This window comes from Cololabis saira, chromosome 4 (assembly GCF_033807715.1).
Source record: "Cololabis saira isolate AMF1-May2022 chromosome 4, fColSai1.1, whole genome shotgun sequence".
NCBI classification, from domain to species: domain Eukaryota; kingdom Metazoa; phylum Chordata; class Actinopteri; order Beloniformes; family Belonidae; genus Cololabis; species Cololabis saira.
Window position 1 is genome coordinate 26,408,035 of NC_084590.1, and position 288,358 is coordinate 26,696,392.

Consider the following 288,358-nt stretch of genomic DNA (forward strand, 5'->3'; position numbering starts at 1 on the left):
TGTTTGTTTCTTGTTTTGATATATTTTTTTTTCTAAAGTTACTTGTCCTTGTATGTATTTTCTTTTATATGAAACTGAATTTATTTTTTTGCTGCCATCTTGACCAGGACTCCCTGGCAGAGGAGATATTGTATCTCAATGGGACTTTCCTGGATAAATAAAGGATAAATAAAAAATGAGGCCCCTGGTTATTAACTCTAGGAAAGGGTGCTTGGTGGTTAAGCTTTTGACCTGAAAGTCCAGCTGAGCACTGCTATATGACTCGCCTGTGGACCCATCACCCATATGAGGCATTGTAAGGGCTTGTCGCTAAAGCATGTGGACTGGGTGGCTTTTTTCCACTCTGGAATTACATGTGAGCGGTCAGTGAAAAAATGAATGCTTACCTTAAGCCCTTTGCCTTCACAAGGACAGTCGAGAGCGCCCAAATATGGTGGTGGGGAATGGTCTTCACTCAGTTATTGGGGGAGTTGTGTGTCAGCGGTTCAGGTGATAGCAGCAGAATAGACTGGACCAGCTGCATCCACTCATTTAATTAAGCATTTGTCTTTTAAAGCAGTAGAAGCTGAGACTGAAACCAGCTGCTACCAACCCAACGTGTGCATGGTTCTATATTTGACAAGAGTTTAACACATAAATTACCTTGGCTACATGCTGTTGGAAGGAACCCTGAATATTTGAGTTTCACCTACAACTAACTTCTTGGATTTTGTGTTTGTGGGAGGTGAAATTTTGACTCTGCCTTCTTAATGAATTCAATAACATAACTGATTACTTTGATAAAGTGGATCATGGTAATTATTAAGTGATGATATCAGTCAGCCTTTTGTTTTATTCATATCATTTTGAAGTCTACTTTTAAACAAGTGGCCTATGGAAAGAGAACTGTTTAATTCATAACTCATCAGTAGGTTTTTGACTTTGCTTTCTGAACTGATGTGCTGATTTACAATTGTAAGCTTGTGCACTCCCTGCAGCTCTACAAGAGAAATGTAAATTGTATTTGAATATTAGGATAGTTGTCAAAAGTGAGAACACGGGTGCCAAATTAAGTTATGGAATAAGTTTATACTCCTCCATCCTCCTCCATTTCTTATTCTGTCTTTGATGGTGCTGCAGCTGCATTAAATAAGTCCATCTTTTTTGCTTTCATTGGAAGAGCCATTTTACTTTGCTTTACATGTTAGGGGATTTCTTTGAATCACGTCAAGAGTCAAAAGCATAAAAAAGGCAGGCAGCAAAGTTAACACAGTGAATCAGAGGAAAATTAAGCAAAAATGGTAGGAGTTGGTTTGATTCTGGTATCAAGGCAAAATCTGAGAAAATAAGTAAAATGAGGAACAGAGAGAAGTCAATCATGTCAAAAAATATGTTGTTGAAGAAAATGAAAAAAGCAGAGGCAGCACAAGTGGGAAAAAACCTCAAATGGAAAAATGTAGGAGTGGCTGTATTAGCAAGCTTGTACCAATCACAGCACAGTTAGATTTGGAAGTTAGATTTTTTTCAAACTCTTTAACACCCTTAAATTATTGGTTTACATGGCCTGTCTGGCCCAATGTCAAGTAATAAAATGTAGAAATAATAAATAAAGACAAAACACAAAGAAAGAGGAGCCTTGCAGAGTCACCAATTTATTGTTTTATTAGAAAATATCCACACACCATAAAAATTACATGTACAAAACTATAGATTTGGAATCGCATTATGTACACATACAAAAGATAAAGCCCAAAGAAAAAGTGAGAAGAACACAGGAGGGGGAAAGTGAAGATTACATGTTTTATATAATTTTTTTCTTCTTATGGGCATGTTTTTTTTCAGGATGGGTCAAACTTTTGGAGCTTCTCTGTCCATTTCCTGCTCAACGAACATACATATCAGCAGGGAACTGTGAAACTGTCATGACCGTAATGATTATGTTGACACAGGAATACCAGTGAGTGCAGTTATGTGCACAAATGTAGATGGTGCATATGTGTCACAGATCCCATTTAAGAATAATGGAGATACTTGTGTGGAGCACTTGGACGTGAGTAATGTGGTGGTATATTTGACACATAACACATGTTAAAATGTAGCTTTTTCACAAAGTGAACATGTAAATGAGACTCATTATCATCTATGTTGTGTGCACATAAATGCACTCCTTGGTCATAGTCAACACATAGTGAGCCTGAATGACATTTTTCAATATTTTAACAATGTGGGTTGTGCAGTATTTTACAGTCATGCAGTTTTTTTTTCCCCCATTCACATTAAAATTATGTATGACTTACAGTGTAAAACTTTGCATGTGCAATTATTTTCAGTGATGGAAGTAATGACAATGATGTTGAAGATGAAAATGATCTGATATATGGATGCTAAGCATGACTTGTGATTCAGTACCCTGCTACTTTCATTTTCACTCTTAATGCTTCATTGTTTTTTTTTGTCCTCCAGCATGTGGCTTTTCTCCTGATTTCTGGGTCTGAAAGAGAGAGAGAGAGGGAGGAAAGAAAATAAATGCTTGTCATACATCACTTTGTCCATAACATTGATTTCTTTCTGATTTCTACTGATTTCAGAATCTCCATGTGAGGTCTTACAGTCATTAAACATTAAACTGTAAAGAAAAGTGAGTCTTGTTCACTCTTGTACCCATGAGTATAGCATCCTGATTGATAACTAACTGGTTTTGTGTTCCTTTCAATGGTAGTTGGAGATAATGGATATCCACAACCACTGCAGAGTAACTTGACGGAGGGCTCAAAAGACACTGAATTGAAAATATATGAAGTTGGTAACGTAAGATTGGTTGAAGTGTTACTATTTTTTTTTAAATAGGCCAGTTCAAAGGGAGTCCAGGAGAAAACTCTCTCATGACAGTTATATCCTTAATACCTCTGATGATAAAACATTTCCAAACCATATCCTTTAGTGGCATTACATTGATCTTACCCTGTATTAGAAGACCAACACAGTATAGACAAGTCATCCTTACCAGCTTTCTCACTTACAATACTGTAGGGTAAGAAAAGAAACTAACAAGGGATAAGATCAAAAACCTATCATCTGTTCAGTCTTTACTTGATTCATCTCCTCACTAAATTCTCCTTTGTTGTGTCACATGATCAGTGGCGGCTGGCCAATAGAGGGCGCTAGGGCCCTGCCCCACCACTCCCCACAAGGAAAAATAAATAAATAAAATTACTTCAAAATATGTGTATATAATTTTTTTTAGATGAGCAAGATAAATAGTATAAAGTTAGTGAGTAAAGCTTTTCATGGTCATCTTTGTTGTCTAAAGTTACTGATTCAAGTTTCAAGTTTCAAGTTTCAAGTTTATTTGAGATACATCATTGCATAACAATATGAATAATGATGTTTCTTACACTTTGACACAAGAGGACCGCTCTTATTGAGAAAAAAATAAAAAATAAATATCAACTGTAAGACAATGCTAAAAAAGTTCATTTTACTTCTGATAAAGCTTGTACGCTCTCGGGAGGAACGACATCTGGTGCCTTTTTGTGTGACTCATAGGTTGTGTGAGTGTCCTTCCATTGCGTAGTGTGTACCGACTTGTATTTGCAGACAGGCTCTGGATCATTGGGCTGGTCCCTTCTTTCCAGAAGGGATTGGTCATATGTTTCCTCCCTGGGAGCACAAAAATCTTTGCCCAAAGACTCTCATTCTAAGTTGTACATGTCCAGTTGCCTCTTGTCAATACAAGAGATAAGAGCTTGTCGGGGCACTGCACCCAAAGCTACATTTGAATGCAGCTGGGACTAGATAGGCTTTGGCTATTTACACCTGGTTGCAAGTACTGATGCGTAGGCAATTTACACCCTGCTACCAATATCAATGCTATGTATTATTAGAAAAAAAAGGTAAAATTATTATTTATAAAAAGAAAAATCCATCAGCTCAACTGTGATTGACAGGTATTCACACCACTTTTGATAAACTTCATTTAATCTCTTCAAAATATCTTACAATGACATAAAAGCAATAATTGTTCATACAAAAGTGTGAGAGCAGACGTTTGCCTGGCTCTATTGTTGGACATGGTTCCAATTTTAGAGTGGTGCACATGTGCATGGGCAAGTGAAAAAGCGCCTTCTCTTGCAGACACGTTGGTGCACATGGGCATGGGCAATGCATTTGTTTTCATATGTCAACAGGGTGTGAATAGCTCATCTGATGGGGGCTTTCTATTTCTACCCTGGTGCAAATAGTCACTCCAAATTAGATACCACCGCCCATGCTAAGTGATGCCGTCTGTCACAAGGTGTTTGAGTCGGAGCGGGAGTTGCAAACGGATAATGGAGGAAGATAAATTAAATTCAGTGAAGTCACTTAAAGCAATGCGAGAGGAGGATGTTTGAGGTGAAGATCCACGTGAAACAGGTTGGACCTGATCAGTCAGACATCGCTATCAACTGGCCATCGACTCAGTCTTTGTCAAGGGAATCATGCAGAAGTTCACAGACAACAGTGTGTACAATGTCAGTGTATCTCAGCTGGCAAAGACACGCCCACACTGGGCTCAGCTGATCTTCAGAGGCAAACTACAGAGGTGAGATAGAAGATAAATGTATGGTGTTGGTCTTTTACAATGTTTTTTTTATCGTACTGGTGTTTTGTGCAAACAACCATAGAACCTTAGAATAGGTATAATATAATAATCTACTTTTATAAAGGTGCTATGTTAGTTTGCATTTTCCCTGAAATATATAAACGCATATATAACATTATTTGTTAGATCATATATATTATATATTATAAAATTCTATGAAATTGATGCATTTATTTTTTAGTTTTGTGACACCGTCTTAGGCCATGAAAAATACAGGTTCTCCTTCACCAAGCAGCTGATCAGTGCTACACTGCTACAAGCAGACAGATTCCAGCAGTACAACAGCCAGTTCCTTCAACACCACCATGGAGGTTTATCCTCTGCTGAACAAGAACAAGTTGAAAACTGAACTGGCCCTCATCTACACAAATTATAAATTCAAGAGCTGCAGTGGTGCTGTGGTTCTGTACCTGCTCTTCGTGGGGGAATAATCTTTAGGACACCTTCTCAGAGACTGGCTCTGCGTAAGATAATCATTACCACTCCTATGACTACAGCTGAATCTGAGAGGCGCTTCTGAAGAGAATCAAGACCTTCCTCAGGACCACAACAGTACAGCTCATCCTATTGCATAGGCCAGGCTCTCTATGGAGAAGAAACTTGTCAAAAACATCCCTGACTTTAACCAGAGTCATTGACAAATTTGCTTTTCTCAAGGATATAAGGGTAGAATTTTATGTACAAAAAAATAAAACACTGCATGTCATTATAATGTTGCTATTGTTAATTCATTTATTCGAACATACTGTGTCATATCTTATGCCCCTAAACTGTGGAACGCCCTCCCCACCCACCTCAGAGAACCACAGACAGTTGACACTTTTAAGAAAGGACTTAAAACCCACCTTTTTAACAAAGCATATGCCAGCTATGATAAATGATCTGAATGTTTTTTTTTTTGTTTTTTTTTCTCTTGTAAGCACTTTGAGATTTCTGAATGGAAAGTGCATTATAAATTAAATTCATTATTATTATTATTATTATTATTATGGATACAAGTGCTGTCAAGTGATTTATAAAAAAGAAATTAATTAATTAAGATCTGTAATTAATCTAATTAATCTCTTTTAATCTCACCTAAAAATTGCTGAGAAAAGCCCTCAACTTTAGGGTTTTTCCTTTTAAATTCATTACATTATTGTGGCAGATCAAAAGATTGATGTATAACCAAAAAAAGTGGCTTTAACAGACTTGAACAGATGCTGTCCTAGCCATTTACATCCACTTGACAAAAACATTTGTTCTCTTCAAGTTTAGTTCGGGGAAAAGTGTTGTGTGGTAACATCGTTGCTGCTAAAGTTAGCTATGGCTGCGCTTGCAACCAGGTGCTTCGCGTTTATGTGGTAGGCTTAACTTGAGCTGCTTCGCTGTTAAGTAAAGTCCTTTCCACAAAAAACACATATCACTCTACCTTTATCAATGGGCCATTTTGAATTGTAAGTTCAAAAGTGAATGTAAATTCCCCATTCACTGGACAGACCCGAGTGCGGTTACATGCACATCTAAATCAAGCTTTTGGCAACAATCTAGATAAGGATTAAACTGGAGGTTCAGAGAAATCCAAGTATACATGCGTGAGAATACGATCGAATTATTGAGTGAGGTGTGTTTGACTCCGTAATATTAGGTGGCGCCATATGCACTTTCGTGATGGCATTCCACCGGTACAATTTGTAAACATGCGCAAAGGAATGTTCATGTTGAAGGTAAGATGCACACAAAGTCTCCCTCTTCTTCTTCTGTTACCGTGATGTGACTGTTATTATTCCCACTCCTGTGGTTCATCACTTCTAGAAGGTGGAGTCCCAGGGCAATTGCTAGCTTGGTTAAGTGTGGGTTGCGTATAGATGCCTAAATAACTCGAATTGGTACCGCATTATCTGGCATTAAAGTTCGATCTCAAGAGCTTCAATTCGGCCCAGCTAAGATGTATACATGGCTTTTAAAAATTTGAAATCGGTCAGATTAGGGCAAAAATTCGACTTTCTGTTAGTGCATGTAACTCTTTTGTTCCCAGGGCCATTCAGCTCTATAACGCCTCACTGAAGGGGAGGAGGGAGCTGGACGTCTCTGCATGAGTCTACTTCAGCCTGCCCCAACACCCACCCACAGACTATTTTTGTAATTTATTTGTAATTTATTTATTTATCTCTTGTACTCCTTTTTTATTATTGCACTATCCAAAAAACACATGATCACTTTGGTTTCTTGCACTATTCACTCAAGCTATACTGTGTCTACTCCCCCTGAACATGTTTTCCTAAATGTATGTAATTTGTGTATGCGTGTCTGAATGTCTGTGAGTTGTGAATCAGTTGTGTGTTTTTCAGCTACTGGATGCCGTAAATTTCCTTTGGGATTATTAAAGTATCCATCATCATCATCATCATCATCATCATCATCATCATCATCATCATCATCATCATCATCATCATCATCATCATCATCATCATCATCATCATCATCATCATCATCATCATCATCAATACACTGATATGATACTTTAGTACATTATATGTTTGCTTTTTGGTATATGTCCATTTGTGAGTTTGGTATAGCAACCCCTAAGGAAAACTACACCAGCCACCACTGCACATGATATGTCTGTATTAACCCTCCTTGCTAAAATAAACTCATAAAATAACTAAATATTTAACGGGCACTGTAGCCAGTTGTGGCATTAGCTCCTTGTTAACCTCAATAAGTCTCCCACTACTGGCCTCAGTAATACAGTAATGTGGATATGCTGAAATGATTAGTGATTAGTTGTCATGTTGTAAGTAGTCCTCTTGGGGGTAAACCAGGTGCTACTCACAACTGTTGTATATACAGAAATGGGAAATATTTACTACATAAATCAATGAATATTACTAAAAATCATGAGGAAAAAAATACATATACAGTATATGGCCACATGTTAGGTCGAAGCTTTCAATGCTCAGAAACAGTACAAAAACACAAGAGCTACTTCTCAGACAAAGGCTTCCTTTTAAGATGTTAAATATTTAAATTCATAGCAATACATGTGAAAGACTGTGCAAATGTGGTTTGGTTGCAAAGGTTTCCAAGAAAAGCTTCATCTCTCAAAAATAATATGACAGCATAGCTTAGGTTTTATCCATAATGCACAGTGTCATATTTGATGAAAACCAAACATGCCATATCTGCAAATGCACATTGATACCAACTGGCATGCTACGTGATGGAAGTGTGATAATTTGAGCTTGTTTGAAGGGACAGCACCGGAGCACCTTCCAGGCACTGAGTTGAGCAGGAACTCTTCTGAATACCAGAGTAGAGGCAAACGTGAGAACATCTGTCTTATTGCTAAAGCTTGGGTGAAAATGGGTCTTGTAGGAAAAGATACTAGGTACACCAGAAAACTGACAAGAGAAGGGCTGAAAAAGAAAGCTGAACAACTAATACTAGTACATGCTTTAAGTCCAGCTGTTGTAATATCCTTCTGCAGAAGGACCATAATAGAGGTGTGCATCAAAAAATCCCCACACACTTCTATGTTTTATCTTAAAAAATTTAAAAAAAATTAAAAAAATTAAAAAAAATTCCTATCCCCCCACAATCATAAAAAAAAAGTACTTTAACGTGTTGATGTATGTTATAAAAGCTTTTTATTTATGTTTTTATTTATTTTTTAATAAGGTTGTATTTATATATTTTTCAAACCAGTAAAGGAATAGACTTATTATTTTTTTAATCATGAAGTGATATCTAAATCCTAAAATTGAAGTGCACTTTGTTTTTCACTTAACAGTAGTTGTGAAGATAATTGCAATATATTTATGTTGTTATTAATTAAGTGATGTTTCAGAGTATAAAAGGAACATTCTTGAGAAAATATGGCTTCTAAAGATATGGAATGTAAAATTTCATTTTTAATTTAACACTAAGGTTTTCTAAGATTCAAATGTAATATTTTGCCAAGAAAAAGACTCAGAGTTTAAATTCACAAGGGATTTCTCAATAATGTATTCCCACAATGGCAGAAAATTGCTTTTTTGTTAAAGATTTATATTTTACATGTTTTAGCTGTACATTTCATAAATTAAGAGCAGTTTTGTAGAGTTCGCAGTTATCTGATTGTGCAAAGTTACTGCACTGCTAAACTTGACAACTGATCTGTGGAGTATAAAGATGTTAATCATATTGTGAGGTTTAATTGATTCTGAACAGGTACTGCACATTTATATACACACTTATGGCGCTTTTACACTAGTACCTACTCAGCCGGACTCAACTCGCCTTGTCCTTGTTTCTTTTCAATACCCAGATGAGAAGTAGACGGGTTGGAGCGAAGCTGCTGTGACGTATTTGATTGTGTGATCTAAACAGAGAAAACAACAACACTAAAGATGTAGAAGATGGAGTATATGATATATGTGCTGCTTGGTTTGTGGCTTGTGTTCCATATCAAGTTAAAAAATGAGATTGAGAGAAGCTTCAAGCGGCAACGCTTTAAAAAAAATCTTTTGTTTGTCTCGGTGCTGCTGAAAAGTGAAGTGACAGAGCTCCTGGTGGATCTGGTCGTTCATTATCGCCCGTCTAGGTCCATTTTTAATTCTCTCCTCAGCCACCAGGTTTATGAACATCTGCACCTCAGAGTTGGATCATGAAACAGACTTTTGCTGCCATTGCCTGTCAAATAAAATGAACATGAAGCCGCCGTCAGAGTCGCTCTTTTGCTGATTTTCGCCTCCTGACTCAGACGTCTGACGCCCCCCCCCCCACCCCTGACCAATTGATGGCGTTTAGTGTGATGACATCAGATACAGGGCCGACTCAGCTGCTTAGAACCTCGGCAGAATAGTTACAGAAAAAGTATTTACTCGGCACGCCTCCACCCGCCAAGACCCCTAGTGGAAAAACACAAAACTGCGTCGAGGCGAGTCGGGCTGAGTAGGTACTAGTGTAAAAGCACCATTATTGTCTTTTTCAGACATGAACCATTTCCAATTATGACATGTTAATGTCACGTCTGAACTTACGCTTTTTTTTTCAAGATTTTATGATACCAGTATGAAGTTAACCTAATAAAACCTAGAACCTAGTTAAACTAATGGTAACGAACAGGTGTCCGTTTGTTTTGTTCTTTTAATTGGAAGATTTGGAAATGTACTCAAAGCTTGAGTAGTCATTCTGTCTGTATGCCATCCCCTTAACAGATTAATAAAGCTATTAATGTTGCATTTCTCATGACTACAAACGGGCTTATGTCAGCTAAAGGCACAATATGTTGGAAATTAATTCTAACAACTAATGCAAGGATCATTTCATGTCAATCGCACAAAAAATACATCAAAAGACAATCTTCTTTAGTCATAAGTGAGCTTGGATATGACAAAATTGCAGCTACAGATCTTTAAAAATGAAGCCCTAAGGCGATGTAAGATGCATTTTCACTTCATGGCAAAATGCAAGCCCTTTATCCTTTTTTAATGAAACCAGTGCAGCATAGATGTGTCCCCTTAGAGACCTGAGACAAATATTGAATCATGTGAGGTTTCTGATGTTCACTGTCACCACTGACATTGTGATGAGAGAAAAGTTTCAAATTCAATAACTCTTTGAATTAATACAGTGTATAGTGGTTTACTATATGCATTGTTGCACCCATTTCAGCATAGCACGCATGGCCAGACACTATAATAAGATCAAAAGAACCTGAACTATAAAGACTGACTAGGAGGCAACACATTTTACAAAATATTGATTTAAGGAATAACATCAAGGCCGACCTTTCCTAATTTACTGCAAGACACACATGAAAACCACATGAAACCCCACCCCACCCCTTCTCACCCCCTTCATGAGACTGTCAGAACCCTGGAGAGCTCCATCAACGACCGGCTTCGTCACCCTCGATGCGTCACTGAGAGGCATCGCAGGTCCTTCCTCCCTGCTGCCATCAGACTGTACAACCAGGCCTGCTCTCAGTAGCTAACGGACAATAAATAACATGTGCAATAACAAGATGTGCTTTTTTAACCCCCCTTCCCTGTATGTGTGTGTGTTAAGTGTACTGCTGCTAACATGTGAGTTTCCCCATTGAGGGAGTAATAAAGGATTATCTTATCTTATTTTATCTTAAATTACTGTCTGCATGTTACTTTGAGTCACAACTTTGTCTGACATTTACTTTCACAAAACTTAAAGGTTTGTTGATGATAATTCAAAGATTTCAAATCCTATCAGGCAGAGAATAAATGTAGGCCACAATATCAAAGATGAAAACCTGCAAAATGTCTTCATGTCAGGAGTCTTTTCTTGTAGTGCATGGTCCAAAATAAGAAGTATTTTACATAATATTCACATTCTTATCATTTAATTTTTCATTGGAATATTACAAAAATCAGGTGAAATCATCTTGTCATAACATCACTGAAAAATGTTCAAAGTTTAGACAAAACTACTGAAATGCCATTTTACATGGTTATCCAAATACTCCAAATACCCTAAAACCCTAAAAATTAAACCCAAAATATTGGAGCCAAGGTACAGAGAAGGGGGTCCCATTTCTCTTGGGTTAACTTCTCTACATCTGGTCCCATGAATAGAATAAAATCGAAATCCTCTTTATCACAGTCAGAGTTCCTACATGACACAGCTCTGCTCTATCGAATAGGTCTTCCTGCTCCTAATTCCCTCACTAGAACTCTTTGCTCTTAGAGGTCCGTCTTTGTATGAAACACTGACATCTTTTGTTTTTAAAACCTAGTTTAAGATATAATTTCAGCTTTTCCTTTTTGTAGGGTACGCCACAACAGATCATCATGTTCTGCATAATAATTTGTAATAGGTTCTACGTCAAATGTCCTCCCTGACAAAAAACAGATGCATTTGTCACTGGCTTGTGGGGCAATGGGTGCAAATGTGGGGCTCAGTGTATTGACCAAGAGGGACGAGGCTGGGGTTTGATCTTCAACCTTGTGAATAGATGGCAGCTGATTCACTGATATTCGTGCACAGGTGGATTCAATTTCTACTTGTGTCTGTTTTAAAATATTTTTAACAATTGTTTTGTCTTTTTGCATTCATTGCTATGTTTCTATAAAACGTTTTTGCTTACTGTTTTTTTGTCTACATGTCATGAAATTAATATTTACATTTTTTAAGTAGTTTCTTGTATTTGGGGTTTCTTAAGAGAGGACACAGAGGGCACTATACGCTATCATCCAATTCCAGTGAATTATAACATAAACTTCTCTGACATTTTTAATTTTGATAATCCTGACTGACCTGAAACAGGAGTGAGACAAAAATTGCCATGTCTTTTTCAGGAGTAGCTGATTGTGTTAGCGTATCACTTTCCTAAGCTTTACAATATAAGTGTGAGGGGATATCAGGCAGTAATAGGAAGCCTAGGTTTTGAAAGACATCTCCAGCAACCTAGACAGTTCATATCAGCTAACCACTTCCTCGAAAGCATTTTGTGCAACTTCCAACTGGGACTGCCTCCCATGTGCTGCACTCAACCTCAGCAGGTAGAATAGCGCATACACACTTGCCAGCCCCATCGATTTCCCTGGCCGTCTTTCACAGCCCTTTCCGAGTGTCCTCCCCAAGTTACATTTCTCAGGATTTTCGGAGTTTCCACGTGGCTGGATTTCAAGCATGTAATAGCTAATATTAGTTCTTCAGACATAGGTGGCTGAGTCGGGTATGTTTATGTGAACCCTGAGGAGCACCAGGTTGGTAAAACACATTTTCAATGTGAAGTGATGTCAAGTACTCTACTTACTGTATCCTATCTGGAAACCCCAATACAGTAGACAGTGGTAACAGTGCTATGTTTGGAGATTCAGGGACAAATTCTGAGGATTATTAATGATCAATTTGTATTATGGGTAAACACATTAAGGACATTGTTTCCAACAAAGGACTTAATGTTTAATGCAAATAAAACATCTTCCTTGTAACAAAAAAGACTAATAACCATTATGTTTCAAATAAATCCATCTGAACAAGGGATTCCACACCAAATCCAACCTCTCCCTCGAATAAAATTCTAGGAGCAGAAAAGGAGTATAAAAAAGTAATTCCAGCCTTGCTTCTCATAGTGACATTTCAAATCAAAATATCACCTCAATACTAAACTTTTTCTCTGTCACCACAACCTTTTTGTAAAACTTCAAATCTGCCAATAAACCAATATGGCACTGTTGTTGTTTTTCTAACATCTAAAATGCTCCACTCTCTAAATGATGTCTCTTGAGCATCATTGCAGTTCAAACAATATGACAGGCATGTCTGCAACTCGAAAGTTGAACCAACTGCAGAATAGATCCAACAATGGTGATATTTTCCATGCTGCCTGCAGGAGATGGTTCTTTATAGGGAGAAAAATGAGAGGGGGCTGACAGAGTTCTTCAAGTTCAAACAGAGAACTGCCCTACCACTGGTTTCAGCCTCTAGCTATTCCATAAACATAATGCACTCTGTGTTACTTGTAACGCAATATCATGATGCTCTTTTTTGTTTGTTTTTGTGCAAACTTTAAAGTCAAACAGACTGATTTCCATGTAAGTTAACGTGTACTGGTTATCATTACCACAATAGATGGCATTTGACTTGTTAGTCTTTGTTTCCCACATTTTCCTGCCTCTCCCTTCATTCTCTCCAGACTGCCACTACTTGTGTCTCGTTCAGCCATTGTTAGTGTATATATAAGCCATGTTTCAATACAAAGTATGTCAAGGACTTGCATACTTGGCAGTTCACATTTGAGTATGACCCAGGAGAACATCCTTTGGAAGGTGTGAGGACACATGCACATGTCAAAATGTCTCCAGCCCACTGCTGTCCTGGCCCTGAATCAAGTGAGGCTGAGACAGAATCCCTTTCTACCAATCATGACCTGTCCACTGACTGACTGACCCACCCCCGCAGTGCATGCCCTAAACCTCGGCAGCTCTTGACTCACCTGGAAGAACTATAATGCAGGTAGAACTACACTCTTGAAAAGATCATAAAGCTATTTTCTATAACACAACAATGAAGTTGTAACTTTCTATTGTGAACTTTATTCTCCATCATTACTTACCCTTAAAGTTCTAAACCTGTTTAGACCTGTTACTTTTAAACTTGTTTAGAAACTCATATTTGAACTGATTTTTATCAGATTTTTACCTATTTTTTACTTATTTAAAAAAATCATACTTTTTATTTATTTTTAATGTCTTTGTAAAATTCTATTGTTCTTATTTCTTATATTTTATTCCAATTTTAAATCATGCTTTTTTATTTATGTTTTAATGTCTCTAAAGCACTTTGATTCACCTTTTTGTTAAGTTGTGCTATACAAATAAACTTGCCTTGCCTTGACTTACGCTTGTTGATGTGAAATGGATTTTGGGATACTTTGCTGTCTACACAAATCTTCACTGGATGAATCATAGATAAAAATGGCAAAGTCAGAAGATATCCAGGAATTTCAACCGTACTTGACGTACCAGACCTTTATTTGAAAATATTTTGGCTGCAACTCCCATTTCTGGGAGTACTGAAAAGATGCATGTTGAGAAGTGCCTTGTCCTCCTCTCTTGTTTCCCTGGCAGTCTGCTTGTTTTACTCCAAGTTGTTCAACTGTGATCTTGTCTGGTCACCTCGCCTCTATAGCCAGGCATTATTTATTACTTTTTTGTGTGTGATATTTTTGGGATAGCCTGCTTGGGTTCAGAAAGAACATGGGTTTCCTACTCTTGCATGGTCTTCTCCATTCAAGCCTTCCAACACACCATTCTTGACATTCTTGGTGTATCTCGTATAACTAATGTTATATAGATAACCTACTTGACTTGCTATACTTGCTTCTGTATAGGTCCCTGTTCTAAATCAAATCATCCATATACCTCCCTGAAAAATGTCATTTCTGACACAGACTACTCGGCACAGAAAATACGCTATTTTCCATTATTTTATGCTGTGCTTTATCATTTTATAACCACTTACATAGCCACATTTGTTTATTTTTCCTTTGTATTTTTTATCTGAACCCTGACGCTGCACAACAAATCAAATAGCTCCAGTTCTGTTCTGCTGATGAGATGCACGTAAAGCTTTTGTGAGACAGCAGGGAAAGAAACACAGGGATTATATATCGACAAATGCTGAGCAGTAAATTTTCACCTTTCAATTACAGCTTCTCTTTCTACAGCCACTACTGCTGCTATACTCACTCTCTCTTGCGCTCAGACACAATGCTTTGAGTTGCACCTTTGTTGACTTTTACCAAACTGTACATTATTAAATCCCAGCCAGCTTGATTTTATTTCCTATTCAATATTTTGTTTACCTAGTTATAAATGCTTTATAATCACTGCTACCACATGTAGAGTTAAGAATTACTAGCTATCCAGCTTTTTTTAGCTAGAATGCTGTAACATGCCTGCATCTGGGCAGATATTAGAATAGGGCTGCATATAACAATTATTTTGGTTATCAACTAATGTCAATTACTAACTATTATTTCTGTAATTCCCTCCACAAGGCAGCTGCTCCTCCCAGCTCATGCATGCAACTCACCACTTCCATGAACCGTGAAAGATACAAGCAGAAAGTTTAGAAAAACAGCTGCGAGACAGCTGGGGTTTGGAGATGCTGCTTGTGTACTCCCTCCCTCGCCTGCTCGCAATAATGTGTGAATAATGTTTTGAAATCATATGGAATTAAACCCAATAACATCATTAGTGAATGTGTGAACATGTCTTACAAAATTGATTATATTACTCTCCTTAGTTAGTCATGTTTTTTCAAACTGGAGGGCTAACACCTTACTTAATACTTTTATCCTATGCAGCCTGGCATGTCATTTTAACAGCTGAAAATGATGAGAAAAAAACTTCAAATGCATATAGATGCCCTCTTAGATGTGCCCAAAGTGTTTGGAAACTGGATGAGTTCGCCTTTACGTTGTTTGATCTCAGTCATGTGTGGCCACAACATTGATATCTCATTCCAGCACATTACTAACCTGTAACCATGTCTTAGTGATGCATGACCACAACTTAATTATCTTTTTCCCAAGCATTAGTAACCTGCAGCCATCCAATAATATTTAATTTCCATGTCTGACTACCTCATGGCTATAGAATATTTTTACTGGCAACGTTGCCATCTTAATATAGATAAATGTACTCTGAAGTGTAAAAATAAAGTTATCACTGCTTGAATATTTATCTTACATATATACATTTAAATCACTCTTTGACATAATTAGGGCACCAGGCTGTAGACGTTTGCACCCACAAATCAGTAGCAATGCTTTTCAACATATGCATATGCCACTGACCTTCGCAAACGGACACTGGAACACTGTGAACAAGAACAAACAATCTGGTGTTTGCCTACAAAACATTGGATTTTAGTATACACATTAGATTAGTTTAATATTCAGAGAGCAGAACGATAATTTCACATGATGACCGTGTACAGCTCAATATCGTCGGATTGACCTACTGACTAAAAGGTAATACATAATAAAGAAATAAAGGTTGTGTAACCTTTTGAGCTTTAAGTGGATTATTCTTCCATTATTTAATATCCAGTGTTGTTTTGTATCGATAACTGCGTTTATGTGCAGCATTCGAACGATAGCCTGCAGTTTTCTTGCATTTAAAGCCAAATATAATTATAAATGTACTTGTAATATACATTTTTAATTAAAAAAAGAAAAACAAATGTGTTTTTAGTATTTGTATACCTAAAAATTGGACTAAGACACAATAAAAATGAGGCTACATATTTAAAGCGTAAAGTAACATTTTTATTAATTTTGAAATATTTAATTAGACTAAAACCAAAGAGCTTTTGTATCTCTAAAATGTCTGTTTTTCTCAAATTTAAAGTAAAATGATGTTATGATAAGATGGAATTTCATAGAATAATTCTATGGGAACAGAAATGAGAAATGACAGATGGTCATTGTTGTCCAAATTTTAACTTCATTAAAGGTGTTGCAACCCCAGAATTTATATGATAGTGCTTAGTTTGATTTTAACCACTTATAAAAACCATTTGTTTTTAACTATAAGCATTTCTTTCACACAAATGTACATCAGTTGACAGTGACATTCCTGCTTAGTGAGTATTTGGGTTTTGCCAGTAATAGAAAAAGAAAATGCTACGATTACTTCACAAGCTGCCATTAAACTAGTTTTATACAGTTATAAATCATATCATTGGTAAATGTTTGCAGTACTGCTGTGCCGAGTTAATTACGACATAAAATATGCATCTACAGTACATTTTGACATGTTTGTTTGTCTCAGCATGTTAACCGCTTTGCTGGGAAGATCATTTTTTGTTTCATATAAAAGGAAGAAAGGTTACACAATAGACACATTCAAAAATAAACATGCATAGTACGTATTCCTTGCAGTCTGTTATTCACAGTACCACGTTTTCTCTTTTTTGGACCCAAGACACCTTATAGCAAAATACATACCATACATAATACAGCTCAGTACACACCGAGTAATCCTCCACACATCCCACTCACTATTCTCCCTCTGTTTTCCTTTCTGCGTACATCTCCTCCTCCTGCTTCACCTGTCATCCTCACATTTCATTTTCTACTTCCCTCTTTTTTATAATCCTTGTCTTTTCTCGTCTCTTCTGAAACTCTCTTTTTTTTCAAAGCTGGTTATCCACTGATTATAGATTATAAATACAGATACACCAGTTAGGTTCACGGAGCAGTATTGGCACTATAAAATCATCTCTTAACCATCCGTACACACCAGAAAATTATGTCAGCCTATATCAAACAAGGATATAGATACATATTTTGAATGATCTTACTCAGCCTTACTTCTCCTCCCATTTTATCTTTCTTGAGCAATTATTTTTCTAAACTTATTCTCATGTTATCTCCCTTCCACTACACATGAACCTTTTCTTTGTTCCCTATGTTGCCTTTCCTCGATTCTGTTGCAGTTTCTTTCCTTGCTCTGTCTCATTTCCAGTAATCATTTCTCTTCCCCCCGCCCCCATGTTATCATCCTCATCTCAGGCACTGGTTATTTTCTTTTAATTTAGTTGGCTCTTACAATCACAGGTCAGACAGTATTGGAGTAGACACAGTTTAGGGATGTACTTGATGGGCTCTACACATGGCCCTTCTTTCTTCTTCTATTGCATCAGTCTTACTAACACCCCTAAAGCTGTGTGAAAGGACTAAGGCTTCCATGAGAAACAATGTTGGAAAAACCTGGAAAACTACTTTTAGTGTGTTTTTTATAGGAATTTTGAACACTTTCACACAAATTCACGGATGTACATGTGGCCAGATCCAGTCATATAATAGCTTAAATGGAAGTTGAACCATGGTATGTCAGTCCATGTATTTGTAAGTCAAAGTGAGCTCTCCTCAATGTGGCTTAACCTTTTTTATTTTCTTTAAATAGCATGATTTTTTTTAGGAGAGATTTAGTGTTTCAAAATTGTTACAGATGGATGTTGTCATACATTTGCATATCATCAAATACAGCTTGTGTCTGGTTTAGTTCATTACTAAATGAGTAGATCATTCCCTCTGGATTTGAGAAATCTAAAGATGCCAAAGTGTTAAGTAAACATGTTTAAACAAGAAATTTGACCTTTCCGACCACCTTGCTCTGATCCTTCGAGTCTGAGTACACAGGTCTGGTGGTGGCATCATTTTTAGAAAGTTGCCAGCTTTGCCGCAGTTGGAAAGACAGATCAAGGCACCATTTGCTACCTAAATTAATTTCTGTTAAAACAAAAACACCTTGGAAGAATAAAGGAGAGCACTGAATTAAACCTGGTGCAGAATTGAATGCAAATGTGCAAGACCAAGGTACGTGATTATTATCTGATCTTTAATGAACAGGGGCCTCAAATTTGGCATGCAAGGCAGGCCTGGCGATAAATTTGATATTTCATGGTTTGCATAAATGGGCGTGGCAAAATGGCTCAACAGCGCCCCCCGGAAAACTTTGTGCCTCAAGCCCCACAATACGGTTTGACGTACATGCACGAAAATCGCTACACACCTGTATCATGGCACAACTTAAAGAAAAGTCTCTTGGAGCCATGGCCGAAACCCAACAGGAAGTCGGCCATTTTGAACATTCTGAATTAATCGCGTAATTTTGGAGCAATATATGCCATTCCTTCGAGAATTAATACGGCCCGAACCGTAATGTGCACCCAGGTGTGTTATACATCAAAATGTGCGTCTCCATCCTCCGACTACGCGCATTACTTTTCTCTTTCAAAAGTGTTACCGACGCTAGACACCAAAAGGCGCGCCCCCCCTTCATCTGATTGGTCCATCTTTGATAGTCACCAAATTTTGCATGCAAGCCAGACTTGGCGATAAATTTGATATTTCATGGTTTGCATTAATGGGCGTGGCCTAAAGGCTCAACAGCGCCGACTAGAATACTATTCTCTGCCATAACTTTTGAATGGTTTGACATAGAGAGTTGTGGGTGGTGTCATGGGACTTGATATTGAGTCCTTGAACATAATTGGTGAAAATTAGCTCCGCCCCTTCTTCTGATTGGTTGTCCATATTTCCTGCTATAAATTTTGAATGTTTTGACATACAGAGTCGTGGGTGATGTCACCTGAATCGGTATTGAGTCCTTGAGCTTCATTGGCCTGAATTAGCCCCGCCCCTTCTTCTGATTGGTTCTCCCTATTTTCTGTTATAACTTTTGAATGGTTTGACATAGAGAGTGGTGGGTGGTGTCATTGGACGCTGTATTGAGTCCTTGACCTTCTTTGGCCTGAATTAGCCCCGCTCTTCTTCTGATTGGTTGTCCCTTTTTTCTGCTATAACTTTTGAATGGTTTAACATAGGAAGTCGTGGGTGGTATCATTTCTGATATGCTTATGGGGGACGGTGGCCGTGAGTGCGAGGGCCCGTTCATCGCTGCTTGCAGCTTTAATTGATTTTGGAATTGTGGCTTCAAGTGTTTTTAATGGTTAAGCTCCCTTGAATATTTCAAACAACCGTGATTATCAAGCCAGGGACTCCTTATAATACCAAGAATCAGTTTGAAGTCAATTTATGGCGTTTTAAGTCACCATGGTCCATTCTTTACCACACAAGCTGCAGGTCACTACCAGATCAGACAAATCTTTGTCTAAAATGTATTTATTTTAGAGGCAACTAAGACTATATGTGCGTTGCATTTTTTAAATATCTGTCAAGTACATTTATTTTCTTTATAGCTCGTGAAGTACATTGAGTTTGTGTTTGTCACGTGAAATATGTTATGGAAATAGACTTGACTTGACTTTCTTGCTTAAAGAGACAGATGAACTATAATTAGAATGAAGCGTATAGATGAGTGACACAAAACGTTCACACCCTGCCTGAACTCCTGTACCTGCGGAGTTGAGTCATTATGCAACAGCAGCAGTTGGTTAAATTAGTATTCCAGAAAGGATAACTGGGGGAGTGGTTTCTTTAGTAGTTGCACATCAAGTAGTTCTCTCCTGCAACATGTATAAGTGCCCTTGGACAGGATGCGGAACCCCACACTGTCCCCTGATATGCTCATTAGGGTATAATTGCAGAAATATAGTCCTGCAGTAGGATCAGTAGAGTTTGTATATGTGATAGAAGTACCGTAGTGTATGTCACTAACTGTGTGAATGGGTAAATGAGAAATGTATTGTAAAGTGCAATTACATTCTGCACCTAACTAAGAAACATAATAGCCTCTCCTAGAGCTTCATGTTAAATGAAGACATAAGAAAGCCAAGGAGGTTTTGAAATATAATGTTTTTCCTCTGATAATGACTGCTCACATTTGCCTCCTCCGTTCGTCTGCACAAATTCCAATTTGAGCTGCTGCATGCTGATAACTGAGAATTGGTTTGAATTCTGCCGCCATGACAGAGAAACAACATTGTCTCCTTACCTATCACAAGGACAATCTTGTGCATCCTATGCTAAAAGAGATAAGAAAGGAATGATCTCAGCATATTTCCTTACCATTAAAGACCTTAATTAGCTGTCCTCATGGCTGACACCTAGATGATTTCAGGTCATTTGGGTAAGGAAAGGACATGAATTGCAATGACTGTATTCAAACACTAACCTTGGGCACACGCACAAGGTTAGATGTATAAAAACTGCTAACTGTGACAATTAAGAGCCAGTCCTGTTGTGGTGACGAACACAGACTGTGTGTTCATTATTGCGGCTATTACTAAATGAGCAATATCAGGCTTTTTGTTACTTTGGGATTAAATTGTAAATTCAAAATAGTGGGACTGTATTCCGGGGGATCCTGCAACAGCTGATAACCGTGATTTAAAAGAGAAAAATTTGACTGCTCTGTTGCCTGGCCAGAGGAAGAAAATACAGAGTATGCTCCCTAATTTTTTCATCTATTCAGTGTAACAGAGTTGCCATTAGTTTAATAGGATAATGTCCATGACTCCACTGATGGAAGATTACTTAAAATTAAATTACCACAAAGAGCATACTACATAAAAAGATCAAACGGGTTATTCACAGACCCGCTCTTTTTTTTTAATAACATTTTAGTCAGCAGCTTTTGCATACGCTTGTATACAGATCACGTTTATTTAAAAATGTGCCATGGAGAGCTGTGCACTCATATAACAGACCTATACCCTTGTTATATACTATGATATATGTACCCCTAACCCGCCCTAAATTCTCAATCAAATGCAGTCATCAAAAATGTTTTTTTTATGTGGATGTGCAATCCTGTGGGTGTGGAGTTGATTCAGTAGACTTGTGGTTGTTTTTTGCAAAATGTTGAATAGCTATCTGCTATTGGGTTTAACACTTGGCTGTCAGAGTAAATGCTTGTTTTAAAGTTTGAAAATAAAACAGTACTCTTAGTTGGAGCAGGGGAAATTCAAACAAACTACAACTGATACAGTAGCTCTGTACTGGGGACTGCTGTGGAGCTGACTGTGGAAAGAGTAATGTTGCGCAATATGCTCAGTACAATGGGAAACACTGCACTTCTTCTATAACATACTATTTAAACTTGAAAGGCTTTTTCAGTTGCAATATGGACTGATACAGAAAGTCATTCCTTAAATGACCTAAAATAATTATTCACTACAACTGGTTATTTTTCTCCTGAATTGGAGAGTCCCGTGCCGTATAATAAACATGTAATTTCCATTTGACAGTAAATATCTCACTACCATGGAAATGAGCTTGTGCACCTTCCTACTCCACCCTCCTATCTGACTACATAGATGTTGCTGACCCCTGTCATACGTAAAGTGCTTCCCTGATGCTGTGCTGTTTGCTGTTAACTAGATCACCTCCCAGCATATAGTCTCCTTGAGTATTCAATCAGTGCCTCAGGCAGGCCAGGGAAAAAACAGACAACTGATGGACAGACTGCAGAGAGGTGTATTTGATGAGGAGTCACTCTGACCCTTAAAGAGAAAGAAACAAGAGTTTTCTTTTTTCCACCTGTGGCAACATTGTCACTGAAGTAGAAACAGACTGTTCAGCTGGAGAAGGTCTGTAATTGTCTAGCTCACAGCAATTAGAAAGGTGTTTGTTGAACTGTAGCCCTCATTAGGATACAGACATCTCACTGCAGGAGACACCGCACACTCTACAAGTGTATTCTAAATTAGCACCAAAGTACCAAATAGTGGTGGACAGCCAAGGTGACTGCTGGTGAGTACCCATATGTCACACTAATTACACAACCTGAGTATTTGGTGTGAGACCATGTCAATTGCCTCCTTTTCTGGTTAGGTTAATGGGCTAAACAGCAGATCACTCACCTGTTTAAATGGGCCTGGAGAAATGTGAGAGAGGCCAAAAGAGTTCCACAAGCTCCTCGCCAATCTCATCCTTCCAACGGAGAGAGGAAGATACAGGAACAGAAAAGAAGCCGACTGATGACAGGCCAGAGTAGCCTATGACTGTACAGTCGGATCATATCAGTATGTAGCTCCAATTTAAGTTCCACTTGGTCCAGGTTTGTCCAATTCTGTCAGGGATAGTGGCTTCCATTCACATTTTCTTAATTCTTTGTGATTTCCAGAAATTGGGTTTTAATTATGAGATAACAGGGTCCAGTCATGGTTAAAATCCCACTCCAGTTCAGGCCTGCCAGCATCAGCTCAGCTTGGTAACATCAGAATTGTGTTATTCCACACTGATTAATAGAGGGGTGCTACACAGAGCCAGCTCTCTTAGAAGTCCCATAAGTTAAGCTTAAGATATGATTATATCCACCAGGGTACCCATAAAGACAAACTTGTGTTGGATTTCACTTTTTTTCCTGCGCGTTCTCTCATTTTGCACTATACATCCAGCTTGAGCATGATTATCTTTGCATCCAAGTTTCTTTCAAGCACAGCCATTCGTTTTCTGTCAGTTTCTATCAATCCACTCAGAGTCTGTGCATATTGATGTAATCCCACATGGTGAGAAGCTATTTCATATTTTTCTGTCCATTTCAGTGGATGTCCCAAATCCCCATGCCCCTTTGTGTCATTTTTCAGATAATTTTTCCTCTCCCAGTGTTCCACTTCCACAGTCATATGGATGTTTTTGAAATTGGAAAATGCCCGTCAGTTAAAACTGATTAAGATGATCACACTGTCACCGGGCCTTTACACGAGATTCCAAGCCAGAGTTTGGAACCGGGATAAGCTTTAGAAAATAAATTAGACTTTATAGATCTATAAGCCCATGGTACCCATGGAAACAAAAGTAATGGATGCAGTAAACAGGAGATGCAAGGTGATGAAATATTGGGCTTTTTTTTCCTTCCGTTTCCACCAGCTTCTGTCCACAGGTGATGTCATTTTCCTCATCTGCCAGAATAACAGCGTCAGGGTTCTAGAAAACAGGAAAGTGAAAGCAACAATCAGACCATTAACAACATTGCACTTCGTATATATTTTAAAGAATTGAGGACCTTTTTAGAGCAAAACTAAGACCAACAGGGATAACACAATTATTCTAAAAAAGGGATATTTTAGAATAAGTAAGTTGAGGGGAAAATGAAGGGGCTAGAAGAGAACATCAGGTTTTGACATAGGGATAGAAAACCAAGGTTATGAGTAAAAACAGTAAACAAAAAGACAATCTAGAAAAACAGGTTGTCATTACCATATTTCCGCACCATAAGGCGCATCGTATTATATGGCGCACCTTCAATTAATGGCCAATTTTAAAACTTACTTCATATTTAAAGGGGACCTATTATGTAAAACACGTTTTTCTTGCTTTAACATATATAAAGTGCTCCCCTCAGCCTGCCAACTCAGAGAAGGAGGAAAGCAACCAAATTCTGCAGTGTCTGTACAGCCGCCCAGTTGAGCCATCCAGTGTCATGTGGCTTCTACGAGCCGTTCAGATTCCGCTCTCTTTCGTTACGTAACGATGGGAGCGATGCGTGAAACCATGCCCACAACTAACTCTGGCCGGAACGACAACAACTCCGCCGGCTGGAGCTGTCATTCACTTCAGGGAGCCAATCAGCACAGTGCCTCAGAATCCCACATAGATAATGAGGTTAGAGAATGGGAAGATAAAGACATGGTTCAGAGGCTGAATTTCTAATTTATTTAGCAAAAACAATAAAAAGCTTGTTTTTAAGACATTCAAGGCCTGTTTAAAATAAATACTGTACTATAGTGGCTGGGGTTGAATTACGTATCAGGCAACGAAAAAAAAACGAGAAGAAAAGTACCATAAGTCAAACTTTATTAATAAAATAAAAACCAGCTTTCTGAAAACTTTGTTCACTCCCAAAACATCTGTGACGGAATGGAACAGCTGGGCGAGCGCGGCATCCAATGGTCCTGGCTCTGTCTCGTCACAAGCCATTATGCGAGTCGGCGTCCATGGTGTTGTCTTGAATGTCTGGCGATTCCTGCCTTTGTGAAACCGCCGTTACTGCCGTTTTTAGCTCTGTTACTTTGGCGACACCGACTGCAGTACCCCAAATCCCCCTGACTACAGTAACAGAAATTACCGCAATGATCATGTATAAGGCGCACTGCCGGTTTTTGAGAAAATTAAAGGCTTTTAGGTGCGCCTTATAGTGCGGAAAATACAGTATAATTAGGGAGTAATGCGGGGTTATAACAAGGAGAGAATTGCAACAACACTGATTTTGCTGAAATCAGACAAAATAACAGGTGATATACATTTAAAGTCCTGTAAAATGGGGAAACTCTGTGGGGGAGCAGTAATCATATTTATGCTTTCAACATATTCTGGAGGGAAATTCAAACCGTCAAGGAGCTTTACCATATTCTGTTTTAATGTCTTGAACTCAAGTATAATAAGCTGGTAAACTTGTGTTAATTTTCCAAAAAGCTAATTTCAGTATTTCAATTTTTGATTTGCTTGTTGATTTTTGCTGGCTCAGTTTCTATCAATCCACTCAGAGTTTGTGCATATTGATGTAATCCCACATGGTGAGAAGCTATTTCATATTTTTGATTTGCTTGTTGATTTTTGCTGGCTCTGTCAGAAAGGCTTATTTGATAAAAATGCACATCTACCATTTCACTTTTAGAAACTTTGAACAATTTGTTTTTTTTTTACAGAGCTGCTTAAAGGTGTCACTGCTAGTTGAGAGTAAATGTCAGAATAAGCAAGGTCTGCTGCCAAGAGAAAGCGAAGATGTGCAAAAACTCAGAGATTGATGTAGCTGTAGCTTGTCCTGGCAGTATAATCCCACAGCTGTTATTTGTAATGTGTGTGTGTGTGGGTGGGTGTGTATGTTTGTTTGTCGAGGGAGCATTTCTTAGCTGTATTTATCAGGGGGGACATTGGTTAAGCGCATTTATATACAGCCTGTGCTCATTGTATTGGTTACAGAATGAATGAAGAGTAGTCTTGTTAACGCCGTAGTGTGTAGCCATCCATCACAACCACTGCACATCTACACCATCTTCTCCTCCATCCTCCTCCTCTCCAATCTGCTTCTCTCCTTCATGCCATGCCAATGAATGAGCGATTGTGAGAGGGGGAAGGTGGTATGCAATGATAACACAGTGGGATTGACAAAAGATATAAAAGCACATAAGAAAAAAATATAAGTATATAGACAAAGCTGTTGGAAAATGAAAAGAGACGGGAAAACTACAAGTAATATGGTCTAGAAACAGCAGACTAAGGATTATGAAAAAGAATGTGCTAACATTGAAGGGAGGAAGGGAGGATGGGAAATAAACTTCCTCCCTTCCCTCAGTCAGTGCTCCTGTTGTACTTTTTAAATCACAGGAACAAACCCCATTTCCCCTTCCACAGCAGGCTCTGTGGAGCCTTTATTCGTCAACAGATCCTATTTGCAATAAAAAGGGAAAAGTGTCATTGTCTGCAGAAAAATAATTTAAATCCATTATAACTTCTCACTTCTTCAAACTGAGTGGCAGTCCAATTAAAATATTCCTTTAATACAAACAAACAAACATTCACCATAGTTTTCTGAAGCTCAGAAGTCAGGGATATTCAACACATTTGCTGTAATCAATTTTAATTAGGTTCCCTGACATTTTCAGTCAATCAACTGACTAATCATTGGCTTTTTAGTAATTTTTAAGTGCTGTGAGATGATGAAATTCTATTTCATGTCATTCTGGTAGGATGTGGAAAGAAATATCAAATCTGGATTTTTAGTAATTTGTTAAATTTGGTTATTGCTGTTTGTGGAAGCAGATCAAAATGGCAATGGAAAAGAAGGGTCGGGTGGCAGCATGCTCCTCAGGAGTAAGGCTGCAGTCGGGAGCCACAGGTTAGGAGCAGCAACACAGAGATGAGAGAAGGGAATAGTGAACTGAGGACAAAAATCCACGGAGCAAGACATTACTCTCTGTGTGTAGTGTTGGGCCAATGTCTTTGTGAGGCCGAAAGACCTTCAGATCTTAAAGGCTCTCCATTCGACACTACGAGGCTGCCTGTCATCAGCTGCTGGTGGCGTCCAAGAGTCAGATACACATGAGAAATGGAGAAGGAAACAGAGCAGAAACAGTCAAAAGACATAGAGAAAAATTGTAAGAAACAGTGAAAAAAAATACTGACCCAGATGCAGCTGAACAGTACAGGAAAAAAAAAGCAAACTAAGACAAGAAATGGAAAAAAAAAAGATGGAAAGAAAATGGGGAAATGAAAGAGAAAGTGTATGGGGAAAACAGAACAGGGGACATGGGGAAAAAATTATATTCCCAAGAGAAGAATACAGAGAGACAGGTGGCAGTAAAGAATGAGGTTGGGCATACGGGATGACACTTTAAGGAGTGATGATTGATTAAAATACAAGGAGGAGAGGCAGACTACAGGGTCATGGAAGGCTGGAGCAAGAACACGCACTTGCACTTCACACAGAGTCACACATATCCTTGTGTTGGACTATTTTCCTATCCTGCCTAACCTTGTAGAAACATCTGTAGTGGCTAAAGGCAGTTAGGTGCACAAAATTCCAAGCAAATCTGCAGGGATTTAGTAGCTGACCTTGTTCTTACACACACACACACACACACACACACACACACACACACACACACACACACACACACACACACACACACACACACACACACACACACACACACACACACACACACACACACACACACACACACACACACACACACACACACACACACTTAAGTGGATTTTAGGGCAAGCTCCACAGTAAAATGCCTGTCCATACAGTGTGCTCAATGTATATATATCTATATAAAAGGAAAACAATTCAGGCGTAAATCTTAACCGTGTTGACCTCATGGAGAGTGGATTTTTTTTGTTCAATGCAGTGTGATTTTTTTATTTATCTACTTTTTATTTTCACAGAGCTTTTTGTTTCCACAACAGAACCTTTACACATCCATTCAATCTGGATGTCTCTGTTTAGACTGATATCATTTTTCTTGACATTATGATTGTATTTGAGTGCCAAGCATTACTTCTAATCCATCATGAAAAAAATCCCACAACATATTCCAACTAGAGAATTGCTTCTGTGTCTAAACTGAGGCGTTCCAGATCTTAGTTGATACTGTGAATGCCCTGCTGGGTAAATGGTCAGTGATTGATTTTTAAAGATGAGTAGCAAGCTCTAGTTTTTCCTCCAAAATCTGGTTTAAGTAGTCTGAATATACTTCAAAGACTTTTTTTCTCCCTCTTGCCTTTGGTGTAAGAGACCATTTTGTGCACAGCTACAAAGTCCACAGCAGTGGCAGTTGTTCTCTCCTGCAGCTAGAAATGTCTTGTTTATAGTGCAGGCTTTTTCTTTCATTATTTAACAACATCCCCATGAAATCCATTTGCAGGCTGCCAATCTAGTGGCTGGTGGCAAATAAAAAATAAGTAGTTGTCATTTCCGAATGACCTACGAACCAAGCAGAGCAGACTGGTCCCTTTTGGAACAGGTCCTTTTTATATACGGTGTTTCAAACTGAGGAAGAAAAAATATACTCACATTCGAAGACCTAGTTACCCAAAAATAAATTATACTAAACAAGCATAATATGGACTATTTGAAAAGCTGTGAGGAAACAATTAATTAAAATGTTCAGCAGGAAATAAATGTGCAGCTTGCCCGATCAAAAGACTACCTTTTTGAAAGCCCTTTTCTCATGTCATATGTAGACTGATACTCTTCTTTTAAAATTTAAATTGTATTTTACAGAAATACTTACAGTGGACCAGAAAGTAGCAGTTTTACCAAGATGAAGGTATGACATCTACCGGTAGTTTTATTCAGCTTCCCGTTTCCTACATCAACTCACGTGTCTCATGACCTGAACCTCCATCGCTGCATCCCCTCCCAGACATTGCAAACTCTGCAGTTGTGTTCATTATTATGTTTGATATAATATCAAAACAGTTTTTTAAAAACAGCAATTGAACTAAAAGAAAACTAAAAAAATCAAACGGATTCACGTGATTAGAAACACTCCTTTCAATTTTCTTGTCGGATCATGTTTTTGACAGTCGTGGGCCTTTAATGGGGTCTCTGTGCATCTGTCAGTTGTTTTGCTCCTCAGCCCTCTGACTCACTGTGACTCTCTGATCAGATCAGTGTTGTCTTTGAAACACAGCCACCGGTGATACACATCACAGATGCAGTTACAGCCTCAGAAACCCAAACCTCAAACACAGGAGGATTGTCCCCCACTGTAAGTTGCCCTCAAAGTGTCAACGATCTTTGAATCATAGGGAGGAAACAAAAAACACAAAAGGCCAGGGATAAGTTGTTTTTTTTATTTTTTTTTCGGGTTAAAGTGGCGGATAAAAAATAAAATAATTGTTTTGCCTGTTTGCCTGTCTTTTTGCTTGTTGGGATGCTCGTTGGAAGCTGCTTTGACTGACACACCTCAGTCAGTTAAGGCTGAGATGAAGTTGGAAGTGTTAATTAAGTCTATAGGGGGCATTTTGGGGCACGATGTGCCACTTCAGTGCTTAAACAAACAGAAAAAGAAAAGAAAAACAAGTAAGGTCTTCATCGTACATTGGTTGATTTCTAGCTTTTTGCCGTGCATTTCTCTCCTCAACCTCTGTCTGTTGTAAACCCATTTTGGACTTCCCCCTCATTTTGCTTAAAAAAAAAACTAAAATAACTTGAGTATGAGGTTTAATGCCAGTTATTATCCCATGTAGCTTATTTTTCATTGTGTCACTGTGGCACTTGACAGAATGTAAAACATTTGCAACCCTTCTAAGATGATTAGAGACTAAATATGAGCAACGCTGAGTTCAAGTAATAGTGGTATGAATGGCAGGCCGAGTGCTGAAACAAAGTTCATGAAGGTGAAGCCTTTCCCTGAACTCTGTAATTTTCTCTACACCGCAGATATCTCTTGCTCTGTTTCTGCTAACACCATAGGGCTCAGTATCACTCATTTCAACTCGTTCACAGAGGCCAATTGAATGACACCAGCAGCTGATAACATATTTCCGCTCAGCTGTTTAAGCCACTCATCTTAAATGGTGTTTCCATTTATTCATTCCAATGAAACCCCCGTTTTCCTGAGGGGATTAATATTGGAGGCGAAGTGCACTGGAGTAGGCTTAGCACAGCAAAGATCTACCCAAAGAGATTTCACAGGCTCTTGTGGACTCATATTAATATAACGGTATTGAACATTTCAACTTTGAGCGCGTATAAGGTCACTCCAAAGTTTGGATCAGGGGAAGTGGGCTTGATTACATAAAACCTTGGTTTTATCTAACAGTCTTTGATGCTGTTACATAAAACCAATTTCACTTCAGTGTGCTGCCTACTTAGAAAGATCTTTATGATAATATAATTGCTTAGTAGAACTGTAGTACATGGTTTTTACATATTACATTACTGTACCATAGATATAGATCCACTACAATTTCTTTCTGTGTCTGATAACTCTTACAGCTACTTTCTTACAGCTATATTTGGTATATCAGTACTACAGACCAAAAATAGGAGAGGCCAAGAGGTCAAGACTCTGTGAATAAAGCTAAAGCTCAAGTAGTAAAGGCTTTTCAGAGGCTGAAAAAGAATCAGTAAACTGTGTCGGCATGTGTTCAGGGCTGGACATTTACTTTCACTGGAAAATCTTCATAAATGTATTTATATTATATCTATATTATTATGTTATTTATATATTATTTATTTATTTATATTATTACAGTGTTAGAGTTGCATGCGCATAATCTCTGCTATACTGTCCGAGGATGCCCAGCTAACTTCAGTTGTAATTTTTTTAAAGGGGACCTATTATGGCATCTAATACCTATTTTAAACAGGCCTTGAATGACCTTACAACAAGCTTTTGATTGTTTTTGCTAACTAAATTAGAAATTCAGCCTCTGAGCCATGTCTTTATCTTCCCATTCTCTAACCTCATTCTCTATGCGGGATTCTGAGTGGCGGGGAGGCTATGATAATGAGGCACTGTGCTGATTGGCTGCCTGAATGAGGCGATACACCGCTACGAAAAAATGGCAGAAGCTCCGGCCGGCGGAGTTAGTTGTGTGGTTTCACGCATCGGAGGCCAACCGATTTAAATCGCTCCCGTCGTTACGTAACGACAGGCGCAGAATCTGAACGGCTCGTAGATCCACATCACACTGGACGGCTCATCCGGGTGGCTGTACAGACACTGCAGAATTTGGTTGCTTTCCTCCTTCTCTGAGTTGGCAGGCTGAGGGGAGACCAGTTTATACAGTGAGAGTAAAAAGTATTTGACTCCTTGCTGATTTTGTTGGTTTGCCCACTAATAAGGACATGATCATTCTATACTTTTAATGGTAGATGTATTCTAACATGGAGAGACAGAATATCAAAAAGAAAATCCAGAAAATAACTTAAAATAATTTATTTTAATTTATTTGCATTTCATTGAGGGAAATAAGTATTCGATCCCCTAGTATGCATTAGGAGTTCTGGCTTTCACAGACCAGTTAGACACTCCCAATCAACCTGTTACCTGAATTGAAGACACCTGTTCTAACTAATCACTTGTATAAAAGGCACCTGTTCACAGAATCAGACAATCAGACAGATTCCAAACCCTCCAACATGGGTAAGACCAAAGAACTCTCTCAGGACCTCAGAGACAGGATTGTTGACCTGCACAAATCTGGTATTGGCTATAAAAACTATTAGCAAGATGCTAGGTATTAAAGTAACAACTATTGGTGCAATTGTGAGAAAATGTAAGAAGTTTAACATGACCATCAACAGACCTCGGTATGGTGCTCCACAGAAGATTTCACCTCGTGGTGTGGCAAGGATCATGAGAACTGTGATAAATCGTCCTGCAACCACACAGAGGGAGTTGGTGAATGACCTCAAGGCAGCTGGGACCACAGTCACCAGGAAAACAATTGGCAACACCTTGCGCCGCAATGGATTAAAATCCTGCAGTGCCCGAAAGGTACCCCTGCTGAAAAAGGCACATGTGGAGGCCCGCCTAAAGTATGCCAATGATCACCTCAAAGATGCACAAAGTGATTGGGAGAAGGTTCTGTGGTCAGACGAGACCAAAATTTAACTATTTGGCCTGAACTCTACCCGTCGTGTGTGGAGGAAGAAAAATGCTGCCTATGACCCCAGGAACACTGTGCCCACCGTCAAGCATGGAAGTGGAAACATTATGTTTTGGGGGTGTTTCTCTGCCAAGGGCACAGGGCTACTTCACCGCATCAGTGGAAAGATGGATGGAGCCATGTACCGTGCAGGCCTTTGGGAACAACCTCCTCCCCTCTGCAAGGAAGCTGAAAATGGGCCGCGGTTGGGTCTTCCAACATGACAATGACCCGAAGCATACAGCGAAGGCAACAAAGGAGTGGCTCAAGAAGAAGCACATTAAGGTCATGGAGTGGCCCAGCCAGTCTCCGGATCTCAATCCAATTGAAAATCTATGGAGGGAGCTGAAGGTCCGAGTTGCCAAGCGACAGCCCACCAACCTTAATGATTTAGAGAGGATCTGCAAAGAAGAGTGGGCCAAAATTCCTCCTGATATGTGTGCTAACCTTGTGGTAAACTACAACAAACGTCTGACCGCTGTGCTTGCAAATAAAGGCTTTGCCACCAAGTATTAAGTGCTTTTGGCTAGAGGGATCAAATATTTATTTCCCTCCATGAAATGCAAATAAATTAAAATAAATTATTTTAAGTTATTTTCTGGATTTTCTTTTTGATATTCTGTCTCTCCATGTTAGAATACATCTACCATTAAAAGTATAGAATGATCATGTCCTTATTAGTGGGCAAACCAACAAAATCAGCAAGGGGTCAAATACTTTTTACTCTCACTGTATATGTTAAAGCAAGAAAAAACGTTTTTTTCATAATAGGTCCCCTTTAAGTTTTCTTTTTCTTTTTTCATTCAATTTTATTCTTATCTTCTGTTTCAAAATTCAAATCATAATTAAGTGTGAATTTCATCAATCAGGTGTATAAATGGACTGACCTTTCCCCAGCTTCTATTGAGTATGTGACTTACTGACTGGTTTTTGGTATGATTTATAAATCACACATATTCCTTTTTTTTTTGTATCTGTGCATTGATACACTCCATCCAGAAACCTGGAGTATTCAGTTTCTAGGCTCCTCTCCATCCCCCGTACCCGTCTAAAATAATTTGGAAACAGGGTCTTCAGCATGGCTGCCTCCACCTCTTCTCCTTGGCTTCCCCAGATTAGCCTAAATTCCCTCCCCATTTTGTTTGTTTTTTGTCATCTTCACCTTTGTAAAGCAACCTTGGGTTCTATTAAAGTCGCTATATAAATGTGAGTTTTTGTTGTTAATGATAATAATAATAATGATGATATTATAATAATTATTATTATTAAGGAAGACCTACATTTTTGTTCTTAAAAAAAAAAATTAAATAACCGAACATCTTACAACGACTGTAGTCTTCCTGTGCTTAAGAGATATTTTTAAAATCTGAACCACTTTTAAGACGTACCTTTTTATAGTCATTTGGGACAGCATTTTGATGTGGACACTGGACGATTATTCTAATCTATATTCTATTATTTTAACCAACAGCAAGGCCTTTGCACCTACATGTAGCATGCCCCGTTATTCATAAATGAAGCTTGCCGTTTGGCAACAGCAGAAAAAAACATGGCTTAATCGAGCGGAAATTTTCTCTAAACTATAAGGAGGTTAATTCCAGGTTTTAGTTTCATAATCTCTACCACACACAGTCAGCAATCATTAAAGAGTGAGTTGAATGGAACTTTAAATTCTACTGCAGTGCAAGAGACTGTTGAGAATGTTGACACGTCTCACCTTTGTCTCTTCCACTATCTTACACAAGGATGGCCTCTGTCTCATTCATTCTTTCACACTTTCTGGGTTTCACGCTGTTCCTCTCTCTGTTATTTCCAGTTTCACACTCTCAATTACACATTGTCCATTTGTCATCCTACATTTCTTTCTATTTGACTTTGTTTTCTTTGTGTCCCTTCTCTGTATGTCTGCACCCACTCCTTTTTTTCCTTTCAACTCTCACTATCTTTCATTTTACCCCCGTCAAAAATGCTTCCTTTGTGTTCCGCTGTCTGCATCCTCTCTCTAACTTCCTCCCCTTCCCAAATGTGTCTTCACTACCTGCCAGTTCCATGGGAGAGGAGGGCTCTTTGGTGACAGGCGATGGTCGGATTTTCATCTCAATGGAAACCCTGGAGGAATAGCGGGCCTTGGTTGGTGACAGCAACTCCTCATTGGACAGGGAGTCAGTCTTTGACATAACACTCTGTCCACCACTCTCCTCTTGTACCAGTGCCACTGTGTCTCTCAGAGCGTTGCTAGGCGACAAGGCCCTGGATGGCGATAGCACCTGCTCGTCCTGACTCTCTGTCATCTTTGATGCAGAGTGAGCGAGAACTTGGACCTGACTGCCTCCTCCTTGTCCGTTGCTCTGCAGTCTTGATGCTGTAGCAATGGCACCTTTTCCATTACCTATCCCTTGTTGGCTGTAAACCTTGTATCGAATCATTAAGATGATAATAAAAACCAGCACAGATGCAACAATAATCCCTCCAATGATGATGATCATAGTGCCACCCAAGAAGTGGCTGTGCAGTGCTTGACACTGGCTGAACTCTGTGTCGGTGGTAAATGACAGACAGCCCAAGGGACGTGTTGCAGTCAATGATGTGACGACATCATCAAACACAGCCAGGACACACAGATCGTAGCTTCGCCCCGCAGCAAGGTCTCGGACCATGAAGTCGTTACTGCTGGATGGGATCATCCTGTCAGGACAAAGACAAAAAAAAAAATAGGTGTTGGTACTGGGCAATGGAATGATTGCAAATAAAACCAATGACTTCCATGACTTCAATATAGAATCTTACACTACAAAACTTTTCTATTTAATTTAGAGTTTTTAAAGTTTTTAAGGATTACATTAGTGTTGCTTTGATAAAGACAATTTAAGAGGCCACATGGAAGAGTTAACGACTGGCTGACTGTCTCACATCCAGACCACATTTGTGGTTTTGTGGGCAACCAGCGTGCTTTTTATAAAAAAGTGGGAAAATTTGTGGGAAAGTTTTGTTTATACTGAAAATAAAAGAAATCCTTTTAAAATAGCATTCATATGGATTATTTCAGATGATCATCTTTCCTGTTCCCAGTCTCTGAACAAAATTAGAAAAACATGTTTATTATCACTGTAGTGAACATGAGGGGATATTGCTATGCAAAATTAAATATTTAATTTAACATTTTTCTTTCATTTCCACTTATCCATGTGAGTACACTGTACTTACAAGCCTTATTACATTATTATTACATAGATTGCACACATCAATGTCAAAAATAATAATAATAACAGTGTTGGGGATTTGACCCCTGAGAAACTGGTATAATGTGAATATTGACCACTACAGGGTTCCGGTGTTCTGCCATTTTTTGCTGCTTTGCCAAAAAATGCTACCCAATGGTTTTCTACCTTTGCAGAGCTACAATTTTATTGTGTTTTACTCCCTAAACCACGTCGTTTTCCCCCAAGTGGTCCTTGTCTCTTGCCAGGCCGTCATTGTAAATGAGAATGTGTTATTAATGACCTGCCTGGTTAAATAAAGGTGAATAGCCAAATGAATATCAAATAAAGCGATAGAATAGTTTTATTTCTCTCTTTATCGTATAATTTTCACAAAGTGTAATGCAATTCATGTCATGGGTAATATATTTTGAAGGATCAAATACTCGACATCCCATATTATCCTTTTTACATCGTGCAAGAAATGATTGGCGTCGCAATCAAACTTTGAAAATCGACTGTGCGCATGCGCAGAACCACAAAGTAGCATTTTCTGGCAGGGAGCATGGGATGGCAGAACACCGGTCAGAGAACACGCAGACATCTGATTATTCCACACGTTACTGTATTGGAGATTCACATAGATGACGGATGGTGACATAACTGAACTGAAATAAATTACAAACACTAAGTATTAGCATTAATAAGCATTAACTGATGCAGCAATTCACACACCTTCTCAGGGATGCAGCTAGACACGGAACAGTTTTCCACATAAATCCACATTACATGACTTACATCGTCAATGACTCAATATAACTGTACTGTCGGCGCTACGGAACGGCTACAAATTGCGCAACCGGAAACAGTTCGCGCCGTCAGATTACATTTCAAAGTAAGAGCGTCTTAAACAAAATAAGAGCGTCTTAAACTGATCGTCTCTGTCCGTGAAGAATTCACAACAGTATGCAAAGGAGCCAATTAAGGAGGAAATCCAGGTGTGAATATTTCTAATATTCATTTGTCATAAAAAAAAAATTAGGCCTCTGGATCATCATATTGTGGACCAATTTTTACCCACCTGAGACAAATGTCATCTCCTCCATTTTATAAATGTTAGGATTACATATTTGAATACATTCAACCGAACCAAGATATCCATTCTAGACCATGTTATGAGGAAACTGGCCCACCTACACATTTAAGCCTCAACACAACTGTTCTACAGTCTCAAATTATAAAAAAAGACACTGAAAACACATCAGTAACATACAATACTTGTGCAGGTTCCCACAGTATCTCCAATAAAAGTACAACTACACTTGCATGATAAAATAGGTCTTATTTCTTGTTGCTGATAGGTTACGTCCATTTTCAGCACCCGCCTGTTATTGATAATGGGATCGATGAATTCCGAGGCATATTGTTCAGATGCTTGATTAAATTTGGTTTTGAGGTGGAACAAGATTCTGATTCTCACTTCTGCTCATCACGTGAACTGTCATTCAAGACAGATGTGATTCCATGTGAGAAGTTGACATTTGTGCCTTTTGTGTGGATGCCCTCTGTTGCGGTCTCCACAGAAATAACATTTAAATAATATGGCTTGAAATGGAAACCACAACATCATGAAGGACACCAACAAAGAGCAGAAGTTTAACAGCTTTTATTAAAGCAACCTCCCAAAATAAATAACACTGAGCATAAATCATAATACCCACTATAAAGCAAAAGGGGACCTGGAGGCTGGACTAAGGAGGATGAGGGGGGCACAGCCCACCCCTTTATAGGGACGTCGAAGCTGGACCCCCCTCCCTAACTCAAAACCCAACTAACTAAAAACAAATAAGCAAACGACCTAAAATAAGGACTACCGGCCATCTCCAGGCCCAACCTAAACTAAGGATCAAACTAAACAAAAGCTAACAGAAGCGCATCTGGGTTTGGTGTTGCTTGGTCTGTGTTTCCTGGCACACTGAGCAGAGAGGGGTTGTTTAGGTAGATGGGAGTCAAGTTAATTAGTCAGGTGTGCCAGTCCGGGTGTGGTACTCTGAGATGGGAGGTGAAAACATTAATTAGATAATTGGCAATGGTGTGTGTTGTGAGAGAGAGAGAGAGTGTCATGGCTACAGGCAACACACTCATTGGAGTGACTGCTTTCAGCCTAATACAAGCTCAGGCTTCGTTTCTGAAAACCGCCTTCTCTGAAGGCTGTGTCGTCTTAGCTTTTTTGGGTGACATTTTTCCCTTAGTCTAGTACAGTGGTGTCCAAAGTCGGTCCTCGAGGGCCGCAGTCCTGCATGTTTTAGTTGTTTCCCTGCATCAACACACCTGATTCTAATTAACGGTCGTCACCACCTTGTCATCAAAGTCTGGATAGTTCTGTTGATGACCAAGCTCCTTGTATCACGGTTTGATAAAAAAAGGGACACATCTAAAACATGCAGGACTGCGGCCCTCGAGGACCGACTTTGGACACCCCTGGTCTAGTAGTTCTGTTACTAGCACTGACTGGCTCACATAAGCCAAACATTTATCACACTTACTGATATACGAACATTTTGAACCACAGCCAATAGTGTCCACTCCCTACTACACTAACCCAACAAAAACATCAAGGCTCGGTCATGTTTCAAAAATTAACTTGTGAGAGGAAATTCTTGATGTGAGTAATTGTATTTTGCAGTGTATTCAAATACAAAGGTTGCAGTGCAACAGCCACCTCACTGGTCTTATATCCCCAGAGAGCTGGAATTCATTAATATGTGATCTGGCAAAAGATCCATCTCTCTTTTTTTTTACTTTTATTTAACCAGGAGAACCTCGTTGAGATTAAAAACGTATTTTTCAAGAGTGTAAACACACAGTCAGTCTCTGATTAAACACATATCATTCTTCCTATTCTTAACCTCTTCCTCTGCCTTTTCTAAAGGTAAATAGTGCTGATCCAGTGTTATTTCTTTATTTCAGCTTTACAGGGGGAATTCACTGAGAAATATTACCCTGGTGCAGAAGAGACATGTTTTTTCTATTGCTTACCTTTTGCCTTTTGCGCCCCTTCTATGTGTACCTTGCTTGAATATTTTTAGTATAACTGTGGGAATTGTCAAATGTTAATATGATTCATTTTATCTAACTTGTATGGTCCCCAATGTACACTACATCTTACTTTGCATGTCATCAGAAAAGTTGGATGGTGTGTGTATGTTTGTAAAAGCCAGTTGGCATCAGGATATCGACTGGCCCAGTCTTAGTCCCAAGTTCATTGATAACATTGACCAAGAAGTATAACTTTTCAGAGAGCTATGTGTGTTTTTCTGTTTGTTTGAATGTGTTCTGACCTTCGATGGTTACGGAGTGATGGACTGAGATCCTGATATGAATCGAATCAGAAAGCTTTAAAAATCCCTGAGGGTAGATTTACTGTGGCATTACAACTGGTGCAAACCTTGTTTAGCTGTTAAAAAGAAGAAAAAAAATGTCTCAATTTTCTTTCAGGGAACAGTGTGATTTTAGTGTCTGAAAGGCATGGACTCACAGACCTATGTGCCTTTCCATTCCAATTATCCCCGTCCTAAATAAATAAATGAAACATTGGTAAAAGGTATAAATTAAATGAATCCTGTAGATGTATTTACTGAGCTTATCCCTATGCAAACCACTGTCCAATGTGCCATAATTATCTTTATTGTTCACAAAAATAAGGGTATACATTCAGTTTTCATTGTGCGTGTGCAATGACAATAAATTTGATCAGTTTACTGACATGTTGGGATCCAGTTACCCTTATTCATTTATATCTGCTGAATCATACAACAAAATATATGAAATAATATAAAATGAATAAAATAATCTGAATGCAGTCAAACTGTTGATGAGAATCTTATCATCCAATGTAGTCTTAGCCACTGTTATAGGGGAAGGATATACATAACCACAAATACCAAAATATTGATTAAATTAATTGTGTGAAGGAAGCTAAACAGACAAATAACGACCGACCAGCAAGAGAGAAATGAGACACTGACAAAGACACAAGGGATAACAAGATACAGGTGTAGACAACCACAGTAGGGGAGAACAGGAGAGGCCACACACCAGGGAGGTATTCCAGAAAAGAGGTTTAACAAACTGCCAGAAATCCTGAACTCAAGGTTTTCTGGACCTGCATCATTTAAACCCATGCTGTTCGTTTTTCTGCATTGGTTGTGAGTTAGTACAGTCAACTCTGTGCTAAAGCTAAAGCTTTGTAGACATCATCTATGGAGCATGAAAACCCCGATAATCATGGCAGAAAAAGTGAAACATACTTCTAATAGAAGAAACGAGAAGAGCAACAAATGTTGCTGGAGGCTTACGAAGATGAGAAGGCTCCAATAATGGAAAAAAGCGATAGCATGCATGCAGTAGCTGGCTTGACAAATAATTGCTGAGTGCATAAATGCATTTCTAATCATTTATGTGAATAGCATGAAATAGCATACATAAAGTATATCTGAAGATTTTCATTTATTAGAATTAATTTTATGATGTTCTATTGGAGGTTCTCACAGCAAGGGCAATTTAAAAAAAAATAAGATGGAATCCAAAAGGACACAGCAGCAAGTGAAAAGGAAATAGAGAAATATAACTCAAAATGGTAAGGAGTTTCTTGTTTCTTGTTTTATTCAGGTAAAATATCTGTCATTGACTCTTTCAACAACATTCATCTTAAAACCAAAAGGAAGAAGGCATAGGCAAGAACAGGAGGTGAGAATCCAGCATTATCTTCCCTTTACTTCCGTGGAGAACCTGACTCCCAACATAAATAGAGGGTGGATCACCATGGAATTCCTGGAGGAACAACCTTTGAGAAAGTAACCTTTCAGGACAGGAACAAAATGGACCAATGTACATCCAGTATATTAGGCTGAATGTTATTGCTGCTGTTCTTGATGAATAATTGTCCTTCACCCCAGCAGTCCTAGTGAGACAAACTGTGTGTTCCTACTAGTAAGAAGTTGCTTTGCCAATATATTCAGCATCCCCAATGATGTAGAAATAACTCCTGGTGGCAGATTATTTGTGTCTGTATTCTTTTGTTGATCCTCAAAAGAGAATGGCATTATATGAGAGTGACCTAGCCCCAGCCCTGGTGAACATGGATTTTAAATTGTCATCATACCCTGCCCAATCCCAGGTTTATCAAGTCAAAAACACATGTTCATCCTAAATTAAACGCTCCTTGTAATTAATAAGTAACACGTTGACAAATCAGTGATAATCTGGACTGACTAGTGTGTGGTACTACTCTGGGTGTTATTTAAAACCACTGTTTGCACCTGTGTTTATAGATCAAAGCAGTTTTAGAACCTGACTCATATGATCCCGTAAGAGCTGTTTCTTATTTACGACAAACACTAATTTGCTTGGTGTCGTGAAGCTGCCTCCTATTTTCTTCCTGGGACGCAAGATTTTAGTGCAAAGCAGTGTGTGCAATTGTTTTTTTTTTTTTTTTTTTTTTTTTCTTGTCTGCACACATATTAATGATTGATACCATGATGGTAGAAACCAAAAGTATATATATGTGCATTATTACTATATTTAATATATATACATATATATGCGTACACATACATAAATATACACATACAAACCCAGTGATTTTCTTTTTTTTTTTTTTTTGGGGGGGGGGGGGGGGGGCGTGACGACATCCACTGCCAATCCAGGAAGCAGGAACACACGGAAACACACGTCAAGCACTGGAAATCTGCAACAAAAAACCACAAACAAAGCACGAAACCGGCACGGAGCAAACCAAAACAATAACAGCAATCGACCTAAATCTTGAGATCTGATTGCAGTCTGAGCTAAGCTATCGCTACCGCTACCTAAACCCAAAAACTAGAGAGCCAGCATGCAGGTGAACAAGCCAGTGTGTATGTCTATGTGTGTGTGTGTGTATGTATATGATCATGTGTGTGTGTGTGTGTGTGTGTGTGTGTATATGATCATGTGTGTGTGTGTGTGTGTGTGTGTGTGTGTGTGTGTGTGTGTGTGTGTGTGTGTGTGTGTGTGTGTGTGTGTAATAAACCAAACAAAGTTCCACCTGAAGTGTATCTTTAGTGGGGGAGGGGGGGGAGCAACCCCGCCACCCGCGAGACCAGAGGCCGACACGGAAGAGCCCGGAACCCAGGCCACCGGCAACCCCACAGAGGGGAGAAGTAGGAGGGAGGCAACCCACCGCCTGCAAAGACCCCCCCCCGGCGGCGGCCGAGGGGGCCCGCGGGCTGGGCCCCCACGGCGCGGGAAGAAGCAGCCAGGGATCCCGCGGCGGCGTGTGTGCAATTGTTAAAGAGGCACTGAAAAACAAAATGGAGCACAGCTACTCTGTTTTCATTATTCAAGTTTTTTTAACAGAGCAGAAATCTCCTGTGTGATGTGCAAAATGATGCTATGACTATTTTCTTATCTTGACAGCGTCAAGAAAGCTAAAGGTTGGGATGTCAGGTGGAAATCAGGCTTGGCACAATATAACAGATATATAAAATCTTCAATCTGAAACACTTTTTTCTGTTTTTACCACTTACTTTTTTGAGTTTTGCTCTCATGAAATATGTTATGCTTCTCATTGTGGTGAGGTGCGAGATGTGTAAAGATGCCTTCAAGAACTAAATACCGATTCAAAGCGCATTATGTAAAAGTGTGACTGATTATTATGGTTTCATTAATAATAATAATAATAATTAAAGCTGCAAGCAGCGATGAACGGGCCCTCGCACCCTTGTGGACGTTCAGGCGTGCTGCAGTGGAAGCGCTTGTATGACTTGCATGTAGATTTCCTCAAGCCTCGACATTTAGCGGATGACACCAGCCACAACTCTATACAAAACCATTCAAAAGTTATGGCAGACAGTAGGAATTATCAGATATCAACCAATCAGATGAAGGTGCGGGGCTAATTTGCAGCAATTATGTTCAAGGACTCAAAACCGAGTCAGATGACACCACCCACGAGTCTTTATGTCAAAGCATTCAAAAGTTATTGCAGAAAATCGGAACTATCACATATCGACCAATAAGAAGAAGGGGCGGGGCTAATTCATGCCAATGAAGGTCAAGTCCTCAATACCGAGTCCGATGACACCACCCACATGTCATTATCACAACCCATTCAAAAGTTATGGCAGAAAGTAGGAACTATCAGATATCGACCAACCAGATGAAGGGGCGGGGTTAATTTGTACCAATTATGTTCAAGGACTCAAAAACCGAGTCAGATGACACCACCCAAGACTTTCTATGTGAAACCATTCAAAGGTTATGGCAGAAAGTAGGAACTATCACATCTGGACCAATCAGATGAAGGGGGGCATGCTTTTTGGCGTCTAGCGTTGCCACGGTAACGCTTTTGACTGAGAAAAGTAATGCACGTCATCGCAGGATGGAGACGCACATTTTGATGTATAACACAACTGGGTGCACGTTACGGTTCGAGCCGTATTAACTGCCGAAGAAATTGCATAAATTGCGGCAAAATTACACGATTAATTCAAAATGGCCAACTTCCTGTTCGGTTTCGGCCATGGCGCCAAGAGACATTAATGAGCCTGGCGGCTGAGGGGAAGAAGCTGAGTCTGTGGCGGGCTTTCACAGCCTCAGGTAGCCTCAGCCTCCTACCAGAGGGGAGGACGGTGAAGAGGCCATGGCCAGGGTGAGAGGGATCGGCCATGATCTTCCTAGCCCTCCTCAAGGCCCTGGAGTCGTACAGAGACTTCAGGGAGGGCAAGGGGCAGCCAATCACTCTCTCCGCGGAGCGTATCACGTGAGGAAAACGCAGCTGTTGGTGTAAAGGGAGAATAGGAGAGGGGACAGAACGCAACCCTGCGGGGAGCCGGTACTGGCTTTAAGTTGCGACATGATACAGGTGTGTACCGATTTTCGGGCATGTACATCAAACCGTATTGTGGGGCTTCAGGCACGAAGTTTTCTAGGGGGCGCTGTTGAGCCATTAGGCCACGCCCATTAATGCAAACCATGAAATATCAAATTTGTGACTTTTGGGGAACTATCAAATATGGACCAATCAGATGAAGAGGGGGCGGGCTTTTTGGCATCTAGCGTCGCCACAGTAACGCTTTTGAAAGAGAAAAGTAATTTGCGTCGTCGCAGGATGGAGACGCATATTTTGATGTATAACACACCTGGGTGCACGTTACGGTTCGGGTCGTATTAACTGCCAAAGGAATGGCATAAATTGCGCGAAAATTACGTGATTCATTCAAAATAGCCGACTTCCTTTTTGGTTTCGTCCATGGCGCCAAGAGACTTTTCTTCAAGTTGCGACATGATACAGGTGTGTAGCGATTTTCGTGCATGTACGTCAAACCGTATTGTGGGGCTTGAGGCACAAAGTTTTCTAGGGGGTGCTGTTGAGCCATTAGGCCACGCCCATTAATGTAAACCAATAAATATAAAATTTTTCGCCAGGCCTGGCTTGCGTGCAAAATTTGGTGCCTTTTGGGGCACGTTTAGGGGGGCAAAAAGGCCCTCATTTCGTCGAAAAATAAAAACGAGAACGAGAACAATTCCTACAGACACAATAGGGCCTTTGCACTGTCAGTGCTCGGGCCCTAATAATGTCCAGATTTATAATTAATATACACTAGCTTCTTTATTTGTTTAACATTGTCCCTTTGACTACCCCTACACTATCAATATATCTTTTAGAAATTCACCCATTAGACAATATTCAGTCTTCAGTCAGGGTTGATTGTGTAAATAAAAAGGTAATGAGAGCAACATTATACATACATTTCAACGAATGTGAGGGGTATGTATGTTGCTGTGTGTAACCACCAGTTTCGCAATAGTCTTAATTTTGGCCCGATCTTGCTCCATGCTGTTTATTGACCAATCGTAGAGGAGCTGGACCAAAAACCCTCCTCATTTGCATACTGGGGCAGAAATGCATGAGGTAAAGTAAAAAGAGGAGATGAGGGAATGTAAAAACAAGGAATACACATACAAGGACAAGGAAAAACAAAATATATATATATTTCTGCTTTTATTTTTAATTATGTCAGCTTTAGTTCTCCATAGAACCTGAATTGAACAAAATAAAGAAGTTAAAGCCTCTGTGGGAACACAAATGTGTGTGCAGTGAACTAAACGTGCTTATTTGGGTTAAAATGGAAATGAAGAACAAACATTTTGTATGAAATTTAAACCCTGTTAATTGTCTTTAAGATATTACATTTGAGTTTTTTTACCTATGAGTTTTATCATGAATGAGCATGCTCCTGGTAACCTGACGTTTTGGCCAGGAGACTAATTTTTTCAGTTACAAGCCTCTGATCAAGTGCAATTATCAGGCCTTAAATATCAATGTGCAGACTACTCAGAAGATCTTCACTAATAATCAGCATGTACCCCAGATTCGAGGACACTACAGTGCTCGGAAAGGTGAATCTGATGCAAATCAGTTTAAAAACATGTCCTTCTGCCTACAAGTGCTCTCTTGCTGATGGGGATTAAACCAGGACAGACTGGACACGAACTGTTACAAGGAATTTATTCAACATTAAAATACCAACACTCAACTTGTTACACTCAACTAAAGTGAGGTCCTCATTAAAACTCCATTAAATAATTCAAAAAGAAGAGAAAAATAAAGCCGTCTTCTCTTTCTCTTTTACAAGTGTGTATTTGTCCTGTTCTTGTATCATTTTCTGTTAACAGGATGAGAGTCAGGTACAAATGATATTGGAAAAATGAATGTCTGACTGCTGCAGAGGTTGCCAACATAGAGGACTTAAAATGGACCATAAACAGGCTACTTTAACTAAACTGCTATTACATTTAATAATCTTGGAGGCAAACTGACTTTTGTAAAGCAATATTTTTGAGTTGGTTTATTTGATTCTTTGTCTTCTTCTGTTTTGTTGTTGATTTTGTTGTGCTTTTGTATTCTTGGCCTCCTGTTTAATCTTGAAGGTGTTTCTTTTTGTTTTCCCTTAAGCATGGTTTCTTATCACTTCCACTGTCGGTCCTCTCTTTTCGGATTGTCAACACCTCTATCTTGATCATTTTTATCCGTCAGTCAACATAATATCTTTTGTCACCTCTCCTTGCTGCTTCATCATCATCATCATCATCATCATCATCATCATCATCATCATCATCGTGGTGATCATCATCATCATCATCATCATCATCATCGTTTTCTTACCATGTCCCACTTACTCAATAATTAACTATGGCTGGACATTTTCACTAAAAGGACAAGAGCCTTTGGGCCAAACAGAGATGAGAGACACTTCACTGACAGTGGAGTCATGCTGACGGTTTATTCGGGTTGTGGTTTCAACCGCAGACACACAAGCACATGTGTGTACACACAAGCAGATTAACACATCTTAATGGATTTTTCCCCCCTGACTTTTTAGATACACAGACCCTCGCAGCAACACAGAAATGGTCCGTATGATTGCTGCTCTTTCACACAACAAACAAGCAGATCAACAGTGAATTGTGTTTTGTCGTTCCTAAATTTATCTTCACACCAAAAGGCTCACATTCAAACACAAGCACAGATCAGTGCACACAATCCATTCAAAAGTGCAAACTGAAACTATTTCAGGGTTTGAATTGAAGAAATTACCACACACGGTGTGATACTGCAAATATGGCAAAAGTGTGATTAATGTCTAAATTATTGCATGAACTTGTAATTACATATATATAATATAGTCACTCCTTTTAATGATTAATAATGCAAGCTCTAACCTAATATTAAGTGATTTAAGAAGGAAAACAAATCTCCACTGAGAAACCAGCGAGACCTCATAATGTCCAGTTAGATGTGAGAACCAAACGCATCTTGCCCATGGACTGTGACAGAAAGCAATCAAAAGATGGAGCATCCTGAATACTGAACAGCAGTGTAATGATGCCATCTCATATTTACATCTGAAAAAAATATGTTAAAAACATTCTACTCATAGCATGATTTGACAATCATCAGGCCTATCTTCTCAAGCACTTCTGCAGTTTGACTTGGAATTGTATTGATGTCCCCCAACATAATCAGTCTTGCCTTCTTGGCTTTTCATCTGTGTTTTCACTGCAGTTGCATGCGTAGACCCGTAATTACTCTAGATTGCTGTCATTTCCCCCAGGTTAGTTCTGGCTGGTGTAAGGCAAAACCACAACGTTAGCGAGCAACTTCTGTAGTCTCTCTGTTTGAGCTTGGCAGTGGAAAATCCCTGAGAGAGTAAAGGGAAATTTGCATTTACACATTTCTGCAACTTAAAAGCTGAACCAATCTTTGACAAAAATGGGTCCAGAAGTGCTATCTATCAGCATAGATAGACAGTTGTTCCACTGTAAAATGGGAAGCTCTATCAAGAAAAACATCTGAGCAAAAAATCATCTACCATCTTTCATCTATGAATAATAATTCATGTGATCTGATGAAAGAAATGCCACAACAACCCCAGACCTTATTAACCCACTTGTTTTTTGCAGTCAAGCATGTCAGAGAATAGAGATCTAACAGTATGGCTATTGATCCTGAAGCATTCAATAAGCAACATTATACTGCTTAGGTCCTGTATGGTCAAACAGCCACTTTTAGAAGATTGGTTGAGGTTGCATGAACGCGCTTCGCATAACTACTGTATGTGCAAAACAGATGATTATTTGAAAATGAACCCAGTACAGTACAAGTATTACAAGTTGTTTGTGCTATGATTTATTCAAACAAAATACATGAATAAATAAAAGGGAGAAGACAAAAGGGGCTTCCAGACATTGTCTGTCTGTGTTGTGAAGAAGTACCTGAAATTTAGTATTGTGGTGTGACTGTGCATCTCCCCTTGCTTTGCAGATTTTCTCTTCAAGATTAATTTCCTCATAGTGACCTCACATACCTTGGTCTCTCATTGGCTGTAGCTTGAATAAGGATTTCCCTGTTGCCTCTAGTATTTTCACTGGTTTAACTACTGTCGGCTAATGGCAACAATTCTGAAACATGTCGATGATTCTCTTTGATGAATCTTGGAGTTTTTCACATCTAGTGCTGACTTGTGACCTGCCACTTCGCCAACTATGTTTTGGCAAGCTCTCTCACTAATTGGGTGTGAAATCGTCTAGTCTAAAAAAGCCCCAAGTCATACATAATAACATAATTTTCTCCAAGTCTTTTATTTATAAGTTGTTAAATAATGTATGATACATTTTAAGGCAAAGAAAATGCACTTCATGCTTGTCCTTTTTCATTTATGAAAACCAAAACAAATGCTTAATGGATTCAACGCACAGTGGCACAAGATGTGGGGCTGCACAGTCGAGCTGCACACCTGCTTCTGTTGTCAAAAACGATATTAAGAGATTTTAATGTACGTGCTCTCGGCAGCTGTACTTTCTTAGCATTTCATTATTGTCGTGTCTCGGACGAGGACAGAGACAAGTTCATTAGAGGCACTTGTTACAACAGCAGAGTGACAAGAAGAGCTGCACAACTGAGTCCTCGGTGTGTGTGTGTGCACACTTGCCAATGAGTGTGGCCACTCTGAGTGGAGCTGACATTTGAACTGCCAAGTGAGTATATGAATGCTCACATCTGTGTGTGTGCCTGAGCCTGACATTCTTCATGCTGTCTGCATTTATCTATTTTGAGTGACGGGAGGTGTTTTGTTTGTAAATACTGTCTGTCAATCAGCCATTGGGCAAGACAGAACACACACACACATGCGGGCCCGCACACGCGCGCCTGCACACGCGTGCGCACACACACACATACACACATGTGCGCACACACACACGCCCGCCCGCCCGCACACACACACACACACACATGTGCGCACACACACACGCCCGCCCGCACACACACACACACACACACACACACACACACACACACACACACACACACACACACACACACACACACACACACACACACACACACACACACACACACACACACACACACACTCTGGTGCCATGAAGTCACATGTGGAGAGAAAGGCTGTCACTGTTGATCTAAGCAAAACGTCAAGAGAATATTTATGATAACGTGCCCTGGGTATTTTTAAATAATTTAATGTGCCAATTATTCCTCCAGTGCAGGCGGTCCAGCGGAGTGAAGGGTAAAGGTTGGACAGTAAAGTCCTTCCAGCAGACACATCTTATCCATCCTGATGCATTCTGCAAAAAATAACATGCAATGTGCCAGTGAACTAAAAAAGGGATGGATGGACTTGAAGGATGGATGTCCTAACCTAAAGCATAAAACCATCAGATAACATTATTCCGCTTTAACATTATCATTCTTGTTTGTTTGCAAAAGGTGAAATAATATTTTTTTTTTTAATTGCAGCATATAAAATTGCTTTTAGAGCTTGTCATTTTAGGCAGAACAAAGCGACTATTAGGGATTCACAAAGCCCAGGGGACAGAGTATATTACAAGCTTTAATACTTAAAATAACTACCACCTCGTAAATCATTCTACGTGGAGTCTGCCTTTGAGACCTCCTGAGCTGTGGTTGTTCATCCTGAGGAACTGAGTAAGAATATTTAAGGTCCCACTGATAGGCTGGACCTCTGACACAACCTCTGTCTATCTTGTACATCATGCATATCATTTTTTTCCTTCTTCATTAGTTATCTCGTTTCGCCTTTGTAAGCCTCTTTGTCCTGATGGCACTTCTCTTAAAGATTTAACTGGTTGTAAAATCATCCAGTTTAAAAAGAAAGTGGAAAAAAGGAAGCTTTCTTTTTGCCTTTTTGGACATTGTTGTAAAATCACAATCCTAAGCCTTTTGCACTGCACACCTTAATTCCGTATTTTATAAAATTTTCTCAAGATTATTTTTCCTTTTTTTCTTTGTTTTACAGATTTTTTTTTTTTTTTTTTTTTAAAGCTGCAGACTTTCATTTATACATGAACGTTAGGACTTCAGATCACATTCATCACATTATGTATTGATAGAAGAAACCTGGGTTCCTGGCAATTATCAGGACATGGCCTCACAGCAGATGTTGATTCTGCCCTGATTCTACCCACCAGTTCTCCTTATATCTGGGCAATGACTTGCCCCGTAATATGAGTTAGTTAGTGACTGAGTGGACAAGCTATACATCAAATGCTAAACCTGGAAAATGTTTTGAGTACAATGTTTTGTATCATCCTCTAAAATTCTTGAAGCATTTGGGAGCTGACCGAAAGAAGGGCGGTCATTCAGAAATCGAAATATTTCCATTTCTTACTCATTTGAAGACGAATCCCCTCTGTGATGATCTTTTTATACGGAGTGATCTTGCTTAGCCAATACATGATCTTGTTGGGAAATGAACTGGAGTCACAAATTAAAGCATGCAAGGAAACTCTCATGCTAATTTAAAAAAAGATCAAAAACATTGCAATCAAATTTTTTTTTTGTCAAGTGTGATGAGATCATATTATCATTAATCAGGTGTCCCCTTGGGAGTTAGTCCAGAGAGGCATCTTGAACATCTCTTGACAATTGTTGTCAGCTTTGTTAATCAGTGTAGCTCTCTGCGTTCCAGCTTCTCTGAAGCATGTTCTCGTCTATATGGATTCTTATGATGTTGTTTTTTTTATTTTTTTATAATCTGTTCTTTTTATCCGTTTTGGTGTATTTCCTCATGTTCATTGCTTTTGTTTAAGAAGTGCTTTCCTTATTTTCATGTTTTTTGATCTAGTTTTGTCAGAGTATACCCTGGAAAAGCTACCAGAACACTGCAAGTCTGTAGCTTTGGAAAAAGTATTGGCTAAACAAATTCAATGTTTCATTCAAGGAAAAAAAAAACAATTCTACATATACAAACTTGGATCAAATCAGATGTACTAGGTTATGTACTGTATGTTTCAGGGAGACGTTCTGAAAAAAGTGATATCAGGCCCAGATTTTGAAATAAAAAGAAAATAAATATATATTGGGGAGAGATTTTTAACCACCAGATTCTTAATAACCTGTCTAAGCGTTAGATAGAGATTTTGTGATTTAAGTGGCCTTTATTGAAAGTGGTTAAAGAGAAAATAGGTCAGGCAGAAAGGGCAAAGGCGTACAGCAAATGGCCACAGGTCGGGACTTGAACCTGGGTCAGTTCGACGAGAACGGTAGCTTCCACGGGGTCCCTGCTCATTCGACACACAACTCGGTTGGTTTTTGACTGATTTTAAAGCAGTGTAATTTAATTGAAAAACTGGACTTTTATGAGAATAAAATAATTATACATGTGTTTTTGTGCAAAACACTCATCTTGCTGTTAATAGAAATAATACATCCTTTAAGAGTTTCATATGTAGAGTTTCATAATATTGCTGTTATTACCTTTTTTTATTATCCTACATTTACACAAGCAAATTCTCTTTTATCTAATATCTGAATATTACTGCCTGCCATTCTGTAGCTTTGCATATTAATTCAGACTGACTGACCATTAAATATAAATATGCATACAAAACTGTGAGTTAAAATCTTAAGTTTCAGGTTAGTTTCATGGCTTGTGGGCTTTTACAAACTAATGACAAAAATAAGTGACCGCGAGGCATATGGAAAAAAATGACATGCTCTTTCGCAGTTGAAAGATGTGGCTTCTACTGTCACCATATATAAAGTGTCTATTTGTCAGGAAACCAGATCAGAAATAGCAGAGAAAAGAAAAGTAATTTAGTAATTTTTCAATGTACCAAAGTGACAAGGAAGAATGCCCACAGATGTCCCTTGGCTACCGGGAGACCATTTAAAATATTTAACATAGTTAAGATGCAAGATTTCAGTGTGGTTAGCTCAAACATGATACCTGAGTGAATTAATTCAGTGAAGGTGGACTTCTATTTCCAGCAGCATTACCATTGCTCTTCATCTTTATTTTCCTGTCTCAGTTAATAAGGTTTCATCCACGTCCTAAATGTAGACCCTTGCTTTCATGTTTCTCCTTCCCATGGGTCTACTGTAGCTGCTTCACCCTCTGCTTGACCGCTAACAACACAGCAAATTAGTATTGTGCTTTTTAAGGTCACACATCTTTTTTCTTTCTTTTTTCTTAAGTTCTCTTCTTGGTTGCTTTTGCAGATAAATATTCAAACAGGGAGAGAGATGACCTCAAGTATGAATGTTTCATATTTTGGGGTTTTTCATAATAAGGTTTCAAGGGTTTGAATGTCTACTGGGGTGTAGGAATCTCCCAAAAATCTGCAAATAAATTCTTTTTGAATTTCACAAAGTCCACCAATCGTCATCTTATGTAAACTAATACAACTCCAGGTCCTTACTATGCCAGTTTTATCTGTATGTTCCAAAAGCAGAGGCAAAATGATGAAAAAAGTAAAGGAAAAATAAAGTAATCCAATCTTCATACCATGTATTCAGTTATTTGCAGCTGCAGACAAAATGTCATTGTCACAATTTCATTGTGGATAGTAGGATTACAGCTCCAGATGAGTGTAATGCAGTGGGTGTGGGGAGTTATCAGATGTTTAGTGATGGACAAATCCACACATATTATGCAGTACATCTCAAAACAAACTGTTTAAGAATGAAGAAAAGAAGCTTATGTGTTTGTGGAGTAAGAAGACAAGGTCCAAACAAAGGAGCCAGATGAGTGCATCACAACCACAACTGAAGAGTCTGTATTGATGAGTGTGAACTCCAGCTGTCCCCTGAACTGAATCTACAGACTGTGGCTTAATACAGAGTCAGATCGATCATGAGCAGAGAGTGACAAAAACATAATCCAAATTATAGATTTTTTTCAGTGGAATAGGCTTTCTTATTTGCTGTGCCTTCCTAAAAATCAATTTAGCATTTCAATTATGGTTACAAGAAAATCATTATTGGTTAAGACAAGGTTAGTGGAAAATAGCCCATCATGACCAACAGACGCCTGCTTATGAAAAAATGGGGTTGTTTGATGCTGTTGTCTCATTATCAATATGTTAACAGATAATGTGATTTTAATTGTGGGAACCAAGCTTTTCAAGTGATATCAGCATTCATCCATTGCAGAGATGATGTATAAAAATGGCACAAAAGCCACTGAATACCATAAAATAATTCTCATCCTAGGTTCCCTTCCTTGTTCTGTGATTGATCTGAGGTGAGCTTTTGTTTCTGCTTTACAACAATGAAGACTTTATTTAACTATCATTTTCTCAGGTAACTTTGAAGTTAGAACAGGAATATGCATAGTTCTCATGCAACAAAAATGGCCCAGACCTATGGTAAGAGTGTTAGTTATATTAATATACTAAAATTTCATATATTAATGGCGCCTCAAATGGGCATGAAAAAATGGCTCAATAGTACCATCTTAAAAAAAAATAAAAAATTGAGCACCTCATATGAGTTTTGCCTACATGCACGGAAATTGGTAGTTTTATATGGACGCCCTGCATAAAAAAGTCTGAAGGACTCATATTCTTAAATGTACAAGAAGTCCACCATTTTTAACTGAATTTGTGATTTGGGGCTGATTTTTGTGATTTGCAGACCTTGTATTTAAATTAACTCTTCCCAGAGATTTCACTGGATCAACTTCATGTTTGGTGTGTCTTACAGTATGTAACCCTGCATTCACACCAAAAGCGTCACGAAAGTCATAAACAGTCAGCAGCCATTCTTTTTCAATGATCGCTTGCTAAAAAAGCTTTTGAGTATTCGAGACTTGCCCGCGATTGTTTTGGCGAAACTTGATGTTTCACTATCAAAATTCAACTCGCTGTTACTCTGCCATGCATTGTCCCAGAGGCCTGAGATGTCCTGTATATGATCAGATTCCAGCTCTAAATGGATACATATGGTCATATTTAGTCATGCTCATAGCGCCTCCTAGTGGCAACAGGAAGTGACTCGCTCGATGTTTCAATGTGACTGTTCTGACATAATGGTCAAAGAGATGTCAAATGTGGTCAAATCTATGCTTAAGAGGCTGATGAAGCAAATTATGAGATAAAATTGAGTTTTCATCAGAGGACCATCCCATGATGAAAAGTTGTTCTAACGTGCCCATACACTGTCCAATCTGAACCACAATGTATAATTTTGATGAAGCTTCCATGCTAAACAAGTGGATATGACAATCTTGGATGAACTCCACAGCGCCACCTTCTGATAAAAGGAAAATGGTTTTTGCCACATTATGTTCTGTAATCACGCCGTGCTTCATCTGATCATCCTGAGATTTAACTGAATGTACCCAAAATTGTCTTCTCGAAACACATAGTTTCCTTGTTTTGGCACACATGTATGAAAAAAAAAAATCACAAAAAAAAATCACCCGTTTGTTTTTCAGAGGGGAGATTCAAGGATCAGATCCCTTTCACAAAGGCAAAATTTTAATACATGGCAACATAGCGTCTAATAAGAACTTAGAACCACTAAATAGTGATGCACCAAAATGAAAATTTGTGGCCAAAACCAAAACCGGAAATAATAATAAACACTTGGCCAAATACCGAATAATACCGAACAATGGTTCTTCGCAGTTTTTCATTTATTTTGCTAATTTTTTCACCATTGCATAAATAAAATAAATGTGCAGTGAAATACCCGCCAGTCACAATTTGTCTTACTGTACTTATTGTATTTTTTCCTCATAATCCTTTTTCATTTTCTCACGTTCAAATCCAATTAATCGGGTTGCGGTGGGGCGGGGCTGATCTCCGCAAATTGAAGCCTTGTATGATAAATGTAAAAATCTGGGTTATTTTCTTGGAGGATCTCGTCGTATCAGACATTGAGGGTTCACCACCGTACGGGCCCTTTTCTCTGCGCTCTCTCCCCGATCTCCTGCGCTGTGCGTCCCGTGACCATCTCCATCACCAAGCGTCTTTCCCAAATCCAACTCAGCCTGAATCATTTCTCGTGTCCTCTGCTTTTTCCCCACATCCAAGTATGATCTGACATGCTGACATGTTTGCTGCATTAACACTGCACGCCCCTCACTCCACGCTGTTCGCTGTTTGATTGCGTCATCACACGCCATTATTAATTTTTCGGTTTTTTCCCCACTTATTCCACTGAACACCAAAACTGTTTTTTTTTGCTATTTTCGAACAATTTTGGTTACCGAACATTTGATGCATCACTACCACTAAACATATATATATATTTTTTTATTATTTGTATCCCCTCATTTTTCCCCCTTTTTTTAATCAGTACTCCTACCTAAGTGGTAGGAGGGACCCAGGTTCAAGCCCCCTGTATGGCACCAAAGGTGAACCACATTGGGCCCCTGAGCAAGGCCCTTAACCCTAATAGCTGAGAATAATGGCAACCCCTTACTCCTAGTCTAACTAGTGATGGGTTAAAAGCACAGAACAATATCAGTGTGTTTTGTAAGATACATACTGACAAATAAAGATTATTATTATGTGTTTAAAGAGGTATGCACACCTGCTGATGATTAGCTGTAATGTTGAGTTTTGTGCATTACTGTATGTTAGAAGGTACTGCAGAGTCAGTGACTAGACACTTTACTAGAAACGAGGATTCATACTTGACATGGATTGGAAATCAAAGCTTAGCTGAAGCCTAAGATTGTGCAGCTCTGCGTGATTATTATACCATTTCTGCTCGGAAATGATGTCCTCCCTATGCATAGCAGACTGATCTCCTGTGTGCATCGGAGCATTTTGCTGCTGAAGTTTGGACCTTATCAATGCGAAGCACCAGCTCTCATTTAGAAAAGTCATGTGCTGGGTAGATGCATGAATTTAGCCACTATACTGGATTGTGACAGCAGTCAGGCACAGTGCATACAGTTTTACAGTGATCTTTTCAAGCGTGTTGTATAAGTGTTGTATAGCAACCAGCAGAATTCAATTATGATCAAGTGGCTGGAATGTAAATCCATACTAACTGTATTCAGTATCCATGACACCCTGAGGGTCAAGTCAGTCCAGAAGACCTCAGAGTTAATCCTGCTCCTCTGCATTCGAAGGAGCCAGATGATGATGTCTGGCACCAGCTGCGGATGTCAACCCCTCATATGCATCCATTTGAAAGTACAGCCGCCACAGCTGACTAGGGAACTGCCTCCAGCAGCCCTTGGACGAGCGGCAAAGGCATGCTGGAGGGGCTTCCAGCTTGCAGTAGAGTATGTACAATTTCCCCAAAAAAGCAGCAGATGTGGGGGAAGATGGAAACGGTGCTGCTTTTCTTAATGACACCTCAAACACGAGGAATATACACAAAGTGAGCCATTAAATTACATGCTGTCTGCCTGATTCAAAGACTTCACAGGTAATATACACACAGCCATATTAGCCAATTGAAATGGAATCTGAACCCGGTTTTCATGGTATATTTAAACATACGGCACATCACAGGGGGATTTCTTTTGATCCGAACATTACATCTCTTCCAGAGGTGCAGCTCTCTAGTCAGTGATATTTAATGAAATGGAAGGGGGAAAAAAATCCCATCCAATCACAAAGTCAGCTATTAGACAGCTGGCATAACAGTAAAGTTTTACACAAGCAGTAAATACGCTTGGTCGAAAATTTTATCACAAGACAAAATAAAATCACTCCAGTCCCCATTGTGTTTATTCATTATTTAATGAATACACTGGCTTCCAGGCTGCCACAACTGAAACAGCATAAAATTTGAACAGTCACAGCAAAAAGCACTGAGCCTCACTGATATATAAAAAGTGCATATTCTGCTAAAATCCTTCTGCATGATGATCGTTGACTATTAATACAATAATAAATAATTCCAGAACATCTGCATTTTTCCTTATAGTGTGTGAAAATGTAATCTCCCTTTTTGTTTGCAGTATTTCCAGCTGAAAGTCCCAGTAGCTGTATCATTAACTGCTGAGCACATAACACCAAGAATAGCTATAAAAGCTGTTGATGCCAAAATGATCACAATAAACCTCATTATCATTATTGAGATTGGGGAGAAAGAGGTAAAATCCCTTCGCACTAGCTGCGTACATCATGCCCTGCATAAGGTACTGTGTGCATGCAACAAGGAAAGAACCTCATTCTGTAGTAGACAAAGGTTGGACATGACATGTTGCTCGATGTAGAACAGACCTGAGGGGTCAGGTTGTCTGTGGGATGCTTCTAAAGTACATTTAATATGCCCAGTGGAAGTAGAGGAACAAGGATGTGCTCCACCAATGTTATTTGGGCACTGTTATAAGTAGGTCAGTTGATTTTAATGGTGCTCCACAAACACAACACATGCAAATCTCTTAAAGCATGGCAATGCAGACAGGTTTTGTCACTATTTTGTCAGAAAACAAAGCTTAATCACTCTTGAAGATAAAACACAGTTTGAAAACTTCTCAGTTGACACGACTTAACTTTCAGTTTTAACATTTCATATACTGAAAGAAAACGCAGACATTTAATAGTGGGTATTATAGATGTGATAAAGCTAAAAGCAGTGAATGTAGAGGATTTGCCTTACTCTTAACACACAAACTGCCCAATCCCAAAACACACATATTAAGTTTACTGGTGATTAAAAGATAGCTGTAGGTGTGTGTATGGTAATGCATGTTGTAGGGATGCAACGGTTCTCGGTATAAAACCGAACCGTTCGGTTCGCCCTCCACGGTTCAATACGCCCTTGTGTGCCGCGGATTTTCGGTTTTGCCGTTAATTTTGCATTAATGCTTTACAACCACTGTGTGTGTTTGTGTGTCCCTGTCAGCCTGCTCCAGAAAAGCACTCCTTGCGAGTTGTAGTCACTGTTGTAGCTCTGCCCACTCCCTCCTCACACAGAACAGACACTAAAAACAACAGAGTCATGGCGATCACAAGCGGGGGAGTTGAGAGACAAAAGTTTAGAGAAGCACCGGCTTCATTCAAATCTCCGGTGTGGCATCATTTCGGTTTCGGTGTTGAATATAACGACGATGGAGTGAAAACAGTTAACAGAACTTGTACTGTCTGTAAACATTGCTTGAAACACGTCCCATACGCAAAAGGAAACACGAGCAATATGACTACTCATCTCCAGCGTGATATAATGCTTTCTGCACACAGGACAGTCGAGGGACTCGATAAGGTAACACCAGCGAAAATACAACTGTCTATCGAGAACGCTTTCCAACAGATCTATAGTGCCACTTCAGATAACACAAGAAAATAACCCGTGCAGTGGGAGTGTTCATTGCTAAAGATGTGCAGCCCTCTTCGGTGGTCGGAGATGTGGGCTTTCGTCACCTAATGAAAACACTCAACCCACGTTATATTGTGCCCTCCCAAACACATTTCAACAAGGTTATCATTCCCGGCCTCTACGACACAACACCTCGCACTGACCACGGATAGTTGGACCTCCCGGGCCACACAGAGTTACTTGACTGTGACGGTCCACTATATGTCAGATTGGGAAATGAAGAGTGCCGTACTGCAAACTCGTCCCCTGTATGACAGCCACACAAGCGCTCACTTGGCAGAGGAGTTGAGAAATGTAGTGACTGAGTGGAAGTTGGAGCGACCAAATATGACCATACCAGTCACCACAGTTAACGCAGCAAATATTGTGAATGCAGTTAATGAAAGAGATGGGCTGGGACCACAGATAGGCTGCTTTGCTCATACTGTACAGGGAGTCAAGGAATAAAAGGCAGTTTACCATTTAAAAGTGTTGTGTTCAGTAATGTTTTTACATTTGAAAGAGTTTCTTAAAGATATGTTGTATTTAGTATAGTGTGTACTGTACTAACTGTACTGAGTTGTCAAGATTAAGAGGCTGTTGACTTAAAATAATTATAGTAATTTACATTTTGAAAGCAAAATAAACAGATAATTTGGGGAAAAAAAGCTCTCTTTATGCACATAACACAAACTGAAACCGAACCGTAACCGTGGCACAAAAAACGAACCGAACCGTGGGCTACCTGAACCGTTGCACCCCTAGTATGTTGCTGACATGTACAGGGGTGTATCCTACTGGCCTGTGTGAGCTGGGATAGGCTCCAGCACCCTCACAACTCTCAAGGGTAAAGCAGGAAAAAAGTGATGAATGGATGTTCTTCCACAGCACAGCTGATGTTTTATTGCTGTCTCTAGGAAATAGACTCTCCACAGGTGTTCCCACCATGGAGAGACCAGAATTCATCGTCAGCCACAGTTATACCAGAAAGTGTCTCTGACACCTCAAGCCCATATCTGTAAGTCTTTTTTAATAGCTATTGCTTCCACAGTAATGTCAAAAAAGCAATGTTTTTGTAAGAAGAGTTAAGTTTGCTACTGGTCAATGATAGTGAATGACTTCATACTTTACCTTTACTGCCTCATTTCAGGACAAAGATTACATTTATAGTTCAAAGTCATGACACCGCAGCATGATTTAATCCTATGGTTGTACTTTTCTATGATAAAGTAGCCATAGTATGGGTTTAGATAAAACACATTGCAATTGCCTTGGTAGAAGTATAGATTCTACACACAGCCAGAGAATTGAAACAAAAAAAGAGATATCGGTTTATCCATATATTATACTTGTTTTTTTTCCCCGTGGTAAATGAAAGGCCATTTAATCAGTTGACAAACATAGGAAATTCTAAGTATTATAGAGGGATTCCTATTTATTTTCATGCACGCATTCTCAGACCTGCTGAAACAACATAGAGCAGAGCAGCTAAGATTACAGCAAACACATTGGATGTTGATGAGGAATATTCTCACTCTAATTCTTAATGGTTGTATTAAAGTTCAAATATATCTCCTCTTTGATTTGATTGCCACCTGAGAATCAAATGTTTAGATGTTTTGTTTCTTTCTCCATGCACCTGCCCTTCATAAAGTGTTTACAAACCTATTCTAGTAGTAGAGAAGAGTAGAGTAAGACGTGATGTCCTGGTAGTGCAATTTGCTTTTACAGACAGCAGTCCAATGCACACAGTAGTGGTAATGAACAAGCTACACAGTTTAAAATTCACTGAACCGCACTATCCAAAAAGAAGATGACATAGCCTTCTTACAAGATTAAAAACAATTAGAACAAAACATAGTTTTGACACATCCGGACTGCCTGCAGACAAAACCTTCACCCTGATGGAAGCAACTGTGACTCTGTTTACAATTTCTTTTAAAAATCCATGCTGAGTGACAAGTGGACAGCCTGAGGTCAAGTGTAAAGACACCCAGTATGAATTTAAGGATTGACTGAGATCCAGTCACTCAAACCACATTTAGGGATGGTGTGGGGCACATTGAAGGTTTGCCTACAAAGCAGTCTTTGTCTTTGTAGGTGCAAGGATGTACTTATTGGTGCTACGGCAGTGTCATATTCAAATGCCAAACAACAAATAAGAGCCACACACATATTCAACGTCATTGACTTGTTTGAGTTGTTTTGATTTCCCTGACATGTCCCATTTCTTTTTCAATCTGTCTGAAGCCTTTTAATATCATCTTTAATTTCAGATGCATTTTCATTGCCATTGTTGTTTGATATGTACAGTTCATCTGTTAAACAAAGTTGGGAAAAAGGCATAATTGCATACCCATGCACTTGTTCTATTTAGAGTGCATAAGTGTGTTCACATTGTCAATATTGTTTTCATGAAGTACACTGCAAGTAGTCAGTGCACTCAAAACAGTCACAAAATTGATGTGCAACCCTAACCACTTCAGAGACATAATCGTTCCAATCTTGTTGACAAAGTGGAAGTTGTAAAAAACTTGTTTGCACATTTTTGGTTAAAAAGAGAAGAGATATTACACATATAATGACGGTTCAAGTGGGTTAATTTTTGTTTTTTAACTTTATAATCATCAAAAAGTAAAATGATGCAGGTAGCAGCTTGGGTAAAGCGCCCAAACAACCTCTGCCCTTGTAGGAGCATGATGGTTACTCAGGCATTGGAGTACAAAGTACGTAGTATACTGCCTTTGAGTCTACTCACAAAAGTATGGCATTTGAAAAAAAGACGGACAGGATAAGTAGTCTTTTTTTTCCTGGTGATTGCACAATTTAGTGGATTGTTGCCTCCAGCAGCTAAAGAATAGGACATTGGAGTGAGATCTGAACATGCCTTTTAGATACATGTGTTAACACAGCTTAATAACAGATGTGAACAGAGCTGTCCACTTGGATCCAATTGGATCCCTCAGGATGGATTTTTAAACAAGCTGTAAACAGGGGTTGACACTCATCATTACAAAGGCGTTGGAACAATTAACATGAAGGATATCACTATAATCTTACATTATACATTGAAAATTTGTTTTTAGCTCCTATTTTAGGACTATGGCTCTTAAAAGGCTCCTAAAATGCTAAATAAAAGAAAACAATTGTATAAAAATAGACTAAAACAGTTTCAGAAAACATCGGATCCATATTATAACACCAATAGTTTTCTTTTTTTTTTTAACCTTGTCTGCACACATATTAATGGTTGATACCATGCTGGTAAAAACCTATGGCATATATATGTGCATTGTTACTATATTTAATATATATATATATATATATATATATATATATATATATATATATATATATATATATATATATATATATATATACATATAGATATATATATATGCATACATACACATACATATATATACACACATAGGGCCTGATTTACTAAAGGTTTGCGTGCGTAAAAACGTGTGCAAACTTGACATCACCCGCAAACCAATGTGCAAGCTGATCTACTAACAGCGTGCAAAGAGGACTGCGCCTCTCAAATGAGCAAAATAGCACATGCCGTTCATTTAGTACTTTTGCCCTGATGAATAATCTATATGGGGCGTACCCGCCAGAAAGCGCTAAATACTGGGAGGGGAAAATGCAAATAGGTTCATTTACCACACGCAATGAGATTTACCAAGCCTGAAAGTAATTGCGGGGATTGTGATTGCGTCTGTATTTAATACGTTCGAAAGGAAGGTGCTAATCTGCCCAGCATTACGCACCGATTGCTGCTGTTATTGTGGCAAGGAGGCGACATCGCCAAAATCAAAGAATACGCAGAGAGAGAGTCTTTCGGACTCGTGTAAATTTGTTTGGAATGAATGAAAACCAGATAGTTGAAACATATCGACTGTCTAGCGATTCCATCTTGGAGCTGTTGAATGAGTTAAGGGCTGATTTGGAGCCGGTCACAAGCAGGAGTAACGCCATACCTGCCTTGCCGAAACTGCTCTCAACTATTCATTTCCTCGCATCAGGGTCATTCCAGCGCACTGTAGCGATTTCTGCTGGGCTCTCCCAAAGCAGTTTTTCAGGTGTGCTGTCCACTGTCCTCAACGCTCTGTTACGCAGGATGGGCAGGCACATACGGTTCCCATCCACTCGGGACGCACTGAATGATGTCAAACACGGATTTTATGCAGTTGCTGGGTTCCCCAGAGTAATAGGAGCGATTGACTGCACTCATATTCAGCTGGTTCCCCCATCAGACACGGAGCATGTGTACAGAAATAGAAAACACACACATTCATTAAATGTGGGTTAACCTCATCTGCCGTTCTTTTTGTCTTACCAACTGCATTTATTCTATCGCAGATTTTCTCCGATATTGCGTTTCTTTTGGTAATGTTTAAATTTCTTTGCTGTAGTTCATGAATGTGTTTATTTGCCTCTTCCAGTAATATCTCTAACTCCAACTCGTCAAATTTCATTTTGCACTTGCGACTATCCTGCTTTCCATCCAGACTTTCCATGGCGCAAACCGTAAGACACGCAACACCTCATTTAAATACTGCGGTTTGCACCTGTTATCAATTGCGCAAGCATTCTTATTTGATCACCCGCAAAACACACAACAACAGCCCGTGCAAACTTTTTCAGTGCACACGCAATTTAGTACTCTTTATTTAGGATCTTAGTAAATCAGGCCCATACTGTAAAAACCAATAGTTTTCTTAACAGGAACTGTTTATTAGGCTTATTACAGACACCATCAATATTCACATCAAAATTAAGCTTGTCATCCAGATCTGAGCCCTTGTGCCAGTTTTTGCTGCCACCAGCTTACCCTTACTTATTCATGGTACAGCTGCAGGGAGAATAGACCTTATTGGACGTTGTTAAATGTGGCCCAGACTAAATCATGTTTGTTTAAGAAAAAACTCATTACACCAGTATACAAATTCATCATGGACTCAAAGACCATGGTCATCAATGACCATGATCTTGCTCCAGACTTCACAAAAGATTTAGGATTAGAGCTTTGTCTGCATATTTAGGAGTAGAACATTGATACAGTATGTAATTACTCTGACATTTGTTTCTGTATAAAACAAATAAGTGGTGAAAACACACAGCCCAAAGGAGCTCCACTGAAAGATGAGAGCTTACTGGACGAGGTTTCATTAACCCAGAGCTCATGTGTTAAAAAAGCCAATGAGCCAGCACACAATGTCTAAATTCATTTAAAGATTAAATAAACGCCTATTCATGAGTACACGTGGCTGGATACAAATAACAACAGACAAAAAGCAAATGTGCATGACTGTCATTTCTATGCACATGCCTCGATACAAGGTCTAACAGCGTATCAGGATCCTATTGTCCACTTTTCTGTAGGCAAACTGCTAAAGATGTTGCATTCCACACACCATGGTAAAACATGTAATATTAACACCAAGTTTGAATGTCTTCACAACTTTAGGCACATGAAAACCATGAGTCCATAATAATTCATTGACCTTTGTCACCAGCTCCACAACTGATTTATTTCCTATGCTTGTAATTCTCTGTTGTTCTAGACGAGCTGGAAAATATGTGAAAAGATTCCACACAATTGCTTGGCATGAAGTTTCAGTAATTGTAGTCAATGCCATCAGAACTGGGATTTCCTTTTCAAAAACTGATGGGAAACGTGGCAACAGAGAGGGAACTCTTAATAGATCTTAATAGAGTTCTAGTAACAACCCTGTGTGGCTTCAGAAGTGATGGGAATTCTGTACTTCATCACTTATTTACTTAACTTTGATTGAACCTGTTTCTATTGCCCCCTGCCTTTTTTCTTCTTATTTTTGTGGATACAAACTTCCTGCTCCTCATATGCAAATTTAATAATAATGTGCATAACGAGTAGCTGTATCGAAAGGCAAATTAGAATTTGGTAGAAAAACACTTTAGCTAGTGATACATTGGCTTTGCAATTAAATTATGACTCTATTTACAGCATCACTCATGCTATTTATTGTCCCGATCCATAGTAAAAAATCTCTTTCTCTTTTGCTTTTTTCCCTAAATCTGAATCACTTTGGATATCTTTCAGCAAACGTTCTGGTAATGCCATTTACAAACACATTAAACATGAGATGACATAACAAAGTATATTTCATGTACAATAAATTATTTGGATTCTAAGGGCTCAATAAAAACACTCTACAACCTTAATAACCATGAGTGCGTGACAGTTGGTACTCAGCTTTAATCCACTCTCAAAGCAGGTCATTGGTGTAATATTTCCTACTGCTCTTCAGTAGTATTTTATCATTCAAAATAGTTCCATGCATAATCTTTCTGTACACTCAGAATATGCCCACCCTGCTTTTCCATATGGGTCAAATTCACTAATAACTCAGTATGTTGCTCTTTTCATGTTGATAGGTGTTTATCCATCTGATAGGTCAACGATGACCAGAAATAAGAATGTCTTATGTCTCTTTTTACAGAAAAACTTAATGACCCCAAATCTCTAATCTCTCTCCCTCTGTACTGCATCCTGTTCCATCACCCAAGCAAGCAGGAAGAGATAATCTGAGCAAGGATTAACGTGAGATTAGTTGTACGTGCTGTAGAGCTAAATTCATCTGCAACATAGTCAGATGATGGAGGGCTGGAATAAAGGGATATACATAAAGATAAAGAAACAGGTGGGAAGATCTGCAGACAAAATGACAGACAGCTTGACAAAAATACTAAATAAATATATAAAAGACAGATACTGACACATGGCCTTGATCTGGTATTTGAGTAGGCAGACAATAATTTCAGAAAACTCTAGAGTTTTTTCCTTTAGTCCTCCGGACTACTGTAGGTGCTTTATGGTAGTATGGCAGTGACTAACCTTTTGGTAACCCTAAAGGAGGTATGCTGACCCTTTTATCCTCCTGTTCTCTGTATGGAGACACAAACTACACATGCATATTTTATAAAGCTAAAGTTTTGCTATATCACTCCTTAATGAAGCATGACAAGCTATTGCTGGATGTCTTGAAATAGTATCAAACACAGCTATCACTGATACAGTTCAAACAGAGGTGAATGAAAAGCCTGCCGGTGGCTGTGTTAGTGATGGGTCTGAACCATCAGTAACATCTATGCATGGTATAAATGATTTTTTCCTCTTAACAAATAAAGGATGTTTTATTGTAATCAAATGCTCTGCAGCATGCAAACACAAGGCATTTTTAAGCTCTTGCCGGCAGCACCAAGGCGTGGTGGTTAGCATTCCTGCCTCACAGCTGAAAGTCATCCATGTTGAGTTGAGTGATGGTTTAAAATTGTCCATAGGAGTGAGCGTCCCCATGCTCAGCTGGTTGTTTGGTTGGTCTCTGTTCGGACTTATGATTGATTGGCAACTTGTCTGGGGTCTACCTGCCCCTCCGTCTTTCTCTCCCCCAAAGTTAAATCTGAATATGTAATCAAAAGCACTTCATTCAGATTGATCAAATTTGACATACTAGTTGTACTCGATACAGTAGGACATGCTAGCTTACAGAAATGACAAAAGACCCAAACTGTTCACTGATGTTTTAATACTTTTTCCTAAACTTAAAACTCTTAATACTCCACTGTGTTTCTCTTTTGCAGGGATGAAGAAACATTTGTTTCTCAAAAATATTATTAGTGCTTCAGAACTATCTTTTCCATCAACTGTCAATCTGACATTTCAGGGTTGCATTGCTGCATCACGGTCAAAACCTTGTGTTTGATGTGTGTTTTGTGAGGTGTATTTTTCTCCTCTCTGCTGCCAATTCTATATTTCTTAAAAGGGCAACAAAGAAGACTTGAAGTGTCTGAACTGAGGCAAATGTAATACATCAAGTCCTGACATGTAATGAAGGGAAAATGATATAGGTTGTGAACACACTGGTAAAATGCTCCACTGGCCATAAAGAAAGAAGAGACAAAATCTGATAAACAGAGAGAAAATTTGACACTCTTGATTTTGACACTTGATTTAGTGCGCTATGATATGTGAGAAACTTTCTAAAACACAAATGATTTCCTCCATAATACCATACACTATTGAGGGATGTATATCTGAAAAGGTGGTCAACAGTACGGGAACATCTCAAATCACTGTACTATAAGCATTTATTTCCACTTGCAGTGCAACTCTGAGCCCTGAAATTGGAAACACAGTGGATCGGTGGTGAACAGGAGGCTGAGTACGGAGAACTGGTGGACCGCTTTGTTGACTGTCATGCAAACAATCACCATGTTTTGGACTTGAACATGACAAAGGACACACACACACACACACACACACACACACACACACACACACACACACACACACACACACACACACACACACACACACACACACACACACACACACACACACACACACACACACACACACACACACACACACACCACACACACACACACTCTCAGTGTGACATTCATAGCCATGCAGGGTAAAATGTCAGTCTCTTTGTCAAGCAGAAGAGCCTGACAGAATCAATTAGCAGGCAGGGAGAATGGAGAATACTGGATTTAATTAAACTGACAGCTTTCCCCATAGGCACAGCACTCACTGGGCCATTATTCAACCAAATTGTGTGTTTAAAAGAGAACAGAAAGAAGTATGTGTGCGCGTGAATGTAGGCCTATGTATGTTTATCTTTAGGATGAACTCATTTCTCGCCCTCCACCCCAGGGTCACCTAGCTCTGTGATTGGACTCACACAAATGCAGTCAAAACCTAATCCCTTTCTCAGCAGTCCTCACCAAACCAGTGTGAGTCGTTCAAATAGCAGCTTTGGTATCAAGAAGCTGGATTTATAGGCTACAGTAACATTAGTATGAAAATGCCTTTCTGACATCTTTTTCTTTAAAAGGAGATCCAACAAAGGAAGCCCTTCCATCAGTTTTGACTGAAGCCACATTTACACTTTCTGACAAGGATGTTGTACAGAGCATTTGTGGCTTAGCCCACAGGCAAATACAGTCACAGCAGGATAATTCATGAGCATTCACCATGGGGAAGAATATGTAACACTTCAAAATCAATATGATCAATGTAGCTGTGAATATGCATTATAAATGTGTGAAACTACACAGTCGCTGACTCTGGGTAAGTGTGTGGGAGTTGCATTTATGGTTGGTGTTATTAAACTGAACAATTGTATTGGGTGTGTTATACGTATGAAGTGCCATTGTAAGTGTTAGCTGCAGTTATGTATAATTGTCTTAGCTGCTGTCAATGCGAGTTTAGGTCTTGTGATTTCCATTAGCACATATTACATTTCTTAAAGTATATGAAAGGAATGATGCAGGCATTCACAATAATGTGTGGCAGACCTAAAAATAAATACTGAGAATCTGTGAATTTATATTGTAACTAAATTAATGGGACATTAGCCTCAAACACTGAATGTTGTTCAGAATGGTTCAGCATTATTTGGTGTAGTTAAACAAGAGACTCTTAGGGGGTGAATATACTTCTGTTCAGAACGCGTACGTATCATGGCCGACACGCATATCCTGCGTTCGTTTGACGCATCAACATGCACATTCTCCAAAAGACACTGAACGCGTACGCGACCTGCTGTTCTCGCTTTGCCCGCGAGTGGTGCTGGTCCTGGTCAGAGCACCAGCTGACTACAAGTGACTTGACGTGGAGGTCGGAAACTTGCGGACTGTTTTGAAGAGACGCTGAGCAGGAGCTGTTATCCTCACATTTATTTTATGTGACATTGCCGCTCCACAGTGAAAAACATGCATGTCAAAACAGCGGCGGCAAATCAACGCAGTCCTGGTGCAAATAGAGTCGTGCTCGTTATGTTATGTGCTCGTGGGAAGATTCAGGGCAAACACAGTGATGATGGTGCTGGTGGGCTGTTTTATCCACCGATCATCAAACGTCTGAGCTGGATACAGAGGTTCGTCAGTCATTGCTATACCAACACCAACTTTGTTCCAGATATTTCGGTCAATTAATCTCCTGACGACATGCGCATGCATGCACCAAGCTTGTAACTGACTGCTGCAGCTCGTCCTTGTCACGTAGCACAGGATGACAGCCAGCTGCTCTGCTTTGGTCTCGGATTCGCTGTGTCTGGTTCTGAAATGAATTAGCGGGACAATATCATGTAACAAGTTGTCAAACGAAACGGAGGAAATGCGAAAATATTGCCGCTGTTTCTCATCATCACTTGCTGCATCGGCAAGACGAACGAGTTCTCCAGTCTCCCGACAGCTCTGGTTGAATGCCCCGACAAACCATCTCTGATGGCGCCGTTTTCTTTACAGAGATCACTAGAAAATCAATAAAGTGATTTCCTCTTCATCCAGTGTTGCTGTCTTCTTTATTTATCCGTTATTCTACCAGCTGGTTTATTAGAGTACTACGAAATATTTTATTACTTTTCTAACTCTGGCTCGGCATACAGCCCCCAATCGGTTACCGCGTTCTCCTAGCGTACTATGCAAGCGAGGTTGCAGTTGGTTGTGAAAGTGAACCGATGCGAACAAAGGCTCAAGGGGGGGCAGAGGGGGCGGCTGGATAGTTGGACTATATAATAATTCCGTTCATAAGGATAAAGTTACGTGTGCCCGCATGTTGTCTGTTTACTTTTAGCCAGTTAGTTGTCGCATCAGAGCCTTAAAGCAGGAAACTCATGCTGAGTTTCAGCAGACTGAAGTTGATTAAAAACTATCTCCGGGCAGCATGGATGAGGCCAGACTATCAAACCTCACCTTGCTCTCAATCGAGAGGGACTTCGCCATTGATAAGAGCAAGGTGATTGAAAGGTTTGCGGTGATGAAGAACCGGCTGATCGTTCGGAAATCGTTTGGATTTGAAAAAGTTTTAAGATGAAAGTTTTTGCATTTTGGATCGTTCAATGTGCCACCCCCCTTGGATGAAAATTTTGTTGTAGTTCTCTGCCCACCGCTGGATGAAACCATCATTGGTAAGCTGTCATAATATTAATTATTTCTGATAACATTGTCATAATGCTGAATATGTGGCCTTTCCTATATTGTTTGTTGCTGTTTGACCGCTGTGTCGCTCAGTCATCGTGTTAAATACATGTCATCGCACATTGTAAACTGTTGCCGTGTAGGTTGAACACGTGTGTCTGAATTGTGCTACTCGCCTGTATTGAATCCAACATCACTGGATGTCATATGATTTTTATCTCAAGTTTGATACCTATATCTTAAAGTCTGCATTAGGCTTATAATTAGGTTTGACATAATGACTGGCAAAATCCATGGTAATGAAACCTCATTTGAATCATTCTGACCATGTCGCCTACGTGCTGTGGTTGTGGGGGCCCCTCTAGAATGCTTCGCCCCCCCTGGGCTGGGACCCCTGCTCCGCCCCTGGCTGGAGGTTTTAGATTTAAACTGCTGGGTCCCGTTTTCTTTTGCACACTACAAAAACAAGATTAAATCAAAGCTGCAAGCAGTGATGAATGGGCCCTCGCACTCTTGTGCACTTTCAGGCGTGCTGGAGTGGAAGCGCTTGTATGACTTGCATGTAGATGTCTTCAGGCCTGGACATTTAGCAGATGACACCACCCACAACTCTCTATATCAAACCATTCAAAAGTTATGGCAGAAAGTAGGAACTATCAGATATCGACCAATCAGATGAAGGGGTGAGGCTAATTTGCATCAAATATGTTCAAGGACTCAAAACCGAGTCTGATGACAACACCCACGACTCTATGTCAAACCATTCAAAAGTTATGGCAGAAAATAGAAACAATCACATATCAACCAATCAGAAGAAGGGGCGGGGCTAATTCATGCCAATGAAGGTCAAGTACTCAATACCGAGTCCGATGACACCACCCATGACTCTTTATATCAAACCATTCAAAAGTTATGTCAGAAAGTAGGAACTATCAAATATGGACCAATCAGATGAAGGGGTGGTGCGCTTTTTGGCATCTATCATCGCCACGGTAACGCTTTTGACTGAGGAAAGTAATGCACGTTTTGATGTATAACACACCTGGGTGCACGTTACGGTTTGAGCCATATTAACTGCCGAAGGAATGGCATAAATTGCGCCAAAATTACACCAATAATTCAAAATGGTCGACTTCCTGTTCGGTTTCGGCCATGGTGCCAGGAGACTTTTCTTTAAGTTGCGACATGATACAGGTGTGTACTGATTTTCGTGCATGTACGTCAAACCGTTTTGTGGGGCTTGAGGCACAAAGTTTTCTAGGGGGCGCTGTTGAGCCATTTTGCCACGCCTATTAATGCAGACCATTAAATATCAAATGTTTTCTTTTTTTCTTGCCTGCAATCTTTTTACCTAACATTTTCTGGTGCCGAAACCCGGGACCCAAGATCTGTGGCGTCGGGACGACGTGGGATCAAGTGGCCGCCTAAAACTGTCGACGGCCGTTCCGACTTCAGGAACGGGGCCAATAGGAAATTGGTCCTGCGCCGATCCAAGGCCAGGTGACGGGTCCCCCGAGCCAGGAGGGGCACCTAAGATTGGTAAGAGAAACTCCTCTCAATAAATACCTGGGGTATTAAATGTGTTAAAGTATTTTATGGTAAAATATGAGGGTCTGGGACCCACTGTAAAGTCAGGGAATTAATAGATGCTAGCTTGGGGTTAGGGGTCTGGGACCCACTGTAAAGTCAGGGACTTTAAAGTAATGTTATGGAAAAAACGAGAGGTTTCTATTGGAATGTTTTTTAGTCTAATGTTTTTGTCTAATGTTCATGATTGAAATTCCAGAGAAGGCCTTTATGCGGTGCTAAACAAACCAGTACTCCCAAAAAACCTGTTCCCCCTTGTGGCTAAATTGAGCCATGGAAAGTCCCATGTCTCAACAGGAGGGAGGAAGGGTATGGTACATCACCAGGACTAAATACCTACTTTAAAGTTTTTTGTAGGAGCAGGCCTAGTGGAAGAAATTGGAAAACCATGGCCTGAATGCCTGCCATTGGTCGAAATGCACATGAAAATCGTCCCAAACCCATCAGGCCTCACACCCTTTGAGGTAGTGCATGGTCGCCCGTTCCAGCTCCCTCTATGGGAAGGGGAACCATGGCAAGAGAAAGCCGAAGAGGCAGATCCACTCTCGATGTGGATGAGTAAATTGTTTGCTGGAAAAGATGTTCAAAGTTCTTGTAAGCTGCCGCTTTCTCCTCTCTCTCCTACGCAGGAATTGCTGAAACCAGGTGACCAGATCCTGATTCGAGTGGTGAAACGAAAAACGTGGTCATCACCCCGTTGGGACGGTCCCTTTGTTGTCCAGATCGCGACCCCGACAGCAGTAAATATTGCTGAACGATCTACGTGGGTTCACCAGTCCCAGTGCAAGCTAGTAAAAAACTTTCCAGACCCTGAGTAGCCCGGAAGTCGGACGGTATCAAAACCTTTGTCCGCTGAAGAACTCATCTGACGCCTACTCACCGGCCACGGGTCAGTGCCCCCTTGCACTGCCATCATGAGAGTCCAACTCGTCTATTACCAACAACTCCAACGAACTCTAACTGATGACAAGGAGGATTATGATGGCACTGGAGTGTGAACTGTTTCATTTTGTTTACTGTGAAATGTCTTAAGCTTGTATGTGTCTTGGCCATGGGTGATCGCTCACTAGGAGGGTCGGAGAGGAATTTTGCCCCGTATAGTCTGGGTTTTCGCCTCTCCCTTGACATATAATTACTTAACAGTTAACAGTCTCTGTGTTTTCCCTTGTTACGAACTTATGTAATGCTATTTTAGACCTAACAAGAGAGAGAGAGAGAGAGAGAGAGAGAGAGAGAGAGAGAGAGAGAGAGAGAGAGAGAGAGAGAGAGAGAGAGAGATGAATGATGAGAATGGATTTTACTTGCATCTGAAAAGTGGCCAACAATACTAGGGAAGGTTATTCAAATGTCCAGTACATTCACAAAGCAATATGCATGAAGATATTTGCAGGCATTCACATATTCATACAATTATTAGCAGTGCAGGCGAGTTAATAAGGTGTGATTATATTCCTTTGCTGACTTTAATGTCTGTCTCCATCTGTCATACTCTCACTCTCATATTCCCTCCATCCCATTGTTTGTGAAGCTTTTAATTTTGTCTGTGCGATGAGAGACAGAGACACAGATTGAAAATAATCGTGAAAAGATAATAAACAGAAAGATCAGACTATGTGAAACCACAAGAAAGTACAAATGAGCACACATGGAAGAAGTTGCATAGGACTGTTGTGAAATAGATACTTTATTGGGATGCTAAGACCTATTTTCCATACAACTTAAAGCCAAATAACCAAATAAGGCCAACAGGCTTTTCTTTTTGGCAACAAGATCAACAACTCTAGCCATTCTGTGAATATTTTGTGTCTAAGTAATAAAACTTCTGGGTCACACACTCTTTAAATTGGTTTTGAATCATCTTCTTTAATTCCATTTTAGATCTTAACCAGAGCCAACTGTCCCATCCATTCATTATACCCATGCGACATTGGCTGTTTTCCTCACTGCATGATCATTTGCATGAAAGCACTTATGTTTTTAATAAATAGTATGGCTATAATCTGGTACAAAGAAAACAGGAAATAACACTGACTAATTTAACAGAGGCATACAGCAACTGCAACTAATAGCATCATTTTCAGCAATACGGGCAAAAAGACATTCTGCTTTTCTTAGTTTCCAGCTGCACCTTTAAATCGCTGATTTGCATGAAAATAAATAGAAATCAAACAGCCAGCAGTCTGATGCTTGATGGTCAGCAGGTGGTAATTGCATTGGGAAACTGCTGTATCTCTGCAAACAAAAAATTGAACAACAACATCACACTGGAAGTCTGTTGTGCTTCTTTTCTTGTCTGCCTCTGTCTTTTGGTGCTGCCACCCAAGCACAAACTCTGACTGTTAACCAGCTACCACCTAAGCCAGCTATAATGGGTTGGATTTTCAAGAGCCATGGCAACTTTCTCTCATTTATCAAAAACTATTGATCCAAAAAACTGCCCATGGCCCATTGACAACAGAGAATGAAAGGAGCAACGGCGAGAAACAGATGCAAATGGAACAAGACGGCGAAAGGAGATTAAATTAATTTAAAGTGCACTGTTGACCGTAAAGGTGATGCACTAATTTTAGCACATTTATCACAGACAAAATCAAGACTGGGAGAGGAAGAATGGGGGGAAGGGAATGTGAATGTGGTTGGGAGTGAGAGATAATATTATGGAATGAGCAGTGTTGACGCCAGGGCTCATGTATTTAGTTCAGCTGGTGGATTAAACCCTAATTTCACATCCATCTAAGTGGGCCACAAGGGTAGATAGTTAGAATGAGGTTGATGCCTGTTAATGGCTTGAATGTCTTGTAAGGACTGGGATAGACTTTGAGCTCAATGACAACCTGGGCTTGATACATGAGTTAGCTGGTGGAAGAAGAAAAATAAATCAATCCTATTGATCAGAAGAAACAGGTCCTTGTTCAGTTTTAATTGTCTTGACAGAAACCCGGGCATCTCAAATCTATGACCCCCACCATCCACTTCATTTAAATGCATTATGCCTTTGGATAGTGCTGCGTCAACCTGACAGCCTGAAGACCTCAGTCTGAAGACCTCAGTCAAATTGAAATACTTTAACTGTGGCACTGAGTTTATCCACTCAAGATTAAAGAACACAAAACTTAAACCTAGAATTATCCTGGGGGCTGCAAAGCTGTACTGCACCATGATAATGGGCTAACAGTGACTTACATAATCTACTTTTCTGTTAATTCACATAAAATAAAAAAAACTCAGGGCCCAAAACTGAGAATATATCCAGTTCTTATTTGAATTTTCATGGATTATTCACTCTTGCTGTGATCTGAAATGCACACATTAAAACAGAGGAATTCAAAAGGCATTATGTTTCCGTAATTATGAATGAAAAGAAAAAGTCTGTGCATAAAGTAGAACATAGAGAACAAAAAAGTACAAAACATAGGGAAGATGAGATGCATTAAGAGTGAAGAACCAAATAGTGTAAAAGTTTGAGATAAAGGGAGACTGAGTTGCTGGCTGAAAGATTAAAGTGTGATGAAGAAACATTAACACTAATGTTCTGCATGGAAAGGAGCTGGCTCAGCTACATGTTTACCCCCCTCATATGAACGATCTTTACAAATGATCCTGCGGGCTTATGTAAATGTAATGTCAGCAAAATCTTAACACTATTGCTGTAACTCAAAATGGATGCACAAGGACTCTGTGTACTGGAAGCCATGCAGCACTCACATGAAAAAATCTCAACTTTGCATAACTGATATGCATTTCAGCAATCTTTGTGCACTCCTTTCTACTCAGAGAGAAAGCTACAGGTACAGGATTGCATGTACAGCACTCAGTGTTAGTAGTCTCCACATATATTTGACAGTGAGTGCCTATGCACCCTCGTTTCCAGAAGTAAATTATGAGTTTTGGCCATGCAGTGGGGAGGTAGTGGGTTTTGATTATTCTCTCCTGCAACGTTAATGCTTCTCTCCATCTATCACACTCACTTCATCTCTGACCTTCAAACCAGTCACACCTTTCTATGTTATTTGTGACCATGCATATGCATGGGTTGAGGTTTTGGCCCAACAACTGCGTAAGGGTATAATGTCATTAATTTAGAGTTGGTCATTAATGAAGCTTCCTGCATACAGAGAGGGAATTGAAAGAGCGTAATGGAGATGCAGATGAGTGTCTGATGAAATAAGAAAGTTAAAGAACAAATATATGCTGACATAGATAGGGTCGGAGCGTGATGGACAGCCAATGAAGAGTATTCATTATTAGCTTCACTTACAAAATGTCAAATCCTGCACGTGAGCATGCATGAGCTTAAACAGACACACACAAAGAATACAAAATATGGTAGAGGAGAAACCCAAATGAGGGTAGCGAGGCTGGTACTAAGAGGCTGGGCTAGGTCTTAACGTTACGTGACTGGAAGCTGTTTTGAACATGAACAGTTAAGATCTCTGTAAGCCCGTTAGCTCATAAAACAACGTGAAATGCAAACACATGGAATATTAACAGGGTCAACTGCCACATGGGATTTTCCTTCAGGATCGGTGGAGGTCGCAGAAGTCCCACTGTGACCTGCCAGGGTTCCTCAAGGACCTTTGCCAGATAGCCAAGGATCATGTGTGAAACCAGGAGCAAAGATCATCTCAGTAATGAGTTTCAAGGTCTGCAGTAGGACACAATTTGATTGCCATCTAAGACCATTGTTTATCCACGTTTTGCTTGTTTTTTTCCTAAAGCACACTTTTCCTATGTCTACTATGCATGTGCATGTAAATCTGAGCATTCAGGAATATCGTGTCCAAGTGTCTGACAGCCATAGTGGTATGTCATTGATTGAGGAAAGAGATTAGGTTTCAATAGCAATTGATATACGATACCCTTAAACACAGGCTTGCCTGACTTATTAACAACTGCAACATATACCCGGGGAAATAGATTTCAGGTTGTAGTTTTTCCTAGAGGACATCCAGTTCTGTGATAACACCGGTCACCCAGAAATGCAAAGTAACTGTTTTGTTTGCAAACAGTTGGACTCTTTGTTCGTCAATCATTCAGTAAGAGGACATCCATTTTATTGTTTCTGCAACTAACACTAATCCTAGATAAGGCTCCGTATCTGTTTATAGTAGGGAAGCAAAAAGCAAAACTTGAATCCTGCTGCTGGAAAAAAAAAAGTGTTGATGTTTCCTCTGGTGGCACTTTGTCCTGGTACGTGACTTCTACTTCTGTAACTCCTTATCAATCTCTTTATGCAAGGCTTTCTTTTTTTGCACTGTGCCTCTGGGTGCATCTTTGAATTAGTTTTTATTTTCAGATTGAGTAAATGAGTGATGGTGACATTTTCTGGTGCAAGGTGATGCAGTTGTGCTCACTCCAGATGAAGCATACTTACTTCCACCCTCCTCCTTTTATTTAACTTTTCTTTAATCTTTCTTGCATCCTCCTTTCGTTCACCCTGCTTTTCATCTAGCTCTCTCTCCTTCTACAGTGTGCTTTGTTTCCCTCTCTTACTCTTGCCTTCCCTCTTTCATCTGTCCTCAACACTAACACTGACTCCTCCCATGCTTCTTGCATACCTTTTATCACATTTCACTGCAGACATTGCCCCATTTCTCTTTCTCTGACTTGCATCTCACTTAAAACAACATTGATAAAAAAAAATGAAATAAAAATGAACAGAATGCATGTCTGAAGATATTGACAGTAACTTTTACATAAGCCCATCAATTCAATGCTCTCTTTATATAAATAAAGGATGGACTCTTTGTTTGTCCCCCTGATGCCATTTGGAGTTACGAGAGAGGCTATGTGTGGTACTGCTGCTCCAAAATGGCAAAAACTCTTTTAGAGAAACTTGACATTTAGCAACAAGATAATAAAGATTTTTCATTCGCTGCATTACAAGAATGAAAAACCTTCTGAAAAGCTTCAGTGACTTGAAACTGATATTTCTTTATATAAATGTGCTCAATTGTGGGCGGCTAAGTTGATATGACTAAATTTTATTTAAAAAAAAATCATAAAAGTACATTTTGTACATAATAAATACTGTCTGTAAATGGCAGAATGAACTGTCACAGACCATTTCACAAATTAACAACGTTGTGATTCATCTTCAGGGCAAGAAAGGGCGGATTTTATGATTGGAAAGCTTGGATAATTAAACATGAAGCACAGAATAAAATTACTCAATGCAGATGCCTTACTTACACTGGCATGGTAAAATGTGAAATAATAGCATCTGAAATTGGCAACCTGAGAACATAACCTTTAGACATTGCTTAGTAACACTCTCCTTTTCTGAATTGTGTAATTCAAATGCTATTGGTCAACAGTTCATGTATTAATTTCTACGGAGCTGCCAGACTTACTGGTAGTAATTGACTACATATACGTTTGGGGGTGGAGGTGATAGTCTAGTGGCTACAGATGTGGGCTTGGGTCTGGAGGGCATCCATCCAATGGCAACCATGATGAACCACCCTGGGCCCCTGTTGGGCCGCACCCAGTGATCATGTGGACTTTTATAAATGTATATTTTTGTGATTATGAGGACCTGTAAAACCAGACTTTGCCCCTTCTTCCTGAAGTCCTGCGACCCCCTGCTGCTAACTCCTGGTTATCTCGGCCTGGGTCGAGATAGTCCGTTTACGACCCCCACTGCATGGCCGGAGATCAAAACAAGGACCCAGCAGGGTTTCTGCCAGGGAAAACAGACTTCCTTGGGGTTTTATGACACCTAAGCAGGGGTCGGGATGCAGCGGAGCCCAAAACCAGACCTCAAAATGGTACTGCTTCTTTGAACCCCCCCTTTTCCGCTTTAATGTGCCTCATAAAATGGCGCTGTTGCCTGAACTACAACCCCCAGCATGCCTTGCGGGGGGGGGTGGCGCCTACAAGCGGCGCTCATCCAATCGCAATGAGGCACCGATGACGTCACCGCAGCGCGCGTAGGATCAAAACCCCTGCCGCTGCTCCTCTCAAGCTCTCTTCCGATCAACCTCTCTTCCTGAGCAGCAGGACCAAAGATCCCACCTCCTCTCCCCCCGGGCTGGGGGGAGGCAGGAGGCCCGCACCGGACCGGGCCCTGCGGGGTCCGGCCGTTGAAGCCGCTGCTCCTCTTCTCGCTCTTCTCAACTTCATCTCATCGGCGCTGGATCTTTGGCCAGGCCAAAGGATCCCATCTCCTCTCTCTCCCCCCCGGGCTGGGGGGAGGCAGGAGGCCCGCACCGGACCGGGCCCTGCGGGGTCCGGTCGTTGAAGCGGCGGTCCCCCGGGGAGCCTCCGGCTTCCACTAACTCTGTCCTCTAAGTTCACAGATCCAAGCTTCCGACGCCCACGCGCCCCCGGCAACCAGATCGGGACACAGCTGCGACTCAGACCGAACCCCCCTCCCCGCTCTGAGCCCCTGTCTGCCAACCGGCGCAGGGATCGGGGACGGACGGCCGGCGTCTCGCCCGGCGTGAGCTCTCCCGGGGCCCGGACGGCCGCGCGTCGGCGACCGGCGCAGAGAGGGAAGCACGGCAAGGAGAGACCGGTCCCCCCGCCGCGCCTAGGAATGCGTGTGAGCCTCCGTTTGGTCCGGAACCACGGCCCGGCACGAGGCGGCCCCGCCGCTGTCTAATCCGTTTCAGGGGAAGGGACGGCCCAGTCACAGAACCCGCAGGCATCCGATCCGGATCCCCGAGGAAACGTGAGCCCGGGAACGGTAGATCAGTAGGACTAAGAACGGTTCAGAACTGTGTGAAGTCGGGATCTCTGTTTATCAGTAACTTAAGAACGCGTTACAGAGCTAAATCTGTGTTCAGAGTTGAGATTACATCATCATTGTTATCATTATCATGTTTGATTATTTGGTAGTCGTTGTTTTCTGCCGTAGGCACGTTTTAAATGCTGCGTTCGCCATCCGGTCCGATTGCACGTGGCCCAGAGGGCGCGTCCATCTTTAAAAGACCACAGAAGCCCCGTTGAACTGTAGATGTTCTGTATCTTCGTTATTATTGCTTGATTTCTTCTTTTTTTTCATTCCATGCATTTAACGTTTATGTTTCATTTTATTGATTGTTGTTTTTCTAGTTAATTAATTGTTTTATGATACTTAAGCCATTTCTGCCATCAGGTCTATATGGGTGTTGCGTTTATCATCTTTTGACACCCGTATGTAAATAAATTCTGATTGATTTCTTTATGAGTGGTTGTGTTATTTCATGCAAGATTTGGTCACAAATTGATTTGTTTAAGCAGAGCCTAGTGTTCGGATATCACGCCTTCACTGTTATTCTGTAAGATTTGCTGCTCTGCAGGATAATTCAAATCATAATGAGACTGATTTTCTGCTGTTAGTTATCGAATCCCACCGGAAGTAAGGCCCCGGCGGTGGTGCCCCTACGAGAATTATCATTTTTGATAATACAATTTGATAAATAGTCAACTTTATTAATTATTAATAATTCTTTAATAGAATTATCATTAGCCTTGATAACTGGACAGCCAAGCTACCTATGAGTTGCACAACACCCCTAAGAAAGACCTTAACCCTAATTGCTCTATGGTGTGTGTCTCAGATGTAAGTTGCTTTGGATAAAAGCGTCTGCTAAATGGTAGTAGTAGTAGTTGGTGTTACAGATCACAGGACAGGACTTTTTGAGTTGAGCAGAGTTATAGCTTAAAAAATAAGGGCTCGTTATATCAGTTTCTTACTGTTTTAGGCATCAAGCTTGAAACTTCTTTATGTAGTTTTCAGGGTGTCCCATAAAATAATGTGAATGTCAGTAGGAAGCATTAGGACCTTTGATTATCAGTTATTAGCCTAGAAATATAGATGTACAATTAGCAAAGTGCTTGGCAGATACATTTAGCCATCTGTTGGAGTTTATTAACTTTGCTCAAAAATCTTGGGAAGCCAATCAAATCAGTCTATCCTTGTAGAGAGAGCCTCTGGGTGGGCTTAACATGATGATGACAGTGCGGGGGCGTAATCTGGATGTACAGAGTGTAGATGCAGCTGGGGATAAACGGCTGTTTGAAGTAGCTTTGGCATCAACAGTTAAAGATTTTTTCAGTGAAAATTGGACAGAAGACAGTGCTCAAATCATTCTTTTGCAAGTCAGATGTATTTCCTGTTTTACTGATAGGCTATGGCAAAAGTTCAATTTACTCTTCTACACAACACATCCTCAATAGACTCGTTTCCATCCCTCTGAATACGTCAACTTGTTCACTGGTCTGATTGGCCGCAGCACTAACCAACTGATTGTGAAGCTAGTTTAATGAGCAACCGCGACTTTGATGGGGAGGCCATATGAGTCATTTTCACACCCTACATCTTTCTACATGTGGATCTGATCTCTCAGACTATGCTGTTATATCATGCTTTTAAAATCTTGAAGATGGTGGACCAGGAAACTGCGAGGATATTTATTGATCGCTTTTCTTTTCCATTCACAAAATACATACAAAAAGCTTCTAGGAAAAAGTGATTTTTACCAGACAAACATTTTTTGGGAGATAACAACATAATTTACTGATAATCATAACGATAATCTTTATTTGTCAGTATATATCTATGCCTTGCTCAGGGGCCCACAGTGGGTCACCTCTGTTGCCAACCCAGGGCCCACCTCTGTAACCACGAGGCTACCACTCCCTAATAAACTATATAAATTGGACAGAACTGTGTTGATTTCTTCAGCAGGTTTAGCGCCTGGATGAGAGCATGCAGCTGGAAGAGGAAAAAGGTGAACTAAACTTGAAGACAATAGGTATGCCCATATGGTTAAAGTCCAAATAATTTAATGCTCTTTCTAAAGGACAGGCTAATTTCCATTTTCAAATAATAGCTATGCTGTATTGAACAAGATCTGAACCTAAAAATGAGAGCACAAAGGTTACAAGATAAAAAAAAAGAAGGGATTATATGTGTGAAAATCAGGGTCACTTCCTCACGGAACTCCAAGGATCTGGAGTCACCTTCTGTGGGCCTTTAGATGAATGTAAGGCACTTCTGCACGGCTGTTTTGAGAGCCCGGAGCAATGTCTGAATATGACATAGTTGAAAATCATTTTCATTTTTCATGTCAAAATAAAGGACAACGATTCAGCTCATATTAAATAAGATTTAGAGTCATGTATCATGTAAGAAAGATCCTAATTAAGCCTCAGGTTTCAGGCTACTTAATGCCCACAGATACCGGTAATTCATTTGCGCACACTGTGAGGTAATATACATTGCAGTTACAATAATTGGCTCTTTAGTTAAAATGATAAAGATTAACCTCGAAGGATTTCAGCCACTGAATAAAAGGAATATAAATACACTGGAAAGAACTGCTGGTGGATTAACAACCTTATCTAAGGACTGTGTTTCGTAATACCTGTAAGTAGGCTAAATTTACATCCTTTGCATTTAAATGAACAGTAAATGCTGGCATTGAACAAATAACAGTATATAACTTTAATTTTGAGGCTTAACACAGCAGTACCTGACCAATATCCCCCTGTTGTAATTTTTCAAGTCTTTACCATCAGGAAACGAAAATAACATCAGTCGATACCTCCAATGTAAAGATGTTTCACATGACCTGCAAACTGACGAATGCCCTTGCCCTGCAGGAAACATACGCAACAAAACAAGAGGCATTTCTAATAGGGCTGGATTAAGTTATTGCACTTCAAAACCTGAAATGCTTTTTTAAGTATTTTCATCAAAGTAAAAGGAAAAAAAGGAAACGTCTTACAGACCTGGAGCAAGGGTTCAAGTCTGAAATAACTACACTGATAATAAAAAATAAGAAGCATACATTTTAATAAAATGAAATAAAATGGTATTTCAGTATACAGTTAACTCAAAGAAAATTATGTTCAAAATGTATTCATAAGATATTCATGTGTGCAGAGTTCTCAAACAAGGTGAAAAATGAATTTTCTGGCACTGTATTTTCTATTTTCTTCAGCTATTTTGCATACAATAATTTGTTCAAATATTGCTAATTTCCAGTTTGTCTGGTCATTATTAGACAGGAAACTCCATCTACGATAAAAAAACAAAAACATTTTCATTGACATTTTACTTATTTTTCATGCCGTTCATACCACTCCAAGCTTGATCTCTGTGTATTTTTAGTAAATTCCATTAAGCCTCAGTTTCTAATTGGTTGTCACAACAAATACAAATACCACTACCGAGTAGCATAATCTCTCTACCCTGTTTTCACTGTTTCTATGATGAAACTGCATTAAATTGTTGCTAATTCTCATGCTTCTCCTCCCAATCCTTAACCCCCATTTCCACCCCAGTTGATGAACGATAACAGGATAAAACTTAAAGCAGATTGGGGAGCAAGCTGTAATCCATGACAGTTGCACAACACTCCATAATAGAAAATCGTAAGTGATTAGAAAAAAAAACTATGAAACCTATGAGATGATTAATCGCTGTGCAGTATATTTAGGTTTCATTACCCAATAGTTAAAAAATGTACAAGTTAAAAAGCTGTATACTTTTATTCTCATTATGGACTGTAAATTGGACTGGAAGGCATTCATCATTTAAAAGATCTAGCTGAGTGCGACTGATTTGGAATGGGGCTGACTCATCTTGTTTACTGTGGGTTCTTGTTCTCAAGCTGTGGCAGGATACCACAGCCTGGCAACTGGTTTAATGCAATACAATAGTTTTTATTCAGCGAACACTTTCGCCTCACATTCTATTTTCTATTCATCCATTTTTCAATAAGTGCATTAAAGGTTGGTTGTAGCCTTGTTAGTCATTTATAGGACAGGAATAAGACAAAACCCTCATCCAACAAGGGGCCTATTCAGACAAATTCTCACAATGCAGGAAATGACTAATGCAGTATTTCCAATTTAGATCAACAACATGTGCCTGTTTTGGACTGTGGGAGGACACTCAAGAAAAAGATGGGAGCTTCGCATATTTTATTGAGCTCAGTGGCATCAATAGCACTTTGTATGTTAAGAGCTGGACTTTTTAAATGTTAACAATGTTTTTCCCACTTCAGTCTTCCATATCCCTCAGTCCTGATATTCATCAAAACACTATAAACATGTTTGATTTTTACTGCGTAAATTAAAACCTCGAAGTGGAAGCTGGTAATTGTTGTCTCGATGGAGCCGTGCTATTTCCAAACACGAGCAGGAACTACCACAATCTGAATGAATGTGAGGTATCTTGTGGATAAATGAAACACCGTATAGATTTGAACTCTCGATACAAAAATATGATTCCAATTGCTGGGTTCAAACTTTTTTATGATTATATTATACAGAACTAGGTTACCTTCTGGAACTATAATGTGCTTTTAACATTTTCAAATGCATGTTTCATGTTACATTGACAGTCATTGTGTTTGTGGCTTTTCTGCTGATGTACCTTCTAGGGTGTTTACTCTTCGTCGTAGCCTGGGTACATCATTCTGCTAAGCCCTGGCATGAAATGTACATGATCTCCTACTGTTTTAAATAAACCAGATGTTGCTCTTCACACACTTAAAGCAGCACAACGTAACTTTCAGCTTTTGTTGAGTTTGGCGGCATCTTTTGGACAAAAGCGGTAGTGCTTTACCAGAAAGAACACTACGTTTCCCATGAGCACCAGCGCGTACTGCCGGAAAGATCCTGTCCCGTCGCATGCATTTGTGACCCGAATGAAGACGGGACGGACTTTTCTGTTTCACCAAGTGAACAGACGGAACGCAAAAAAAAGATGTTAAACTGCTGGAAAGGAACTGGAATTTACCGGGATACCTTAAACAAGGAAGCCAGGGAGCAGTATATGGAGAAAATAATGATTATTAACGGTCTGGATCCATATGAAATCCCTACTAAATAATGGAGCTCCTCGTCGGAGCTCCGCTCTTTAGAAGGGATTTACTGCCGCAGTTCTGCAGAACCACCGTCTCCGGCTACCTTGTTTAGGAGTGTTTGGCTGCTGCCTTGGTAAATGTTTGACTCGCCATGTGTTTCAATAAATTAGTATAATAGTACAACATACAGTACATGTTTTGTATTACTCTTACTTTTCTTTTCTTTTTTTTTGACTGCTATATTATGCTGAAGAGACTCTGAGGCGTGAGCAATATTTTTGTTTTCCTCGTGAGATTATTTTTTTCCTCTGCAGCTACAAATAGAGTTAATATTTTTTCCTCAACAAACTAGTTTTATCTGAAGATTGGGGTGAATCGCAGCGCAGAGAGCTGGCCAGCAACTGCGTTTAGCTGGAGAAGTGGGGAATAAAACCCTTATGAATGATCCGACCCCGGTCTGTGTGTTTGTGGTTTAATAAACCCGTGTTTTGATCCGACCCCCGTCTGTGTGTTTGTTTGTTTGTGGTTTAATAAACACATGTTTTGATCTGACCCCCGTCTGTGTGCGTGTTAGTTATCTTACTGTCGAAGGTTATGTTCCAACCGACGACTCTTTCACTCTTTTACTTGGTTATGTCAGGTACTCGGCCTCCATGGTTCTGCCACCAAGCAGGAAAGCGGTGAAAAGTTAAACCATTAGGGGTCTTGTCCCCACGTCTGTTGTGTGGAGCTGCTGCAGCTACAACACACAGCAACGGGTTACCAGCTTCTGCGGAGCTCTGCGCTCCACGCCCCGCCCATTTTTGTCTCGACTACGAATCGGGAAGGAGGGGGAAGTGCCCACAGCGTCCCCGGCGGGAAGTATGAATCAGTATGTTAACACTAAAGAAAGAAAAAAAAGTTGAAAGATACATTTAAATATACACCCTTGAAGGCCAGTGTCCTCATTGTCCCCACTGGGAAACTGCCACAGAGCATTTTAGGAGTATTTTAAGTACTTATTATTGCTTTTTTAGGGCCCGAGCACTTACAGTGCGAAGGCCCTATTGTATCTGTAGGAAATGTTTTTGTTTTTCTCGTTTTCGTTTTTCTTCCAATGAAATGAGGGCCTTTTTGCCCCCCTAAACGTGCCCCAAAAGTCACCAAATTTTGCACGCAAGCCAGGCCTGGCGAAAAAATATGATATTTCATGGTTTGCATTAATGGGCGTAGCATAATGGCTCAACAGCGCCCCCTAGAAAATTTCGTGCCTCAAGCCCCACACTACGGTTTGACGTACATGAACGGAAATCGGTACACACCTGTACCATGTCGCAACTTAAAGAAAAGTCTCTTGGCGCCATGGCCGAAACCAAACCAGAAGTCGGCCATTTTGAATTAATCGTGTAATTTACCATTTCTTCGGCCGCTTCTTCGCCCGAACCGTAACGTGCACCCAGGTGTGTTATACATCAAAATATGCGTCTCGATCCGGCGACGATGCACATTACTTTCTCAGTTAAAAGCGTTACCATGCCGATGATAGACGCCAAAAAGCGCGCCCCCCCTTCATCTGATTGGTCCATATTTGATTCATCTCATATTTGAGTTCCTACTTTCTGCCATAACTTTTGAATGGTTTGACATAGAGAGTCGTGGGTGGTGTCATCGGACTCGGTATTGACTACTTGACCTTCATTGGCCTGAATTAGCCCTGCCCCTTCTTCTGATTGGTTAATATTTGATTGTCCCTATTTTCTGCTATAACTTTTGAATGGGTTGACATAGAGAGTCGTGGGTGGTGTCATCTGACTCGGTTTTGAGTACTTGACCTTCATTGGCATGAATTAGCCCCGCCCCTTCTTCTTTGGTCGATATGTGATAGTTCTGATTTTCTGCAATAACTTTTGAATGGTTTGACATAAAGTCATCGGACTTAGTTTTGAGTCCTTGATCTTTATGGGTGAAAATTGCACGCATGAGGGCCTATTCATCGCTGCTTGCAGCTTTAATTTATTATTATAATTGAAATGGATAAAAAATGTAATTCCATTCTGTTATTTAATAATAATGCATCTCTAGTGTTACTTTCTGGCATTCTCTGCAGGATTTATGGTACCACCAAACATGAGCTTGTTGCCGTTATGATGCCATGTTTGTTTTGTTTCTGATTTTGTCTCAAGTCTCAAGTCCTGTTTCTTTTTTTTTTTTCACTGAATAGAGGCCAGTGGAGGCGCCATCATTGTTGGGCAAACGTGGCTGTACTCAGACATTTCATAACTGTATGAAGTGGTTGTGGAAATTTGGTGTCGTAAAATGCTGTGAAAACCCCATCAAGTGTTTAAATTGCAATGAATTTGTTTATATGTCTACAATTTACTTCAGTAATGTGAATATTATTGGAATACGTCACATATTTTTTACTTGAATAAAACTTTATTTAGATAAAAGTCACAGTTTATTCAAACATTTCTTAATTTACATTAGTGTCTTAATTGGGTAGATTTTACAGTAGAAGGAGTCTATGTAAATGAAGTGACTGAGGGGGCCTTAGTTTGGGAAAACGAGGAAGCTTAAATCATATATAAACCACAGCAGGATACTAAGCTAATGTAAGTACATGATGGAAACTCAATCATTAATGAAGAGTTTGTTTGCTCATATTCCGTGGAGTGCTGTGGGATGTAATCAATCCAGCAGCTCTCATCTCTTAGCCCCACTTATCATCCAAATCCACTTTTCTCTGCCTTCCTCACCCTCTCCAGTTTTTCTTTTGCTCTGCTCCCCTCCCCCTGTCCCACAGTTTCTCTCACTAACCCTATGCCTCTTTGTTTTCATCATAACCCCTCCATCTTCTTTCTTTTTTATTACACACGCTTTCTGCCCTTGCTCTCCCTTGCTAACGGTGTGCTGTGCATCTTTTTAATTACTCTTCCCTATGTCCAAGAAGATTTGATGCCTGGGTGGGAGCTGGAGGGGGAAAAAGACTGTGGATGGATCATGAAAGGTGGAAGCTGTTGTCAAGGGATAATTAAGCATTGATTTGGGGCATTGATGAAAATGGCGATACTTAGAAAGATGTGGAAGAGAGAAAAAAGAAGGATATGAACGCCGGTTGAAAGACATAAATGATAGGATGAACAGAAAATACGAGCTGAAAAATAAATAATACACAGATAAATAGGAAAACAGAAGAAAAGCTAAACAAACAAACAAAAGGAGAATATTCCATTGCACCAAAGACTATAAAACGGGAAGTGAAGTTGACTCAGAAGATGCTCACATTAAATTTGAGACAGTGCAGATGTGAGAGAGTAGACGAGAGATGACTAAATAGACCACATCTTTAGTGTCTTTGAACTGAACTTCTCTGATCTAACTCATTAGTTCTGGATGTAATTGGCTCAAATACTGCAGGTGCCAGAAATGCAAGAGAGATCCTTGTGGACGCGTGTGTGTGTGTGTGTGTGTGTGTGTGTGTGTGTGTGTGTGTGTGTGTGTGTGTGTGTGTGTGTGTGTGTGTGTGTGTGTGTGTGTGTGTGTGTGTGTGAGAGAGAATGCCTGTGTGTGCAAGCAATCACTTGTCATTAGGCCCTTAAGCTCATTAGTACATACCCACTGAATCATTCAATTAAATTACAATGACCTACGGCAAACTGACTCCTCATTGTTGCCAGTGGCTGCAGTGATGTTCCTACATGAACAGATGAATGTATGCGCGTTACGATGGGGCTGACGTGATTGTGGGTAAACCATATGAATTTCAACTTGATTTGGCAACTACACTGCATCACTATAAATCTAGTAGCGCGTTAGCCATAGCAGTAATGGCTTAAAGAGCATATTGCAGGTTGGAGACCCCTGTGAATCAATGTGTAGGAAAATAATGTAGGAACTGAATTTTCATTGAAATACGCATAAATATATACTACAGTGACCTCCGGAGTTGTTTTTGTGAGAGTATTTTACTTCCGCATCTGAAAAAGCTGAACCGGAAGTGACGTAGCACCAGGGAGTGCGGTGAATTTCAACAATAGGAAAAATAATGGATCTTAATGTTAGTTGTGACACTGAAGAGGTTGTGAATGTGTATTCACACCAATATGACAGGTCACAGCCTTATAATTACGAACCCGTTAGGGTCCCCACATTATTTTGATTGACAGCTGAAACTCGCTTTTTAAAAGGCTGATTTATGGGTGCGCGTTACACCAACGCAGACTCTACGGCGTAGGGTACGCGGCGACGCACAGAACCCTGCGTGCGCCGCGTAACCTACTGTACGCCGTAGGCTACGCCGTCGATTTTACGCGGAACCATAAATCAGCCTTTATTCACTGCAGCACCCGCCCGTGCTCCTGAAAGAAACTCCGAAAGTAACTCCTAAAAGATGGGTGAGTACTTGTAATCTGTCTACGTTTGTACTTTCTAAACAGAAAACAAGCTTATTATCTTCTCTTTTTTCTGATTAAATGCATCCGAAATAGCCGGGTATTTTTAAAACCGAATATTTCCCCCCCTTCGTTTATAAAATAATTTGTATCCACATTACATCGTTGTTAAAAAAAAATATCCTTCCACACATAACCGAAGATCTGCATTTTCGACCACATTCATAAGCATTCCAAACCTGTAGATCATCTGTTCTTCCGGCCTTCGGGCCTCCGCGGCGCAGCTTCCCCGGGATCCGCGTCTCCTTCTCCCGAGTCCCCCCGTGTCCCACCACGGAGCTGCCGCGTTAAATCGACGCAGCCCTACGCCGTAGGGTACGGCGTAGGCTCTGCGTCGGTGTAACGCAGTAAACGGTGGTCAAGAGCAGAGACCATTTATTTAATAAATAGCTTGGAGAACAGATGGTGGATCATCTGTAGTTCTGTAGTGAACATAGGTCGCACGTTAGACGTCAGACTCAGTGCTGCGTCATATGACGCGGTGTTCGAAAAAAAAAGCGTTTGTAGGAGCTTTGCTAAAATCAGCCACTTTTTCCTCTGAATACGTGCCCTTATGTCTTGTAAAACATATTAAATCCTACATTAACTTCTCACATAGTGATTTTGACATAAGGGCAGGTATAATTTTTGAAAAAACCCTAACCTGCAATATGCTCTTTAACTTTAACAGCTGTAAATGTTGTTGTGGCACTGTGAATAGATGCAATATTTAAAAATATTTTTAAAAAATATTTAAAAAAAACCTTAAGAAAAAAAAAAAAACACGCATGAAAACGCTGCCAATATCAGCACAAGATAATAACGACTTGCTTCAGTGTAGAATGCTGTAATCAGTGCCGGGCCTAAATCCCAATAAGTCAATAAGTCAAATCTACTTTGTCAGACTTTGCAATCAGATATGTGATGCTTCAAATATTTACAGTAATTTGCCACTATGCAACATTAATATTGTGAAACGTGTTCTTTAAACTGATTCTGAATTCTGGTGTTTCGTGACCCAAAAGTGGGTTGCGAGCTGTAGGAGCCAAAACATTTATGTTTTTATTAAAGGAATATTTATGATTTCCCATATTTTTGGTTCTAGTTCATTGATTTGTTTTGGCAGTTTGACCACTGATTGGCAGTCTGGCCACTGAGTAACAGCTTGGCCACACCCATGGTAATTGTGGGTGTGGTGCCAGTTAACAAAGGGAAGTGGAAAAAGTTTGTGGAACAATGGAGTCCGACCCTTAGTTGGGAAGCAAACAGTTTTTTAACCACAACTCACCGTAGAATCTCACCATAGCATTCTCATACATTTTCTTTCTTTCACATAAACTAGAACATACACTTTGTGCTGGCTTATGAAGTTTTGTAGGACATTTTTTGAGTTTATTTTCACACAATGACTGGCTGCATGGTGACTGGATCTGGATCTACAACCAAGGTGTGTTAAAACCACTCTTCTAACCCTGCGTTCACACTGAAAGCGTCACAGGCGTCATAGGCAGCCGCCTGCCATTCATTGTCTATGAAAACGCGCGTTGAGAAGAGGCGGGGACGGCGCGTCAATTTGAAGTTGAAAAATTGGAACTTTATGCAAATGAGCAGCAGCGACGCCGAGGCAGCGTCCAATCACAGACCGGGATTCCCGAAGCAAGAAGCCTCAATGCAGATTGTACTTTCATGTACAAAAACGTACACTCATTCACATGTGTACAGGAGCAGAGCTGTGCACTAACAAACTGATTCTATCAGGAATTAATATATTTCATCCAGCAAACTGACATTTTTGCTGATTTGAGTGCCGTTTTTACCTGAACTGATCATGTGAAACACGTATCTGATGGGTGAGGAGCTGAATGGTCCGAACTATTTTATTTGCTACATTGATCCAACGAAAAATAATTAAAAACTGTGCTTATTAATCACAAAACACAGGTTAAACATCATCCAAATCTGCTCCGACCCGGTGTGTCAGTGATCAGCGCAGACGGACTGCAGCTTCGCCTGAATTATGGTTCCGCGTTAAATCGACGGCGTAGCCGACGGCATAGGGTCGCAGTACGGTGTGCGTCGCCGCGTACCCTACGCCGTCGGTTCTGCGTTGGTGTGACGCGGAACCATAAATCAGCCTAGGCAGATTTATGGTTCACCGGGAGCAAGGGCTCGCTGGGTTGATGTTGATCCGCGGACCAAACTTGTTAAGGAGCATCAAACTCACTATTATCTACGCGGAAATAACGCTAAAATATAAAGAAGGCGTCCCAAAGTGTGATCTATGGTGAAATAGGAAACTGAGGATGTGTACGCTATATGAGTAGGCTGTTCCCACTGTTCCCTCCAGTTCTGCAGCGCAGCTTCAAGCCCCGCCCCTGCAGGCGTCGACATTACAGGAAGCTTTCAGTGTGAACGCTCCAAACAGCGAGATGCTGGCGTCGGGAGATTTTTGACGCTTTCAGTGTGAACGCAGGGTGAGGCTGGGGCTGTGGCTATATAGAACAAAATAGCCAGAACACGAGCCTTTGCCTCAGGTAAAGGTAAAGCTATATATTTTCGAGTCTTTTTAGAACCACTTTTTCATGATTGTGCATAAAAAGACTGGTAGTTATACGCAATCTGAAGTATATACTATCCTTTCATTAATTACATTTATAGAACTTGAACATTTTCCAAGATTTATGTTAGGGTTGTCAATAAAGGGTGATGGTGGGTCTGGAAGCTGGACCGGTTGAGAACCACTGCTTCAGACCAAACTATGAAAGATAGTTAAACAAATATACAAGTACTTCCTACATAGCTATGAAATATAACTATTAATATTTTCTCTCTATGAAAGTGAATCACTGAAATTCCTAACAATTATAAAATTCCATGTCAAATCTAAAGAAAAAAGAGAAAAAACTCAAATTGTTCCAAAATTAAAATTCTTAAAGGGTCATTTCAGAGTTAAATCAACCTTCAACCTATTATTAGATGGTAATGAGTCTACACGTTTCAATAGGGATGAAAATACTGCAAATCAGTTAGAACGAAATATGTGTTTGCAGCAAAATGGTAATTAATGTTAGCACAGACGGTAACTGACCTATGCCACAATAAATTGCAATTCCAAGTCTCAGACATGACACAAAAATGTTATTTGACTTAAATGATAGTGTACCCAAAGTTCCTAAAACCAAGCCGTGGTAAATTGAACTTTGTATAACTACAAATACAGTATATTAAAAGGATTGTTGGTACAATCATCTGACCTGTCACTGCAGTCTTTTTACAAATCCAAACAAGTCGACTACCACTGTCACTTTAAACTAACGCCAATTTGTGTAAAAGGGGAAGGGCTCAGGGTCTCTGCTTCTAACACACATCCATTTTGTAATAGCTAGGTAAGTTTAAACTCCTTAACATCTTATAATGGACCTAGGGGCTGTTTTAACTCCACAATGTTCTTTTAATCACATCACGTCATACCTCCTTTCCTTACTTCATAACACATTAATTGCAGCACTTGCTCCTGGCATCAAATATTGCAGTGTCCAACATTTCACAGTGCTAACACAAAAAGTTGCCTGTACCTCTGTCAGACAGGTGGTGCGTGCTTTGACAAAGCAGCATTATTTGATGCCCTCAGAGAGAGTTGTGTCAAAAGTGGCCTTTAAAATACCAAAGGGCAAAGTGCCCATTCTCTCTGTGTGTGAGCCATCACAACAGAATTGAAAAAGCAATCAACTTTATAAAGGAGTGGGTTTAAATGTTCAAATGTCTGCACTTCCTTAAAATTTCACATGTACACACATAGAAATTCACACACAAAATAAGTACTTTTGACTTGCAAATTTATATTTAATGAAGCTTAAAGTAACAGCACACCAGGTACTATAATGGGTTCCAGCATTTTAACCGTTATGCAATTTCTTTCATGTTCTTTTGAACGAGAAAGCAAAGTATTCCTAAGGAATAAAAACTGACTATTCTTTAACCTATCTTAACAGGGAAAGAAAAGTAGTCCTAACTCAAATTATAACAGTTCTGGGGCCCCATTTATAAAGCTTGCGTGCGCACAAAACAGGGCTTGAAAGATGCGCACGCCATCTTCTACGCAAAAGTTGGGATTTAAAAAAAAAAAAAAACGAACCGGAAAATGTGCGTATCTTTACGCCAACTATGATCCTAGCGCACAAACATTTTGAAGATATGGGGAACTGGCGACGCAGGCGGTGAGGTGGTGAAATGAAGCCAGATTCATGTCATACTTTTAATGTTATCACATATCAGACTTATAGATCCATGTACACTCAAGCCGGCAGTGTTATACAAAGAAGATCTACAGTATGTGTTCCGTAAGTGAGCCATTACGCAGGTATTTGTAGTAGGTACTATACGTTCATATATCATACTTCCATCTTCAAATGGTATGGAGTGGTGAATAGCACCAGAATGATTATTTATCGTGACAAGGTGTGTAACAATCAGTCCAATTGCTGAGTAAGAATATAAATTGCGTGGTGACAGCCGTGCGTAATGCTGCACAATGGATGCGCTGGCACTGCTTGAGGATCACGTAAATGGTAGGATCAGGATGGAGAGAGTATTTAGGGACCATGAAGATTTCCTGGCCCATGATGATGACTGGCTAATAAGCCGATTTCGATTCCCTAGAGCAGTGCTCTTGGATCTATGTACTGAACTGGGTCCAGTGTTAGACAGACCGACCCGCCGGAATCGCGCCATCCCGGTGCATATACACAGGTGCTGACCACTTGGTTTTCTGTTCATCCTACGGGTAGGACGATTCGCGGAAGTAGGACAACTCGGCAGAACACCGGCATCGGAAAGTGACTCGGCTGCTCAGCATGGCCAGAGCTGCGGGCTCGTGCCCGTCGCAGCGCTGATCACTTCTCCCGGTCTCAGCTGATCACTTCTCCCGGTGTCAGCTGATCATTTCTCCCGGTCTCAGCTGATCATGCTTGGATGAAGCCCGACACACTGAGTCCTGACAACTGATTAATGTAATAACTTAAATAAAGTACAATCAAACTAAGTTTTGCTCCCGCTCTATTTTTAAATAGGCTCACGTGTATGGTTGTGTGTGTGTGTGTGTGTGTGTGTGTGTGTGTGTGTGTGTGTGTGTGTGTGTGTGTGTGTGTGTGTGTGTGTGTGTTGTGCGGCGCGCGTGTGTGTTGTGCGGTGTGCGTGTGTGAGTTGTTGTAAAGCCTGAATTATGGTTCCACGTTAAATCAACGCAGAGCCTAAGCCGTAGGGTAAGGTGTAGCTTATGGCGTAGGGTCTGCGTTGGTGTAACGCGGAACCATAAATCAGCCTTAAGGCGGCGCTCCATGTGTGTGTTTTAAATACAAAAATGACACACAAAACTGAGGGTGCGCCTTTCCACACGGCGCGCCGTATGGTCGTCAACATACGGTAGTATTTTAAAATGAGCAAACTATATTTCTTTGCTTTCTGGTCTTCCCTGCCATTATTTTTGAGTGTAAAACACCATTGATCGGCAGGCTCATTTATATGCAAATACAGTCATCAAGTACTTTGCATTGCCCATTCATGGTATGAAGTGGGCGTGTAGAGGGCGGGATATGAGGCGAATTCACGTGCGCAACCTTCCAGCTGGACTGTGATTTTTAAAGCGAACATTGTGTGCAAGTGTGTGTGCACACGGTTTTATAAATCAGGATTGTTTTGTGCGCACGCCATTTTCGGCTTTTGAGCGCACGCACACTTTTAGTATGAATCCTACGCACTCTTTTATAAATGAGGCCCCTGATGATTGAATCAAAGAATAAGTAAGAGATGACTGGACATCTGTCCATAGTCTTGAACTGGCACAAATCAGACATTTGCTCATATGACATAATGTGAGGACACTATCACAGACCCTACATAAGTACCAGCCAGACATGAGAGCAGCCATCTACTCTCTCACCTCAACTTCAGTTTGATGGCATTCACAGATTTTATAATGCTCTTAGTACAAAGAGCTACAATTGATGGACAGGGCAGAAAAGACAGCAACAAGGTAGCAAGGTAGAGCGAGAGAGTGTGAATTCATTGGCATGTATGTATTTATGAGAATATGCGATGAGTCACATTCACCTCTTTCGGCTCTCTTCTAGTGAGGAAAGCATTATACAAGACTTTAAAACTGCTTAAACAAACTCGCAAAACAAAAGTAAAAAATGGTATGCACTGAGCAAGGGAGTCACTTCAACGTGATCCAGACACAGGAAATGGGATGAATTTAGAAAAGTGTGTTTAAAAGAGTGTCTGTTTAAAAGCAGAACATGAAGTGATTTATCATTTCAGAAAGTGTGCATGTCTGCTAAAGTGTGCTTGTACATGCATGAGGGTGCTTTCATTAATCACCAAGGATTACATATTGCAAATGCAGCTTAGTCACATGGTCCCATACTTTTTGAAGTACCCACCCTAAAATTCAGCAGGTTGTTGGCACTGAATAAATGGATAGTGTTGGCATGTGCTGACTATTTTATTAATAATTTTAAATTTTTTAGGGAATGCAGGCATATTTTTAAGGCAAATGGATTTAATTTTCACAAGTCAGGGGTGAAACTGTTCACCTCAAACATATTTTATTTTCTACAACATCCGTCTTTCCTTGGTGATAAACAAAGAGTTATCTCATAGAGAGTAATAAACAAAGGCCAGCAGAAACCTTGAGGAGGAACTCCATCTGCCCCCACTGGGAGAGAACTTCAGAAAGAAGAGACATCAGAGGCAAGAAGCAGGGTCTTTATTTGCCCTCAACATCACCAATGACCAGAACCAGGGACCAAGCGCTTCCCCAGCTCCCCAAACCCCTGACCGGTCATCTCCCTCGCCCCCTCACCTCACCTGAAATTCACTCTTGACTGGCCTGAAAAAAATTTTATTCAGGAAAGTGTTTTGGAGTTGAGTTTTATGACTTATTATTGTTAGTTGTGGACTGTGTACTGGCTCTGTGGCACTCAGATTCTTGGATGAAGAGTGCCTTACAAATAGAATGCATTATTATTATTAAATATTAATGAATTAATTATTATTATTATTATTATTATTATTATTATTAGGGCAGGAGCATTTACAGTGCGAAGGCCCTATTGTATCTGCAGGGATTTTCCTTCTTTTTACTTTCTTTATTTTTATTTTTCCGACGAAATGAGGACCTTTTTGCCCCCCTAAACGTGCCCCAAAAGTCACCAAATTTGCACGCAAGCCAGGCCTGGCGAAACATTTGATATTTAATGGTTTCCATTAATGGGCGTGGCAAAATGGCTCTACAGCGCCCCCTAGAAAAATTTGTGCCTCAAGCCCCACAATACGGTTTGACGTACATGCACGAAAATTGGTATACACCTGTATCATGTCGTAAATGAAAGAAAAGTCTCTTGGCCCCATGGCCGAAACCGAACAGGAAGTCGGCCATTTTGAATTAATCGTGTAATTTTGCCGCAATTTATGCCATTCCTTCGGCAGTTAATACGGCCCCAATCGTAATGTGCACCCAGGTGTGTTATACATCAAAATGTGCATCTCCATCCTGCGACAACGCGCATTACTTTTATCTTTCAAAAGCGTTACCGTGGCGACAATAGATGCCAAAAAGCGCGCCCCCACTTCATCTGGTTGGTCCATATTTGACAGTTCCTACTTTCTGCCATAACCTTTCAATGGTTTAATATAAAGAGTCGTGGGTGTTGTCATCGGACTCAGTTTTGACTCCTTCACCTTAATTGGTGCAAATTAGCCCGCCCCTTTTCTGATTGGTCAATATTTGATAGTTCTGATTTTCTGCAATAACTTTTGAATGGTTTGACATAACGACTCGTGGGTGGTGTCATCGGACTCAGTTTTGAGTCCTTGATCATAATTGCGGCAAATTATCCCTGCCCCTTCATCTGATTGGTCGATATCTGATAGTCCCTACTTTCTGCCATAACTTTTGTATGGTTTGATATAGAGAGTCGTGGCTGGGGTCATCCGCTAAATGTCCAGGCCTGAATACATCTACATGCAAGTCATACAAGCACTTCCATTGCAGCACGCCTGAACGTGCACAAGGGTGCGAGGGCCCGTTCATCGCTGCTTGCAGCTTTAATTATTATTATTATTCACTGAGCAGATGATATGTTGGGCTCAGATCTAACCCCAGCCCAACTCCTTTTTGTCCACAATAAAGCCCTGACCACAGCAGGAAGAGGCTCACCACCAAGCACCGACCCCAGAGTAGCTGAAGCTGTGGTGCCCGGCCCCACCCCCTCCTGTCCCTCCACACCTCCATCATGTTCAGTCTCCGCAGTCTGATGTGTGGCGGGTCCAGGCTGCAGGGATTATGGCAGTCGTGACTTTTCCAGGACAAGCTGGAACCTTGTTTACTAGAAGGTTTTAAAATATCGTAGTAAAGTAAACATACCTTGTGTGCCACAGACTGATCCCAAACATGAGGAAGCAAATAATCATAAGTTGGCTTTATTAAATGTTAGGTCTTTAGCTGGGTAACAGTGCAGCTGTTCTCAACGAGTCGACCCCGCCAGAGTGAGCAGGAGAGGAAGAGAGGTTGCAGTCTTTTTAATGAATCATATCAATGTAAGCAGTTCTCCTGGAAGTTTTGGAGGACTGAGGCTGGAACCCGAGATGCCAAACGAATTGACCTCATCAGTCCTCACAGATAATAATTACACTGAGCTATTAGGGAGTCATTGCAGCAATTTAACATCCTTTCCTGCTGCCGACCCTTGCAGCATACAGGTGTATTAAAATCGCCAGTGATAAAACTTGAAGAATTGTTTCAGTGTTTTTTTTTTTTTTGTCTTCTCCTGCCTTGGATTTTGCTGCTTCATCTTTTCTCTGAGAAGTTTGAGCAGGCATCTCTTTCTTTTTGAACAGATTGATTTAATTGAATTGATGTTCTGTCTCTTCAAAAGATGTTATTGAAACCCTTAGGCCATGTGTGGCTGATCTGATCAATTTGTTTTTGATGTCTGGTTGTGTCACAGGCGCTCTCAAACATGCTAGTAGAACCACATAAAACAAAAGGAATCTTGAGTTTACTCTTCCTCTTTTAGGTCCATTTTCATGGTCCTACCAGATCATAAAAAAGTATTATTAAACATCTCAGTGTGTGTTGAGTATGCTATCCTGGTCAGGCAAAATGGGAGAAACTGAGCTGTTCAGATTTTAACTTTATAATAAATACCAATCGTGTTCCACGGCAAAATTTCCATGTTTGGACAGCCGTGGCCCTGCTGCACAGGGCCAAATGAGTCAGATAATCTTCCATATTGTTTTCTTAGCGAGCAGCAGTAAATAAACGTATCCTGCACGAAACTAGAAGACATTGGAAGTGATCAGTTGTTGGCTATACAGGCCAACAATCTTGTGTTTCCTGCAATCAACAGATGACAAAGAGCCTTGTGGATTAACTACGTTTTTGAAGGAAAGGTCACGGCTGTGGTTGAGAAGAAACCTAGTCGTCTACTCACACTACTTTAAATCAGACTGCTTCACAAACCTGGGGTTTGCAAACTAAATCCATACTAAGATATCAGTTCCAACTGTTCAGGACAAATCCATAGATGATAAAAATGTAATTAAAAAAAATATATATATGAATTTCAATCTGGTGTATTTATTTGGTCACTTAGGACAGGCTACCAGCAGATCTAGAGTCATTGTAAAGTTAACGGTGTTGTCCTAACCCTCACGTCAACATTAATGGTCTTCAATAAATATCTTATCGGTACAGCTCAATGAACAGACCTAGACATAAACAGTCAATGTAAGCCGATCATTTTTTTTGCCTGTATATGTCCTCAGGCTTCCTAGACCTAGATAATAGTTTTGCTTACTGTCTTAGCATCACAGCCTGCGCTAGTGTCCTCCAATTAACATGGACCTCTCTCCTTGTGTGTGTATATGTGTCTAGGGGTATTGTCTAAGCCAGGGGTTTTCACGCATAGACAGGCATATAAATACTGTTGATCCTAAAAGAAAAAATAAATGTTGATACTTGTTGAAAAAAGCTGTAAAGAGTGACACAAGGCCTTTTCACCAGTACATGTGACACAACTCATTTATCTAACCGAGAAACATATTCATTTTTGAGAAAAGGGTGTAATATTTTACCTTTTGAGGGTCACCCACATGCTTGAAGGTTATGCTTTTCTTGATTTTCAAAGGGTTCAAAATTGTGTGCACACCTGAATAAAGTGTTGTATACCTAGTTTTGAGGCTTTCTGACTATGATTTTAAGGTGTATGGTTGATTAAGGATGAACGTTTTTTAAAGAGCTAGCAGAATTTGGACGTAGATTGATTCTCTTAACTCCAAATGGTTATCAACATCCATCTATCCCTACATAGCCCCACATAGCCTCCCATTGTAACTGTCGCTGTGTCACATGGCTGGCAATATTGTGGCTGACTGTTTTAGGAGGTAACCGATAAGAGCAGATAGAGGGGGGAGGAAAGCCAAAAATGGTGCTCATTGCTCCACATAGATAGTAGAAAAGTTAGGTTGGATGATTGAGCGGATTGAAAAAACAGAGTTTGAGTCATGATCTAAGTAAAATGACTTTATGGTTGTACATGATTAATATGAATAGGGATCAAAATATGGGACCTTAATCATTTTGGAGCACAGCTCGGAACCATTTTTTTACTCTTTTTTTATGGCTTTTAGCCCTGTTTGAGAGGAAAATCTGGACTTTCATGTATAAACAAAAGCTAATTTAATGTTCTTGGTTTTATCTTCCTTTATCTCACTCTTGTTGGTATTTCATTGCTTATTTTAGTTACCTTTATTTGTTTACCTCATACTTGTGTATGAGGTGTATGAGGTAATATACTTGGTGTATATTTGGTGTAGCCTACTGAAATTTTACTTTGAATGTGCTATAAAAGAATTAACTTTCACTTTACCGGTTTTGAAATATTGCTGAAGCTAGTGTGTCATGGCACAGATTCCAAGAGACAGAACTATGTTTGGCAAAACAGTGGTATTTTTTTGCCTGGGAATAAAAAAGCTACCTAAAAATCTACACAGAATATTAGATGCATTAAAAGATAATGCAGAAAAAATATGCAGGAAAGAAAGGAGGAAGATTGAAAATAAATAAGTCTCTTTAGCTTTATGGAATTCATCCAGGTAGAAAAGTTTTGAGTCAAAAACAATTGATCAAAAACAGTGTTCTTACTATGTATCTGAGAGACTTTATTGCTTATCCACACTGCTCTATTGTTCTGAAGTCTGATGGTTGAGCTCGGCCTATTGGCCATAAAAAGCAACGTATATGATAAACTAAAGTGAATAAACAAACAGAAAAATCTGGAGGGATTAAATTGTTATTTCTATCAAACAAACATGCTATAACCAAAACATTCTGAGGCAAATGTGATAAACATGATTAATTGTATGAGGAAATATATTGTATATCGTTTACTACACTGGGAAAACGGAAAATATATCGACCTCCCCATTTTTCCCTACTGTTTTACTGTCAACTCAACCCTATACCTTCACCTTTATTTTCTTCCCTGACCCACAGCATTGTACCTCACCCTCTTAATGGATATTGACCAAGGAAAAGTAGAAAAGAGGCACTATACACATCCACAGTTTCGGGTTATTTATCTTTTTCAGAGCTGAGCTGGTGAAGTCAGTGCCATCTAATGGATCTTAATCTTGAAACATCATGTGATCATGCATTGTGTAGGAATCTTTATTAAGCCATGATCTTGTTTAATGAATTGATTATATGTGCATATGTGACTTATTTTTGACTTTTTTCCCCATTTGAATCCAAACCTTCATGTTGAAATAATGGTATGTTATTCTTCCAAAAGTAACAACATTCATATGACATCTTAAATCTTAAAAGGAACACAGTGAACTATACCAACAATGATGTTTGTTGAGCCAATAAGTGATAGAGAAGGTATGATATATATCTTACTCATAATTAACACACAAAAGAGGACTTATTTCCAAACATGGCCAAAGTACAGACAGATAAGAGAAATGTAAACATCATCAATTTGGTATGCGGATTCGGTACTGTATGAACCATCTAATGGCACAGTGTGGATCTGGTTATTGAGAGCAATATGTGTATGAATTTCAATTTGTATGGAATTGCAGTGCTGTAGATCAATTTCAAAGGACACACTCCAAGGAGGTATGCCTGACTGCCAAGCTTTCATTGAGACCTCAAAAAATGTATCAACTTGTAAAAAAAAAAGGGAGTAATATGCTTGTTATTGCGGATTTCGCTTTTTAGGAATGAAGAATAAAATCTAAAATCTGACCACTTTTGCTCATTTTCATTGCTTCCACAACCATTGAAAGTTTGCTTCAAGTCACTTCTCCAGAAGCTGGAAGATAAGAACAAAGTGGATTCATATGAAGGGAAGCCAGTAATTAATAGTCAAACTGGCAGTTTTAGATAAACGGTGAACAGAGAATTGGAATAAAGTTCAGCTTATCAGAAATACTGTAAGCTGGCTTTTAAGAATCTAAATCATGAAAAGAAATGCTTTCAATGCCTCAGGATCAAAATACCAATCTGGACTGCGTGGTATGTCACTTTCAAGTTTTTCCTGAAGTAGAGATGCATCAACTGAGCAACGGTTGAATCCTAGATACAGTGTGTCATATCTGTCCTTCCACTTTCCACTGCAGTCATCAAGACATGATCACTTTGAGATTAAGCATCAAACTGGGGATTTTGAAGAAGTGAATCCCAGTTCACAGGAACACAAAAATACTGGTATAGACACCTACATCTATCCACTGACAACTGTAATATAAGGCTTCTGGCTGACTGGTTACAGCTGGGCCGATGCTATGTAGAAATGCATCAACTGTGTTTGGAATTGTAAGAGACTGCTTGTCTCCAACAATTAGCTAAACTGCCTGAATAAAGAAGTGCACTCATTAACTTGAAGAAAAAAAAACCACAAACACATTTTCAGAGAGACCCCAGTCTCTGTCTAACAACGTGTGTTTCTTCAGTCAACACAAATGGTCAACAGTGGTCATTCATTGAGGTTATTCTTCAGACAACCAGACATTTTATAATGTTGAACAGGACTATAAAAGGACAAATTGAGACCATTATGCATCATAAAAGGCCCACAGATGTGTTTGTATGTGAATTACCAGCATCATTAAAGCCACCTGGCAACTTCGACAAAAGTTAGGATATTTGCTCTGCCATTTTAGCATGAAAACTACCTAATATGTGACATCTTTGCATGATTGAAAATGATGAGGGTTTCGTGGTATAATATTATTAGGGACATGTGTCAGCAATAATGCTGTCAGTGCTTCAGGTTTTGCCCAATGAACACCTGCAAGTAGTTAACCATGCTCTTTATCACACAAGAAGCAGCAGTGTGGATGACAAGCACTGTGGAGAGACAAATTCCCCATAATGACTTGCAGGTAAATTCTTTCTCAAAGATAAACGTACTCATCAATACACTATACATGTGGGAGTGAAACCACCAAAAGGAGCATGCAACAACCAACCAATTTATATGTCAATACTTATCTCAGCATAGATTTAGCTTTTCAAAACAAGAAGCGCTGTTGTCAAACCATCTTATAGTTGGAAGCATATAAACTGTAATCCAGTTAAGATGTTTCTTTTTAAGCTGTTTTATAAAATACATTAACTCAGATCATGAAGCAATGTTGCCTTTTGCCTTTTATATGGTCCTACATACTATAAATATATAAAGAATTACCAAATAAACCATTCCCAGTAATGTGTTGTGTTGAACATTAAACTGAGATCCGGTAATGTTCTGCCATTGTGAATTAAAGTAAATGGCCGGAAAAGTAATAGTGCTTTCCAAGTGAAGCGGTTGCCAGTAAATTACTGCAGATTCACAATGGGAATATATATATGTGGCCGTATGTGTGCGCACACTCAGAGGTGACCAGTAGTGTCCTTCATGGAAGTCATTTTAGATACCACTGGCAGCAAATTAAAACAGAATGAGGGGGGAAAAGCATTAGGTGCAAGTGCAGATAGACCAACCTGTAAACCAGTGTGTCATCCCCAGAGCTGTTGTACTGGACCTGGAACATCCTTACTCCAGATATAGGAGTTTGACTGCTCCATCTAATGAGGGCAGAGTTTCCTGTCAGTTCCACCAACGAGACCCTCCTGTCTGCCCCTCTTGTTTCGTTGTTTGGCAGTGCAACCTTCGAGGAGGTGAGGATGTCAGAAGGAGCTGGCTCAGAAGATGGATCGCGGCTGCGGCTTGTACTGTTTGCCAGATGAGGCACTGCAGTGACAACTAACTCCACCCTTCCCGTGGATTCGCCCGCTGTGTTGGAGGCAATGCAGGTGAAGTTTCCTGAATCCTTCACAGATGTTGCAGTGATCTCCAGGCTTCCATTTGGAAATACTAAAGTTCTGGAAATTGAAATAAGATATGTTTATTCAAATACATCAAAACAATAGCTAAAATGCAAACATTACAAACATGTTACAAACAAAAAAAACAAAGATAGTATATTTTTAAGTGTGTTAAATAACTAATCCTTCATATCTCCCTAAAGCTTAAATAACATGTATGATAGTCTTTTTTTAAGATTGGGATTTCCCCTTCTCTCTCAAGAGCAAACAAGTTTCCACTTTGTGAATGTAGCATCTTCCTCATTCATCGGAATAGGTCATGGTATTCTACAGGGTTCTATACTAGTATTAGACACCATGGCATCAACCTTCATTGTTATCCAGATGATATGATCTATACCTACCATGAAGCCAGGAGACCAGAAAGTTAGCTGGACAACAAACATATCTTAATGAAACAAAGAAATGGATAATACTTCATAACTAAATTGTCTAGTCAATTCTAGATGGCATTACTTTACCATCTGGTACTATAGAGAGGAACCTTGCTGTTATTTTTTTTCTCCAGAATGTGTTATTTAAATCACACATAAAGAACATTAGTAGAAATGCTTTTTTTTTCAGATTTGTAGCATTACAAAATAATATCTCAAACTTATGCTGAAAAACTAGTCCATGTTATTGTTACTTCAATACTACACAAATGTGGTACCTTTTTAAGGAGGATGTCCTAAAATTGCTCTTAATAGCCTCCACCTGATTCAAAATATTGCATTTTGAAGTTATGATGATGACTTGACTTCCTGTTAAAATTCTCCTCCTTAGGTTAAAAGTTCTTAAAAGGTTAAATCACAGTTCCACATTTTTACAACACAGGAATTCAATTGCAGACTACATGCTTACTTTTGGTTCCTTGAATTTCCAAAAGTATATTGGGATGCACTGCTTTCAGTTATCAAGCACCTCTCTCGTGGAACCAGCTCCCAGGTAGTGCTAAGAATCCAGAAACCTTCTTTATAGGGTTAGAATTTTCCCTTTTGATAAAGCTTTTAGTCAGGGCTAGATCATGTCCCCTGAAGCATCCCTTAAACTATTCTGCTCTAGTCCAGGACTATTAAGGGACCTCCCATTATGCAGCGGCTCTTTCCTCAATCTGCTGTTTACTTTTCTTGTACAAATCTGTCATTATCATTCCGATTAAAATTATTGATGGCAGTTTTCTCCAAGCATATTTGTGGTGGTGTTTTTTTTTTTAATCCCTGTTATTAATTCATTAATTTACTTCCTCTTCACTGTTGCCCTTAAGCTTGATCAGGATGGATGGTTCCACCAAGGTGAAGATTCGATGGAGTCTGTTAGGTCCCTTAACTACACTGTTTGTTATGATTTGACATTATATTAATGTGTAATCTGGAATTGTGGATGAATTGGGATGAATTGGGTTAAACCTGTATTAAATTAAACTAGATGGAAGAGCAATATAATTTCAGTGAATCCTATCGAAATCAATTGGACTGTATTGAGATGAGTTATATATATATATATATATATATATATATATATATGAAGTAAATTAAAATGAATTGAAAAATGTGTTCATGTACTGTAAATCTTTCTCCTCTTTTTCAGTTTGTTTTGTGGTGGACTTCATTGCCAGCTATAGTGAATTCTGCCACACACCAATCAGGAGAATGGCAGATGGTAAACAGGAAAAAAACTACATGCACATCAACTGAATTTGTGACCCCCTTTAACTATTTGAAAAATATTTCTAAAATATTAAAAACACATTTTCTAAAATGTTTCTAAAATTCAATGACATGTAGCTAACAGGCTATAACACATAAAACGATGTAAAAACAATAATTCGTTGGATTCAGTCTTTTGATTCATATTTCCGGACTTATAGAAGATGTTATTACACTTGATATTACAAGCTATTTGTACAAGATATTATTACTCCAGCATAAACTGCAGGGTGTATTGGTAGACTCAGAATAGCACATAAACATAGGTCACACAATGATTGGCTCAGCATTCATTTTAGCAACGAAAGTGAGAAGACCCATTCACTTAAAGTTCATAATTATACACGGTGAGCTCTTCCACTGTCACTCACACTGCAGGCTATTGCAACTCAGTGTTCACCTCTAATCCATTTTTCGAAATGTGCACTTTGCTCTGTGCAACATCTGATGAGAAATTCAGCACCAGCATCGACCCACACTCTTATTCAGAATCAATGTAATGACCGCCAAGCAGAGGGGTCATTTCACTCACTGGTTGTGTTTCATCTCTCTACCTTGCAGTATTAACAGAAATAGCACTAATCAAACATTGGCTCACACAGTATCAATAAACAAGGCTGTTCTCATTTAATATTTAATGATCCAGATGGAAATGTTAAATCAAGAGTGGTTCAAGAGCATAATGTTTACAAATATTATCGCTGCTTTGGCTATTGTACAGAGACCCTTCTAACTAGAGTCATGTAACAAGTATGAACATGGTTACTCGATAAAAATGTGACAAGAGTGCCTTTGACCTCAACGACTAATCTAATCCTCTTTCAAAATTGCTCCACTTGAGTTGAGTGCCCATGCCCTTCTGCTAAAGACAAAAAAATGCACTGTCCCTTTGACACAGTTCACTCATAGATGCACTGAGCCCTGAATAAGAGAATGTAAATGCCTCTTTTTCTGTCAGTGAAGTCATAATTCCTAAAATAACCCCATATATTTGATTTCGAAAGACTGTAAAATTAAAAGAGACAAGCATTAAAGTAGCATTCCTTTTTTAAAAAAAACAGTCGACCAAAGCTTCATGGTGTTACCTGGAGCTATTAGATATAAGGCGTCCTTGAGGGCTTATCCAGTGGACTTCAGGCTCAGGGTCGCCATTTGCTTTGCATTTTAGACTTGCAGGTTGGCCTTCCATTGCAACGGTATGAGGTGACTTTCGGGTAAGAACTGGTGGGTCACAAATAAACTCCTAAAGGACAAAAGAAATAAAATAAAACCAAGGAAAACTGTTGTCCGTGGTTAACAACAATTTGCTTTTGATTCTTACAATAGTTTCTTGTAAGCCAGAGGCAAAAACAAAAGCTCAAACCTCTTCGGGTATTGTCCAGAAGTACTTAGCACTGAGGTCAGAGGGAGAGGCACATGTCTCAAGGTCATCTTCCCTTGTTAGTCTCCTCAACCACAGAAGCTCACAGTTACAGTGAAGAGGGTTACCACCAAAACTCAACACAAGAGAGGAAAGAGGGGAGCCTTTAGACTTGGCATAGACTGGGATCCTCAGGAACAATGGATCTGGAGGAATTTTCTTCAGTTTGTTGGACGTCATGTCGAGCCTGATGCAGGGCAGACCAAAGGGTCAGATGACAGATGAACAAGAACAGAAAAAAGGGAAAATGAGACACACAATATTACACATGAAGTGTGACAATAAGTAATTTCTTTAATTTACTTTATTTCAAGTATCTAAATAGATATCTTCCCATTTCTATGCCTTTACCTAGCCAGTTTGTGCAGATTCGTAAATACTCCCTGGGGAACATTCTCTATGAGGTTATGATCCATATTCAAGGTGTTGACATTGGTAAGGCGCCCAATTGTGTCCCAGGGAACGTCAGCAAGATTGTTGTAACTGAGGTCTAGATCCTCCAGAGTGGACAAGAAGTCATCAAAGGCATGTGGAGATATGGAATGAAGCTGATTATTGGCCAGGATCAAATGGCGAAGATTGTTCAGGCCTTTGAAATGCTCATCCTGGTTGAGACAAAAAGACAGTAAGAAGCTATAAGTATTTTATGTTAAAGATCATTTTACGTCCATAGCTAATACATATGGGGTGACCTTTCAGGAGCTAGTTCAGGCAGACTTCTCAAGCAAACCTTTTTATGCTCACTCACACCTCTCTGCATGGTTTATTCTAGTTACTCATCCTGTTCAAACAGTAAGTCTATTTTAAAGCGCAAAAGACATTGTCTCTCATATGACTTCTGAGGTTTCTCGCCAGCCAGGCTTGATTCAGTTCCTAAAAATCACACCTCCTCCACAGCTTTCCCCTGTGCAGAGGGGGTTAAGTTTTGTTCATCACCCTTGATATCTCTGCAAGGCGTAATATGCTAAAATTAAAGAATTTTATAATTAAAAAGCAACTTAAGTCTTCAAGGTGAGAGTTAACTTAACTACTTATCTTCTACTAACTAATTAACTTACTATACTGTGGATTATTTGTCATTGTAGCTCTTTGAACTTAGTTTGTGTGGCTCTGTTGTGTAATCAAATTGACTATTCATTAAAATTCAACATTAATTTCCCACCCATCTATCTTACCTTGATCACAGTTAATCTGTTAGAGTCTAGATGGAGTGCTCTCAGTCGCCGCAGGTCACTGAAAGCTGAAGGAAGGATCTGACTGATGGTGTTTCTTGAAAGGGTTAGATGTAACAAGCTGGTCATGTTGGCAAAGTCTTTTCTTCGTACGGCTGGGAGTGAGAGGTATAAACAAAGCATAAGAACATATAAAGTGATAGCAAACATGCAGCTCTTGCAGTTTTAAAAAGTATTTACCTCTCAACAAACTCAGATGGTTTCACAGAAAAGAATGATTTAGATTTGAAATGTTCTATAGCTTGTTTATCAAACCATTTCTGTACCCAATAGCATCCCATTCAGGGTTGCTAGGGGGGCCCGGTCGATCCTAGCACTCACGGGTTTGTACACCCTAGACAAGTCTCCAGTCCACCACAGGGCCACGCAGAGACAAACAAAGACCCTTTTGTCAATTTAGAGTCACCAACAAACCTAAAATTCATGTTTTTAGACTGGGGAGGAAGAGAGCTCAAACAGGCAGAGAAAAGTTCCCAGCTGGGCTTTAAATGGGGAAACTTCTTGCAGAATAGATTATACCCAACTTACTGTTTTATAACTCATACTTCCAGGATATTATTATTGTTTTGTTAAATTGCTTCTAGGGGTTAAAAGTAAAAGTAGTTAAAAGGTATTTTGTTAGAAGAACCTGAAAGTACATTTATGTTTCTGTTATAAGAGCACATGGTGTTTGTACTAAAGCAGTAATCTGTCAATGAGCCAAAGAATTGTGGAATTTTTATAAACATACCTGCATTAAACTCTGTGTTTATTTAGCTTCAGTATTCTAAGGAACATTGTCCTTTCTTTCAATTTATCCCACCGAAGAGAGATTTTATGTGGTAGCATGAAGTCACCAAAAGAAAAAGAGTAGCACCCAGTTTCCTCTGTCAGAGCACTTTGCCTTTTTAATGCAGCCGCTCCGGGTGCTCTTCCTTGAAAAACTCTGAGCTGTTCAGATCGGCACTGGTGTTGTCATTGTTCCACCTTTCAGGCAGCCAATCACATGGGAAGAATTCATCACCCTGGTAACTGAGAAAATGGAAGAGAGCACTTCTAGTCGTCCCTTTCAATCCCTAAATATACCTGCATGATTTAATATGAAAATTATCACAACAAAGACAGAAAAACCCATGTATTCTAGGAAGATTACTGATGAATCTAAGTCTTTCATTACAGTGCGGTTGTTGGCTTGTTGTTGACTGTATAGTCAGCCTTCAAGGGTTTTTGTTGTTTTTGATGAGGCAGTAGGATAAATTGCTCCCCAGCAACCTATTAGCACTTCTTTGTTGGGGAAATATTACAATACATAGTGACATGCCCCTTAGAGATGCTGCTGCTGCCTCGTACCACGGTAAGACCACTGTTTGGTCAAATAAACAATGTTTGATAAATTACTTTTATTCTGTGTAGTGATATAAAACAAAGCAACTTACAATAATGTCCGGACAGTCAGACTTCATTACAATGACAATTTTCCAGAAAGCTTATGTGCAAAGGGTTAATGTGCAAAGGGGTGTTTAGTTTTTGATCTGTTTGTTCTTTATTTTTGGTTATACATTAATGTTTTCAATACAGTATCCTGAAAGGGATTTTTTTTTTTTTTTTTGCAAATGAAGGGAACAAAAGTGTAATGCTTAATGCATAACATTCAGAGAATGAGGTCTAGAAACATATATGTTTATTACAGTAAAATGTTCCATCAAGCGAAATTACAGCTGGAAGCTTTATTTATGTGAATCTGATATTGCACAAAGTGAGAAAATGCATTTTTTTTTTGTCTCCACACATATTAATGGTTAATACCATGCTGGTAAAATTTTATTTTTAGAGTGGAAATATTTAATTCAAATCATTTCAATTCAAGAATACTTTGTTAATCATCAAAGGGAATTCTCTTAGTTAAGTTTACTAAAAATAGATTTACTTGATGTTATAATCCAGTCTACAGTGTGGTAGTAGCTACAGAAAGAATGAAGAATGTTCTGTATTTCCACATAGTTGAGACCTCAAATTTATAATTTTCGTGTAAATTGTTACAGAAGTGAATTACGTATTTACATCTCATTCAATATTACATATTTAATAGTGCCATATTTTGAACCAGTAGCAGTTATTTTAAGGGTAAAAGGTGTTTTAAATTATTGCCAGCAAAATTTGAAAACCTGGGTGAGAGGGGGTTTCTTAAGTCGTTACGAAAGAGCTGTTTATACTGATAAGGCTGGCACAGGTTAAAAAAATCTCTAAAATGTTTAGATTCCACCAATCCACAGTCAGATTGTTCTGAATCCTCATTAATTTCATATAACCACTTCAATATTATTCAGTTATGGAGAGACTGGAGCCTAACCCTGCTGTCAGCAGATAAAAAAATGGAATAGACCTTGGACATGGTGCCAGTTCAAGAGGAATTTCAAGGCCAACGTTAACTGCTATAATACCTGTGATGAAGTTCTCTTGAAGTCGGAGCTCCACAGTGCGTCGATCAATGGCAGCCGGGACAAAGAGCAAGCCTGTTTTAGAGCAGAGGATAGCGAGCGATGGAGAAAGGCTCTGGCACATGCAACGTTTTGGACACGGCTGTCCCCTGCATACCGCTGCCAGCAACAGCAAAGAGAACCACAGCCGTTCCATTATCCTCCTCAGGGAACAAGGCAACTGGAAGACAGAAAGAACAGAGCAGTGAATTGAAATGGAGGGAAAATGATGGTGTTACTCCAGAAAAAAATGTTGGGAGGTAGAGCACCAAGGTGAACCATTGACTGCAATATTTCTTTGTTTGGATAAACAAACATCCAGATAGCCTTGAAGCTTGCTTAAGGCAAAGCATGTTTATTTATATATGTAGCACATTTCAGCAACAAGGCAATTCAAGGTGCTAAACAAAGTGGAAACATGAAAAGTAAAGAGGGAAAAAAAGAGAAAACAAAATATTGACTGACAGTGCAATAGCATATTAAGCTACTGTTACAGAGTAGTACTGAAATTAACATTGTTTAAATCTAAATTCAGAATGGTTTAAATAATTCAGTCAACAGGAGCTGTAAACAAATGGGTTTTTAACCTTGATTTAAAGGAACTGAGCGTTTCAGCTTTCCTGCAGTTTTCTGGAAGTTTGTTCCAGATCTGTGGAGCATAAAAGCTAAATGCTGCTTCTCCATGTTTGGTTCTGATTTTGGGGACACAGAGTAAACCTGAACCAAAAGACCTGAGATGTTAAGCAGACAGCTTTTACAATTCATCACAGCTCTTAAAATGGTGCTGCAGATTTAATTGCAGGACCCGAAGTATGGGCCTTAAAGTCCAAGTTTACCATGTCATACCAAGATAAAACTGATGAACAGCATGCATGTTATGGTATGCAAAGATGGTACATTTTATGTTCTGCGGTAAACTCTGCTGTTTTCTGTTGTTTTAATTGCATTTTCTATGTTTTGATTGTTGTACACCGGCCTTGAGTGCCATGAAAGGCTCCTTACAAATACAATGTATTATTATTAGTATTATTATTATTATTAAGGCTCAAACACTGAGAATGATTGTGTACATCGACAGTCAAAATGCTTCTGAGTAAAAAACTTTTTTTTAAACTATGTTACACATTAAAAAATTGCAAAAATAATGTGCAGATCAGAGCACATAACTTCCTGTATTTTAGTCAAGGGTTCTAAAATTGTGCTGGAGTTGACATTTTCTTAAGATAAACTTGATGATAACCCCATGGTTGATATTAGGGTTTGCATGTTTTAGACTATTAGACTATCTGCCTGTTCAGCTGAAGTTTTTGATTCTTTGATTAAATTTCATAATTTGAATTGGTTCAATCTCTATTTTTAGGTTTGGTATTAATATCAGAAACGCATAGTAGAGGTTTGTGAAGTGCAAACCTATCTGTGGATTATCAGCTAAATGCTAATTAGCTCAGAATTGCACTTCAAATTTTTATAATTCATCACATCTAGGTTTAAAAAAACTGGGTATTTCCTCATATAAAACACACAAAAACTGAATTGATTTTGATATTCAGTGATTCATAATGTTTGAAATTAGCAGTCAAATGACCTGTAAAAACACTTCGGTTTTTAGTCTGGCTTGTATCCTCAAAGCTGATAAACTAAAATATGAGTCAACCCTGAGATGGGAAAAAGATATCAAAAGATGGGTGACCAACTAAATTATTTTTTCAAACACAGATGCAGCAGTAATCAAGAAGCATATGGCAAGGCTTGGTGCCATCAATCAGTGCAGCTGTGTCCACCTTCCTAAAACATGTGACATGAATTACTAAAACAATCTAGCGCTGAAAAATATCTACTTGGTGCAACCGAGTACAGCTTTTGATCAGATGAGAGCAAGGTATAGGATATTACATGATGAGATGCACAACACGTTTGGACTGAACCTGCAATTCTACCAAAGTGAATTAAGTGTGCCAATAAGCATGGAAGTGGGAGTTTACTGATGTGGAGTTTTGGGTAACAAAATCTAAATAATGACAGCTATGGTATAGATTAATAGAAAATGAATACCTGAACATAAACCAAAATACAGACTGACTAGATGAGTCAAAGGAGAAATACATTTAAGAGTAAATATTGAAGTATTGGCTTATGCAAATTGTACTGTCATCAGTTTTCAACTATGATAATACATATTGCATGTTTTTTTAAAACCATGCAGCCTGACTTAGCATGCTGGTAAATTCACACAGACGTTTCAGTAAAACATTTATGACACATGTTAGCTTTTTGCAATACAGTGATGCACCTTTTCATATAACTTCACAGTGAACATAAAGAATAAATGAAAAAAAATCCACTCTCTATAAATTTGTCTGCAGCACTGGTATTATGTAAAAGTGAAATAAAATAGGGATTTGTATCTCAGGAATGAAAATATAAATAAGCCTAGATTTTTCACATTTACGTAAAATTGTTTGAGGGTATTAAGCCCTTTGAATAGTATTTTTTTTCTTTTTTTGCCATATAGTCATTTCTATGGAAGCCCATTTCCGCCAGTAAAAGAAAAAAAATAAGATGAAACAAAGTCATAATTATGAGATAGAAAGTCATAATTATGAGATAAAAAGTCGAAATTATGAGATAAAAAGTCATAATTATGAGATAAAAAGTCGAAATTATGAGATAAAAAGTCGAAATTATGAGATAGAAAGTGGAAATTATGAGATAAAAAATCGAAATTATGAGATAGAAAGTCGAAATTATGAGATAGAAAGTCATAATTATGAGATAGAAAAAGTCATAATTATGAGATAAAAAAGTCATAATTATGAGATAAAAAGTCAAAATTATGAGATAGAAAGTCATAATTATGAGATAAAAAACTCGAAATTATGAGATAAAAATTCATAATTATGAGATAAAAAGTCATAAGTATGATATACTTTCATACTACAGTCAAAGTAGGAGCTCTTTAGCATATTCAATTTTACACAGAAATGAATTGTTAGTACATTGTGGACTACTTTAAACGTGGCTTTTCAACAGATGAAATACTTAATTTGCTTGCTGATTCACATGGGATTGTACTAAGCAAACGCACCCTTGAAAGGATTTTAAGCAAGAAGCAGCTCTGGCGTAGAAAGAATAAAACCGATGTAGCTGAGGTGGCAACCTTCATCAAACAGCAACTGGAAACATCTGGTCAGTGCCATGGTTACAGATGGATGCACCAGAAATGTTGGTTAACCAGCGATGATCTTTGGGTCATTGTTTGTTTTGTAAGCTTCAAGCCATATCATCTTTCTGCAAAACCCATCAATGCATCCACTGATTGCAATTCCAAATGGCTTAAGTTTGTTGTAGCCATCAATGTGCCAAACATAGTTTGGGCCACAGCTGTGGTAAACACGCCTTCGGAGTCTGTTTCTTGTCCTCAGATCAACACCTTCACCATCCAATAACTGTAGCAATATTCGAACTGTTTCTCTGTCTGTGACAATTCCATGTAACCACCATTTCTGGTGCATCCATCTGTAACCATGGCACTGACCAGATGTTTCCAGTTGCTGTTTGATGAAGGTTGCCACCTCAGCTACATCGGTTTTATTCTTTCTACGCCAGAGCTGCTTCTTGCTTAAAATCCTTTCAAGGGTGCGTTTGCTTAGTACAATCCCATGTGAATCAGCAAGCAAATTAAGTATTTCATCTGTTGAAAAGCCACGTTTAAAGTAGTCCACAATGTACTAACAATTCATTTCTGTGTAAAATTGAATATGCTAAAGAGCTCCTACTTTGACCGTAGTATGAAAGTATATCATACTTATGACTTTTTATCTCATAATTATGAATTTCTATCTCATAATTTCGATTTTTTAATCTCATAATTATGACTTTCTATCTCATAATTTCGACTTTCTATCTCATAATTTCGACTTTCTATCTCATAATTTTGACTTTTTATCTCATAATTATGACTTTCTATCTCATAATTCCGACTTTCTATCTCATAATTTTGACTTTTTATCTCATAATTTTGACTTTTTATCTCATAATTATGACTTTTTATCTCATAATTATGACATTCTATCTCATAATTTCGACTTTCTATCTCATAATTTCGACTTTCTATCTCATAATTATGACTTTGTTTCATCTTATTTTTTTTCTTTTACTGGCGGAAATGGGCTTCCATACATTTCTCATCAGAAATGATGGATGAATGTTATTTTGCTATAACGGTTGCAGGTATTGCGGTGCATTCTGGAGCCAATTTACCATGGTTATTTCTTTGAACCCTATTGTACTTCACTGACTAAGTTTGGAATGTCCTTTTTGGGGTTTTGTCTTTAAAGCCTGACATATGAAATAATACACAGAAACCCTTTTTTTTCATCTATCTATTTGAAGTGTTAATTATATTGTGAAATTAAAAAACACCCCCAATGTTGTCTTTAAGAGTTTCTAAATATATATAATATTAGTGCTGTCAAGCGATTAAAAATATTGAGAGATTGATTAATTAAGATCTGTAATTAATGAATCGAATTAAACTCTTTTTTAATCTCACCTACAAATTGCTGAGAAAAAGCCCTCAACTTAATGGGTTTTCCTTTAAATTCATTATTGTGGTAGGTCAAACATTGATATATAACAAAAAAAGGTGGCTTTATAAAGTATTTTTTTAACAGACTTGAACAGATGCAGTCCTAGCCATTTACATCCACTTGGCAAGAACATTCGCCAGCCTCGCTGTCGCAGAGGTGCGCATGCGCGGTGCTCTCCTCGAGTCTAGTTTGAGGAGCGTTGCTGTGGCAACATCTTTGCTACTAACGTAAGCCGTGGCTGCGCCCGCGACCGGGTGCTTTGTGTTTATGTGGCTTAACTTGAGCTGCTTCAGTGGTAAACAAATTTACAAAGAACACATATCACTCTACCTTTATCAATGGCATCGTCAGGGCGTTTTTTAAATGTAAATTCTCCATTAACTGGACCACAACTTTCACTTGTTCCTCCATTTTCACTTCTCTTCTCCGCTACTCACCGCCCCGCCCCCACCTGTCCAGATATAATGGGAGTCTACCAGCGGAGCTAGCCACGCCCACACACAGGGACAGCCAATCAACGTCCACTACCAGCGGAGCTAGCCACGCCCACACACAGGGACAGCCAATCAACGTCCACTTCAAGGTGGGACTGACCATTGTTTTCCAGCCCCTAACAACTCAAGCACAAACACAGATTTCCTAGGGGGGCAGAGCCCAAAATTTCACTGGTCAGTACCACTCAAGGTGACAAAACTTACTTTTTGAAAAGATCCATGTCTATAGGTGATATTTTGGTATGATTGGCAGCTGTATCATAGTTATCAGCTCATGAAGTAGTAATTGTCTTTGGTATCATTTTAAAGGGGACATTTTAAGCATTCATTCAAACTAAGATGTGAATCTCTCTGACCAACATAGAGGTCACTGCATCTCTTTAAACTATAAACAACACACATTTTTACACAATTTTCTTCTATCTTCTATCCCTGTGTCATCTAGGAACAACAGAGACACAAATACAAAAACTGGAATACTCACAGGACCATAAGGATTCAGGAAATGTATAATATTGCAGGTCATTGTGAGCCTTAAACTAGAAGAGCATCATTAGGCTCCGATGAAACTATAACAGCCGCTAGGCTAATGTCACAAACTGGCCTTTATGCAAATACAGGACATAAAGGACACCCCAATGAGATAAGGAACCAGCTTAGTTTTATAAACAAGCATCTAAAATGTAATTTTCTGAAGGGGCTGGGTAACTTCATGAGCTGATAACTATGATCCAGCTGCCACTCAGGAAGGGTTATCATACCAACATATCATAGACATGGATCTTTTCAAAAATTATAAGCAAGTTTGGTCACCTTGAGTGGTACTGATATCTGGTCTGGCCCATGGACTAATAAAGGCAACTTGCAAACAGAAAAAGGAAAGTTGCAGATTAAAAAATAGAATAAGCTATTAAAAAACATAACGCGCTAAATATGACTTTAATCTAAATAATCGCAATTAATGCGCTAATTTGACAGCCTTATATAATATACAGTATTTACATCATAATGAAAACGGAGGCGAATTGTGTTTTTGTATTCACTTTTCATTGTATAAACCTTGGGGCAATATATACATCTGCCATTATAAGGCCAAAGGTTTGTACTGCAAATGAACAGGAAGAGCAGTCTTTAGCCCTTTTACATTGCTACATTGTTAATTATCCCAGTTTAAGCTCAACAGTGTGGTGCACACTGCATCAAAACTCACTGGCTGCCCGGTCCCTACCATTAGTGAAATCCACAGGGCCAGGCTGAAAGCAGACTGCTTAACATTTTAAAAGACTCTTCCCACCCAGTGAACTGTTTTTAACTATCTATCACAAAAAAGACTGAAAAACATCAACACAAGAACACCCAGATCTTATAACAGCGTGTACCCTCAAGCTTCACGACTACAAACTCCTCAGAATCTTAATTTTTGTTTTTTAATAATGGGGCTATGAATGGTCTCATGGCAGTTTGTTAGTTTATAGTGTCAAATGTTTAACTTTTATGTTTTCAACTTTCTTATTTTATAGTATTTACAGTACTGCTGATCCTAGTTACTTTTATAATTCTTTTAGTTCAGTGCGATGATCTATTTATTTTTATGTACTTATTTTATTGTATTGTGTGATGGTTGAGTGTTTTTAGTGTATATTGCAGTGGGCTCAATGCACTAATTTAAATTAACTGTTGATGGCAATAAAGTATGGAATCTTGAATCTTGACTCAGCTTAGTGTCTCGCCTGTCCTTTTTAGATCACCTGACACAGTGTTGGGTATTTAACTGGCACCCTCAATAACGTGGGTTAGGTTGGATGTAAACAAAATGACGCAGGATGGAGGGACTTGGGTGGGATTTATCGATAGCAAGACAGGGAGTTGCAATCTCTTTATCCTACACAATTTGGGGGAAGCCACTTTGCAAATCCTGTTGCTCGTCAGGGCACCTGACACCTGCTCTGTCTCCTGATTCCTGCATGCGCTGCATTTGCCAGCTCTTCCGAAGTTAGTGAGGCCAACCAAACACACAGCGGAGCCTTCGCGTTATGCACTACCACTCGATTACGTCGCCTGACTCCTCTTCCCTCCCCTCAACTCAGATACAGGCATCAGGGAAGCAATAACACCTTTGCATTTACACTGCCCAGTCCATGTTAAACATGAGTTCTTCGTCCATGAATATTAACGGTGTAGAAGCCATTTCTATGTGGGTGTGTGTAAGGTACCAAATTGGGCCAGTAGGTGTCCTCACTGTCCCAGGGGTAAATGTCTATATAGGTGAGAACTTTCCATCAGGTGTCAGGTGTTGCTAGGAGCACATAGTTTTTCGAACGCTCCGCCCGGCTCCGCTCTGTCACGTTTTGTTTGTTGTAATAGTGAAACATGTCACAGATAAATGGACTTTATATGCTCTGGTAATGGATCCTTGCACGACATTGAAGATCCTGAGACGGTGATCAATAAAGAAAGCATCAAATGAAGAAGTGGAACTGTAAGTCGTTTGTTTCACGAGACACAAAGTTAAAGTAGTGCAGCAGCAATCGCGTCGATTAATTTTAGCCTGTCTATGCAGCCCCTCAGTGGCTTTAAATTTAGGGCTAAGCCGCTACAAATGGGATCTCAACTAAAAACACCTATAGTTAAATGCTCAGGGATATATAGAACCTAGAATAGACACATTAAGATAGTTTTATTGACACTACTGTTTCCAAATTGGAGAACTTTAACTATGTTCGGTTGGTAGAGTGTCTGTTGCTAATAGCGCCCACTCTCGCTTGATAGGAGAGGAAAAGAACCACATTTAAATGATTACTCCTAACTATAGAGTTGAAAGCGGTTCTGGTGGAAAGTCCCATTGTTTGGGCAGCATATATCAAATAATGATTAAAAAAAAAAAAGATCTCCACTAAAGTTCAAACATAAAAATGTCTGCGTGTGTTGGTAGCTGCTTTCTTACTGGTTCATGTCATGACTTTAAGTGTATACATGTCATCTTGGCACTTGACAAAATGGCAGGGTTATGTAACGATAGCATTGTGAAGAATTTCACTATTATGTTCTCTTCCAAACTCTAACCAGCTATGAATTTGTAATCCTAACGAAGTAGCTTTTTGCACCTAAACCCAACCAGGAAGCTCTTTTTGTATCTTGATCTCAAGGCAAACTCCCACATCGGAAAGCACCGTGTCCAACTATCTGTGTCATCCTCTGCACTTCCTTCCTAATGATGTTTGCTTTATCAATGTCAATGTGTGAGGCCAGCCTACTAGTTGACATAGCAGGTCCCTACTGGTTCGTTTGTGAAGAATGAGCACTACAGCATCAATAGAACGTTATGACAACAACAGGAGTGGCTGAAACGCTGCAGAAGTTTACCCCACATCCATGTTTTTACACAAACATGTCTCACTCCGACAAACACCATCAACCTTGGAACCTTGCATAGATGGCTGCGTGCATTTTTTCATTGAGCCTAATTAATTCAGTTAGACACAGGTACATTCCAGTCAATCAATTCCAGACTTGTTTTTTACTTATTTATTTGGACCTGTCTTTTCTGTTTAACCCTGTCAACAACACGGTATCCACTCTTAGAATCTTTCTGGTCTTCTGCTTGCCATTCATCTCACCTGCTTCCACATCTGTTTTCACAAGATTCTCAGGAGTACTTAAACGTGCAGTTTTCCTCCACACCTTGTCAGGTCCTCTCTTTATCCATTGCCTTGTTTACCGGGCCTGCCAACGCTGTTCTATTTTGACGTCCAGTTGAGTCTTTGACTATTTCTGAGTATTTACTATTTCAAGTTTCAACAGCTTGATGTGTTGATTTTTACTTAAAAATTGTTTAAACTGAATCAATCACGGTTTTGTCTGCTGGTTGACCTACCTCGTGTGTGTTTGTGCATTTGTTTCTGATGTACAGTCCAGCACAAGAGTCAAGCTCTAGAAGAACCTCTTGGCCAATTTACCAAAATAGGTAGCATCAAAGTTTCTGACACAAGGGGTCTGACAAATTGTGCATTGTGCAAATTTGTACATTAAAGCATCATAATATTTTCTTTAGGGTTACCTGATAAGAAAAAATAGATTGCAGTTAACATGCATAAGATGTAGAGAACTTTAATGGGTTTCATATTTTTTTATGGGTTAAATTAAACATATTTTATTTTCAGAGTTCAAAGAGAAAGGGTCGCCTTTCTTTGCCGTTTGAGGTAAATTCATTCCATCAGCAGCAGAACAGTATGGGACTCACTAAAATTGAAGTTCTACCTCTGATCGTTCAATCAGGTCACTTTATAGGAAAACAGCTCCATTTTCGATCGCAACAGATGACTCAAAACTCAAAACTGTGTGTGTGTGTGTGTGCGCGTGCATGCGTGCGTGCGTGCGTGCATGCGAGCGTGCGTGCGTGTGCGTGCGTGTGAATTTCATGTGGGCAACATTACATCAGCCTTGCCAGTATGACTTACAGGTAAATCAATAGAACTGAACCTTCATCCAGCAGGGGACCTGTGCACTACTTCTCCTTCCTGCTCTTCCCTTGATACTCCTAAAGCCCTGAGCAGAACTTATTAAGGGTGGCAATGCACGAGCCTCACGAGATTTAAAATAAGCATGGTTCCTACAAGTTTTTCTTATGTTGGATTTCCCTGTGTATCATTAAGTTAAGAGTGGATAAAATAACAGGAAAGTGCATACAGCCTGATGAGCCCCTTAAAATAGATGTTATGCTGTAATTTGTTTTCTATCATCCACAACACATGATGGATAGAAGGATTATTGTAGAATATATTTCGTGGTACAGATTTATCTTCTTTTTATATTACTCACTACATAATACAACTGTATTTAACATAAAGTAAGAACCTTTAAGCCCTTTGCAAATTGTTTAACGGGTTCACATGTTCAGATTCTTATCACGTCGATCCACAGTCTTCCTCATTGTGTGTGTGACTCCATGTAGTAAGTCTTACTTTTTCCATTTATGTCATCCGTGCCTCTTTTTGTCCTCATTTCTGCAGCCCTGCTGGACTCTCAGTTCTCTCAGACCTTTATTTATAAAGCACATTTGCTGCACAGGATGTGATTCTTATTCACAACACTCTGCCTAATGTTGCTTTCATTTTCTCTCCTATGGTTTGCTCATGTTCATCTGTCTCACCCTCTTTTTTATTTAAGAATCTTCATAATGCTGCTTCTCCCTCCATTGGCCATTGTTCAATGGATCTCTTAATGTGTATCTTTTGCAAAATAAGGAAAACAAAAACAACTTTTACTCTAAGTGCATACATCCGTCACTTGGATGACCTACTCATTCAGTTTATATAAGCATATTATAATTGGTCTAAAATGTTTTTTCTTCAACACATTTAGACACACCTCATTTGGTTTTCCCTAATTAGGGAGGACTTGGTTATAGCATGAAGTAAGTAATGATCAGTCACTGGTCATTGCTCACCACCATGCTTGTTAAGCTATAGAAAGCTATTAACACAAGGGAAACAAATCAGAGCTGCCCTTGTTACCAGTTAGAGTGGGTCATAATAGCTTGAGTTGCTATTTAATGCTCCCTACTGAGATGTTTTTGGTGTAAGAAGGACATTGAAAGTTCTCTCCCAGCTATTGACCAACTGTAATAGTAGCAGGTGATCTCAGAAATATTCTTGTCCTGACTCTCCGATCTGATCTACCAGCCAACCTAACCCTTCCCAGATCATCACTGAGTACTACGTTTAATGTCTTATAAGGTATTAGGCTATGGAAGCCAAAATATATACCAGAGATCAATTTAAAGATGTGAAATAAAAGGTACATGTTGAAGGAAGGTGGGAAACCCTCTCTTCCTCTTTTGGCTGTACGTCGATAAGCCAGCTCCATTTTTTATGTTGCTGTTCACTGCTGGTGCCGGTGGTAAGTCAGTTACAAACACAGAGGAATGAGTGGTCATATGCAGCAGGAGAACAGCTCCCTCCTTGTCATAAATTGAAAGAAAAGGAGCAGTTTGCCTGTTGAAAATTGGTGCAAAGAGCTCCTGACTAAGCGTTAGTGGATGATGAGTTGGAAAGCATTTGTTTCGGACTTTCATTGTATGATATCTAGAGTGGGGCAAAAAAGTATTTATTCAGACACCAGTTGTGCAAGTTCTCCCACTTACAAAGATAAGAGAGGCCTGTAATTTTCATCACAGCTATATCTCAACTATGAGAGACAAAATGAAAAAAAAAAACAGAAAATCACATTGTCTGATTTTTAAAGAATTAATTTGCAAATTATAGTGGAAAATAAGTATTTGGTCAATAACAAAAGTTCATCTGAATACTTTGTTATATACTGCTGGCAGTGACAGAGGTCAAATGTTTTCTGTAAGTCTTCACAAGGTTTTCACACACTGTTGCTGGTATTTTGGCCCATTCCTCCATGCAGATCTTCTCTAGAGCAGTGATGTTTTGGTGCTGTGTATGGAGCCCCGGATCGAGGGAGATTACCGCTGGTCTTGTATGTCTTCCAAATTCGCTTTACAGGGGGGAATTCTGTCTCTCATAGTTGAAGTGAACCTATGATGAAAATTACAGGCCTCTCTTATCTTTTTAAGTGGGAGAACTTGCACAATTGGTGGCTGACTAAATATTATTTTGCCCCACTGTATGTAAAGCAAAAATGTGACTTCAGAGGCAGAAACCTTGGCTTGAACATACTGTTGAGGTGCCTCTAAACACTGAACTGTAGATGTTTAGGAACATAACATGAACAAGTGTGAGCATGATTTATAGTTTATAACCTGATTTTGAGGGAGGATCTTCTTCTATACTATTAACAGTATGTCTAAATTTGTTTTCCTGCAGCCTCATTTTAAATGTCTCAACTGGTTCTGAGCAACAATGCTGTGGTCCCACTGCTCTTTATTAGCGTTCGTTCCTACTTTCATATTTCAATGAGAAAGAAAGTAAAAGTGAATCCCTGTAGCTTTCATCAGGTATAATTGCAGGTTAAAAGTATCAAAGTCAGTTGTCTCATGGACGACCTTTTGATAAAAAAAAATCTTTGATCAGCAAAACTGTCCAAAAACAGACACCTGGGTGGGAGCTGAAAAAAATATTTTCTCCAGGTGACCCAGCACAAAAATGGACCCAAACAGAAAACAAGAGAAGGCCATTATACATGACATCCACGGACAAAGGACATCCAGCTACCACAAATCTGACTTTTCTTAAGTGAAAAAGTGACTGAATGGGGTAAAGTTCAGGAAAGTTGAGGGAGAAAGAGAGGAAAAAACAAACAACAACAAAAACAGCCTGTTCCTTTATTTAAGCCTCATCAATTCAGTGATGCAGTTTAGAGGTTAGTATCTAGCAAATCAATAAGGCGTGCTACATTTATGACTCCTGATTTTAATTCAAATAGAAAGACATAAAAAGCCTTTCTTCTGCAGACCACACACTGCATTCTTCCACAAAATGACTCTGTTTACAGTTGATACAGTAGTCAACATTTGAAGTGGATCAAAACATTTCATCATGTCATACATGAATTCTGATCAATACCCATCATTGTCTGAGGACAACTTGATTACATGTTTTGATCCACTTCAAATGTTGACTACTGTTTACGGTGAAGTTAAGCAAAATCAGTAATTTTGAGCTTGAGCTAAGATATGATCAGTCACATGATTTGACTCACTTCAGTTGCTAAGACATGAGTCTAATTATGGAAATCAATTTTCAAAAATTCAATCTGATGCATGAGAAATGAATTCAAATGATCCCACTAGGTTTGCTTTGTATCGTTTAATAAATTACGGCACCACTGTAACTTTTGAGTAAGCAAATGTCATCTCCTTCTTAATTGCCCACAGAAGGATTGCTTCACATCAGCGGCCCCTAGCTCAACCTAATCATGACCAGGTAGAGAACTTGTGTTTTTAAAACTAATAATAATAATTAAAAAAAAATCTATACAATTTAGTTTAAGAGCCTCTGGTGATATATTTTAATAATAATAATAATAATGACTTGGATTTATATAGCGCCCTTCAAGGCACCCAGAGCGCTTTACAGAAATCATTATTCATTCATACACATTCTCACCAGTGGTGGTAAGCTACACTGTAGCCACAGCTGCCCTGGGGCAGACTGACGGAAGCGTGGCTGCCATATCGCGCCTAACGGCCCCTCCGACCACCACCAACATTCATACACATTCAAACACATTCACACGGGGCAAGGTGGGTAAGGTGTCTTGCCCAAGGACACTGGGACAGAGCGGGATTCGAACCGCCGACCTTCCGATCATTGGACGACCCGCTCTACCACCTGAGCTACTTAAAGGGGACCTATTATGGCATCTACTCCCTATTTTAAAGAGGCCTTGAATGTCTTAAAAACAAGCTTTTGATTGTTTTTTCTAAATTAGAAATTCAGCCTCTGAGCCATGTCTTTATCTTCCCAGTTTCTAACCTCATTATCTATGTGGGATTCTGAGTCGGCGGGGAGGCTATGATAATGAGTCACTGTGCTGATTGGCTGCCTGAATGACGCGATACACCGCTACGAAAAAATGGTGGAAGCTCCGGCCGGCGGAGTTACCGTGTCCTAACACCGTGTCATAATTGCATGCGATGCGATGCGATGCGATACGGGCAAGCGTCAGAGACAAAATCGATTCCATTGCTTTATTTTCTATTGGACGGTCCTAACTGGCTGCAGCAACGCAGCGCTGCGCAGTGCGACGCGGCGTACCATTTTGAGCTGGCCGTTTCCTGCCGCTCGCGTTGAAAGCCGGTTGAAAGCGCTGTCACAGATGAGGAACGGCTGATCCAGTTAGTTGAAATGAGAAGTTATCTCTATGATACCTCCTCATTTCACTGCAAAAACCTCAATAAAGTGGCAGCTGCTGGAGGGAGATGGACAGAGAGCGTCCAATATCACACAGTGCGATGCGATAGTCGGACGCTCGCATGCAGTTACACGGTTTTATAGTTGTGGGCGTGGTTTGCATTTTAGTTACGTAACGAAAATGCGCATATCTGAACGGCTCGTAGAAGCCACATCAGACTGGATGGCTCATCCGGGCGGCTGTACAGACACTGCAGAATCTGGTTGCTTTCCTCCTTCTCTGAGTTGGCAGGTTGAGGGGAGACCACTTTATATATGTTAAAGCAAGAAAAAACATGTTTTTCATAATAGGTCCCCTTTAACTTCTGCAACATAAAACTAATAAACTATCTTGCAGAGATGTAGAATGCTTTCAAGACGTAAATGCAGGATGACATGATTTGCTACACAATATTCCAAATAACTGCCTTGAAACTGTTCTCTAGAATTGAGCTTTTAAAGACAAACATAAACAGCAATGATGAAAAATAGCTGGAACAGAACTGAAACGCCAATCAGCAGAAACCAACCCCACAGGATAAGAACAGAGAAAATGCTTTTAAAGTCTGCATTTACCACCAAACATAAATATCTGATGCTGCAGACACACAAACACAGGCGGGGGAACCTTGGTCTGATCAAAAGCATTCCTTAAACTATAATTGAGCCAAAAATTGCGTTTAGAACAGCCAAACATCTGCAGTTTGTGTGTCTGTGTGTATCTTTCTGAGTCCTCATTTACACGGTATCTGGTCTGAAAAACCCATAGTAACCTGCACCTTGCAAAGGAGATGGATGGTCCTGTCAGCTTTCTTGCAGAAGCACAGGAGAGTATTGTATGTGTACTATGAAGTGTCTGCATGCTAAAGCACACACTTGGATGAATCTGCACATGTGCTTACACATATGCATGTGTGGGGCTATGTGCATGTTCATACGGTGCATCTAAAAGTACTTGTGTTTTTTATATAGTAAAAATACATTTGTGTGTTTCTTTCTAGGCATGTATGATGACATGAGTATGTCTATATAGAACTTTGGCATCTTTAAGTGCTCAGCTGCTGCTGTCCATAAGTGCTCATATGTCTTTGTTCTTTCTGCACTCACAAAAAAGTGTGTGCATGTGTGTCTATGGATTTCTGCAGTTTACCACACTAGTGGGAACACTGGGTTATTAATGACTTCGAAAGCAGCAGCAGCTTCCATCTGCTCCATTTTCACACACACACACACACACACACACACACACACACACACACACACACACACACACACACACACACACACACACACACACACACACACCCAGTTAAAGTTGTCTATGGTTGTTTAAGTGAATGCATTCAGATGTGTTTGTTTATCTTTATGCTGCATGAGCCAATGCACCGGGCGATGATGTGACCGTCATGGGTGGTGTAATTTGTCTGGTATGCTTTATAGATAATGGTACAACAAATCTTTAAAGCGCACAATATTATCACAACAAAATGTCAATTTATCACTTAAGCAAAACTACTGCAATTATATCTAATACGTGCCGTAGTGTGTGTGTGTGTGTGTGTGTGTGTGTGTGTGTGTGTGTGTGTGTGTGTGTGTGTGTGTGTGTGTGTGTGTGTGTGTGTGTGTGTGTGTGTGTGTGTGTGTGTAATTCCATAAATAGTCTGCGGGAATGTAAAGGCAAAAACAGTCAATGAGAGAGAGAGAGAGAGAAGAAAACTAAAATGAGAGCTTGGGAAGGCTCGAAAGCAATGAGGAATGGGTTAAAACTGTGGCAAAGCAAAGCAATGAGAAGAGATAAAGCTAAAGCAAAAACAAAGTGCCCCTACAGAATGGGGTATCTGTCTAAAGCGATGGTGAAGGCAAAGCTTTTATTGGCTGCACAAAAAACTTGATGGGGGCTTGTAACTTAGCAACAACCAATGACACATGGATGGTAACAGTGAGGAAGTAGGAAGAGAGAGAGAGAGTGTGTGTATATATGTGTGTGTTGTGAATGTGGGGGTGTAGCAAGAGTGTGTGTAGGGGCCTGTGAAAAAGTACAAGATTGGTCTGGAGATCTCACAAGTAATGAATCTGGATTGTTCCTGTCAGAGAGGGGTGAATGTGGGAGAGAGGGGGGATGAGAGCCTCAGAGAATGAGAGGGACTCACATTGATAGGGCAATAGTGGTCCAACATTTTGATTCAACTTTTAAATTACACAAATATTTAATTATTAATTATTATTTGTATTATTAGTAGTGGTAGTAGTAGTAGTTGAAGTTAAGCCATAAACCTAGTTCTTATCAGCAAGCATCCTACCTCTCTCAAGCACATACCTCTGGTAGGAAATCCTACTTTCTCGTCACCAAAGCTCTGGGAATTGTGCATATTATATTGGAAGTATTGAATTGGGGAAAAAAATGCTAATGTGAGAAAATGAGCATAGGAGTTCAGCAACCTCTGGACCACTGCACTCATGTGTCAGAGACTGAGCATGGTGCAAAACTTAATGTTAATGCACAGCTTGAAACAATTGGCAGACCGTGTCTTTTGAAATTGCACTTTAACAAGGCAATGACAAGGTTTTAGACTCACCCGCCGCATACACAGCTGACAGTCATATCAAAATATGTATATATGTATATATATATATATATATATATATATATATATATATATATATATATATATATATATATATATATATATATATATATATATATATATTTTATGGGGTAAACTGGATGCACGGGGAACAGGGGCAGTGGGCTTTTTCTAAAGCATGTTTCCACTGAGCAGTACAGCTCAGTCTGGGTGAGTACAGTAAAGTTTGAAATAGTAAACCTTGTCTGTAGCTACCTCTGGTATGTCTCCAGTCAATAAAGTCAAGGTAGAAGAAAACATTTCAAATAAGAAAAGATTTACAAGTACATTGTATACTTTGTCTTGCCAGGCAGAAGCTGAACTTTGCTTTGAGAAAAAAAGGAAAAAAAAACTTCACAATGGTGCATCCCACTTCTCTCTCCAGGTCATGAATAACAGACGGTCCTTTGACAATTGCTCAACTGACTCTAGTCTTTCTAGGTCCACCTGAAGTGTACTGTGCTACTCACCTTGGTACACAAAGAAAAACAAAGCCAGTCAAACCTGAGCTTAACACCCAAGGAATTTGATTTTCAAACTATAAAATAAAGCTAACAAGCTAACATAACAGAACAGCAGTAAAAGGAATATTGGGGGGGGGGAAGACTTTACAACTCTTTCATCTAAAGAGGTCCGAAATGTGCTCTAGCAGGCCCCTTGACCATCCATCCATCTATCCATCCATCCATCCATCCATCCATCCATCCATCCATCCATCCATCCATCCATCCATCCTATCATAGATAGAGGCACCCCCCCAAGAAAAAACAAAAAAAAAACATACTTAGCCCACATACTTTTGTTTCATACATGAGAATGAAACAAAAGAGCTAATTTGGATATTTGACACCAGGGTAACATCCAGTGATTAGATGAACTGAACCTATCCGACCCTCTGAGGAGGCCATCATACTTATTGTTGGGAAGCAGTTTGATCTTCTTCATTGACAGTCTGATCCACATTCACATGTCACACACATGGAGCAGCCTTGAAATGGAGGGCAGGGCCACAACCACTGTGCCACTAAGGACCCACCCTACTATAGAAAGCAACTGTATCCTGCTCGGGAGCTGGGCCTTACCGTTTCATAGAGGACAATGACGTATCAGAAATCTTTGCCTCTTTGGGAATCATAACTAATATTTTAAGCTGGTGTGTTCCACCTCTGAAATCAGCAGGAAAATGTGTGCCAGTTATTTTCCATGCCATGACAATGGATCATCTAATCGCAAAAAATCTACCATGTTATATAATTCAAAGAGCACCAAAAAATATTTTATATTTAGCTGCTCTTATTTTCATTAAATGTTCTTTCATCACTTAATATGCTAAATGCTTTCAGTAATATCATGGGGAACTGCACCAAAACTCAGTGTGTAATTTCAAAATTAAATGGCTAACAATCTGTGAACAAATATTGTAATTACTGAGTCTTCAAATCATTATTTAAAAATGTTCAGCTTTAATTTGAAAGATATGGGAAGATAATTGCTCCTCTTTTCACGTCTGCTTTTACATGACTTACACATGTCGGGGTGCTTGTGGATGAGTGTTACATACATAGAGACTGAAAAAGGATAAAGTAAACTTCTCCAGGATGCTCTGTCATTGCAGGGTTTTCAGGGAGATGTTATATATCTATCTCTGTGATGGAGAGTGCAACTGCTGCAGTCGTCTGTTGTAGCAGCCAACTTCTTTATGATGAAAAACGATGATTTTGCATTGGTCTCGCAGCTTAAGGTGCAATTTGGTAGACCACAATAAATACTACCAAACATCATTATACCAAATAAGATGATGTTTTCTATGAATCATTGTTGATTTGCTGTGATTATGACTGTCATTGTCAGTATGTTGCTCATTAAAACTGTTGAAATGTTGGCTGGCGTGTAAACCTGCACAAACATACTTCCACATCGCTTCACAGATGCTGATAGACAAAGTTACCTTGGACAAGCCATGTGACACATGCAGATGCAGTCTTTTAGCAATGTAAGCAGGGGGACGTTTGCTAAAGGCTCTGCAGTTACAGACTCTTTATTTTCCTGACATAGTTCTCTTTCTTGCTGTTTCACATTCTGTCTGGGCTCCCTTTTTTCTTTCAATCTTATAATCATGTCGTTGCCATGCTTATACTTTTTTCTGTCTGTATCCTTTATCTTTCTGTCTGTTGCTGTATCTTCTAGCGCTCTGTGCTTTCTGTGTCAGCATAGCAGATAATGAGCTGATTGCGGCTGCCGTAACCATAGCTGTGTACACGGTGACATAACCGGCGCTTTTTACGCTTCAACTGTGAACCTTTCTGGTGAAGCGGACCATGACGTGAGAAATTTGTTTCCAAAAGAAGATGTGGGGAGAACAAAAAAGTGGGTTTTAACAGTTATTTTAAAAATGTTACTATCGATTATCTGAGAAATGCAGGGTGAGTCAAAGTAACAGAGAAAATCGAGGCTCTGGGATTGGCGTTGATTAGGAAAGACTCCTTATTTCAAAGGGAGGTTATAACAGGTACGGGTCGTGTGGGGCGATAAAAATTAGCTCAGCAGATGTGTTAAGTAAACGAGTTGATGAAAAATTAGCGAACACACTGGTACTGGGGCTTTCACAGCTCGTATTATTTATTATGGTACTCATCAACCTTATAGAGCCCGCTTGAACGGCTGCTGTCTTCTCATACATGAACTAAAGAGAAGCTACACAACCCATGTGCCACAACGAGATTGGGAATGTTAAAGTAAAAAGTGTCCATAAAATGTTTATCCATCGTCCCTCCCTCTCCTTTTTGCATTTGGACTTTAACTGTTTGAAGTTAAACTCGGATGTCCCTGTGATATTGTTTCACTGACATAGTGAATAAAGTGAACCGAATGAGTTAAATTGCGTTTGTCAGATACGCTTTTTCTGCTCTCTAACTCTGCCGCTTGCTGTCCGTGGTGCAGAAAACGGATGCGTATGGCGTAAAGGCCCATTGGCTGAATTGACGCCACTGAGGGAGGAGACAGAGAGAAACTCAGGGATTATTGAAGTAAACCTGCTAGCGAGTAGGTTAGGTTCACAGGGTCAGTTGCCATAGTAACTGACTCAGAGTTTGAGTTAGGGTGCTTTCACACCTGTACCGTTTCAAGCAGTTGTTCCGATACAGGGAACGCTTCCCCCTAAAGATCGGAACGTTTGGTATATGTGAACACAGCAATCGCGCTCTGAAACGGTACAAAACAAGCGTTCCGAGATCGCCTAGGAGAGGTGGTCTCGGCCCGATTCCAATCGAGACCTGAAACGGTTCATTTTTTTTTATTTGGAGTGAGAACATGATCCACACAGCAACCGAGACAACTCCATTCATTCATTGTGTATGTGCTGCCGCGGCGCAAGGAGAGGAGTCGGTCCTCCACCAACTCCTCTCCTATTGGACGTGCGAGATGTCTTCCCAGCACGGCACAAATTAAACTTTGTTTGAAATTAAACAATGTTCAATTCGGGCAGGGTTTGCGCAGCCTAAACCCGGCTGCAGCAGGCGCCCTCTCGTCCGCTGCCGGGCTCCGCTCTGCGCCGAGCGCACATAAATGAATGGGTAAAGCCTGATTTAGGGTCCGCGTTAAATCGACGCAGAGCCTACGCCGTACTCTATGCCGTAGGCTCTGCGTTGGTGTAACGCGGAACCATAAATCAGCCAAAGCCGCGGCTGCGGTCTGCGCTGCGCTGAAAGGGGCGTGTTGTTTTTCCCGGGGTGCGGAAGATGAAACTCCTTCCGCGTTCATTTGACCAATCAGAGAGCAGCTGGTTCGCGCATGGAATTTGTTAACAGCTTTGAAACGGTACAGACGTTTGCCTTGTGAACACAAACCCCACGAACGAGAAACGGAACAACTGTATCGATTCAGCCCCTGAATCGGAACAAAACAAACGGGCCACAGGTGTGAAAGCACCCTTACGTTGCTTTCTGGAACTGAAAACTCCGGGTTTCCCTCATCTAAGGCTTAACAAACTCAGAGTTTTCACAAAACCCGCTTCCTGGAATACCCCTCAGGCGCTCTCCAACCTTAAGTACCATCACAACCATCCTTTGAAGTTATTGGAGATCTTGATGTGGCCGAAATGAAAATGAGTTTGACACCCCTGATCTAGAAGCTATTTCATAGCGTGTTGTGCTTGTTTCTCCATTTCATGGAGAAACAAGCACAACACAAAAGTGAAAAACCTGACTGCAAGAGGTTTGCATCAATACGACTAAAACTGGCAACACAACACGCCTGCAATCGATTTATGTTTTTAGCTGTATCTGTGACTGTTTTTATTTGAACCTGCCATTGGCTGGCTGCTGATATGGTGGCCTAAGATTCACAAGAAAATGTAATGATACATGGTTTTGTCTCAGTTTCCTTATTACTGTGCTTTTTACAGACCTACCCACAGACTTTGTCTATACAGCAAAATCCCGCCAAAAGTTAGGCCCTCCAGAAAAACGCGATTGCGCGATCGCAGAATTCATTGCATAATCAGCCAAATGGCGCAGATTACGCGGGGATAGATTTATTCCTAAAAGGGCGCATATTTCCCGCGATAATTGCATACATCCGCGCTGAATATGCGATTATGCGGGGATTATGCGGGGCTCGCTTGATTTCCGCACATTTTCGCATAAAGTTTGGAAAAGGGGGAAGTGTTGTGAGTGACATGTTTGGACGCCCGGTCGCAACGTGCGGGACCCGCCGGGGGACCTCCGCACCCTTCACAGAAGCCGCCACCCCCCAAACAGCAGCTCTCACCCGCGGGGGTGAGAGGAAAAAGGAGAGCCGTCTCCGTCCAGCCCCCCGCTTGCAAGGAGGGCGCGGCTGCCGGTGGACTCAGGATCCGCGCTGACCGCGCACCACTGCGCACGCTCCCATCCACTTGGGGATCTTGGCGGCGGACGCGTGGGGTGACGCTCTGGCTCGTCCCCTCACCGCACCGGTGCGCCCGGCAATCACCCGAGCACCGAGCCGCGGGCTGGAGGGGAGAGACCAGGCGGGGACCTGCCTCTGAGCCGCCTCCGCCCCGCTCTCCACCTGCGCTCTCCTTTTTTTTTTCGTCTACGACCTCAGATCAGACGAGACAGCCCGCTGAATTAAGCATATTACTAAGCGGAGGACAAGAAACTAACAAGGATTCCCTCAGTACAATCAGCATTCTTTTAATCTGTGTTCTTATGTATTGAGTGTTGTATGTTTTTATCATGAACCTCGAGTCTGACTAATAAACGATGATGATGATGATGATGATGTAGCGGCGAGCGAAGAGGGAAGAGCTCAGCGCCGAATCCGCAACTTCCTGCATATTTTGCATATTTTGCAACTTTCCGCATATTCCACGACTTCCCGCATATTCCGCAACTTCCAGCATATTCCGCAATTTCACCGCATAAAAGCACATAAAAAACCCGCACATTTAATCGCATAATAAATGATTTTAGCCCGCATAATCAATTATTTTAGCCCGCAGAATCAAGGATTTTTGCCCGCGTTTTTCTGGAGGGTCTAAAAAGTCACCAGTGTAGCTAATGGGGTTCTCACATTGAACACATCCGTCTGAAATGCAGCTAAATATAGATCTTCTGTTTTAACTAAGTTTCCCTGTTGCTACTCAATTTGCTTCTTTAGTTTCTTCAGCCACCATTTATCATTTCATTTTTCTCTTTTTTAATTCATTCTATGCTTTCCTCTGATCGTCCCTCTCTTCCTTTTTTTGCCTTCCTTCCCCTTTTTCATTTACTCTAATTCAAGGCTTTCTATGGCTTTGGCTCTGACAGATGTGTCTCATTTTGCAGAGAGCAGTTGCAAGCTTTCTCATTTGGTGATTATGGTGACTGGGGATAATAATATTAAAGAAAAAGAAAAAGGGATGGCAGAAATGGGATGAGAGGGTGGAAATGGCCAGAGGAGAGAAAATGTAGGAGAGGGGAGGAAAAGAGAAACATGGGGAAGCAAATCAAGTTATGCTCACCGATGACAGGGAAGACGAGGAGAACGTAAGATAATGGTCAGTAGAAAGGTAGAGAACTACTTGGTAGTCATCACACACAAACTTTCTCCATACAGGAGCTCAGTGTGCAGCTGTTGCTTCAGGGACTCACACACACACACAAGCTCAGTTACAGATACAAACACACAAGCAGTACTTTTCTCTCACCCGTATGCTTTGGGCTGTGCTTTGAACTGATCTTTGCCACTGGAGAGATACAGTGAGCTGGCTGATAATATTATCCTATGGCCTTTATATGATAATATGGTTCATTACTGAGAAGATTTTTGAATAATTTGCTTTTCATAAGAAGCTTAAGAAATTACATGGCTGTTATGGTTCTTGGTGTCAATATAATATAATTCTGTGTTTATCTAAGGTCTTGGGTTGCAAAATCTATTAAGTTCTTTACCTTTGCTATGGTATCTGATGGCATTTCATACAGTTATACCTCTGAATAGATACAAGAAAGAAAAAAAACTTGACATCTATTGAGGTTTACCACATGTAAGACACATCTGAATAGGACAAACTACTGTAAAACACCAAATAAAGGCCCGGGTGTTTAATTGCTTAAATCGCTCAAATCGACAGGCGTTTATTAAGGCCCTGGTTTATTTGGGACCTGCTTTTATTAATTGTGTGTCTTCAGCGAACCCAAATCTCACCAAATACAACAATAATAAACAATAATACCGTTAATAAAATGCTAATAACAATAGCCTATCGTAATCATGTAACCTCATGCGCTTGCTGTTTTCCGTAGCTAAATTTGAGTTTGGCTTTATTGTTTTTGCACTCTCTCCCTCTTTTGCTGTCTTCCATGGCTATTGCTTCTCGGCTATATTGCTCTGCATATCGAACTACATTTGACTTAAATTGAATTGAAGGGTGTGTGTCAGATCCAAATGCAGCATCCAAATGCAGCACAACGGCACGAAATGTTCAGTAAAAGTTTTTATTAAAGTCAACCTCGCAGCAGGCAAATAAGCAGAGTTCAGTCCTCAGGATCGTGGTAACCCTCAGAGTGGCAGGAGAACAAACTCCAGAAAACAGCTGGTGTGAGTGCTGAGTAGATCTGGAAGCCGGAACACAGGAACTGAACCGCCGGTCAGTCAGAGGAATTGCCAGGCAGCCCAGGGAGCAGGTAAACAGAAACCAGAGACGCTCAGGAAGTACTCCTGATCGGGGACAGAAGGCTGACGTGATTAACAGGACGGAGACAGGTGAACAGGTTGTGGACAGGCAAGGTTGGCAACAGGTGATCAGTCCGGGGTAAAAACGCTGGAAAGTCAGGCATGACACGAGAACAATCTGGCAGTGACTGGCTGGGAGTCAAGTGCTTAAGTAGAAGTCCATGGCTCATTGCAGATGCAGAGCAGGTGTGGAAGGCGGGAGAAACCATAGTGACATGAGGAGGTGGACCTGGCAGGTGAGTGAGGCAGTTATTGAGTTAGAGTGGATGTGACCCCCCCCTCAAGGGACATCTCCTGATGTCCCAAACATCATCGAGGGAGGGAGGGTTCTGGAGGAGTCTCCTCAATACTTCGCGGACTCCTCTGATGATGAGGTCCTCCATCTCGCCAGGACCAGCTGTGTGCCTGGCATTGGAGGTACTGGGACGGGGCCTCCTGGGCGCTGGGAGGGTTCTTGAGGGCTGGTCCGAGTATTGCCGGTGGAAGTTGGTGATGTGTCGTGAGTCGACGATAAAACCGGCGGGTTCCCATGATCTCGCCTCCGGACCATAACCCTCCCAGTCGACCAGATACTGGAAGCCCCTCCCTCGCTGGCGGGAGGGGATGAGGTGGTGAACGGAGTAGACGAGACCTCCATCGTAGATGCAGGGAAGCGGGGGAGCATGTAGGGCGGACCTGCATGGACCGGGGAAGCTTCAGGCAGACTGCATCTGGGTTTTGATGATTTTGAGGATGGCGAACGGACCAATGAACTTAGGAGCCAGTTTTTTGGAGTTACCACACCCATATCCACACCCATAATTATATAGATGCGTGTGTCTGCGTGTGTGTCTGTGTGTGTAACTTGTGTGAATTGTAGTGTGCTTGTGTCTGTCTGTGTGTGTGTGCATGAGAAGCGCTATACAGTAATCCAACGTTCTTCGCGGGGGTTACGTTCCAAAATGAACCCGTGATAGGGGAAATCCATGAAGTAGTAACCTTTATTTTTTTTACAATCATTATAAGGCTTCAAATTGCGGAGATCAGCACCGCCCCACCTTGACCCGAGTAATTGGATTTGAACGGGAGAAAATGAAAAATGATTATGAAAAAATATATAATAAGTACAGTAGGACAAATTGTGACTTGCAGGTATTTCACTGCTCTTCTGACGGTGCTGCTGCGTCTCGACTCTGTTCTGTAGCGTCTTTTTCTTCTAAAGCCCACAGTGCAGGTGTGTTTTTTCGAGAGAAGAACATAGTTATGGGTATTTGATGTTGCTCTTTTTTTCTTCTGGGCAAAAAGATTCTTATGAACTGACATGCCACCTTCGATTATATTTGAGAACTGTAATGAACGATTCATCAAAGGGTTCCGTTCTTGAGCTGCTCACTGATGTTCATTGGCCATTCTCAGCATTGTTGCTAAGCAACCAACGTTATTCACACACAGGAAGTGGAGAAACGGGAAGACTGATTAGCCAATCAGAATGCAGAACACGATGCACAATGCAAATCCGTGAAGCACCCTGAAAGGTGAACCGCGTTATAGCGAGGAATTACTGTATAAATAAAGTTTGTTGTTGTCGTTGTTGTCACCCCGAAGAGGAAGGTCCCGGGTTGATTACCAGACCTTCTGCCCAACCCGGTAAGTGGGTGCGGTGGAGCATCGGTGGTTGGCTGAGACGGAGTATAGGTCTACAGACCGCTGGAGGGCCGCCCTGGCCAAGGTGCGCCGACATTGGCGATGAAAGTCTGTACGACTGGGTAGGAAACCTTCTCCAGGGCTTGGAACAGGGGTGGTTGGTACCCGTAGGCGCACTGGAATGGGGAGAGGCTGGTATATGAGCTGACCAGCATATTGTGGGTCGTACTCCACCCACATCAGTAGTTTGGTCCAGGTCGACGGGTAGGCTGGAGACCATGCAATGGAGGTCCACCTCCATCTACTAGTTCTTCCGCTCCGTTTGGCTGAACTGGGGATGGAACCCAGAGAACAGGCTGATTGTGGCCCCGAAGAGGGTGTAGAACTCTCTCCAAAAAACAGAGGACAACTGCGTTTCCGGGTCGGAGACCACGTCCACTGGAAGGTCATGGAGCCGGAACATGTGTTGGAGAATCAACTCAGCAGTCTCTTTGGCCGAAGGCAGCTTAAGCAAATGGATGAAATGTGCCATCTTGCTGGACCGGTCTACCACCGTGAGGATGGCGGTGTGCCCTCAGGATGGTGATAGACCGGTTACAAAGTCCAGGGATATGTGTAACCAGGGGCAATATGTAACCGGAAGCGGGTGTAGGTGTGTTCTGGTTACAAACAGGGCAGGCTTTAATAAACTCTTGGACGTCCTGGTTCAGGGACGCCAACCAGAACCGGCGTTGGAGAAATTCTTTGGTTCTCTGGATCCTTGGGTGGCAGATGAGACAAGAACTGTGGGCCGGAACAAAGAATCGGTCAGGTGGACAAGCGCCGGGACCTGGCTGCTCCTCCAGTGCTGCCCGGACCTTCTCCTCAACTCCCCAGGTGATAGCAGCAGCCAGGCGAACCGAGAGAATGATGGTGTCCCCCTCTGTGGAACCGTCCTCCTCCCCATTCAAGAATTCGTAAGACAGGCAAAAGGCTTTACATTGCGGCTACTTGGTCGGTAGGAAAGGGTAAAGTTGAATTGGGTGAGGAAGAGGGACCAGCGGGCCTGCCTGCCAAATGCAGCTTGATAAGGTGATCTAGCAAAATAGAAACTGTTCTGTGGTCTGATAAATCAAAACTGAAAATCTTGCGGACTACAGAGAGGAGGGGCCATCCAGCTTATTATCAGCGTTTAGGACCCTGCCTCGCCTGTCGTCTTACACAGGGGACCCCTCTAATCACATCCTAAAAAAAGGAGGGCTGTTATGGTATGGAATTTCACCTACTGTAAGAGGCAAAATGCACCTTTAGTCTGTAACATGTTTTTATAAATGACATTTACATCTACAAATAAATGAGTCTGTGTCTCCACATGGTGTAGGTGTTAAGGTACACTGACTATAGACTTTAAGACATACACAAGAATCGGGATCAATGCCATTTACTTGGGCAGACTCGAACATGAATTGGCAAAACTGCCAGACCTGCAGCATTCTCAAACAAATCGAAACTGGAATGTTTCTACGAGTGAAATTAGAGGTGAGAAACAGGCAAAGGCTATGTAGGCAGACTTTAAGAAATGCTAAAATGCCTCATCAATGGTTCATCAGTTCAGCTGGTGTATACTCCTTATTTCCAGTTCACACAGAATGCTCAGACTTTGAGTAGAACTTTAAATGAAAAGCAATGAACGGTAAGTAACTGATTAAATAAATAATTGAATAGAATTTGTCATGTGTTCCACTCTTATCAAAAGTTTGCAGGGAAGAGGTCAGGTGATGTCTTCTGGGAAACTGAATCAAACAGAAACATGATGCAAGTTTCTTTGATTTCCTGACAAATAAGCTAAAAAAAAAAAACAGAATTGGGCCATGAAGAAATAGACTGCCCAAACTCAACACTTATGGCATTGTAGGCAGTTCCCGCATTAAAGAAGCATTCAGCAGTTTTTAACAGTCAAGATGTCAACTCTTCACTTTTAATGAACAACAACTGAGGTATATACAGTAGTATGTGTACTGTTTTACTTATCTCTGACGAAAAAATGTAAGTGAATGAATGCTTGTTGAAAAACAATACATTGTGCCTTTCTGCTTGATCCTGTAATGCTTCCTCCATGCATTTAAACACTGAATACAAAATAGAATGTGGTCAAATGCAGTTTTAAAAACATGAACCCCCATTTATATCTGAGTTCTCTAACTTTAGATAAGTGGAAACATATCCTTAGATTCACAATATTCTGATTTGCTATCTGTAAAGGTTTTTACAAGGGAATGAAGAATTTAGATATCGGTGTAGTTCGAGAGACCATATAATATGAATAAAATATCTCAACCGTTAAAGTGTTAGAAATCTGACTCTGTGCCTTGAAAAGGTTAGTATAATGAAAACTTTCTTTGTGTGTCCATAACAGCTTTAGTTCCACTTACTGCAATGAGTATTTTATGTCTTTGTTAGGGTAAAACTAAAAAAATAAGAGAGTGAAACATCTTGGAAGACTTTGTTATTTAGTTCTTCACTCTAATAAACAGCTTCCGGCAGATGTTCTTCCTGGATGCTGGCACAAACTAGAAGCAGTTTGAGGAAGGCAGGAAAGGCTGCAAGCAAGTAAAAAAAAAAACATGATGGAGGTGTATATTGTTCTGCAACCAATAAAGTGAAATCACTTTTCTGGCCCCTTCCAAAATGGGGTGTGAGCCAGAGGTAATATGCTGTAATAGGTTGGCTGGGGTGAGCTGCTGCGGCACTGTTTCACAAGGACCCTCTCTTCCTCAACTGGAATTCAGTATGCATGTAGCTCTACGTCTGTGCAGCTAATCAGCCATACGTGCTCACAGTGTGACAAGGGTTTTCTGTCATCCTTTCTACTCATTGTCTTCAATGTAATATTAAGTATCTGTGAGGTGCTACCTGTGCGATGTAACAGAAAAAAAACAAATTATGACCCTAAAGATGAGGTCAATTATAACGTTCTGAAAAAAATGGCTGCACCTTTTTTATGGATTTATCAAATCACGACAAAACAGTTCATCTGACTGTGATGAGAAATTGACAGTGTCAAACTCAGTGTAATCTGCAAATGTCCTTTTGTAACCAAACTGCAGGCAAATAAATAATTAAATGAATCACTGAAGTCCTCGGCGTGCAGCAACACAGAGTCTAGAAACAAGGGCCTCATATGGTGAAAATCCAATTCATGGAAGCATAAAAAAAGACAGATAAAGCAGAAATGAAAGCACAGTTGTTCAAAGTTTGTGGGGAAAATGCTCATATATGCTGGAAGAGAATGTTTGTTCGACATTTATGGTTTTAAGTGATGGCCTGACTTATCTTCATAACTCCACTTTGGATCACAGTCAGTATTATTAGCACTTCCAACTGACATGAGACCCATTACAACAGATCTTGGTTTTCTGTAGCCGTGGGAAAATCCAAAAGCATTAAAGATCGACAAAATACAGAGCATCGAACATTGAGGATCTAAATGTTTTGTGGCAGCAATTTTGTCAATTCAGTAGTACTTAAGTAAATGAGAGGACAATGGACCCTTGATAAGGAAAAAGAGAATAACTTTCACTGGATAATTACGGGTTTATATTTTTTCTGGATAGCTTTTCTTATCAGCTCATGAAATACTTTTCCATTGAGGATTTTAATGAGCTCCCTACACAACTCCATGTGCAACATTCTCAGATCAGCATTTTCACAGCTGCATTGTAAAGGTTTACATTTGCCCTGACCTGAACTTTTATGCTAAAACTCACGTGTTAAGTTTAACTGCTGATTCCACTCCGCAGTCCTTTCTATAAAAGTAGTCATAGCATCCTGGCCAGGTTTCCTACTTCCTAGCCAGGAAGTCCATGATTTGGCTTACTGCTTGGAAAGTAGGACAATTTCTTTTGTTGTACACTCCCACTCCATTAATTTCATTCAATTCCACCAGGGGCAGAGTTATTGTTCTTTGTAATTCAGGTTTGATAGTTAATCCTTTCCTCTATTTCTCTGTGAATTTAAAGCATGTTCCGATTGACTTACTGTATACTGTATGTTTGCAAAATACCCTCCTGTGAGCTCACCATGTGAGCATTGTGCTTGGTGTTCTGATCCTCGGCTTCCAAACCTGCCTCTTGAAACAAGCAGTGTCATCTCTCTGGTGGGCAAGGAACCTGTACTTGAGTGTGGGGTTGAGAGGAAACAGCTAGATATAGTAAGGCTCACCTCAGCACTTCTCCTCGAGAGGGGTTGGACCTTATTACACTCTGTAATTGCCCATAGTGAAAGGCATTGGACTGGATTGAGCTAACCTTACCCCCAGCTCAAAGCGTGTATGTTGAGGTTTTCCCCAGTAGATGAGGGGGAATACCCAGCCCTCTTGGAGTCCCTGGTGGGTGTGCTGGAAAGTGCTCCTAAAGGGGATCCTATTGTTCTGCTAGAGGGCTTTAATGCACAGGTGGGTAATGAGAGTGTTATCTGGAAGGGTGTGAGTGGGAGGAAAGGCCTCTTTGATCTGAACCTGAGTGGTGTTCTGATGTTGTATTGTGTTAGTCACAGTTCGTACCTAATGAACACCATGATCAGACATAAGGGCATCCATAAGTGCACAAGCCACTGGGACACCATTGGTCGTAATTCAATAATTGATTGTGTAGTTATATCATCGGATTTGCCGTCATACTGTATATGTCCATATATATGTACATATCTTCTAGGCACTTGGGAAAAGAGAAAAACTGATCACCTTCGAGTGTCACGATTTAGTATCAGTTCCTGTTTTAGTTTGAAATCTGTGTCTTTGTGTTTCGGTTCTCTCTTGACTTCCCTAGTTCCCATCTGCCCTGATTGTCTGCAGCTGTCTCGTCAACCCTTAGGTGTATATCTTGTCTTGTCTTTCCCTTGCTCCCTGCTGGTCCGTACTGTTTCATCCCTCCATGTTTCCTGTTTTGGTTTTTCTCTCTCTCTGGTCAACCTTGCTCAACAGTGCTTTTGGTTTGTTTTTTGATATTAAATCACCATTTTTTGGAACTCCTGCCTCATGGTCTCTCCTGTGTTTGAATCCTCTTAACTCAACTCCTGACAGAATGGACCAGCCAGCAGGAGAGACTTCTGCTTCGTCTGAGTTCTTCTACCAGGAGACGCAAAAGACAAGGCAGTGTTGGCAGGAGCTGGATTTACCCTTCCTGGGAACGCGCCTGGCTCTAGGTGGGCCCAAGAGCCTTCAGGCTCAGTTAAGGCGAAAATGGAGACAATGTCGGCGCCGACTATCACCTCACCATGTTCCTGTTCCCAAGATGGTCCTGGACGCACCTCAGCCCGTCCCTGTTCCCGAGGTGCTCATGGACGCACCGCAGCCTGTCCCTGATCCCAAGGTGGTTGCTAACGTATCCCATCCTGTCTCTATGCCCGGGACTCTATGCCTGCACCTCAGCCGGGGCTCCTGTCCAGGAGTCTGCAGGCTGCTTCTATTCCTGATCCTTTTTCTGACCTGGGCTGTGACTCTGTTCCCAAGGATCGTCTTGGACATACAGAGGGGGAGGTCACCTGAATGTCTGGTGGCATTGCATCTTTGGTCCGGATTGGCCATCAGCACCAACAATGGCTCCAGCAACAACAGTGGCAGCTGGACCAGATGATCTGGCCACTCACTTGCCTGGCAGCCCCGTCTGTGCCGCTCCCCCTGGGGACCCTTCCTGACCCTCAGCTGGCACCCAGGACCCTGCCTGCCCCTCAGCCGGCACCTAGGTCCCTGCCACGGACCCTGCTCGCACATCAGCCAGCGCCAAGGTCTTGACTCACGCCACTGCCCGGGACTCTGCTCAGGCCCAAGCTGATGCCCCGAGGGTGGCCCCCTGATCTGTCTCGCCCAGCCCCAAGAGCGCCCCCCCGATGTCTGCCCAGTCCCGAGAGCAGTCCCCTGAGCTGTCTCACCAGTGTGCCCAGCCCCGTGGACGGCCTCCTGATCTGTCTCGCCATAGTGCCCAGGCCCCCTGACCTATGACTATGTGTTGGCCTGAAGCAAAAACTCAGGTGTGGGAGGGGTTCAGAGACTTCATGGAGAGTGATCCTAGATTGGCACTGAGAAGATTGTGGTGTCAGGCAGTTCAGCCAGGTAGAGAAGAGTATAGCACTGTATAGCAAGGCATGGATGAATACTTTGAGGATCTTCTCAATCTCACCAACACATCCACCTTTGAGGTGGCTGATTTTGTATATTCTGGGATGGGTTTTTGGTGGTTCTCAGTCAGAAAAGGTTGGAACGTCCTTACTAGGCTGGGAGTGAAGTGCTGCTTTGGGTGGATAAATTTAAGTACTTCTGGGTCTTGCTCATGACAGAGGGAAGAATAGAGTGGCAGATATAGATCTGAATTTCTGACAGGTTCCCATCCTTCTATTCAGAGCTTCAACCCTCCTACAGAGAAGGAAATCTTGGACATAATTATGTGCCTGAAAGACTCAGCTGCTGGTCATGATGAGGTCAGATCTAACTTAATTATGAAAACTAGACATTCAATTGTTAAGCCTTTGACCCATATTTTCACCAAATCTCTAGAAACTGGAATAATACCCAATGACTTCAAAATTGCCAAAGTTGTCCCTTTTTACAAATCTGGAGACCATAGTGTATTTAGTAACTACCGGCCCATTTCTGTTCTCCCATGTTTTTCAAAGATCCTGGAGAAATTGGTCTATAACAGAATGATGAAACATTTGCAGGACTGTAATATACTGTATAAATACCAATATGGATTTAGGACAAATCATTCTACAGAAATAGCTATACTTCAATTGGTTGATAAAATTCACAATGCAATCAATAATAATGAATATGCTTTGGGAATCTTTCTTGATTTATCCAAAGCTTTTGACACAGTTCATTTTGATATTATTCTTCAAATATTATTACACTATGGATTTGCTGGAATCACTCATGTGTGGCTTTTCAATTATATTCATAACCGTCAGCAATGTGTTATCATTGATGGTAAATCATCAGAAAGGGCCACTTTAAAATGTGGGGTCCCACAGGGGTCTATACTAGGGCCCCTGTTATTTTTGATTTATATAAATGATTTGGCCGCAGCCTTGTCCTCCTCGTTTCCTGTACTTTTTGCCGATGATACAAACTTATTTATTTCACACAATGATTTTTCATTTCTAATGGGAAAGGCTAACCATGATTTAGAAAACATTTCAAAATGGTTAAAACTTAACAAACTATCACTGAATATACAAAAATCAAATTTTATTATATTTACATCAAAAAATATATTGTAAATCTAACAGCGGTCTGTCTATAGGAGATGACCCGCTCACTCAGGTTACATCAACAACCTTCCTTGGTGTAATTATCCATGAAAGTTTAAGCTGGAAAAACCACATCAATCATGTCTATAAAAAAAATATCTAAATCTATTGGTATTATTGGCAAATTCCGTAGTTTCGTGAATGAAAATTGTCTCCCAACTCTTTATTATAGGTTGATATATCCATATCTCATTTACTGTAATATTATTTGGGGAGCTACCTATAACACACATCTTCATAAACTTCATATGTTGCAAAAAATATTCTGCAGGATTTCCACACACAGTAATTGGTCTGCTCATTCTGCCCCTCTTTTCAACTCAACTCAACTCAATATTTTACTCATCTTTAAGTTAAATACATATCAAACCTGCAATTTTATTTTCAAAGTATTGTTCCTGCCAGTTTCATTTTCTTTGCCATGTAAAGATTTTTTTCAGTTCAACAGTGATATACACCATTTTAATACAAGACAGGCTAATCATTTAAATCTCCCGAAGTTCCGTACTGGTTTGTGTCAGTTCTCCATCAGATACAGGGGAGCCCAGTTATGGAACACCTATACAGCAATCTCGTCTTACCTCTACTTCATTCAATAAATTTAAGCTCAGGACACATTTAATTGATCAGATTACCTAATGATATTTCTAGATTTGTTATTTTTTCTTTAATCATGTAGATACCATGTATTCTATTCATGCTGCTGTTTATTTGATTTGTTTTTGTTTTTAGACTGCAATCATGTATCCTGCATATTTTAAATCTTTGTACAATATTTTGCTGTATTTTACATAGGTAGAGGCCTCGTATAAGCCCCTTGGGCTTTTTGCCTCAGCTTAGCACATTACCAATCACTCTTTTACATTTGGATGTTACTTGTTCTGTTTTTTAAACTGTGCTGAATAAATAAATCTAAATCTAAAAAAAATTACCTGGTGGATCAATGCATTATCTACAGCACTGCAGACTCTGTAGTGGTGTAGTGGTTCTTTAACTATAACACTTATTTATGATCAAATTCCAATGCATTTTGAGCACTCTTGCCCTTAAAATTCATTTAAGGGCAAAACATTCTGGAGTTACAGCAGTATGTGAGTCAATGCCTACCTCTATCTGATGTGGTGTGTTTTATTATGACTCAACATGGAGTTCATGAAGATGAAGAGCATTGACAGGTGGGCAGAAAAAGAAGATGGCCCAAGGAGATGACCTGGGGAGGAGACAAATAAAACAAGAAAGAGGTGTATTGTTATCTATTCATTAAAATAAGGGATATCCCTTTATTTCAGCATATTTACATATTGCCATATTCACATAATGCCAAACCCTTGTGCATCCGGCGCTCTGTTTACTTTTCCTTCCTTACACTATCATCTCTTTTGTCTATAAAAACAGTTCATCAAAGCATACAATCCTAAAATCAGTTCAGCTTTCCAGAGAGGATATTAACATGTTTAACACACTTAATGGATATCGATCTGATTATGAAGAGAGTAAATTCAACACTAAATATATCAGGCTTTGAATACAATGTAAGATCTGCTTATGACCAGAATCCCCAGAGTAATATTCTATGGGCAAAGAATGCCCTTATTTAATAGCAACCCATTTCTTACTTGTAGAGAGAGTACAGTTGGGTACAACAAGGTGGATCAAACAAACATATTCATACCATTTTCGCTCAAAAGTACTGTTTGAAGGATAATTCAAAAGTAATTTTTTAAGCACACAAAAAATGTCTACTGCATTACAGTCCAGTTCTGCTATAGAATATAATTGTTTAGAAGCAGTTCGAAGCTTCCTGGCACTAACATCCCATTTGCAATATAAAAAAATATAAGAAGTAAATTAAGCCGTAATCTTTGTCAGTTTTTAACACAAGCAAAGAAAACTACTGTGAAATGCACATCTGGAAGGACTCAACCTTATCTGATGTGGGCATGTGCAGCTGTCAACCCTGAAAAAATTCTCCTGCATGCTGTCTGAACATGGTATAATACTTAAAAGAGAATTCCAATTATCCTGTTTTATGTCATTAATAATAGCAGTGAAGTCAAATCTGCTTGTTCATTCAAAGGAAATAGCCTGTCATTGCTCCTTAAAAAACAAAAACAAAAAAAACAACAATTTTTTTCAGGTATCTCAAAGGGATTCTATACTAATAGCTTTCTAAAACAAGATATCAAGAGCCTTGTTATGTTCATGATAAGGAGGAACCTAGAAGTCAGATCATAATATACATCCATCCATTATCTATACTCGCTTTATCCTTTGCAGGGTCACGGGGGGTCTGCTGGAGCCTATCCCAGCCATTCTTCAGGCGAGAGGCAGGGGTTACACCCTGGACAGGTCGCCAGTCCATCGCAGGACTCAGATCATAATAGGACTTATCAATGCAGAGAACGAAAATACTTTGAAAATCTTAAAGTGCAGGTAGTGATGCAAAATTATAAATTTTTCTGTTTCCTTCTTTTTAAAGGGGACCTATTATGAAAAACAAGTTTTTTCTTGTTTTAACATATATAAAGTGGTCTCCCCTCACCCTGCCAGCACAGAGAAGGTGAAATCCCATGGAATTCTGCAGGGTCTGCTTCCCCCGCCTGACTGAGTCTTCCAGTGTCATGTGGTTTTTACGAGCCAGTCTGAATCTGCTCCTATGGTGACGTCACCCTAGGCGCAGAGGTTTGGCCTCCGCTGCTGAAACCACGCCCACAACCAACTCAGCCGGCTGGAGCTTCAGCCATTGTTCAGCAGCGGCGGCTGTTTCAACAGCGAGGGGACAGTTAAAATGAGGTTTTGCATCGACACTTACCCTTATAAAAGGATCAGTACCAACAGCACGGACCCGGCAACTGCACATGAGTCAGCGGTAAGAACGTTATTTTTTTATGTTATTTATATTTGTCTACAAGTATGATCTTTGCATGGGCTAAGTATTTAGCTTAGCTCGGAGCTCCGGGGCCGCTCACGGACCGGACCGGTGAGGAGCCCCGACGGGTACCGTAATATATTTTTCTTCTGTTCATTTCAGATCTTCCAAGCAAAAGGCTTATTTATGGTTCCGCGTTACACCAACGCAGAGCCTACGGCGTAGGCTCTGTGGCGGGGCGCCTGGAGCGGACGGAGCGACTACCGAGAAGGAGACGCTGCTCCCGTGGAGCTGCGCTGCAGAGGCGGGCCCGAAGACCTGTCTCTGCCCGAAGACGGGGCGGTGGTTCCTCCAGGAGGAACCGCCGCCCGAGCGGGAGCCGATGCGTCGGCTGCCGCTCGGGCAGCGGACTCCATTGTTTACTGTTGAAGGATTGTTAAAGAATAGATGCGTGGACTGGCGTGTCTGCTGGGTTGGACTGTTGTTCGGGCTTTTTCAAAAGCCGGCATCATTTCCGAGGGGCCGTACGGCAGGAAAATGACTCGGCTATCAGCGCGGCCAGAGAGCTGCGGGCTATGCAGTTCTCCTGGTCTCATTGATCAGGCTTGGATGAACGCAGAAACGGAGGATGGAGATTTCGATGGGTTTGATTAATGTAATAACTTAAACAAAGCACAATCAAACTAAGTTTTGCTCCCGCTCTATTTTTAAACACCACACTTGTATGCTTGCACTGAATGCGAGCGTCCGACTATCACGTGTGACATCGGACGCTCTCTGTCCACGCTGAAACCGTTAAACTTGCGGCCAGTTAGGACAGTCAATACAAAAAAAATAAAGCAATGGATTTTATTTTGTCGCAGAAGCTCCCTGGCATGGGACATGCAGCCGCCTGCTCTTCTGGCCGGAGCGAGGCTTATGCTCCTCCCCTGCTACACGTCATTCAGGGAGCCAATCAGCACAGAGCCTCATTATCATACCCCCCCCTTCCCTTAGAATGAAGCACAGAAAAAGGGGTTAGAAGCGGTAAAACTATAGACATGGCTCACAGGCGGAATTTCTGATTTATGTAGAAAAAACAAGCTTTAGATTGTTTTTAAGACATTCAAGGCCTTTTTAAAATATACATTAAATGCCATAATATGTCCCCTTTAAATAAAAAAAAAACAACCATATATCCATCCAATATTGATTAAACTGGTTTTAAAATGAAATGATGCAGCAGCAGGACAGCTGATCATCATCATATTCAGTCTGGCAGAGAGTAATTCATGAGAGTAATGAAGATGCTACCAAATGCTTTTTTTCTCCTTGTGCAACATGGAAATCCATCTCGGTGAACAGTGACAGTAGCACCAGGATGGCAAATCTTTTTGCTTGTTGGCAATTGCAGCTTACACGTCAACGGTGCAAAGAGTCACAACAGGGATCTGTTTGACATCTCCTCTCTTTAATGGTCTTTTCCTGTATTTAAGTGATCTTGCAGCTTAGCACTTTGTTTTATCAAGACAATATTGCACAGGAGGATACTATGTAGCATGATATCCTGCTGTATTTAAATCCCTGGTGGCAGGAGCTTCTGGCTTCAATGTGGTACATGAAATTAAAGTAAGCTTATGCCGTGTGGCCTTTATAAACCCTTGGGTTCCATCAAGAAATTCTATGTCAGTTTTTAAAGCCTGGGTATTCTCATGGGAGGAAAAAAAATAGCTGCAATCCCTAAGTAATAATGTGCTCATCTATATTCATATTTTAAAACCTTGAATAACTGAATTCAGCTGCTCAGTTTAAGTAAGGCAAGAGTAATTCTGTGCTGCTTGACTAACTATTACTCACCACTTGTTTAATTTGCTTTTTCTTTTATAATTTCTACAGGAATTTGCATCCAACTTGGTGACAAGTAGCGCTGAAGATAGTTTTGACTGTTTGGATGCCTCAGCATTTGTCAGCTGGTGTAAATTTTATGATCTGGTAAGATATTAGCAGTGCTGTTAGTGTCAACAGAGTAAATCTTCGTTTTTATTCATGAACTTTTTAAACAAAAGTCAAGAGCCAACATTGTCAAAATCAACAAGTCAACACTGATAAATGATATACTGAGAAGTCTGATGGCGTATTTGCTAATTACCACTCAATTACTTACATTTTGAATTTGTATGACAAAAGAAAGAACAACAAGCAGCGATGAACGGGCCCTCGCACCCTTGTGCACGTTCAGGCGTGCTGCAGTGGAAACGCGTGTATGACTTGCTTGTAGATGTCTTCAGGCCTGGACATTTAGCGGATGACACCACCCACGACTCGCTATGTCAAACCATTCAAAAATTATGTCAGATAAAGGATACACATATCAACCAATCAGAGGAAGGGGCGGGGCTAATTTGCACCAATTAAGGTGAAGGAGTCAAAACCGAGTCCGATGACACCACCCACGACTCTCTATGTCAAACCATTCAAAAGTTATGGCAGAAAGTAGGGACTATCAAATAAGGACCAATTAGTTGCCACGGTAACGCTTTTGGCCGAGAAAAGTAATGCGCGTTGTCGCAGGATGGAGACGCACATTTTGATGTATAACACACCTGGGTGCACGTTACGGTTCGGGCCGTATTAACTGCCGAAGGAATGGCATAAATTGCGCCAAAATTACACGATTCATTCAAAATGGCCGACTTCCTTTTCGGTTTCGGCCATGGCGCCAAGAGACTTTTCTTTAAGTTGCGACATTATACAGTTGTGTACCGATTTCCGTGCATGTACGTCAAACCGTATTGTGGGGCTCGAGGCACAAAGTTTTCTAGGGGGCGCTGTTGAGCCATTTTGCCACGCCCATTAATGCAAACCATTAAATATCAAATTTTTCGCCAGGCCTGACTTGCGTGCAAAATTTGGTGACTTTTGGGGCACGTTTAGGGGGGCAAAAAGGCCCTCATTTCGTCAGAAAAATAATTAAAAAAAAAAAAAAAACGAGAAAAATTCCTACAGATACAATAGGGCCTTCGCACGTCAGTGCTCAGGCGCTAATACAACAAAAGCACTGCCTTGTTGGCTCTTATGTATCATCTCACTGCTCCTCCAAAAAGCCATTGCTATTCTACTTGGTCTGCTACCATACTTAGCTTTATATATTATATATACAGAGTACCCTTGGATAGTAGCAGATAAAGCATGAATTGTCTGGAGGTTTCTTCATTAGATGGATATCTGTTTTTTCAGTGTTGTCTGAGTATTTCTTTTTTTTTAAGAAAAAGGCATCTGTAAAGTACAGTGCTGTCACTGACGGACTCTCTGAGCCTGACTCCAGAAACCTCGCCTCAGCGTGGAGCGGTGGTCTCGCCCTCGCCGTCTCCAGGGAGACTTGACACCCCAAACACTCAAACAATGCCGCTTTGACTCAACTGCATTAAAAAGTGTATTCAACATACAGAGGGGTTGGCATGAAAATTTGAGGAATATAATGGCCTCTGTGGGATTCTGGCAGTCTTCATCTATATTACAGTGATTCTCCTGCTGTGAGTAATGCTCATGACTGAATTATCTGTTTTAATTTAATCTCGGTCCCAAATGATCCCGCTTTGCGGCACAAATATTCTTTTCAATTCTGGTCATCTACTGTGCATTTTAGCACTTTTCTTTCATCATATGATTTTTTATTTGTGTCTGTACACTTGTCCCCTAGCGGGACAAATACTTAAATGGAATATTTGAATTGAGGAACTGTTTTAAACTGAACTGTCACATTGTGGGCAAGTGCTCTGTAATTTCATTCCTTCGGGTATCTTACAACTCTAAACAAAAGTGGCTTTCTGCTGAGACTGGGCCTCCTAATCATATCTCATGTCTTTGACCTTATCTTCCCATTTCCAGTGGCAGGCTGAATGTATCTCTTTTTAACCTCTCACTGTGTGCATGTCCACCTCTTTCTCTCATCTATTTTGCAGCTGCTCTGTTCTTTATTCCAAGCAACACGACATGAGCACGCAGCCATACAGACACTGAAGCACAGTCCAATTCCTCTTTCTTTTCTGTCGCTCTCTGTCCTATTACAGTGTCATCACTTGAGCTGCTTTAGTGACTGAGCATATCGGTGTAACTGTTCTGAGGTAATTATGCTGAGAGAGAGATCAAGAGGTTGGACTAATTTTCAGAGATCCGCAGAGAAATGGAAAACTATGGGTTCCATCTTTGCAGCGATACCTTGAATAGACTCAGATAAGTCAATCTTTCAGAAATGAGCAGGAACAGTGAAACAAGCAGGATTGTTAGGGTAAATCTTTATCTAAAGAATGGGTTTTTGGTGACTATGAGAACAAAAACATCAACATACCAAACTAACAAACCAGAAACCTGAAATCCTGGTATTAAGTCAGATTGTGACGGATGTTTCTGGTGGCTCTTCTGGAAAAATGTCAGATTACAGGGAATTACGTTCCTCAGCCAAACATATTTTTGCATCGACCACTGCCAGATTAGTAATCATAAAGTCAATTTAATATGCAAATTGTGGAGGCTGCTTTTCTCTTGAGAAATGTGTGTTAATGTTCAAAATGGCCCCATTACCCTTACTTTGGATTTGATTATACATGCCAGTCTCCCTAATGAGATAAAACTTTAATAAAGCATGTGTCACTTTTTTTTCTTTTATGAAAAACAATAACGTACGTATCCGGGTAGAAAGATGAAAAACTAAAACAGAACTTCCTCAATAAGACAGAGTTGACCGTATAACTCCAGTTCTTATCATAACTGTTTGTGTCTTTCATTACACTGGCTTCCTCTCTGTCACAGAATAGATTTTTAAATCCTGCTGTCCATCTAGAACGAACCAGAACCCTCAGGTCATCAGGGTCACGCTTACTTTTTGAACCCAGAGTTAGAACCCAACACAGTGAGGCAGCGTTCAGCCTGTGGAAGAAAATCCCAGAATGCATCAGGGCTGCTGAAACTCTCAACTGCTTTAAGTCAAGGTTGAAAACCCTGTTTCCAACTACATTTCAGTAATCTCACACAATGCACTGTAACTTTTCCTGCAACTGATCCTTTTTAACTTATATCCATCTGTTTTTAATTCGGTTTTTTATACTCTTTACCTTTTAAATGCATTTTTAAAATGTTTTTATGTGAAGCACTTTGATAGTGGGATTTCTGGGATAGTTAATGCATTTGTGGACAGAGGCGGGTTGGAGTGGGGAGTATTTGTCGTGTGCTCACCGGGGCACATAATGATCTGGAGGCAGAACAGCATTTGATCTCCAGCTCTGATGTTGTTTCACTGCCATGATCACACATATGTGCCCAGTGCACTTAAGAACACTCACACTGACACACACAAAAACACGCACTAGGGTACACATAAAGGCCATCTCTGACACTCAAATACATGCAGATATATTGTATGAAAGCATTTAGCAGCTGTGAATGAACAGAAATTAATCTGCGTATCACAATGTGTTGATCATTGCTGAATTGAAATACGAAACAAATTTGAATATTTGGCATTCAAGAATGCTTTAATAAAAATAATGGAGACCAACACAATTTTTGGGAGCAATACATGCATCTTCTTCAAAATAAATAAAAAGGAACATAACAGATTCAACAGTGAATACTGGCAATGCAGATGGTTTATATTTGTATCCTTTCTCTCCAGCTGTTTCTGTGATACACCAACACGGGCTCTCTCATGAGAGACTACATTCATCTTAACCATCTGGTTATTTATCTGCTGTTCCAAAATCACTGATTGCACATTGAACACACAGCGGATGGCTTTGAAAGTGAGTGTCTGTTTTTCTTTCTTCCTTTTTTGTAAAAATGTATTTTGCAGAAGTTAATGTGTTTAACATGTATTAAAACAATCTCAGTTTATCACTGTAAAAAGCTAAAAAACATGCGCATTCTATTTCTCATACAATTAAATCCATGAATAAATCTACATGGCAAATGACAGCTGAAATTTAAGCACAACCACCATGGAAACCAAGAAGAGGAATTCGTCTTTTCTTTTTGAATTATTACGTTGCGCTATCGTGGCACACATGTACCACTTTAGCTTTATTAAAAGAATAGAACATGAATCAACTGTACTGCTCAAGGTAATTTGAGGTAACTACGGATGTTAAGTACTGTAATCTTTCTACAAACTGCAGGTCCTAAATGTAGCAGCGTGCCTTCACTGAAGGATGGCATGTATTCAAGCTGCTAACTTGTTTTTACTGTTTGGACCATCTACAGTGACTGAAAGAGTGATAATGTTTTACCTTTCAATCACTCAGCTCTTTATTTCCGGTTCTAGACACAAAAAAGGGGCACAATATCACTCACAAATTCATACAGCACCAAATACATTTCGTTTATCTATAGCAATTACATTTGCAAGCATAAACGCATATGACCACACTGACAATGTCGCTCTTATATTGCTGAGATCTCCGCTCTTATCACATTTTCACTGTCTCTATTATTTATCGGGTGACAATGTTTTACTATCCCGACACTGTTCAAATGGAGCCTCTCTGTAAGGCTGCGGGATTAGGTGATCTGTTTGATGTTTGGAGTTCCTCTGCCATCTCTGCATCTGTGGCAGCAGTGTGAAAACAGTTACTTTCTGCTGATTGAAGTCTGGGTTTGGAAATAAAAGACTACAAACAAATAGAAAAATGAAATCTTTTTGATAGAGTGACATTTTTGAAGGGGAATTTGTGAAAGTATTGAGTTAGATCAGTGGTTCTCAAATGGGGGTACGCGTACCCCTGGGGGTACGTGAAGGCACTCCAGGGGGTACGTGAGATTTTAAAATATACATATATTTAAAAAGTAGCATCCATGCAAAAATCCTTTAAAAATAAATATTTCATAAATAAGTGAGGAAAATATAAGTCTAAATTCATAAAATTAATTTTATCTTCAGGAGTAGGCTATTCAACTTATTATCCTAAAACCGCAGAGTATCCCCCACACCAGGATGGTTCCACCTAACCTGTCAATCACCTGGCTTCACCTGTCAATCACTTGGACCAACGATGGAGTCGTGGTTGAAGCATAGCAGCAATATTTTTATGTTTAATAAATCAGTTAATGATGGCACAGTGCTCTGTTTTAGGTCTTTTTTTTACAACCAAAAGTGCTTTGCGCTTGTTAGGGGGTATTTCACAGGTGGTACATCACTGAAAAAAGGTTGAGGACCACTGAGTTAGATCATCAATATATCTGTCTTGAGGGCAGAATGATCTAACTTTGGATTGGAATAGTTGCCCTAAAATTATAATTCCTTATAACTCATTTTTATTTCAAATTAAGGAAAGACTCATTCATGCAAAAGACTGCAAAACAAGAAAAAAAGATGGGGAAATAGTATATAATCAATTAATAAATAAATTGATTAATAAATTGGTAATCGTGTATAAATGTTTTTTACACCTGTTTGTTTGTGTGCGTGTGTGTGTGTGTGTGTGTGTGTGTGTGTGTGTGTGTGTGTGTGTGTGTGTGTGCGTGTGTGTGTGTGTGTGTGTGTGTGTGCGTGTTTTGGGCCGATGACAGACCGTCTGAGAGTCTAAGAGGGGGGGGCAGTTACTGTTAAGAAGAAAAAAACCTGCCTCGTAAAATACATTTTGACTTGATGTTATCACAAATAAGCATTCATTGCAAACATCCTAAAACTGCAGAGCACAAGCAATAAATACCTCATACATAGGCTACGCAGTTTCACTCTGCAGAATTTATATTTGTAGACAAATAAAAAGCAGTAAAAAAGAGTGCATTTCCCCACAGAAATATGGATGAAAGCAGATTTCCAATGTTGTTTGTGTAAGCGGGCAAGTGAAGTGTGGTTTCAGGAGTTTAATCACTGTCCAGTCTGCAGGTCAGCTTTGCCATCATGTCTGATGATGACCAACAGCTCCATTTACTTTTCTTTGGGATCTTTTATATATATATATATATATATATATTTTATTCTTGGATACTTCCCCTTATTGTCAGTTTAACTTTCTATACATCCCAAAAAAAAGAATCCCCACATCAAATAAATCAATAGACACAGGTGAGCCCCTGCTTACCAACATTTGAGTCAAGCTCTTTCATGTTTGTGAAAAATATTGTTCACATCTACAGTACAAAACATAGACTACATTAATCAATGAATGAAGCATTTGGTCACATGACCCGCTAGTTCTGAAGCCCGTTTTCTTCATAGGGGATGCAGCCATGTTGCTTAGCAAGCCGATGAGAATACGCCCACTGCACTCCCAGTTCCTTCGCCTTCTGCTTCACTGAAATATCTGCAGAGCTGCCGTCAGACATTTATAGCGTGTACTGTTTGTACATGTTGACTCGTGAAATCAAAAATGACCGCCACGTTAAGCCGTTGGGTTAATACAAACAGGTGGTTGCTTCCCTGCATTGGAAGCATGACAATTACAGAAAATGAAGTGATAACAGCTGGCCATTGGCTGAGCAGACTGTCAACGATGAAATTAAATAAAAAAAACAAACAATCAATTTATTGATTTATTTGATTGCTGGTCCTGGCAGAAAGGTGGCGTAGTTTGCACTGTTGCCTCACAGCGCAAAGGTAATCAGTTACTGGGCCTTTCTGTGTGGAGTCTGCATGTCCTCCCCATTGTTGTGATTCTCTTAGGAAATGTTTTTTGCTGGTGAGTGTGACCTGTCCAGAGTGTACCCCAGATTTCACTCTGATAACGATGAATGGGAAGAGGTGAGTTTAGATAATAGATGGCTGGATAGCTGGTCTCTCTTGTGTCTCCTCCTGACTCTTCTTTATGGAAATGGAAGTGCTATAGTAGTTTTTAAGAAAAATGAATAAAGTCGGGTTTATGGAACATTTACAGGTGCTTACAAGTGCCCACTCTAGGGAACTGCAAGATGGGAACTTACACATAAGACTTAAATATTTAATATTCTGAGTTTTTATTTATTTATTTTTTAATGGTTTCTGAATGCCCAGTGGTGGGTATTTGCCATCTTTGACCATATATCAAGAAGGTTGTATGATGATCAGATCATCTCATTTGAAACAATTTCTTCAATCCCCCCCTCACTTGATCCCCCAACCACTTAAAGCACCACTATTTCTCTCTATTTACCCAGCCCGCACCACTAGGGAGGCACTGTCTTTACTTAGCCTGTATGTGTGTGTGTGCATGCTCTTTCAGAGTGAGCTAATGGGTTGTGATAGGTCTCAGGGAAAAAGCCAGACCATAGCAGTTAACACTGACCTCGCCATTTCGTTCCACCTCCCACACACAAAAAGAAATGTCCTTTCTCCCTTTTTCTTAGTGTCTTTATGACTCTCTTGCTGCCTTTTTTAAAAAGGTTTTTTCCAATGTAGTATCATGCATTGGGCCCTTTAACTGCTGCTTCCCACTCTTTCCATTTGTCCAAATTTTGTTCATCTATAAATGGTACAGTAAGTTTATGTTTTCAAACAGCCCTCTTCTTAGAGTACCTTTGCTCCCTCCAGCCATCTCTTTTTTTTATATTATTGGGAGTTTACATAGCAACATCATCATCCATACATGTCGCATTGCGTGACTCAGGCCCATTAAAATCTCAGCAATATCAGTTTTGAGGCACTTAAAAGTATGTAAAGGGTTCATGGTCAATTCTAAGGTCAGAATGTCAACATAAAATAAGATAGAGAGAGAGAGAGAGAGAGAGAGAGAGAGAGAGAGAGAGAGAGAGAGAGAGAGAGAGAGAGAGAGAGAGAGAGAGAGAGAGAGAGAGAGAGAGAGAGAGAGAGATTTTTCTTTCCTCGCCTCTTCCTCGTCTCCCCTCCTGCTCTTCAGTAGCCTATCTCCTTCCACAGCGCAGTGGTCAGCACTCACTCATTTATCTGTTTATCCGTACCATGTGGGTGTATGTGTTCTTGTTTCTTGGTGTGATAATGAGGAGGCTAGCCGGTCTACGCATCCAATATGACCCAATCAACCTTCACTAATAATACAGCTTTCATTTACAAAACACACACACACACACACACACACACACACACACACACACACACACACACACACACACACACACACACACGCAGCAGCAGTGAGCCATAGTCAAAGGGACACCCCATATATCCTGTGGTCTCAACACTTGACTTCACCGAAAGCTCATTACTGTGCAATTAAAAGGCCAATTTGGTCTTTCACTGTTTAATTTGATGTCTAGTTGCTTTTCCACCCCTCGTTTCTTCACTACTTCCTTCTCCTTTTTTCAAAGTTAGTTAGCTTAAACTTTTGTGACCCCTTTATTTGCCTCAAACATCTGTTTTCTCTAGGATAAAAACGCTAGCTTGATCTACAGTAATTGGAAAGGGAACCAGGTTAGCCAAAGAGACACAACTGAGGACGGCGTTTTTGAGAAGTGACTCCAAGTTCTGGAACATAATACCCTAGCCATACCACCTCACTGATCGTCCTTTGAGACACTGTTGAGTAAAGTATCCAACATTTATCTTATAAATCCTGTTTTTTGGTATCTCTATCTCTCAGACCAACCCAGTTGCCTGTGGAAAGCTCTTCTGTATTTGTACTTTTTGAAAAAAAAAAGTATCTTTGGCTTATTCCTTTTCTGTCTCACTGTGACTCTTTCAACTTTTAATTAACTGAATGTTTTCCAGCATTCAGCAGACTTTCATTCAAGGCTGCAATAAGCAAACAGAACATTGCAAACAGCATTTATCTGGAAAAATTTGTCAGATGGCATTCACACATAAGCACTTGTGAGACACCTCAGAAGCTGCAGTATCTCAGACGACTTAGATTTGCAAAAAACAAGACAAAAAAACTCCAGTATTTAGTATATAATGTCTGTTTTGTGAAAAGTAAAAACACATTGGCCATTGATTATTTTTGATTTGTCTTCCATATGCTATATAGAGTCAACATTTTTTTTAAATATTCACATCAAATGATACTAATTCCAAAACAGGCAAGTCAATTAGAGTCAATCAAAAACACCTCTAACTTTGCCTTTAGCAATATCTAGTTTTCTTATCATTATGAATACATTGGGCAGTTTTATGTATTTCTTTATCTTGTAATGTTTTTTGGTTTTGTCTTTTGTTATTGGTTGGTACCGAGGTTTCAGAAATGTATTTATAAAATATGATACATTAGGTATTACAAAGTAAAAAGGATATTATGGTAGCAAAAAAACCCTATGTGAGCCTGCCACTTCATTTGGTGCTGCCTAGGTCTGCAAATGTGTCATCCCGAAAGAGAGTGGATAAATATTCAGTCTGCCCATCTTCATCTCCTCCCAACTTCAAATTAAGCTGCATTCACTTCATCTTAGAAGTCAAAATTCAAAAATCCTTTACACTTGCTTCTTGTGCATTGCTGTTTACACCGAATTGCCATGTTCAGCCATTCACCTCGGGGTGGCTGCGAGGTAAACCAGTCATCTGCCAGTCTGAAAATCGGTGGTCTGATTTGTGCCATTGCAGTCCATATGTCAAAGTGTTCTTGGGCAAGTTACTGAACTCCCCACAGCTTCTGATGCATTTGTCAACGTTATGTGTAAGATTTTGTTCCACTAATGCTTTCCCTGATTTTTTATTTATATATATATATATATATATACAGTACATACACACACACACCAACTAAGAAATCTGACTTATTGTGGCTATGTTCTTGTGAAGTTATTGAGAATCCATGATGGTGGTAAACAGGCATATGAGGTGATGTTATTGTCTAATTAAATTTGTGCCAGCTAAGAAGTTGTAGCAGCTAATACGAGATGACAGCCAGTAATGTATCCTAATAAGGGTGTTAATAAATAATGAAAACCCTACTGTCATGTCTTAGATTGCTTCAAACACATCTAAACAAACCCATTGTGGCGGACACAATTACGGACCATGCACCCATCAGGACTGTTGGGAAGGGGGCGTGGTCACGGGGCATTTTATGGTTGCTTAGCAACGCGTGTTCTGGTCAGTTGTCAGCTGTTTTTGTCAGCTGTCAGTTTTCTGTTGTCAGTTGAGATTCCGTCGTGTGGAATAAAGTCCTGTTTACCAACCTCTGGAGTCGAGTTTCATCCTGCCACATTGGTGACCCCTTTTTGAACATGTTCGAGGAAACAGAACAGATCTCGTCCTCATCTCATCAGCCTCCGCAGCCCGCAAGTTCCGCTGCGGCTTTGAGGCTCCCTGAGTTTTGGCAGGAGGACCCAGCCTCGTGGTTCGAGCACATCGAGGCCCTGTTCCATCTGCGGGGAATCACGGAAGATGACTCCAGATATCACCTTGTCGTTGTCGCTTTGGGCCAACAGTCAACTCGGCGGGCTCTGCAGCTGCTTTGTGCGCCCCCGCGACGAGACAAGCACGCCACGCTGAAACAGCTGCTCCTCCGGAGTTTCAGCCTTTCCGCCTCAGAGAGAGTGAACAGACTACTTTCCCTGCCGGGCTTGGGTGACAAGTCGGCGGTGGATCTGATGGACCAGATGCTTTTACTGCTGGGCCCTGACGATGGCGGATTCCTGTTTCCACATATTTTTCGGCGCCAACAGCCGCCGCCCGCACGCACCGCACTGGCCAACTCCACCTGCCTTGCAACAGGCAACCACCGCGGTTTGGCTGAGGAAGCAGATCGAGTCTGCTTGCTACCCGGAGTTTGGCCATTCACCACATCGAAACAAACCCCCAGCGATCGACGTTGGAGGACGCGGACCCAGCGGTGGTGCCTTCAGTGAATACCCGGAGACGACGCGGGACAGATCTGTGTTTCTTCCATCAACGTTTCGGCGCCAAGACGAGACGCTGCGTCCCTCCGTGTCAGTTCGAGCTGCCGTGAAACCAGCGCTCAGTAGAAGCTGTGGGCGTCAGCGGTCAAGGTGAGCTGTTGTTCATTGCAGAAACGTTTCCTGGTGGACTCTGGCTCCCAGCTGAGCCTCCTACCGCCGACCGCCACGGACCGGTCGACCGGAGGTAACGGACCGCCGTTAAGTGCCGCTAACGGCTCCTCCATCACATCCTGGTACCCGGTCAGTGACTGTATGCTTCCATGGACGCCGGTTTGAGAGTGACTTTGTCATTGCCAATGTTGCTGTTCCTATTATCGGTGCTGATTTTCTGTGTGCTAACGGTTTGCTAGTGGACGTTGCATACCGCCAATTGATCGATGCAGTGACATTTAGGACTTTCCCGTGTGAGACTGGGGGATCTGGGCCGCTAGCACACGCTAACTTTTTAGCAGCAGGTAACGTGTTCCAACGTCTGCTGGCTGATTTCCCACGTCTGACTAAACCTGTCTTTTCCACCGCGACAACCAGGCCCGGCGTCGAGCATTACATCACCACCACAGGGTCCCCGTTTTTTGCGCGTGCTCATCCTTTAGACACACATAAGTTAGCCATTTCTAAAGAGGAGTTTGCCTTTATGGAGCGTTTAGGCATAGTTAGACGCTCCAAGAGCACCTGGGCCTCCCCGCTTCACATGGTGCCGAAGGCAGACGGTTGGTGGGGATTTTCGCCGCCTTAACAACGTCACAGTGCACGACCGCTATCCAGTCCCGCACATCCAGGATTTTTCCGCGCATTTAGCAGGGACAACCATCTTTTCAGAGGTGGATTTAGTACGCGGTTACCACCAGGTTCCCATGAGAGCAGAGAATGTGCCTAAGACCGCTGTAATTACCCCGTTTGGGCTTTTTGAATTTCTGCGCATGCCCTTTGGCCTGAAGGGGGCAGCACAGACCTTCCAGAGGCTGATGGACTCTGTGTTGCGAGACCTCACGTTCGTGTTCATTTACTTTGATGACATTTTGGTGGCCAGTTCCTCAGCAGAGGAGCATTTGGAACATCTAAAACTAGTCTTTCAGAGGTTTGATGAACACGGCCTTATTGTCAACCCAGCTAAGTGCCAGTTCGGCCTGTCGATTATTGATTTTTTAGAGCACCGGATTTCAGCTCATGGTGCAGTTCCACTGCCGTCTAAGGTACAAGCAGTGGATTTTCCCTGCCTGGCCTCGGTTAAGGCACTGCAGGAGTTTTTGGGTATGTTTTTGGGTATTTGGGTATGGGTTTCCTCCCTCGCGCCGCCCACCTCCTGCAGCCACTTTATGGAGCCTTGCAAATAAAGAAAGGCTGTGACCCAGTGGACTGGACACCTGACCGCATCAGTGCCTTTGAGGGTGCTAAGTCTGCCCTGCCAGATATTATTGGAGACGGGACAATTTTGGCCCGCGGGCCACCAGTTGCCGACCACTGGTTTAGGGCGTGGTAATCACGTAAAGTAAAAATATTCTGATGTTTCAAACAGGTGATGGCAACTAGATTTGATGCAACAGACGATTACAGATTTCTCCCCTATCTCCCTCTCTAGGGGCGAGTGCCTGAAATGTCATGTCCTTCATCAGTAGCTGATATAACCACATGGGCAGGGGATTAATTTGGGAAACTGTGGTGTAGCCAAGCACTACACAACACAGTTAGATTCACATCTTAAAACTTTACCAAGCAAAAAGGAATTTTTATGTAAATCTTGTGCAGAGGCAGTGTCCTTGGTTTAGAAGATTCTGGGATATGCCATTAAACTGTGGAAATGAGTATCACTGTATACATCTTTATTTATCCATGATTTGCTGGAGCCTATCACAGCTCTCTTTTGTGCAGGGTTACACTCCTGACGGGTTCCCACTTAATCATAGGGCCATATACGGACAAACAACTGTGCACACAGACACTCAATGGGCAATTTTTAATTCACCGATTGGCGAAAAGTGCATGTTTTTGGGCTTTGGGAGGAAGCTGGGGCTAAAAAAAAATAATAGGCCATTTTATTTTCCGTGCCAAGTGTTCTGATTGCAGGTGTGGTGGGACTAACTAGCTGAATCTCTAGCGAAAGGAGGTTTACGACCTGAAGACCCCATAAGTTATTATTGCTACTCACAGGTGTACTGTACAAGGCCTTTACAGCATGCTAATCCTTCTTTGGAGAACGAAGTTCTGGTGTTTTATTTAAATCAGCTTCCAAAGGACAAGTGATCTGTCTGTTCTTACCCATCTTTTTTGTGTTTTTCAATGTGTTCCCGTTTAAATAGCGCTTCACTTTATTTCATTTGAGTCTCCATTCATTTTCATAAAAATGTAGAGAAAATTGCAACATGAATATTTCTCGAATAGAAATTATTTTAACTATCTTTTAAAATAGCAACTATTAGTTCTTACGTGAACAGAAAACTATTATTAGAAAATGTACTTGTAAGTTAAACAGTGTGCAGGGGAACCTAATTTCCTATAGATTACCGGTACTTTTAATTTGCCAGAGCAAATACAACCCACTACTTCCCAGCTTTAACCAATTCTAATGTTTTTTTTGTTTTTTTTTTAATGCTTCACCAGTTAGAAGACAGTCTAAAGTGACTACATAAAGACTCTACCTGGTCGATGTGGGACTGCCACCTACTGCGCTCTGTTCCCTGTGCCTGAGGCTCAGCTCACAAACCAGGAAGAGAATTTCTAAATTACTTATATGTCTGTCCATCGCTGAACTCTGAGACACAGGACTATTAATATTTGGGTTTTTTTCTAACTCTAATTTTAATATTATGGGTTAATGTGATTGAGTTATTGCTGTATTAAGTCTTCTTTTTGCAATATTCAATTTTTTATGTCTTATATTATTTTTAGGGTTAGCACTATTATGCACCGGCAGATAGACCACATCTGTTTATGGATTAACCCGTGTCTCTAAGTGTCTCTGTACGCCTCTTGCTGCCATTTTCTCTGCACCTCACTTTCTTTCTGTTTGTTATTCTGTTCTCAGTGTGCGTCTTTCTGGATTTCTGCCTCAAGATTTTGATTACAGGGAAGGTGGAGACGTAGCACTATGAAAAATCACTGAATGTGAAGGGCACAGCTGCTTTCGCTCCAAGTTGAAATTCCTAAATTGGATGATGAAGGAGGCAGCTCACTTGGTGACCAATTTCAATAATCTACTTGAAGCACTCACATAAACCACAGTGGAAACACCACAAATTGGTCTTCAATTTCATCTACAACACAGTTTATTTACATATTTACATTTTACAGTTGTATTTGTGAATTATATACATCTTAATGCACACCGCAGATTAACATTGCTACATAATTTAGTCATTATTGAAGTGAAAACAAAAACATGTCTCACTGTTGATGTTAGTTTAGGTCAGAAGTTGTATATAAAAAGGGACATCAACAGATTTTGAGTTGAGAATACTCTGTATATGGCAAAAAGAATAAAAAAGCAAGTTGATTTTACAAAAAGGCAACATCAGCCCCTGAGATTTCCTGTTCTTTGTCCACTATAATAGTACACTCATATCTATGCCCTCCAACTAGAGTAGCTCCGCCACCAGCAGTCCACAAGAGACATGTTATCATGAACAAATCGTATAGCATTTCTCATGCTTTTCACAGCTATAATTACAGTCAGTATTTATCCAAGCTGTAGTTTAAATTAGCCTCTTTGGCCCTCTTATATGACTGCCTATGAACAGTTGGAAACTGCACTGATATGGCTCCACAAGCACCCAGCCACCGACAATTGAGTGACCACTTTCAGCAGCAAAAGTTCAAGCATGAACCATTGAGACTGGAGTAGTTGGTGGATGGAAATTTAACTAATCTAGTAGGCTGCAGCATCAGGTAACATACCTTCTACTGCAGCACTAGTCTCCGTTAAACTCCAGCATCAAGTGGTGCCACGAACACTCGGGAACATACATTAACATTTACTGACTGGTTTTCAGCTGAAAATAGAAATAAAAACTGTAACAAGTAAGACTAGAAGAGTATGAAGATGATAGGGTAAAAACCCGGAGATGGGAGAGCAGGTTAATTACCACACAAAATTTAAAGGAGCATGAGGCTCCTTTTAAGAAATGAGACTCTCTAGCGCCACCCTTCACCACGACGGCCGTTGGGGGTACTGCAGCCAACAGCGAAGCCGGCACGGGAGAACGGGGAGAACATGCATGCAGCGTCATGTGACGTCACATCCGCAGGACAGCGCGGGAAATTCCGGGCACAATTGCAGCACATTTTGCAGCACACAGCCTGTTCAAGGCAAAGGAGAGATACACTAGAGGACTCATTCTTTTGGGTTTGGAACGCTTCATCTGACATTATTACTAGAAAACTTAAAATGTATACGGATTTTTTTCATAAATCCTGCCTCAATCCGGCCTCAAGCTCCTTTAAGAGAGGAAAAAGATTTTTTTTTTCACATGAGGAAAACTAAAGTAGGCCTAGCAAGCCATCCTTATTATCATCCTCTTGAACACAAAGCATTTGACTGAGTCTCTGGATCATTATCAGGATGATTTCCAGGGATCATTGTCAATGGATGCCAAAGAAACTGCCTCCCGGTGCCATTGGACAGGCACACAACCAGCCAGGGAGACAACACTTGCTCGCTTTGAACAGCAGCTCTCGGACACTGCTGTATGAATCATTGCATAAAACACGTTCCCCCTCTGCAGGTGATTCAAGATGTTCTGTGGAAATGGCTGTGAAAAGGAAGGGGTACCAGACTCATCTCATGAAAAAGAGTTTACACGAAGTGAATGGCTAACCTAAACCAGAATCGTATCTACTTGACTGATCCTTTATATTGTATATTGGAAGTGACCAGATCCAATGTGCGTGACCTTGCTGATATTCTCTAATCCATGTGGTTGCTATGGTAGCTTACACACATCAATGTAAACACAACAAATAGTGTGGTGAACTGGCTTTTGTTACAGTTGCAAATGCTTATGTCTAGCTGCAGAACAAGTTTGCTGCACATGGAGGAGGGTACAATGTACTGCTTTATGTCATCATCTATTGACAGACTGGTATCACTGTCATGTTGACTGTTCACCATGTCAACACCATGGGCAAAAAAGAGTCATGTATTTTGCTCTGAATCTGTCACTCAGGTAGACTCAATTGGTCTTTGTTGTTTTGTGAATTATGCTAAAAGATGATATGAAAACCTAGTTGAGCAACCAAATGTTTAGACTGGATTGGTATTGGTGGTTGTATTTGAAACCACATCCACGTGCAGTATGAATCAGATTTGGATGAATCCCATTTCATGTGGTTTTTGGCTCTTCACATTGTAAACTAATCTATCTTGATAGAATCTGAATGTGCTAAAAGTTAGATTTGGGCTGACATGAATAGTATGCAGTAGTTATGAAGGAATCTCCACTTGATGAAGACAAAACATGCTGTAGACAGGTAAATGCTTGTTTACTCCCAAAAGCCCCCAAAAGATTTTTAAAACCGTTAATTAACTGTGCCATCTCACACAGAAGATCTGAAGGCAATAGCAGCACTAACCTGCAGCGCTGGCTGCTCGCTGTCAGACCTGGTGTATACAAGTGAATGCTGCAGTCGTAGCCAAATTAATAAACCTATTTTTTTGTCACACTATCATGCTTACCAGAAACCCGGGCCTGTAGTTAGAGAAGAAAATGTTAATTCTTCCTGTGTTGCTAGCAGGGCTGTCTGTGATACAGTAATTGGACTCAGCATAACCGCATTACCTCTGGCTGTAGGACAAGAATATTTTTTTGCTTCTGAAAAAGTACCCGAAATTAAAAGGGAAAAACAAACTAATCTCAAACAACAAAAACTACAACCAGAGTTACACATGCTAACTTTGCCGTAAAAAGGATTTAATTTCTGCAGGCCTCCACCATGAACACATTCCCACTCACTACGGCGCTTATTCTTGTTCTCCTTTCTCTCTTTTTTGTCCATAATGACAATACAGTATTGAATAGTTGTAGCCACTCCAGCTTCTTTCACATCCTCTCATCCTTAACTGTTCACAACTTTGCTTTCCTCCATCCCGATCTTGTTTTCAACTCTCCTCTCCTCTTCTCCCCTCCTGTTTCTATCAATGATATGTTATGACGATTTAATTCTGCAACTAGTGGCTCCTCAGTGTTGGCAGCCACCGAAGTGTACATGAGAGACACACAGAGAGACGGAGTCTTTGTGTGTGTGCGTGTCTGTGTGTGTGTGTGTGTGTGTGTGTGTGTGTGTGTGTGTGTGTGTGTGTGTGTGTGTGTGTGTGTGTGTGTGTGTGTGTGTGTGTGTGTACAGCATGTGTGTGTGTGTACACACACACACATGCTTGTGTGTCAGTGTGTTGACTGGATGCCAACTGGCCTGTGGTGCAGCAACATGTCCCATTAAAATGATCCTATGAACACACAAACCAGGCAGCACAGACGGGTTAGTAAAACTGACTTCATATAACAGGAATCATCACGAGTAGAATTTCAATTAATATCAAGATCCAAACAACAGAACTAATAGTTCTTTGAGGTCCACGAAACAATCTTATCTTGTCATTAAAAACTTTACTGTAACGTTATGACAAAGAAAAAATAAATATATCTGCAGCAAAAGTTTGTTCACAGGTAAATGAATTGACTTTAATACTGCATCAGCAATTGGAAAGGTAACTAACATCAATGAATCAGTTATAATAATCAAATTTTAAAGTAATCTGATCCAGCTATTTTGGGATGTTTGCCGACAATCAAACACTTACACAATATTCAGATGACTACTGGGGTTCTTGACCCCTTTTCATGGCACATTTCACTGAAAATCAAACAGCCCACCAGTTTTTATGGCCCTGATCAATCTTACCTATTTTATTTTCCTTTGGAATTTCCATCTTATCTGATTTTCTTATCAGGAGTAATTAAATTAGCAGTACTAACTAAGATCCTTTTTAGATCAATACAGTAATAAGAAGAGCTGATCTAATCCTTATTTTAAGCACCTCAGGCCATCTAATACCAAGATCAATACTTCTTCTGAGACATCCAGGTTGATTGAAATGCATTATAGGAAAGTTGTCAATTGGCTACTAATTATAAATGTTGCTGTCTGTTTGCAGGAATCCCAGTGGAAAGGCTCCAGCAATGGAAATCCTAGTCTGTCAAACATGTTGGCAACAAATTAAAATAATGATCTAGTTGATTGCAATGAATTGTGGTCCAGATATTCCTATTGCCCAAAGGAATTTTCGTAATCCCTTTCCTTTTCTTCCAACCCCTAGTTTCTTTGTCGCAAGCCTTGTAAAATCTGCCAGCTGTATATTTTGTGATGGAAAGCTTATACATACAGTCCTTTACCACATAAACTGTCACATCAGGCACATTTAACAATAAACCATGTCAGGCATATGCAACGGATTTAGCTTAGAGTAGCTCTTTTCTGCACTGAGAGTGTCTGAAACTACAAAATCTGCTTACATTTTAAATTCATTGTGATTACAAGGGACCTGTGATTAGAAAAGCTAATGTCACAGACTTTAGGACCCCTCTGCTGAGTATTCTAATGAATGCACTGCACATGGCTGAGCACGCAAAAGCATGAACAAAATTAGCATTAACAATCTTCTTGATGCCAGCAGCTAGAGTACACGTATAACATGAAAACCCAGGGCAAATGCTGCAGAAAATTTTTTATATTTATCAAACTCGTTTATCATCTATCTTCGTTTTAGAACATGACAACTATAACAGAGTGAAACAGTATTCATTTTTTATGTTTTTGCATTACTGGACATTTAGCTACATCTTTTCTAAACACTTTGTATTAAAGACAATTTGTATTAAAGACTGTTTGTTTTTTCTTTTTCTTTTATGAGACCATCTTAAATACACCTTTTCACTTGTAATAGTAGATCAATGAGTCCACCAGTGGAACGCATCTCGTTACTGTAACACTCAGTGTTTGGGTTTTAGAGATGCGTGTAAACAGCTTAACGGGATAAACCTTCACCTGAGAATAACAAAAGGCTGATTTACTCCATCGCTGGCAGAGGCCACGCCTAGCTGCGGGACGCCGAGGGGAGAAAGAGCGGCGTAGAAGGCAGGAGAAAAGTCATTAGTCAGACAGTCAAGCTGTCAGCCCTCCCACCGAGCCTCTGCAGCTACCCCTGTATGTGCGTGTGTGTGTTTTACGGAGTGAACATAGTTGCATGTGAGAGATGCATCAAACCTGCCAGACGAGCCTTATCGTCCACTCCATCATAAGACACACAACGACGCTACTTCAATAATAGATGGGCTTTACATGATATTTTTATGATACAAGCAACCTTCCCCCCTCACTTACAAAGTGATCCGCAAAACATCCCTTGTAGATAAATGTGTCCAAACCCAACCTCTTAAGTACCGGTATTCAAAACAATTCACTCTTTCATCTACTGCTCGTTTAAATAAATATATTTGTCCTGTATTCCATTCTTGACTCCAAATTTGACTCGAGTCCTTCCAAGAATGAAGCCTAGTAATAACCAATTTGCACCTACATATGACAAAATGGCTATAACCAACCTTTAAAACATCACACCAAAATGCTAAGAACATCTAATTTATGCTGAGTGATTGCAAGCTATTTTTCCTGTTTCTCCTTTTCTTTTATCTTAATCATTCCTCATTTCTGTCAGCTACACACAAATGCCATCCATATTAAGAGAAATTACCAAGTAATATGAATTCAGTCTTCAACAACAGAAACAAATGACATATCTCTTCTTCAACAAAAACGACAAAGAGCACCTCCGCTGCCTGCCAGGCAACAGTGAGTTATCCGCTTTGCAATATTGCCAATCTGCCATCTGACTCAAGGCTGCTTTTCTCCACCTACAGACAGAGACGTAAAAATATGCAAGCAAAGCTCTTTGAGCGCTGACGACACAAGTGGTTAAAAGGGAAGCCAAGTAAACACATTTGGAGAACATTTGTCATGAGAGAATCTGCTGCTAAAAACGTCTCCTCCAAGCAATGCTGCCGCTGTCCCCAAGCAAAATAAATTCTCATCAGAAAATGCTGCATTGCAGAGAGAGAAAAACAAAGGTGAGTATACTGATGTGACTGATGCAAGCAAAGCAAAGCAAGAGGTCCTGTGATCATATCAGTATTTTCTTATTTTTAATGCTATTTGGGAATTGTTAAACCCGAAGTTGTCTGTCAGTTGTCAGGCCCAGAAATAACTCCTGACTTGCCACCACTGCCAGCAGCTGTCTAGCACTGCATAACAAACACGTGCATGCACAGTTGAAGAGCACATAACCATCACCTCGCACACATTTTTCACACTTGCACCCCCACACCCTTTCATTCTACTCAGCATGCAACATGAGTAACTTCCTTAGTTGAAGGAAGCACACGGCTTTGATTTTAAAACCAGGGAAAATATGTATTTGGGCACGGGGGATGGATGTGACTGCATTATGTGGGCTTTCACGCCTGCATCACAGTCTGGTTTATTCACAGGACATAATATCAATATAGTACCAAAAGCTAAGTATAGATAATTCTCTTACGTTCCGTCTGTGTTTTATATTTTATTATCTTACGCTCCAACATGGCAGTCCAATTACAGTAAGTGGTCATATGCAATGTTTTGTTTTCAGCAGCTCACATTCAAACTGTCATTTCATGTTTGATGCTGAGGTTAAGATAAGCATGAAGAGAGACTGTTAAAGCTCTCCTCACGCCCCTGCTCTGTTCATGTCATCGTATAATCAGCTTTGAAAGCTGAAAGCTAAAATTTCAATTTTTGTCTGCGAGGAAACTGCAGTTATAAGTTCAGTTTAAAAGCTTGTATTAAAAGCTTCACTATATAATAAACAGGCAAACTTCTGTTTCTCAGTATTATCAAAAGAAATATGAATGTATTCAAATAAACAGATTTTGTTAGTATGTGGCCTTGCTAGATGTACCGTTCAGTGGTTTATGATGCAGTCCAAGTTTGCACAATTCTGTATTTTCTAGTGGTTGTTAGAGTTTTCAGATTTCTATACACTTCACAGTTTCCGTAGCAGCAGTTAAAGTGGCGCCTCAGAGGAGCCTCCGGATAAGAAATTCACAAAGGTTCAACGTCGCAAATCCATGACTACTGTTTGGAACAACTAAGTGCTGGAGGGCACCCTCTTGATGCAATATAGCACCTCAGAGTTGGCTCAATGAATGCTATCACTTTTCCTTTGGACAGAGGGCGCAGAGAAATCGCAGGCTGGAGAAAGACTTGGGCAAAAACATGGAAAGGGAAAAACAAGAGGGAGATGATAAAATGAAAGCCACTACAACTGAGTTAAAGTGAATAACTACTTAAAAAAGGAGAGGGGGAGAATATCTGCTCACGCAGCAACCACATCCATATAACTATCCTCCCCCTGCTTTTCGTCCTCCTATCTCCTCATTTACCTTCCTCAAGCCGTGGACTTGCTGATCAGTTTCCTCTGGATATTGATTACTGCTGTAACTGCACAATGCTGATCACATGACTTCTGAGATCATCCTTACTCCCTTTATTTCTTTCTTCTCTTACTGCCACACATTTTCTGTCCTTTTCTACTTTGTGAGCTACTTTATATTCTATTTTAACAGCCTTCTTTAATTATCTCATGAAAAAAAAGAGAAAAAAGAAGCTATTTGGGACTAACTACAGTTTATGACAGAAAGCGCTTCTCTATCTATTCCTCCTGTGTATTTGTTTTTTTACATAAAATCCATAACAGTATGGTGATATTTTAGCACAGATTACTCAGCGGTATCATAATTAGGTCCTTGGGAGGTGGACTAGCAGTTACTCTCTGCTTACTTATTCCAGTAATGTTTAATGCTTTTTGTACTGTGACTGCTGAGGGATTTATGGGACTAGCTGTTAAAGCTATGCTGCATTCAGGAGCCCTAATGGGAATGCAGAGCTCTTTAACAATAAGTCAAAAAAGCATACAAGACGCACTGTTCTCGCGCTGCAACCCCTGACTTCTAAACAGGAATGCCAATTCAATATTATTCTGTCAGAATTTTCAGCCTTAAATAAAATATTGAATAACAGATATGATTTAAATCAGTTTTTGTCCATTAAAGTAAAAAAATGGACTAATAGTTTGAATAGAACCTCATTTTACATAAACACGATGCATGTATTTAAAAAAAAAAAAAAAAAAAAAAAAAAAAGATAAATGTTTGTCATGAGATTTAAGGCCTCGCTCCCACCCGGGAGAAGCATAGAAATTCATCCACACACCCTCATTTATTCCGCACATAAAACAAATACACATCTCTTTGCCGTATTTTCCTCCTTCTCTCAGAGGGGATCCTCCTCTTTGTTTTTCCCGTTTTTCATCTCTTTTCCTCGCTCTCTGTTCTGTCTCTCAGCTGAGTGCGGAGACTTTCTCCTCCATCAGACCACCCCATCCCCAGAGTGCTACTTTTATCAGTCTGTCCCATCTATGTTCCCCCTCATTACTTCTGTTTTTCTTTTTGCCTCCAGATGCCTGTGTCTGTGAAAGAAAAGTACTGTATGGGGGATAGTTACTCCCGCCTGCAATAGTCACCAATTTGAATATATTTTGGGATGCATCCCAAATGACATGATTGGAAAATATAACTACTATATTTTAGAGAGATTTATCAGGTATAGAGCTAGCACAATCTGGCTACCAATAGTTTATAGTATTGCCTGAGACACTTTGGGAGACATTATAACGGTTTATTTATAAGGAAAGAAGATGCAGAGAAATATGTGTGTAGAAGAAAACTAGATGAGAAAAGAGAGTGCTGTAGGCTAAGAAAAACAAGATGAAGGGGGAAAAAAATATGAAAAAGTCGTAGGAGGAGAGAAAAAAACTGACAGGGTGGGGGGTATATGCTTGAAGCTTGTGTGTCCTCCCAGGTGTGTATTTGCATGGATATGAGCGTTAACACCTGTCAGCATCAGGTGGATGGAACACGGTGCACGTACGCGCAAAGTTTATGACAGTTGTACAGTATCTGTCATCTGATCTTTGAAAATCTTGAAATTCCGTTGCGACAAGCTGTCTTGAAATCTCTGTGCTCAGGTGCACGCGTACATATATACATGCAAATAGATGCTTCCTGATCTCCTCATGCACCATCCACACACACAAACATGGACAGGGTGAAATTTAAACCTGATAAAGTTGTGCCATAATTAGGTATTGTGTAAAGTAATTGATAACTTTTGGTTTTATTGTCCTTTATGTACGTATACTTACAAAGTACAAAAGAAATAAAAGGAACCTTTTGGATGTGACATGAGGATGGAAGTGTTTTCAAGTTGTTCCAGCTAAGGGCGTGATGGAGGAGGCATTACCATGAAATAACATGAACAAGGCAGACGAGAGAACAAATACAGGCTGAAGAGTACAGCCTGTCAGCATAAGTCACTACTGAGGTCTCTTAAATGCGAACAGGGTTCTGAGCACAAGACTGGCACCGTTTTGCAATTGCTTTACTTTAAAGGTTTTTACATGGCTTACTAGAGGGACACGCTCCACAGTCCCACAGCAGGCTGATTGGCTTAAGTCCTTCAACATGATTTTTCCTGTTGGTTTGGTGATTTGGAGGAACAACCTTCCACTATATGAGTCTGTCTTTGCATTACCCTTGTTCTTCTCTCAAGGCATGATTTGCAGTCGGCTTTCAGCCCAGCTGATTGAGATATCATAAAAATGCAACCGAGCTGTTCCGCAGTCAATCTCTAAGTAAAGTAAGTAAAGTGGGCAGGTGGGGGTAGTTACAACAGATCACCTTGCACCTGGGTTCATTGCTTGTTGGCTAAAGCTGGCACACACTGAATAAGTGAAAGAAATACGCTTGACTCAAAAAAGATGTAGATCCAAGATGAGCTTCATGCATTTTTCTTAAACATCAATAAGACATGGGAAGGTCAAGCTTTCTGTCTAGTAAACCTGATAACAAGAGCTCATGTGTTTGCTAAATTACAAGTAAAATGTAGCAAAGCCTATTGCATTTATTTGGAATCATTAAAACAAACGCAATGACCCAGTTTCAGATTTAAAAAAACAACAGAAAAACTGTTTGGATGTGACATTTAGATATGACGACAGAAACCAATATTTAATTTCCGTTAGGGGCTTATCTCACCGTGCGAGATGCAAGATTTTGCAAGATTTTCAAGATCTCAGTCAGATGAGAAGTCATCTTGTCAGGCTTCAGAGAGCTGGTGGCTGACGAAACGTGGTTTGAGTGACAGTTTTCAGGTGTAATGACAGTTCATAAACATTTAGCATAGCTGCTGCTTTATCACCAGCTGTATCTGAATCTCTACATGAAAGAAGGATGATAGTGAAGGCTTTTTTTTCACGCCAGGGTTGTTTTCAATTCTCCTCCAACTAACTTTGGAAAGAGTTTGATTTACGATTGGATCTTCTCTTTCATCTGATTAGTTTAAATTTGCTCATGACAGGTGGTGATACAGATATTGTTTAATCAACCATTTTCCAAGTATTTTTTAACAGTGCCTTTCCTTTTCCAGTAGTTTCCTCAGATGAGTTTCTAAATGATTCTGTCAATCAATCTGACACATGAGGCTATGTTGTCATCAGTTATTGTCATTCATTTAGCTTCTGCTAAATGTCTAGGGCTGTAATTAACCAAAGAAATTCTTGGTCGACTAAAGCCCTCAAATTTCGATTACAATTTGACTTCTTTTCTTTTTTTTTCTTTTTTTTTTGGGGGGGGGGGGTCTCGTGGATTTGCTATATATAAACTTTTTTTTTTTATGTTTTGCACTTAAATTAATTACACACGGCAGCCTGTCAAAATTAATAGGAGGGAAATTATTTATATAAAACAATTGTTTTGTCATGTTTTAATAGGCTAATTGACTGACACTATCATTTTGCACTGCACACAGTGTTTGTGATCTTCAAAATTAAAAGAAAAACATGCATTGCACCACCACCTCTTACATTTTGCAATGCCTCCATATCACACAGTGCAAGGTTATTTCAACAGAGTTGCTTCTTTTCATTCATTGCTCTTAGTTCATGACCATATGAATGGGCAGGGTTGGATTAAATGGACTGACTGAGAGCTTCACCTGACCTCAGCTCCCACATAAAAAGCAGTTGCTGCTCTAAACTACAGCTCATAACACAATCTGTATCATCCTAACCACTGAATCAGAGTGTGGGTAGAACCTTAACAATATTAGAGAAGAAACTGCATGTAGACCTCACAGTTGTCTTTCATTCAGCTAAAACACAGGAGATTTGTTACAGCCCTTGTTTCCAAACCAAACACCGCAGGAAGTCACTTTTTAGTGAAAACAATAGGGAAAAAATGTTTTAGGACAGGAAACTAAGTTAAATAATGTCCATGATAGTATAATTTTGAACAGTATGACTTTGTAAAAACCTATGGTGTCTCTGAAGTTCACAATTTCCTGTTGCATAAGTACCACAGACAAAAGACAAAACCACAATTTGGCTTGAACTACACTTAGACTGAAGTAGGGCCACACATATTAAACATTTATTTATCTCAGTTTGTCCTTCTAGAATCAGCCTAAAAGCCTCCAAAATATGTATTGTTTAAACTGCATTTTGCCCTTTACTTTGAGCTGAACAATATTTTTTTTTCTTATTCATGAATTGGATTCTTATTTGACTATTGCTATAAACAAGGCTGGTTAAAATGATGAAGATGTGATGATGATAGCTCCAGGTTCTCTTTGACCTGTGAATTTTGGTTTTGGTTTTTCAGGCTAAACAAGGAAGGAACAAAGACATGTAAAATTCACTAGGGCCTTAATTAAGGGGAACTTGCATACCATTTGACAGTGAGGCCACCAATAGCTTCCTATGCAGCATATGATCATTAGGCTGGTCAGTCATCCCAATCCTTCACCTCTTAGAATGCAAAGAATTAGACTGGTTCCTCTGGATTCAACGTTGATTTCCACTGGGTAGTACTAACTAAAGCATGCTCATTGAAAAACTAATAAACTAAAATTTGCCCTATTTAGATTTACAATGACCTAGCATATCTACTTGTAAAGGGAAGAAATACCCTACTCTTTTTAGTTAGTTTCTAAGACAAAACCGATTAATGGAGAGACATTAAAATGCAGGTTTACTGGGTCTATTGCCATTTTAACACACTTGTCGTGGTTTGAAGACACACTGGAGATCCATCCAGATCCTTCAGCTTCCACTCATGTGTGCATTAACAGTGTGTGCAATATTCTCACTCCCTTTGTGTGCTTTCACAAAGCATTCCACAATCTGAAGACTGGCTCTTTCCTCTAGTTCTTGGTCCGCAGCCAGCTACAAGTCCCTAATTACTCTGGCAGCGAGGGCACTGGCTGCTTTCAGTTGGCACTGAATAAAACTAGAAGAAAAAGCAAAGTCTCTACCTGGTTGTTCCCATGGGACACAGTCAGTAGTGCTGGCCTCAGTCTCCTCATTGCTGCTGGTGTTCATCATTTAAATAGCGCAGTGGGACAAAATAAAGGTGCTACAGTGGCAGAACAAACTGGCTGTGTGAATCGGGGCTTATGTGTGACAGAATTATTTAAAGGTTTTTTTAACGGACTTAAAAACCTGCACACGTTCAACAAAATGATTCACAAGCAAACTTAAGGAAACTGCAGATGAAGTGAATGTAGGTACTGGGGAATTAAATTGCAACGATGAAATCAATTTATTGTGTGGTGTATTATGAGCTGGTTTTACTGTGTGTGCTAATGTGAGTCATTCCACCCCCTTGCATCCTATCAACAGAACAGCAAAGACCAGGCTGAACAAAGAGCTTTGATCCTATACCTTTGTGGTGTTTTGAGCAAAGAATATCACACACTTTCCATTAGGACCTTAGGAAAATGAGTCTTAATGTGAAAAATAGCTTGTCTTCTTGAAATCTACCTGACCAGTGGTAGTAGATTGTTGTGTTTGTACGATCGTCTAAGAGTCAGCACTTTGAAAACCCTTAAAAGTCTTGGCATATAGGTGTTCCTTACCAAAAATACAGCAAACCATAACCCAAGCTTTGATTATTTTGTTATAAAACATTAAACGGCATTTTACTGATGGGGTGTGCTGAGAAAAAAAAATAGAGACATACACAGAGAGATGGATGATAGCTTAAAAGCCCACTTTAATACAGCTCTTGTGAGAGTGCATGTTTTGTCCATGTTTGCAACTGTCTTGATCGCTTATGAAACCACTTACATTTGCACAGCAGCATAACACTGGGTTTTGTGTTGCTTGTGCATGCACATGTGTAATAGGCGCTGCACAAAGTCTTGCTAAGCCTAAAAGTATTGAGAACTCACACTTCCATATAAATCGCTCAGCATCTTATAATACAGAGTAGGGGACATACCCTTAGAATCTCATCTTTTAATATTTAGGCCTTCGTTGAGTGAACATATGGAACATATGTTTCGATGCATTAAATCAAAGTGACATCAGCACAGAGCTTGCAGCTTCCTGATGTATAAGCTGCTGTGGTTGCATAATGTAAGTACTGCTAGAAAGCTTTCAAGTTTAGGCAATGGAACAATATATAAATACCTGAAATGAACGTCCATATGTCACTCTCGTCCGTGGGTATATTGTGTTACAACAAAACATTCTCTGCGGGTTTGCAACACATAAAATATGCATTAATAGAATCAAGAAGCATGCTTTTGTAATACTTGTAATGCTATGTAGTGTAACTCATTTATTCAGAGACCTTAGCTTGTAGCACAACAACTTTAGTACATAATTAAAGGATTTAGTAGCTAGCATGGAAAGACATAGCAAGCCCTAAAGCACCACACAAAAACTGAACTAACAAATGAGCATTTTTCCTCCCCTTCATTTTAGTTTGTGCTGGAACTGCACGGCCATATTCTGCCTCCAGGAAAAAGCCAGTTGAGTCCACGAAAAACACATTTTCTCCTCTGGTTCTATTGTAGCTGCATATGCAACCGCATGAGTCTATCCAGTAGTAAAATCTTTGTAGACCCAATATGACGCGATGTAGCTTGGCTGTGACAATTCTGACAACTGTTTTCCTACATAAAGTACAAGCCTTATCATTCTCAGTGCTAATAAAGACTCTTCTTGATATATTGTAATGTTGCATTACACATGTCCTACTTTTGGATTTGCATGAGTATATTATGGCTATGTCAGTATTGATCACTGTGTCCTTACCTTGGGAAAGTAAGGCTTTCTCATCTTCCTAAACTTGAGGGTTTAGGGTCTTAGGGGACCTGCACTTGATTCCCTCTCTAGCTGAGCCAGTAGAGCACCTGCACTTCCAGCAACCGCTCTGACTACCTGATCACACCCCCTCGCACATGGGTGGGAAAGAATAGTTTAATCACAAAGTCTGCTTGTATTTCCACATCAGCGATGTCACTCTCAATCATTGTTGTATTTAAAGAGACTGAGCTGTCAAATGAGGATGCCTCTGTGTCTATACTTCAGATATTGCATGACAATGATAGACTTATTGATTTTCTCCTGTGGCAAGATGAGATTCTCTTTGAGTTAAATTATTTGGTTGTTTCAACTTGCACTTCATTACTTTGAGACGACTTGCTGTCAGACTAGATCAGTAAAACTTAATCACAATCTGCAAAAAAAAGAAGAAAACGTACCCTGATATCAGAAAGGCTTTGGTTGTTTCAACCTTCAACAAATCTTTAACTGTTGACATTTGGCGAATTAAGAGCGTCATGATTAATTCATTGCATTAACACTTTGATAATAAATGGTGGCATTCTACTGTATATGGATCAGTAGGCTTAAAGATATATTTCGGAAAGACTTTCTTTGTGCAAAGTAATTGCTCTGTGCGTCCTGCTGTTGCTAAGGCAACATCTATAAGATAATGTTTTACAAAGGTCTTTCTTAGAGGAGCATGAGGCAGGATTGAGGCAGGATTTATGAAAAAAATTTGTATACGTTTTAAGTTTTCTAGTAATAATGTCAGATGAAGCGTTCCAAACCAAAAAGAATGAGCCCTCTAGTGTATCTCTCCGTTGCCTTGAACAGGCTGTGTGCTGCAAAATGTGCTGCAATTGTGCCCGGAATTTCCCGCGGTGTCCTGCGGATGTGACGTCACATGACGCTGCATGCACGTTCTCCCCGTTCTCCCGTGCCGGCTTCACTGTTGGCTGCAGTACCCCCAACGGCCGTCGTGGCGAAGGGTGGCGCTAGAGAGTCTCATTTCTTAAAAGGAGCCTCATGCTCCTTTAATGTTTAATTTTACTTTTTTCCCCCTGCAATCTTATAATTTTCCATGTATTTTTATTTTATATATATTTAATTTGTAATCAAAGATAACATGCAAGAATATTTTAGAAATTTAGCATCAATACCCCAAAACATTTATTTTTATTTTTACCACTCTGTACTGTACATTTACTCATGAGGTAATGTCCTCACTAACTTTGTCTAGTGGTTCAGGGATGCACAACATTTTTTTGCCTGATAGGAAGAAGCCTGACTTGAGGCACGTAACATGTGCATCGTCTCAAGGTGACCTAGGTCTCAAACAATTCATAATTCTGATTCTTCTGCCCCTTCTTGCTGTTATCCTTGAAAACATTTTGAGTTTTACAGGTCATGGTGTCCTGTCCTGTTCTGTTACTGAGACATATTGATTCCAGTTAAATAGGAAGCTGTCCAAAACAAACACTGCACATTTTGGAAAATGTCAAAAAACATATCATCATTTATCAGCGTAAATTTGGGATCATTTTGCATTGAGTTGACATAGTTTGATGTTTGCTGCCAAAGTCTGCAGTAGACCACTGTTTGCATTTACAAAGGCAAAAAAAACATTTTGTGGTGAATATTTATCTGGTTTTGGTTTGAAATATTGGTGCTCTGAGCATTTCAGCTGCTTGTGAGCTAAGCTTACCATTAGCATTTGGACCTCACACTTGCTGTCATATTAATGATACACACTCACCAGAAGAACTTCACACAAGATGATTGGCTCGATCAAATGAGACTATGGAAGGACCCATGGGTGCACTGTGTATTCTAACTCAACACTGAGCAGTGACAGCATCTGCAACACCACACATTTCTCTGGCCCAGACATTAGCATGCAGACATGCAGCTTCAGGCTCATTCATAATGACTACAAGTCTGGGCAGGCTTACTGTCTTGCTCTTTCTCTGCCTCCTTAGGTCTGTGACAGAAATCAGAAGCTTCTATAAGGGCTTTGAAAGTATAGCTGTTTGCACAGCCAGGCCCAGTGATAAAATTACCTGTTTCCCTGCGGAAATAAAGACATAATTTTAATCATTTTCATTTCAGCTACTGCTGTTACAGAATGTAACGGAGCCAAGACAATACTACTACAGAAGCTTTCAGTGAAACATGATGGGAAAATGAGAGAAGCCCTACAATATTTGCTGTAGGGAAAACAGGTAAGCAGAGATGTAAAAGGCAAATACAAAGAGAATACAAGAGAAAGCATATAGTCATAGAGCAAGAACGCACATTTGGTGTGATATTTAATTATGCACTGCCACATATCACTCTGTGTAGGGATGCAAGTGACACTTCTCTCTCTCTTCAACTCTACTTATCAATCTCTTTATATATTGCTCTCTCATTCAGACAGACTGTTTGGAGGAGAAGGATGTCATTGCTGCCTAGCAACCCAGAGTCAGCCTGAGAGGTTATGGCAACATTCCTTTTTTTTATATACTTGTCTTTGGCAAGTTTCACACTTTCCCTTGATTCAAAATGAATGGATTCACTAATACAATGGAATAGACGCAAAACCGAATGTCTTCCCCAAAGAATTGCGTATACTCATGATTGTACTAGCAAATAATTTTTGATCATTAACAATAACACACATCCAAATGTTCTGTACAATAAGACATTTATCTTGGTGTTATTGTAACAGAAATACACAGCCTAGTGCTTCCTGTGGCATTTCTTAAATTTAAATCTCGACATTTACGATTTTAGCTGCTCTACAGTTTTGGGGGCCCCATGTTTTTTGTTTTGTAATGCAATTTAAGTTTTTAGTGGCAGGCAGGACAGTCAGATTCTTCTACTCTTGTTTTCATAGTGCATATGCTTAAAGTCTTGCTAAAATATGCAAGACTTTCCTAGAAAAAGATATCATCTGGATAGCAGTCAATTTTGCTTCAAAATCTTGTTGTTCGGGATTAAAAGACACATATTGATTTGTATTCAATAACAAGAGCAGAGTTCTGTTTTAATATTTTAATAATATGACATTAAATCAAGTGCCTCTTAGAGGAGTAAAAAAAATAAATCCCAAAAATAAACTGGACTGGACTCATTATTTTATTAGTGTAGTTGAGTTTGGTTACCAGAATTTCAAAAAATCTCTCAAATCAGCAAAACGTTGTACATTGATGATGCCAATGATGAATGCTATATTCTAAAAGACAGATTTGTGCACTCTAAAATATGACCTCAAAAAGTAATAATAAAAAACCATAGATATTATTCTACATGATCAGATTCTCATTATGTTTGTCATTGCCAAAGGACTTTAAAACAAATATATCTCTAAAAGTATATTTCATTTTTAGGTTTAATTGTATGTTTTATCCTTTTGTTTTGAAATTTAATTTAATGCAAGATTAAATTAATTTTGGCAAAGTGTTAAATGTCGAGAAGTCTTAAACATACCATTACAATACGTAATACACAAAGAGAATATCAACTAGAATCATACCTTTTAGTGGCAGTCCATCCATGCACCCGTCCGTCCGTCCATCCATCCATCCATCCATCCATCCATCCATCCATCCATCCATCCATCCATCCATCCATCCATCCATCCATCCATCCATCCATCCATCCATCCATCCATCCATCCATCCATCCATCCATCCATCCATCCATCCATCCATCCATCCATCCATCCATTGATCCTCTAGATTTGCTCCAGTCTTGTTCAAGGTCATAATAAAATGCAAACTTTAACAATCACTACTATAGCACTTTTTTAAGAAATAGCTTTGCATATTATGTAATTTACAGTAATCCATGAATGAATATTTTCTGAATATTCAAGCTGCTAGCTAAGCCTAAAGAAAACCTGGTAAAAAATCTGACAAATTACAAAATTGGTGGATTGGAAATTAACTTACATCTAGTTAATTCAATGCCAAGCATAAACTAATTTCAAGGTTATCCATCACCAGTGGTTACAGTCCTCCATTTAGTCAGTTGAATCTACAGTATTAAAGGATTTCTATCCTGAAGGAGTTTATCCTGACAGTTCATGTTGCCACAGGCTTGTCTCAGCAAGGTTTAAGGTGATGACTTCCTTTTCAAAGGGGTTTCCATCTGCGCCTACTCATACACATACTCAGCAAAGTACTGGTATGTTATCAAGTACAACTCTCAATATATGCAAACACAAAGAGTCTCTTCAGAAAATGCATAAATAAAGAAAAGAACAAGGGTATGCAGACAGGGGGATAGGGTTGATTTCTTGCTTGACTGAAAATAACAATTTCCATCTAAACTTGTCTGAGTTGTAGGTGTAGCTAAGCCAGCAATCAGCTCTTTTGGGATTTCTTCAAATAAAATTTGAGGTGAAGTAATCAAGTTCTTGAAAGCAGACTTTGAAGCAGAATGCCATGTACGTAATGCCATTCTCCAAAAGCACAGCTGGTGGCATATAGCAGCAGAAGCAAAAACAAATGTTTAAAGAAGGTTGTGTATTCATGTTTTGTGCTGTTCATGTTTTCATGGATTTTTTTGAATCCCTGACATCATTCATAGACATAAACCATTTAATAATAACATTGAACAGGCATAGTAAATACCCTAAGTTAGCTCATTAGAAATATCTCTGGATGATTGTGTGTCTTGGCCATTCTCTGTGATTGCTAAGAAGCCCAGTGTCTTTAATGTGGCCCTTCAAAAACCCACAAAAACTGAGCTGGAATTACTTGTGACCCAGTGTAATCTGACAGAGCATACACAAGGTGGGCCAGAAAAAGCTTAAGATAATAGAGGCTCCACCCGCCAGAGGACCCGAGGGATCCGCTGTCAGCCCCAGAGGTCAAGTCTCCATCGGCGTTTCCATGAAGGGGAACTACACCGTTGTACAAAGTTTTAATGCTCTACCTCTTTGATGTATATTGCTAGTGTGCTCTAAGCTGTTTTTTGGTGGCTTATTACAACCGCAAATCAGAAAGAAAGGACCATATTGAAAGTGCAAGAAATTATGATTGATACATTTACGTCAGTGTATTTCTTTCTAAGCAGTATACAGTACATCCCATAAGTTTGATTATTCATCCATATTTTCTATATGTTCAGATTCAGGGCTCTAATAGTGTTAATGGCTTATTTCAATGCATTGTGTTAGGAAAATAACAAATGTTACATTTCTTTTTTTTTTTTTTTAAATGTAAAAAAAAAATGCTCAAAATGCACATTTTAAGTAAAAAAGAAAAAATAAAAAAAAAAAATAAAAAAAAAAAATATATATATATATATATATATATATATATATATATATATATATATATATATATATATATATATATATATATATAGATATTTGTGAAGATATAAACATGTTTAAAAAAAAAATGTAACATCTGACTCAATAAGTATTTGGAATGCCATGAATGCATTAGATTGTTGGGCAACATAGCGAAATATGGATAAAATAAAGTGACACACCCAGAATATCACTGTTCTGTGAAGCCTCTTTAAAGATATTTGATATTTTTTTGAGTTTGAAGGGAATGAAAAGATCCTTTGAAAAATCTTGGCATGTAAGCGCACGAAAGAGTTTTTCTTAGTGATTTATTCAAAGCAATAAAAATGAGTTCTGAGCAGGTGCAACGCAGTGTTTTATGGTTTCAATCTGCTGCAGTATGACTTTATTGTACTTTTGACTGTAGCCTTCTCACAAAGATATCCAAGAAGGCTTTCATTAAAGAATCCAATTAGGCGGGTTTAGCTTCTTGCTGTGAAAACAAGCTTCATTAAAACATATTGCTCCTCTTGTCGTGTGGAGAACCACAAGGGATAAGTCCATGACCTATTTTGGGTCTCCACCTAAAGTAGTAAAAATCCCCAGCCTGCGTGTGGTGGAAATTCTCGTACTGTTTCTTCTTTCCTGAAGGGCTCTCAGGACAACATAAAGCACCAAAGAGACACAGAGAAACAGAGCAGAACCGGCAAAATTAGATCTTTCTCTAGGCTCAAACCTAACTATCTCTTTCCTTGAGAGCACACATCCAGGAGAACACTGAGAATAACACGATATAAGTGAAAGGATGACAGACGTCAGAGATAGAGCACATGCAAGGAAATGCAGGCAGAGAGACGACTTTCAGAGAATTGCATTGCATAACAGGGAGGTTTGTACTGTACCTTATGAAAATGTCAGTTTTACTGGTATTTGCTGGTTGACTAAATAATTTCTGTGCAGCTATTCTGATATTGCCACTGGAAATATAATCCAGTTGTTGGAAATGTTATTTTATCCATGTGAAAGCAAGGTGACACCATCAGCCACCTCCCTCCCTGCCTCAGACTCTGTCCTCCCTGTATTCCTCCCTCATTTTCTTGCTGTCTTTTTATGTGCCTTCTTCATGCCCTCCTGCTAGGGCTGGGCGATATGGACCAAAAGTCATATCTCGATATTTTCTAGCTGAATGGCGATACTCGATATATATCTCGATATTTTTTCTGTGCCTTAATTGGGGTTTCCCCCAAAGCATTATAGCATAGCCTCTCTGTTAGCATCTCTGTTAGCTTCATTTTTTTCTGAGTCAAACCATTAAAAAAACAGTCAGTTTTAATACAAAGCCTCGTGCCAAATGTCACACAGGTACCTTTATTAACAGAGGTCTGCACAATATCAAAATGTATAAAACAAATGAAATAACAATAAAATGCATGCATATATAGAATAAAAATGTTTCTTGAATAAAATAAAACAAATATCCCTTTCCTGCATAACAATTAAATTAAAATACACTGTGCAATTAATACAATGTAGACAGTAACAGGTAGACTTTTCCACTGAGGTTGACAGTTGTGCAAATAACAAAACATTTGTGCAAATCTCAAATAAAACATTCAAGTCAATTTGTCACAAAATAAGCTATATCAAAATCGTAAAAAAAAAAAAAATATTTTTTTTTATTTTTTTTTTTAAACAATCGATATAAACGAGATTGTCTCGTACCATATCGCGTTTGAAAATATATCGATATATATTAAAATCTCGATATATCGCCCAGACCTACCTCCTGCCAATAGCATTGCAGTTTATTTTCTTTAAAACAGCTAGTGGTGCAAAGGATAGCTTCTGAGGGAACACCACAACCCCAGTCCGTGCTTTTCAATCTTGTATTGGCCACTTTACATCCAAATTTATGATGCTTCTCTTTCCTATAAGATTACAGCAAAGAAGGAAAATTAACCAAGTTGGAAAAATGACTATTCATGATTTTTTGTTTTTTGTTGTTTTGCTTTGTTTGTTGTTGTTGTTTGGTGTTTTTTTTGTTTTTTTTTTTGGGGGGGGGGGGTCTATTGACTCAGGTGTGAAGGAAATTACTGCGGATTTTCAAAAATGTAATCAGGCAGCATGGTCGGATAAACTGCTGAAATAATGTACGGATGATTGAAGAGATGGATCAATGCCGAGGGAAGGGTCCAGACTGAGCCTTGTTTAATCACACAATCTCACCACTCTACATCTGTTTTGCTCCACCCCCAGTCAGGCCATCTTCCCACCCACACCACCTGTTATGGATATATTGTAGATGTGGGTTTTGTGTCTGTGTGTGCACCCTCGTTATGCTTTAATCCCATGTCCCATCACGTTGACACACTAACCTCCTAGCAAGGACTAATCCAAATGAGGCTCCATATTATTGTAGCATAGATTGTGTCATATGTCCATACACTGCAGATTCATAGCCAGCAGTTTTTTGGGTGTGTTTTTTTTTTAAATAGCAATGCAGGGAATTCAATTAACCTAACTGCAGCAGGCAAATCTTTCTGTGTAGGGAGTTTTTTGAGTCAGGCAATTAAATTCTGATATTACAGCCCTTTCTTCATCCTTTATCCTTAGCCGTCATGTAGTGATACATCAGCATTAGCAAGCACAGGTTTTTTTTATATTTCTCAGCTGTCAGATACATGAACATATGGGAATGGATGCTGAATATGCAATCCACCCTTGACATGTGAAACTTTTAGAAACTTTCACCCAGCTGTTGGAAAGTATAACATGTTTACTTTTTTTCACGAGTTGAGTATATACGGTTCTGGACCATATATTTCTTACTAAAGTCATTCAGGAAAGCTTTCTGCCCTGAATCGAATTAGGAAATTTAGTTTCCTGCTGTTAAAAACAAGGTTCATTAAAGTTTATTGCTTGTTTATTGCTGTGTGGAGAAGCACATGGTATAGGACCATGACCTATTTTGCATCTTAATCTGAAGTGCTAGAAGTCCTCTAACTGTGTGCGTGTGTGTATTAGAAATGCAGTGTGTTTCTGCGAGCCTTCCAGGATGACATTAAGCACCACAGAGAAATGGAGAAATAGAGCAGAACTGGGAAAATTGGATATTTCTCCAGGCTCAACCACAACTTGCTCTTTGGTGGAGAACACATATCCTGACCTTTTCTGTAAATGGAGCAAAACAACTTAATTCCTCAGCAGCTTTCTTTAACTGGTTAAAATGGACAATGAACATTTCAAACTTCCTGTAGGGCACCAGAGTGATGGAAGACTCCGCAGTCCAGTTTTTCTTATCCCGAATCTGCGCTCGGAGCCACCAGCCAGCTGGCTTGACACTATTGCTACTTTACAGAGGCCACAGTGAAGCGATGTCTGAGCCAACGGGCTGACAGAGTTCCCAGCAGTCGCACTGACTAACACATACAGAGGTGAGCAGCCTTTGTATGGCCAGATGGTGACACAGACCAGCTATTTATAGCCTCTCTGAAATAGTGCAAAGAGAAGGCAGTGAAAGAAAGGAGAAAGAAGCAGTAAGAGTGACGTCACACAGTCAGAGGCATCGATGTCTTCGTTTGTGACGTGGGTTTATTGGCGATATCAGTTCACATGTTTAGAATATGCCGTTTTTGTACACTGAACTCCCCAGTCGAAGAACAGACCAGCTGAACATCTGACACATTCACATCTGCTTGTTGCTTTGAGAAAAAACACTTGTTAGCTGTGCATTTACAGAATCGAAAACACTGCAAAGACCTAATACGTCTAAATGTGTGAATGTTCTCTTTATAAGCCAATCTGGAAGGTGTGTTTTGGCTTCACTGAGATGTAACTTCGGCGTTAAACTATGACGCTTTTAATGATAATAAATCTGATCACTATTAATGAAAGTGTTCATATTTTACTTCCCAGATGTGACTCATTCAGAACCCATTCAAAAATTAAAATTACAATGAATCAAATGTTGTTGTCTTTCTCTCGCTTACGTTTTTGATTTTCACAGAAAACATTTTTCGAACAAACTAAATAAGGTGACAAAACAAAATGCATTTTCACCTACAGTTCGCGCTGAAGTCAACGGATCCAGCTGATGCATGTGTATCCTCACATTTGTGGCTGAAAATAGCTTTTCAGAGCCGTTCATTTGGGGAATACAATCTTCTACAGGTGCAGACAGAGGTCAGCCATGACTGAGTAACAGGGACCAAAACAACTGGGGAGAGGGGTGAGAAGTGAGGGGAGCACGAGGCGCGACGAGCAACTCAGGTGTCCTGCTCAAAAACAAATGACCAGCACCACCGTAGCCCGTCTGTGAGGCTGTTTTGATTTTATGCAGATGGCACGCTCCGTAACTGTACAATGGCTAAGTTATGAGACATTATTAAGTCACTGATCACATCATTGATAGGAGATTTTGGGTGACCTGCTTCTGAGAAATGTAAAAATTGATATGTCTTTTCTTAAATTGCAAAAAGTTATGCACGACCAACAATTGCTGCAGGTAGTCAATCTAATTAGTCGATCCGTTATGAGCTTCGATTCAAGTAATTTGGATCCTGTTGTTTGCACAGTCCTTCATTTCATAAATGTATAGTAATAAACAAACCAGTTTTGTATGGCTTGTCTTGGAATCTACCGATGTCGACACAATATTGGACTGGGATTTATGTTAAAGATTACTATTTCTCTCTTACATGGAATTTAAAGAGAAATAGCAAAATTTATAATACAAAAATGAAGTACTAACATCAGTACACCGAGAGACATGCCAAGATTAATTTAATCTGGATTCACTTCTGATCCCAGAAGGGTATTTTTAGATTTATTTATTTATTTATTTTAATTTATTGCGTGTATGTGTGTGTGTCAGGAGGATTTGTAAACAAGCCTCATCCCCTGCACAGATGTTAGAACAAACAAGGATATGTGAGCACTAACTGGGTAGTAAGCAACTACAGAAAATGCAACATGATAAAAGCCATAAAGCCATAATACCAGTAGAAGTAAAGTTACATCACATGTTTGAATTTTGCAAATACCTAATACTATATTTAATTTTATATCACACCAGTTTCAATATACTGTCTTTTCTGAGCTGTAAGGTGCACTTAAAATCCTTAGATTTTCTCAAAAACCGGCAGTGCACCATATAATCCGTGGCGCATTATGTGTGAATTTTGTTTTGCTTACTGACCTCAAACCAATTTTATGACGAACTGTTTGCTGCGCTCAAAAATAGTGCAGTTTTAGTGTGACTTTGGTAAGCAACAAAGCTGCTCTGCTTGATTGATGGTCGGACCGTTCAGCTGACACGTTAAAGTCGGTCCTGGGTTGGATACAGGTTGCAACGTCAGACAGCGGTAGATAACTATTATGTAGTCCTGGTAAGCAACCATCATCCAACATCTGGTCAACGTTACCTTACTATAATTAGACGTCAAGCTAACGTTAGCGTAAACCCAATTTTCAAATCTATATCATAATCCAATTGTAATCAAATGTTGGAATACAACGCTGTTCCAACCTCACACTAACTTCAGGTGTCGCTATCGCTGACAACGATGAGATCAGAGAACAGGACGTAGTACGACGCTTACCTCCGCCACTTTTTATTTGTGGATTTGTGCAAGACGAATGATTTAAATGTGAGTGTATTTTTTTTTATTAGTTACAGCTGAACGATATTCTGAGTTATTGTGACTAAGTTTAATAAAGCTCGATTTACCTGACTGTTTTGTTTTGCTTCGCTTTATATATGTTTTATCATGCGCCTTAAAACATGCGCCTTATGTATGAAAATAGACCTGCTCATTGATATTGCGCCTTATAATACGGTGCGCTTAATGATCCGTAAAATACGGTAGATATATTCAAATAGAATTATTATTTAAAGGATGAACTCACAGCAATTCAAAAGGGTGTACACATCAAATGTATGAACATATATTAGACACCGACATTCACTGCATATTAAAGTATTCTTTAGGGTCACAAGGCTTTGTTTTGTTTGTTTGATGTTTTTTTGTTTTTTTTTTACACCCACTCATAAATAAAACTGCAATTGATTATGTACCTGAGCCCACATTATAGTGTTATGGTAACATACATCTTCACTTCCATTTGATTGTGTTTGAAAACTGCCTGCCTCCGCCACTCCTGAACCTCCTCAGCTGCATTATCAGATTCTGACCCATTGCTGGAGTTTCTACGACTGTGTTATTTGATAATCATTAAGGGGCAGGATTAGTGCCAGACAGTACTGCTGAGCTCACATTCATAACACACGTGGTCAACATACGGCATGATGAGAGCTTTTTTCCCAAGATTTTTCACTTCAAGATCACATATCAGGTCGTGTGGATTGTGTTTTACACGGTGAGAGGCAGAGCGGGTTATTTGCCTTATGAAAGAAGGAAGCAGTTACCCTTTTAAGCTTACTGCCTCATCATTGCAATCTGCTTCAGTCTCCATTATGGTTATAAAAATGACAAGACATCAAACAAATGACAGCAAAACTCCTATCAGGTATTCAGAGATAGTTTGCACTTGTAAAACTAATGTTCACCTTAGGCGGACCTCACAATATGCTTCTTTTCATCATTCATCATCTATTCACCGATGTATTCATGCAGCACTTCTTCTCTATCACACAAATACAAACCGTTGAGCAAATCAAGAATACAAGGGTTTCCTGATTTTGCCAAGGTCACTGTGGAATGTGGAAGTGCTGTGGATTGAATTGCCAATATGCTGATTGGTGGACCACGGCTCTGTAATATCAGTTATGCGAGAGCTTCTATATTAATAAAAAGCTTTTATGGTAACGAACAATATGCTTTTTAGTTGCAAAAGAAAAGACCACTTGACTGGTGTTTTGTGTTGTATGAGGTATTATAATATAATTTTTTTTCATAACGTTAATTTTTTAAATTGGCAACCTCGTTTTGGTGCCATAATCTTATCCTTTGATATTTTCTTAAGCCTTACAGTATTGCTTTGTTCCTTAAATTTAAATACTTAAGAAACGTTAAAGTGTATTAGAAACAAGGGGGGAAAAAAAGAAAATAGGCAATTAAATGAGGCCACTGTCAGCCTCATCACATCTGATTAGGCAGGTTCAATGGAGGTGATGAAAACCAGGGCCCTTTAAAGTATAGACGACATCCTAAACAGGTGTTCGCTGAGAAGTAGAAGCTCCGTTTTTTCCTGCAGAATGTGATAATGAATCAGTACTTAATTACAAGTTCATTTAGCTACCAGAGTCCTCTAGAGAATCCATCCATCTCTCCATTTTCTGTACCTGCTTCATCCTGTTCAGGGGGCTGGATTCTGCCACAGCTGTCAACAGGCGAGAGTAAACTCTTTTTCCTTCTTTCTAATTAGGTGCGATACCTTTAGGGAAATTTGGCCAAATTACTCAATGGTCTTTCTTTTACAGTAACAACCACTGAACTGGGTTACAGTTCATCTAAATGTTTTTTACTGTTCATTCATCCAAAGTTCCTTTTTCCTAATTGTGAAAGTAGATCTGGTATGTAAGTATGAAACTACACATATAATAAACTGTAAATAAAACAGGTAAGCACATTATATTAATGAACAGATATGGCACTAATTTAAAAGGTTATTGTTAACTGATTGCAGTAAATCTTTGAAATGATCGAACACAGAAAATATTTTCTTTGACAAGTCTTCCTTTTGCATCGCTGTAAACTGCAGGTTATTTTAAAGCATTCTGGAAGAGCTGGTGCTTAGAGTTGGTGATAGTCAGAGGCAATGTGTTTATGAGGGCACTCGGGTGACGCACCATCATTGGGAAATCCATTCATTCAGTCATTCATTCTTTCATTTCAGTGCTCTGTTACAGTCATTGTGACTGATCTGACAACTTTAGTTACCTCTGTGTTATTGTTCAATCAGTATAAAGCCATGACACCAGTGGTCCTGTGTCCCCATGAGACTCATGTCAGTTTTTTCACATCTCAGATGCTTCAGTGCAATCACTATGGGTTCCAGGAGTGTCATATGTAATGATGGACCAGTACATTAGTGACATCGACATTGATATATGAGTGGGGTGCAACAGTTAAATGTATATCAAAAGCTGTCCTCTTGTTTATTGCACTGTTGGCGGTGCTAGAGTTTACTTGGATAATTCCACTCAGTGAAGTAGTAACACATCTTAGGTAAGTTGGACTCAGCAAACCGATATTAGAGTAAGCGACTACAGAGTGCATGACTTATAACGTGTGGCGACTTTAGTGATACATTTGGGAACTCTTTTTTCCACATATGCAACACATGTCCTTGAAAGTGCAAGGTTAACCTAAGGTGAGCTAAAATAGGACCAAAATATGTATAATTTCCAGCAACTGGACTCAAATCATGGAGAAGCAATTTCAACAAGCTGGAGGAGACAAAAGAAGGAAAAAAAGACAAAGAAGAAATAAAAAGAAAAACATGGAGAAGACAGATGAACGGTTTGTGGGCTGCTCATGGAGAGGTCAGAAGTGGCCGTTGGACACCAGTTAATGTGTCATTACTCTCATCAAGGCCTCTGGCACTGACACACTGGTGTTGAGTGTATATACATTTTGTTTGTAAAGGCAGGGAATCTTATTCGAATTCTTCTCCCTGGAGACGCCAGGTGACCTGGAGTCAAGGAGTAGAATAAGATGTGGTGTAACGAGAAGAAAAACGAGGAAAGACAAAATAATTAAGCAAGCCTGTAAAGGAATGTGTAAAGAAAAGAAATTGTACTTGTATGTTCTGGCTTTGGTTAGGTATTCTGATTTGGTTTGGATGTTGCTTTTCTAAGGCTCCTGTTCCTTGTTTACTTTATTTCCATGTGTTTCAGTGACAAATCTTCGTTTTGTTGGTTGCCTTTTTTGAATGTACCGAGGTAACGTTTACTTCGTTCTTCTATATAATTGTTTTACACACATTTCTTTTGTTCTGCTCTACTTCTATTCTGCACTATTCTTTCTTTGTAGCACCATCCTGAGTTTGTTTCTGTAGTTGTTAAAGCTTGCCTTCAGCTGTGTACCCTCCTGTGCTTGTGTTTGGGTTTTCTTTTTGAACTATTCATGGCATTGTGAGCTCTATCAAAAGGCAGTTTTCTCTGTTTAAAAAAAACAACAAAAAAACAGGATCTCATAGTTAAGAAGCATGGTTTTCTAACCTTCTTTTTTGGCTTCTTATCCCTCCTTTTCATCTTTCTGTAAATTCTCAGCCGTCTGGATCATGGATACCTTAAATGGTTCGCTATAAGTCAATCGGACAAGTAACTCTTGTTTTGTAAAGAATATGGGAGCTTTTTAAAAGTCACTATATCCTAAACGCTTTCATACATTATAACATATTTGAAAAAGGGTGTACTTTGTGACTTAAATGGTTCTACAAAGTCCTTTTTCTCTTCAATCATTTATCCTTACACATACTCACATCTTTCCACATTGCAATAATTGTCAACAAACATGTATCCTCTTCACTGTAGCAAAGAAACAATAACTTCATCATACAGTGTAAAGCTTACTGAATTTACTTAAACACCTTTTTTTTGTGTGGAAACACCTCTGAGCTACTCACCTCGCAGGTGAGACATTATAAATGCTTCCACTGGTTGTCTCAGCATATGTTATGGTGTTTATATACATATGCAGCACATACATTAACTTTTCAAACTGGCTGCAGGATGAAAGGCCAAACAGACTCTCTTCCAAATTCATAACTTGGTTTTCCAGAAACTTAGTAAGCCATTTGAATTAAGCAAATATTTGATCATGGTTAGTGCTATGTGCTCTGTTTGTTATTACCAATACAACTATATTCAACCAGCTTCATGAAAGCCCCTTTAAAAGTTTACTTTTAATCCTATAGGTCTTTTCTGCACCCCTGACCGCAGGGTCAGGCATGATTGTGTTAAACCAGCATAAACTTATTGTGCCAAGAACAAATGAAAGCACCTTTGCTCCGACGCTTGGTTCAAATAAAAGAAGCCTCCATACCACTAAAACATTCAGAAGTTTTGCAGAAACTCTTGAAATAAAAATAGAGGATTTGACTGTAAATGGAAACATCTGCATATAAAAGCTCATCTAATAATGTACCAAAACTAAGAACTATAACCATTATTCTTTAATGGCAGAAAACAGGGGCACCAGGTGATGATTTCCTAAATTGTGCTTTGAGTGACTCATAATACATCTCAAGTAAAAGCTTAAAATGTTGCAGAATACAAAATATTAGATGCTGACATTGCTCTACAGACCCAAAGTGCTCAGTCTGCTGTAATACAGTATTAGGTTTTTTTTTTTTTTACTTCAACCTGCCTTTTACAATGCAGTGAAACAGCACTTCCATACCCCGGGAACTGCAGAACCCATGGGACTCAGCAGGACGTCCGTATCTCAACAGCCCAAAGTCATTCTAATACCAGTAGCACAAAAAGAGATTACTTTATCTTGCACTTGGGTTTCTGCCTTGCTGCTTACTCTTACTGTGCATTAAATGGATTTGTTTAGTTATGTTGACTTTCTTTAAATCAAATTGTCACTTAAGCAGGGTTTATGTGTGTCAGGGAACAGTCATTGAGCTAATCTGCATTGGTGAAGACTGAAATATATACCCGATACACATGCATGTACATATGACACAGACTGCTTAAAATGTAATCTATAAGTTATGCTTGTATTCACGCGGTGCGATCAAGATGAGAGACATTTTAATTTAAGTGTGCATGGGTTGGGACAAGATTAGTTAAACTCCTAAACACATTTCCACATGTGTGTATATTTGTGGTGTCAAAGTCAATGTTTCCACAAATACAGGATGGATTGCCATGATGCTTGGCACAAACACATTCATGTAGTCCACAGAATGAATTATGAAACACTGGTCATCTGGCTTCATTAGCAGATTGAATTTTAATCAGGTTTGTGACAGAGTAACTGCAGAACTTATAACCTTCCTGCTATTTTCAGCTGTGTTTCATGTTTAGTAATAATTTATCTGGGATGCAGGAGTAGGCTGACTCAAATGTAGGTGATCAGGAGGTAGGAGTACAAAACAATATCCTTATAGTAACAAGAGGACATCGCAACAGGTGGACATGCAGAGGAGGAAAAAGATACAGGGCTTTAAACAAACATATAAACATAAGTAACGGGTGGGGGTAATTAGCAAAGCATTAATTCCTTACACAAAACATAAGTATGGAATCGAAAGGACACTTAAAACTTAAAATTTAGTTGAAAACAGGAACTAAGCAGGACTCAGAATAAAATAATCTGTTATGAGATATAATTTCTCCAGCATCGTGGGTCTGGATCGTGGCTCTATTCTGGTCGGACACGCCAAAGACAAATTAAAGTGGTACAGGCATCTGGCAGACAATCCAGAGGCCCGAACTGCCTCATCTGGCTCCTCTCAAACGATAGATTAGATGAGATCGTTATTGTCATTGTTCTATAACAACAAAATTAAAATTGCCATCAGTCAGAGCTAAATAAATAAATACTATAGTATCTAAACCATTTACACACAACATGAAATAAAACAAATAACTGCCTTAAACCAATAAATAACAATAGCCTACACAATCGCACAATCTTACACACGATCCTTCATGTCAATTTATGGTTTGTTTTTGAGTGCATTACGTTTTGTTACAGCTGTAGGATAAAAAAACAATTGTGTATCCATATATTGATATCAGCCTCTATCTGAAAGTTAATCAGTTGATAGGCAGTGGCTCAGGTGGTAGAGCGGGTTGTCCAATGATCGAAGGATTGGCAGTTCGAACCCTACTCCCCCAGTCATCTGTTGTTGTGTCTTGAGGCAAGACACTGCACCCTCCTTCCCTCGAGTGAGGGCATCACCTCCCATTTAAACATTGCCAAATCCATGGTCTTTATGGCAAACAGTGTCCCATTAAGCAGAATTGAGTGTGAATACAATATACCATGAGCAAGGTTCTGTACCAAAAGACTTCAGACATTGATATTCCTGTGATAACACCATCACAGGTATTACGGTGGTATAATATTAAAGAAAGTTGCTGCCCTGAACTTGGAAGATGATTTTTCCCTCATATCAGCTAGACATTTAGGAAACTCAACCAGGCAAGCAGAGACACACCCTCTCATAGCTGTAGACACCACACACACACACACACACACACACACACACACACACACACACACACACACCATCATCAGCAACCTCCCAGGTGTTGAGGTTGAAGCGCCATTTCTTCAGGTGGGTTTTGATGTTGTCCTTATATTGCTTCTTTTGCCCTCCTTGGGTACGTTTCCCCTCCTTCAGTTGTCCATACAGCATTTGCTTTGGGAGGCGGTTGTCAGGCATGCGTACAACATGGCCTGTCCATCGCAGCTGGTGGCGGATGATGGTTGTGGTGATGCTCGGGATGCTGGCTTCCTTCAGGACACTGATGTTAGTCCGCCTGTCCTCCCAGCCGATCCTGAAGATCTTTCTGAGACATCGCTGGTGGTACCGCTCCAGGGCCTTCAGATGTCTGCTGTAGATGGTCCAGCTATCAGCCCCATAGAGCATAGTGGCAAAACTACTGCTTGGGTCGACAAGTAGTTTGGTTTTGACATGGATGTCCCGATTCTCAAAAACCCTCTTCCTCAGCCTAGCAAAAGCTGCGCTGGCACACCCTATGCGATGGTGTATCTCAGCATAAATGACAGTTCTTATGGAAAGAACACTGCCAAGGTAGGCAAATTGATCTATATTTTCGAAGATGTTGTCTCCCACATAGATTTGTGGGGGTTTGGGGGGGTGTGTCAGGAGCTGGTTGGTACAGGATCTGAGTTTTCTTGATGTTGATATCAAGTCCCAGGAGTCGGTATGCTCTGGCAAAAGCATCTAGGATGTTCTGGAGGTCAGCCTCAGAATTAGCAACTAGAGCATTGTCATCTGCGTAAGGAAGCTCTGTGATGGAAGAGCTTAGAATCTTGCCCTTTGCACTAAACCTGTTCAGGTTGAAGAGCCCGCCGTCTGTCCTATACATGAACTTGACGCCCTCAGGTAGGTTCTGGCTGGTGAGGTGGAGGATGGCTGAGATGAAAATGGCAAACAAGGTGGGTGTAATGATACAGCCCTGCTTTACACCAGTAGCGACATTGAAAGGAGTTGGTTCAGAGATGCCATTTCCAACCACAGTATTGGTCATGTCATCATGTAACAGACGCAAGATCTTTAGATACGTTTCCGGGCATCCGATCTTGGAGAGGGCACCCCAGAGAGCAGTTCTGTTCACGGAGTCAAAGGTCTTTGTGAGTTCATTGAAGGCCATGTACAGTGGTAGATGTTTTTCACAACATTTTTCCTGCAGTTGACGTGCTACAAAAACCATGTCCGAGGTTCCCCTAGCAGGACGAAAGCCGCACTGCGACTCTGGTGGATCTTTTCTCACAGTGGCAGCAATTGGTTGGCCAAAATACGGGTCAGTATTTTTCTTGTTGTGGACAACAGGGAGATGCCTCTGTAGTTACTACAGTCCGCCTTATCACCCTTCTTATAGATGGTGACAATTAAGGCATCCTTGAGTTCAGCTGGGATTTCCTCCTCCTCCCAGATTTTACCAAGGAGGCTGTGGATGTGGCTAAGGAGAGTTGTTCCACCCTGCTTGAGGATTTCGGCTGGAATTCCATCTGGTCCGGGGGCCTTGTTGTTGCTCAGTCTCTTGATGGCATCGGTGACCTCAGTAGGGGGATCACCCAAGTGCTCCATGATGGGTCGCTGAGGGATCTGGTTGATGGTTTCCATCTCAACTGTGGTGTCTCGATTCAGGAGCTCCTGGAAATGTTCTCGCCATCTAGAGCTGATACCTATGTCGTCCTTCAGCAGTACTTGTCCATCTTTAGAGCAGAGGGGGTTCAGGCCTCGATAGCTTGGCCCATAAACAGCCTTTGTGATATTAAAGAAACCCCTGGTGTCCCCAGAGCTAGTCAGCTAGTCTCTGGATTTCCAAGGCCCTCTCCATCCACCATTGGTTCTTCAGCTCTCTCACCCTGCTCTGGACAAGTGCCTTTGATACAGCGTGGGTCTGCCTCTTGTCCCTGCAGTTGATGTCGCTCTGCCAGGAACAAAAGGCTTTCCTTTTGGCATCGATTAGGTGTTCTATTTCGATGTCATTGTCATCAAACCAGTCCTGGTGTGTCTTGGTCTTGTAGCCAATGGTTTCCTTGCTCGTCTCAAGTAGTGTGGTCTTTAAAGCCTTCCAGTGTTCTTCCACATCCTCAGGGTATTCTTCTGGCAGTCTCACGGACAGGCTGTTTTGAAGGTGTTGTACCCTGTCTAGGTCTCCAAGGCTGTTGGTGTTAAATTTAGGGCAGACCAATCTCTTCTGTGCCCTCCTCTTCTGCCGCAGCTGGATGTTCATTGTGGAGCGGATGAGGCGATGGTCTGTCCAGCAGTCATCCGCGCAGATCATGGCCCTGGTGATGTTAACATCCTTTCGATCTCTGACCTTGATGATCACATAGTCTATGACAGTGGTCCCCAACCCCCGGGCCCCGGCCCGGTATCGGGCCGTGGGTCATCTGGTACCGGGCCGCACAGAGAGAAAAAATAATTTCTGTAGCATCCCCTGATGATGGATGACTCTCAAACTGATGGTTCACAATGTTTTTATTCCTTGGATGTAAATACACTGCAAACACACCGTAAGAGCTATAAAGGAATAAAATAAGATAGAGTTAGTCTTTCTACATTCATATAAGTTTAATTTAACTTAAATACAGACCGACGCAGCTGCTCGCTCGCTCGGTAATAACAGCTACACAGGCTGATTTATGGTTCCGCGTTACACCTACGCAGGGCCTACGGCGTAGGTTGCGCGGCGACGCCGTAGGCTACGCCGTCAATTTAACGTGGAACCATAAATCACGCCTACCGCTAACCACAACACATGAATAACCATGACAGCCAAACTCAATATGTACATAAATACGGCATAACATTTGCAAAGAAAACAAATCCTTATCAGAAGGTGCTTTTTGTGTCAGTTAGGCACCACTTTAGCATTCCCGACACTAGTTTAGTCTTTCAGACACACTTTCTACTGCCGTTAAACTTTTACCATTAAAATCCGAAGCGCCGGATGTTTACATGGTCTCGGCGAGACGCCTTCGAAATAAAAGCACTAAATATCGGTCTCCTTAATAAATAAAATAAAAGCCTGGCTTTAAATAACGTTAATGAGACATAAAAACACATTTATAGAAATACTCATATTAAAGGTAATTTACAATTTCCATTATTTTATTTTATTTTTTCGAAAATTATGTTTTATTATTCATTATTATTATTACTATAGAGAAAATACCACAGTTTTTAATGCCGATCTTGTCATTTTATTTAGTTTTTATCAACTACACCTTTAGATTGGTGAAAATACTGTCAGACATTAAACCGGTCCGCGGTTCAGAAAAGGTTGGGGACCACTGGTCTTTGAGATGCCAGCGCTTTGATCTGGGATGCACACACACACACACACACACACACACACACACACACACACACACACACACACACACACACACACACACACACACACACACACACACACACACACACACACAGAACACAAATTCCCTTACTAATCACTATGATTGATTTTCTTTTAAGGTGTAAAAAGGGTTCCAAAATCCAGTATTGATGTTTACTATCTACAAAAAGTCCTAGTATGTGAATGTGTTAGAGAAAAAGATAATGTGTATGTGACTTAAAGGGAGAGCTGGAGAGCGACTGATATCATATTGTACATGGTAGACAAGTGGATTGTGTGTTTCTCCCCTGGAATAATGATAGTTGATGGGGATCAATTGGCAGATTACATGCTGCACTGATTGGCAATCTATCAAGCTCTTACACAGCTAAAAAGGCCACAGCAACTGTATCTATATGTCTTTGTCAGCAAGAGATCTAATACAAACCCACAGTCACGTGCGCATGCACACACACACACACACACACACACACACACACACACACACACACACACGTGTGAAGCTAGGAGATCACTTATTTTTACTTCACTTATGATTACTTGTAGTCATGTACGCACACACTCACACAAACACAGAGAAATGAGCCACTGTGTATTGCAGTGTCAGCAACACTTAATTAAATAACATGCAAACTTTTTCGTGCTGAAATGAAACACCTGAAGTGAAAATAGATTTTCAGCATCCCCCTGTTACACATCAACACGCTCATTTAGTGTGGACTTGATTTAATTTATGGAGTGGCTCTTGAGGCGGATCTCATTTCGGTGCTCCTAAACAGTTTAGTTTTAAACTTTTTGAGCTAGTCATAATTTGGTTTATTTTACAGCAAAAACTTGTCTGTGATGAAAGAAGGAGGAGAGAAAAAAAGGGCTTCCCTTTACGTCAATGCTCTAAAGCTTTAAGGCTATTTATTATGAGTTCACCATTTCTTAATCAGGAGCTACTGGTGTGCAATGTTACATGACTAAAATTCTGTACACAATCTGATAAAACCCATGAACGTTGATTTATATGTGACAACGATGAAGAAAAGAGTTTGTCTTGTTTTGTTTTTTAGCATTGTTTCATTGGACATAAATAAGAGCATCATTTGGTCATTGCATTAAGTGCGAATGGGAAGCGAGTAAATGGCTGCAGAGCAAAGCGACATCTACACAGATGACACAGTTGGTCAAGCAGGCAGCTGAAACCAAGATGCATCAAACAATAAAACTGCTTTGGACTTTTCCATAACTGAAGGTGTCTATTTACTAGGGATGGGCGGTATGGACTAAAAAATGTATCACGATAATTTCTGGCATTTATCCCGATAACGATAAAAATTACGATAAAAAAATACCATTTCAACTCCACCTTTGTAACTATAAATCTATCACCACATTCAGTCTTTGGAGCCCCCAAAACACTGCTCTAAAAGAATACTAAATGCTACTAAACTACTCTTTCTTTCAGGCTCATTTCTTTCTTTCTTTCTTTCTGGCTAATTTCTTTCTTTCTTTCTGGCTCATTTCTATTTCTTTCTTTCTTTCTTTCTTTCTTTCATTCTGGCTCATTTCGTCCTTCCTTCCGTCATCAACGGGAATTTATCGTTTTTACCACGAGATGACAAATTCTTACCGTGGAGAATTTTTTTGACGGTATATCGTGAATGGTAAAATATCGCCCATTCCTACTATTTACACTTCAGAAGGCTTAATATTTAATTATTTAGTTTAAGGAAAAAGCCTGATTTTAACAGAAGTATTTTGAAAAGCAGGGCCACATAGATACAAACAACCAGGCACACTCACACTCACACCTACGGGCAATTTAGAATCACCAATTAAAGGTATTCTCCCTGATCTGGAAGAGCTAGCAAGAATTTTGAAAGAGGCACCTCTAAGCTCCGAATGATACGGATTGGTCCAGGTCCAGGAAGGGAAAGAACCAATCAGATGCCTTCATTTTAAACCACGCCCCCCCGCCCTGTCGCATGCGCGCACTCGCTTCCAGCCGCCCCCGTGTCCACTTTCCACGGGTCCTCCTGGGCTCACAGTGTCCCAGTGTAACCCCCCTCCCTCCCCTCTGCCACGGAGCCCAGTAGTTATTTCCAGAGCGGGTCGGTCCCGCTGTGTGTGACCGGGGAGCAGAGCCGTTAGACCGGGCTGCTGCTGCAGGACTCTCTGCCCAGCAGCAGCTCCTACAGCAGCCCGCGGGGACACGAAGAGCCGCCGCAGCCGTGAAGAGCCGCCGCAGCTCCGGCTCGGAAGCTGTATGGGGTCCGTGGGGATGTAGGCGTCTCCATCACGGCGAGAGCGGAGAGCGCCGGTGCACGGCACGGCAGAGCGGCTGGCGGAGCGCTGCGGTGCCGTGCAGACTCTGTTGCCACAGCTACGGCGTAGGGGTACCGGCCTCGCTTACAGGTGAATGAGACATGGGGTAGTTTTGCTTAATTTGTTTGTTTAATAATCGTATGCGCGTTCGTGTTTGTGGGGGCGTGGCTTTGGACGCAGTGCTCGTGTGTGGGGGCGGGGGGGGCGGGGCTTAGAGGAAGCGCCACTTTCAAATCTTGCTAGCTCTAGGAAGCTGCATAGAATAACTTTAACCTAGCATGCATGTTTTTGGACTGTGGGAGGAAACCGGAGTACCCGGAGGAAACCCACGCAAGCATGCAAACCACACCCTGCCGGGAGTCGAACCGGGGACCTTCTTGCTGTGAGGCAACAGTGCTAACCACTATGCCACCGTGCTGCCCTGAATGAGATGGTTATGGAAAATTCCAAGAATTCCCAATAATAATGAATAAAGTTTAATCAGTTGCATATTCAACTCAATTCAATTTTATTTATATTTCATTAAAAAACAAGTTGCCTCTAGGCACTCTCCATTGACCCGGAACATGATGGCTAAGCAAATATTACATAAAAAATGGCAGGTAAAAACTCAAACAGTGGCAAGGAAAAACTCCCCTTTAAAAGGGAAGAAGCCTTGAGCAGGAGCTGGGGGAGGGGGGGAGTTGGTGTACTACAAAAACAACTATAAATAGGCCGGTTTTTAAGTTTGCATATGCATACCCTTTAATGAGCCACACATTATCAAACATTCTGGAGATGTGTTCAATCAACCTGCAGGCAAGTCTGTATTTGGATCTTTCACTGGGTTGGGATGTAATAAATTGCTGCATCTCACTCTAAGAGATCAAAAGCATATCTTTGATATTCCAATTAATTTGACTGCATATAAACTCCTAAAAATGTTTACAACAAGTGGTGACTCATATCTTACCCTTAACACTATCTTTAACACAATATACCCTCATTTAGGTACATTCAGGGAGGTGCCTCTAAATTATGGGCTAAAAGAAAAATATATATTTATTGGGTGTGATTTATTTTTTAGGATCATTACACAGGAGTGAAGCATTTGCACCACATATATATTAATATATACACACACACACACACATATATATATATATATATATATATATATATATATATATATATGTGATTTTCAGATTTTGTGCTTTAAAAAGCAGATTGATAAATTACAACCAACTTAGCTGCCTGATAACTGACAATTGGCATGTTAGGTTTGGGTGCAAAATGAATGCTTGATGAATGGCAAAACTGCATGTTAACACAAAGTGTCAATGTGTGATGCATTGAGAGAAAGATCTGCCTCTTTTGCTTCATTGTCGCTGAGGAAAAACTGAGGCAAGATATACCACAAAACTATTACTAAGACAAATTATTCAACTTCTGAATGATGTGTGATGAGGTGTGTCTTCCGCTTATCACACAAAATTAAAATTGTAACTAACATTAACACACAGTTCGGAAAAAGTGATTATGAGAATTACACTAGAGAGAGAGAGAGAGAGAGAGAGAGAGAGAGAGAGAGAGAGAGAGAGAGAGAGAGAGAGAGAAATATCATTGTTTCCTTCTGGCATCCCTGGACATCCACTCTTGGGAGGATTGAGAACAGTCCTGAGTCTGAGTGTTTTCCACTCGTACATAATCTCCCTCCCTGCGTCGAAGGATGGATGACAAATTACATAAAAAATCCTTTTAACCTTCCCCAGATTGATGGGCAGCAACAATGGCCTCTCCAAAATGTCTTTCCTTTTTTGGCATTGTGTTAAACCATGTTTGAATGCTTTAGACAAAACTACCAGATTTTTTACTTTTACAGATGTGATAAATCAGTCAAGAGCATTAAGTAGGAAGACTGACTGTTATGCTCTCCTATTCCTAAGAATGTACATCTTTTATATACATATTGCTTCTGCATTTTTGTTGAGTCTTTGTTGAACAATATAATGTGATATATCATGTGTTCATCTGAAGTTTTATTCATTTCATTTTAAAATATGGAAAGCAAAACAACATTCTTAACATTTCCTCATTTAGAGAAGCTTAAAATTCAAAAATAAAGAGGCACGCTTTTTACACATTACCGTAGGATGCTAATTTTGGATTCAAACCTTCACAGAAAAGCTTCTCCGATCTTGAGTGGAAAATTAACGTTTCTGAATATTATCCCTAAAAGTTTGAATGAACTCTGGGGAATATAGGTGGATTTTATATATAATAAAAATGCAGATCCTCAACTCCTTGAATGTAAGGGTATTTGGGAACACTTAATAAAGTCTCTTTTAAAAAATGTGCCAAAAGTGTTGGCCCATCATAATTACTTTCACTGCAACTTCAGTTATTTCATCATTTATTGTTTTATTCAGACAAAATAAGATGAAGCCAGCCTGGAATAATCCTAAAGATTTGCACTATGAAAAACTGATTTTTTCATATACTTAGTCTGGTCAGCATTGGCTACTGTGAACTGAATTACACACTCAAGAAGCATTTGACCAAGCATTGACCAAGATGGCGGCGCGTGAACAACGCGAGGCTCAGCGTCTCTCCGGATTTTGCTCATATGCAGTGTTTTACTCTAACTGGCCTGTTCTTCCATAACAGCCAAGGCCGCCTTAATGCACGGGCTTACCTGGGCTGAAGCCCAGGGGCCCGCCAACTTCAGGGGCCTATCATTTTGGGGTCATGATGAGCTGAAAAAGTCATATTGTTTTGTAACTTGTCAGGTTTCCTGTCAATCACTCTATACGCACGTTACGGGCTGCTGATTGATCCAAATTACGAGTGACCCACGTGGGCCCCGCAGCCTGTGGGCGGGCCTTAGGCCATGGGTGACCAATCAGAGTGTGTTGGGGTGCGTCCCGCTATGATTGATTGACAGTTGCAAAATGTTGGGGAAGAAGTTTGAGAGCGGAGCCCAGAAAATAAAAAAGACTGTAGAAAAAGAGATTTGTGAAAAAGAGTTGCTTAAAAGCATTCCGAAGCTAACAGGATTTTTTTAAACCTGTTGCTGGTGATGGACCAAGCGGGGGAAACTCAACCCGCACCGGAGGAAGCGGAGAAGGCGCCGGCCGCACCAATGGATGCGGGAGAGGAGCGGTCTCCCGCCCACAGTGGAGGGGAGGAGGAGGGGGAGGGGGGTCCCGGGTCACAAGAACCCCAGAGAGGACCAGGCTGCAGACCAGGCCCGAGTCAGATGACCCTTATAACAGCGACCCGGGCCGCTGGGGAAACAGCGCTAACGTGAATGTGCGCACCTACTGGGTGAAAATGGGACCGGAGTCCCGTCAAAATAAAGATGCGGACATATCGGCATCGGAACGCCAATATAAGCAGCAGAGAAGATTTTTCTCATTTCAAACCCAAACTCAGTAACTTCTCCAAACTGGGCTTGGTGAAAAATAGACTCGAGTCAGTCATCTCACACTGATTGAGCATGACATCCTGCGTGATTTGTATTTTAAGGACATTATCAAGGCCTTTTCTTCAACCAGGCGGAAGCACTTCTAAAAAGGTAGGAAAGTGCTGTATTAATTGCTGGCTGGTGCAGGTTTTAAATTGTTGTGGTTGTGCAGTGAAATGCATACCGTATTTGCTTAGATGTTTGTCATTATACTCAAAATCTTCCATAATGTTTAATCTATTGGTACCTGGCTGGCATTAAGCCATGTTGCTATCCATGGTGCTGAATGGAGTGTGCATGTGTCTGTGCAGGTGCATGTGATTGGTTCACAAGGCCCGCCGAGGCCAGAGGGGGGGCTGTTATATGTTAATATATATGTTGTTATATATATGTTATATGTTTCTTTACAGTCTATGGTTAAACCTGAACATGGAACTTTATTTGCATCACAGACCTTACTATGCAGGTTTAGTTCAACATTATTTCTGTGTCCAGTCCAGTTGTCAGTTCAGCAGCAGTTAGTATTTTACAGTTCTGATAAAAAGTGGAAGTGATCCCAAAAATACAGCTTTACTGTGTGTTAATTATATTATATGTAAACTTTCACACATCTTGGTTTGCTGTGTGTGGTTGTTATAAAAAGTGTATTTTCTGTTTATACTCAAGTGATACGTTAATCAAAATATGATTTTTTTATAATAAGACTATGTAAGTCGAGGGGCTGGGGGGCCTACAAAACCTCTTAGCCCCAGGGCCTATCATTAGGTTAAGGCGGCTCTGTGTACAGCACTGCTTTAACATCATACAGCAGACAGGAGCTTTTGGATATAGGATTACAAAACTCTGACAGTTTAATCGCCGATCTCCGACCCGGAGATCTCCAGAACACCGGAGGCTTCTCACTCTTCCCGGCCGGGCGGAAGTGCTTGCAGACGGCGTCGAGATTGTAAACAAAGGCGGGGTATGCGCGGAGGGCTACGAGCTAGGCTAAAGCTAACGCCACACCGGCTCCCTTTACCCAGCCTTTTCCTCGCCAATATCCGATCTCTGGTTAACAAAATGGACAAATTACGTCTCTACATCACCAACAACACGCGGATTATGGACTCAAACATCATGATCTTCTCAGGCCGCTACGCTCACCGGGCAGACAGGACTGCAGCCTGCTCAGCTGATGTGGAGTTTCTCATGGTAAAATGTTGACCTTTTTACCTCCCAAGAGAAGTCACATCAGTGATGGGCCGTTTTTTGTTTTTGTTTTTTCAAATTTTTTTTCCAAATTTTTTTTCCCTTATAAATATCAACAGTCACGTTCCATTACAGACCGAAATGTGTACTAGTCTGTGCATATCAATAAATATACATGCAATGATGCGCGTGTCTGTTGTTCAATACAACTGCGCTAGACCAAGCGCATTGACACAAGGTGCTCTGATATCTGTCATTGTAATGGCCTGACGACTTGTTCCCAGTGACCATCAATAGGACTGAAGTGGGTATAGAAATGATTGAGTGAATGAATGAATGAATGAATGAATGAATGAATGAATGAATGAATGAATGAATGAATGAATGAATGAATGAATGAATGAATGGTTAAGATCATCTTCTTCAACCAGGCCAGGACTGCCTAAAAATCATTGTTCTAAGGGCTGCGAACAGAGCAGCAGTTTTATTGACAACTTGTTGTTGTCTGATGTTCAGTTCAGACACTAAGCTGAATGTGCCAAAAGCTGTCAGAAGAGAAACTTATATAGCCATAGACTCAACTTGTCATGTCTCACACCAGAAAGCTGCTACTATTCCCATGTGGAAACATCTGAACCATGACCATCTGTAAGAAAGCTGAACTTCAAAAAAGAGACAGAAGGGACAGCTGTAGGATTGCCACAGACATTTTAAATCTCATCTCCATCACTATCTACTCTTTTATAATAGTACTAGGAAACTGAAACCACTTTGCTACACCTCATGAAAGATGAGCTCTCCAGATCATGTAGATCTCATCTTACAGATGGATGCAATCAGAAAGGTTTGTGGGAAGAATAAACTATATGCTCTCAGCAAAGTAAATTACAAGTTGTTAGGTTTGCCTCGGAAAAATGGGACATGATGTGGCTTGTTTTGAAATATTACATAGAAAAACAGAAAGGCTATGTGCCCTTGAATGGTGTTTATACCCCTTCAGAAAAATATTCAAAAACATTATAGTTATGTTATGATTACACCAGGCATCCATATTATTCTGGTGAAAGTTTATTAATGATTTAGATGCAGTCTGACATGTATGGACAAAAACCAGAAGCCTTTAGAAACTATGACATGATTGCAGAAGTTCATGTGATGATTTTCTCCTCTGAGTCATGAAATACTCCTTTGTCGATTTGCCCGAGCCTTTGTTTACAGTATGACCATAACTGGACAATTCTGATTGTGTAGACAACAAAGTGAAAGTGAAAAGCAAGTGCTGGTGCCTTTGTTGTGCTTGTTATCAGCCGTGATAAAGCCAAATTATAGATTCACTGAAACCGAAACTGCCTGCCTGTGCAAAAGGAAAGCCCTTATAAAAATAATCTGCAACAAAGATTATATATAGTGGTGCTTTCAACCCCTTCTTTTGCTTGTGCGTGCAGGTCCAGTGAACATGGATATACAGTATGTTCACCTATGATATGTGTCTATGGTCGTGTAGTACGGCCAGAGATTTTTAAAATGTGGATGAGGCCCAGTTTTGTCTCAAAATAAAAATTTCAAACAAAAACAAATTCATATGGACATCATCTCAGCAAGGAACAATCTATAATCCTCTAGTAGGGGCTGTATCCCATGATACAATGGGCCACCACAGTTGTGACCAGTCGAACTGATGACCAGCGTCAACATTTCAACACTATAAGAAAGCCATGAAGCCATGGAATAAGTGTATTTATTGTGGCATCCTACTCAATTTCAAAAATAGCCAATAATTTGCCAAGTACTAATGAGCTGAAATATATTTTCCACCGAGAAAAAGCCTTCAATGTCACGCCTGCTCTACAAGCATCAATTATTATTCGCACACTTAAACCCACCCAAGACCCTACTTTGTGAAGTTAATTAGGCCAAAGTAGTAGATTGGCTACAAACAGATAAAGCTACCAGCTGTTACGACTGATTCCCTAATTGTCATGATCTCACTGAATCTCTCAAGAACGCTTCTGCGTCACATGGCTCAGACTGTCAAGATTAGCCTGATATGACTTCTTCAAACACCACTTTCTTTTCTTACATTGTGACCCATTTATTTGTTATGTAACATGCTCAGTTGGTGACTCACCGTCCTTGGGGGAAAAAGTCAAGTAAATGATAATTCACAAGACTATAATTTCCATTAAAAGTCCCATAATTGTCACCGTTCTAATGACAACCACCCCAACGGACGAGCAAGGACTGGCAAGGTCAGGGCCGGACTGGGACAAGAGGTACGGCCGGGAGTCATGAACTCACTCAGGCCACCCCTACACTGCACACATATGCTGCACACAACCACGAATCCATGCACACACATATGGATAAGTAATCACCAAAATTATTTTTAAAATTTTTATTTAAACGCCTTTAACACAAAACTTTAAGCCACCAGTCCAGTGCTTTTTTTCCCCCACTCATCAAAAAGTTAATTGCAAAAGTCACAACAGGACTCAACACCATAACTGTATTATTTTGTCTGCAAATTATTTAAATGCCAGATTACTATAGTAAATTTGTGCTGATACTTAACTGCTACTGATACAAAAAGTAAATAAAAATAAACAATCTTTCTGGATTTTGGTACATAAATTGGTGAAAGATTGTGAAAAATTATAATTTTTCTCCAAAGAAGACGTCCTCAAATGTCTTATTTTGTACAAACCAGCAACCAGCAGTCCACAATCCCAAGATATTCAGTTTACTGTCATAGACCAATGAAACCTAAAAAAAATTATATTTAAGGAGCTGCAATTGGAGAATTTTGACTTTTTATTCTTAAAAATAAAAGACTCAAAAGGATTAGTTGATTATCGAAATAGTTGGCGATTAATTCAATAGTAAATTAGTACAATAATTGACTGGTATAGCAAAGCAACCCGAGTATTAAAATATCAACCTGTCAGTTTAACACAACACAAATTATTAACTAAATGTTTAATTTCATCCAGGTTATACCAGGAAGCCCAAAACATGACCTACTGTATATCAATGGTTGGAATATCCACTTGTAACGTTATATTTGGGCTTAACAATATAGCAACCCCTAGAGATGTTACGGTAAACGCATTCGTACTGAACCGTTTCAGTATAGGGGTGTTGGTACGGTGCACACGTGTACCAATCCCAATACAATGTTTAGCAGTAGCTAGTTAACAGGCTTGTTTTGTACGCAGAGAGAGCATACTTCAAATCCAAGGTCTCACACGGACATCTTAAGTGGCGGACTGGAAGTTTGTATTCAGCAGCGGACTCCCAGGTGAGTTTTTTTTCCCCGCTAGCAACCGTCATGGTTGATGCAAACAAGAAGCCGGATCTTGAAGACCGCCCCTTATCTTTAAGGTCTCCTGTTTGGGAACACTTTGGTTTCCCGGTTAAAATCAACAACGGACAAAGACAAGTAGATCAGACAAGATTAGAGTGCCGACGTTGTTCACCAGCAATCGGGCATGTTTCTGGCAACACGTCAAACCTGATAACACATTTGAAACGGCACCACACAAATGTGAATATCGCTGCTGCAAGCAAAGAAACCAGCCCTGTGTCAACGCAGCTACCTTTGGCTTTTAAACAGGCTTTTCCCAGTAATTCATATCAGGATAAAGCTATAACTAATGCCATTGGTGTTTTTGTACCGGCGAATCTGCAACCATACTCAGTTGTGGAGAACACAGGTTTTAAACGCATATTTTATAATTTGTTTAATTTGAGAATATTTTATTTATTGGAGGACTTGGTAATAGATTTAAGCAGTATTCTATTTTTTTATTCCTATTTTATTTTTTAATGTTTCATTTTTATAAGAAAATGTATAAACCGTTGTTTGCAACAGTTGCTACAGCAATTTTTATTTTATTTTTTTTTTCCTTACTGTACCAAAAATAACCCAAACCGTGGCCTCAAAACCGAGGTACGTACCGAACCATGATTTTTGTGTACTGTTACACCCCTAGCAACAAATGCAACATTTAAAATAGAATTAAGTTTTGACAGGATGTAGTACCAAGGTCATTATTACAGCTACATAAAAAGGATCATGGAGACTCAACAGTGATCATCATGCTATCAGTTTGGAAATAAAACTTGAATTTGCCATTTTGACCAATCGCTACAATTTGCTGTGTGCGGGTTGTCAGGCCACTTAAGAGCCCAGGCCACTGAGAATGGTGATGGCCAGTCCGGGCCTGAGAAAGGTGCAGAACCAACGGCAATGACAAAAAAGCAGAGCTGGTTTTGAAATATCAATGATGCTAATGTCTCCATATTTTCACAGGATTACTGTATGATAAAACAGAGACTGCACAGGACAACCTGAGTGTTGCCAGCTGCCAGCTTGATGAGTTGGCTGCAAAACACACCAGCTGGGACGGGAACTTCTACAGCTGTCACAGACACACGGATTTGCAGAGACAGTCTAACCTGCACGCACCGGGCATATTAAAAAGATAAATATCTCATGTGCATCTATAACACTGAACACTGAATATACTTTTGAACCCACTGTGAACTTGTGTCCTGATGTGAGGTTATCTTTTTTTTAGTGGTTTCTTTCATCTGTCGTCTTATTTTCGAGTTGGCCTGTTTGATTGTGTGTGTGTGTGTGTGTGTGTGTGTGTGTGTGTGTGTGTGTGTGTGTGTGTGTGTGTGTGTGTGTGTGTGTTTACACTGACTTTTAAATCCATGTTTTGCATTACGCGTGAATCAATTTTATTTTCTCTCTATCTGCTTTTCCCTTGGGCTCCTGGGTTTTTCTGCTGTCTATAATTTACACCTGTATTTAGTTACCTAATTGCCCTGCACCTGTGTTTCATCAGTTGATTACCCCTGCTTGTATATACACAGTTTACTTTTTCTTCTTTACTTTTCTGGCAGATCCTTTCATTACATGTCATTATATCAACGTGTTTGTTGTTCTACTCTAAATACAGCGTCATTTGGACTATAATCATCCAGGTTTTAAGCCTATTTAGTATTTATTATAAAATGAATAAGAGTTCATTTTGGGGGCCTGAGAGGCTCAATTGTTAGAGAATCAAGCTTTTGCTTTGGGAGTCCGGGGTCCAAGTCCCCTCTCCCTGTGCTTGCAGGGTTGCATGAGGAAGGGCATCCGGCATAAAAAAACCTTTGCCCGGTCGATGTGCGGACTGTGGTGACCCCACCACTTTTTGAGGGACTAAGTTGACGTGGTTATCTCCTGCTTTCGACTTAAACCACAAATCATCCAGATGGGTTGGGCTCTACCACCACACCTGACACAACTGCAATAGCTTTATTGCATACATTTGTAAAAGAAAGACCATGACTTTTAAAATAGTTGCCCTGTTGTCTCTTCAATCCTTACGCTCTCACCAAATATTTCATATTGGGGTATCAACTTATTTATGTAGTACTCATCAGCTCATCAGCTGCAAATGGTTAAGAGTTTTCCAGAGGAAAATCTTCATTGCTTGGTCTGATAAAGAAGCCTCAGCCTGATATTTCACCTCATAGTCTCCTCTGGTCCAGGGAGCCAGTGTTTCATTTATTCAAACTGGAATCTATTCCACACACACAGTAATGCTGAGTTTGTTTGTAGACACTTTAACAAAGCTTAACCGGCCACTATGGCAGAAAATAAATGAAATTCCGTTTTCCTTAACATGCAATCTCAATCCTGCAAGCTCTGGAACTGAACAGGGGGGTATTGGAATTAGATGCTGCAATAAAGTATTCAACCTTTTACACTAGCTCCATTTTAACACTATCTTAACCTAGTTTCTTCACATTGAAGCACAGGACCCCTGCCATTAAAATAGATAATGTTAATCATGTTAATCAAACACTCTAAAATTAAGTCTAACTTTAATGTTACAACATCAATTTACATCATGTCAGAACAAATAAAAAACATCACATGCTTGTTAAGTTGCCACTGTATTGATGTACAGTATAGAAAAAAAGGCAAGCCCAGTTGTGCTTCACCCTAAGGCAGTTAGAGTAATTGACAAGCTTGTTCTATATCATTGTACCTCTCACACACATACAAAGCAGCAGAATCCCCTGCCTGTAAAAGTATTACTTAAAGAAATGTACTATTTGTTTGTTGTGAGGGCAAAACTGCATGTGGGCTTTAACAGCGACAACAGAATACAGTACATAGTTATGCATGTGATGCATTTCTGCATGTCATCAGATGATGACACGCACACACTCACTCACACACACACACACACACACACACACACACACACACACACACACACACACACACACACACACACACACACACACATACATACATACATACATACGGGACAAGACTGCTGCACTCTTTTCTGAACTGAATTTTCTGAAAGTAATATTAGAAAGTTGTTGTACAAAAAAATAAAATGTCAAAGATACGAAAAGAGAGAGCATATTAATGTGAACAGAAAATGTAGTCTTATTCTTAAATTTCTTCCAGCGGTTATTAATCTTTAATTGGTCAAAGGAATGTGAGCTGCGGGTTTTTGCTTCCTCAGAAGATAATTTTCACATATTATTATAAAAGTGCTGAGCACTTACAGGGTGCCCTGCCTTTCAAAGAGAGACAGAAATACAATTTCTGAGCACCGTCAAGCTTTCCAGAAAGCCATAGCGAGATAACTTCCTCTGTCTTTCATGAGGGAATGGTAACCTGCTAAGCACATTCGGCAAAAACTGTACAGTCAGTATCACAATGTCCAGTTAATGACGGATATGTTGAGCAGACAAACAAAAATGCAAAGTACTCTAAATCTGACAAATAGATTTAAGGCATGTGGTGGTCCAGATTAGAATTAAAGCTGAGCTACAGGCATTAATAAATAATGATTTTTCAGTTTCTTGGTTCACAGCATACCCTACACGAGCAAGAACTATTGCTGAGTTTAATAAACTACCTGCTACGTCCTTAAGAGCATCATTATCTGCAGTAGAGTGCTCTCTCAAGTCTAATTATTTCTCTGACTATCCACAGACTATCAGGCTCATGGTGTGTCAAGTGGATCATTTCTGCCCAGCAGGGATGATGCTTTTTTAACCTGTGTTAATAAACACTCATTTTGAGAACTGCTGAGTGAGCTAGATCAAGAATGAGTAATTGATGTTAAACATCACCATCACCACCATTCAGTAAACATTTCTTTACCAATATTTCAAACATGCAATGACAGGGATTCATTTCTGGGGAAGTATTTCTTGTCATCCTGCCATGAAGGTGTAATAAATTAGTTCAAGGTCCTCCAATACATGAGACAGTGATGTAAGAAGTATACCTAGCATCCCGTGTTGCCTAATGTTGCCTGTCATTAAGATCAACAAGCGTGGCAAGGTTTTAAAGTGCTTAGTCCTCACTAAGACGCTGCCTGTTCAGTTATGTTGTTTTCTTTGCAGCTCTGTGTACTTCTTCTAGGAATCAAGACCATGTAATGTTTGTTGTTTCTTTTTTTGGCCCTGTTAATGGTATACTCCTGCATTTTGCCCAAAGCACGTTGGGATAAGTGCCGGCAAATCCTGTCACCTTAAACTGGAAGGTGGATGGACATCTGTATTTGTAATATTTTAAGTGCATCATTTTTCATATTTTGTGTTTGGTGCTTTTACTTTGAAATGGGTACAGTCTTGTTTCGTGTTACCTTCATATCTTTATATTAGCTGTTTGCTCTAGCAGTGATGTTAAAATTAAGTGACAAAAATGATTTGAAAATAGCAAATGACCTTTCATCTAAACCTTGATAGCTTTTACACTCATGGAACATAATTAGAAAATTAAAATAACACAGACTCATGTTTAAATGTCATGTTCATATTAAGATCATTTAGAAAAATGGATCAGGACAGATTTACACTGTTTTGCTGTTTGAACATGATTGTATGAATGTACTAAAGAGGCACAGTTACAACTAAGTGTATCCACTGAGGAGACAGTGATCTAAATACCTGTAGTTCTTCAGTTTTCCTGTTGGCCTCTTGGCAACTTCCCTGAAAATAATTTTCATCATCTTCTCATCAACTCTTGAGAGGTCATCCTGATCTTTGCAATGTTTCTGAGGTGCACAGTTTCTCCACTCATTGATGGCCGTTTGACAATATTTCATATTTCTCTTCTGATTTTTACCTTTCAACACTCGTGTTTTGTGCCCTGTTGGCAGAATGCAACTCCAAACATTCAGGCAAATACTACAGAAACTGCTGACTTATATCTGGTTTTAATTAGAATCACTTGAACTGAAGGCATGTGTGTGCCATTTACCAACATTTACCGACAGGACTAATTTGGAATGTGACGATAGAAACTACAGCTATTAAAGGGTGTGCAGATTGTTCAATAAGGCTGTATTATTATCTTATAAATAAACTTAAAAATGCCATGATCAACCGCTAGGTAGTAAAAAAATAGATAAATAAAAAATAAGTCAAATGAAGTTTGAAGTCTATGATCCACCCACCACCAACGCCACTTACCTCAACTGTTGTAAACAGTACTACTGTAAACATGTATAGTTACAGCTGTGTAGTGTCATCTTTGAGACAGTTTCAGAGAATACTAAATTAGCTCTGGATAGCTCTGTTGGTTGAGCGGCCACACCATATACACGGGTCATTGCCCTCGTACAGGCAGCGCCGGTTCGAATCCCGACCTTAACCATTTTTTGAACTTCACTATGAATCTGTGGATCAAAATAGCCATTATACATAATATAATATTATTATATTATAATAATATAAGACTGCACCTTACTTCTTTAAAAATTTTGATTTGAAAAGGGCATTATGCTTTCTTTTTTTTTTTTACACATCTCAAAGCATAATTTCAAAACAAACTTCTAAGAAAAAAACACAGAGAGACAAACCAGCACATCGCACATGTGAGAATAATTACATCTGGTGAGTAACTGGCAGAGATCAAGCATCAAACTGGGAGGTTAGTGCATTTCTTTCAGCCTTTGTTCTTTCCAACTGCAAATTAAAAACCCATTAGCAAATTCCACTTATTTCATTCATGCCAATTTAGCCAAGGGTATTACTGCTTGTTTAATTTATTTTTCATTCTGTTTCGCAGTGCATTTTACAGCATTTCATCAATCTAACACAGGAATACCAGGAATACCTCATCTCAGTCTTTCTTATCTCACTGCAATTCTTACTGTGGTAATGGGAGTAAAAATAGGGAATTCTTCAGCTTTTCTGATTTGAATTTTCATGACTGGTCATGGGTGGATGTCTTGGTCTGTTTCCAATCAATTACTTTCTTTTACTTAGTGGACTTTAGAATTGCATCGTGTCTATAATCAACTTCTATGGGGAGTTCAGAGGACTTTTTGTCATCTTAGTCTCACTGCATTTAGTTTATATAATCATTATAATGTGAAACAATGCATGTCTACATTTGTTTTCGAACTACATTTCAAAAGATCACAGTAGCGACCCAGATGAGCATATTTGAGCTACTGCATGGAAATATTACAAATTATTTTGGTTTTACCCACCCACAATTTCAAGGTTAAAACTTGTTGGAGTGGTGTGGATTCCTCCTGTCTGCTTTCACTTCAATGATAGGAACTCTAACGTCGACATAAGGACAATGCAGCATTTGGTACATGAGTAAAAATCATGTAGTATTTCTTTTCTCTATATATAAAGGCTCAAAGTCTAGACCATGTGCCCATTGCTGTGTTTTCTTTTGATTCTTTTTTTTTCCTTTTTAATATTTGACAACTGACAGGAATATATTGCTAACAATAAAATATATTTTCTGAAAGAATCTGTTATGCATGACTAAACAAAATACACTTCGAGGCCACTTAAACGCAGTGTGTCTCAAAAATATTGCGTTGGATAAAATGTTAGAGACATTTTTCCAAATGCACTTCTATTTTCTAGAGATGGTAAACCAATACTTCACAGAAGCTGGGGATATAATGAGTATGTCAGTATTGTCAACTAAATTGTGATGGCTGGCGGTGCAGTAAAGAGAAAAGAAAACTACTTTAATAACACCAAAGAAAGTACAAGGGAAGACAGACACTCCACATCTACATGTGCCCAGAAAATGAAAGAACCAAAAAAAAAGGTAATGGTTTTTTGTTGTTTTTAACTGAACATTGTCAATTTAAAGAAACTAACATAATACAAGGCAATATATTTTATGAGGCAATAAAGTAGTATTGGAGGGTGTATTTTCTATGCCAGAACTGCTACCAACATGTATTCCCAATTGCATCAGCTTCACTACTTCTAAATTGTGTGCCTCACACTCTAAGTTTGTTTGCTGAAAAGCTCGATAACTGTGCCTGCAGCATGGGGAGTGGAGAATTTAATGTAAGCAGAAATAGCAGACACTTAAGTCACCGCAGACTGATACTTTTCAAAATAACACAGTGATGGATCACTCTGTCCCAGTAATTTGAATGTCTTAGGTTTACCCGACACTGTCATTTAAACAACTTGCACATACACAACCAAATGAGACCTGCACAAGCTGTCAAAGTCAAGTGACTCTACGGAGAGGAAAGGAAAAACAGATGAAATATAGTCACAAAGAGAGACAACTGACAAAAGTCAAGGAAACAAGTGATGGAAAGAAACCAAGTGATGAAAAATGAGTGAGTGAATAAACTGGGTGAGAAGTGGACAGAGATGGAGGGAAGCGCCGTCCATCCATCATCCAGTGCTGCTTCCATCAGACACAAGTAATAGATGGAGAGGTGTAGGTGAGAGCACTGACACTCTTTTTCAGTCTGTCACCCTTCTCTGTCTAGGTCAGTTTGTCAGGTTTGTCTGTCTTTGTCTGTTACCCCAGACCGAGACAATCGCGGTGGCGGTTTTGGAGGTGGGTGAAGAGAGAAACTAATACACAATCCTGTCTTTCATGCAAATACCTACAGGGAACATTATTATGTTTGCTAATAAGAAGCATAATTTAACTTAGCATTTTGCTGACTCAAATTTTTCCATCATTATTGATTTTTTAAGTGCACATTTGTATTTGTAGTGAGTAAAATGTGTGGAAATATATGTTGGAAAGAAGATGAAGAGATATAGTTTTTAAATATCTTGCTAATGTACAAATGTAAAGATCTAGTTTTGCTCATTCTAAACAGCCATGTGGACGTGAAGTTGTCCAGTACAACTTGTAACAATTTTTACGATGGTTCAGGTATAAAGGGGTTAGAAAAAACATCAAAATCATCATGGTTTTTGGAATTAGATTTTTGTTCTTATGCACCTCTGCTAATTTTTCTATCCTGCCTGTGTATAGTCGGGTAGAGTCTATTTTTGCCACACATCAGTTTGAATTAAATTATATGACATTACATTTCTTTATTTCCTAGTGCTGTCTTCAATAATGTCTTTTGCTTTCGTACTTTGATATTTTTCTACTTCTTCATTTCTTGTTTCCTGTTAGACTGTTTTCTCATTTTTTTTCGTATTTTCACCTGCCTGGTTTTGTTTGATCAAGTTGCTGTGAAGTACGCTCCAGTGCATGGTTACATAAATGAATCAAAGCTGCAAGCAGTGTTGGTCGGACCCTCGCACCTATGGCCACAACCCCCCAGGTGTCACCACATTCCTTGGTCAATATCACCATAAAGTGCCTTTTGTGTCCTCATCAAAGTCCCCCACTCATCATGAACATGAGAGGAAATCAAAAAATTCTGAAGTTCTGGTATAAATGACCAAACCTTTACACACATACGAGTGTGATGACAAGTCACTTGACATGAATTTCCATCATTTCATACCATTTTCTTCTATTGGGTGTACACAATTTCCACGTGTCCCTCCTGGCGCTCTACCAACTTCAGTGATGCAAAAAGTAGTTAAAGGACACAACATTAAAGTATTTTTTATATTCCCTCATTTTTTTTCAAAGGTTCTTTGATAAAATGAATTACTTTGATAATTTGTATTCCGTTTTTTGTAATAATTTTAAACCATTGTACTTTTAGTCAGAGTCCCTTTTTAACTGCTGTCAACCCTGTCATTCTGGGGTAATTGGTCATTTATCAGTTATTAGGAACATCACCAACACAATTTTGTCTTTCCTGCCTTACATTTCTTAATTTTCATAATATTTTTTTATATACTGATGTGTTCAAGCTTAAAGTGTCCACACTGTCATGGTGACATAATAATATAACAAAACCTCAGTAATTCAAAATATTTGAAAAACAGTGCATAGACATCTTCATTATTGACTCACTTTGCTAGCTTTTCCCATTAAATGTATACTCACCATTATTTATGATACATCAACATTTTAAGTATTTTATCAAAATGTTTCATCTGATCATTTTGAAAAGTAGGGCACATGCAATAATTACGGTAGATTCTTTTTTCACAACAAGGTGGCGCTATGAGAATGATCAAATGTGAGAATATTGATCTCCTCAGGTAGGAGGGCAACTCTGTTCACGGAAAATCTGAGGTCTCTCGGACAATGCAAACTGTAGTATTACCTGTTGCCAACAGGTGGCGCTACAATTTTCATGAATTTTACAGTGCTGGTGTGTTCAAAGTTGTGATCCAAACATATGGGTAAAATAATTTATCAAAATTGAACATTTCTCTGAACAATTCTGGAAAAAAAAAAGCATGAGCCATTCTGAGATATACAGCTATATTTCTACAACGTTTGGTGTCACTGACTAAAATATGTTTAGTGTCCTAAATTAAAAAATGTCACTGTACGTACCGTATACAGTTTGACTGATCTGAATGAAACTTACAGGATTTACAGAGCTCAGGGTGTTTGTGGTGAGTTTGAAGATAATCTGAAAAGGTATGGCATAGATATGATCATCAATTATGATTTCATATTTTCAAAAATATAGAGTGATGAAGTTCTTATTAGACCCTATATTGCCTTTGTGAAAGGGATCTGATCCTTGAATCTCCCCCTCAAAACAAACAGGTGATTGTATGTGATTTTTTTCATATATGTGTGGCAAAAAAATTATGTGGCAGAATTATAAATAAAGAATAAGTAATGAATAGTTATTTAATTCACCTATGAAATTTATTTATTCATATTTGGACAGGAGCATTGTATAGCTACCCTTAATGGTCTGCCACCTTGAGAATTCAACTCTGTAAATATTCACCCCTGTAAAGTTTAACTTAGTGTGCAATAATGTAATTTGCTGCAGCACCGTGTTGCCTGCTCCGTTTTAGCACCGTTATGAAATTAATTTTCTCTGCCTGAGAAAATAGATGTATGGGAGCATGTAAGACTGAGTATGATGCCCTGTGAATGAAAGTTGGTAGCCCTTGTTGAAAGAGACTGGAAGATGAGGTATCCTTCATACGACTCAATAGATCTGTTATGGCATACACTACACATACATGAAGACAGAAATGTTGTTACATTTATTTTTTTACAAGCTCTTATGTGACCGCATCCACTGAAACTGGTCTTTGCAAGAGTGTGGACTCCCAAACCACCGTCAATATACAACCAAAAAGATAAGCATTTAAGTTTAGTTTTGTATTTTTGTCTATAAATATATTAAATAAGCCAGGGCTTTTTTCTGATACTTTTCTGTGTAGAAAAATGTATTATTCAGTATTTCAATGCCTCTTATATGCTATTTGTGCACTCAAACTCAATAAAAGCTTCACTCACTTCTGACTTTCAAAGGCCTTTCAGCAAAACAGATTAAGGCTTTTGTTCTAAAACAACAGAAGTCTTCAATGATCATAACTGTTTAAGTGGCACTGGGTACTCCATGTTGGCTTTAAAATGTTTTAGTTAATGGATGAACATTTCATTATCCATTAAAGCAGCTGATGTTTACTTTAATTTGTGAGAACCATACATTTCCAATGTAACACACAGTAAACTTAAAGGGGACCTATTATGAAAAACATGTTTTTTCTTGCTTTAACATATATAAAGTGGTCTCCCCTTAGTCTGCCAACTCAGAGAAGGAGGAAAGCAACCAAATTCTGCAGTGTCTGTACAGCCGCCCGGATGAGCCATCCAGTCTTATGTGGCTTCCACGAGCCGTTAAGATTCTGCGTCCGTCATTACGTAACGACGGACGCGATTTACATAGTTTGGCCTCCAATGAGTGAAAACACGCCCACAACTAACTCTGCTGGCCGGAGCTTCCAACTTTTTTTCGTAGCGGTGTATCGCGTCATTCAGGCAGCCAATCAGCACAGTGCCTCATTATCATAGCCCCGCCCACTCAGAATCCTGCATAGATAATGAGGTTAGAGAATGGGAAGATAAAGACATGGCTTAGAGGCTGAATTTCTCATTTATTTAGCAAAAACAATCAAAAGCTTGTTTTTAAGACATTCAAGGCCTGTTTAAAATAGGTATTAGATGCCATAATAGGTCCCCTTTAAGCAACCATGTCCAGTGTGATTTCTGCACATCCTCACACGCACACAAAAAAGGTCCTAGCAGGTCACCACAAGATATGCAAATGTAATGCTTTAATCATGAAGATGGATTCAATGCTTGTCTTGGCTCCTGCACAGTGGTAAAAAATGGCTTAAGCTAATGACTACATTTATAGCCAATCAATTCAACTTTTCCCATCTCCTTTTAGACCATTTATTTTTCGCTACATCAGTGAGATACCCTGATTGATCCTTTATTGGGGAGCATTACAAAGGAAGAATATTTATCTTACCCAAATCAAGTTTAGTATAGCTCCTCACATCATAATTAACAGGACACACAAATACATACATAACCTAAGTAGAAATATATATTTTTAAATATATAAATATTACAGAATGAAACCAGTATAATCCATCCATCCATCCATCCATCCATCCATCCATCCATCCATCTGCCATCCATCCATCCATTTTCTATACCCATTTAATCCTGTACAGGGTCACGGGGAAACATGTATGAATATTTTGGACTTCCTTCACTTTATAAACAGCCACGCCCTTGGCTGCCTAAACTTCTCTGAAATGAACCACAGGAGCATCAAGTTGTTAAAAAAATTCAAGGTGTACAAAGCACCTGTACACAAAAGATATCTTCCGCAGCTTCAGTGATTTGGTTTTGAGATTTCCCAGCAATCACTCATGGACACTCAGTAGAAAGACGAGTGACAAACCTGGAGGTCCTGGACAGAGAAGATATGGCCAGCAATGAGCCCATGAAAATTGAAGCCAAACTTTTGCTGGAAACTTGAGCCATGGAGCCATGTGGAGCCTGCTCTGTCTCAGGGCCATAGATACCTTTTCTGTCTCAAGGAGCAGAACAAGGACTGTATCAAGGACAACCTTCAATTCTGTAACTTTCCTCCAGCTCATTTGGAGGTCAGGAGCCAGAACAGAGTGAGTTGTAATAGATGATTGCTGCAGTCAGACAACGCTAAAAGTCTGCATCTGCACACACAGGTGAAGAATGCATAAATGAGGTCATAAAAAATGAGTCAACCAAGAGTTGACTGCCTCATTGATCACATTGGTCAATGACCTACTGTATTATTCCATAGGCAGAGAGTTGTTATCATACACATCAAAAATGTAATCAACAAAGAAGAGGAACACAACAATAATCAATTTTTAATAATAATAATCAACAAACGAGGCTCCTCATCATTGGAGGCAGTCTCAATGCAGAGATATATCGAGATGAGATGACAACGCAAGAGCTGGATTTATCAGAAGGTGCTTACATACTGGTGTTCTGTAACATTTCCGTAAAAGTGGTCCTCTAATTTTACTCCATTGGCCTTTACATCCTGGCCCAAGCAAGAGAGAAAAATACTGCAACTGTGTCCTTATGTAACCAAAATCAGCATTCTGGAACAAAAGTGTGACTTGATCTTTTGTGTGAAAAGAGACAGAAGGCCTCAATCACTTTCATTGCATTCCTATTAATAACAATAAAACCAGCAGAGGAGAAAATGCTATTGGCTTTCTTAAAATTGTTGTCCTCTCAAACAGGATTGCATGTGCAATTGCGCAAGAGAGGCACATGGATGAAAGAGTGATGGTCTGTGTGTGTGTGTGTGTGTGCAGTGATGTGGAGAAGTTAACCGTGAAGGTTTGAACAGTGTTAGATTCAGCTGCATGTACAGCTAACCCTCCAGCTGGAAGTGTCTGGGTCTTCCTCACCAGCTGCTGTTTCATTTGTGAGCGAGTTATAACTACGAGCTCTGCTCTTCCCTGGAGTGAAGTGCGGTTCCTCTGTTCTTACGACTATGGTTGGCACACGTACAATGTGATTAGAAAGTTGTTAAATTCTCACACTTCTCGCTCGGTTACAGAATGGGGGGATGGCCCTGACATACAGAACCAGTCTCTCCTTTTTGACGCCTTTTGGTCTACCTCGAGTAGTGGAAAAAAGAGGTGATCTAATTTCACACCTTTCTGGAAAGTGACTCTTACATACAGGCGCTGTAATCGGCACAAGGGGGAAATGTTCTGCAAAGAAATATCAGTATGTAAGTGGCTAGAGACTATCTCCACAATTTGGGAGTGGAGAGGATGGAATGGCTTGCCAGCAGTCCTGACGTCAACCTCAACCTCATTGAACACTTGTGGGATCAGCATCAGTGTGCTTTTTGTGCCAGAGTGACCAACACAACCACGTTTGCTGAGTTGCTACAAATGCTGGTTGAAGAATGGGATGTTATCCCACAGCAGTGTGTGACAAGGCTGGTCACCAGCATCAGGAGGGGGTGTCAGGCTGTTGTCCTTGTGTATGGTTCTTGCACAGGCTACTGTGGCTCCTGTTTGTTAAATTGAGAAATTGTTAAATTCCCAATATTTTTTGTTTTTTCAAAATTCAATCATCCAATCCACCAAACTCCAAACAAGAGTCAAAGTTGTTTGGCATTGGCAGAGAAGATTTGGCCATTTTTGGCAGCTCATCCCATAAATGCATGCTCCTTAAAAAATGTGGCACCATTTAAAAGGGAAATAAACAGGCTTTCCTGTATAAAATGTATTGCCAAGAAGCATTGTTACAACAACAAAGAAATAATCTACCAAACACAAATGTCCTTACTTTTTGTGCTTGGTAGATTCCATCCATCCATCCATTTTCTATACCTGTTTTATCCATTGCAGGGTCATTGGGGGTGCTAAGTTTATATTTGAAGCCAATTTCAAAACACTTACAGGCTACACAGATAGGGAAGTGGATTAAAAAATATATGTCTGTAATTAAAATATTTTACTGATCAAGGAACTTAAAAGACAGCTAAAGCTGCCATTGAAAGTGATGAAATCTGGAAGCTTAAAAGACGCTGTGGTTTCACTGAATACTGTTACTTCCCACTTCCTGGCTGCTCAACACAGCTCCATTCTAATGTCATGCTGCTTGGCATTCAGCACACCACTTCCCATCTTTCTCCTGGCACCACTTCCCCTTCCTTCTCCTTCTCCTCACCTCTCTTTCTTTTTCACTCGCATCTCTCACCCGTTTTCCCCTGGTGAGGTGGGATTGGGCGAATGATCCAGCATCTGTTGCCATGCGCATGCACACACGTGCACACAGAGACACATGCACAAGCTGTGCAAACGTCTAAACCCCTGCAATGGAGGACATCAAGTCACTGTGCTGAAATCCAACTAAAGACTTGTTTTCTACTTTTAAACCATAAAACAGCATGTTGGTTTAGCAGTCTTAACACCTACATCTTGATTACAAAATACTTGGTACTTTTTCCCTATTTCTCCATTCCCTTCATCATCTGCATTGTTTTACTACGACTACTACTACTACTACTACTACTACAAGTACTGTCATTTAGCAGATGCTTTTATCCAAAGCGACTTACATCTGAGAGTACAACACAAGTAAGAAATCACATAGGAGGGTACAGCATGGATGAGTGCTGGTCAGACCTCTGTGAGTCCAGTTTAACACAGGTGTTGCCTTGCTAGTACTAGAGGATTTTTTTGAGAAGGATGATTTGTTTTGCCTTCCTTTTTTTTCTTTCCGCCATTCAATTGTCTGTTCTTCGGTCTCTCCCTTCTTGTTTGACACATCTTTCACTACATCACCTATTTTTTGAATGGTTATCTCTTTATCTACAGTGGCTCAAAGATGCATTTGTTATTTTTTTTATCATTTGCATTTTCAATTAATGTATTAATGGTTAAAATACACCATATTTACATATGTTCAATTCTATACAGATTGTGATATAGTTAGATTGGCTATAAATGTTAACGTTTCACAACAAAGTTTTAAAAATTGTACAACTACTGTTTTCCTTGTTCTGCTTACTACAGTCACATGAATAGTGTTTTTCACCTCCATCTGTATTCTTAAACCAGGATGTCTAAAGGATTCTTGGTGGAAGGCACTAATCCATGAACCTTCATGCATCACTAGTTCCAGACTCTTCCTGCACAGAATTTTTCCCCCTCATCGTACTTTTCTACTTTAACACTCACATTTCTGACTTTTCTATGGGAACTTCACATGTATATGGTGAGGGTAAGGAGACAAACGTTTATAGTTAGGGATCAAAAAATATACATAGTTAACTATAAATGTTACAAAATACATGGTTAGACATCAATCTGCATAGATACGGTTGACACATTTTACTGTTAATTCCCATCAAATTATGCAAATGCTTCCAGACCGAAAACAGCCTTGGAGTCCACTGGCACCTCACAGTTTTCAGCCATGTGCTGTCCTTTTGGTGGTGTACATGAACATGTAATGGACATGTTTTCTGGTGAGTGGGCTGGCCTCACTTGTATGCACATGGCTATAATTGCCCCCCTGCAGTGATGAGGATGCTCTCAATCTCTCTTATAAAGAAAAATGGAGGTTCCCAGTTTGGGTTCCATTTCTCTTCTGCTCCGATTCCCTGGCACAGACACGTCTATCAATTAGAATTTTGCTCCTCCCAGAATTTAAACTCATATTCAGTTTTATTATTCAATATATGTTTTTTTTTTATATCATACAAAAAATAGCGGACTTCACTCCTGCAAGATGGTTCAACCAGGGTTATGATCTCTTTTCTACTTCTTTTGAAAGGTCAGAAAGCACAATAATAGTTGTCATGGTTGTTTTAATGCAGTTCCGCTATGCTACTAAATCTAGGGCAAGCAAGGCCAATTCATTTGTGTTCTATATTTCATTCACATCAAGTTTAGAAGGGATAAGAAAAGAACAAAAACATTTAAATGAGAGAAGGAAAAACAAAATGTATTACATAATTAAAATAATTTCCATAAATGTTATATTAAAATATGTTTTAAAGTAGCAGGGAATAATTCATCAAACAAAATGAAGACCAGAGATATCTAATGTGCTACCAAGGGTAAAAGAGAATTAAGAAAATAAATAAATGTGGTATAGAAATGAAATGCAGTGGAAAAGAGAGAACCTTGATTTTATAAAAAAATTGAAAATTAAATACACCTTTTTTTTCCTCATAAACCATCTCCCATTAATCTCCCACCTGTGTTGTTCCATCCAGCTCATCTGAGGTCTAGCTTGCCTTTAGTATACAACACAGCAGTACATGTATCAGTGCTCTGCTTAAAATCTGGGTTCAAAATAGGTTTTGACAGCAGTTGTCTGACTTTCTGATTTTTTTTCCCCCTCTGGTTTATATTCTGAACTGTTCATCCTGAGGAACCACTGACTTCGCCTGCCTTTTTTTCATAGTGCAAATCAAGGTCAGAAGAACGCCTGACCCTGACTCCACTCTGCCAGAAATTTCTGCTTGACTTGCCTTTACTTTAGTAATGGATATGTGACTCTGCAAATCCACGCTTAAATTATGCAAATGATGAACTACAATCAGCAACTCTTTTTTTCTTCTTCTTTTTTTTCTCAGATATGCATATTCATATCAAACAGGGGAAAACAGCTTGATTAGCAACGCTATTTATTTCTTTACTTATATTTATTTGGATTGTGCACCCAGCTCTGCTGCAGCAATAATCTTACTGACTGAACTGGAAATTTGCTAATTAATTTATGTTGAGATGAGAAGTTTAAATTTACATAGAAGGGTAGTTGTATTGCAGGGTGATTCCTCGGTTATTTTGAAGAAAAAAGAGAAAAATGCTGAGCAAATTATACGAATCAAAAATTGGGCCAAGTGAGCATGAAGATTAGTATCATCTTCAGTGAAGCCAGCAAGGAAGCATGAAGTAGAAGAGCAGTCTTGCTTGCTAACACCAATAAGAATGGCATGAAGAGAAAGCATTTATCTTCCACTAACGCCAACGCCCCATTTTTAAACAAAATATGTATGCAAATACAATTTAATGGGATCTTCCTTTGCCTATGTTCCACTGCTCCACCAGATTAAATAAAATTCACTTTGGCAGTTCTTGCGTAATCTTGCAAACAGACAGTCCTATAACACAGTTGGCAGCACTGTGTTATAGCACTGCCAACTTGGCGATTGAGGGTGAGACTTGTAGTTCACAGCTGTCACATATATGACAGATATGAATTTTCTTTTTCACAGTATACACATATATACTGCAAGGTGAAGACTATCCCATGCATCTGTAGGTATATATATTGGTTATTTCAAACATTCAATCCCCTATTGTAGGTTTGTTAATTTAACAGTAGGCTGAATTCCCCAAAATCGCCACTTAACAATGGAGTGTGAATTAGCAGTGGGCGATAGAGTTGTCAGATTGCACAGGGAATCTACAGTTCTCCTAAACTTTCAAAATACTCTTTAAAAAAAATGAGATCAAATTTGCAAGTATACAGAGTCTGTTGCACCAAGCAAAGCCTTGTCAGTTTTCCTAACCCCTCTTTTACAAATGTCAGAGTGTGGAAAACTTTCATCATTCAGTGAAAGTAAAAGTTGCGGTTACACAGTGTGATCACATCGCCAAAGGTAAAGGATCAGACAGGTTGGGCAAGCCGTTTTCCTTTACATCCATTAACTCGTCTTATCAGCAGTTGGTGGTGAAATTATTATATCTACCATTAAGAGATCAGAAATGCATTGATCCTCTAAGTCTTTCTCTGCATATCAGCAACTAAGGCTGTCTTCTAAAACAGTCCATCATTTCTTAAATAAAATGTATGTTGTGCATCTAATGGCGCTTTTCCACTAGTATCTACTCAGCCCGACTCGGCTCGTCACGCCTCGTCCCGGCTCCACCCGTTTTTGTCCCCATTTGTTTTTCCACAGCCAGGTGAGAAGTGGGCGGGTTGGGGTGAATTTGCTGTGATGTACTCGATTGCACAACCCCTTTGTTTGTGTCGGCGCAGATGAGAAATCAGCTGGAGCCACGAGAGTAAAACAGAGCTCCTGGTGCATCTGATCGTTCCTTATCGCCCGTCTACATCCCTTTTTTAATTCTCTCCTCAGCCACCAGGTTTATGAACATCTGCACCTCAGAGTTGGATCACCAAACAGACATTTGCGCTGTATAATAAAATCGCCGCGAGTCGCTCTCGCGCTGACTCCCGCTTCCTGATTCAAACGTCTGACGGCCCCGCCCCCCGACCAATCAGTGGCGTGGAGGGTGGTGACGTCAGATATAGTGCCGGCTCAGCCCGGTTAGAACCTCGGCAGAATGGTTACAGAAAAAGTATCTGCTTGGCGCGGCTCTACCCGTCTTGGCCCGTAGTGGAAAAGCGCAAAACGGGGGCGTGGCGGGTAGAAGCGAGCAGAGCAGGTACTAGTGGAAAAGGGCCATTAGTTACTCATGGCTGCTTCCCACTGAGCTGTGGCACAACTCAAAATTGAGCCATTAATGACCAATAACATTCTGCAAACTCCACTAATAAAAAAAACTAAGTGGATGCGATTTCTTCCCAGATTACCCAGGTATACTGGTTGGATTTTTTCTTAATGATAAATTAGGGTATGTCCTTGTCAAAAACATTTTCAGACTCCCATTCGGGTAAAGGTGTATATCCAAAACATAACAAGAACATTTTCCACTAATGAACACAAATAGCCTTTCACACATGACTAAATAAATCAATATTTACATGTGTCATAGATGATCTGACCTCACGCAGCAAATTGGTCTTTTTATGGTTTTATGGCATTTGTGTCTTTTTTTTTTAACTCTCACATTGTAGAACTGAATAACCAAGATGCTTGGAGCTGTTGCTTTTAATGAATTTTAGTACATAGGTGTATATATTTATCCAGGACGTCTGCAGTAGCTATTAGCAACACACATTTTATGGCTTAGGAAATAAATCAACAAGATGACATGATCCAACATGATCCACCTTATCTAATGTTATCTTTGTGTGTGCTTGTTTCCATGGCAGTGTGAGAATCATCAGTTTATTCATGTTTAGTGCTGTTCATGAGTGGGATATGAAGATGCATTAACAGTGCATCTCAATAAGAGCTGGACCAGAAACTGAGTAATAACCAAGATTATGGAGTGCTGACTGTAGCAGAGATGTTGGTTTCCATAATAATTTAGAAACTCAAGGTCGAGTAACAGTACGTTTAATCTGCTTTAACTTACTTGTAAATTATAATGTACATGCATGGTAGACAGGTCTTTTTGTATTAGTTTGGCCAAAAAAGTTCATCCTGGAATTCTATGCAAATATTTGTTTGTATTTGAGTTTAACTGTTAAGAGTAAAACTCAATTAAGAATGATTCTGTCTCTTACTGCTTTCAAACGTTTTACTCCAGATACTAAGATTTGAAATCCTTTACGATAAAGCAAACCTTTCAAATGTCTTCCAGCAATTCAAAATCCATTCAAACAAGTCAGAGTAAAATATAAAAAACAAGTCTTGAGTTGAGCCACATGTATACAGATCTGGGAGTAAATCATAAAAACCTTAGCTGCAAAGCTCATTTAATCGTACATGTGTGATTACATGTGTTTCAAGGTGGATTAAAGCCACTGCAAAATCCTATCAAAATGCAAATTGGTCAGTGTGAGATGAGTAAATTTACCAGGTGAAGAGGGGCTGACGAGCTGACACAGCAAACTAAATTATTGGCTGTTTTTTTGTGGTTTCCCTGCCTCTCCGTGTCTCCACAGAGTTGCAACTACCATTACACAGCAAGTTACCCACCATATAATACTATATAGTATCCACTGCATAGATTGATAGTGTTCTCCACTTGGCCTCCAGCATCATATTGTTAAAGCTCCCTTGAGGGATGATTTCAGCACAAGCTGCAGCACCCGCTGTCTGCTTCTTTCCTCATTTCTCTTGGTTCTTATTTGCCACAAACTGTTCAACAATGCGCCTCCAATTTATTTTATTCCATTACCTTCTCCTGTCCTCCTTTATTTTCTCTAGTCACACTTCCAGTAGACCACCCACTCTCCCCCCATTAGATCCACCCCCATCAACCAGCCCCATCTTCTCTCCGTGATCCCCTGTACTCCATTTGAGTGCTTTCTCCTATGCCCTCTTCCCCCTAACATCTCCCCTTTAGTCCCCCCTGTCTTATCACCCCCCCCCCCCACACACACACACACACACACACACACACACACACACACACACACACACACACACACACACACACACACACACACACACACACACTCACACTCACATACACACACACACTCATCCCCAGTGCAGTCTGCTTCAGTTCAACATTTCTCTCATCCGCCAAGCCCCCTCTATTAAAACTCTGAAACCTCTGTACTCATCCTCCTGCCTTGCTGTTTCACTCTATTTTGGCACATCTCTGTTCATCTCTTACCCGATCTCATCTCCTGTGCTGTGTATTAGACCTGTTTCTTTCGACTTGCCCCTAACCCCAACCCCCCCACCCCCCCCCCCCCCCCCAACTCCTATCCTCTTCTCTCCCATCCTCCCCTCTCCTCCCCTCTCCTCCTCGCTTTAATTCAACGCGAGGAGATCGGCATCTCTGAATCGTGCGAGGGAGAAACACCAGCGCCATTATCTCCCCATCTGTCAGCTCTTCTGTCTGTGTTTCAGGGTAGTCAATTCAGCTCATATCAAATAAAATGGGTTAAAAATAAGTAAAAGAAAAAAGGCAGACACACTTGTCGCCAAAAAGATGAGAAAATACCGGGAGGAAACTTGCATGATGAGCAATCAAGAGCAGAAAAGTAGTAAAGAGAGATTATAGCCATACCTGCGCGTCTCCCTCTCCTCCTCTCCTGTTATAGGTTGCAGCAATTTCTCCTCTGGCTATCTCCTTAAAATTTCTCCAGCTGAGTAAAGAACTCCGATCAGCAAAAGAAATATTAAATAATCCCCTCTCTGGTCCAGCACTTTTTTTTTTTCAAACCATGTAGGAAATGATATCCACTTTTGCTATGTAGTGCGGCGCCGCGGAGCTCCTTGAGGGCGGTGAGAGCCGCAAGGCGTCTCAGGTTTAGTTCCCGTCGAGTTGCCACAAGAAACCCCGAGGACCGGTGGCTGGTGGCTGGTGGCAGGCTCGGACCCGCAGCAAATCCACCTGGAGTTTACTGACCTGCCGGGACTGAGAGTCAGTGGAGGGAGGACGCCGTCAAACCGGCGCACTGCCGACTTGCGCACTCACTTGGTCTCCATGTGAGCTCGTTTCTGTCCGCGTGCCGGTTATTCTCACTGCGATGGGAAAATGATGGCTGGTATTTCTGGATCCCTATATCTGAGGGAAATAGGGGAATCAGCGAAGCCTATTTATAGGAGAGTTAATAACCGACTGTGCGCTCAGATCGTGTCGTCTAAGGTAACTGAACCAGTCTCCAATAGATGTCCTGCTCTCCCCCCTTCAGCAGCTGCCACCACTGCCCGACCACATCACACTTACTCACGGCTGTTTGCGTTTGCTGTGCACTTGCTCAGAGAAGAATAATCCTGTCGGTCGATGGTCGGCGGCTGTTTATTTAAGCCCCGGGGTCTTTTCACCTTTGAATAAAAAAAAACAGTTCTGTACTGTGAAAATCACTGGTTTGTAAATTCTTGCCCTCCGCTTTTCAGTAATACAAGTGACTTTGTCTTGACCTCTCTTCTGTCCGCATTGTTCTCTCCAGGGAAACACGGCGGACCCTGCCTGCATCTGCCCCGTGGATCCACGGGTGCCTGTCAGGTCAGGAGGAAAGGCGAGCTCCGGGCAGGGAGAGGCGTTTTGTCAGTATCCTCTCAGTGAAAAAGCTGCGTGCTCCGGCTCAGTGAGCGTCCCCTACCTGCAGCTGTAGTTGGTCCCGGGAGGCGGCCCGCCCACCAGCTCCTCTCCCCAACCCCCCTTTCTGCTCCAGTCTACGGTCTACAGACTACACACAGGCCGCTGCTGGAATAATACATGGATGCATTATTATGGGCGTCTGCCTGGCAGAAGTAGCTGATACAGTTTAGAGTCTATCATCATCACACGCTCCACACAGGTTTCCAAAGTGTGGGCCGGGGACCTTGTAGTACCCTATAATGTGATCATTTCCTGAAAATGTAATAACGCCTGAAAATGTAATAAAATTTGCACTTACCTCAATCGAAAATGTAATAAAATCCAATAATGTAATAACTTCACCAATAATGTAATAAAATATCCTGAGTGATATTTACCGATAATGTAATACCTTATTACGTTATTGGGAATGTATTACATGGTACTCAAAGTGTGTAATTTAACCCAATAGTCACTCTGGTGTTTCAAATCCAGTGTATATAACATTCTTAGATATTTAAAACACAAAATGTAGAACTCTGGATTGAAAATGAACATATATATATTACATTATCTGTCAAGTATTACATTTTCAGTTTTGGGAAGAAAAAAAAAGACCCACCTGAAAATGTAATAAATTCCCAATAATGTAATAAGGTATTACACTATTGGTAAAAATGTTATTACAATATCAGTCAGGATATTTTATTACATTATTCTGACAAATTTCATTACATTTTAAGGCAGAAATTATTACATTATAGGGTGCTACAGACCTTGTTGAGCCGCATTTTGTAATAACGGTGCATTTTGTAATAAACGTCCAAAATGTAATAACTTTGTCATTTCATTTTGTAATAAACTGCCGCATTTTGTAATAAACTACCCCAACGCATTTTGTAATAAATTTTGCCACATTATGTAATAAGTTATTACATTTTGAGAAGATTACAAAATGCACTTGCAACTTTTTTTATTCTCTAGAAAATGTAATAACATGGTGCATTATGTAATAACAATTCTAAAGCATAGTTTATTTGTTTGTTATTGACCTATATAATTCCAAACTTCAAATAGGCAACTAAAGTTATATTTGGATATATATATCCAAATATATGTATTTGGATACATATATTTATTGGGCTACATAGCTCTGAGGGAAATTGCATAAAAAACCACAAAAGTCACTCTTGTATAAATTAATTGTTAAACAAACAACAATAATAGGTATTATTACGTAATGCAACCATGTTATTACATTTCCTAGAAAATAAAAAAAGTTGCAAGTGCATTTTATAATAATCTTCTCAAAATGCAATAACAAAATGTATTATCAAATGGGGCAGTTTATTACAAAATGCGGCTTTATTACAAAAGGAAATGAAAAAGTTATTACATTTTGGACGTTTATTACAAAATGCACCAATATTACAAAATGCGGCTCAACAGATCTCAAAAGAGACGCGTGGATGCAATTCCACCATGGTTAAAGGAAATACAGGCAAGGTTTTTTAACATTTACTTATACATTGAGTAGATAATAATAATAATAATAATAATAATAATAATAATAATAATAATAATAATAATAATAATAATAATACATTTCATTTGTTAGGCGCTTATCATGGCACTCAATGTGACCGTACAACAATCAAAATACAAAAACACAATTTAAACAATAGAGTACAGCAAAGTTTGCAGCAGAACACAAAAGACCACGTAAGTTGTAGGTGTACTTAGTTGATTAAAACTAATTTGTGAAACAAACTTCACCAGTAAAGTCAAACATGACATAGACATGTAATGACAACCAAAAATCATTTTGAGCGTGGGGCTGGATTCTGAATGGCTGAAGCTACAATATGGTAGTTTCATATTTCTATGATGACAAAAGCAAATGGGGATAGGGTTAGGGATGAACCTTGAAAAAGGAATGTAATATCAAGAAGAATATAAATAACACAACTAAGACATGAAGCCAAAAAAATAATGTCTTAATGAATTTTTTTTTTTCATTTGTTTGATGTAGCCAGACTCTTCTCCTCCATTGTTCCCTGATGGTGGAATGACCTATGAAACTCTGTCTGATCCGCAGGGTCAGTAATTTTAAGAGTAAAGCCTAAGTTATGGTTCTGAGTCAAATCAACGCCGTCGTGAACCCTTCGGACTTCTCCGTCACTCCATTCCGCCGCGGTGCAGTACCCCCCGTGACCGCTAATTCTCAATCTTTTCTTGAATGGTTTGTCCGACTTTTTCCGGTCACAGTGAATCAAAGAGATAAGGACAACTATGGTGCAAAAAAACAAAACAAAAAAAAAATCACACATACACGAAGAAAAGAGCGCTGAAAGTTCACGACTGCTTCAAACCGGAAACCGGAAATGCGTTGCTACCAAGCGAACCAATCATAGCCCTCTCGTCTGCGTTTGGTCTGCGTCGCCTCGACGCGTAGTTACAATTTTTGGGAGGTACGCGTCAGTGACGGCGTGTGGTCTGCGTCGACGCGTACCCTACGCCGTAGGCACGGCGTCGTTTTGATGCAGAACCATAACTCAGCTTTAAGCTAAAGATTCAGCTATTCAAGGAGCATTTATGCATTTAGTTAACTTCTCTACCCATCATAATGAGTTAGAAGATTTGTCCAGCATTTTGTATGACTCAGCACTGACAAAGCTTCATGCACTTACGCCAATATGATATTATGGTGGTGAATTTGAGACCTAGTTTTGGCGGAATAAAGGGAATGTTGTGTTGGGCGGGAAGGGAACAAAAAAAGCATGGCAGGATGTAATTGTAATTGTAGTAGTAGTTTGTTTTTTGACAAGTTCACACAATTTCCAAAGGTTTTAATGATATGTCGGGTTAAAAAAACCACGAGGATCCACTAAAAAAGGAACTTCATACGTCACCTGTCCTGTGGTTTATGCTTGTTTTTTTAAATCAGTGTTAAAATTTAGAGATTAAACACTATTGAAATCTGGGCTACAGCAAAGACACAGGGGTGATAGTAAAAAAAAATCCTGAGCCTGAACTTTTTTTCCCTGGGAGGTCAACACAATTGTCATTTTTTGTCCTCTTAAAGTGTAAGTCTGGTGTAAATTGACCCATGGTCCTGTTGTTCAAGCTCACCACATGTAGCCCATAGAAAACAGAATGAGTAAATTGAACAACATACTGTAGGTGAACACATTTATTTTGGTGATTTCGGTTAACAGCCTGGAGCCTGGTGACGCCAGGCTAGAATCAATCTGATTGGCCAAAACCCAAGACCACCCCCTACACTATTACCGATTGGCTTAAGTATGGCTACTGGTGTGGTTTTGAGTGAAAGCGTCTCTCGGATCTACGCGAACGTAGTGCTGGGCGGTATGACCAAAAATTTACGGTATGAGGTGGCAACACTTGTGATTCTAATGTAGGGCTGAACGATTTTTGAAAATAATCTAATTGCGATTTTTTTCCTCAATATTACGATTGCGATTTAATATATTTTTTTTCAAGGTCCTGTTCTCATGTATTTTTCAACTACACAAGCAATAAATCAGTCTGTTTCAAGTAATTTTCACTTGAAATAAGTAGAAAAATCTGCCAGGGGAACAAGATTTTTTTGCTTGTAATAAGAAGATAAATCTTGTCCCACTGGCAGATTTTCCTACTTATTTCAAGTGAAAATTTACTTGAAACAGGTGAAAATGGTCAAACAAGTTATTTATCTGGTGTTTTTTTTTTTCTGGTGATGACTCTAAATGTTGAAATATCAGTAAAACCACATTCATTGATGAAATGATATAAGGGATGGAAAGGGGGAATGGCAGTTTTACAGGGGGGATGATTTTGACCGTTTTTATTTCAGGGGGGATGATTTGGACCGTTTTTATTTCAGGGGGGAGGATTTGGACCGTTTTTATTTCAGGGGGGATGATTTGGACCGTTTTTATTTCAGGAGGGGGTGCCATCACATCACCCCTCATCCCCCCTCAACTCGAATACTGCTCACACGGAACTCAGAACTTCTTCATAAATAACTCCCAGAGAGAAAAAAAAACACCAGCAAACTAACAAACAAACCAATAAAGCTCACAGAGTTAACAAAACGAACCAGAAATTAACAACGCGCAGCTGTTTTAACCTCCTGATGAGCTGCAGGTGTGGTTTAAGGCTGATTTATGGTTCCGCGTTATACCAACGCAGGCCATACGCCGTGGGTTATGCGAACTACGGCGCACCCTACGGCGAAAGCTCTGCGTCGATTTAACGCAGACCATAAATCAGGCTTCACAGCCCGACTCACTGTGAGCCCGGCTCGTACTCGTCGCCGCGCGCAGCTCCTCGCCAACTCCGCGCTCATATATTTAATAAATGTATAAAGCCCATATATTTATAAAGCCTCACTTGGCCGAACCCTAACGCTGAGGCCATGGTAGATTTAGGTTACACGCGGACACGCGGCACTGTTGACTTTTCCCTGCCGGCTCTGCTCACTGCTCGCTGGCTAAACAGTCCCCTCACAAACAGTGTCCAGCGGCGCTACGTTCCTCTGCGCCGCGCGGCGTTCCCAACGTTGTGTACATACTCACCGGTATTACGGTATATGAAAAATTAATATCATAAGAAAAATAAACGGCAAACCTGATTTTATTTTTTTTTTTTCTCGCAAACACCTCGGTATGCCGGAAATCCGGCGTGACGCCGGAGCGCTATCACCCCTGAAAGACAGAATGACGTTTGGATGGAGATGAACTTGGGAATGTTGTATAATGTTTCTCTGATCTGGGTCTCTGATGCCACAATACCTGACAAATCCGATGAAAGATACGTTCAGACCTTGGAAGCCCCAAACAGAAAAATATTTTTGATATCAACGTTACTTCAAACAATCAAAAGTATGTCATCAGCCCATATAGATTATTTATTTAAAGGGGACCGTTTTTTCTTGCTTTAACATATATAAAGTGGTCTCCCCTCACCCTGACATCTCAGAGAAGGAAAGCAAATTCTGCAGTGTCTGTACAGCCGCCCGGATGATCCATCCAGTGTGATGTGGCTTCTACGAGCCGTTCAGATTCTGTTCCTGTCGTGACGTCACGAGAGGGAGCGATGCGTGAAACCACGGCCACAACTAACTCATACATGCCTGTACTTTGAGTACATGGAGCCAAGCAAGAGTTAGCTGGTATGCATACCGTGTACGTTTGACATGCTTGCGATGCTGCAACACCAGTGTTGAAGATTTTGCGAGGGAAAACACCCGGCCCCTCTTGGGAGATCATCTTGATGTGAAGGAAGCCAATGAAGCACACCATCTTTGATTCACCAACCTCATTAGGGAACTTCCACTGACATATATTTCTCTTGGGCATACATAGGACAATCATCAGCTATGACTGGAATCTGGCCAGGATTCACAAACTCTGTTGCCTTCATGACCACATCTTCATGGCGTTGGTCATGTGAGAAGAACCCAGAGAACTGGTGTGTCTTGAAGTGTTCCATTGTTTTCTATCAGGACATTGTGGACATGGTGTAGACATGCTTCAGAAGCTGAAGGCACCACTATCCCCCCCAAGTTGTCACATGTCAGATGCTTAGTCAGGGATATAGCGGTGCCATGGAGCTCAAATCGACCACACTCGTCAATATTATCAACTCCACCTGTAGTTGTTTTCATTGTGGCTTTGTTCTGAAGTCTGAACTCTTTGAGTTCATCTTAAGCCTGAACGATGGCCATAATGCTCACCCAATTAGATTATTGATACTACAGTGATAGTGACCTGTCCAATAAACAGAAAATTGAATTCCTTGGGGGTGAAAATAGGGGTCTAGAGTCCTATATAATCTTTCTATGTGACACATGGGGCGGGTCGGACACATGGCCAGGAGGCCCTCACCCTCCAGGCCAACGACCCTCACCCGGCAGGGGGCCAGCCTGCCCGGAGAGACGCGGGCAGGAGCACCCACCCCCACGAAAGTGGCCCTCCAAGACCAGAGGGGCGCTCCGCCGCGGAGGCAGTGGGGGGGACCGGAGACGGGCCCGGAGAGAGGGAACCCCCCAACAGGGCGACACCCGCGCCCAGACCCAGGCACCCCATTCATTCATCCATTCACCTATCCGATATCTATACTAATAATAATATAATCCGAGCTTGGTGCTTTGCAGTGGTTTTTGAAAACCTTATGTTCATACCTAATACCATGCCAAATATCAAAAACTAGTCACCAAGTGCACGATTTTCATGAATTCCCTCCCAGCTATCAGAATCCCGCATAGAGAAGGAGGTTAGAAACGGGAAAGATAAAGACATGGCTCAGAGGCTGAATTTCTAATTTATTTAGCAAAAACAATCAAAAGCTTGTTTTTAAGACATTCAAGGCCTGTTTAAAATAGGTATTGGATGCCATAATAGGTCCCCTTTAATTATTTAAGTTTACTTTTTTAATTTCCTTTTAGCAATAAAAACTACTATGTCACAGGGAGATGGCTCAATAACATCTTTCGTTTATTCTATTTCACAATTAATTCTATATTATTTATATTGTCTCACAATAAGGCTTTCAGTGTTTTTTGGTTTTGGCTTTCTAATCAGAACCTCCATCAAATGTGTTTGAAGTGTTTCTCTCCAGCTGCAACCCCTTTTCCAATTATGGTCATTCCCATGAGATTAAGTTAGTTTAGACTCTTACGATTTTGAAAAGGACTGTTTGCCTTTATACAGGGAGAACTCTTTTCTTTTTCAGTTACAAGACTGATGAAGTCTGTGGGATTGACGGTGTAACCTCTTCACAACAAAAGAAAAAGATGTCCTGTTTCCTTGTTTCAAGCCTTTGGGAGTTACCATGACATGAATGACTGAGAGTCTACATCAGTCTTCTTTTATTTTAAATGTGCAATGCCATGCTGGACACCGCCATTTTGATATTACTAAATGGTAGAGTGTCACCAATCTACTGCAAGATCATAACTTTTTACCCAATTGTATCATTTTTGATATGGAGAGAAAGTGATTTGTGAGATCAGTAATTGTGATCAAACCACCACAAGATTCATTATAAACTCCTCTGTTTAGATGTCAGTGATACTTGATGCAAAGGGTTGTGTGTGAACATGTCATGTGAGTCAGATAACAATGGCCTGAGTGAGGAATCCCACCAATGGAAATGGGTGAACTAGCCAACAAAGTGAGCAGATTATTATGCTTACGTGCTAGCTTCTGCAGGATTTAATGGATTATAAAGTGTGAGCATTTTACAATTATCTCATTAGCAAGAGAAGCGCTACATGTTATGGGGGACTGTTGGCAGACCACCAAATGGTTCAAGGTTGCAGCTGATTGTGGGGATGATGCTGTGATCGCAGAGGAATGCCTGTGACACGGAAAACAATAAAATGAAAAAAATGAAAAAATAAAAACAGTTCAAGGATGGTCAGAGATCAGGACAATGACAATTCTGACAGATTGCCTTTATCTTCTCTAACTTCAGTTGAAATATTACCACCTCCAGGCTGCGCAGGCTAAAAGGTCAGTCAAGAGAAAAAAAAAGGAAAAATAAAATATATTTATACATGTGAGACAAAGATAGACCGAGACAGAGTAGGTGGGGTTTACAAAGATTGTTTTAGGAAACACTATGTATAAAAGTCACATCTCGTGACATTTGCAAGTATAATGTGATGAGAGTTCAATAAGCCTCCAGCAACACATTTTTTACATTCTAAATAAGTCATGACATTAAGTGAGGGTAGATCAAAAAAAAAGAAAGTGGGCAGATGGGAAAAATAGATTGAAATAATTCTGCCAGTTTTTCAATTCAAGGAATCTTTCATGTCGCTGGAAATAGCATTAGAATTTTACAAATTAGTTGTCACGAACTGGCTTCTGTGTAACAATGTTTTATCAGCTTTCTTAAATGGAATGGTAAACTGTGCCTTTATTGTCAACATTTAATTAAGTGAATACAAAAGTAGAAAAGTCATTAGTCAGCCGTTTGTTGAGCTTTAATTTGTGAAGCCCCTCCTTTACAAAACTATAATCCAACAACGAGATTAGTGAGGACAACAAATCCATACGGGCACAGATTGGATGCATATTTATCATAAATCAGAAAGCAGTACTTCCTTCTTCTATTTTCCCTGATGAATATGATGATGTCAGTTTAAATAAAAAAGACGAAAGAAATTACCCCCTTTTTGGAGCAATGTGGACATGGACATCAAATATGTTTTCTTATCCTAATTCAAGTCCTTAAACATTAATGGTAACGGAGTTAAGATAATGCATTCCAAAGTCAAAGTAATAAATATTTACTGTATATTTTCAATGCATGTATGCAATTACATTTTTTTTTAAACGAGGTATCTAAAGACAATCATGAAGTAATGTCTTTGCTTCCATTGAGGGTTTTACTTGTCTTTTCATAACTATTTTGGCATACGTTTAGGGTATTTTTGTGGGGAACTTCTTTGATAAGAACATTGTTTTAAGTTCAAGGATGAATTTGTAACTTTGTAATATACTTTATGGGTGTAAGTATTAAATACTGAAGTAATAATAGAACAGCTTTTGGTTTGAATATTTAAATATCAGATGTTTTTTTAGATGTGTAACATAAATAAAAATATACCTGCATTACTTTGTCTTTCACAGCTGCCTGTCTCATTTACAAATGTCATAATTTTTAATCAAGTTCACATGTGCATTCTTGTTTTCCCCTGTTCTGAAGTGAAGTGTATTGTGTGTAACTGTGGCAACACACTGTAACATAGTAACAGGGCCTGTGAAGTTGAGAGGGAAGAATAGAGTGCACAATGACACAGAGAGAAAGAGGATGAGGGAGTCTGAGAGAGGACAAGGAGGAGGACAGGAGAAAGGGAGATAAAGAGAGACTGAAGACGTTCCAGCTGATTCAGCACCATGGACAGAGCTGCAAGTAGGATTCAGATGCACAAGGCCGGAACAAGCTTTATCCTCCTAGAGAAAAGTCAAAATCTCTTCTCAACACGCTCTGATCTCTCACTCTGACTTTTTCTCATACACCCACCTCTCACCCATGTCTGTTGTATTTCTGTTGCTCTTTCCTTGTCACTACCCCCCCCCCCCCCCACACACACACACACACACACACACACACACACACACATCCTTGCTTCTCATAGACCTCCATTTGGCCTCCCTGCCAACTTTCCTGAACCTGCTATAGTGTGTTTCTTATAATTTCTCTACTTGACTGCACTCTTTGTGTGTGTATGTTTTTTTTTTTTTTTTGGGGGGGGGGGGGGTGTAAAAAGTTGACAATAAGTCAAACACTGTGTACGTGTGTGTCTATTACTAACCCTAGTGTGTCTTTTTTTCTTTGTTTGCTATATGATTTTTCTTTTTCCTCTCCCTTCCCAAGTTTCTAAATGTAGAGAAGAGGTATGAGGAGAGGAAGAGTTCTAAAGGACAATGTGCACTGAACCAACTGAGTGATTTATAAACAGAACATGGGCGTCGGGTCCTTTAGAGAAAGGTGTAAAGTAAAAATCCAAATTTTTAAATGATATGAGCAGAAATAGTAGGGCTGTCAAATTAGCGTGTTAATTGCGCTTAATTAGTTACAGGCGTATTTAGCGTATTATGTTTTTTAATCGCTGAATCTATTTTTTAATCTCTAAATTTACTTTTTCTGTTTTCAACTTGCTTTTATTTTGAAATTTGTGTGTGTGCGGTGGGCTTCTTGTGCTTGAGTTGTGGGTGGAAAACAATGGTCAGTCCCAGACCAGTGGATAAAACAGAGTGGCGACAACTTTTGTTCTCGTCGCCAGAGCGGTCACGTGGTTCATGGAAGCCCCGCAAGTTCCAAAACAAAGCCGCGCTGTCATGTTAGTCTATGGGACAGAAAGCAGTGAGCTCGCTTTTGAATGGTAAATATTAAAATAAACCGTACAAAGGTACATTTACAGCTGATAATGAATGACTGTGAATACATCAATGTCAGTTACGTGTATTGAATGGTTAGATGACAACTAAAAGCGTAATTTGACAAGCTTTTCTGTTATTTTGGGGGGAGGGAAAACTTCGCTTCATGGATTGCAGTTAAATTAGCAACTGAACTGTAATCTGGTGCAATGCATCTCTTGTGTAGCTACATGATATTAATGTAAGTGATTTATTAATACTCCTTTACATTGGACAATGATAAATTGTTAAATATTTTATGATCCAGATCTATTGACATCTGTAGTACGATGCTGCAGATGTTTATCAGTCTGTGGTGTCAAGTGTGTTGTTTTATGCTGCATCTGCTGGGGAGGCAGCATCACACACAAATACAGTCTTATGTATTTAAATGATGAATGTGACAATAAGAGCAAGTATCTGTCTGTGAGAACAAGTAAAATAATTAAAAGACAATGTATGAAGGCTCTTAAATCACAAAAAAATATGTTTGGCATTACGGAAGAACAATTGTATTTAACAGAGACTGTATTCCAGCATTAGGACAGCAGAACAAAGGTGGGGCTACGAAATGTCTTACAGTTCTTAAAGTGGAACACAAGCTCCTTTTACACACTTACAGAGAATATGAGCATATATTTTATTAGAATACTCCGAAAAGTGCCTGACGCCATTTCCTGCTAAGGGGCAGGACGGACCCTAAAACCTTTAATATGTAATCACTGTAGTGTTTGACCCACTCTGACTTCTCCAAAGGGGAACAATTTGAAAAAAAAGAGGCGTATCTGGTGTAAAAGTTGGCTTTATTACAATATCCTCCAGCAATATCATCTGTTCACATCAACCAAACAAGTGGGAAACAGAAAGAAGAGTGAGAAAAAGTAATCTAGCATCCGAGCATTCACTATCTTGTCTATATATTCATCAATGGCAACAAAATAAAAGTACACTACAAAGTATTCATCTACACTGTGTGCACAATTTATTAGGCAATTTGTATTTTTTAGGTTTAATTTTATTATTTAACAACTGCAGTGCTCTCAGTCAATCCGAAATGTTAATTATAATCAAGGTGAGGTCTGACATGCTTTTTTTTTTTACATTTATTATTGTATGTAGAACAGTGATCATACCATGGTATGATGATGACTAGTTGTGTTAGTGGAGCAGGAAAATAAATTACATTTCTATTTGCAGATCAAGGACGAGAGGGATCAGGATCCTCGTCTTCCCAAGGAGTATCTGCGGAAACTGACTTTAATAATCTGTTGATTGTGAGTGAGTAGCGGCACAATTGATATATGTTCTTTGTGTTAAGGACTTTGCTTACCACTGAAGCAGCTAAAGTTTAGCCTTCCACATACACACAAAGCACCCGGTCGCGAGTGCAGACACAGCTAATGTTAGCAGCAACGATGTTAGCCATTTATTAAGCCACAGCAACGCTCCTCCCCAAACTAAACTCGAGGAAAGCACCCCGTCCATGCGCACGTCTGCGACAGAGAGGCTGGTGAATGTTCTTGCCAAGTGGATGTAAGAGGCCAGGACTGCATCTGTTCAAGTCTGTTAAAAAATATATAATAATAATAATAATTTTATCAATTAATTACTAATCCATCCATTATCTATACCCGCTTTTATCCTTTGCAGGGTCACGGGGGTCTGCTGGAGCCTATCCCAGCTCGTATTCAGGCGAGAGGCAGGGGGTCACCATGGACAGGTACCCAGTCCATCGCATGGCCACATATATACACACAACCAGACACACTCACACCTACGAGCAATTTAGAATCATCAGTTAACCTACTACACATATTTTTGGACTGTGGGAAGAAGCCGGAGTACCCGGAAAGAACCCACGCAAGCACGGGGAGAACATGCAAACTCTACACAGAAAGACCCTGCTGGGCCTGGGAGTCGAACCAGGAACCTTGTTGCTGTGAGGCAACAGTGCTAACCACCAAGCCACCATGCTGCCTAAAAAAGAAATTAATTTTATTCATTAATAACAGATTAATTAATTCATTGATCACAAGAACATTTGTATCGCTTGACAGCACTAAAAATAACACATTTTCTTCCCTCAAACTCAGTTGTTGCTGTTGTAGCTGTCATATGGGTTGTTTTTTTTTACAGATGGGACAAATAATTCAAAAGAAGATATTGGTTTATTCTTTGTAATCAGGAATTCAGTCCTTATTTGCTGCAGCTTAAGGTTTGATGTCAATTGGCTTGGCAGAGGTTTGAGCTCAGTCCTGAATGTCCTGAATCATTTAACAGTAAAATCTAAATGCCTTCTTTCTATTACTAAATATTATTCACAAATCATTTTTATTTTATTCATGTTGATTAAAAAGATCACTTGATAGATGTGATATAGAACATATGAACTACTTTTCACCTCAATCAAAAGTACTGTATTATAGAAAGCATGTAAAGTCCTGACAATTCTCAAACAGTTTTACATGATGTGCACAGTTTTAATTTGAACATGTCCACACGATTCACTGAGGTTTTACTGTTAATCAAGATACAATGTTTACAGTTTACTCCCTTTTTTCCCAGCAGCCTTGTAAATTTTGAAAAGAAAAAACTAAATTCATATAATTCAGCAGGAAAATAAAATGCTCCCGGGCACCTGTTTATTTCTATCAAAAGAAGCTGAGTATGGAGAAGGACAGACAGAGATGTTATGTTTTAAGGATAGCAAGGTTACAGTTTAATGGAGTTGACATGAATGCCTCTGCCAACACATCCTTCCCATGGCCATGCATTAGTAAGGAGGAGGATAGAAAGAAGGACAGGGCCAGGCAAAGCACCGTAGACTGACAGAGAGGAAGACAGACAGGAGAGGTCCCACCCATTCATGGCCTTCTGTCACCACAGTGATGTCGAGAGGGAAATGGGGGAGGAATAAATACAGAGAGAAGGGAAGAGACCCTGAAATTACCATGAAATGGTTGTCCATTACGACAGAAAGTAGATAGGAGGTGGAGGAGAGACACAAAGTGAATTATGATGTGTATGCATAATCTGGTAAATTCTCAAATATTTTTCTAAACTCATGAAGTGCATGCCTTGGCAATATTGTTCTGAAATTACATTGAATTTAAATTGGAAAACAATGGTGGATGAATAGATGGTTTGAATGTCAGAGTATGTTTTATTAGTCTAGTATGAAAGAACACAAAAGGATGTGACTTGATCTGTGTGCTGCATTTTGAATACTGAAGCCAAATTAAAGCAATTTGAAATGAAATAGCAATGAAACTGAAATTATAATCTAGGATTTATACAAAGGCAATTGTAGTAGTTTACTGATAAGATACAGTAATAAAACAAAACTGAAGGTCTCTCTCTCTCTCTCTCTCTCTCTCTCTCTCTCTCTCTCTCTCTCTCTCTCTCTCTCTCTCTCTCTCTTCTGATCTAGTCTGAAGGACGATTCATTGTCTTTGTCTTACCAACTTCTCTGCTGTGTCGCAGACTCATATATGCAGAAAAGAGGCCTTGTGGGAAAAAAAGGTAGAGGAAAAACAAGACTCAATGGAAACGAGAGAGAAAAAAAAACATCAGAGAAAGTGAGATGCCCAAATGTAAAAAAAATGTAAAAAAAAAAAAAAAAAAAGAAGAAGATGCTCTATTGCTTTAATGTATTGTTGTTACTCTAGTACGTTTTTTTCCAATATTAATTTGATTGATGTGTGTTAACCTTTTGTCATACTGTGTGGAAAATTTCTATAACAATTTGAAAGAGTTTGGAAGGTGTATGCCAGAGAAAACACTGAAAGAATACTATAAATTATAAGGTGTGTGTAGACACCTTTTTTTCTCTTTTGGACCATCTGTCAAGATTGTGTAAAGTTTAAGAAGTTGTGTCTTACAGATAAGAAAAACATTGTCAGGGTTTGACCCTTCCTGTTTTATTTTGAAGCCCGTGTCTTTGTGTTTAAGTTCTGGTTTGACCTTCCTGTTTCCCATCGGCCCTGATCGTCTGCACCTGTGTCTCGTTAACCCTTGTGTATATCTGGTCTTGTCTTTCCCTTGCTCCCTGCTGGTCCATACTGTTTCCTCCCTCCGTGTTTTCTGTTGTGTTTAGTAGTTTTGAATTCTTGTTTCAAGTTTTTGCCATCCTGCGAAGCAGCGCTTTTTGTTTGCTTAAATAAATCCTGCTTTTTTGGAACTCCTGCCTCCTGGGGCCTGTACTACGAAGCAAGTTCAACATATCCAGGATATCTTTTCCTTATCCAGATTCACTAAGCGGGACAATTGCAATCACGCTAAGCGGTCACACGACGGCGGTTATCAACTCGGTATATCGACCCAGCTTTCTCCAATCTGGATATGAGCGCGTGCACATAAAAGGGGCAGTGTTTTCAGCGTATGACCAATCGCAAGCATGGAGAAGTCCGCTGTCAGAGCCGCTTACTTCAGCAGTGAAGAGCAAACTATAATTCTACAGAAATACGATGAGTATAGGAATATTATACAGGCAAAAAGCAACACAGTTGCAGCTGCAAAATCCAGGAAAGACAGCTGGCAAAAGATCGCTGACTGTATACATGCATAAGTTCATAGGGATATAAACATATATTTGAATATTCTGGGAATCTTAATCTTAAACTGTAAACCATGATCAGCAATATTAAAATAATAAAAGGCTTGCAATATTTCAGTTGATTTGTAATGAATCCAGAATGTATGACATTTTTTTTGTTTTTGTGTTTGCATTACAGAAAATCACAATATTCTAATTTTCTGAGACAGTCTGTATATATTGGTTCTATAACTATTGTTGTTGACCGATAACTTGTGCTGATGCTGTACCAAAGAATTGGGTTTTTTTATTTATTTTATTTAATTTTTTATTTTTTCAGGAGGGGGGTGTTTAGTATTTTAAAGTGACTTCTCAGAATGTTCGAGGGACGAAATTGAAAATCCCTTTTTTGCTATCCCCTTACAAATGCATCTTCTTTTTGATTTCTTCTTGATTTATTCATTTAATTGGTATTAGTTTTGGATTGACTGTACATCGGATTTTGGGTGATGATTTGTTTTATTTATTCATTGATTGATTTATTTTTTATTTTCTCCTCCACCTCTTTTTCCTTTTTTTTTGGATCGTTCATACAGGTACTCATCAGGGAAAGCAAAGGGGTTTTGGTGGTCCCTGAATACGCGTTCTCTTCGGAGGGATCCTCTCACGATCCGCGCACCAAGCTCCACTAGATTCTCTTCGAAAGGGCATGCCATTTTCCAAGAGAGCTGATTGGTCAGTGGGCGGTGCTTTTATACCCGGCGATCTGTATCCATGGATGTATTATATAACTCGGGTCTGTATCTCGAACATAACCTGCTCCGGAGCAGGTTAGCTGTTCAGCATAAGTTACCATGGCGATGTGCCCCGGTAAGAAGTGAACCACCGTCGTAGTCCTGAAAACCCAGGGTTAAACCTGAAGTTACCTCGCTAACCCCAAATCCCGCTTCGTAGTACAGGCCCCTGGTCTCTCTCCTACATCTGGGTCTGAGAACAATTGTTACATAACAAACATTCTGCATGCACATGGACACAATTAAACAGGGATAACAGTAAACAGCCTCTGTATGCTCAAGCCTGAAAGTACCTCATTTACAGTCAGTGTGGTTACATGCACATCTAAATCAAGCTATTGGCAACAATCTAGCTAAGAATTAAGTTGGAGTTTCAGAGAAATCCAAGAATACATGCGCGAGAAAACAATCGAAGTATTGAGTGAGGTGCCTTCGACTCTGCAACGCTAGGTAGCACCATGATGCAGCAGCTCAGTAAATATCGTACATACTAAGCCTGATCATGTTGCAGGTAAGATGCAAAGTCTCCCTCTTCTTCTTTTGTTACCATGTTGTTGTGATGCCGTGACTGTTATTATTCCAGCTCCCTCGGCGTCGTCACTTCTGGAAGGGGGAGTTCCGGGGCAGTCAGTAGCTCGGCTAAGCGTATGCATACCGGAATAACTCGAATTAGCACCGCATTATCTGGCAATAAAAGCTCGATCTCAAGAGCTTCAGTTCTGTTTGACTACAACCCAACTAAGGTGTATACATGGCTTTTAAAACTTTGAAATCGATCGGATCAAGGCAACAATTTGACTTTCTGTTAGTGCGTGTAAACGTACTGAGTGTGAAGAAGTCATGACAGCATTTAGGATAAGAGTTTCAGGTAGCTTAAATAATAAATATTGCTGCCTGGATGATACAGTATGTGGAGGTCAGGTGTAAATACTGATTATTAAGCTGCAGCCTGTTATGCAACATACTTTAAAAAATCACGCAAAGCAATTCAGCGTAGTATAATACTAGCTTTTAAATAATCTAACATGATGCAAATTAGCACTGATAATTAAAAAAAGACCAAAAAGAAAACTACAACAACACAAGTCCAATTCATCATTCCTTCTTTCGGTATTATTGGCTTTCATATTACCTTTTCAATTTAAGTTTAGGACCACGAGGGAATAAAAATGTCTATCCGATTTCTGAAATGACCTTCAGGGATGCAGACACTGAAAAACTCTGGTGTGAACAAGTGTCTCAATTTGCTCAGAGAATTGATAATTCAGGAGTGTGTGCAAGTGACTCTGCAGCTGTCCATGCACGCGTTTATGTGCCCATGAAAACCCAGATTCAATCAGTCTCGTTAATTAGTCGCAGATGTGTTGCCTCTTTAATTAGAAAGTGATGACTCAGTGACGGTGTGGCTGCACTTTTTTCTCAAGTGAAAGAAAATAGACAAATCATCTCCATTCTTGACATATTTTGTAACCTAATGTCAAAGCTTTCATCAACAACACTATTTCATTAAAAAAAAAAACCCCAAAGGCATTAATATGAAGAAATGTGGTTTCTGTCCTGTGTGGGGATAATAGTATTAAAAAGGTGAACAAAGTTGTAATAAATCAGTTGATCAGTTGTAATAAAATGAGTTCTGTCAAGTGATTTAAAAAATTGAGGGATTAATTAATTAATTAATATCTGTAATTAATTAATCTAATCTCTTTTTTAATCTCACATAAAAATTGCTGAGAAAAGTCCTCAACTTGAGGTGTTTTCCTTCGTTATATTACTGTGGCAGATCAAAACATTGATATATATATATATAAATATATATATATATATATATATATATATATAAGAAAAAAAGTGGCTTTATAAAGTCATTTATTTATTTTTCAACAGACTTGAACAGATGCAGTCCTAGCTGTTTACATCCACTTGGCAAGAGCATTTGCCATCCTCTCTGTCGTAGACGTGCTCATACGCGGGTTTACTCCTCGAGTTTAGTTTGAAGAAGAGCGTTGTTGTGGCTTAATAAATGGCTAGCATTGTTGCTGCTAACGTTAGCTGTGTCTGCACTCGCGACCGGGTGCTTTGCGTTTATGTGGCTAAACTTGAGCTGCTTCGGTGGTAAGCAAAGTCCTTTCCACAAAGAACACATATCATTCAACCTTTATCAATGGTGCCGTGGGGCGTTTTAGAAATGTAAATTCCCCATTCATTGGGCCGAAAACTTTCACATGCTCTTCCATTTTCAAGCAGAAATTGTAATTACCACTATTGTTACACAGCTTTTAACAGGCAACATCGCTCATTTAGACCCGGCTATAAACTCTTATAGCACATTTCCAACCATTTGCCACTGGCTGTATGTTTCAAATGTTTTCAATGTTTCACTGAATCTGACCGTCTGGTTGTGGCCAAGATTCCAACTGTTCATTAGAGAGTTTCATACTTGCAGTCACTGAAGCATGTGGAATCGTGCAGTGCAGCAATGTGACCGTCCTACACTCCATGGAACAGGTACGGCACGCCACTCCAGAGAAAATCACATTTCAACCCGGCATGATATGTGCAGCTTAGAGTGGAAAAAAAACACAGTGTAAAAGGAATCAGCAAGATATAGCGTTGGAAACCTGTGATAAGGACTGTGCAAAATGCAGGGCATTGCTTTAGACTACTAATTCATCAAGCATGACAATCTTTGAAAAATACCAAGACCCTGGATTGTACACACTAAATCCAACTTTACATACAAAAATGAAAATGCAGTCTGTGCTAATAAGTGGATTTGTCCAGGTCTTGTGATTCCTTCATTAAAGAAAGGAACACTGAGTGAAACATAGACTATCGTTTCATAAGATGTCATCACCCAGTGCAATCTGGGACAATACCCATTCTCCCTATGTTGCGGACAAAATAGTAATGACTTACAAACCATTAATAGAAATTTGAATGGCCACTTCTACGACAGATTATATGTAAACTCAGATAAAGAATCTGTAATCATGGGCAGTGTGGTGGTTTGGTGGTTTGTGACCTCAAAGATCCTGGTTCAAGTCCCAGCTGGGACGTTTCTGTGTGAGGTTTATATTCTCTACCTGTGCTTGATTGGGTTTTCGCCGGGTAACCTGGTTTCCTCGCCTAGTCCAAAAATATATACGGTAAGCTTATTGGGGATTCTAAATTGAGCATGTGATTGAATGTGAACGTGTCTGGTTGTCTGTTTCTTTCTTTGTGATCCTGTTCAGGATGTACCCCCCCTTTCTTCCCAGTAACACCTGGGATCGACTCCAGCAGAACCCCGTGGCCCTGCGAATGAAGTCTTTATAGATGGAAAGGATGGATTATCCATTCAAATTTAGTTAGACATTTACAAAACAAAAAAGTGAAGGCAGTCTAATAGTAATGAGTGGAAAATGTGTTTGACAAAACATGTTCAGTAATTTAATATGCAATAAAAAATGTTCAATGCTCATGAGTGCTTTATAAAGCGGCACAAAGGACATTTTGAGATTTGTAGCTCAGAGGGTTTTCCACAGGCACATGTTAGGTCACTTAGGCAACACTGTCTAAGCTTTATAGTTGTTTATTTTCTTGGTGAGTCACTCTCTTGTTTTTCTCTTTTGTCATTACTTTCTGGAGTCTCTCAGTCATTTATACCATGATTTCCTCTGTTGCTCTGTTAGCTGGTTTCATCATTCCTGATGTGTGCCACAGTGCAGCAAAGTGACACGCAGTTGCTGCAAGAGACAGCCAGGATGGGAGTCCACAGTTCCTTTGAGTGGTTTTGCAACAACTGAGACAGGAATGTATACAAAAATAGCCACATTGGTCCAAAGCACAAAATATTTGTATAATTGTTTCATAATAACTGCTCAAAATCTGTAATTTTTTAAACTTTTAAAAGTCTATCATTGTATTTAAAAAATGTGATACACTAACATTTTTTTTTTGTGTGTTTACCCCTTTTACACCAAGCTGGTTCCAGGGCTGGTGCTAGTGCTGGGGCTAGAGCCGGTTCGCGGTTGGTTCAAGTAAGAACCGGTTGAGAACCTTTTGCTTTTACACAAGCTGGTGCTGGCCAGCAGCTGGCCAGAGAGCCACGTCATTACGTTACTGTATACGTCACCACCACTCCCCCTCGTTTTCATCTCTACCCTGATCGGGAAGTTGAGAGCCAAAAGCTGTTTTAATTTCAGCTGTAGTGCTGTTAATATGGCACTTTATTAAGTTTTAATATTTTTTCAGGCTTAAAAGTAACCTTTTAAGATCCCCTACCTGGGCTCAGTTTATCCAAATAACGCCTGTTAAGAAATTTGACTCGAGAGCCGGCAGCCCCGGAGCACAGCAGCTCCTCACAGCCGGCTCAACCTGCGCCGTCTGCCCGGGGGAGAAACCTGCAGCTCTGTTGAGAATTACGCTGGATGAAATAAATCATTTAGGAAGATAAATATTGTTTTAATAGATGAAATATATCAGTTGTAGCTACGCCTGTTAAGAAATTACGGCGTACGGCGCGCGTCGCCGCGTACATCGACGCAGAGCCTACGGCGTAGCTTACGTAACTTACGTCGTAGGCTCTGCGTTGGTGTAACGCGGAACCAGAACCGCGGAACCAGAACCGCGGGCTGGGACACGTCCCCGCGGGCCAGGACCCCGCCGATCGAGCGGCAGCCTCGCGTCCAAGCCTGCGAGGAAGCGTCCCAGGGCTGGAACGCTTCCCCGCGGGCTCGGACGCGAGGCTGCCGCTCCATCGGCGGGCACGGAGCCCGCCGACGTTACTGTTGATTACGTTACTGTTACATCCATTATTAAATAAATGGATGTAATAATAAAAGAGTCTGCTAACTTAACCGCCGTCTTCAACGCTCCATTGTTTAAAAACGGCGCTCTTCCGTGTTTATTCTGCTTTGGTGGTTCAGTAACACCGCCCCCAGCCCTTGACGTAAGCACGTAGCCCCCGACGTAAAGCGGTTCTTACGCTGGCCCAGCAAAGAGTTGGGGCTGGTGTAGCACCAGTTTTGAGAGCCAGGAGCTGGTGCTTAGGCTGTGTAAAACCAAAGAACTGGTGCTAAGTCTGGCTCTAGCCCAGAACCAGCCCTGGAACCAGCTTGGTGTAAAAGGGGTATGTGAGAACCACTTTCAAGATGGCCGACAGGTTAGCAGAAATAACAGGTGGCATTAATCTGCACATTATGATGCAAAACTAAGTCAGAGTCCAGTGTGTACATTTATTTTTACTTTTTCAACTTCATCACTCGCTTTTTATTTTAATTTGATGTAATTTGCTCTGGGTAATCTGAATTATTGGTAGTCAAAAGAAAAATTACATTTTTCAAGTTTTATTTTTTCCAAACTGAAAACATTACAGAGATTTAAGAGTTCCTATTCAGATTTAGGAACTCCACAAAATCACTGAAAAAACAAAACAAACAAACAAAAAAATAACTTAAAAAACAGCTACTTTGATAAGGAGGAACATTTTCAACAAAATTTTGACTTCATTGTTCTCTCCTACATATGCTGTAGTTGTTTGGAATAGTTTTACTGTAAGAACAAAAATGATATGTAATTCTCAGAGATAGAGAGAGAGAGAGAGAGAGAGAGAGAGAGAGAGAGAGAGAGAGAGAGAGAGTGGTAATGATGCACTGCGTTAGGTGATAGTCTGGACTTAACTCACAACATGACACAAATGTGATATGCCCCTGCAGCTCCACAAAGCCCTCAGCCCTGCTGCGCTCTGTTGTCTTGCGTGCTGAGGTATTCTGTTTCATGCCAAGCAAGGCTAACTACACTGTTATGCTCCGCTGGTGCACAACGTCGGTTGCATCTGCTACACTGCCCCGTCTGACTGTGTATAAGCAAAGGAGAAGATGAATAAGTATGTGGATGAAATGAACAACAGACAGACCGAATGAAGGTTGAGAGGTGAGGAAAAGAGGAGGAGTTGATGACGAAAAGAAGAGTGGAAAAACTTGTGGGGGTGAGGGGTGTCAAAAATGAGCAGAAATGAGGAAAAAAGCAAAATGCAGAGAGGGTACATCACAAACTATTGACATCAGTCAAGTTGTGGAGAAATTAGATTTGTGGAAAGGTCCAGATTTTTGGATCCATGTCAACATCGCTCACACAGTTCATGTCTCTTTCTCAGCTGTCAACCATCTGTTGCTACTTATGTATTAAAAAACTACATAAATCCTAGCTTTATTTTTCCGGTGAGAGTTCCCCTTTGGTTTAGTTCACCCTTTTCCCTCTGGCTTTCTTTGCTCCACTTTCCTCTGATCCGCAGATGCTCTGGTGTCTCCAATCTCCCCCACGTGCTCTGGACAGGCTGCAACATTGTTCCTGAGGGGTTTCCTTCATCTTAAGTACATAACAAAAGCCTGCAGATACCCTAACAAGTACCCACAAGGAGAGGCACAGAGGATCTTATGGCTTATTTTCCTAAATCTCTTAGCCATGCATTTGAGATGCAGAGGAAAACAAACAAGATCCCTTGCTGATGCTGCCAATTATTTCCGTCTTACCATGAAAAGTCATCACTTTTGAGTGTAGAAACTGAATATGAATGAAGGGTAAAATGAACTCCATGTGTACCCAAAAATGAGAGAATCTTGTATTAATAATGTTCAATGGTAGCAGCATTGAAATCTAAGTCATATAAAGTCCTGTTGACTTCTGCCTCTTGGCCTTTTTTTATCTCCAAATTTCCGACTGAAGACTTCTAGTAGGATATATATTGAGACCTTTTCCAGGTTTCCTCGACACAATTTTTCAGAACAACTGAACTGAGAGAAATAATACAGTAAATAGAAAGACATAAGATTATATTGACAATCGTAGAAAATACTGTTGCGAATCAGTTGGCAAAAATGATTCATAATAACAGTTAATATCTTTATATTAGCAATGGGTAAAATGACTTGTGGGATGTGGATGGAGTTGGCCACAAAACAAACTCAGACAGCCATGACCTTCCTCTGGACTACCCCTAGCTTGACAGTGTTTTTAATATTTTTCAGCTTTTGGGTTCTAATGTGTCATTTCCATCTACAGTACATGAAACATTTCATCATGAGATCAGTGTTAAAAGGATCACTGAAGGTTGGATTGTGTTTCTTGCCTTAAGGTCAGGAAATAAAAGGTGTGGTCAGTGTTCAAGCTATGTTGGAACTTTTTTTTTTTTTAAAGCTGACACAAATTGTTGATCTGTACCTCAGTTTTTCAGCTACTTAAAGTTAAGTTCCATATGGTGCTCATAATGAATATAAAATTAGTTTAATCACCCATAAAGCTAGTTAGACCAACTTTTTTATTACAGGTTGGTATGCATTGTCAGCATGGGCATCATTCAGTTGCTCCTACATATCCATTAGTGGAATATTAAAAATATAATCATCTCTTTTTAAACACAGTCACTAAACACATTAAGTCAACAAACACAAGTCTGATTTGTAACTGTAAATTGATAAAAATATCTTGAGATCAGTTTGGAAATGAGCAGGAAACCAACAAACATGCCACACTGGAATTATAAGATCAGACATCTAAAAAGGAAACATTTGGAAAAGATATTCTGAAAGTTTGCAGAGCTGACATGCAGACAGTGGAAACCTGAGACTTGTGGCAAGCAACTAAGGAATCCTCCGTTCTTTCATTGCATCAAGTGGCAGGATTAAAAAGACACTGTTGACATTGCTTCAATATGCTTTTGTGAAGATGGAAATATTATCATTTGTGTAAATAAGGCCTAAGATTGACAGAACCTCTGCTGTGACTCAAATATTTGTCCTCCCCTGTCAGATGAAAGTGCACGTTTACAAAAGCTTTCTGCTGGTCCAGCTCAATGGATGATCACTGCTGGTATAAGCCAGCCATTTCCATTTCCCCCCCTGCGCTAATTACCTTTTTCAAACATCCTTGAAGGTGCTTTTGTTTCCTCGACTCCCATTTGGTCAAGCCCCATCAGCCTTATCATCAAAAAGAAGGTTGTCAACATAGAATGTTAATGTAGTTGTTAATGATAAGTGAAGTTTATCACTCTAAAATCTGTTTCAAGCTTCCAACAAGCATACATTTTCTGAATTAGTTTACTAAATTATTCTTCTTTAAACTGGATTGTTCCAAAGTATCCACATACATTTGGAGGACGGGCATTCTGCTCTCAGGCACCATTACTATGGAACCAGCTTCCAATCTGGGTTAAGGAGGCTGAGACCACCTCCACCTTTAAAACCAAACTTAAAACCTTTCTGTTTAGTAAAGCCTATAGTTAGTGTTTAGTAAAGCCTGTAGTTAGTGTAAACTCTAGTGTGTTAGGGCCAGTAGTCATAGCTGCAGCTACAGGACAAGACTATAATAGTGTGTCTTTTAGATAGCTTTGTTGTAGATAGGCTACTATAGTCCTACGCTGCAGGGGGACACCATCATGATCCATTGAGCAGTGCCCATCAACGCTCCTTCTCTTCTTTTCTTCTCTTCGATTTTCATTCATTTCATTTATTAATTAATTATAAGTATTTCATAGTCATCATTGTTATCCATCGTTCTTGTAGTTTGTTGTGCGGGTCCGCCTTCTTTTTCTCTTTTGTGTATGTTTGCAGGCCAAAGCTTCAGGAGCTGCGTCCCACCCTCTGATCATTCCAGTGCTTGCTTCCACCTGTCTGTATGGATGTCTGCTATATGCTTGCTGACATCAACGCCTGCAGTCCCCACTCTGACCACCTCAGTGTCTGCTGTCTACATCTGCTTATATAGTTATCTCTGCAGTGCACTAGCTAGCCATTGTGTCTGTGTCTCTCCTTTCTCTGTTCTTCATTCTCTCTGTCTGTTTTCTCTTTTCCTGCTCTGCCCAGCCAGCCTCCAGCAGGAGGGTGCCCTCTTATGATCCAGGTCCTGCTCAAGGTTTCTTCCCTCCTAAAGTGGGGTTTTCTTGCCACTGTTTGGCTTAAGGTTTTTCTCCCACTAGGGGAGTTTTTTTTACCTGCAACTGTTTATGTCATGTTTATGTAATAATTGCTCGGGGGGTCATGTTCTGGATCTCTGGAAAGCGCCTACAGACAACTGTTGTAATAGACGATATATAAATAAAATTGAATTTAATTTAATTGTGGGTATTTGCTCACCCATGCTCTCCTTTCTACATTCTGAATTTCTGACCAAGAAAGACTGATATCAAATAGACACGTTTATGTTTGATTTTGCTCAATTGTTTTAACATTGATGGGTATAGATTTCTCAGGTTTGGATTCATTCATTTAGAAGCAAGACACCTGGGCTCTTCAGCAGAATGTTTTAATGTCTACTTTGTTAACAGTGAGTAGCTGTCCCCACTTGACACAATGCAACTGAGGCACCAACGTTTCTGTCACAGAGACACAAGTGTCGCTAAACAAGTGCACTCAAGCATTTCCAGACCTCTGTGCATGCTCAGATAGCCACTCTAATGTAAACCCAAAACTGCCTCCACACATTAAAAACAAATACCCACACTTCAGAACTACATGATGAGTGGATGGGTTAATAATGTTTATTATATTAGATTAAATGAAGTTAATAATTACTTCCAGATCAAATGTGATGGAGTTCTCTAGGAGTTGCCTTTTGTGCATGTGCATCTGTCTCTGCATTGTTTATGTGTCAGTTGTGCATACATGTACTGTGTGTGTAGCAGACTGCCTTGTGAACAATACTGTACGTATATATGGGCCTACTTGTGTATTTGTTTATGGATGATAACCTCTATACAATAGAGGCTCCTATCGTTATTGGAACCATTTAATGAAAGATTTGAACATAAGCTGAAAACAAAGGCATTATGCTAATTAGCAATAATTCCCAGTAACTGCAATGAACCAGCTGCTGGCAAAACAAACATGTTATTTGGATTAATCAAATATTATAGACCTCTTTCTAACCTACAGTATAATCAAATGTACATTACAATTTGATTGTACAGAATGGCTAAAAAAGGGACACTTTTTTTTTAAGTATAGTTTTATTGAGTCTGCACTTCTGAAATATGCTTTCTTTCCTCTGAAGAAATACCAAAAACAAAAGAGGGGAAACACTTGTGGTAACATAATTATAATTAAAACATAGAATCAACAGCTAAGTAGACAGTAATATATCATATTCAAATAGGTTATATTCTATATATTCATCTAATGGGCACAGATAGTTTTTGCTGGATATTGAGACACACCACATAAGAAAACTAACAATGATGGCTGTCACTGTCATTCACACTCGTGTACTCAACCCTCCCATCTTTATCTGTCATCTTTTATTTAAATTCTAAAAAGTCAAAAGTTCTCTTACTGCTTACGTGCCCCGGCTACATCAATTATGTGAATATGCCAGGAGGCTGATCTTGAGTAAATGTACAAATTCTTCAAATAATTTCAAGGGCTATAAAATCTTATTTTGTTAACACACGTACTCGAGTGCTTGCTAATTGCACACTTTGTTTATGTTTCTACTGTAGTATTAAAAAAATAAACAATAAAGATATGCATTCCCATGTTCATGCCCTCAGGTTAAGGTTCCTGAATTATTAATATGGATCTTGCTTTTGAGTGGTTCTAATGTGTGCTCTTAAACACAAAAACATGAGGCCTGCTACACCTGTGATGTGGAGAGGGTAAACATATAAAGAAGAAGGAAAAATGAAGATGATTAAAAAAAATCCATCTAATCATATTTTTCACCAAGATCTTGTATTGATGAGGGGAGAGTTGAACTGCTCCATCAGGTCAGTTTTAGCACGTGCCAATGATCCTGTTACGGTCTGGACTCTGTGGTGGCCGATTCATGTGTGAAAATGATCACATGCTCCCTGAACCGCTCTTTCACACTTTGATCCCAATGAATCCTGGCATTGTCATCTTGGAATGCATCAGTGCCATCAGGAAAGAGAGAGAGAGAGAGATGGAGAGAGGGGGAGAGTATTGATGGAAAATCTTAATCACTTCGGTATACCCAGGTCACCTGACCTCATTTTGGGTTGCAAAACACGTGTCGACTTAGCCTATCAAAGAACCCCCATATCCCAACACTGCCTCCACAGGCTTTCACACTAATCATGATAGATACGTCACTTTATTAAGTACCATTCTTAATCTGATGTACCCATCTATCTCGACTCATTATTGCCATTATATATTATTTCAGTGACCTGTCTTAATGTTCCCTAGCAAACTTACTGATAAGTTGTTTTCTTAAAACTACACAGATCTTTAGTCTTTTTCACTTTGGGCGAAAATGCTCTTACATATACTATTAGACATTGCTGAATTGAATATGTTTATGTACTGTAATTACAATTTTTTTGGTTTTTCTGCCACTTTTCTTCCTGGAAAATGATGGTTCACCGTCGTCCTTCCACTTCTTGAAACATGCAATGGAAAGTTAATCCACAATTTTTTTGTGTTGGTCTCAACGGTCTTCTTATTTGCTTTCTTTGACCAATACAGGCAAATAATTGGACCTTTTCTAGTTACTTAACATGGTTGTTTGTTATTCTTACTGCACAAGTTAGTTAACGAATGGTTACCAGCTGAAATATATTAATTGTTGCAGAATTTTTCCAGTCTATTTAGATCTATAACTTATATACAACATTGTCTGCTAGGGTTCGGTGTTGTGCAGACAATTAGAGGAGGAATACACAGTTTCTTCAACCAGCCTTGTCGGGTGCTCATTTGTATTAGATTTTGTGTGGTTTGGAAGCTGGGTGAACAGCTGCTATACACTCTGGTGTTCCGTGAGTTGTTCCTGAGTATTTTCTGTGTTTTGACACACAGCATTACCATGGAGGGAGTGGTTCCTGGCATTTATGGTAGGAGGTACTGAGGAAGGCATTGCTGGTCTGGGCAATCATCGTCCATACCTGACTGCTACCATCTCATTGACCTGCATTATGTCGACTCTGGACATATCTTTTGCACTTAGCCTGATTATTGTATGCACTATCTGGAAACGACTGCCATGGCAGACATCTGTAAACTGTAAAGATTTGCATTCATTCACTAGATTTCTCTGCAATTCTCTTAGTCCCCCCAGTGCTTTAAAATGGTGCCTGACTTTTGCCAAGTGTCTAACCCTGCAAGTAAATGAATAAATAAACTCTATTCACTTAGATAGTTAAATATTGATTATTTTTAGGTCAGCTTGTATCCTATCCAGTTCTGTAATATAACTGAGTAGAATTGCTCTTGCAAATTACAAGCAGTTGTTGACCATTTCCGAAGATAACTTCTGCCATAATCCTGTCCTGATCTGTTCAGTAATGTACAACTGCTGAGCCTGGCCTGAGTTGGGTTATCTGGATTTTGAGCACTACATGAAATAAGCTAAAAAGACTGAGGGCGTTTGAGGGCACATCATCTTCTTATCCAATGTAGTGAAGAGAAGATCAGAGTAATGAATGTTCCCTTGGTTCTAACCCAAAAGCCCTCTGCTGTCTTATGAGCGGCATCTCGAGGGATCTGTCATTTGGGTTGCTGGCACATGTTTAAGCCTGATGCATTTTTAGTTTGAACCAAATCATATATAGTAAGGATCTTAAACTGGATTAACAGCTGAACAGTTATGCAAGAGGGTATGAAAATTAAGATCAAGTTTAACATCATATTACCATAGAACCTTTTTTTTTTCTTTTTTGAAATGTTTCTTTATTTTATTTTATTTTTCTCAGTTTTGTAGCTCATAATGTTAAAGAAAAGCAAGAGGGCAATCTTGTTTGAAGAAAATGTTGTTTCCAATAGTTTTTAACTGTCTTCAGTAAGTAGGCATTATAATTATTGCATTTAAATTGGTCTACTTTAACAGACTTCTGACAGTCTGGTTTCACTCTGTTCGTACAATTTGTTTCGTTGTGGATTAACATTATCCTTAATCCCCATGGTTGCAGCTTCATTTTTTTTTTCTTTGTGTATGAGTATTGCAACTACACCTCCCATAATTCTAATGGTCATGGGGGAGCTAGAAAACAGTAGCACAGTGCAGTCATAAAAGAATCTTCAAATCACACTGTGTTTTTTAAAATGTTGCCAGTAACAGCAAATCCTTTCAAAAAGAGAAAACAGAACAAAAACATGAAAGATGAAACAGCATGCCGAGATGCTATACCGTGAGCTTTCATCCTTGTGTTTTCTTAAAGGGGACATATTATGGCATTTAATGTATATTTTAAAAAGGCCTTGAATGTCTTAAAAACAAGCTAAAGCTTGTTCTTTCTACATAAATCAGAAATTCAGCCTGTGGGCCATGTCTCTAGTTTTACCGCTTCTAAAGCCTTTTTCTGTGCTTCATTTTAGGGGCGGGGAGGCTATGATAATGAGGCTCTGCGCTGATTGGCTGCTTGAATGACGTGTAGCAGGGGAGGAGACAAAGCGTCGCTCCGGGGAGAAGAGTAGTGGCTGCGTAGCAAAGCGTGTCCACGGTTCTGCGTTAAATCGACGCGTACCCTACGCCGTAGGCTCTGCGTTGGTGTAACGCGGAACCATAAATCAGCCTTTAGTCACCTCGTCTTCACACAGGAAGATTTAATTTAATTCTAAACAGTTACACCACAGTTCTTTACTCCAATTCCTCATTTCATTTACAAGTTACAAGACAAATGGATCATGTTAACTGTAAAGAAATCACAACACAAAATTTTCACAAATGGCAACTTTATTGTTAAAATATATAAATAACATTTATGCACTATTGCTGGCTCAAGGAAGGACCGCGCGTCTTCTGAATGTGTCGTTGAACAGCTTCAGGTGCATAACCATAAAGAGAAGAAAAATGTATTACGGTACTAATAGAGCCGCCGGCGCCCGGAGCCCCCGGGTTCGGGGCTCCGGGCCCGGAGCTCCCCCGGAGCCCCCGGGCCCGGAGCTCCCCCGGAGCCCTCAGGTTCGGAGCTCCGGGCCCGGGGCTCCTCGACGGTCCGGTCCGTGAGCAGCTCCGGCAGCTCCGTATGTGGCCCCGGTGCTCCGGAGCTAAGCTAAATACTTAGCCCATGATCATACAAATATAAATAACATAAAAAATTAACGTGACTTACCGCTGACTCGTGTGCAGTTGCCGGGTCCGTACTGTGGGAACTGATACTTTTATGACGGGAACATGTCGATGCAAAACCTCATTTTAACTCTCTCTCGCTGTGGAAACAGTCACCGCTTCTAAACAGCTGAAGCTCCAGCCGGCGGAGAGAGCTGGTTGTGGGCGTGGTTTCAGCAGCGGAGGCCGACCTATGGAAATGAGCACCTATGGTGACGTCACCATAGGCGCAGATTCAGAACGGGCCGTCAGAAAGTCACATGACACTGGAAGATTCTGCAGGGCGGGGGTACAGAAATTCATGGGATTTCATCTTCCCTCTGCTGGCAGGGTGAGGGGAGACCACTTTATATATGTTAAAACAAGAAAAAACGTGTTTTTCATAATAGGTCCCCTTTAAGTGAATTTTTACATAGAAAGACAAGGCTCCTATAAAAAATATTTAACAATTTTTGGGAAATAAAAGGCCATAAGTGTTTTTTCTTTAGTGTTAAAAATAAAAACTTTACAGCATAGTAAATTAAAAAACAGTATGAATATACAAGGTAACAAATCATATCACAAATCCCCAAACTCCATGGTATGCAAGTAATGATTTAGTAGATATTTGTTGTAATAATGCTTCTTGGCAATATACACTCACCGGCCACTTTATTAGGTACACCTGTCCAACTGCTTGTTAACGCAAATTTCTAATCATCCAATCACATGGCAGCAACTCAATGCAGTTAGGCATGTAGACATGGTCAAGACAATCTGCTACAGTTCACATCGAGCATCAGCATCGGGAAGAAAGGTGAATTAAGTGACTTTGAATGTGGCATGGTGGTTGGTGCCAGATGGGCTGGTCTGAGTATTTCAGAAACTCTTCATCTACTAGGATTTCCATGCACAACCATCTCTAGGGTTTAAAGAGATTGGTCCGAAAATGGGAACATATCCAGTGAGTGGCAGTTCTGTGGGCACAAATTGTTGATGCCAGAGGTCAGAGGAGAATGGCCAGACAGATTCGAGCTGATAGAAAGGGAACAGTAACTCAAATAACCACTAATTACAACCGAGGTATAAAGAAGATCATCTCTGAATGCACAACACGTCGAACCTTGAGGCGGATGGGCTACAGCAGCAAAAGACCACACTGGGTACCACTCTGAGGCTACAATTCACACAGGCTCACCAAAACAGGACAACAGAAGATTGGAAAAACGTTGCCTGGTCTGATTAGTCTCAATTTCTGCTGCAACATTTGGATGGTACGGTCAGAATTTAGCGTCAACAACATGAAAGCATGGATCCATTCTGCCTTGTATCAATGGTTCAGGCTGGTGCTGGTGTAACGGTGCGGGGGATATTTTCCTGGCTCACTTTGGGACCATTAGTACCAATAAAGCATCGTGTCAACGCCACAGCCTACCTGAGTATTGCTGTTGACCATGCCCATCCCTTTATGACCACAGTGTACCATCTTCTGATGGCTACTTCCAGCAGGAAACACAAATCCTCTCAGACTGGTTTTTTAAACATGATCATGAGTTCACTGTACTCAAATAGTGTCCACAGTCACCAGATCGCAATCCAATAAAGCACCTTTGAGATGTGTTGGAACGGGAGATTCGCATCGTGGATGTGCAGCTGACAAATCTGCAGTAACCGTGTGATGCCATCATGTCAATATGGACCAAACTCTCTGAAGAATATTTCCCATTCCTTGTTGAATCTACAGTATTCCACAAAGGATTAAAGCAGTTCTGAAGGTGAAAGGGGGTCCAACCCAGTACTAGCAAAGGGTACCTAACAAAGTGGCCAGTGAGTGTATCTTATACTGTTGGAAAGCCTGTTTATTTCCATTTTAAATGTTAATGCTTTTCCCCTCCTTGAACTGCCACCTTACTGTGGTTGAGGGGTTTGTGTTGCCCGAGTGATCCTAGGAGCTATGTTGTCGGGGGCATTGATTGATTATGACCGTCTGATCATTGTGGGAGACTTAAACATCCATGTTGACAACCCCCAAGACAGAGGGGCTAAAGAACTATGGGGTGTGCTAAAAGGTTTTGGTTTGACTCAACATGTGAAGCAGACAACGCACAAATGGGGGCCTATTTTGTACTTGATTATCAGTAAGGGTCTTAACATTTCCAAAATGTTTTGACTGATGTGGCCCTGTATGACCGCTTTTCTGTTTTCTTTGAAAGCATCATTTCCATCCACTCAAGCAGTCAAAAAGAAGTAATAAAAAATGCTTTTTTAAGGACAACTCAACTGAAACCTTTAACCAAGTCTACCCTACCACCTCCACTCTGTCCTGTAAATCAGTACATTCACTACTAGATAACTTCCACTCTAAAATTTCAGGTATCATTGATTCCACTGCTCCCACTACAGTGAAGATTGTCTCTGGTAAGAAAAAATCTCTAGAGAAATGCCTCACTGGTAAGAAGTGAAAAAAGGGAGTGTCAAGAAGCCGAATTAAAGTGGCAAAACACTGGCCTCCAGGTTCGCTATGATATCTATAAAGAGATCTTTACACCGGCTCCCTGTACCTTAGAGAATAGACTTTAAAATACTTATATTACTTTATAGATCACTGAATGGTTTAGGACCAAAATACATCAGGGACTTGTTGCTGCCATATTAATCATCCAGACCTCAGGTCTTCTGGTTCAGGTCTGCTCTGTTAACCCAGAATCAAAACCAAACATGGAGAAGGAGCATTCAGCTTTTGTGCTCCCCAGATCTGGAACAAACGTCCAGCAAACTGCAGGAACACTGAAAACCCCAGTTACTTTAAATCAAGGTTGAAAACTAATTTGAAACTAAACTGCCTTTGACGGAATTATTTAAACTATTCTGAAGTTAACTGTAAACAGTGTTAGTTTTAGTTGCTTAATTATGCTTTACAAATAAACTTGCCTTGCCTTAAAAAACCCTGCTATGTGAGGGCGAGTATTGTCATTTTGGAGGATAATGTTTGGTCCCAGACTGTGGAGATATAGGATTGCCACTGGTTGCGGAATCTCATCTCGATATGTCTCTGCTTTGAGACTGACTCCAATGAGCTCCAACCCAACACACTGCCTCCACCAACTCTGGGTCTTCTCCACACTTTGACCCTACGATCCAACTGCTGTTGGCAGAATCCGGACTCATTACTGAACATAACGTTCCTCCACAATCTATTAGCAGCAAATGGAGGTACCAGACTCTGTAAACAAAAGTCAATAGCAACAGCAAAATAAGCTGTTTGGCATTGACGGAGAAGACTTGGCAAATTTTTCATGGCCACATACTCACCTCTCACAAATGCGTGTTCCTTGCAAATGTGGCACAATTTAAAAGGGAGATGAAAAGGCTTTCCAAATGTATTTATTGCCATGAAGCATTGTTACAACAAAAAAATAATCTACCAAACACATGATTTATTTTTTGTGTTTAGTTTATACAATTAATATTGAATAATTTCAACATTAACCTAAATTATTTCTTAAAAATATTTCCGAGGTAATTTCACCCAAACCTCGATCAAAGTTTCTGTCAAGCTTTTTAGCAGCAGGCCAATAAACTAAAGCAAGAAGCCTCATCCTTACTGCCATGTAGTCCTGTTAATAATATCAGCTCATCTCAGCTCATCAACTACCTTAGTCTGACCTCTGCAAAGGAGTCCTTCAAAGTTTATTATATATATATATATATATATATATATATATATATATATATATATATATATATATATATATATATATATATATATACATATATATATATATATATATATATATATATATATATATATATATATATATATATATATATATATATATACATATATATATATGTATATATATATATATATATATATATATATATATGTATATATATATATATATATATATATGTATAATGCATTTAACCCTTTATTATATGTCTATTTTTTTGGAATAAATGTAATTTATTCGATTGCAGGCTCAAATCACTACTTAATTCTAGAATCACCAGCATTCTAGCCCCCCTACAAGTGCTGTAGCTGTCTCACACACTGCCAGATGTAATTTCATTGTTAGGGTACAGAAATCAGTTCTTGTAATTTCATTGTTAGGGTACAGAAATCAGTTCTTGAAGTGGAATAATTTGCAGGAACACTTCTTCTCCTTCATATTTTGTATGCGTATGGGTAGGGTGGGGGGCACTGCTATGGCAACTAATTGTTTCATTTCTAATTTGAGATGTACTGTATTACAGATTATGCCATGAAGTGAAAAAAGTTGTAAGATGTGAAAAATATGTTCAGGGCACCAGCAGACTCCTCAAAACATACAAAACAAACAGAAAATGCACACAGTTAACACACAAAAGACATGCGTGCATGCCCAAGGAAAAATCCAAACCCTTTCTCTTGATCCTATTGAGATTTATTGGCTTTATAGTATCATTATTATCATTTTTGTAATTGCTTACTTTGTGGTTGTATTTTTGTAATTATGAACTATTTTCATAATTATTATTATAACAATAGTTATCAATCCTGTGCTGAAGGCAAGGAAAGTTTATTTGTAGAGCATAATTCATACACATGGCAAGTGCTTTACATAAAATCAAAAGCAGACAAATAAAATCATCATATAAAACATAAGAATAATCAATTAATTAAATTAAATTAAAAACCAAGAGTGCAGGGAAAATCCTTGCATATGTTATATGTACAGCTAAATAGAACTGTTTTCTCTGACTTGAACATTGTCAGCGTTGAGGCGTGTCTCACATCTTCTGGAAGAGTGTTCCAGATTTCTAGTATAAAACTGAAATGCATCTTCACCTTGTTCAGTCCTGACTCTGGGTACCAACAGGAGACCACTCCGTAAGGTTCTCAGAGTCCGAGTTGGTTTATATGGCATTTCAGAGATTTAGTTTGGCACTAAGCCAAGAGACTTGGACACAAGCAAAGCTGTTTTAAAGTCTATTCTTAGGGAACAGGAAGCCAGTGCAGAGACATTAGGACTGAGCTAATATGGTCATATTTCCTGGTTCTAGTCAGGACCCAAGCAGGAGCCTTGTGGGTGTACTGCAGCTCCTTTAGAGAGCCCAGTGAGGATGCTGTTACAGTAGTCCAACGTGCTGGAGGCAAACACATGGATCAGTCTTTCTAAACCTGGTTAAGACGCTTTTTTTTTTTTTTTTATTCTGGAAATGTTTTTTTAGATGGTAAAAAGCTGCTGATGTTATTGATTTAATGTGGTTGTTAAGGTTCAGATCTGAGTCCAGTATTACTCATAGATTTCTTCCTGTTTTTTAGGTTTGTAAGAGAGTCACAAGGTAACTTTCTCTTTGTTTCTGTGGACCACAGACAATGCTTTCAGTTGCCTTATCAGATCAGAGCACCAGCGACATTTTCTGCCAAATTGTAACTAAGCTGATTCCAGAAACATGGTGCTTAACTAAGGCATCAGTCATACAGGTTTACATGTAATGGATAAAACCTAAAAACCAACAACCAACAAAAGACAAACCAAACACTAATTTAAAAAATGCTCAAATTTGAGCCATCACTATGGATGCCAGGTTTTGAACTTAAAAAAAAAATGTTGTGTATTTTGTAATTACCAATGAAAGGAATCGGTTTAGAGCACATGGAGAATTTTCCCACAGATTTTAAACCAAGAACCACTAAGGAAACCCTATGCAAAGCTGTAAACATAAGGGTGAACACAATTCCTTATTTTCCCCCTGACTAGTTTTGTGCAGTTTGTGGGAGCTTTCCAATCACAGAGCAAAAACTAGGGGAGAAAAATGGATCTCACAGAGTGGACTACTAAGATTTTCAGTAGCTAATTACACCATTATGCATCACTGAGAAAAGCTCTTAGAATAATTACCATGGTGGCTGGTAGGAGGAGGTGCCACAACGAATAAAGTGGTGAAAAAGAGAATTTCTTCAGACTGCCGAGGGAACTTTTAAAGCACATTCATTACTAAGGCACGCAATTTTTTTCTGGAGGAAATCTAGGACAACCTCAGACCCAGCTACAGTAACAACAGAAATTGTAATAACAATAACAGCAGCTTTGAAAAAAATAATGATCATAATAAAAAGAAAAGGGAGAGGGGGCTCTCATTTAGATGCATACAATTTAAAATCTCGTAAGCATGTGATGTTTGTCTGAATGTAAATCCCATATTGTACTGTTTTGTAAGTATATAAGGGATCAGCCTCATATGTGACTTGGCAGATTTTATCAGGCTGTCACTGAAATGATCGATCTGTGGCCCTAAAAAGTATTAAACAGGTATTGATTGGTCATTGTTTTTTATGTTAAGAAATCAATACATAGATCATGTGCATAACCACTTTCTCCATTTTTCCTGAATGTGCCCTCATTGATTTATTTACCTATTTTAATAAATTATGTTAAACAGTTGTTCAGCTGCTTCATAGCTGGGCAGTGACTTTAAACTGGAGTCCCAGATTAAATCGGAAGTGAAGTCCAGCTTTGTTCACCTGAGACACTTCTCTCTTGCATAGTTTTGAGATTTTAATCAGTTCTGCTATCATAACTCATTTAGACTACTGCTTTGCACTGCATCACAACAGTGGGCTTCGAAATACAATCATTTGAATAATACATCAGAGCCTGAAGCACACGTGTACATGCAACTACAATTACATATACACCCCATACCATGCAATACAACAATATGTTTTTCTTTAAGTTCCTATCTAAAAGGTCTAATACAAAAAAAGATGTGTATTGCATTCATTTAGAAAAGCTAGACATTTTTGCTACAGACAGATTTAGTTGAAAACCCACTCAAAATTTCAAAATTGATCATTTGTGAGCCTAGATAGTTGGAGACAGTAGTCACTCAGCTCCTCAGTCAGCTCGCAGCACTGTAATGGACTTTAACCACAGCAGCAGAGGTCACGTATCGTAGCAGAGCAATAAGAGACAGAGGAGGGCATGTCTTGGTAGTGTCTTGGCATGGCCATAGTACGATTTCTAAAAATGCTTCCCGGAACCCAAAGAGATTGAATTGAAGCGCTTGAGGCGCTCGAGGCGCTTGAGATTTGAGAAAAAGCTGATAATACATGAGTCTATAGATCTCGTGCAATTTTGAAGGTGACAGAAATTGGCCCAGTGGGGGCATGACTCTATGTTGACTTAACAACATACCGGTAGCTTAAATTTTCAAATTAGTCACAACCATGTAATATATGTCCATGGCCACAAGTGTAATAAAGCATTAGATTAGAATGTTTGCTTTTCCTAGTGGGTGTTCATCGCCCCATTGCCTTTTTGAGCAAACTGCCTCTGGTGGGATGGCTAAGTAGATGTGATTACTGATTTAAATCAAACTTTATTTATATAGAACTTTTCATACAATAAAATGCAGCACTATGTGCTTAATAGTAAAAACTAATAATTCCCACCCATCCACCCACCCCCTTCCCCAGCAACCCTAATCCCTCTCAATGATAAAACACAATCAAAGATAAAACTAAATAATAACATGGCACAGAAGAACCAGTGAGGGAACACTATCACAGGGAGTCGTCAGCATGGGAAGGCGGCTGCTACACCAGCCTGTGTGGTAAATGGCCACAACCCACTCCCAGGCAGGATAGAATGCCAAACACCACCTCTGTTGGATGAATGCATGAACCCCACCACAACCCAGGTATGAGCGGAGCCAGCAAGCACAGTAAACAGCCCTCCCAATGAAGAGGACTCCCTTTGAGGAAACACTGGAGTTAAAAATTAAAAACTATGGAATATTATATTTATTTATATATATTTAAATAAACTAATAATAATATAAATATTGTACTCTACATATCTAGCCTTTTTACCTGTTACAATCATGCGCCAATGAACAGATCAGGAAACAAGGTAGGGCTTCGTGTTAGTCCCCACATGGAACGACAGGGAATAAAACACCAGTCCTCCATTTAGAAGATGAATACTACATCACCTGAGTCATGCCTGTGTGCCACACGAGCAAACAACTGACCATGTGAGGTTGAGAGGATGTCTCAGTACTGAAAATGCAATATGTCTCCTATGAAATGAGGTAAGTGGCAAAAAGCTACTGTAAAGTGTAAAGCTTATTGATATGAAAATGCTGCTCTCATAGCAATGCTCTGTGATAGATGACCTTAATAGTGATTCAAACGTATTACTTACATTTTAATCATGTTAATTCATAGTATTCAACTTTTTCCATCTCAAAGTAACAATTTTAAACTGGAGTGTATAATAAATACTTCGTGCTCTGCTGCTGCCTTTCAAACGATTTTTATAAATTCATAGTGCATTTCAAAAACTATATACCAGTGAGTTGTTGGACCCTGGATCCAGTAAATCCCTTGTCTGATAGTTTTTAAGCCACAAATGCTGTCTGACCTTCGCTTGCCGTGTTGGTGGCTAAGTCCTCATAACCAGCGTGCTATAGCTGCTAGCCTTTTAAACATGTAGCAAAAGGCCGTTACTAAACTCTACTATATCCATCAACCGATGACAGTAAATGCTAAAGCTGCTAGTCTTTAACCTACACTGTGGAGGTCTTTTGCTAGCTGAGCTTTGGGCCAGGTGCTACAATAGCTGTTTATATGAAGGCTGGTGGCATTAAGCGATATGGCTGCTGAGGCTGTTGTTAATATGTGGCATAAGGCTGGTGATGCAGGGTGTTAAGCTGCAAGCTGTGATGCCCAGGGAAATCCCTGCTGCTGACCTTTCAGTGACAGGATGAAACCTGACACAGACACATGAATGACAATGAGTGCTGAGCAGGAGAATGGACGAGTGGGCCGGGAAGTAGGGAGTATAAGAGAGAGACTGACAGGTGAATTATGGAAATATAGAAGATGGATTGGGTAAAGAGGATTCAAGCAGCAAAAGAACAACTTGTCACATACTGATAATTGGTCAAGAGCCCTCTGCATCAGTTTTCAATATACCTGACACCCTTTTCTAAACACTATCAGACACTGAGAGCTGTTCTACACCTGTTCCTTACCAGCAAAGGGAGAGATGCTGTGCAACAGTCAACAATGGTACATCAACGAAAAAGAAACAGCAGCATTGCAACAAGAAAAGTTTGAGCAGAGCATTATTTCTACTGTCACTTTCTTCTGTTCTTCTTGACAGAACAGGGCTCAGAGAGCAGATTATTTTGTGACTGAGTCATTGTAATATTGTGCAGAGTGTAAACTCATGGCGCCAATCAGTCCTGTAGCGTAACTACCATAATCTCTTCAAGACTCAATTACAAGACAGAAAGTAACGTGATCTGCAGAAATTGACATTTGGGCTGTCTGAAGCTGCCTTAAAAAGCTTCAGAAAGCTGCATATGAAGCCAAGTCCCCCAAATCCCAAGCATGAAACTTATGTTCAAGTATGTATTTTACTTAATTTTAAAATCATTCTGTTTCAGTACTTTCTCCTAATAATTACATATCAAAAGTACCTGGTTAAGTTGTTCACATTAAAGGGGTCCTATTATGAAAAACAGTTTTTTTCTTGCTTTAACATATATAAAGTGGTCTCTCCTCAGCCTGCCAACTCAGAGAAGGAGGAAAGCAACCAAATTCTGCAGTGTCTGTACAGCCGCCCGGATGAGCCGTCCAGTCTGATGTGGCTTCTACGAGCCGTTGAGATTCTGCTCCTGGAGCTATGCGTGAAACCACGCCCACAACTAACTCAGCCGGCCGGAGCTTCCGCCATTTTTCCGTAGCAAGGTATCGCATCATTCGTGTCATCGTGTCAGGCAGCCAATCAGCACAGTGCCTCATTATCATAGCCTCCCCGCCCACTCAGATTCCCTCATAGAGATGGAGGTTAGAAACGGAGAAAATAAAGACATGGCTTAGAGACTGAATTTCTAATTTATTTAGCAAAAACAATCAAAAGCTTGTTTTTAAGACATTCAAGGCCTGTTTAAAATAGTTATTAGATGCCATAATAGGTCCCCTTTAAAAGTAAGAAAACATCCTGGTTAGGTCAAAATATACACTTTATAGATATATTGACAAAGCACCATGTTAGGTAGCTGTGATATTAACAGCTTGGGTAACCATAAAAATGTTGCTTTAGGGGTACACTGTGCATTCAAAACTGGCAGCAGGAGCCTCATCAAGTGTCAGCGTTTGATGAGTTGAGAGAGAGAACAAGTTGCACGGAGTAAGAAGCATCTTCTAAAAGGCAGAAGAGAAAGTACTGTTAGGACTCAGCCTGTCGGGCTTCATCCACAGCCCGATCGCGCTGCGGCCGTGGGAACGGCCCAGCGAGGACGAGCTCCGGAGCTCGCTCTGCTAATGGCACAGCTGCGGCTCGTTAACTCATTTCTACTAGGAGTTAAATAGCGGGACTGCCAGTAGCTTGTCACGACTTCGTCTCGTTTTCTCTAGAGAGTATGGTCCCTCTTTTCCTCGAGTTTTTTGGATTATTCTTGTGGATTACCTCTGGAGGATTTTTGGTGGATTACCTGTTGAGAACTTTTTTCCTGTGGAACATTAACAGTGAGTTTACTTTTGGTTAACCGTGAGTGCCCGTGGACTAAGGGACATTTTGAATTGTTTTTTCCATACCATATACAGGAGGTATTTTTTGTTTGTTTATCGGAACTTTCCGCTCCCTTAGTTGTTTATATATTAATAAACTATGCCGTGTTTTTGGCTGAGTTTAAACTGAGACAAACACAGAAGAAGAGACAGAAATGGGGTAGGTCAAACCTCCGAGAAGAACAAAACAAGTGAAATAAGAAATTGGAAGACCAGACTTGCAGGGATAAAAACACAAACAGAAACTTGCAAAGTAGAAAACAACAGGTATGAGATGTGTGTGTGATAGTGGAGGAGAAAATCAATGTAGATAGAAAAATAGAAGTAAAGAAAAAGAAGGGAAGTGAGATGATAGACAGCAAGCAGAGCACACAAATGGCACTTTTCCACTAGTACCTACTCAGCCCGGCTAAGCTCGCCTCCACTTGGTTTGCCGCTTTCCCACTAGAGGTCTAACATGCCGAGTACTTTTTCTCTAACTATTCTGCCGAGATTCTAAGCGGGCTGAGTCGGGCTGTATCTGACGTCATCACAATACATGCCACAAATTGGTCAGGGGGTTGGCCAGTCAGATGTCTGAGTCGGGATGTGGACATCCACGAAAGAGCGACTCTGATGGCAGCTTCTCGTTCAGGCAATGGCAGCGCAAAAGTCTGTTTCATGATCCAACTCTGAGGTGCAGATGTTCATAAACCTGGTGGCTGAAGAGAGAGTTAAAAAGGGATGTAGACGGGCGATAAGGAAGGACAAAATCTACCAGGAGCTCTGTCACTTCATAGCTGCTCGGGGCTACCAACGGACTTTTCAGCAGTGCCGAGACGAACTAAAAAAAGTTCAAAAGCATCGCTGCTTGAAGCTTCTCTCACACCCAGTTTTTAACTTGATATTGAACACAAGCCACAGACCCAGCAGCACATATATCATCTTCTCCATGGTCTACATCTTTAGTGTTGTCTTTACTCGTTTAGATCACACAATCAAATACGTCACAGCAGTTTTGCTCCAACCCCGCCTACTTCTGCTCCAAGTGCTGAATTGTTATGGAAAAGAAACTAGGCCAAGTTGAGTCGAGACGAGCTGAAATGAGTAGACCCAGAATAGGTACTAGTGAAAAAGTGCCAAAAGATTCCTTTACAGTGTTGGATAGGCTGTAATTTAATGCTCCACCAGCTCAAAATCAGAGCGTGTGTGTGTGTGTGTGTGTGTGTGTGTGTGTGTGTGTGTGTGTGCTGGCAAACAGTCGACAGGGGTAATGTCGCTTCTTCCAACTTTGCTGTGTAGTAATACATGGAAAGAAAAAGGGACGGGTAGGGCAGTTCCAAAGGTTTCATCAAAGCTTTGTTGTCCTTGCTGTTCTGTTTAGAGATGTGTTGCTTTGAGACAGGAAGCTGAGACGGGCTGAGAAGTCAAGGTCTTAAGGGGAGACAGAGAAGAGGAATGAGGCAAGGAGAAGACACAAATAGAGGGAAAGCACTAGGTTGTAATTGTGGATATATTAATGGGTGTCAGGCAGAGAGTGGATGGAGTTGAAAACACCATAGCAGGGGCCTTATGTACTAAGAGTGCGGCGCACACAAAACGTGCGTTCGCCACTTTCTACGCTCACGGTCGGATGTACAAAGAATGACGTGAACGTAGAAAGCTGCGGTCCGTCACTCACACATTAAGGCTGGTTCACGACCACGTGAAGGACACGACAATCCCGACATCACCAGATAATTTACACAAGAGTGGAGCTGCAACAATCTCACAATCAACCACATGATCTGAACAAACAACTTAAGGCAGGAGCTCAACGATGGAACCTGCAAATCCCGATGGCAGCTTTGGCTCCGTTAGAGGAACATGCTGATGTATCAGATCACACCGACCTGCTGGTCCAGGATGAAAACTGGACCATCAGCTGGTTTAGGTACCAAGAGAATCTTCTGGATCTCTGCCCTGAACTGGACCAGCTGCTCTGGTTCAGACCAACATGATGCTTTCAGCTGGAGCTGCTGACAGGTCGGACATCTCTGTCACCATGACGACCGTATGGGACGACTACTGGAGATTAAAGCCAGATCCTAAACATCCCATAACTGTGTCTGGACAGAAATACATTAAAATACATTTTGCAGCGAAAAACCGGTTCTGTAAAGATGTCTTTTCAAATAAAACTAAGATGTCACGGAAAGGTTGGTTGGTAGGAACTGATGTAATTCAGCAATGATGAATAAAGTTTTCATTGAATGTTTAGGCAACTTTCAGAGTCTGATGTCGAGTCAGCGGCAGGTGCTGCAGGATCCAGAAAGTGTTTCTCCGGTGATGGACCGGTGTCGTGCCAAAAAGTGATTGCCTGCCAGAATCTGATTTCTCCCGTGAAAATGGGTCTTTTTACCTGCCAAAAAATTATTGAAGGCCAAATACAGTTAATGAAAGGTTGTTTCTGCCTAAATATGACTTGATCTCATTCTTGAGCTTCATAATCTGAAAATCAGAAGTAATAAGATTCTGGCAGGCAATCACTTTTTGGCACAACACCGGGACTAAGACCGGTCTCTCCTTCTGCGGATGCAACACTCCGAGTTAGATAAATTTTGCTCTTTATTTCTAACGTTTGCACCTCGATAATCCCGTCGGCACAAATTGTCTTTATTTCTGCAGCAGAGGAATCAGATCGTAATGCTTCATGTTTTAAATATAAATGTATTTTGTTCACATTGTTATACTTGATGAGAGAGGTGATCGCGGACATCCACAATGTGTAAAACTCAATAAAGTGTACATTGGTCTTAATCCGTCAGTATATAATACGCGTGACAATAAAGCGGAACGAGGAGCCGTTTTTCATCCACAAACTTAAGTTCTGGTGTCGGGTCTTGAAATACAAACAAGAAAAGCAGAGTGTAATGATGCACTGACGTTGCCCATAAGCATTTACAAACCCGTACGATCATAATAAAACCAAAACTCTTCACGGAACGCAACGCAAAGCAAAGAACTGCATTACCCATAATTGCAATGCAGCTGAAATCGGAAGAAATGCCCCCAAATAAATGATTTATTCCAGCTCACAGCCGATGTTTTTTTTTTTAAATTTGTTTTACCTGTTTTTGCACATTTCTTGTTAGGATGAGTGGGTTTTAATGGATAATTATCTTCATTATCATATTCATACATATATTTGAGGGAGGAGACGGGGCGGAGTGTTGTGCTCCTGCATGTGCGCTCAAATCCACGCTGATTGGGATGTACAGAGAAACCTGCATGGATTTGGGCGAACGCACAGTTCTGTTCATCTGAATCTTTGCGTTCATGTAAATTCCACGCACGGTTTCACGTTGAAATCCACGCACTCTTAGTACATAAGGCCCCAGGACAGGAGACATGAGGTAATTAAAGAGGTTATATCAAAACAAATGAAAGACTGACAATTGGATTATACTTAATGGGGGAGACTACTGGAGGATCAAAGCAACAGTGGAAGATGAAAACAGTGGAGGATATTTGGAGAAGGAAGAAAGTAAAAGATGGGTTGAAGACTGCAGAAAGTAGAGGCTGAGATGCAAAAGTAATGAAGATGAGCGGAAAGGAAAAATACGGAAACTCAGAAGGGGGTAGAGGGAGAGAATATTGGATTAGAGAGTTGTAAAGAGAAATGGGAGAGCAGAGGGGAGAAGAATGATTTCCTTTTTCATCCAGAGTAGAATAATCCCCCAAAACTGTACAGATAAAAAGAAGTTCAAAGGAGTAGTAAAATACCCAAAACGAGGGCATTTTCTTGGCTCCGAGGAGAGAACACTGAATAAAGTATCTTTTTTTTTTTAATGCTACTTTTTTTGTTTGTTTTTTTGCTTTGACTTCTGTCTGCCAGGAGTGGTGAGATCAGATCTGTCTCTAACTGATTAAATTATATCCAAATTTAAAAGATAGCCCAGGGATTTCTTTATAGTTTGTGTATTTGCTCTCACTGTTTTACTTACAGAAAATAAACAAAAACATGCATAAATTAGGGCGGAAAGAACAAAAACTACGTACGTAATATACACTACCAAGTCAAACATTATCAAGTAAGTTCAAATTGTAAGGCTGTGCATTATACCATCTAACATGCACGCACACACACACACACACACACACACACACACACACACACACACACACACACACACACACACACACACACACACACACACACACACACACACACACACACACGTGTGTATACAGGACTGTCTCAGAAAATTAGAATATTGTGATTTTCTGTAATGCAATTACTAAAACAAAAATGTCATACATTCTGGATTCATTACAAATCCACTGAAATATTGCAAGCCTTTTATTATTTCAATATTGCTGATCATGGCTTACAGCAGTAATGCGGTCATTGTATCGGTCCGTCGTGGTAAAGAAGGAGCTGAGCCGAAAGGCAAAGCTCTCGATTTACCGGTCGATCTACGTTCCCACCCTCACCTATGGTCATGAACTCTGGGTCATGACCGAAAGAACGGGATCCCGGATACAAGCGGCGCTCCCTTAGAGATAGGGTGAGGAGCTCTGTCACCCGGGAGGAGCTCGGAGTCGAGCCGCTGCTCCTCCACATCGAGAGGAGCCAGCTGAGGTGGCTCGGGCACCTGTATAGGATGCCCCCTGGACGCCTCCCTCGTGAGGTGTTCCGGGCATGTCCCACCGGGAGGAGACCCCGGGGAAGACCCAGGACACGCTGGAGTGACTACGTCACTCGGCTGGCCTGGGAACGCCTTGGAGTCCCCCCGGAAGAGCTGGAGGAAGTGTCCGGGGAGAGGGAAGTCTGGGGATCCCTGCTCCGACTGATGCCCCCGCGACCCGGACTCGGATAATGCGGTGGACAATGGATGGATGGATGGCTTACAGCTTAAGAAAACTCAAATATCATATCTCAAAAAATTTGAATATCCTGAGAATCTTAATCTTAAAAGGCTGAGTAGAGCCCAGGGGGGTATTCCAAGAAGGAGGTTTACTGGCTAAACTGGGTATGTTAACCCAGGGTAAATGGTAAACCTGGGTTTTCCGTTCCAAAATGGTCAGGTGTGTAAGCCACCATGGTAACATAGGCTCTGAACATAACCTGGTAGGGGGTAGGTTTTATGCTGGTTCTGTTCAGATAACCCAGTTATGTTTGGGTATTTAAGCGCAAGTTCAGTAAGGCTGCTGCGTAACTTGTTACACATAGGTATGACATTTTGGCTTTCCCCGATGAGTATTTGCGAGAGTACTACCGTTTTTCAGCAGAATCCCTGATTTATTTGAGTAACCTTCTCCATCCATACATTGCAAACGTTACGCATCGTGGGTCTGCCCTCTCTTTGCTGGAAACAATGTGCATCGTTTTCTGTTTTTTTGCATCTGGGAGTTTCTGTACAGTATTGGAGATGCTGAACATATCGGGAAAGCAACTGCCTTTCGAGCGGTGCGTAAAGTGTGCCTTGCGCTAAAGCGCTTCATGCACAACTTTATTCGTTTTCCTGGCCACAAACCTACGAGGGTCATTAAGACGCAGTTCCACCAACTGGCAGGTCAGCATCGCTTAGGTTTCTCAAATATGCACAAAAATCTTTGCTGGTGAGATTACATTTAATGAGCATTGGCTATATTGCAGACTTTTCAAACGTTATTAGATGCATCGATGGGACGCATGTGCCAATTACATCACCATCCCAAAATGAGGCTGACTTTGTTAACAGGAAAGGTTTCCACAGCATCAATGTCCAAGTAGGTATAATGGAACCGTAAGCTGCTTTTATTTTTGAGCGCTCTCTTAATGATGTTTGAAAACGTATTTTTTCAATTGCCAGATGATATGAGATGCTGCAAATCTAATATCAATCGTGGAGGCGAGATGGCCAGGCTCTATGCATGATGCCAGGATGTACAGGGAATCAAATTTGAGCACCACATTTCTACAGAGTGTGTTATATTACTAATATTATATTGATCAGTTTTGCGAAATATTCATGTGTCTAACTTTGTGTTATATGTGCAATTGCAGGAGAATTTGATGGCTATCTCCTGGGGGATAGAGGATATCCGTGCCTCCCCACACTCATTACCCCGTACCCCGATCCGGATGCTGGAGCGCAAACACGCTTCAACGTGGCTCACACAGAACCCGGGTAAAAATTGAGATGACTTTTGGGATTCTCAAGGAGAGGTTTCAGTGCTTGCGCAGGCCGAGGGTCTGCCCAGACAGGGCCTGTGATATAATTGTTGCATGTGCCATATTGCACAACATAGCCACATTGTGCAATGAATTGACTCCAGTCATTGAGGAGCCGGTACCGGAGGAACCCTTTCAGCAGCAGGTTGACATGGCAGATGGTCACAGAGTGCGTGATCAAATCTGTCTCAATCATTTCAATTAAAAAAATACAGTTGACAGAGTTTTCACTTTTTTTATTTTTATTTTTTCAATCATTTGCCCATTGTTTGGCCTGCAGGGGGTCGTCCTGGGGGTGGTTCTGGCCTGGATGGTTGTGGAGCTCTGTACCACGGCTTCATCGCTGTGGTGTGGACTAATATTGTTTGGATTAATAAGTTTTATGTTTATTTGTTTTATGTTAAGCACTTTGTGTTGCATTATTTGTATGAGAAGTGCTATATAAATAAAGTTTGATTTGATTTGATTTGATTTGTTTGCTTCCTTGCCTGAAAAGAGAAACATTGTATTAAAGATACAATAATGGAATCACTGACAGGTTGTTCTGCACATCATTTCTTTACCTCAATTTTAAGTTTTAAATATTCCATCTCCAGATCAGCCTTGGCTATCTGGCGCTGCAGATGGACCCTGTAGAGTTCCTTTGCCGACATCTAACAAAGCAGCCATGTTCAGCATTTGATGGAATTTGGCCCATTTACGCATAAACTATGATTTTATGATTTTTTACGTTGCTGTATTGATTGGAGCTTGTAGCAGGCTCCTCAGCACCTGCCTCGTTATCAGCCTGAAGTACATATTCATTTAACTTAAGTGAAGACTGAACTGTAGGTTGAATAATTTGAAATTCATCACGGCAAAGGCTTTACCTCTGTAGAGAGTGTTGGTGGCTCCTCTATGGCCGAGAGTGTTTGATCATCATCCTCCTATAGAAAAAAAAAATAGGCTACTGGCTGTGGGCTTAATTAATAGCCTAAAACACTGACTATGAAATAACGACTTACAGCAGCAGTATCAGCATCTATGGGTGGTGGCTGCTCCACCAGCAGCAGTACTCCACCTTGAACTAAGAGGTTGACAAATGGGTCATTTTCACGTAAAAGCAACACTTAACACACAAGGAGTTTTTTTTATACAATATGGTCATTAAAAAGATAATAATTATAATAATTGAATATTCCAATTGAATATTAAATAAGCCTAGGAAACAGCAATAGGTCATACTGGATACATGAAGGGCTGACTATTAGGCGTAATTAGGAAAAATACATTGGACAAGAGGGGTGTGCTCCTCCTGGGAGGTGGCCGGCTCTGATGACGTCCCCCCAGGAATCCCCTCCATCATCGGCCGGCCACGATTCACTGATACTGCCAGCTCCTCGACAGGGGTGAGGGGCTCAATTATCCCTGCGCCCGTCCTTCTCGCCTCTGCAGTCTTCTTATTGGCTTTAAAATAGATGCATCTTGTTGGAGCATAAAAATAAAAGGCCCATATGGGAGACATGATATCCGAAAAAAATACTTGGAAATTTGGACAATGTTTTTATATTTCATTTTGACCTGTTTCCAGGTTCTCTTCTGCCCACCAGGGTTACATCTAATAAATAAATCATTCAGTGACAAGTAGTCTGTATTAGAAAGCACCATATTAATAAGAAAACAGGATGTGAAGCCAGTTTCCCCGAACTATTTAATTTAATATAAAATTCACATAATGGCCTAAACTTATGCATTATCAGTAATTCTCTGCCAAGCCATATCACGTGCTTTCGCAGATGTATTAGTGTTACTTTTTTTTGTAATCACTGCCCTTTCCTCCTCTTACGCCTCGAGGAGGAATTGCTGCTCCATTTCTGTGAAATATGTTGCTCTTCGTTTAGCCATTTTTTCGGGTTTCAACCCTCGATAGATGATGTCATTATAGATTCACCGGGAACGCGCACAACTCTGGGTTAACCAATGCGGGGTTTGTTGAGTTAATTCATAACCAGTGTGTTGGAACCAACTGAGCGGGTTTAGTCGTCATGGGTTCAAATAACCTCAAGATGAGACTTTAACTCAGTGTTTGTTAAACCTCCTTCTTGGAATACCCCACAGATGCGGAGTTCCAAAAAAATGTGATTTATTTACTTAAAAAACAAACAAACAAACAAAAACTGCTTAGCAGGAAATACAAGAACAGAAGAGCAAAAAAATAAATAAAAAAAACCTGACAAGATACATAGAGTTTGGAAACGGTATGGACCAGCAGGGAGCAAGGTAAAGAAAAGACAACCTGTACACAGATGGTTTGATGAGACACAGGTGCAAACGATCAGGGCTGATGGGAACAAGGGAAGTCAAGACATAAACAAAAGAACATGGGGTTTCAAAATAAATCAGGAACCTAAATATCAAAACTGTGAAGAAACCCAAAAACTGTGACACAAACTCAAAACCGTGACAGATTGTAGTACTAAACAATTGGCCAATTGGCCTTGACTCAGGATTCAGATTAAGATGTTTACATAAGCTACTTATAGATATGATGTTGTTTTGATGTTGTCCCTTGAATTCATCTTCACAGGAATATGCACAGCTAAAATTACTAAACACTCTAGTGCCAGTAAAGATGTGGATTTAATTCTATCTGTGTAGCTGTCTTCATTGGTGCAAGGGGGGTCCACTTCTCAGCAGGAATGCAGAACTCACTCTACATCTGTTCCAGTGTTGCCTCCAGAATTTAAAGCAACATGGCCAAACCCAATTTTGTCAGCGTTATATGATACAAAATTCAGAGTATTTTGCTCATGATTTTGGAAAAGCATCAAGATTGGCTTCTCATTTTTTGAAACTGTTTATTTTTGCTTTACCATCTTCAAATGTTTCTTTATTAAATTTGGTGTCATGCAGTGCATTGAACACTCCGAAATGACTTTACAGTTCCAGAGCTATAAAGTATTTACATGGCTACATGTATGTGACTATGATAAGCATACCCCACACACTGAATTATTATTATTTGTTTACCAATGAGTAGCTCATTTGGGTTAAGGTCACCGTTAGCCTTTGATTTTGTATTAAGAATATAGTCATAATCAGGCTAGTATCGGGGTACTATTATCATTGTAAACATATATTTTTATTATATAGGGGTGTCAAATTAGCATATTAATTGCGTTTAATTAATTATATACACACATTATATATGTATATAATATACATATAATATATGTATATATATATATTATATATACATATACATACACACACACAAAAACACATACACTCTGGACTATGCTGTTCAAAATATGTTGTGCCTTAATATAGACACAGTCCTACAGGAAATTAATCAACCATAGTATGTGACTGTGGCATACAAGACTTCCCGTGTGTGCCATAAAAATCCAGTGACTATTCACACAGTGGCCCTTGATACGGCTCATTGTCCAAGCTATACAACGTTGGCAGAGAGATATGAAGTCCAAATAAACAGCATGTCCTCAAAAGAGAGGAAGAATATGCAAGATATTATCCAAATGCAGTCATTGATAGTGATAATGATGCCATTTGTTTTAACTTCTTATTTTCATTCATTTGTTTCTACTGAAAAGTAGATTAACATTTAATTTCAGGGTGAATAGACCAATTATTCAGTATGTTTGCAAAATGTAAAATCCCTTGCTCTTTCATATGTCAAACTGTCCTCAGCACGACCCCACACTGGCCTTGATATGTTCAATAGTAAAAATACAGAAAGGCTGAATGAATTAATAGATGGCTGAATGGGTGAATATAAAACACATTGCAAAAAAGCTTTTTAGAAACTAGACACAGTTAGAAATTCACTTTATGCTAAATGTAACGATTTACAGAAGTAGTTTGATTTTTGTAAGAATTTTTAGAATGTTTTGAAGCGCTACAGAGAGAGCATAAGAAAGGCAATACTAACTGAAAATGTCTTTGTCCAAAAATCACATCATTAGTTAGTCAATAAAAGCTTTGTTGATGGATCCTGATTCATTTAATATAAATTAAAAGGGATAATGTCAAAATATAATTAGTCTCATGATTTATCTAGTCTTATCCTCGATGTAGTGTCATTCCTGCCAACAAAGCCAGGCACAGATGCAGTCACTTTGAATGACTAACTGCCTCATGCATGGGCAGTTCACCTTCCAGCCGATTCTCTGACAGGGCTGTGGGTAATACATCATCCCCCTCTTCAACATGGAAGACTTCCACTGGCTGGATATTGGCTAGCCATTGGTAGGGAGAGGCAGTTCTGAGTGGAAGCATCCATAGGTTCAGATGGGATATGCTGACATTTTTGGCAAGAATAGCACCAATTTCTTCTGGTAGGGATACGAGTACAGATGCCACAGAAAGCTTGAGGCAGTAACGGCAGGAGCATTCTCTTTTGCTATGTCTTCTAATTCTCCATCTGTGCACCCAGGTTAATATGAAGGCAAATTTAAATGGCCCCATTTCTCGGGAAATGCAAAATACAGTACAAAACAAGCTTAGCAAATGAAATAGTGTAATTCTTAACCTGTTCACCCCTAGGGATTTTGGAAGTCAATTTCACCTGGCCTATCCAAATTAAATCAACAATATCTCCACAATTATAAGGACAATATGCATAATCCTGGTCTTAATGGTTAGCTACGACCTCACAACATACATTTCCAGTGTCAGAAAAATTGTTAATGTTCACATTCCTGAGCAAATTGTGATAAACCAAAGAAAAAAAATGTTGCGTAGTTTGCACAGTGGAAAACACCATGGGTAGCAATGCATATAATTATAAAGACACCAGTGCCTGGATTCAGCAACTCTTTGACTACAACTGTACCAAGTTACATGAGAATAGCTTAAAGCACATAGATTTTATAATGGTTTTAGTGTGGATAGTACCAGGCAGACTCTCTATTTGGGCACTTGGATACCTATACTGTGCCAAAATGTGCCAAATGTGTTTTTTATCCTTTTTTGAAGGGAATATGGCTATAAAATACTTTGATGATTTGATGATACATGATTTCGTAAATGTAAAATCTGTAAATGTAGAATCCAAACATACCTGCGCTCTGTGCGGGTCTCTTAGTGGGTCTCGCACTATGCGCTGTGCAACTGTGCGTTATTGATCCAAGATGGCTGCTGCGCTCCGGAGTTTACGCTCAACGGTAGAGGCCTGATGGATGAAGTCTTGTTCAAGTGTAATATCTCGTTTGAAAGCTCGCGACATATAAAATGCCAACAAAGTTTACATAATGTCCCAAAAGCCACAAGAAGTCAACAAAATGTCAACAAAATGGCCGCGACCGACAGGATATGAAAGTGCAACATGTGCAGATAAAAGATAAGTAGAGAATTTTGGTCAAAAAATGGTGTGGATAGACTGAAAATGACAACAAAATGCTTTTTCATATACTGCTAAAATGACTAGAACCTGGATAGTAAATGAAGGTGTTTCTAGCTTGGTTTGATTTTTGTTTTTTTTGTTTTTTAAATAAACTCAGAAGTACCAGCAACAACGAGCAAGATGCCTATAGAGCCAGTTTTCTCATCATTGTATAAAGTTTTTTTTATTAATTAATTTTAATTTTGTTTTGTGAATAAAGTGAGGGGGATATGAAAGGGGTGGGCAATAAAACGCACAATGGACACACAATCATTTTGAATCTGAAAGAGAGAGAGAAGAACACGTCAAAAAAGAAAGAAAACTGAAACAGGCAGACAAAAACAGAAACCATCCCAGGTCTCTAGAACTGACTTAAGACCACTGTTATTTGTCCCCAAAACTGTGGGGTGAGCATGTAAGTGAGTGAGTGAGCAGGTGTGTATGTCTGTGTACACAAGGCTTTACCTGAACTGAACTGGGGGTGGGGGGGGGCACAACCACGCCCCCCGAGAGACCAGAAGCAGACAAGAAAGAAGCCCGGACCACCACCAGCCCCCACTGGGAACCAGAAGAACGAAAGAAGGAAGTCCATCACCAGGAAGCCCCACCCCCGTCCAGTAGGCAACCGCAGAAGAGGCAGCCAGGGAACCCACGGCAACGGACCATGACCCAGTCGAGCATCGCCACCCAGCACAGGCCTACCAATATTAATATTAGACCAAGGCATAAATGTGGTTCATTCCATGAAAGTAACTACCCAGCCGTGATCCATAAAAATAAGAAAATGACACAGATAAGGTTGAGATCACAGAGTGTGAATTCACAATGGACAAAATGCTTCTGATCTTTCAGAGACTGGGCTTTCACTGTAAAAGCAGCAAGAAAATGAATAAATCCAACTCAAAAGAGTCTTTTTTTCCGTTAAAAAGTAAAAGTGAAACTAAATAAAAATAAAAATTGTGGGGAGGAAGGATAGGCAGCGACTGACAGAACATCTATTTTTGTAATTTTGTTACAACAAAGTAATATAACTCATCATCACAATTCTATCAAGCTCTTTAATTCAAATAAAATAAGCTTTCTAAAACTGCACAGTGAGGTAACATCTTGTTAAATCCAAGCAACATTTTCTATCTAACCGCTCTGGTTATTCATTCAGTAGATTGTCACCTTTTGTGTGCATGAGCACATATTAAAATAAATGTGTATAATTTGATTCATACTGGTCAACAAAGAGTCTTACCTTTTGGCTCAGCTCCCGCTTTACTACAACATGTTTGTAAAATAGTGATGAAATAATGTCTGGATATGGAATACAGTTACATTTACAACTGGTCCTGATCTGCCAAGCCAGGGCGAGTGGAATTTTGACAAATACGGCAAGATATTTGACCCAGAAGAGATCAAATATGTACCGCACATGCACACGGCTGACTGGAGTCTTATAATTAAGGGGCTGATCTCCAATAAACGGATAAGGAAAGGACAAAGATGAGGAGAAATAACAGCCTGGGAGACGTTAATTTGTGGTGTGAGGAGACGAGTGAGAAAATCAACTGCAGTGTTGGTAAGTTACCGGTGTGAGTGGACAATTATGTACCGTACAATTTTACAACATTAAACAGTGAAGTTTGTCATCATATGATAGTATAACAAAGGTGTATTGAACTGACTGAAAACAGGGCTGATTACTGTAAAAAAAAAAAAAAAAAAGTGTCCTGACAGATGACGCTTGTTTCTAAACTAAAAAAAGATCCAGAGTGATGAAAAACTGCCTGAAAAAAAAAGAAAAATCAGAACTACAAAATGTATATATAGACTACTGCTCACAGTACCACTGGTCAAAGAGCCATTCCCCCATATTATATAATAGGTGACAAAGGTGAGTCACATAAATTAAATAAGTATAATTTCACATACACATTAACCATAGAATACTACTTATATTCAGTACATTGTAAATAATACTACTCACAATAGTATTTAAGGTGTCAAAATCATGTCTGAAAGGGCCCCCTGGTCTTTTCCTTGGTAATTCGTTTATACTGGACTCGCAGTAATAAACATTTATTGAGGAACTGACTGGGTGTTAATTTGAATGATTAATCAAACTAATTTAACATATTGTAGTACACATTAAAATGCAGAAATGTGGGAGGTGCCCAAACGTCCCTCCTCTAATGTTTTTTTTGTTGTTTTTTTCAATAGTGATTAGATGCAGCCCCTGAGTATTAGTTTTCTGTGTTGGAGACAAATTAACTTGGAAAACGATACCTAATGCTTACAAATGGGTTTGAGTTGCTGCTTCCACTTTCTGTTTTGCAGAAACAAAAAAAGAAAAGCAAAGACTGAATAGAGGCATTAGAAGCAGTGGACCGGTAAGAACACTGACTGCATGAGGACTTCAAAACTATAGTCCTCTATAACTACACCAATAAATTGATGGACTGATCTATCCTGGATCAGTGGAAATACTACATGTTTACCATTCTCTGTGTCATTATCATGGGTATGGATGAATGAGCCCATCTCTTTAACAAATTGATGAGGCCATGGCATGTATCCCATGTTTAAAACAAACTCATAGAGCAACACTCTATGGGGTGAATATACTTGCTGTTTGAGCCTGCGTTCGCATCCGTTCACGTTCACAACCAACTGCAACCTCACTCGCGTACGACGCGAGGAAAGCGCGTCGTACCAGCGGTAACCGGTTTGGGGAAGTATGCAGAGCCATAGTTAGAAAAGCAATCAAATATTTCGTAGTAGTCTAATAAACCAGCTGGTAGAATAATGGATAAACAAACAAGGCAGCAACACTGGATGAAGAGGAGATCACTGCACTGCTTTTCTTGTGATCTCTGTAAAGAAAACGGCTTCATCAGAGACGGTTTGTCAGGCGGTTCAACCAGAGCTGTCGGGAGGCTGGAGAACTCGTTCACCTTGCCAATGCAGGCAACTGATGATGAGAAACAGCGGCATTAATTCCCCATGACCTCTGCTTTGTTTGACAACTTGTTACATACATCACACACAGCGAGTCCAAGACCGCAGCAGAGCAGCTGGCGTGGTTGGAGTGTGTCATTCAGTTAGGTTAACACGACATGGAAGTAGGAGAAAGTGTTTAATGCAAATGGTTTGTGCTGGAGAGCATTTAAAATGAACACCTCATGATTGTATGCGATGATTAAGAAGCGGAATCCTTATACTTTTAATATGCTGTTGCTGGCAGACCGGGAACAATGTCTGTCATCCAAAACCTATTCTCAGTCTCCTTCTGAGTCCTTTTGGAGGGGGAAGAATGTAAAATATTAACTATTTGCACCCATATTGTATACTGTTATTTATAACAGCGAGAATATTTTTATTTAGAATTAATCACTGTGTCGATTCAAAAAAATGTGTCTTTCAAAAGCAATATGATTTCCTGACAAATGCGTTAAGACATGTCTATGCAAATAAGCCTACATGCATAACCTTAATTCCTTCAGTGACAGAGGCATGATGTAGACCTGTACTATGCAGCTGTCTGCCTGCCTTTATGAAAAGAATTCAGGATATGTTCTTAAATTGCATGGGTTTCATCATCTCAGTGTGACATTAATGTGACAGAGGAAGAATTGACATGAAAGTAAAGGATGAATGAGAGGAAATCGAGCAAAGGAAAATGCATTGGTATTTAAAGTAGACCTTGTTTGACATATTTATTCTCATTAGACATAACTAATCAATCTTCCTCCACCAGACAGATATTGCTTGTCATTTCTGAACATGTAAGAAACAATGCTGAATGTTCAGCAGGGCTATGTAAAAGCTATTTATCTTTCTTTATGATGCATTTCTCCTCATGTTTATCAGACTCCTTTACATAAGCCATATGTAGATAATGAAAATAAAAATAATATGAACAGGTAGAAAGGGCTTTCTCATTAAAACCTTCCTGTATGAATGGTGTCATAAGTAGAATGCGCATATACATACATGAATGAAGGAAAACACAACCTAATAAGTTGATAACTTATAGGATAATCTACACAAGACAACTCTCCCCCACCATCTTAACTTCCTCCTATATATATGCTCTTTCTACACCTTCACAATAAGAGCCCACCTTCTGCTGTGAAACGCATACATCCATCACCACAAAACTGTATATATATATATATATATATATATATATATATATATATATATATATATATATATATGATATAATACTGAACAACCAGTGGACTTCAGCATTAAAATCTAAAATGTGACTAACTTCAACAGTGAAAACATTCAGTGATTAAAGCTGCAAGCAGCGATGAATGGGCCCTCGCACCCTTGTGCAGATTCAGGCGTGCTGCAGTGGCAGCGCTTACGACTTGCATGTAGATTCTTCAGGCCTGGACATTTAGCGGAGGACACCACCCACGACTGTCTATGTCAAACCATTAAAAAGTTATGGCAGAAAGTAGGAACTATCAGAGATCGACCAATCAGAAGAAGGGGCGGGGCTACTCTGCACCAATTAAGGTGAAGGAGTCAAAACCGAGTCCAATGACACCACCCACGACTCTCTATGTCAAACTATTCAAAAGATATTGCAGAAAATAGGAACTATCACATATCGACCAATCAGAAGAAGGGGCAAGACTAATCTGCACCAATTAAGGTGAAGGAGTCAAAACCGAGTCCAATGACACCACCCACGACTCTCTATGTCAAACCATTCAAAAGTTATAGCAGAAAATAGGGATTATCAAATATTGACCAATCAGATGAAGGGGCGGGGCAAATTTGCACCAATTATGTTTAAGGACTCAAAACCGAGTCCGATGACACCACCCACGACTCTATGTCAAACCATTCAAAAGTTATAGCAGAAAATAGGGATTATCAAATATCGACCAATTGGAAGAAGGGGCGGGGCAAATTTGCACCAATTATGTTCAAGGACTCTCGACCTCGTACCAAGAAGGAGGTGCGGTCTTTCCTGGGGCTGGCTGGCTGGTACAGACAGTTCGTGCCCCAGTTTGCAACCATTGCAGCCCCACTTACAGCACTGACCGGCAAGGACCAGAGGAACCCCGTGATCTGGTCGGATGACTGTGAAATGGCCTTCAGCACCTTGAAAGCCTACTTGTGCTCTTCCCCTGTCCTCAAGAGTCCAGATTTCAGTAGTAGATTTCTGGTACAAGTGGACGCATCTGCAGTCGGCCTTGGAGCAGTACTGGCCCAAGGAAACCCTGGAGAAGAACACCCAATCCTGTACCTGAGCCGGAAGCTGCAACCACGTGAGACCAGGTATTCCACAGTGGAAAAAGAAGGCCTGGCCATTAAGTGGGCTCTGGAGATCCTGCGGTATTACCTGCTTGGACGAGAGTTTGATTTGGACACTGACCACCGAGCTCTCACGTGGATCAACATGAAAGATCACAACAGCCGCCTTACCCGGTGGTACCTTTCACTTCAGCCTTTCAAGTTTATCATCCGGCATCAATCAGGCAAGGCCAATGTAGTGGCAGATTACCTTTCCAGGTTGCCGTACAGCGCCAACCTTCGGGAGGAGGTGGATGATGTGACGGAGCGGCTCCCTCACTGAGTGCGGTCCTCCCCTGACTGCAGGCAGCGGACAAACATACATTCAAACAATTACACTCATACACGCATGCTGTACTTTCTCTCCGCTCCCTTTCTGTCTTAAGCACCATTAATGATCACCATTATCCTTTTTTTTCACAGTTTAGTAGCGCAACTGAGGGTGCACACTTAGTTGTCCTATGTTTATTTATTCATACATGTATACTCGCATGCACACACACACACACACACACACACCCACACACTGCATGGTCGTCAGCTGTGTCCCATTCAGTCTGATTGCCAAACAGAGGGATCAGTGATTGAATCCAGGTGTAGTGGGAGGGGTTAAAAGTATAAATGAAGCCGGTTTGGCTTGGAGAAAAGAGTGTGAAATCAGCTGTACAGAAGGCAGCATCTCAGTAGAAACTTTGACTTTGTGAAAAACGTCCTGTTTGAATGTTTTGTTTTATTTTATTTTTTTTTTGCATTTTCAATTAATTTCCTTTTTTTTTTTTTGCATTATTATAAAAGATGCACCTTTGCATCCTTGAAAGCCGGCAACAATAAAATATAATATTATACTTTAATATTATCCGACTGCCAGTTTTTTTTTGATTGGATTTGATTTTTCCGGAAAGAACCCAGTCACATGCATAAATTGCGGAAAAAAATTACACGATCAATGAAAAATGGCCAACTTCCTGTTTGGTTTCGGCCATGGCATCAAGAGACTTTTCTTTAAGTTGCGACATGATACAGGTGTGTACCGATTTTCGTGCATGTACATCAAACCGAATTGTGGGGCTTGAGGCACGACGTTTTATCAGATGAAGGGGGGCGCGCTTTTTGGCGTCTATCGTTGCCAATGTAACACTTTTGACTGAGAAGTAACGTGCATCGTCGCAGGATCGAGACGCACATTTTGATGTATAACACACCTGGGTGCACGTTACGGTTCGGGCCGCATTAACGGCCGAAGAAATGGCATAAATTATGCCAAAATTACACGATGTTCGGTTTTGGCCATGGCGCCAAGAGACTTTTTTTAAGTTGCGAAATGATACAGGTGTGTACCGATTTTCGTGCATGTACGTCAAACCGTATTGTGGGGCTTGAGGCACAAAGTTTTCTAGGGGGCGCTGTTGAGCCATTAGGCCACGCCCATTAATGCAAACCATTAAATATCAAAATTTTTCGCCAGGCCTGGCTTGCGTGCAAAATTTGGTGACTTTTGGGGCTCGTTTAGGGGGGAAAAAAGGCCCTCAACGAGAACTCCTACAGATACAATAGGGCCTTCGCACTGTAAGTGCTAGGGCCCTAATTAACATGTGATACATACAGAAGTTCTGATACCTAGGCAAACAAAGAAAATCAGGTTTCGAGTGTTATTTAGTCATCCATCAAAATGTCAATGATGAACTTAATCCCAATATAAGTGAAGCAGGTGCTCAAAGCTGAGACTCTTATCGCACAAATTCACTAAATATATATTTTAATGCTATTTGACTAACTTATGAATCACAGAAAATAATTCGGCTGTTCTCTCTGTACATTTCAGATGCTTGTAAAGCAGAGATAAAGCAATCAAACAGTTACACTTCCTTCACACACATTAGCCCTAACATGCATGTTTTTGGGAGTGGGAGGACATTGGATTGCCTGGATAAAAGGAGAAGGACATAGAGGGAGAACGGTAAACAAGAAGATAACATGAAAACTCCATACTGAGAAAACCAGGAACCTACAAATCTAAAATCTACATATTTGTCTAAATTGGGTAAAAACAAGTGCAAGGTTTGCCATAAACAAAACTGTCTTTGATTTCAATGAAAGTGCAGTTACATACCTACAGTATATAGAGACTGGCCGATTAGAGAAAAATGCTGATGGGTATGCAGTCCCTGATGTAGAGCAAGTCATAGGGGTAAATCCACAAAGAACAGATTGCGCCCGCAAATAGTGCTGTGAATTGCGCTGCATTAGCGCCCGCAATTTGCCCTGCTTTAAGGTCCTATTCACAAAAGATTTTGCTCTAATGATATACCGGAGCAAACACGCCCATAAAGTTTTGCGGCTGGGTGCAATTTGCACTTGTCTGAGTAAGTGAGCGGAGCTGTTTCCAGTGTTCTCCGTACTTCAGCACACAGATTGGTCCATAATGAAAACTGCAGAGAGCACAATAGCCTCAACTTTCACGTATTTGTACTTCTAGTATTTCGCAGAGATAGATAGATAGATAGATAGATAGATAGATAGATAGATAGATAGATAGATAGATAGATAGATAGATAGATAGATAGATAGATAGATAGAACCTTATTCATCCCCAAAGGGAAATTCAACCGTCCAGCAGCTCATCAAAACATAGCCTAAACATAAAAATCAACCACACTTCCATTCAGACAATAAAAGCACATTCATAATATTAAAATAAACATATAAGGTTTTTAAACAAATATCATGTAAAGTGCAAACTAAAATATAGTCAAGTTGTGGCAGAGGTGAGTGTATGAAACTGAGTTCAGAACGAGTTAAACAGTCTTATTGCTGCGGGGACGCAAGGATCTCCTGAACCACTCGCAGTGAGAGGAGCCGACCGCTGCAGAACGGAGCGGTTCAGGAGATCCTTGCGTCCCCGCAGCAATAAGACTGTTTAACTCGTGGAGGCTGTGGAGAGGGTGTCTGCTATTGTCCATTATAGCACTCAGTTTGTTCAGTGTGTTCAGTGTTCATCAAAAGACCTCAGTGTCTGTATGACATAAGCTAATGAAATGTCAAATGTTAAGAGGTTGTGCGCATTTACGCACAAGGCACAGCACCAGTAACTTCATTAACACTGGATCGGGATCAGATCAGGATCTAATGGTAATTCATGTTCTTTGTTTTGCTACACACACCTACAGGTCAGCTGTTAAACACACACATTCTAGATTTATATGTTTATATGGTGGAATTGTTTGTAATAAAGCAGCCCCTACTGTATGGATGAATCCTGAGCTCCGTCCTGTTATTTTTATTTTTAAATCCGAGATAAGTCCACAACCCCACTTGATCTGACTGTCTACAGTCATGTCTGACTGTAGATTTCACCCTTAATATCATTCAGTATCACACAGGCTTGAATCATATTGAAGAGAGAGAGAAAAGGAGCTGCAGGGGGAGTGAAGAGTGATTTTGCGCGCAGTTAATACACGCTTCTGAAAGACGGTATTTGCTCCACTATTTTTGCGTGTGGCAAATAGCGCTGGCCTTTGTGAATTAGACGCTTTTTGCAATGAGGCTTATTTGCATAGAAAGGGGGCAATTTTGCGCCGAATTTATGAATATTACCTAATTTGCATGCATGCAAATGGCACCGGCGCAGACTGCCACTATTTGCTTGGCAGCGCAGTTTGTGGAGCAATTCGCCCTTTGCGGGTGCTTTGTGAATTAGACGCTCTCTTTTTGTCTCATTTGCACCGGTTTAGCGGCCGCAAAAGCCGCGCAATCCTTTTGTGGATTTGGCCCATAGTTTTCTTTCCCATCTCTCTCACTCACTCTCACTCAAGTGGCAATTTTCAGAAAACTTGCTGCCAGTCGCTAGGGCTATTCAATAGGAAAAGAAAGGGACAGAGTTAAAATCAACAGTCTCAATCACTAATCAAGGCTTTTGCTTTCTGATGTGTAAGGATAGCTGTATTTGGAATATGGCACAGAGTTTGAAAAAGACTGCTCTGCTTTGGGTTGTGGAGACTTGTCGCTTTGAATCCCACAATCACTCTACACTTATCAGTCAGTGGATGGAAGAAATTGCACTTCGTCCCAGTTGTTTCAATACACTCAATAGACTATTAAGCAGTGATTGAGTCCCAGAAATCCTAATGTAAAATTAAACAATAAGACACTGAAAGAGTCATGAATATGTAAATGTAGAAGTTAATAATAATGAACAAGTCAGCAAAACTGATACTGTTACTGCTCCTTATATAAAACACAGGTTTTATCAAATGATAAAAGATTACAAATGCATTGACTCTGAGGCAATATCAACTCTTGACTCCAGTCAGAATTTTCTGCTTTTCACTAAGTTGAACATGTAGGAAAGGGACATTTGTATCTGGTTCCATCAACTAGCCTTATGTTTTGGATGTGAATATGATTTGTTACGTAGGAATCCTGGCCTCGTTTGTGATCTCCTGAATTAACAAAGACAATCTCCAGACCAAGGAAAGTGGAATCCATGTGAACCCTTTTAAGCAAGTTCACACAAGGGAGGAACTGTCCCCTAGACTAGCACTTAAAGCAATACATCTTGTCAAGAAACAAACCAAAGGAGAATTTAGGGAGACCTGCAGTGCCTAGCACAGCAGGGAACAGGAGCCCTAAAGTCGTAAAAATTGACTGAGAAAAGAACCAGAACCGTTGATTTTCTCTTGAATCAGGCCACATTTATGAGTAAAACCTTTAGATTGATGTAATTTTCAATGTGATATTTTTTCAAACTACAGTTAATATTTCCATTTCAACAGACCTGGTTGAAGATTGATGTCATTATTTTTGTTTCTTTTGGTGAAATTACATCACTTTTATTTATTAAGTCATTAGACAAATGCAGTATCTTATGTGTATTTCTGAGTTACCCCATGCAAAATAACCGTAAGGAAGTTATGTATCAAAAAGGTCCAAATATAGAAATATTCTATCGGTTAAATAATCTGAAATCTATAATATTACTTCTCTTCTTTTTTGTTTAAAGAAACAGAGAAGGGGGAGAATGAAAGTTTGAAATGTGTTAACATAAAATTCATCCAATCACAGAAGACTACACAAAGATCAAGAAACCGCTGGCAATCCAAGATTGGCTGAAATGCTGCTTGACACCCTGTGGATGTCCGACCGCCCACTGAGGTGAAACTCAGCTGCCTCCTCTTCTTCGCTTTACTTCATTTTTCCCAGATTTTTCAAGTTAAGTTTGA

At 40.0% G+C, this 288,358-nt stretch overlaps 1 protein-coding gene across 3 annotated transcripts; it reads right to left on the bottom strand.

Moving 5' to 3' along the window:
* Window positions 1-1,656: 1,656 nt before the first annotated feature.
* Window positions 1,657-226,392, bottom strand: zgc:172282 (leucine-rich repeat and fibronectin type III domain-containing protein 1-like protein). Of its 3 annotated transcripts, none has more exons than XM_061719272.1 (12): window positions 225,409-226,392; window positions 141,779-141,881; window positions 107,970-108,186; window positions 105,493-105,644; window positions 104,669-104,922; window positions 104,261-104,504; window positions 103,983-104,140; window positions 100,826-101,206; window positions 33,697-34,343; window positions 26,504-26,558; window positions 22,406-23,471; window positions 1,657-2,470 (listed from the first exon to the last, which is right to left on the bottom strand). In XM_061719272.1, the coding sequence occupies exons 3-10, from the start codon at window positions 108,160-108,162 to the stop codon at window positions 26,506-26,508; spliced, it is 2,082 nt and encodes a 693-aa protein (XP_061575256.1). In that variant the 5' UTR covers window positions 108,163-108,186; window positions 141,779-141,881; window positions 225,409-226,392; the 3' UTR covers window positions 1,657-2,470; window positions 22,406-23,471; window positions 26,504-26,505. The 3 variants fall into 3 exon arrangements, with proteins under 3 accessions (XP_061575256.1, XP_061575255.1, XP_061575258.1); XM_061719271.1 differs by having other exon boundaries at window positions 26,458-26,558; XM_061719274.1 differs by lacking the exon at window positions 26,504-26,558.
* Window positions 226,393-288,358: the final 61,966 nt, after the last annotated feature.

Excerpts from the sequence above, each read along its gene's own strand:
- zgc:172282 (XM_061719272.1), bottom strand. The coding sequence starts at position 108,162 with ATGGAACGGCTGTGGTTCTCTTTGCTGTTGCTGGCAGCGGTATGCAGG. Across the intron at positions 101,207-103,982 it reads CTTATATCTAATAGCTCCAG|AACTTTAGTATTTCCAAATG; the intron begins GTAACACCATGA and ends TTCAATTTCCAG. Across the intron at positions 26,559-33,696 it reads CTCTCCCATGGAACTGGCAG|CAGCTGATGACAGGCAGCCT; the intron begins GTAGTGAAGACA and ends GGACGCCACCAG.